The following is a 204,200-nucleotide window of genomic DNA, read 5'->3' on the forward strand; positions in this document are numbered from 1 at the left end:
GAGAAAGAAGAGAAGTAGAGAGGATAGGCTGACCAACCCAGTGTGAGGTATCCCCTCCAAATGACCATGGCAGTGACAGGAAATCTTGGAGGAAATGGGCATTTGCCACACGGTTTTAATGGAGCCAGGAAGCAGCAGTCTGCCCACTTTGCTAAGGATAGGAGGTGGTGGTGGGATCCTCCAAGCCAGGCACTGGGCTAGGAGTCCTATGCCCACTCATTTTTGTTTTCTTTTTGTTTTTAATTCTTTATTGTTGAAAGTAGTATATATGACTCATTTTTGTCACCATTGACCCTGACCCCTGGGCCAAGCTTCCCCACTCTGTTGTCTAGGACACCCATTTGGCAGTGTCTGCTTCTCTGTTGATTTAATTTTGTTTTGATTTTGATAGTTTAATAGATAAGATGGGTAAGAGAGAGTGCCTGTCACTCTTTGAGATTGGCCTCTGAGAGTCCAAATTGGAAAAGTCTGGTTTTAGTGTTCAGAAGAATTATTCCTTTGGGGAGTTACTGGGGGTTTGGGGGGCAGGAAATTCCTCACATCGGGAAGAGGGTATTGGTTTGTAGAATTTTGATACTTTCTGAGAGAAAGAGACATGATCCAGGTGAAGCAATGTCACTGTGGAGGGCAATGTGATAGATGCTGAAAATGGTTCCAGTCTATGATTAATCAAAAGATCAGGCAGGAAAACCTAATGTCCCTGAGTTTTCTGGCACTTCCCTGGTCTTCTCCTACCTCCAATATCAGCACTCCATCTTCCCAGGAGTCCGGTGGTCTTTTCTGCATAGCAATCAATGCCCCCCTTGCATTCTGTAACCCAAGTTGCCGCAATGCAAAAAATAGAAAATGTTACATAATATACCATATGTAAAGGCACCCTACCTAGGTATCTAGCACAAAGTGAGTATTTGATATGCATAAATTGAACTTGAAATGAATTGTCTTTGGAGAGAGATGTGTGTAACTAAGCTGCCTGAGAAGCAAATATCTTCCACCTATGTTCTGGGCCCTGTGCCAGCACAAAGGAGTCAAGCATGGCCGCTGCTCTTTAGGAGGCCATGTTTTTGGAGCAAGTCAGTGTAAGGCTCAGTTTCAATTCACAGCATGGAATTTGAATGTCCTCTCTAGCAGATGAGGTTTGCATTTGATCTGGGCTTAACGTTGGGAATCAAGCCAAATTCCCCAAATAGCACATATCCTACCCAAGGTAGACCAAGCGCTTTCAGATCTGCTCAGCCCTTTGCTGAACATTGTCATTTTGCCAATGTCCCCAAACTTTGATCCCTGATACACTTGATGAAAGGCTCATAGTAAAGAAAAAGGTTCAAATGGTGAGAATTTCTTCCTTTGTCCACAATCCCTCTATTCTCATAAGTTGGATTCATATCCACTCAGATGAATATTTTGTGAAGTGGCATATTCAAACATTAAAATTCTACAGATGAAAAATTTTAGTAATCTAGCTTTACCTTTTTTTTTTCTTTTTTTTCTCTTCCTTCCTCTCCTCTTCCCAATTGTTCTGCTGTTGAGCCAATGTAGTGTGGTGATTGCATTACTAGGAATGTAATGGCCTTATCAAGGAATGTAATTGTCCGGCTGTACTCAGCCCCAGGCAGACACCATCTGGAGGATGAGCATTTGGAGTCTCCACATTTTTAAGGGGATATTGACAAACTCTTGCTGAGAGATGATTATAGGCCTGGAGAGGGGGCCATGCCAGGAACAGACCAAGAAACTGAGGGCACATAATATAGAAAAAAAAGAGAGCTTAGAAATCCTGATAATTGTTTTCAAATAGTGAAAAGATCATTGTGTGGGGAGATGATGGACTTATCAGGCTTGTCCAGATGGCAGGATAGGACTGATAAGTGGCCACTAGAGTTTGAGCTTGAACTAGGAGATGCACATCTCACAATTAAAGCATGTCCCACACAGGAGGAGCTGTCTCCTAAGCTGCAGGGATTTCCTGGCAGGAGATGGACCACCACCAGGGAGCGGAGAGTGGTCCTGCCCTGGTTGGGAGGAGCATTGCAAAGTTCGCATTCCTGTGGGAGTCTGTGGTTCCTCCTTGTCCATCTCTTCCTCTTTTCCCCTTTAATCCAAAATTCATTATTAAGTGCTTGTTGAGCAAGGCCCTGGATTTGTAAATCTCATGCTGGCCTATATTAGAGTCACCTTGAAAATCTTGCAAAATATCATTGAAAAAAGGCAAAATAAACAAGTGAAATTAATTTTAATAATAAATTGCATTTAACCTAACATATCCCAAACATAATTTCAATATGTAAGTAACATAAAAATTATTACATTATAAATTTCAGTGGAAATTTGGGTCTGGCCATTTGTTATCCTTCTCAGTTCTCATTCCAAGCCCCAAGCAATCGCTAGTGTATTTCCTGTCTCCATAGCTTTAAAGGTATTTGTAAAAAATGTGATCTTCTGAGTTTGGCTTCTTGCACTTAACATAATGTTTTTGATATTCATTCATGTTATAATATGTGTCAGTACTTTGTTCCTTTCTATTGCTGAGTAGTATTCATTTTATGGATAAGCCATGTTTCATTTATCCATTCACCAGTTAATGGACCTTTGAGTTGTTTTTAGTTTTTGGCTATTACATATGAATAAAACTATGAACATTCACATATGAATATTTGCATAGATATATGTTTTCCACTTCTTTTTTAAAAAATATTTTTATTGATTTTAGAGAGGAGGGGAGAGGGAGAGATAAAAATATCAATGATGTGAGAGAATCATTAATTGGCTGCCTCCTGCATACCCACTACTGGGGATCAAGTCTGAAACCAGGGCATGTGCCCTTGACTGGAATCAAAACTAGGACTTTTCAGTCTGTAGGCTGACGCTCTATCCACTGAGCCAAACCAACCAAGCTATGTTTTCATTTATTTTGGGTAGGTACCTAAGAAAGGATTTGCTAGGTATATGTTAAATCTATGTTTAACATTTCAAGAAACTTCAAAACTCCTTTTTAAATAATAAGATATTTTATCTTTTTCAAAAACAACATCTTCAAAATATGGTGTGTATTTTACTCTTATAACACATTTCAGTTTGGACTGGACACGTTTCAAAAGCTCAATAGCCACGTGTGGCTTTAGCTATTGTATTGGACAGTACAGATCAAAAGTGTCTTTGCACAGATATTTTATTCAAATACCAAGCCCTGTCAGGAAAATGTGTTTTACAGATCAACACATATACATACAAGCATCTCCACTCACATATATACTCACTACAAACACATGCACAGCAACTCTGCCCTCATTACTCTTCATTCATGATTTATTCATTTGCCTTCACTGAATGTTGCAATAATTAGATTGTGCTAAATAAATATGCTTTAGGATAATTTATCCATAAGTTGCTGAAATTACTTACAGACCAAACGTGATAAATTAATAGAAGTATATCCCCCCCAAATGAAGATATAGAACCTCATTAAGAGTTGATGGTAAATATTAAGAATGTAGAGAGACAATAAAGATTAGAAAATTGAACATATTAAAAATTGTGTCATGATTCAGGAGATCTCTGTTACTCGTCACTGATTCAGGAGATCTCTGTTGCTTGTCACTGATAACAAGTGTCCAGCCTGTGCTCCTCTGCTGCTCACTTGGCAGGAGTTTGGGACTCCTTCTCTTGCTTACTCCATCACTCCTACCCAGGTGTACAGGACCCCAAAATGTTTGTTCTCTCGGCTCTCTGAATTTCTAACGAATAGCCTTGAACATAATTCTGAATCTCCAAAACCACATACAGAGTGCAGGCCCTGAGCCCATTGGATGGATTCCTCTTTAATACCCAGATTCCTGGAAAGGCTGTGGAAGTTCTGTTTGGGTTTGCTATACCACCTCTGGTAGATGAGCGAAAGTCCATTCAACTTTTGAGGAACTCTCTTTGCTTTCAGAACTGGGTAGATCTGTCTAAATCCTTTGAAGTGTATCGGATACTGGATGCATATTGACAAGAAAGCTAGTTTTCCCACCTGTGCATGTGTCTAGTAGTGTTTATGGACAGAAATTTATAAGCTGGCCCTCTTAAATTTTTCAACTTTGACCTATTAAAGCAATTAATAGATTATTTCATATTTCTAAACCTAAATTTATTAATTCAGGATTCACTTATGGGTATCTACTATGTGCCAGGATTGGGATAAATGCTTGGATGAATGAATGAATCGTGAATGAATCATGATTCATACCCTTGGGTAGAATACAGACTAGCTAGAAACAAGCACACAGTCATAATCATGCACTAACTTTGGGAAAATATTATATACAAAGTTATGGATGTGGGGAAGGAAAACAAGGCTAACCTTGCTTGAGAATGTTGGAAAAGGCACACCAGAGGAAGCAACCTATTCACTCTTCAAGTCTGAATAGGACTTGAAGAGTGAATACGAGATTTCTAGGTAGAGAAGGGGAGAAAGGGCAGAGAGGAGGGTCTGCAGCATTGGAGGAAGGGCACCTTGGGTAGCAGTGATCCGCCCTGTGGAGTGGGGGCTAGGTCATGGGGTTAACTAAAGGAACGGAGGTCAGGAAGGTATGAAAAAGGTGTGGGCCAAGGCTAAAGAGTTTGGGCTTTATTCTGTAGGCAAGCCTGAGGGTAAAAAGGACTCTTGGCAGAGGCGGAGTGAAAGCATTTAACCAATGACTAGTCCTGAGAGAAGCAGGAATATGTCTACATCGAGTCAGACATTTCCAATTCTAAGAGTCCTTTCAGGTCTAAGGTTCTCCTTCTCTGTGAGTGATCTGAAGTGTCATGACACGCCATGAGAAGACAAACATAATGAACTTGAGGAAGAAATAAGCCCGTGATTAAGGATGATCATGAAGTATTTATAGATGCCAGAAAGCAGGAAGAGTTGTTCAGATCAGATTTGGTTGGCATCCATTTTTTCCAGCAACCAAGACAATTTTTGAAACACAAGGACTCAATGGGGAATGCAATGCAGACATCACTGGTCTGACAGAAGAGGAGGCAGTATGGACTCCCAGCCCAGAGGACACCTTTGCCAGGGGTACAAAAAGCATTGCATGCGAGCTCAGACTCTCTGAGCAACTTAGAAAAACTGGCACAGGAGACTGGACATAAGCAAGTGGCTAACTTTAACTCACCACCTAAAATCTCAGCATCCATTATTTCACAACTCTGGCACTTGGGACTCATCTGTGCCTTTTGTTTTATTCTTCTTTTCTTTCTACTATACTCTATGTTCCCTGAGGACAAGGAGGGCATATATACTGTTATAGAGACACTCACCCCACTCAATATAATATGTATAGCAGATGCTTAAAACTATTCCATGACCTATGAAATGAAGGAAAATGCTTTTATTTCAGGGCCCTTGGTCAATTTAGTCTCATGCTCAGCTGTTAGTTGAGGGATCAGCGTAAAGGATGATAATCTGCCATTGCTACTTGTTCCCAGTCTATCAAGCTGCTGAAACATTGCTCTATCCACATACCCCAGGATCTGAGATCAGTGAGCTCTGAGCCCTGAGCTCTGATGATCTGATGGGAATAATTTTTAAATTAGTTCCTAAGAGAGTGTCAGCATCCTTGGCTAGATAAGGAATGCCTACATTGCTCATGTCTAATGCCGGTGGTCTTGATCCTGCATTTAAAAAAGTTCAGCAATCTGGAGAAGGGGCTGTGTGTAAATTAATCAAGAGTCCAGAGATGAAACATAATTTTGGAAGGCATTATGGGGACTCAGAGAAGACTTAGTTAGAAGAACTAAGTTCTCCTCATCTCAGGACCCTTTGTTTTGTTTTGTTTGTTTGTTTGTTTGTTTTTGTAAGGACCCCTTGCTTTTAATTAACACAATTTGTCCTAAGGCAAGGTGGAAATACACACATCAAAGGCCAGGGTTTCCTACACAAACCCATTGTCAGATTGGAAGAGTTACCTCTGGCTGTTCAGGTGTTTGGCCAGGAGGAGGCAATAACATGTAGATTAAGATGCCCTGAGCCGTCTGGCAGCAGGCAATCATCCTTTTCAGGTTTGGAGAAATGTTCTTAGCCATTCCCAACAGGTGATAACATATGTGACTCAGCCTTTGTTGATTCCTCAAGTTCCATCAACCTTTTGATAAAACTCTTGCAATTATGACATGCTGGAATTGGCTTCCAGCATCTGATTATTTGGTTCCCCCAAACCAAGCACTTTCAATATGCTTTAATGTTTCCAAATGGGCTATTTGATGATCTGCTCTAGACTACTTACAAGCAGAATTTAGAGAATATGTCTCAATTTCAGGGTTATTCTTGGTCCCTTTATTCTTTTTATTTTTCTATTAAAAATGGTTGAATTTGCTCATTTTCAGCCATCAATCAGGCAGTGAAAATCTGCCTGTTTAGGACCGATACAGTACTTAGAGAACAAAGTATAAGTGATTTTATTATGCATTTGTATGATAAATGTTCCTATCAATGGAACAGACCATGTGTTGTATGAAATATTGTAGAAGGGAGTAAAATGAAAACACTTGTAAAGATATTTCTGATTTAACCCATTAGTATTAAAAAAAGAAAGAAATCAAAATATGGAAATGTAACTTATTACAAGTTGTCTGGAAGAGAGATATTTATAACTTATAACCTAAGCTAAACAGTATAACTTATAAACTCCAATTGGAGGTGAGCTCAGGTCCCTGAGGCCTAGTAACAAGCCTTGAGAAACCTAGGAAATGTCATCAATGTAAACCTGTGCAGGTAGATATTGATCAGAAAACCTAAGCTGAGTGTTACCTCCAGGTTTAAATGAAAACTGGATAGTTCCTATAGGCCCCAAATCACTAGCAACACCTAAACTTCTTGATTAAAGCTTTTGCATTTAAAGAAGAATGAACATATGAAATCATGTAGTTGCCTTTATACTAATAACCTTCCTACCTGGCTCACTCCTATTCAGGCCCCTGTATAGTGACTGTGACCTTAAGAATTTGTCCTTGCTACATTTCTTGTATTTCTCATCATGAAGGTTGTCTTGACAGAAACACAAGTGCTCAGAACAGACTTGTTTGTGATAGGAATGATTGTGTTGACAGTGATAATGAGAGTGAATACCTTGCTGAATACCACAGAGGATGCTAAGTGCTTTTGCATGACTTTCCTCTGTGAATCTTCACCACACTCTCTGAGAGAGTCCTATTATGTGTGCCTCATCATACAGTAAGATCACATAGCAAGTATGCAGAGCCAGGATTTGGTCCAGGTGGTAAGAGCACTAAGCAGTGAGCTATAATCTCTCTAGGCTGCAGCATCTCCCAGGTAAGTTCCCAGGTACCAGTTGGCCACCGCAGGTACCAAGCTCTGATGTCAAGTTCCCCTAGGGACCGATATCGACCATGTCCTCACTCAGTGGGATGCGGCTACTCAGGATTCCAACCCCCCTTTCCTATCTCAGGATTCTCTAGGTGGCTCTTCAGATAGTCTCCTTCTGCACAAACATATCTTTAGTAGGTGGAAAAGCCACCTTTTCTTTAACAACCAAAGTTTTTTTCTAAATCTTTAGAAATATTTCACAGTTATTCTTTTTCTTTTATCCCAAACAACTGACTGTTCTTTGGTCCTTTTTGTCTTCTACTTCTGATTCTTGTAACAAAGCCTTCAGTTTTCCAAAGACATTGAGAAGCTGCTCCTATTCATTTACCTCATTACCTACGGCCATTAGGATCTACAATATAAGTTTCCAACTGCATCTTGCTATGGAGGTCATTTCACCATTTGCTTATTTGGACTATAGGTACAGAATTTCTGAATTGAAGTCAATATAAATCATATTCATTAGATCTAGTAGGGTAGGAAGCAGGCAGCAGTTTCCACTTACAGAAATTGAGAAGTCAAATACTCATAGATTAACTGTTCCCAGTTCAGAAGCATGCCTTTAAATTTAAAAAAAAAATTATTTTAGAGAGTAAGGAAGAGAGAGAGAAAAGAGAGAGAGAGTCAGTAACACAGATGTAAGAGAGAAACATCAATCGGTTGCCTCCCATACACAGCCCAACCAGAGATCTAACCCACAACCTAGGCATGTGCCCTGACCAGAATCCAACCCCCTCCCCCCGACCTTTTGGTGTATGGGATGACACTCCAACCAACTGAACCACACTCTCCGGGCTGGTTGGTGAGATTATGAACCAAATTCAACCATGGTTCTAAACCAAAAATCAAATGCTTATATAGCCTGGCAGACAAAGTAATACTATTAAAAGTGGGCCACAGATAAGAGGATAAATGGCTTCTGACCCTCAGCCTCAGTGGTGGGACACTAGGGAATTGAAAGCACAGGGCCATAGCAGGGAGTAGCAGATACTCAAATCCAGGTATCGTAATATCGCCCTCCCCAAACCAGGCCTGTTGTTGCTAGATCTCCTGTTCCCCCACTAGAGCAGCTGGATATACAGATATTCTTGTGACTGGTGTTTCCTGGCTCTAATGTTTACAGTTGAAATCTCACTTGAAACTGAGGGCTTTTTATCTCCCTAGCTTTAATAACTAAGAAAATCCTAACAAAAGCCTAATTTATAATATAGAAGTCAGTGACTTAACTTAATTTTTCCTGTTTTTTTTTAACTTTATGATTTCTAGGAATATAATTACTATGCCTAAAGGTTCTATCCAAAGGTCCATAAAGCAACTTGTATACCTTTACATAAAGTGATTATTATTATCTAATATTATTGAGAGTGATACTATTAAAGGCCATATAGAACATTTAAGTTCATCAATATAAAAAGGTAAACTTTATATCTAAGGTTTGATAGTATAAAATTGCACAGATTTTTTACATTAAAAGCAAAATTAAATGATAAAAAATGGGAGTACTTTCTTTTAGCAAATATAATAAGACAAAGATTTAATGACCTGGCTTTAAAAAGTTCTCACAAGTCAATGAGGAAAACAATACTTCTCCTATAGGAACTGAACAAAAGAAATGAATAAACAATCCACGAAAGGGGAAAATAACTAATTAAGGAACATATGGAGACAAGATTCAACTTCACTAGTAATTACAGAAATGCAAATTGAAACAACAAATGTTACAATCCCCAGCGTATGCAGGAGTGCAATGAAACAGGTACCCCCATGCATTACTGATTGGTAAGCAGTTAGTTCATGTAAATCGAGATTTCAGTTCAGTTCTGTTAAGCAAATATTGAGCTGCTTCTCTGCGCTATGAATTGGTGTATGCAGATGACAAAGGTCCACCCGTACTCTCAATGAGTGAGTGAGTGTATCCTGTGTCTGAGGGACACAGGTAATTCCATCATTTGGTGGTAAATGGCAGAGGGATCCACAGCATGTGACTGTAAGATCAGATAGGAGGCTGCAGAGGGAGTCCAGCTGGTAGCATGAGCTTCACCCCAGAGGCAACGGAAGTTATAGAAACAGGAAAAGGACACGATCAGATTTGTTGTTTTTTAAAAACTCTGCATAAAAGTCACTGTGGCTCTAATTGAAAATGTAACAGATGAAAACAAACAACCCAATTAAAAATTGGGCAAAGGACTTACATAGACATTTCTCCAAAGAAGATATACAAATGGCTAACCAGCGGGTGAAAAATGTTCAATATCACTAGTCATTAAGAAAATACAAATAGAAACCACAGTAAGATACCACATCATATTCATTAGGATGGCCATTATCTTTATTTATCTTTTAAAACTCACCCAAGTTTATTTTGTTTTTATTGATTTTTTTTTTCTATAGAAAGTGGAGGGGAAAGAGGAGGGAGGGAAAGAGGGAGGAGAGAGAGAAAGAAAGAGAGAGAGACAGAGAGAGAGACACTTTGGATGTGACGGATACACATCAATTAATTGCCTCTGGCACAGGCCCCAACCAAAGGTGGTTGGAGATCGAGCCTGCAGCCAAGGTATGTGCCCTTGACCAGGAATTGAACCTGCTACCCTTTGGTCCTGGGGCCAACACCCTAACCACTGAACAAAACCAGCCACGGCTGGCTATTATCTTTAAATTAGGGGCCCAGGGCACGAATTTGTCCATCTTGAAAGGAACTGTGGGTTGTGAGGCTCAGTGGGCACAGGGGTAGGCCTCAGCCCATTCTCTGCATCCCGTCCCGGCCCCTCTTGCCACACCCTAGATCCCCTGCTTACAGGAAGCCCTGCTCCCACTGACGCTCCTCCCACATGCTGATGGTGATGGTCCTGCTTGCACCTGCTGTTGGAGCAGAGCGATTGAGGCCAGTGCCAGCAGTGGTGTGAGCTGGGCAGGCGCTGTCAGCAGGTGCGAGCAGAGGCTGCTACCCTGATCACCACTCAGGAGCAGAGGGTTGGAGAAGCCCTCAGGGAAATTGGGGTTGGCAGCCACTGCTTGCACCCACTGATGGTGCCAAGTGATCAGGACCAGAGCCAGGAGCCAGCAGTGAATGCAAGCGGGGCTGGTGCCAGCAGCAGGTGCAAGCTCCCAGAGGGACTGCAGAGTGTGGGAGTAAAGAATTTTCAGTAACCACCAGAAGCTTGCCCCAATGACATCATCCTGCGAATTCAAGGGTGAGTCCCAGGTTCAATTCCAGTCAAGGGCATGTACCTTGGTTGTGGGCACATCCCCTAGTAGGAGGTGTGCAGGAGGCGGTTGATCAATGTTTCTCTCTCATCGATGTTTCTGACTCTATCTCTTTCCCTTCCTTTCTATAAAAAATCAATAAAATATATTTTAAAAAATATTTATAATCTTTACCTATCCTTTAAGACAGCATGTCTTATAGTATATTGTATAGATATACCATACCTTCCTTATCTCCTATGTTCAATACTTACCATTTCTAGTATTCATTCACATAAATAATGCAAAAAAAAAAAAAACCTTGCAAAGAAATCTTTATATATAAATAACTCTTAAAAAAAAAAAAAAAAGCAAATTCCTAAAAAGAGAATGTTAGGTCAAAGAACAAGCACAGCACAGTTTAAGATTTTTGATACATGTCGGTCTACCCTCCAGGTAGACTGTCATATTAAAAAGAGTAGGAGAGCAACTTTATAATAAAAATAAAACTGGAAACAATTGTCTAAACCAGCAGTGGAGAACCTTTCTTCTGCCAAGAGCCATTTGGATACTTATAGCATCATTTGAGGGCATACAGAATTACCAACTTAAAAATTAACCTTCTGTATTTGGACAACATTTAATTAACTCACCCCTAGTACCTTGGCAGGGCCAGACCAAATGATTTCTCAGGCCTAGATGTTCCCCACTGCTGGAAAAAGAAATAGTTTAAATGTGATGTTCACTTATTGGAATATTATATAAGTATTTATAAATATTTTTGCAAAGCCTACAAAAGAAAATAGAAAATACTTATGACATTAATAAAAGTTCAGTGCACGAATTAGTGCATGGGTGGGGTCTGGCTGGCCCCACCCAATCAGGGCAAATAGAGGCTGGATCTATTGGGAGGAGGAGGTGGAAAGAGGTTGGCCGGCCATCCCACCTAGGTCAGGGCCCAATAATGGCCGGGCTGGCTGGGAGGAGGGGCCATGGGCAATTGGCCAGTGGGCCCCAATCCCAATTAGGGATGGGGGGGGCACAATTGGGGGCGAGGCCGGCTGTGAGGAGGGCTGTGGGAGGTGGACCAGCAGTGAAGGCCAAATGTGGTGGGGGAGAGGCTGATCAGGAGCCAGCAACCTGGGATAGGGGCCCTCGTGATTGGCCAGTAGGCCCTGCCCCTGATCAGAATGGGGGTCTGATTGGGGTGGAGCTGGCTGGAGAGAGGGGCTGTGGGCCAATCAGGGTAGTGGGGGCCAATTGAGTGAGGGACAGACCAAGGGGTCCCTCATTGGGGTGGAGGGCCAATCTGGGGTGGGGCCAGGCTGGGGGAAGGGCTGCAGGAGGTTGGCCAATCAGCCCCGCCCCCTATTTGGGTAAGGGGGTGGGACCAACCGGAGGAGGGGCTGCAGACTAATTGGGATGGTGGAGGCCCATGGGGGTAAGGCCAGCTGGGGGGAAGAGCCACGAGAGGTTGGCCAGCCAACCCCCTCCCCCAATCCAGCTGGTTCACTGGCTGCAGTGGGCATTATAGCCACCAATCATTTCTGTCATTACAACATTCCAGTTGCTGGCTTTATATATATATAGATTTTAAGTGAAACAGCAAGTAAAATGTATATTTAGTGTAACAATAAAATTTTTAAATCCTATGAAATTGGAGGAATAACAAAAAAGAAAATTTGAATAACATCTGTAAGTTGTTTTCTTTTTATCATTTTTTTAATTGCATTTAATGTGTGTACAATGTTTATAACAAGAGAAAAATAATTTCACTGGGAAAGCATGATCTGTTTTTGTATTTTAAGGCTGTTATTGAAATGTAGTTTCACATTGCAAATAGATCTTTAAATAAGCGCCCATATTTCAATTTTTTGGTTGAGAATTTGTTAGATACAAAGCCACCTTGTTGAGCCTTATCTATATATACAAAAATTGGAGCTTGGTGATTTCTTCTGTTTGGTGTGGAATCAGCAGCATGATCAGGAGACATTATTTCCCAAAGGAAATTAATCTAACAGGACTCTGGGAGATGAAGCTACATGTTATCTACACAGAGCCCTGCTGCTTTTGAGGGCTGTGGTCCAGGGAGAGGCCCTAAGTGTTCTGTCATTGGCATGGGCTTCATAGACTCTGGGCTCCTCAGTCTAAAGCATTTGAGGTGATAGGCAGATTAATGGATATCCCTGAGACTCAGTGTCCTCATCTATAAAAACTGGGTATAAGAATCCTATACCTAACTTACTGAGCTGTTGTAAATTCAAATGCAATAAACATTGTAAAATGTAAACTTGATTCCCAAGACTTGTTAGTTACTCATTAAGGGTTAGCGATCATTATTATTATCATCATCTTCCAGTTCACTCACAGTTTATAAAGGGACAGTGAGGCCTAAGGTGATGTAATTTGTAATTCAGGGGGAAGAGTCAAGGATTTGGAGTTTACTGACTGGGACTGTCCTAGTGATTAAAGGATTTACTCATTCAGTGGCCTAGGGCAAGACTGTCCTGAAGAAATATAATATGATCCAAAAATGTAATTTTGGATTTTCTAGAAATCACATAACAAAAAGTAAAAAGAAATAGGTAAACTTAATTTTAATAATATATTTTATTTAACCCAATATATCTAATATTATCACTTTAACATGTAATCAATATAAAAATTATTCATAAAATACATTTTTACATACTAAATCTTTGAAATCCAGTGTGCATTTTATACTTAGTGTAAATTTCAATTGAGAGGCTAAAATTTTAACTGAAATATTTTATCTTTATTTCATAGAATCTATAGTTGAAAGGTTAGATTCACATGCACAGTTGTTCCAAACAAATTTTTCTCATAACTAAGTCAGGTTTCATTTTTAAAATATAAATTAATTAAGGTTAAATGCAATGAAGAATTCAGCTTCTCAGTTGCATTAGCCACATTTGAAGTATTCAATAGCTGCATGTAACTGGTTGCTGCTATATCAACTACAATTACAATGGGGAAGAACATCTATTTTACCGAGTTGTTATAAGATTGTTTATATGAGAAAGTTTTATAGTTCATAAAATGCTGTCCAAATAGATTACTTCTCCTCCCAAAGTAACCCCGCTAATGAGAAGTGGCTCAGGGACCAGAATTAGGCCAGTGTAATTTCCATAGATGGACATTTAAAATTTGAACAATATTCAATGAGCCTTTCAAGTTTTTAAAGCTATGATCCACAGTGAGAAATATATCTTACATAACAATGCAGTATACATAAGTGTGTGTGTGTGTGTGTGTGTGTGTGCATGTAGATTAGTAGCCATTATTTCCCAAAGGAAAATGACAATATGGACATCTTAAATTTCATTTATTTTTCTTCCTGATCTCCTCCTTCTTCTTCTATTTTTATTTAATGCTGCTCACGACCCACTAAACTGATTTCATGGCCCTTTAATGGGTTACAAACCACAATTTGAAAAACACTGATCTTAAGAGTCTAAACTTACAAGCATTTAAAAAATTGATTAGTTTTGTGTTGCAAATAATACCTCTTCTATAACTTCCAGTCAGATCAAAGGGGAGAAAAATTCTCCCCAATATAAATAAGAAGATGATACTATTTTAGATAAGATACAAGAAAACAAGCAAAGTGCCCACTTTTTGGTTAAGTGTCATTTCTTCATCTTTTCAGCAAATGGTTATTCAGGAAGCACTGTCCCTGTTATTGTGTTAGGCCCTGGACAGCTGGCCCAAGGCAGGTAAGATTCCTGCTCCCGGAGCATCAGCTGTAAAGGAACAAAGTCCTTGCTGCAGTGGCTTAGTCAAGGAAAGAGCATGGGTGTTCAGTTTTATTTTTCACACTAGAGGCCCAGAGCACAGATTCATGCACCAGTGGGGCCTGCAGGGATCAGGCTGAAACCAGCTCTCTGACATCCCCCAAGGGGGTTCTGGATTGTGAGAGTGTGCAGGTAAGCCCAAGGGACCCCCACCGGTGCATGATCTGGGACAGGGAGGGATACAGGAGGGCTCCAGTGAGTGTTTAGTAACTTGTCCAATCCTGAACACCAGACCCCAGAAACAAGCTAACCTACTGGTCAGAGTGTCTGCCTCCTGGTGATCAATGCACATCATAGTGACTGGTTAAACAGTTGAACAAACAGTTGGACACTTAGCATATTAGGCTTTTATATATGTGTATAAGAAGACCAGAGACAGGCAAATGGTGCAGATATCCAACAACACAATCAGTGACTCAATTAATTACCTTTCTAACCCATGTACTCATGCTTGTCACTTCATGGTCCCAAGGCAGCTGCTACATCTCCAGGCATTATGCTCATGTTCTAGGCAAGAAGAAGAAAAAAGCAGAGAGGGGAAATTTTCCCCAAATTTTTCAGATATGAAACACAGGATGCCCAGTTGAATGTGAGATTTAGGAAAATAGTAATTTGAGTATTATTTGTATTGAAAAACTTAGTCATCATTTACCTGAAATTCACATTTAACTGGGTGTCTTGTGTATTTTTATCTGCTAACTCTGACAACCCTGTGTGCACAATTCTGATTACATTTCAGAACCATGTTACATGTTAACTCCTATGAACAAGAAAGGCCTATTGAGTGAAATCATTTTTAATGTCCAGTCTCAGTAAAAGAGAAATGCAGGAAGTTGAGTGAGCTAACCTATAGCATTTGCTATAGGATCAGGTTTCCCCTGGTCCTTGTAGCTCATAGTAAGGAATTTAGATTTTAATCTATGATCAGCGGGAAGCCATTGAAGAGTTTAAAGCAAAGGAGTGATTGACTAAATTATATTTAAGAAGATGGCTCTCGCTACTGTGTGCAGACTATATGGGGGGAGGGTAAGTGAGAAGTGGAAGGAGCAATTAGAGGAAGCCCAGATCGTATATTGTAGAACCTTTGAGAACTCGGTCTGGCCCTCTTGCCATGCCTGGCCTGTCTCAGACACGGACCTTACCTTCCTGCATGGGAATTTCTTGTTCTGCAAAAGGAGGAGTTGGGAGGGATGGTGTACAGGTGCTCCATGCAGCTCTCCCATGGTGATATGTGGGTGAAACAGTGGTCTGCCCATGTTCTTCAGCTGCATGGCTTAGTTGTCAATGTTTGTCCATGTTCTGTTCTCTTTCTTCAACAATAGGGTGTCTGAGGGCTGCATGAAGTACATGGAATGTCAGAACTTTTTATTACAAAGTCTGGGATCCTGTGAGACTCCCACAAGGAATACACTTTTAGCTTCTGTTTCCTTTGCCTTAAATTTAAAAATTGCTTTTTAAATTTTTAATTTAAAATAATCAATAAAATTTACCCAAAAGATAAAATCTGCTACCACATAGCAATATTTTAAAAATAACATGGCAATTTTTTATACCCTGACAACTGAGACTTAAAGCAAAATTGAACAAACTAATTCCAGAGCTAAACACCTATGTGAGAAAGGGAAAACTATTTCCTGCTTCTTTCTCTCCCACTCAGAATTTGTTCTAGAAGGCGCTCTGGATTACCTAACTCCCTTCCCTCCCCCACCTGCAGCAGATACTCTTATCTCCCCCTCCCATTTCTCATTGAATTAAATCAATTGTTTAGTTTTCATTTGGCTTCTCCGTTCTCTCTCTTGTCAGATCAAGTGCTTTTCCGTTTTCCTTGAGGATTACCAAAATGAGCTCTTAGGGAGAGAGAAAAAGGTTTCTCAGCACTTTAGCTTCTGTTTCCTTCCATTTATTTGTTTTGCCTTTTATTATCTTTTTTTGCTGACACCCTAGGACACACATGCAGTATATAGACATTATTGACTTTTCCCCTAAGGAAATCTGACCGGACTTTCCAATGGACAGGGAGTGGAAACCTTGATTCTAATCCCTGACCCACCACTAACACAGAGTATGACTTTAGGCAAGTCCTTAACTTCTGTGCTTCTTGGGTTTCTTCCCAGTACAGGAAGATATTAAGTTGTATAACCACCGTGTTTGTTTCTAGCTCTGACATTTCAAAAGTCAGGTATGGAATGCAGCATTTTTAAGTCACCTCAGGTAGCGAGACCAATGCGGTAACTCAGAGGAGCCTTTCCAAAAGCATTGTTCTGCCATAGGGGGTCTAGTTTCTGATGAGGACAGTTTGGAAGTCAGACAAACAGGGAGGACGTAAGACTTAAGAGATGGTACAAATGTAGATATACATACAGATATGTGATTACCCCTCTAAGATACCCCTTTTTCATGGTATTTTTTCCTTTCTTACTTTCTGCAAATGGTTTTTAGAGCAGAAATAGATTAGAGGAAGGTTTTGAGAGCATATTACATGTTGCATTATATACAATGGCCAAAGAGTTCTGTGCCAAAAGGAGTATTGGAAATTTTCATTTGACATTCTGCTCCAAAGTCACAACTCTTACTGGCATATTAAGGTTCTAAGAAGTCCTGCAGTTTACTTTCGTTTAACCCAGTAATCCTCAAATTTGCTTGATCCTAGAGCTTTCTCATAATACCTGTTAACACCTTATGAGGCTAGTGTTCTGTGTAGCATCCTATGGGGGGAGGGGGTGGCAAGCATCTCATGGTAGAGACTTTGGGCATCACCTTGCACACCCTTTGTCCACATTCCAGCCTATTAAACTTCTGCTGTTCCTTCAGTTCCTCCTAATCTGAATGGCATCATGATTACTTGAATAAGTGATAGCTTATAGTAATGATCTAATAGTTTAATTGCAATAGGGACAATTAGTCAGCCGTGCCAGAATCATGTGTGATTTTTTGAGATGGAAATTGGCCCATTCATGCATTTGTTTATGCATACTCTCACTAAAAAAAATGATTAAGAGGCTTCTGGTTCTGAATGGTGGGTTGGGCACACATTTGTCTCCTCTCCTGCAATCCCTCAGTGGAGGAATAAATTCTGAATAGCGGACAGAACAGGAGGGGAGCCGTGAGTGATGGCTAGGGCACAAAGAGGAGATAGGAGCTATTGATGGAGCAAATATAGTGGCTGAGGAGATCAAAAGGGTTTAGAGCAGAGGAAGGAGCCCATCTGCTGGGAGGCACCATAAGGAGTACTGAGAAGGCTCCTCTGGGAGGAGGTAAAAGACTGAGGAGAAAGAATGAAAGTCCTCTCTGCTGTGGTTAACCCAGATGGTCTTCAATGCCATTTCTCAGACCAAACGATAGCAGGGTGCTTAACCACAGGGGAAAGAAAAAAGGGAGATATTTTATAAAAATCCAGGTGGACTGAGAGAACTAGAGCTGCTTGTGGGAGCAAAGCGGTCATGTCCAGAGTGACCTTTCCATGCTGGTTTGGAGAGCAGACACCTGTGAAATGGCCTGACCCTGACTCTTTCCATCAGGCCAATTCTGACAAAGAGAATAAGCACAATCTATGTACATAGACGTTCTATTAGTGATCCTTGTGTCTCCTGTGTGAATAGAGGGGGGCTGATCCAGGATCATCCAACAAATAGTTATAAAACAAAATTCAACTGAGAAAATTTTAATCTTTCTGGGTTTATTCGATGATTTATGAATCTGGCAGCATCCCATCTAGCAAATAGAAAGAACCTCCAGGGAGCTGTGCAAAATGAAAGGCTTGTGCTCAGAAGGGAGTGGACAGGGAAGTTACACTAGCAAAACGAGGTTGGTTGTGGCAAGGTCACCTTTCTCTAGGAAACAGAAATAGCAGGGTCTATCAGATAGGTGATCTCATTAGTACTGACCAGAAAATTCCTGATTAACTAGTTTAAGATGCATTGCTGGAAGAGGTGAAAATTGTAATTATTAATAATTTAGTAATTAAGTCTCAGTTTGGTGATGTGGGGTTTAGTACAAGTGACTCCATTTAGGGTCTGTTGTCTCTCTTCTTTAACAATATTATTAGCCCAGCAACATGGAAAAGAGATATTAACATAAAAAAATTGACCCCCAAGAAAAGAACAATCAATTAGATAACAGAGGTTAACTTGAATGATAAAGCTCTTCAAAAAGATTCAGGAACGAGAAGAGGAGGGAATGAAAATATCACAGAAATAATAAAACAATTCAGAGATGAAAGAGACATGTGTTTTCTGATTAAAAGAGCCCACCAAATGCCACAGATAAATTTCTATAGAGATCCATACCTAGATACATTATATTGAAATTTCAGCTCCTCTGTATTAAAGAAAGATCCCGAAAGCTTCCAAAAGAGGAAAACAGGTTGACTACAAAGAACTTAACAGTAAAACCAACCTTTGACTTTGAAGCTAGGCTTTCACATGTCTGGAGCACAGCTTCTAATCTAGAAACTGTGGCCAGCAAAGTTATCGACCAAGTGTGAAGACAGAAAAACAAAACAAAAACACATTTCAGATATTCAAAAATTTACAAAAGAGTTTCCCCCGGAGGAAGTTTCCTGAGAACAGTGTGACTAATGGAAGTGTTCCAGTGAAAAGAAATTTGAGAACCATCGCTGTACTAGGGGCAGAAAGCAGGGAATACAAATGAAAACAGGAAGTCAATGTCTTCAAGAAGGATGGAAAGATTTACAAGGAATATATAGAAGTGTTAGTGATATGGTGCAAAATAAACAAAAGAGAAAAGCAATTAGAAATTTCTAGAGAAATAAACTCATAAGAAATTTCTGATTCAAATAAGCAAATTAAAATGTGCCACAATTTTGACAAGTGGTTATGTAAGAGAGAGAGAGTAAAAGTGAAAGAGAGAGAAAATATTCATCTAACCTTGATCTTGATGCTGGAAACATTCTCCATTGAGTGAGGTGTATTATTCAACCTATAGAGATTATAAATACAGCCCTGTTTGCTGCAGCGAAAAAAATATATAGTCATCAGTATAAAAGATCTGCTTATTGATTTTCAAGTTTAGAATCAATCTGTAAACAAAACACAAGCCTGAATCATTCTTGTACAACCTTGACAATGGAAAGTAAAAGCACAGCTGACTTGGGTGAATGTGAAGAGGAAAAGGGCAGGAAGACTAATAGCATAATCTTTTCATGAAGACAGTCAGGTGCCACTGTCTAAGCTGATGGAACAAGTAATAAATTTGCCATGTAAAATTAAACAGGTAAGTAATAAAAAATAGAAAGGGATTTTAAAAATCAAGCATTGGAAGGGGGATAGCATAATTTTTTTACTGTGGCATCAATGCAAAGAACCTAAGGTTATTGCACCAACAAAACCCTATGATTATACTAATTAGAGTCATGAAGGCAAAATAAATTAAAACCCTTTAAAAATGTTTTTGGGACTTGGTGAGAGGAGAATGATTTGGGGATGGTTTTTTTAAAAAAAAATTCTTATGAGCTATTCTGAATAATTTTATATTTCTTGCCATGTGTATATATTACTTTGATTTTAAAAAGTCATTGCATCCAGGCCAGTATGGCTTAGTGGTTGAGCATTGACCTATGAATCAGGAGATCACAATTTGATTCCCAGTCAGAGCACTTGCCTGGGTTTCAGACTCAATCCCCAATGTGGGGCATGTGGGAGGCAGCCAATCAATGATTCTCTCTCATTATTGATGTTTCCGTCTCTCTCTCCCTCTCCCTTCCTCTCTGAAATCGATAATATATATATATTTTTAAAGTCATTGCATACCTGCCATGTGGCAAGCATTGTGCTATATCAGACATGTAGAAGTGGTAATAACTTTATAGCAGAAGCATCTACAGAAACAAATGATGCTAGGACAGGAGCCCTTCCTGAGGATGCATGTGTGTAAATGGGAAGTGAGGAAGTGGAGCAGGGAATCAGTTCACAGAGTATTTGACCAGTTGATTGAAACGCCTGGTTTAAAAACCCCAGAGAGGTGAATTAAGAGAAGAGGTCTTTGGAGCTCGGGGGCTTGGAGACTTGACAGGGTTCCATTAGATTAATAATATTCCGGGCAGGCAGATAGAATTACTGACAGTTTCTATAGGATTCTTAGAGAGACTATCCAGTTCTTTCAGTTTACAAACGAAGGAATCTTTGGTAAGTGGCTCAAATCCAGTCCTTCTGATTCCAAGGCTAGTGATGGAGCTCCAGACTCCTTGAAGCAGGAATCACCATGTATCACAGTCCTACTAAGGACCAGGAGCTGTACTGGCCACTTATGTATATTATTTCATTTCACGTCCACCACAGGCATAGGAAGTAGGCTACACCCATATTGAATTTGAGAAAATAAGGTTTAAAGAATTGAAATAATTTGTCTAAAGTCTAGAACTAGATAGAAGCAGAGCCTAGATAGGAGTCTGTCTGACCCTGAGATTCCTGGCCCTTGGTTTTGGTTCAAAATTTAAGCCCACATCCCTGTATTGGTGACCAAAGGTTAAAAACAACAACTATTTCATATTTAAGTGTTCCAATCCACTAAGAAGGAAACTAGGGTCCACTTCCAGCACTGTATAAACCAAGCCTTTGATCTGCTTCTGCATTGCCTCATGGCCCACATGGGGGAAGAAGGTCTGTGAGCTGCCAGGCCATCCCTCTTAATTAGAGGGGACCCCAGGAGCCTTCATGTAGCCCCAAGCTATCCTGAGCAAAATAAACAGGAAACAGAAAAGAGGAAGAAGAGAGATAAATCCTCACCGACTTTAATAGATTTATGCTGACAATATTCCAAGGAGCTTATGAAATGTTTGTGTTTTTTTGGTGGTTTGTTTTTGTTTTTGTTTTTTTGTTTTTTTGGTAGAGGAAAGCTGCCAATGAAGAGATAGCTCTTAACTACAGAGTTTCATTGAAAGTGAAAATACTTTAAGTTCTGTCTCTTATTGATAGTACAGTTGCACAAAATAAAATTCATATAAACATCATCTCACATACTAGAAGTAGAGGAATGATCCATCTTCCAGTCATCTCTGAAAGAGTCCCATTACTGAGGTACTGAATTACAAGGACAGAATTTACATGTTTTCACACCTATGAAGGAGGAACAGTGGTGCTGAAAGACCCCCAAGTCCCGGCATTTTCAACCTCATTTTCTCCTGCTGGGAACTTGAGTTTCCGTGTGTGTGTGTGTGTGTGTGTGTGTGTGTGTGTGTGTGTGTGTCTGTGTGTACATGCACACATGCATGCAAACTTTTTTCTGAGAAGGGAACACCTCCTTTATTTACCTACTTTCTTTCAGAAACTCCCAAACTGGTTTCAGTTTGACTTTCCACCTATTTGGATACATCAGAGTACAATATCAGACCAGAGCACCTTATGTGTGACATGTGTGGCTTTTTCCTAAGCTCAGACCATGACCCCAAAATGTCAGGAACAAGAGTCTTCCCCAGAGGTGTTTCTAGAACTCCCACCTGTTCTAGACAGATATACTCTAATCTAGTACAGAATTGGAAGCCCCAGTCAACCCCTGAGTCTCCCCAACACAGTACCTTTGTTTAATATGGTAACATGCAAGGCCATCATGTTTAAATTTAGCTATGCCTAGTGAGGACTGGCGGAGAAGGATGCAATTGAGTCAGTATTTACCCCCTGTCTCCTGCCACACCACTCTGATGATGTCACTGTCCTGCTCAAAAACCTTCTCTGGCTCCTTATTCTTCACAAAATAAAGATTCACATCTTCTGCCAGGAATAAATCTCTATGGTCCCACACCCATCACCCTAGCCTTTCTTATTTCCCAGCCTTCTCTTCGTGTACTCTGCTCTGTAGCCAAGGCCATGATACACTTTCTGCATTTATGCCTCTCAGATCCTGCACGGTGGACTCTGCCAATACTTTTGTTTTTCTTATCCTTGAAGACTAGCTCAAAGGTCATCTTCTTTATGAATCTTCCAAATTAAATCTAAGGTATCCTTCATGAAACCTCCCATGGGCACGCTTTACCTGTTTGTGTCTTGTGACGTAGAGCCTCTGCTTTTTATTGCAGTTACTGCTAACACCTCATCACCCTCTCCTGGACCTGATGTTCCTTGAAGGCCGGAACTGTGTCTGGTTCCTGTCAGTGTCCCCAGGGCTGAGCCAGTGCTTGAGTAGGCATCCATTAAATGAACTTTGAGGACAGAGGGAGTGGGTAAGGAAGCCAGTGAACCAACGGATTTGGTTCAGGTCGCATCTGCCTGTCTTTCTCCTTTCCCATCCCTCTGAGTTCCTGAGCTTGGCCACGAGGCACCCTGGTCATTTTTTGGGATAAAGGATACAGTGGTATAATGAAAAAGGAAGAAGAGAAAGAATAGTGGTTAAGAGTTCAGAGACCTGAAATCTGGTCTGGACTTCCTATTTAAGACTTTGAGTAAGTCATTTTTCCATTCTCATCTCCAGTCTGCTTCCATAGAAAAGCAAGGGCACTATATTACATGATCGTTAACTCCTTTTTTCATTCTGAATCTTTGGTTCTAATCCTTTATTTTACTTCTATGCCCATTATAAGAATGTCTCTCCCATTGTAAAACCGAGTAATGATATAGATTATTTACCAAGGGTGGTAGAGCAGTTTCAAAGGCCCATATGCCATGCTTCCTAACATTACAGAGGACTCAGTTTCCAGTATATGCTAATGTCCTCCATCCAGCTCAGAAACAGGCTTGCGTTGACCTCTCCTGATTTTAACCAAAAGTCACATTTTCCTACCTCCAGAATACTGCAAATCTCTAATCCTGACACAATGCTTTCTCGTTGGACACTGCTTTGCATCTCATAGGAATCCCCCCTTTTTATCTGCATCGTTCTCTATTGAGGGGGTGCTAGTTCATTTGCCTATGTGGTAAATACTGTTATCTGGAGAAGGCAACTAATTTGAGGTGCCCAGAAAGGGGTGGGGGGTGAAAAGGCTGATCTGAACACTCCTTAGCTGGTTTCCACTGGAAGTGTTGGAGATCTTGTTGGAATTGGCTTCCGCTGCCAAGGAGCAGCATCTAATGGTCCAAAAACTGCAATGCAGAAGTGTGGCAAGTGAACTAGCGCACCAAAAGAAATGCATGGAACAGTAAAATGATGCTGTGCTTTTATGCTGCCGCACCACTCTGACAGTAACCACCAGGAATATAAGTTTCTTGTCAGTCACTGGCCGCTGCTACTGGAATTAGGGCTGGCATCCCCCGAGGGAAACTCAGCCACAGGCATAGCACCGGTGGAGGTGGGAGTCGTGGTGAGGGAGTGGGGGATTTGTAGGGATTTCTTTCTGGAGACCAGTTGCAAATTCACTTGACTCATAGACTCGAGAGCAGAAATGAGTCTTCAGAGATTTATAAGTTCAGCCAACCCTTCTCACCCTATTTTATAAGCAGAAAACTGAAACCTGAGAAAGGCAGTGCTTTGCCCAAATTCATTCAGCAAGTAAGCAAAGGAGCAGGAGCCAGGATCTTAACTACTTCCTTCTACCTGACCCAAGTACTTCCTTTCCAAGCACACACCTCTCAAGGAAAACCTTGAACTGGTCATAACTATTTGAGAACCGAGAGCTAATGCATACATTACTGGGAAACTGAATTGTCCAACAAATTGAAACTCAAGCTGGCTTGAATGTTATATGGAGAACTTAGCTCTGATTTAAATTGTGAGCTAAAGGCTGGCCTAGATGCCAGCATCCTGGTTTCTGGAGTGTGGAGGTACCTACATTGATAGTCACAAGATGGCCCTCATTTCCTGGCTCCACTTGGCACATTTATGGAGGGAGTAACTCGGTTAGACTGTCTCCCTAGACCAGTATGTAAATCTATAAGAATGTCTTAGCACTTGGGTTGGGTTTCTAAGGATTAGGTAATACACACTATTCTTCTCCCTGTTGCCTATGGGGGGTTTTGTTAATTGTACCTATTGGCTGGCAAAGAATCTGTGAGTGGTCATCTCTACCTTAATTTAGAAGACAGTAAAATCTCATAATTGATTATTTAATAGGTGCTTCCTCCCTGCCTAAAAATGGGTGAAATGCTTTTAAGGATTATCTCACATAATCCTTACAACCACCCTTTGAAATAGAGGTTTCCATTCCCATTTTAGAGGTGATAAGACTCAAGGACGTAGAGCTACTAAGTAGGGATGCTAAGGTGAGAACCTTGGTGTACCTGATTATAAAGCCTCAGTCCTTAGTCGCCATTCTCTTACGTCAGGTTTTAGGTTTTACAAAGGTAAGAGAAGGGGAAGAGGGCTGGTGTGTGCAAAGAGAGTGATGAAAGCCTCCATCATCACAGACTTTGATGCCATTGGCCTCTAATACCTGCTGCAGAGGTGCTGCTGGTCCGCCTGTCTGGACACATCTGCAGAGTCACTTTCCTGGTCTCTTGGCAGGCTCCTTCCTCCTCCTCAACACCTCAGCAAACTCCAAGCATACCATCTTGAGCCCATGGATGAGGAGCAGCAGTGAGCATTGCAGACTGGCCGTCTCCGTTCACAGGCACCTGCAGCCTTCCGGGAGGTACGTCGCCCAGCTGCTGCCCCACAACGAGGCTGGAAGAGAGATCCTCCTGGTACCTACTCCGGGGAAGCATGGGTAAGTCCTTGCTCATTCCAGATCTATTCTATTGAAGACAATTTGGCTTTTGACCGAAAAAGTTCAGATCCTGTGACATCTACTTAAAACTCACAATTGCTCTTTAATGGGTAGGGACCAGATTGAGCCATAACTGTTACTATTCCCTGGATAGTATCTCACATCCTGGTCTGTGGGGCCCTCTGGCTGCCCAGGCTGGTGGCCTTCCAGAGGCCAGAGGAGCAGCTGGCAGAGTTGGCATTTAATGAGTGGATGTTAAAGATATTCATTTTCCAAAATCCAGACAGAGCCAAGGAGAAAACAGCCAAGGGGAGTGATAAACAGCCGAAATGAAAGTAATTTAATGTGCTGGAAAGTAGGTTTTAACAGCAGAACTTTAGCGGAAAGGGAAAGAGAAAACTATTGTATCCACCCTAGGAGGAGCATGGGACCTAGAGCAGAAGTGGTCAGGGAGATCACACGGTGTCAGTCTCAAATCAGTAGAGACTGTCAACCTTTGTTCTAGAACCTCTAAAGCTTACTCACTACTGAGGTGACACCCAATACTCATGTCAGTGAACTCCTCTAGAATATACCTGCCTACTTCCTGATCCAATGTGCCTCTAGAAGTGGTGACATTGAAAAACCAATGTGAACCAGGGCATCTCTGTGGCTGCCTTTTCCCCCTCATTTTATAAGTGTAAATACCACTGCAAGACCCCAGTTGTGAATGGCTCCAGGTCTGATTACTTTATAATTAACTACAGGTCCAGTGCACAAAATTCGTGCACTCAGGACTGGGATCCCTTAGCCCAGTCTGTACCCTCTCACAGTCCAGGAGCCCTCAGGGGATGTCTGACTACCACGAAGGCAGAAGAGGCTCCTGCCACCGCTGCTATGCTCACCACCCATGAGCCTGGGTTCTGGCTGAGCAGTGCTCCCCCTGTGGGAGCTCACTGACCACTAAGGGACAGCTCCTGCATTGAGTGTCTTCCCCCTGGTGGTCAGAGTGTGTCATAGTGACTTGTCATTCCACTGTTTTGTCGATTTGCATATTAGCCTTTATTATATAGGATAAGGGCAAGAGATTCTTCTTTATGGCATGTTTATAGGAGAAAGAGCTCAAATTTCTAGCTAAGCTTAGACTTTGGACTTAGCTTCTCTCTAAGAAAATACCTTGCAGAGGGTTCTCATCTGGACAATGATGTTACTCATCCTCCACCTCCATAGGGTGCTGGACTGGAGGGAGGGTGGGTTCTGCCCACTGCTTTCTCAGTAAAGCTGTATAGACCTCCGAGTAATTTTTTGAAGGGGAGATCCATAGACTTCTCTGCTGTGTGGAGGAATGCTGCTTCCATGGGCTTCTTGGCAAACTGCAGGACACAGGCACCTGTCCAACAATTCAGAGAGCTCTGGGTATTTGTGTAGAGCTGGATCTGGCTTGCTCAATCTTGGCATTATTGACAGCTAGAGCCAGATAATTCTTTTCATCAACATTGTTTTGTGCGTAGTCCCCAGCTTCCCAAGCCTCTACTCACTGGATGCAAGTAGCACCTGCCTTGGTTGTGACCAAAAATATGTCTCTAGACATGGCCAGGTATCTCCTGGGGGGTGAAAACATCCCCATTGAGGACCATTGAAATAACCAGAGCATTTTATAGCTGGGAGGAGCCATGGGATTTACCTGGTTCATCCTCATCAGTTCACAGGTGTTGGAACTGGAACTGAGACCCAAGAGGATGAAGGGGCTTGCTCTATGTCACATGATGAATGTGTGTTGGCAGCAAGGGTCTTGAGCCCTACAACCAAGTGTCTTACCAACTGCTGTACTAAGTCCTGTGTTATAAAGATATGTAACACCCAGTCCCTACCCTTGAATAATAATAACTATACCTATTACTAATACTTATTAAGCACTTCTGAGATGGGCTAGCCAGTTACTGCTATGCACTTTACATGTATTTTTTAAATTTAATACTAAATAACCCAATGAAGCAGAAGCTAGTATTATTTTCCATTTTATAAATGAGGAAATTCAGTGAGATCAAATAACTTGCCCAAGGTCACTGACTAGACAAGATGGAGGGGGTCTGAACCTTTTTGCCCACAGGTCGAAAAGCTCAATTAGTTCACAGTGGTGCAGCAGGAAAAAAAAATTATGCTGTGAATCAAAGCCCTGAATATAAGTCATAGTTCACTATTCAGTCATCAGTCAATGAACAATCATTTATTGGCTATTTTTTCTTTAACTGGATTATAGAGGCATGCAAGATGCAAAGGCCAGCCTTTGGTGGTCCACCAAAGGATGTTCCAAGAAAGAGCTCTATGACTTCAGGAAAATCCCATCCCCTCCCAAACCTCAGTTTCCCCATCCATAAAATGGGGAATGTGATGCCGGTTCTACTCACATGGTGCTCTATGTCAATGCAATAAAGGGCGTAAAGGGTTTTGCACACACTGAGCAGGATGCAAACGTAAGACACCATTAATACCTTAGTTGGCTCTGTTCTGCTAAAAATTTTGAAACACAAGCTTGAGACTTGTCTGTCCTCTGACTATGGGTCAGTGTCAGTCCCAAGAACCCTTTAGTTTTGAGATCGTGGGCAGTTTGCCTCCTTGGAAGCCCACTCCTTTTAATGTCAGAGATGACACCAACAGCACAGTCCTCAGTGTGGCAAGGAGGACACAGTGAAATCCTGATAGTGATAGTGATGATTACAAATGAGGCTGGCTTCTTCTCTGAACAGAACATGGTGGCTTGGGGACTGCTGTTTGGAAAATGACTTTCAGTGTTTATAGTAATAAGGGAAGAGTTGTCATAGCAAAGTCATCTTGGGAGAGTCTGACACAGAGGTGCGGGCTGAGGAATGACAAGTCAGAGAAGCCACCAATTCCCTGGAAGCCAAGAATTGTGAACAGGCAATATCATGGGGAGCAGCAGCCTGCTTGGAGGAGCTGACGCCAAGGAAGGCAGTTGGGGAATCCCAGCATCTGCTGCCTTCCACCTCCTAGAAAACAGCAAGTCTAATGAATCACAGAGTGAGCACATGTCTGCCAAAATGGCCTAGCTTTGGCCAGGATCTCCTAGGGCACAGATGACAAAGAGTGTGCCCAGCATGTTCACCTGCTCACCTGGTCAGCCAGAATGGCCACAAAAGCAAGGAAGTAGAGAAATGGGATGTCCAGTAGCCCAGCCCCACTAGCTGCAGAATCCAGCAGGCATAGGATAGGACATCTTAACTAGAAATTAGAACCCACAAAGTTCCCATTAATTAAATGAATATGATAATACCCTACTTAATACGGTGAGTTGTGAAATGGCACAAAGAAAATGTCTCGCAATTTGCCCAATTATAGTAGACACTTAGTACGTGCTAGCTGCTTTCCAGGGCATACATTTATTTACAAACCATGGATTGAGCACCTCCTGTATTACAGGTGCTGGGAATAGACAAAGACAGCACAGGCATTGCTTCCAGGGAGTACCCAGCCCAGTATGGACACATAGGCAGGAGAGCAGCAGCACGTTCTTGTGCAAATGCTTTCAAGTTGGGACCCGGAAACACTGAAAGGCTAAGCTAAGAGAGTGCCAGCAGAGCCAGCACAGGACGCCCAGCTCCTACTCTGGCTCCTGCATGTCCCTGCCGTTCAGCAGAAAGCTGTTTCAGAAAGAGCAGCCCAGCAGTGAGAAGCTCGTGCCTTCCTGGCCTTGGAAATACAGGCTCAAGGGGCTGGTGGGGTTTCCAGCTGCAGGAGCAACTCTCCAGGGCTCCTCCCAGGACATTCATTGCAAACTCTTGGGCTTTCTCCTGCAGCTTTGATTGTCTGGGGACTTTATTGTGTATAACCTACGCAGGATGTGGAGGGAAGAATTGGGCCCTGAGAGGACTTGCCAATCATTTGAATACTTGAAAAGATGTTTTAAACCAAAGGATTTGGTGATACTCCACCTTGAGCCAAGATAAGCTGTCAGGGCCATCCTAGCACAAACAAGGCTGGATCCAGAGGATGGTGGAGAAATGAGTGTCCTCGGCACACAGATTCACCTTCCTTAGGATCTTAACCCCACACTCAGAGGAGACTTAAGTTCCCTTTTCCCCAATGATTTCCTGATGGGGGGAACCTAGCCTAGAGGCTGGATGTGAAGTGATGAAGGTCAGAGTGCACACTCCAAAGCCCAGCCCTCCTGTGCTCTGTCTCCTGGCTGAACAGTAGTATCTACATAGAAGTCTGGACACTCACTGCCCTTAGACTGAAATCTGCAGCAACCTCTGCAGGTGAAAACAACCCAATGTTAATGTTGGGTACTCACATGGCTGCCATATTTATGTAAACCAGTCACTTCTGACCAAAGACCCCAGCTGTAAAACCAGCAGCAATCTTAATGGGAGACCTGCCAGAGAAATCTACCCCAAAGTGATTCACCCCTAAGGGTGTCAGGAGATGCAGTTTCAGCCTTGGTTCCACCGCTAATTTGCAGCATGGTTATGGAACAACCACAGGCCTTCCTAGCTTCGGCTTCTTACCTTTCAAACAGAGCTCCCAGCTGCTGTCTGCTCCCTTCCTTCATCCTGCAATATCAGCAACACCTCTCAGGGTGCCAGTCAGGACTGGGGTAGCAGGACACGACTTTCCCCGCCCAAACTCCGCTCTTGTCCCTGCCCCCATTTCGGGTAAACCGGACAGTTACCCATCACTGACCCACAGAGCCCTCTGCCACTAGTGAACAGACCCTGAATTTTCTTATAAATAGACCAGCATGTCTCAGTAGGATGATGAGGAAGAGGCTCAGGATAGGGTAATGTGGAAAGAGGCCACTAGGAATTTGCTTCTGAAATTATGTCCGACTGCCTTTGCCAAGCTACGTTAGGTTTAACTCCAGTTGGCCCAGAACAATGTGGCAAGTCTGGCCAGTGTGGGAAATCAGAGGCCTGTGGCCTTCAACAGTGCCCAGCCCAAGTCCTCCTTGCTTCCTTTTTGCATGATAAATGGGTCAGAAATAAAGAAGGTGATCATTTATTGAAATTGATGCCCTCGAGTGGCAGTGTCGCAATGATTTAATTTCAGGCCCAGCATTTTCTCACTTTCAAAGTCATTCACAGTGTCAGCTTCTCTCCTTTTCCCCTTGGTCTGAATAACACGCTGATAAATATACAATAAGGGCTTTAATGTGTGGGTGATTTACACTAAAAAGAGAAAGCCATTCAAAGGCTTTAAAGATAATTTTTTTTAAAGCCTAACACTCACACCCAGGCTTGTCAAGGGCAGACTTCTCAGGCATTGGGATAGTCATGAAGACTTAAGCTTGTCAAGGGCAGTGATAAAGTTAGGAGGTCTCTGAGTGTAATGCAGCCATGAGACTTGGGCCCAAGTGTGCTGGGAGGTTGGGCAAGTCTTTGAATCTCTGTAAGTCTCAATTTTCCTATCTGTAAAATTGTAATAATTGGCCCACCTCATGGGGTGGTTGTGAGGATCAATTCGGGGCTGGCTTCCTCCAGGCCGCTCTGAGTGGTGGGGGGGGGAGGCGACCCAAATGTAGCAATTTCACACCCCTCATTCTTGGAGTAACCACCTGTATTCTCTAAGTTGGACCCCAAAGTTCCAGTCCCACTAACTATGCCAGGATTTACCATAGTTCTCACCCCTGTGAGTAGTAATAATGAAACAACCACTAATATGCTAGTCCTCTCTAGAGCACCTGGACTTTAAGCCATTCATTAGGTACATCTCAGGCTCTAGAGGAACAAATCAGAACCATGCATTTTATAAAACTCATACAGCTGATCTCATCCCAAGTGATTCTGATTTTATTAGTTTTTGGAAGAGGCATATGTATTTTAGAAAGTGCCCACAGGGAATCTGGTATACATTGAAAATTAAGAATCATGACTAACATCTCAGCTTGAATTGTTCCATAACATAAGCTGGTAGTTTTCTTGTTTCCATTTACTAACTAGTAAGGAGAAATGTTAGAAAGAAACCTTGAAGAGGTGAGATGGACATGATGGCAGGGTGCAGAGTCGTTTCTCCCTCACATAGGTGGACAGGCTGTGACAGGCTTTCCAACCCCTGCCTGATCCTGCCTGTGCAGCCCCCAAAGCTGGGGTGACTGGGGGAGATCTAAGGCCGTGTATAAGTCTAGTCTCCACCAGTAGGTCTAGTTAAGACACACTTGTTATCCTCTCTCCAAAAGGACTATGGCTTTCAAGGCCAGAGGGGACTGAGAGGAGTATGGAGTAGACTAGGGAGACCCAGATCTTTTAGACCAGAGGGAGCCTGCATCAACCCACCATCCACCACCCATCTTTGTTCTTTAAAATGGCGACTCTCCTCTAGGCCCCAGGTTAACAGAAGAGCCATTGCCTCTTCTATGTTTTCAGGAGGCAGGTGGTATGTTAAAATTCATGATGAATATCTGCATAGTACATGTTCAGGTTACCAGGTGCACCAATGTCTATCAACTCATTTCATCTTCACTGCTGTCTGTCTCACAAATTATTCTCCCCATTTTATAGAGGAGTAAACTGAATCTCAAGGAGACTCAGTCATTTGCTTATAGTCAATGGGGAACAGAGATCTTTTGGGTCCTTTTTGTCTTTTCTTATGCCATTTCCCCAAGCAGGCCTTGCAGTTGAACCCTGGTATCATGCCTAGCTCTGAGAAAACTGAGGCTTGCTCTTATCAGTCAGGAAAAGCCTTTTCAAGAGACTCATCTGATTTTTGGTCATTTAACTCTGGACCAAAAGTCTTGCAGGTAAAGATGTTAGCTTGTACATCTTATTCCCCACAGCCTGGCACAGAGCCTAGCACTTAGTAGGTGTTTTGTGTTAGGTGACTAAACACCAGATCAATTTATAGTAGTTATACAATGGTAGTTCTTCTCAAACATAAGCTCTGGATCTAAAAATTAAATCCCAGCCCAAGATCACAGAAGAGTCTTCAATCGATGACAAGATGAAAAGTATTTCACCCGCCTTCTGCCCGAGCCCAGGGATAGATGTATAGCCATCCCTGGGGCTCAGGAAGCAGCTGTCAGAGTGTACCTGAACTGTGAAGGTTGCCACTAAGTACAAAGGACAATTCCTTTCCTGGCAGCTACAACTTTTACTCACGATTGCTTTCATTGATGGGCGTCAAGAAAAATAAATGAAAAGACCATTGGCTTCTGCCAGCTTTGACCTTCGAGATTTGACAGCCCAGGGGCTGTACTGGGCTCTTTTAAGCCGGTTACTTTCATCTTCCCACTGTGCTCCAGATATTTGATGGATTGAACACTAGGAAGAGGAGAGAATTGTGAATACCTGTAACCCTGTGGCTTGTCAGAATGACATCTTGGCAAATCCCATAATGATAAATATAGGTTGTGTACAAAGAGAGGTCAAAATGCATAGAGACAACAATCACCTCTCATCTCAGAAGTCTCTGTTGTGCCTTGCCACTTCCCAATGTGGAGGGCGATGTTGAAAGTAGATGGAGGAATTTAGGCAAGAGACCACTGGTGTCAAGGAATTCATTCATGCATTGCAGCATGTGTTTTGTCAATAAATGCTTAAGAGTTTTAGGCACTGGTTGGACTCTGATGACTCATCCTGCTTTAGGGGTTAACAGTGAGGCTTGCATTGGATGACAAGGGACAGTATGATGCTATGGGGAAAAGGCTGTAATGCATGTGTGCACAGGTGCCACAGGGGTGCAGAGGAGTTGCACACCTGAGTGTGCTGGTGGCTGGATTGCACAGAGAAGACATCAGACTGGGCTCTGAACGGAAAGGGAGTGGTCAGATGCATGAGGAGAGGAAGGCATCCCACAAACAGAAGGCATGTTGTATGTAGTGTCTGCACCATCCTTTGGGTTTGTCACTCAGCTCCTCTGCCCCTATCCATTTCTCTGAGTGCTCACACTTTTGTGTGAATGTGCCACCAGCTTGTGTTTCCCTTCCCACCAAGGCAGTGTCCAAACAGGCAAGTCTCATCCCTGGATACCCCCAAATCTTTTTCACACCTCTTCTTGTAGCAAATGTCCTGCTACAAGTGCTCAAAAGATTCCACCCTGGGTTCAGGCACTTTCCTCACTTTCTCCTTCTCTCTGGTAGTATCTTCCTCCCATATAAGGACTCCAAGTTCCTAGAGATGATCCATGTGTGCAATAAATTTCCATTTCAGTACATGTAGATTTCAGAGTACAAGCTATTCCCACTTTTTGGTTACAATTGGTCTGGACTCCAGGACTTTCCTGTCATTCCCTCTTCCTCCCCATTTGCAGGAAGAGTAGTTAAAGTTTGTTATTCCTGATGGCTTGCCCTTTACCACCTTTTACACTGAATACCCTTACTCACTTTTCAGCACCCAGTTCAATGTCTCCTCTGACAAGCCCCTTTAGGGTGTTTTCAAATGGCATTGGGGGCCTATTCATATCACAGCAAGGAAAAGGAGCCATAGTTACTTAGTGCTTACTCTGTGATGCCAAGAATTGTTTAGTGCCTTCAGTGAGTCCTCTCACTTAACCCTATGCTTATCACCACTCAGTGAAGAAGGTGCTCTTATCATCTTCATCTTCCAGGGGAGGCTGAGGCTCCATGAGGTTGAATAGCCGACCTAGGGTCACACAGCTGGTAAGGAACAGGCTGCATTTGAGCACACGCAGTCTAGCTCCACAGTCCAGTCCTCATCACCCACTGAGGGCCTCCCTATCATCGACCAAAGATTAAGATCATATTATAAGACCATATGATTATATATAATTATTAACCTTTTTTTCTTGGTAAATACCCAGCTGCATCTTTTCTATGGTGTATATGTAATCTTTCCCACCCTAGGTAAAGGGCAAAATTCTAAAGCCTTGGCTCACAGAAGAAGCACATTGTGAGCAGGCAGCCCTGAGAGCAGGGACTAGAAAGCGTTATGCCTGGCCCTCCAGAAAGTTATAAAAAGTCCACTGGAGAGGGTGGTCTTGGCTCCCCTGTTTCCTGAAGCTCTGTGCCAATCCAGCCCTCTGGCCTGCAGATGCAGGTCCGTCTGTGGTGGGGAGCCAAATCAGTGAAGGAACCATCAGCTCTTTTATTTACAATGAAAAACTGTAGGCAACCAGGGCTGACAGCACACAGTAAAGGAACACTATGACCTGCTTAATAGCTCAGCTCAGCCCGGCATTCGCTCTAAGCTTCCAAGTACACCTCCCTGTTTTTCATTACCTGACCTGCTCCTGTGCTTTCTGTTCCCCGCTTTGTTTTGTTTATGGTGCCACACTCACACGCTCAGCTAAATTCCTTGCTTTTTATAGCAGAAATGCATTTTCTTATGGTTCAGAGCTTTAGTTAAGAGCTATATCAACCACAGGATTTCACGTTTAAAGGGCTTTACAAAATCTACACCGGATTTGGCTCACTGTTTATTCCTGAGAGGATCTTACATCACTAAGCTCCTAGAAGGAGTGTTCCCACTGCTACTTTCAAATTACTGACAGCTGTCCTCTGCCAGCGGTGGCCAGAAAGGGGAGGGCATGCAGGAAGGCCCCACCTATTAACCAAGAGCAGACCACGCCCAGGCACCAGACCTCAAGGTGCCAGTAGCCTACATATTTCTTTATACCACTCACAGCTGACTTACTTGAGGGCCTGGGGCCTTCCTCCAAGCCTCACTCCAATGAAGGTTGGACAGAGGGTGTCTGCAGTGAGAGCTGCATGCTGTGCTGTTTTATGTGGCCCCACTTCTTGGCTCAGAGTCTCAGTTCACCTGCAGGAGCGTGATGTTCTACTGTGTGTTTAATTCTGTGAAATGATCTTGGAAATCTTTGAGAAGGATAACGTCTGTGACTCTTTCTGAGCATTAGGAAGTCCCAAGACCTTGATGAGACAACTGGCAAGTTAATATTGTAGTCTGTTAATCTGTTTAGAACTCTTTGGTGAACCATGAGAATATGAAGAGCAAGTCTGAGCTCCTTGTTAGCATGGCACATGACCCCAATCTTACCCCACCCTCTTGAGCTTGGCTTACCCACTCCTTGGACCCATACTTCATTTATATCAAACTACTCACAGTTACCCTAATTAAAACAAGTTGTTTCAAGCTCTCTCGCCTTATTCCATCTCCCTCACCACCAAGTACAATTCTTCTCCTCCTTCAAGAAACTATCTCTTAGCTCCTAAACCTTTCCTGAGACCCCAAACCCATGCCAAGCAGAGTTGATCACACTATCCTTTGCAGCAACTTTTTTTGCCTGTTCTACATCTCAGCACTACATCACATGTGTTCCTTTTACATGTCCTTCTTACCCACCAGGTTCCCTAAAAATAGGGATGGGCATTATTGATCACTGTATCTCCAGTGCCTAGCACAGTGCCTAACTCACAGCATGTGTTTAAGAAATGCTTATTAAATGAACAAAACCCCAAGTTAGCTGCACCAGCGGCTTCTTGAGAACTTGAGATGTGGTTTTAAGAAACAAAATGCATCTAGAAAGCTCTTGGCCAAAATTTCATTTCCATCCTCTATAACAACTCACTTCCTACTACCCAACCCCAGATATAGTGACTGTCCTCAGCCTGCCTTGTCTTCATTTGTAGTCCTAACTGTTCATACTGCTAAGCAAATGCTGGCACACATTTGCCTTGAAATAAAGTGGCTCCCACGCTTTCTGGTCACCATCTCCGTGATCCGTTTAGCCCTTCCAATTTTCCAGGTAATTTCCTATATATGTTCCCTGTCTGTTTTCTAATCTTTCACAAGAGACTTCTACTTGGCATTTTCCTCAATATCTCCCTCTCCTTAGTTTACTACTCTTTACACTCCCACTTAAGCACACTGGTTCCTGTTGAGATTTTATCTTTTCAGATAAGCTAGAATGAATTCCAATTGCCTTCCTTCCAACTGTTCCTTAAATATTCTCTCCATTAGTTTGTGTGGTTTTTTTCTCTCCCAGGACTAAAATTCCTTCCTAAGTGCATGAAATTCTAATCATTATTCCACTGGATGTTTACCTGCAGGCCTCACTCAGAGTGACTGCTCTGTCTGGGGTCTCCCATCTGATCACTCTCCATAGGGAGCCTTTTGGTGCCCATTGAAGAGTCATCCTCTCAACAGACCTAGATGATTCCCACTTTTAAAGTCCTCACTTATCTGTCCACTTTCTTGATTAACCTTCTGCCCCCTTGTCTACTAAAACTGGCCTCTGGATTTGGGGAGCTGGTGGCAGCAGGTTCATTGTGTGTGGAACTGAGCCAGGAAATTCGATAGTTGGCAAAGCCAGAGGTCAGGTGAAAACAGAAACTCCTGTATTTCACTATATGTTCGTGATCCTTGAGTCTTTGGCCTTCGTAAGTGGCTGCCTCTCACTTTCACATTCCCACATGACTGTTTATGCTAAGATGGATTAAAGCCATAGTGTAGCTAACAGAACTTGAAAAAAATATGTCAGTCATAATGTCACTGAGCAGAAAAGAACCTTAAAAGTACTTGAATTTAAATCCTTTACCCCCACCTCAAACCAGTGCAAGAGCCCCCTCCAAAGGTCACCTGGCCTCAGCTCACCTGGCTCAACCAATAGGGAGTTTCCCCTCTTGCAAAGGAGACCATCCCACCACCGTGGGGGCAGTTTTAGCAGCCAGGAAGAGCTCTCTCATGCCAACTGGCTTTGTAACCTTGGGGAAGTTGTTGGATGTCTCTGAAAAGTTATTTAATTTCCTCAAGCCTCTTGTGTCTCATCCATAAAATGCAAATGGTAATACCTACCTTGCAGGAGCTTTGTGAGGAGTATCATTTTCAACATTACATATGTATTGAGTGTTTACAATGTTCTTAGCACTAAAGCATAGGATTGCTTTTAATACCACAATTTCCCTATGAAATAATATTATAACAATGTGTATAGGACACCTAGAATAATTTGAACAGAGTAACTAATATATATTAATTCCTTCTCGTATTTCACCATTATCCAGTTGAACCTCTATTTCTCCTCTGAATTCACATAGAACAAGCCTACTTTATCCTAACAAGGCAGCTTTTCTTTCCTTTTGAGGATGGTTTTCATATTTTATTGATTTTTATATAGAAAAGAAAGGGAGAAAGAAAGAGGGAATGAGGGAAGAGAGATATATCAATTTTTTGTTCCACTTATTTATGCATTTATTGCTTAAGTATTGTATGTGCCCTGACCAGAGATTGAATCTGCAACTTTGGTGTATCGGGACAACATTCTCACGAACTGAGCTACCCAGCCAGGCCTCGTGTCTCTTTTTAACTTCTCCCACTCCAGCCTAAACAATTTTAGTTTCTTTTATAGCATATTTTCCAGAGTCACATTCTCTCAATGTGGTCTCACCGGTGAAGGGGTCAGGAGTCTGGTTCTTCAATGATAAGAAACCTTCACCAATGACCACACTGTATGATATGACCTTTTCAAAAGAGATGTGAAGAGATGGCTCTCTCTCTGCTCTGAGGGGAGTCCACCAGTGGCCCTGCCAGGTGACATATCAGGTGGACAGAGGCAAACACCAGTGAGAGGAGACTGTCTCCTGTACATGTTCCATGTGAAACAGCATCTTTACTGCCTACTCAGCAACATACCACTTCCTGCAGGGTAGAGTAATCCAAGCTTATGCTATGGATCAGCCTACACTGGCTGCATCCTGCTATTTGAACCCCAAACACTCTAAAATTCATGCTATCAGGAACCAGGGAGGCTATTGGAGCATTTCATAAAAATCATTTCTTACACTATTTGCATCTTTTCTTCCTGATGGAGAAGTCTCAAGTTTCTTTTGCAAGTAAAGAAAGCCTTTCTTGTTTGCTATTGACATTCCCAAAAATGTCTGATTCAAAAGAAATTCAATTCTATCCCAGTTTTCACCTCATTTTGCTTTGTTTGTCATCCTTATGGTCCACCAGCTTTGCCCCTTTGTCCCCCTAATTGCCAGAGACATTTTTATACTGAGTAAATTGCATCAGGCCCTCTGCAAAATGAATCAATTTGGGAAGAGTATGAGCAGCACTGTTGTCTTAAGTGTGCATTAACATTTAGATATGTTATTTAAAACGGGTCTGGAGATAGTGCCAGGGAGACAGCCACATGACTATTACGACTCAGACTCTGAGGAAGGGAAATGGGGGACCCTGTAACCTAGTCCAGCCCCATTCTATTTTCCATCCCTCTAGGGAGGGCTTCCACTAGGTGAAATCTTAAGAGCTCAGATTTGGGAACTTGATTGACACACTGAGCTTGACAGCCAGGAATAAGAGACAATGGGAAAGAGAGATTCTCTTTCTCTCTCTCATTGTATATCACAAGAAATCTAGGTTTAAGTACAAACCAGACAGCCAGAAGTCTTTGGTAGTAAAATAAAGCACACACAAAGAAACAAAAGAAACCAGGCAACATTCTCTAGTGTAAAAGTTAAACAATGTCCTGGAAACCAGGGAAAAGGAAGTGTTGCAATCCAGATGGTGATGTGGTGATTCAATGAGCTAATTCTTTTGTCATCAAGAGTCAGTTAATTTCTCCATTAGCGGCAGAAGGTTTAAAAATTGGAAAGCATGGCAACACCAGGACAATTGCCTGGTTTATGCGTTTTCAATCACCTGGGCTCATAGCCTAAGTGGTAATGGACTCCATTCATCAAAAAATTATTCCATATGGCATCCTGGTTTCTGAAGAAATCTGGACATCTTCACAGAGGACTGGCTAAATAATGTAATGGGTGTGAAAGCCCTTAGCATAGTGCCTCAGTAAAAGGTGGTTGATCTATTCTGTTTATTTTAACTTTACATCCAGAGATATAATGGTGCATTTGATACATAAGAGAAATAAAACATTAATTGTATAATACTGTAATTCAGATCCCGAAACCCCAAGATACACAACTATGAGGATTGTAAGGATAGCACCTCTGCCCATGGGCATCCCTTCTGTCTTAGCCTCTAAGGCCCTTAGCAAGTAACGACTCCAGTCCCATGGAAACTCAGTAATTCTGTAGACATTTCCAAGTCTGAACTTGCTACAGGTATACACTGTGCTGTCATTTTGGTGTCCCCAAAGTCCAAAACAAGTTCTGGGCATGGAATAGGTATTAAATAAATGTTTGTTACCTGAGCAATTAGAACTTAAAACATATTGTCATGCTGCTATCCAAGTTGAAGCGGATGATGAGTCAGTATATCTTACACCTTTGTGCTGGACAGGAAGGAGAAAAGCAGCAGGTTCCTTGACTAGAGATGGAAAACAATGCCTAAGGACCACTGCTAACCAGCCTGCTGCCTAAAAATAGCAATAATTATGATCTGGCTAGCACTTAAGTGCCATTACCTATGTTTATCCATTTAATCATTATTAGAGTCCTGTGAGGTAACATATCATTTGTACCCCCCTTGTATGGGTGAAGACACTGAACTTGCTGTAGCCCTACAGTTTGTAATGATCAGAGCTTGCATTTGAACCCACAGGATCTGGTTCCAGAGCCCATGACCACACTGTATGATATGACCTTTACAAAAGAAATGTGGAAAAAAAAAAAAAAAAAGAAATGTGAAGAGTTGGCTCCACTCTCCATCCTAAAGGGAGTTCACCAGTGGCCCTGTCAGGTGATATGTCAGGTGGACAGAGGCAAACACCAGTGAGCAGAGACTATCTCCTCTACATGTTCCATGTGAAGTAGCATCTTTGCTACCCACTCAGCAGCATACCACTTTCTGCAGGGTAGAGATCTGGGCCCCTTAATGCAGCTACCATTAGGCCCTGGGAGGAGGCTGCTATACATGGTGCTGATTTGGGTAAAATGAGAGCAGAACCATCATAACCTTTCATCACAAGCTGGAGAGAAGCTTCCTATATAGCCCTGAGTCCTGTGAGAGGAAGGGGAAGGAAACGTGGGAAAAGGAGAGGGAGGGGGAGACCTCTAAGCAGTGCACTTAGTCATTTCCTTCTCTTCATAGGTGAAATTAAATAACAAACCACTAGGAGGGAGGAATGTGTATTTATTATTAGATAAACTGAGGCCAGATGGAAATAATAAGGTCTGCTTGCATTCTGCTGCTGAGTGGGAACCCAATGCCAGAGCCCCCACTCAGATCACTGGCCCTGCTCTCCCCTCAGTCCGGCTCAGTCCGGCTTGCACTGGCCCCTCACAGCCCTGTGAAGAAAGGCTCTAGAGGAAAAATATCCATCTCTAATTGAACTTTCCTCTTTTGCTTTTGCCTTTTGATGCCTGAATTTAATTGCTTTTAAACGGGAAGCTGCTGTGACCAGAGAATTCAGTTACAACTGCATCATTTGTGCTGAACTGATTTTGCCATATGCTTCTAAAGCTGGTTACAGGTTGATTTTGATGAAAGCAATGCAATTCCCACCAGCCTTGTTATAATTAGTTGTCTGCTTACATGATTGGGGAAAGAAAATTATTTATTGATTCCCAATTCGGAAAGAAAATCAACAAATGTGTTTTCCACAACCACACAATTCCATTCTGACCTCCTTGTCTTGGTGAAATTGTGTCCCTTGGCCTACCCCCTTTCCTCTTTCCATGTAGGGTTGTTCTCCTCTTTGTCTTCGTTCATTCATTCATTCAGTCAGTCAGTCAGTCAGTCAGTAAATACGTACTAAGTATTCCTCTATTACGTGCAGGGAACTGTGCTGTATGGCAAGAATAGAGCTGGGAGCAACAGAAACAATTGCTATCCTCATGAAGCTTGCACTCTAGAGGGGAGAATGAGCATACATTACCGGTTACATGAATAAACATAAAATTGCCAGAGTGACACATGGTGGAGGAGTTCAGACTCTTACAAGAGGGAGGCCTGAATCAGGTGGGGATCAGAGAAGCCTTCCCATAGAAGTGGCATTGGAACTGAATTCTGAAGAGGGATGGTCATGTGACCAAGTGGCAAGACTCCTTCTGGGAATGCAAATAGCACCTGAAGGCCCTGAAGGGAAAGAGGTAAGACAATTTTTTTAGGAAATCAAGGAAAACTGGTGAATATGGGCCTGAAAGTAAGGAGAGGCCTGCTGGAGAAAGGAATGGGGTTAAAGGCTGACAGAGGAGAGATCTGGCACATTTAGCATCACAACTTTCATCTTTGGATCCAAGGAGCAGCTGATGTAGAGTTTTAAGGGCAGGATTGAGAGTGTTGGAGCTAGGGCAGCAGTGGGTATGGAGGCCTTTGCAGCAGCTCAGGGGACAGGTAGGTAATCCTGACTGCAGAGTGGGGTCTAGAGAGAAATGAACAGGCTTATACATATCTAAGTACAAGGTACAATAGACAGGTTTAGTGATGGATGGATATAGGTGGGAGAGAGAGGAATATATTTTTGCCTTGATTGATTGAGTGAATGGAGCCATTCACTAAAACAGGCAAAAATGAAGGAGGCACAGATGTGGAGAAGAAAGTACAAAGTTCACTGCAGAGGTGTTTAGTGTTTAGCAGTGGGTGTGCATGTGGACATGGGTTTGGAGCTCAGAGAAAAGATTTGGGGTGGAGAAAGAAAAATTTAGATTTGCTGGCATGCTGGCCTGCCCTTGGAGCCAAAGGAAGTGTATTAAAATGTCTAGGAAATTACCTGGTAATGAATCATAGACCTAAATGTAAAACCTAAACTACAGTGGGTCCTCCAATAACATTATTTCTTTATAACATTGATGGGAGAAAATAATCAATTGCTGGCCAGGGCAACTGTCTGTGTGGAGTTGGCATGTTGGCCCCATGTCTGCATGGGTTTTCTCAGGGTACTTTGGTTTTCTCCACATCCCAAAGATGTTCACATGAGGTGAGGGGATATCTAAGACATCCCAGTCCGAGTGAATACGTGTGAGTGAGTGGCCTGTGATGGAAGGTAACCTGCCAGGGTGAGTTCCAGCCTTGTTCCTAAGTTGCTGGGAGAGGCTCCTGCCCACCTCACCACCCTAAACTAGAATAAGTATGTTGGAAAATAATTATCTTCCTTGTTTTTATTAATTTTTCTCAACTGTATGTATAACTCACATTTATTTCAGTGTTTAATATTAGAAATGTTTTGGGATCTTTATTTAGAAGTTTAGTGAGTTTTTTGTGACCAGAAAATGCCACAAGAACTTAACTCTTATATATATCAATTAACCTATGATAGCATTGGTTTCGTTACAGATCAGTTCCCTTAAGTTGCAGTTTCTAAGAACCTATTGATGATGTTAAGCAAGGTCTTTCTGCATAAGATTTCTAGGAAGAAACCTAAGAGAAAATCTCTGCAAACTGAGATAAGCGAAGATTTCTTAGCACACAAAAACCATCAACAATAAAACAAAATACTGATCTATTAGAAATAGATATGTACTTACTTCTTACTCTCAAAGGATTCCACTTAAAAAATGAAAAGCTGAGTCACAGAATAGGGGGAACTATTGGGAAACCAGGAACAAAGACCATTTGGTGTGTGCTTCCTTCCATTCACATACAATTCTAGAAAATGCAAACTAATCTACAGTGATAAAGAGCAGGGCAGAGGTGGCCTGGGGAAGGGGACAGGGCTGACTACAAAGGGACTAGAAGGGAGATAATGGAAATGTTCTGTATTTTGAATATGGTATGGCTTCATAGAATAACATATATTAAAACTCATCATGTTGAACCCTTTAAATGGATGCCACTTATTGCATATAAATTATGCCTCAATAAAGTTGACTTAAAAAATACTTAGAGAATAGAGTGGGAAGGCAAGAGAGGGGAGAGTAAAAGTAGTGAAGCTGCTCATGTATAGACAGATGGAGGAGCTAAGGTGTGAAGGGTAGTCAGAGGTGTTGCCTGCTGGAGGGGCAGAGATCAAGGTAACATATTCACATAGCATTGTTCCCCAGCCCAATTTGGCATGGCTCAGATGCAGCTGGTCAGGATGGAGCTCGGATTCAGGAATTGCCTTTCTCCTTGAGGGTTCCCAGGAGACTTCAACCCACGCTGTTCTCTTCTTCTCTCTACTCCATAAAACTGTCTAGACTACAAAATAACACTCCAGTGTCTCATCTGATCACATAATGCCTGTAGGTTGCTACTAGTATACTCAATTCTTTGTTTCCTTAGCCTATCAATATCCAGTGTTATCTTTGTTTACAAATTGTTTTCTGTAGGTGTCTTTGGTTTCCCCCAAGACTATTCACTCACTGCTGGTTATTGAATTGTTGCTATAAAAATATTGTACATATTGAGTACTTGTAACATCCTATGAAGTAAGTATTATTAATTTATGTTCACAGGGCAGAAAACAACCAAGGCTCAGGGAAATCAAGCAACATCCCAAAGCAATAGAACTGGAATTTGAGTTTAGGTCTTTGTGAGTTCTGAGTTTTCATTTACTTCAGAGCTCTAAAGCCTGTTCATGATCACTGTAGTCACAGCCTCCTTCCAATTGGGGCATGGTTTATACTTACTTTGCACGCCTTTGCAACTGGTATGGTGCTAAGCACATATTGGTTTATTTATTCATTGACTTCCCAAGCTAATATTTTTATGCTTTAAAGTAGCAACCACCTGCTCCAAGGACTCTTAAGAGGCTTTAAGAATGTCAATTACTAGGTACATTTCATCTTTGCCAGAGCATATTAATGGATAAATTAAAGGGGTCCCAGGCTTTTTGTCACTAGTGGGAGAAGAGCTAGTTAGGTCAGCCTCCTTCTCTCTGCTCATCCCAGTTGTCTTTTCACCTCCTGGAACTTCTTCCTTTTCACTTCAAGGGAAGCCCACAGGACTGTCAGTGGATTGTGGTCACTTTGGGCCAGGCCTATGCAGGAGCTTCCATTTATACTCATGACCCCATAGGGAATCCTAGAGCAAGGAGTGATGACTGGCACACTCCTTGGCCTTTTTCCTTCTGATGAGCTCCAGACCTGGAATACCAATGGATCATAATTGCTAAGCATAAGAACGACCTTTCAGTTGCCTTGCAAATACAGCCCCCTCTCCAGTTCTTTTCCTTCCTCCCCTCTTTCCCTCCATTTCTCCCTTCTTCTTAAAATGTCTCTCTCCAACTCTACCTTCTTTTTGGCTCTCTAAGGTCCAAAAACTGTGCATTATAATTGCTTACCCAGAAGGTTCTTTTGGTTGTAAAACGTATCGTATTAGAAATTCATTGGAACTAGATTTTACTTTTGTGTCCTTGATTTTTGCATAATTTATCAAATTTAGGGTAAGTCACTGTTCTTTGATGACTCAGTTGGGGTGAAGGGGATAAGAACGGATTCATGAATGAAGGTTCCCAAGGATTCATGAGGGCCCAGAATGAGATACTTGCCTAGAAGGTAGAAAGACTCTTTTCTTTCAGATTTTTGAGTTTATATTCAGTGAAAAGCATGAGAGTAGGAGGGACTGAAGGGGATTGTACCAGTGAGTACAGAAAGCTTTTGCTGATCTAATTTACTCTTAAAATAGCCTTCTCCATGGCTGAAGGACTCTAGTCTCCTGAAACCTTTCTATCGTGGCTACACTTTTTTAAAAAATAAGCTTTTAAAAATACATACAGGAAAACCTGGGGTGTTTTGAAGATGCTTCATAGAGAGATGAAGCCAAAATCAGTAATGCTGGTAAAGATCGAAGTCAGAATTATTTAAATGGTGACTACCCAAAATTTACTGTTACATTGCTTATAAACATTCATAAATCGATGCCCTTTTCTTCCAGAAGCTTTCATTCCAAGAAAGCCTCCTGCATGTGACCATTGGTGTTGTGGAATGTGTGTGTCCCAGAAACACATAGCTTGAGTATTTCTCTTCTCTGATTCATGTGGTATTTGCACATGCTACTCGTGTCCTATTAGGAGACTTTTCATTAAAATAATAACCACCTACTGAATCAGAATCACCAAGGGAGGAGCCTGGAAATCTCTAATAATGCACCCTAGATGACTCCCATGACTGTGCAGGCCTGGGAAACCAGAGCTGAATGGTGTGAAGCAGATTCTTAAGGTGTGCTGCATATATGGGTTACCTGGGGATCTAATGGAGATGCCGTTTCAGTAGGTCGGGATGGAGCTGAAACCTGCATTTGTAACAAGCTTGCAGGCAATGTTAATGCTGCTCCAACCACTTCAGTTAGCAAAGGAAATGCATCTGAATGTCCACACACAGGTCTTAGTTGAGACTAGAGATGAGAACACTTAGAGTCGCATTGCACCTTCTGCTCTCCTGGCTCATTTGATGAGTCATAGTAGAAATGATTCTCCATTTTCTAGAAAGTCAGCAAGGCCCTACAGCAATTTTAAGTGTACTCACCAAGTTCTAGATCACACCTTCATTTTTGCAGGTCAGACATACTCAGGACTCATGCTAATTACATTCCCAAAAGACATATGTAAGTCATATAAGCTAATTTTTAAATGTCCCATAAAACATGCAATTCCCTCTTTAGCCAATCAATGTGTTCTCTGCCTACAAGCAGCTCCATATGGGCAACTAAAATATCAGATTATAACCAGCAGGTGGCTTGGTCAGCAGGCCTTCAGGAGTGTCATCTGAATGATTTTAGTGGCCTCTTGATTCTGTCCTAGGGACACACCTTAAGTCATGACTCAGTCAGCTTGGCCTGCCTTTCCTGCTCTTCTTCTGAGAGGTTCTTGCTTTTTAGTTTTTGAGCTCATCCCTAAAACATGAAACCCTTCTAAGAGCCAGATACTGTATTGGATACTGAGGTCACAGAAATGTTAGAGAAAATTGAGTCCTGCACCCCCGATTTGCCTCTAGAAGCTACTCTGTCTCTTACTTATTAAAAAAATGATTTTTTTATCTTTAGAAATGTTAACAATGGTAAAATACACATAAAATTTGCCATCTTAACTATTTTAAGTGTATAGTTCAGTTGTGTTAAGTATATGTACATTATTGTGCAATTGTCACTACTGTCTATCTCTGAACTTTTTTTTATCATTCCAAATTAAAACACTTACATCCCACTCCTCTCTCCCCAGTTTCTGGTAATCACCATTCTACTTTCTGTGTCTGAATTTGACTTTTTCAGGGACCTCATATAAGTGGAATCACATAATATTTGTTTTTTTGTGACTGGCTTATTTCACTTAGCATAATGTCCTCAAGGTTCATCCATGTTGTAGCATGTGTCAAAATTTCCTTCCTTTTAAAAGCTGAATAGCCCTAGCATCTTCAAAATTTTATGTGGCTCAGGGCTCAGAGGATAGAGTATTGGGCTGTGGACTCAAGGATCCTGGGTTTGAGTCCAGTCAAGGGCATGTACCTTGGTTGCAGGCACATACCCCGTGGGGAGTGTGCAGGGGGCAGCTGATCAGTGTTTCTTTCTCATCGATGTTTCTGACTCTTTATCCCTTTCCCTTCCTCTCTGTAAAAAATCAATATAATATATTTTTAAAATAAATAAATAAAAGCTGAATAATAATCCATTTTGTATATCCATTCATCTGTAGATGGACATTTAAGTTGCTTCTACATTTTGGCTATTGGGTGTGCCAATACCTCTCTGAGACCTACTTTCAATTTTGGGGCTATATACCCTCAAATGAAATTACTGAATCATATGCTAATTCTATTTTTAATTTTTTGAGGAATCCCCATTCATACTATTCCATAGTTGTTGCACCATTTTACATTCCCATCAACAATGCACAAGAGTTCCAATATCTCTATATCTGTGCCACTACTTTAAGTGACTTTCTCAGCTATAAAGGGGAGCTGTTGCCACAATGACCTATCTGAAATATTCTCTCAGTCTCCTCTGCCCCTGACAAATCCTGCTCAACATCAAAAGCCAAGTCAAGTTCCACGTTTTCTTAAATGTCTGATGACATCAGCTGCTGATGCACTCACCTTGTCTATGCCTGAGGCCAGTCCTATTTTATTCTTGATCATGAGTATCCTTCTCTGATCATCCCTGTTCGTCCAAATATGTTCTATGCTCCTTGGTTTAACCTAGCAGTAAAAGCTATTGCTATATGTTGTAACTTCTTTGATAGAATAATATAAAGAAAAGAAGTGTGCAAGCTCTGAAAGAGGAATCAAATGCTCAAAGCTTGACTCCTGATCTGAGAACTCTGTACATGGAGAGTAGAAACTGAGTCATGCTGTCCCAGATCATTGTCTCTGGTGGAGACTTACCATGATCCTCTGCACCTGCCTACCCCAGCATCCTTCCCACAGCCATAGTCCCTGTGAAAGCACTGACCTATGATCTCAGGTACAGAGAGATGTTCCTGAGGGAGCACTAGCTCTGGGAGAGATAACCAGAAATTACAGCAAACCAGAGTTCATTCGTTCAGGGAAGTGCTGTTGGAGCCCATGTGGGTTTCATTGCAATGTCTGCAGCTACTACTTTGGCAAGGGCTGAGTTTTCTTCAATATGCATTTACACGTGGTGGATGTCAATAAACAGCCCCAATGGGACTGCTGCTGGCTGCTGAACCAAACAAATGTTACTTTATTTTCCAATTAATCTTCCCCCTTTGAGTTTGAAATCTTTCTGACTTCATACTTGTTCTCTTTAGAGAGGCTAGGGTACCCTTTGGCTGCCTTCTGCGTTAAAGAAGGAGCAGAACTGCACTGGGTCAGCCTCTTAAAAGGATGATTTCTTACTCTGATGTGTGCCATGGCAGTTGGTGTCCCTCACTTGCCCATTTATCAGTACAAAGCAACTCCCTGAAGCCCCCAACCACCACCAACAGAGCTGGGCAGCAGAGGGGCCAAGTTCCATGTCCTTCCAAGTTCTTCCATCCAGAAGGGAATGTCAATCATATCAGTGTGCCAGCCTAACACAGAGCTCCTCCAAAACTCATCAGAACCACCAAGATTTTTAGGACATTTAGTATCACTTCCAGCTGGTTTTTTAAGGCCCAGCCAAGTGATCATCAGTCTATTTGAACTTCTGTGTCAGGAAACTCAGCACCCCCAAGAAAGTTTCATCATCTCTAGACAGTAAATTCATTCTGAGGCTGTTGATGCCCCAGGAGTCTATTGAGAGGGCCAGGCACACATCCAGGGGGGAGGTGGGGAAGCACCTGCTCAGCTCCTGTGTAACATTAGGTCCCTGGACACTCTTCCCCTTCCAAATAGCCCTGGGAAGCCATGCTGAAGACAATATACGGCCTGGGTGCCCCAGATAGTTAAAAATCTGCCATCAGAGTGGCCCACCTATTAGGGAATTCATCAACTTTCCCACCCAGAGAGCCGAAGAACCTCCCACTATTTCACAATTATGCCCCATCGAAGGCCCCAGAGTTCTGGAGTTACTCTAGGCCAGTTGATTCCCCTTACCCTTCTTTACTTACTAACTCCACCCAGATGGAATCACATTTTTCTTCATACTCCTAAGTGCCAGACACCTAAGGTGTCAGCAGGCCATAAATACCTGGGAACTTTGCCACATCTTGACTCCATCCCTGATCCCACTCTCCACCCAATGTCAAAATAACCTTCTAAAAGGCCAGTCTGACCTTCTTCTACTCAGCATCACTCAGAGTCCCTCATCTCCTGTGGAGTGAAGGTCAATCTTGCTGCCAAGCCTCCATGTCCCTAGTTTTTCCATGTTACTCCAGGCTGTCCCTCCACTGCATTTCAGGAAGAGGCCCATCATCCAAGCATTACCCAAGGTTGTAATCTCTCTGATCTCTTTCTCTCCTGCTTGTCCTACCTCCAACCATCAACTCTACCTCAAAAATATATACTTATGCATTTCCATCCCATCTCCTAGCATCCTGGTCCAAGTCACCATCATCCCTCACCCAGATAATAGCAGTAGCCTTCTAACAGGCTTCCTGTTTCCACTTTATTCATTTCTAATTCATTCTACATACATGGGTGGGCAAAAGTAGGTTTACACTTGTGACTGTGAAACTATGTGTTTTATGTTTCTTATATTATTTAGTTATTATTGTATTAGTTATTATTATTAGTAACCTATTTTTACCCACTCTATAGTAGCCAGAGGAAGCTGAAAATATATTAATAGATCAAATTATGTCATGATAAAACCTTTGAATGGCTTTCCATTTTTCTTATAATAAAATCTTGGCCAAAAGCTCTGTATGACCTGCCATGTCTGACCCTCTCTCATAACATTCTCCCCAAAGTCATTGCCCATCTGTTTCTCTCAACCACAGACCGTTGCTACTTACTATTGCCCAAGCATGGCACTCCCTTTCCTTTGCTCCACACGGTCATCTTCAGCTCATCCTTATCTCAGCTAAAACATCATGACCACAGGAAGCTTATTCTGACCATTTTTTCTCTATCACACCACATTGTTTACTTCCCTTCAACACTACTCACAATCTGGTAACTCAGTGCATTGGTTCCTTGTTTCTTGTCTAACTTGCTCACTAGAAAGAAAGCTCCATAAGACCAAGCGCTTTCTCTCTCTCTCTCTCTCTCTCTCTCTCTCGTTATAGCCAGCCCATAAACAGCATCAAATGCAGTTCATAGGACTTGGTAGGTCCATAAATTTGTCAATTTTATGCCAAGTGAATCCAGCCCCTGCTACTTCTTTAGTCTTTCTTCTCTGCCACTCTCATTCCGACACACCCACATTGAGTATTGCCAACAGGAATTCCCTGAAGATGCCTTTATAGCTATCTCGATGCTTTTGCACATACCCCTGGATAGGATTTTTAAGCCACTCTATCCATCTAGAAAATTCTTCTGATCACCTCTTTCACAAAGCCTTATCAGCCTCACCTGCAAGTCAGTCCTCCAGACCTCCATTTGCCTCAGTGTGGTGCCCATGTCTCTCTTCTTTTTAAAAATCTTTATTGTTGAGAATATTATAGATGTCATCTTCCTTCTTTCCCCCCTTGATCCACAAAACCAGTTTTCGCTTCACCCCAGGCCTTCACTACTCTATTGTCTGTGTTTATGAGCAATGCGTATATACATATAAGTTCTTTGCTTACTCTCTTTGGTCTCCCTTCCCCCTTTCTTCTATTCTTGCTCTTGGCAACTTTTTTGTAAAGATTCATTTTCACATCCACATCCTCTGTAAGCTGTGATATCCTGAGGGAAGCGATCATGTCTTCTTCATCCCTCCAACCTTCAGTGAAATTAGGTGTAGAACATTAGTTGCTCAACAAACATGGATTGAAAAGATGAATGAATTAAGTAGAAGAGGAGTCCCTGCAAGTAAACTCAGTAGTCCAGATGACTAATTTCAGTTTCCTGGTGATTTGAGTGACTCATCATACCACTTTGTATCCCAGTTTCTTCACCTGTAAATTGGGAATAAGATTCATTATCTATCTCATAAGATTAGTTTAAGAATAAAGTAAAATGATAATATAGAAATAGTTGGAAAATGTTAAGTTCCTCGACTTTGAAAATATTTATTGAGTCCTCATGCAATGCTAAGGTGCTCAAATGGCAAATATGAAGACATGATCTAATTCTACAAGATGTCAGTATTATTAGTTTTCCACCCACCTTACAGACGTCTTTACCTCTTATTGTCTTGGTTCTTGGTCTATAACATCTCTGCATTTCTGCACTAATCCTTAGCTTTTGAATTCACTGCATACCTGTACAAGCTAGTTTTATTGGAGACCTCTGCATGCTTTCCAGCTGTAATCACGGCTGAATGATTTCCTTACCGATCCTGGTCCCATTTCAGGAAAACTGTCAGCAGTACACACAGCACCAGGCTCATCCATCTGTGTAAGAGATAATGTAATTCTAAGACAATATTTAACAATGTGGGACGAGGCATAAACTCAATATGTTTTCAGGCAGAATATAAAAAAGTATGTCCCCCATCTCATTAATCACAATAAGAATGAGGGATGGGGCAGATACCCAGGCTGGTGCTGTTTCCTCCAAGTTAATCTGTCTTAATACTAGGCCCTTGATAAAAAGAATGCCCATGTCATTGTTCTGCTTGTTCAATGGCAATTTACATTGGGGAGCTCAAGATTTATGGAGTAACAGGAACCTCTCAGTAATAAAAACTTGAGTGATCCATGTGTTTGGAGGCAACTTCTACTGCAAATAGTCTCTAGGGATGAAACTTTAAGAGAAAGATTTCCAAGTATGTATTTATAAAACATCTATTCACAAGTACTTATTGAATACATTCATTCACTCATTCACCAAATGTTTACTGGGCACCAACTCTGAGCAAGAAGTTTTGTTAGGGGTTTGGCTGCCGAAAGGAACCAGTTATGGTCTGTACCTCAAGAGTCTCCCATTAGGGTAGATGCGGGTCATACCCAACAATGAGGGCACCACATGGACTCTAAACTCCACAGAGACAGGTGCAATGACAGGTTTACTGTCAAGTATATACCAGTGTCTGGCACAGAGAAACACGATAAAAATGTGTTAAATGACAAATCTCTATCAAAGTTGAATGGATACACAAAAATGTGGTACATACATGCAATGTGATTTTATTCAGCCTAAAAACTAAGGAAATCTTGACACATGTCATAACTTGGATGACGTTGACACCATTATGCTAAGTGAAATAAGCCACTCACAAAAGGATAAATACTGTATGAGTCCAACTATTAGAGATATCTAGAGAGGTCAAATTCATGGAGACAGAAACTGGGAATGGTTTCCAGGGTCTAAGTATAGGAGGGAATAGGGAGTTAATATTTTATTGGCATAGTTTCAGTTTAGCAAGATGAAAAATGTTCTAGAGATGAGTGATGGGGTGGTTATGATTTTAGATAAAAGTGACTGTACTTAATGACACTGAAGTATACACTAAAGATGCTAAAGATGATAAATTTTATGTTGTGTATATTTTACCACAACAATAACAACAAAAAATTTTAAGGGTTAGTAAGAAGTCCAGAGAGAGCTAAGCAGAAGAGGCAGTGGGGCATTCCACAGAGAAGGGATCATTAAGAGGACACATGCTTTTCCCAGAGAAGAAGGGAACGAGGGCACAGAATTGTGCTGAGGACACACTTTAGAGGTGTTAAAGAAAGGAAGCCAAGGGGAGAGGGGTCTAAACTTGCTGGTACAGCAGGCTAACTAGGAACATGGAAAAAAAAGGGTCAGAGTTCCAGCCAGGGTCTTTTAGAGGATGATACCAGTTGATCAAAACCTTGGGGTTTGACAAGTAGGAGGTAACAGGTGATCCTTGAATATCAGCTTCAGAGAATTGTGAACATGGCAATGAGGTTACACAAGGTTAAATACCAAATGAGCGGAAACTAGACATTGAAATATGATAATGAAGGAGAATGATGGTAGAAACTTTAAAGAATCAATGGAGGAAAGAGAAAGACTTAGCAAGAGACAGGGATTGAAAGAAAAGGAGTAATGTTCAGGAAGTATCTAGAATGTCTGGAAAACATGAGATGGACAAATAAGAGGAGAGGACAAGAAGATGGAGGAGGTGTCAGGAAAAAAGTTAGGTGGACTAAAAGCAGCTAAGGGGCTCCTGGCTGGCATCCCAGTCACCTCAGGGAAGCAAGACCAAGTGCTAATAGTGAAAAGATGAAAATACACTGAAAAAAGTTACCAAGTTTGGGGGTGGTATTATAGGAACTGTGGATGGACACAAATTGGAGAAGAAAGCATTGGATCTAGCTGAGATCAGAGTCCCTATGTGAACAGGGAGACCAGTGAATTCAGAAACATGACAGTGGTAAGCTTCTGGTGACCGGAAGGAAGATTTGTTCAGTTGGGGATGGGTGAGACAGAGCCAGCAGCAGGCCAGGGGGACATGCCTCCTCAGGGTAGAACATGGATAAAACCATTGTCCATGAAGTCCAGCCTGAAAGTAAGGGAACCAGGGTCCAAGGAACTAGAGGGATATGAAGTCAGAGATAGAGTTCATGGTAAGTGTATGGAAATGGTTCTGGAAGAAAGTGAGGGTAGGCCAGGATGAAGGAAAACAAAACTTATCCAGAAAGCAATCTTGGACCTGAAATCATGGTTGACAAGCAGCAAGGTCTAGATGAGTGATGCTGACTAGTGGACACCATCCAAACTTAAGTCCCAGGAATGGTGAAATGTCCCTTGTGATGGTGTCAGAGTAATGAGGTGGGGACAAGTGTTAGATGAGTAAGAAAATCAACCATTAGAGAGAGAAGGGAGTGTGAAGAAGAAGGTTTACTTAGTCAGCAAGGACAAAAAGATGAAGAGCTTGCCGATAGATGGGCAGCTCTGAGGAGACCAGAAGATCAAGTCAGTCAGCCAGGAAGAAAGGAAAGGGCTAGGAGCATGAATTGAAAAGAGAGTTCACTGTGGGAAAAGTAGAGCCCACCCATGAAAAAAGGAAGGTTGGAGGGAGAAAGCTGGAATTTGGAATTATTGCTTGAGCAATAATTATGAATAAGCCAGATGAAGAGATAGACTAGAAAGGTGGGTGAGGATTCCAGATGGGTGGAATCATTTCCCTGGAAATGTGTGGTTAGGAAAGCATCAGAATTCCAGGTGTCTGTAGTCAACCTTCAATCTGAATGTGGAGAGAACCCCTGGGAAGGAGGTCCAGAGGATGTTGGAATCTGAAGGGCCACAAAACTGGGGTGACAAGCATATACCTTGAGAATAGAAGACTCCTGCTTTGAATGTGCAAGCCTGTCAGTTAGTATTCAAGGCTCTCATCCCAATGGCCACCGGCTGACTTAATGAACTTTATAACAAGCCTCTTTATGAGGGTGAATCGAGTTATTTTGAGTTTTAGACTCCTTTTCTGAAAAAATAGGTGTTTGGAATAGGTAGGTGATCATCTAGCTTCAAAATGTAGTGACCTGTGAATCTGCGTCCTTGACCTCTTCATGCTCCATTTCTCCTGAGTTCATTTATGATGATCCAACTCCAATTCTCTTTACTGGCAGGAGGGATAGACCCATTAGGAGAAGTGGTGGCTGAATAAGAAAGTCATTGCACACTTATCTCACAAGGTGGCTGCCAGCACATGCAGCTCCTCCTTGCAAATTAGACAGATGAGCCAAAGGCCAGACAGGCAAGTGGTGCCAGGCTGGATTGGGGCCCCCATCCCCTCAGCAGGGTGTTCCATTGACATTTCCAATCTGCACACCTGCAATCCTATTTTCAATCCTTGTGACATCACATGTGTCATTTACACTGAGACAGCACTCCCATTTTATAGATGAAGATACCAGGACACAGAAAGCTTCTGTGATTTCCCCTGCATTTTGTGGCCCTCGACACACAAACCTCAACCCCGCATGCTTTAGATTTCTGAAAAGGGTTTTATTTCAAAGTATTCTGTTTTTGATTTTGTATATTTTGTATCAGTGTGTATTTCCTTGCCTAAAAAGCTTAACACTGATTGGAGGGTATTTCCTCCTTATCCCCAATCTGGTAACCATGCCTCCCTTCCCACTTTCAAACCATATTTGGACATTAATCACAACACCCACAGTCAAAATGCCATGTCCTCAGGAAGGAATATGGCTGCAGTATAAGGAGAGCATAGAGTAAATGGTGACACCCATAACTCTTTATCATATTCTCAGCTCCTACATGCACTTACTGAAATGCATTTGGCCCAGTGAGAAGGGGGCGGGGGAAGAAAAATGAATCCTATAGAAGTTAATAGTAATGGCATAAGAAATTGCATTTTGACTTAACACTATTATTACTTATTATAAGTGAAGTATTATAAAGATATCAGGAGCTCTTAATTAGGTTTGTGGGGTGTTTTCTTTTTTTGGACTTAAGAGAGGAAAAAAAATGTAAATTTACTTTCTGGACCAGGAGAGCAATAATCATTTTATGGCTATATTCATTTTCTTAGCCTCATATGAAAAAGGTGACCAGGGACTAGTTATAACAGATGATCATGCTTTATTTGTCATGCTCCTACATGACCAAAACAAAATGGTTTGTGGAGTTCCCATGTGAGCCGAGTACTGAACCTAGAGAGCAGAAATAGATACTGCCTTCAAGGGATTTGCCTTCTTGATGGGAATATAGGCCTAGACACATAAAAGTTATAATTAGATTTACAGAGACTTACAAATCACCACCATGTTCTGGTTAGTAGCGTGCAGTGGAGCATGGATCTGTGCAGAGCTCACAGAGGAGGGAAGGGGCCTAGTGAGTGGAGGTCAGTGACAACATTCACAGAGCTGGGGCCCAGGCCTCCTGGGTCATAAGCACAGTGTCTGACACAGACTGAGGCTTCATTTGTATTTGATCAATTTTTGAGTCAGATCATGGGCCAGTGGAGAGGTAGGAACCCAGTGGCATTAGAGCGAATGGTAATCTGAGATGTGTAGAACATTCCCAGTGCTCTGGTGGAAGTTTTGTGTTCCCATAAAACAACAGTCATCCCATGTTCCAGATGCTATAGGTTCATCATCTTGGAAACCTTACGACAACCCTCTCGGGAAGTGACAGCAAATGGGTGTCAGCAGACACGCCTGCCCACTTTGTTGGTAATAGTTGCCTAGGACATGGTGTTGGCTGCATGGAGACTTGGCGAGAAAAGCAGAATGCATGGTGGGTTTCTGGGGTCAGCTGGGGACAGAGAGTATTGTGGTACCAAATATTTGCCATCTCTATTCTTAAGGAATGCCCATTGAGTAGATTACAAAGCCAGGGTTAAATTAAAGAACTTTCATAAATTCATACTATTGTTGCTTTTTGTGAAACTAGAAGAGGGTCATATTAGGACATTCCTCAAGAATGCCTTCCTCAAGACATTTTATTTTTATCTGTTATCACACTGTCATAATATACCAATTTTAACAGTGCAAGCCATTCTACTACCACCTTCTGTTAAATTGTCACTTAAAAAAAATCAAGATCTACAGCATTCTGATGGGATGCCATATATATGGCCTCCTTGTGCAGGGGCAGCCTGCACAGCTATACACAGTGACCGTGAACCAGAATGCAAATCAAAAAGGTCTGAATTAATTCCACTGCCCACACTGCCATAACGAAAAAGAGAGGGAGTTTTAGAGGAAAGGCAGTAGGTTTTAGAGGGCCTTACATTTTGCCTAAGGGCCTGGATCTGATGTGATAGATAATTATCAAAAGGGCTGTTTACATGCATATGTTCTCAAGTCAAATATTTATAGGCAGAATACCAATAATGGTTCACATTTCATGAAGCATGTTACACTTTTTAAAATACTTCAAATAAGTTATTTCATTTGATCCCTACATGTGGAACCACAGGAGACTCCAAAACAAAGAACTGTCATCTGTCGGGGAATGGGGGAGATGGAAGAGGGGATATCAGAGCAGGAGTTATATAAAGCTTCCCTCTCTTTTTAAAAAATGCAGGTTGTGTACTTTTCCTCAGCTAGGTCTGGCTCTTAACTGAAACTTAAATGTGCATTTCATTATTGAATTTATCAGCATCTTGAGTAGATGTGCTACGCCATAGCTCCATTCCTTGCATGTACCAGCATAATTAATTACACTGTGAAACCTGATAGCATTTTCTAGGAACTGAGTAAAAAGACTAAACACAAGAAAACAAGAAAATCTGGGTCAGTTCTCATCATGGGCTTCTTCAGTTTGTTCCTAGCTTCTATAATGAGTGATTTGGGACGAGTCACTTCCTGAGTTTCCTCCTCTGTTGACATGAGGAAGTTGAAATAAATGGTTTGTATCATTCAAGATTTCAGGAGGAAATAAATGATAAATAATTTGAGGTGAGTTTAAGAAAGGAGATTCTATACAAAGATGTGAACAGGACAGAGCTGTAGCCCAGAGCCAGTAACCACAGGCCATGTCGGCTCTAGTCCTGAAGGGACAAGGGTGACAGGGTCCCTAGAATGAGAGGGAGAGTGTGTTGGAGAGAAAGCTGCCATGAGAGGGGCCGTGACTGTGCTGAGTGACAGACAGACTGTGGCAATGCTGCCGCTAGGGAAGCTCCCTTGTGTCACTCTCCTTCCTTCCTCTCTCCCTCCCTCTGTGATGCTACCTGATGGCCAAACCCAACCAGAGCCAGAGAGCAAGAGAGCTGGGAATGCACTCCACACAGCTCAGCCTCCCGCAGCACAAAGCAGGGAGGAGGAGGACAAAGACAGATCTGGGGTAGGCAGGGGATAAGCAGCACAATCCATAAGACTGTCTCAGCAATATGAACTTACTTAACTACCCTGTCTACCCTGTCCTCTTAAACATGCCAGGGGGAAAAAAAGGAATAGAGAATGTGCTAGCAACTTATGGGAAATAAGGCAGAGTGCATAGAGTCAGCCTTAGCCAGTGAGCAAAATATATTTATAGAATTAACAAGTCAATGAAAGAAAGAAAATACCTTCAACTGCTCTAACCAGCAAAGGAACTATGAGACAGAGAGAGAGAGAGAGAGAGAGAGAGAGAGAGAGAGAGAGAGAGAGAGAGAGAGAGAGAGAGAGAGAGAGAGAGAGAGAGCGCACGCGTGCTAAGCTTCTCACACAGCATAGTTTACTAGGCACTAAGTCAATCTTGAGATTCCAGCCTTGAGACAAAATTATTGAGGCACCTGAAGGGTCCAATGTAATGGCTTGTTGAAAATCCAGGCAGCCCAAGCGTCCTAAGGTTTGGAATGACTTGAGGGAGCAGTTGGTCTGACCCAGTGCTTTCTGTTCCAGGTTGGGTTGGGTCGGGTCAGGCCTGTCTGGTCAGCTTGGACCTGTATGGAACAAAGCCTGTGTTGGAGTCTTGCCCAGCCCCTACTTCCCACCTGCCCCCTTTAGGATTCAAAGCTTTATTGCAGTGTCCCAACTCTCTTGAGTATGGGAAAAGTTGCTGGTTCTTTAGATCTCAGAGCCCTCACACTCTCTCGGCCTTCTCCACACCCTCAGCTTAGCAAGCAAGCTCTCTGAAGTATTAACATTCTCCTTTCATCACTTATTTCTCCCACAGCTTCTGTTCAAGTTTTTTTTAGTTGTATTCCTCCCACCATTGACAGGGACCCTAAATAGATTAATATCAGCTCTGAAGAGTTAAAGGCTTGAAACTCTTCTTGATGCTATTATTATTATTACAAATGATTTTTAAAACTGCCATTTATTCAGCACCCCGAGTGCTGGGCTCTGATCTTAGCAATCTCATTTATCCTATCTTAACGAACCAAGTCCATTAGGATGGGATTCTGCTTTGTATTGCTCATTCGAGGACCTTGGGACAATTCTCCCAGACTCTGAGCAGCCTGCTGAAGATTCCATAACAAGTTAGTGCGAGACCAGCGCATCTCTCTGCACTCCCCTTGTGCCTCCCTTTTGCTCTGCCAGGATCACACCTTTAAAGGTGCAGGCCACTTCACTATGTGTGAGCCATTTCATCCAGACAGTGATGGCCTTGCAAAGAGGGACTCTGTGGGCTGCACAGAACCTCTCAGGGAGCCTTGTTCAGTCTGCTGACAAAGGGCACACCCTCAACCTGGGTGCTGGAAGATGGACGGTAACTAACATTTATGCAGAGCTTATTCTAAACTCTGTGCTTTAGATAGGCCACGTTGTGTCATCTGCTCACAGCTGGTGAAATAGGAGTTGGTCCCATTGCACAGATGAGGAAACAGACTACCAAAGGAGTAAAGGATGAAGTCAGTTCTGTTTTGAAAGCAGTGATTTTTTTCATCTTATACTGCTCCTATAGGTAATAAAAGAATCAAAGAGCAAACAGGAAGGCTTTAGAGATCATCTTAGTTAACCTTTCTCTGATGCAGGGACCTAGAAAAATGTCCTGACTGTAGCCCATACTGCCCTTCCAGGACAACTCAATCTGCTATGGGGCAGCTAAGGAAAACACCCACTCTCTGGCATGATACAAGCCTTTGGCTTTGGCTGGGCTGGAGGACAGAATTTTAGAATGAAAGGAGACTAGGATCTGGACCAGAGGAGTCCTTTTAGCAACTGGAGTCACCAGTTTCAGGAGTGAGCTACGGAGGTAGAGCCTTCTAAAACTCTGATGGTCAAGCCTTCTGGTCCTCATCCCAGTGTTGGCTGAAACCTTCAGCAGGACAAGGCAGAGGACAGACACATTAATCCAACTCCATTGCTGTTGATGCTAAGTAACTGTAAATCCACTTAATACTGCTATCAACTAATCCACATCTATCTTATTACTCGAAAGGATAGCAGGAAAGATTTCATCAAAAGCTGAAATGAGATGCATGCTCTCTACTGCATTACTCCCCAACCTGCCATGTGCCAAGACTATCAGAGAGAAAACAAAATTGGTTTGCAAGCCTGATTCTGAGTTTACCCGTGGTGGTTTCTATGTTTCCTACTTTCTTTTCTAAATGCTCCCAAACCATCTGGTTAGAAATCTGTTTTAAACTTTGGCCAAGGATTGATACCAATATTGCCACTACGAAGTTGATTTTTAAAATCAGGACACTTGCCTAGATTTCATCTGCAACAGGCACCTGCATAACCAGAGAGCCCTGGCATACCTCCAGAGTTCAGACCTCCTCAAAACCCATCATTAGGAACTTTTACAAACAGAAGTCAGCTCCCCCTCTCTACTCTTGACTTTATTCTTATTAGACCAAGTGAGTCATCAACACTTCTGATAAGCACTCACTGTGTGCCACGCACTGAGCCAAACTGGAGAGACCCAGAACTGAATAGGGCCAGTTCAGGCCAATGCAGATTCTCACCCTGAGGCCCCAACTTTCATTCAGTTCCTAATACCTAATTATGTTCTAGCAGATCCCATTCTTTTTAAAAATATTTTTAATTGATTTCATAGAGTAAGGGAGATAAAAACATTAATGATGAGAAAGAAACATCGATTAGCTGCTTCCTGCATGCTCCCTACTGGAAGTCATGCCTGAAACCCAGGCATGTGTCCTGATCAGGAATTGAACTAGTGACCTCTTGTTTCATGGGTTGACACTCAACCACTGAATCACACTGGCTGGGTTCCCCACTCTTTTTAAGTAACTCTGATCTCTGATCTGAATCACCAAGGACTTGAATGTTGTCTCTTCTTCTCTCAAGGGCAGAGACTGCATTTTATTTCTTGATACATCCCAATTGGTCAGCCTCATGTCATCTAATATATTCAAAACACCTGTAACCATGATAGCACATGTTGACGATGTGTTGGGCCAAGAAGGCACAGTTTAAAGATAAATGAATTTCTGATTCTGAAGGAAATGGTTATGGAAACACATTAAATATAGTGTGGCAAATGAATATGGTTGACCCTGCAATACTGTAATTTGGAATGGTAACATAGCATATATTTCCAGTCAGGACAAGGATGAAATTTTTCATGATCAGCTCTAATTAATTCTACTAGATGGATATTTTGTTTATAGCCTATACATTTGTTCTTAAGGATTTAATTGCTTGTATAATTTGTAAGTATTAGAATTGCTGTTATGTATGTAAATGAATTTTGAGCATTCGATTCACCTTTAAGCTAATTAAATTAAATGTGGTTAGTTAAGAATATTAGACATCTATACAATGCCCCTGAGAGAAATTTGGTTGCTCAGATGAGAAGGCAGCCTTCTATGTTTCTTTTCCCTCCTTTTGTATTCCTCCCAGAGCTCAGGCCCTCCTTAGTCCCTCCCCCAATAGTCTCCTATATCCTTCACTGCTACCCCTACCTAATTTGTTAGTTAAAGAAGGATGCATGGTATGTGGAAGCAACACCTGTTTCAGAAACAGGCTCCACTGTATCTGAAAGAAACCAGAGGAGTTTGTGTTCCTTGCTGAGATGCTCCTCTCCTCAATTTGTGGAATTGTTTTCCAATTTTGATGAATAATGTTGCTCATGATGTATGTATTCAACATAAATTTTGGAATCAGAGCTCAGCTGTTGGGTCTAGCGGATCAGGAACTGAACGTCCCTTTCCTGTCTCCTGGGATAAATAAGAAACCTCCCATTTAGTAGCAGCACAGTGTGGATGGCAGTAAAAGAAGCATGGACTTTTGAGGTAGGCAGGCTTGGCTTTCAAGCAGTCCAGTTCAATGTATGCTTTCATTCAGCAAATACTTACTGAGCACATACTGTGGACCCGCCCTGCTCTGGGAACTGGGGAGAAACCAGTGGATTGCTCAGGAAAACTTGCTTGCACAGCAGCATTATTACCTGCACTGCTGATCTTACTGGCTGTGTAGACTCTGGATATGTTTCTTTAGTCCTCTGAGCATCAATTTCCTCATCCATAAAATGGGAATATTAAGAATAAGATTGTTAGAAGAATTTTAAAAATTATATTCAATAAACACTTATACCAGAGGTCCTAATTCTGGGGCCATGGATCCTTTAGAAGACTGTGGATAGAATTGAAAGGTCTGTGAATTTGGCTGGAAAATTTACATCTTTAGTTTTACTACTTGTAATGGGCATTTAGCATTTCTTCAGTTGTCAGTGTAGGCAACAAATCTACCGGAGTGGTAGTCTATGAGATTTTGTTATAAATACAAATCTCATTACAGTAGTTGCAGCATCATGAAATACTGTTTACCCTCATCACAACTTCTCATTTACAGATATTAGATCTGACATGAGATGCTGTTATTAAATGTGTTCAGAAGCATATATATTATTATAGCACTAGGGGCCTAGTGCGTGAATTTGTGCACCTTGAAAGGAACTGTGGGCCACAAGACTGAGATAGACACAGGAGCTAGTCTCAGCCCATCCTCTGCCACCCCCCACCAGACCCCTCCCACCACAGGCCCTGGTTCCCTGTCTGCTGGCAGCCCCACTCCAGCTGATGCCACTCCCACACACTGACAGTGCTGGCACCGTTCACATCTGTTGATGGCACAGAGCAATTGGGGCCGGTGTCAGTAGCAGATGCGAGTGGGCCAATGCTGTCAGCAGGTACGAGCAGTAGCAGCTGCCCCTAATGCCCCTCAGGAGCAGGGGGAGGTGGAGAAGCCCTCAGGGGCAGGACTGCGGTGTGCAGGAGCAAAGAATTTTCAGTAACCACTAGAGTCTCACCCCAATGACAGCAACCAGCACCCCACCATAGTCTGGAGCTCCTTCTCACCCTCTCCACCATCCTGTTGTGGCCAATGTCCGCCATGTTCTGCACACGTACCCTTGTGGTCAGTGCATGTTATAGCGACCAGTTATTTTGGTTGTTCCACCGTTAGTCTGATTGCATATTAGCCTTTTATTATATAGGATAATTTTTCATGTGTTAAGAACTATATTTGGGGACAGTTGGTTTCTCATGCATTCCTGTATTTAATTTTATGCATTGAAACATGACTCTAAGGAGGAGTCCACAGGCTTCACCAGACTGCTCAGGAGTCCATGACACACAGGAAGAGGGAAACCACCTGACCTGCTACAGTGGTTCTCAAACTTGGGTGTAACAAACGTGAAGGGCTTATTACACAGATCACTATCTCCCACCTCCATATACATGACACAGTAAGTCTGGGGCAAGGACTGATCATTTTCATTTCTAACAAGTTCTCGGGTGAGGCTGATGCTACTGATGCAGAGACCATGCTCTGAGACCCTAGCATAGTATGATATATAATGTGTTTGAGTTTTGTTTCTTCCCCACATAGACATGGCATGTGACCATATCCAGGGCATTGGGATGCTAGCAAATGAGCCAGAGCAACACATGAACACACCACCTGACTATGGCCAGGCTCTGCTGGGCATTAGCCCCTCCACTGAACATGCCAGGCTCTCCTGACCCTGCTGATGGCAAGCTCAGTCCCTTCCCGCCTCTAGCTCCAATTCTGACTTAGGCAGGGGCAGGCAGCTTAAGAAGCAATGGGTATCATGGGAATTTAGTATCTAGTCATGCGTGTTGCCTGGCCAGCTCTGCCCCCTTGTCCCTTGTCCCTTGTCCCTTGGGATGATACCAGGCCCTGCTTTACTCCAGGATACATGAGGCCCTGACTCACATTTTAGTCTCTGTTAGACAAGTTCCTGCATCCCTTTCACCTTCCCCCATCAGGGTTTAGGTGCTTGGATATAATGCAACTCCTGAGCCCTGCTGCCTACAGAATTCCCACCTTCCTGTGTTTATGAGCATCGCCTGCTTTTGGTCTTTTTATTGACGTGTTTCTCTCTTCTGTGGGCTACACCCTTTCTAGAACACCTGCAGAACCAGCTTCCTATCGCTGTGTCCTTCTGGTAACAGATCTTAGGCACAGGCTAACAAGGACCCTGCACTCTGGCTGAGAAGCTGGGGGCAGGTACTGTCATTGCTGTGGAGGGCAAGCCTTTGTGAGCCCCCCCTTGCCCCTGGCCCGGAGAGTCTGACAGCCCCAGACCTGCCTGTGGGGGGTGCAGACTGCCCCCTTCCTGCCAGACTAGACGTCTGGCTGATCCCTTCACCCAGTTGCCAAACAGACCCACAACCCCCTGGACCTTCCTCCTCCCTCCACCTCTGAAGATCATAACCTCCCTGGTGCTTCCAGATTCCCCTCCCCTTTTCCACCTAGTTGTGGCCACTCATGGAAGCAGGACCAGGAAGGGACCTTCAATTAAAAGAGAAGAAAAGGAAAACACAATTTAAGAAAAAGGAAATGCAGAGAGACTAATATGAGATGTAAAAATGTGCATAAATATCGGTCTCTTTTTATCTCCTTTGCATATTCATTTGCATAGTTCTGCTCTAGTTAATAGTTCATCTCTAATTCTTGTTTAAGTGGACATTAAAAAAAAAATCCCTGAGGATGATCAGCTGTGAGTTTTTCTTTGGCAGATTTTTCTTCTCAGATTTGATAGCCCCGTTCACTACTCCAGTGCCCCCCATGGTCATTGGTGTTGAGCTGGGTAATAAAGTGATATTTTCTTCTTTGCTTCATGAACCCAAAGTTCTGTGCTTGGGCAAGGACAGCAGCCTTCCCAGATGGAGGAGGACCAGGCTGGGATCAAAAGTGCTGACCTATCTTCACTTTCCTGCTAAGCCTACTGGTATTCCCACTTCCAACACCCTTGTCTCCCTTTGAAGATACACCCTGGTTGTGGGAATCCATTTGGTCTGAACAATTTGACATTATTCCCATTATTACTAAGTAAGAGGTAGAGCTCATGAGTAAATTATGAAGGAAAAAAAATGTTAGATGTCTTTTTTCCCTATTCTGTGCTTTTTCAACCAACCTAGGTATAATTTATAAAATATGAGCACGAAAGCTCTCTGGATTCTTACCAATATTATCTGGCCCAAACCAACCCTGCAGCTCTGATGTGATCATTCATGCTGGTGGGAAAACTGCTTGACATGCCCCGGCTAGTGCTGCTCTGCTTCAGTGCTTCTGTGATTAATTAGATGTTTAGGAGAGCTAGTGAGTCACCAGTGTTTGGAGTCTCAGGTTAGAGGGTTAGGGAGTGACCCCAGAATCCTGATGAATACAACAGCACGATGAAACACAACTTAGGTAACAGAAAGTAGGCCTCTGGTAGAGCATGGTGACAGGTTACTAAGGAGTGAATAACAGGAACTTGTCAATTACCCAAAAAGCAGCCTGCAAAACTGAGAGAATGCACAAAGTTGAATCTTTTACACCGCCATACATAAATAGCATCACTTTTGCCGGGAGAACTGTCCTGGGATTACTTAGAACTGCATATGAGATGATCCCTGCTGCTATGAAGTTGAGTCTAAGTAGGGCAGGCAGAATGTGGAAGGCTATTGGTGTGGTGTGTATCTGTGTGTGCCTCTGTGTGTGTGTGTGTGTGTGTGTGTAACTATTATGGAAGAGTCCAGCAGAAACAAAAAATGACAATCAGAAAAAAACAAAGAACAGAGAACACCAAAATATCTCCAACTGCACTGAGTCTTTCTCTTGAATATGGGTTGAGCTCCAGGAACAAGCACAGGATAGCCAGCAGCCTGCGGGGAGGGGACAGGCACACATTGTGATGCTGGATGGGTCTGACCCTGACTATGGGCCTGATTCTAACTCAGTAAAATGGCAATTGGATTAGTAAATGGACAGAAAATTAAATGAAATAATGTTACCTAGTAATGTGACTGGTACAAAGGAAGCACTGAACAAATGTCTCCCCACCTCCTGAATCATCTGCTGTGAACCCCATTTTTCAGATTAGGAAACTGAACCTCAAGGAGATTAAGTGATCTGCCTGAGATCACAGAGGTGTCAAACTGCAGGGACGGGACTCCCAACCTCAAATCTGGTGCTCTGAACACTGAACCACCTTGCCTCCCATTTCATATTTTCACAGATTAACCCTCTGAAGTAAAGTCCTTTCTTTAGATGCAGGTGGAGTCATAAACAGCAGTTTTAATTGGGTGTAACCCCCTTTTCTCAAAGTCAAACTGGGACTTGGAAAAACAGTCCCACCTTATTATCTAACCTGAATCCTGTTCCTAGAGTTGCAGATTCAGTCACAGCCCCAAATAGCTGTCCGGGGTTGGCAGTGCCCCCCAACACTGCCCTCCTACCTCTTGCTCAGTGCTGCCCTGTATGCAGTGGATAGCAGACAGGAAGCTCCCCCACCTGCTAACTTGTTTAGTTCAGTCCCTTTGGGGCCATGATTCCAAACTGGCAACCTTATAAATCCAATTTTTGTCTCATTTTTTGATGACTCCAAAGATCGGGAAGTTAAAGTATTGCTTTTTAATTAATTTTGCTTCCCTGAAGCTCAAAATACATAGTCCTGCTAATAACCGTCCACTCTAACTCTACCCCACAGTGGACATGGGCCTGCTAGTTGGCATTGGTTTCGCCCATTGTTATTCTCTCTGCTTTAGAAACACTTGCATTTTAAAAATTGCTGTAATCTAATGCATAGGCAGTTGATTTAAGCTTCTCTTTTTTCCCCATTTAAGTGAAAATTAAATTAAGCTCATTATTGTATTAGACAGGCATTGATTGTACTCACTTTGGTTTTAATTAAATGCTACTATTCATTATTTCCTCCTGGGTAGTGCTTTTAATTTTCTTTGGTATATAATTTGGGGGGGAACAACAATATCAGTAAATTATTTCTCGTAAATAATATTCAAAGAGAAAGGCATACAACACACACTGTGGAAGCTATTTGAAGGAATTTGCTTATTGTTTTTAATTTACTGGTAGGCTATATGTCAAGGAATAGTTTTCCATATTGCTCGTTTGTGATAAAACAGGACATCCCCTATCTCTCTTAAGCAGCTCTGACTTCTGCAGTTAATGGCTGGCTTCAAGATGTCATTGATCTTGAAAATGTGCTGACTTTATGTGCCGCACGAAAGTTATGGTCCGGGGGGTAGATGTTTAAATTTAAGTCTAAGAACATTATCTCAGAGGTTCAGAACAATGTCCACAGAAGCTTACTTAGTTTTTCTATGACATTTGTGAAGTGCTCATTTCATACCAAACAGTCTCCTGGGCCCTGGAAATGCATGAGATGATTGAGTAGCACAGGCCTCGTCCTTGTGGTGCTTGCATTCTAAAGGGTAGGAGATAACAATATAACTTCACCCTCTGAGAAAACAGGATTCCCCACTAACTGCTGGCAGTGGCTATGCTTGCAATTCCTATTCCGGTTCTCTTTCCAGGTGCAGATTTTTGCCTGTCTCTTCCTAGTTCCCACCCCTCAGTGTAGCCCTACAAATGTCCAGCCATAGCCAAGTGAAAGAGAATTGGGCAGACACAAAGCAGGATTGTGAATCTAATCAGGCTGCCATTTGGCCCTCTTCTGCCATCTCCCTCCCCATTTCCCTTACATGCACAAATGGAAATACTCTTGGGGAGCTTCCTGCCATGGATTTTAATAAAAAATACCATAAAGGAATAAAGAACTTTCTTCCCCACAGACCAGGCCTCTGAGTTTTTGAGCTTTTGCTTTGCTTTCTCTACTATAGCACTTGCCTGCTCTCTCTCATCAGCTGACATATAAGGCCCTGTAGTAATTCCACTGTAGCAACACCACTCATTTGTATGCAAAGGACCATGGTAGTTGTGCCATGGATTTCCTGCTGAACAAAGCCTCGGTACAGGACCTCATTTTGTACCATTAGCTTCAGCGCAGGTTTTTAAACATTAGGTGAACTTTCCCAGGTGTTCCTTTTCATTTTTCTCTTCTAGCTTTGACATCTCTTCTTCTTTACTAAGCCACCCGGATTTTATACTTCCTCCCTCAGATGTAGGCATAGACATCTTTCTCCCTCATTTCCCCTGACCTTGAAACAAGTAGGATTTATGCCTGTACTCCAAATTTACCTTCAGATACAGAATCCTTGTGTACTGTTAAAGAGAATAGAAAATCTTGCACACCAATACCTCCCTTTTATAAAACCAAGGCTCTGAGCAGTGGGCTAACATTCTCCCACCAACCCTCTTCACAGCGTGCTGTCCAGTGGTATATTTCATACTGACCACAGGGCTGCTACCACACTGTCTTTACAAATAGCGGGAGGGTCTTTGTGGTTTCACACTACTGGGGTTTTCATTTCCAATATTGGTCTCAAACCAGGATGACTCAGGAGAAAGAGGCAATGCCCGTCAGGATTTACCCAGAGCTATACCAAAGGTTATACTTTGTCCATCTGAAATCTGTGATCCATCTGAAGGGCTTAACCAGGTTTTCCAACATGCGCACTGCGCTGAGCATATTATTTATTCTCAGGCAGGTAAGATGTGGGACAATTAATTTCTTTCTTTTTTTGTGGGGAGAACTGAGGCCTTAGAGCCTTTGAAAATCAATCCACAAGTCATTCCGTTCCTGGGTTTTAAATAATGCCTGGACATTCTTTCCTGAATATCAAGTAACTACCGTATCAATAGTCCTTCCTTTTACTTATCACTTTTCTGAGCAGGAAAGCTATGAACCATGTAAAGAGAAAATGACAGCTGGAGAGAGGAATCCCAGGAAACCACATTTAAAATATACAAAGAAGGAAACTTTAGACTCAGAAACTATTAAAACTGAAAAGAACTCGGAGACAATGAGTCCAAAACTATTTTTAGGTGAAGAAATAGAAGCCAAAAGAAGACACTATACCAAAGTCAGAGATTCCAAAAGTTATAGAAAAATGATAACTTAGGGTCTGGCAGGACAGAGACATTCGTTAAGGTTGGCCTTTATGTATGTGATGTGTGTGTGGATAAAATAGGATGTGTAAATTGATGTGTGCGGATAAAATAGGATGTGTAAATTGATTTTTGGTAAAATCAAATGATTTGTGAAGTCTATTATGTGAGCTTACAGTTTACAGGAATTCTACAATAAAGACTGAAAGATAATTTTTTCCCTTTCCTGTTGCTCTATTATTTTACATCTGGGTTTGTCTGCAGGGGAGTTGCTTAAAGCCAACAATATTGGCAATTCAGTGAATTCTTACTGTTGAGTTTGTTTTCTTCTAAGGTGGAAATGATGAAATGATAAAATGTTTAAAGCACTGGACTGCAGATAGGAATTCAAGTATAGTCTAGAAACATCACTAACCAGCTGTATGGCCCCGGGAGTCACTGAGCCTCCATGGCAGCCATTTTCTCACCAAGTATTCTAGAAGGATCTCTAGACCTTTCTTCATTGAATCTGGAGCTTATCTTCAGACATAGGAGCCCAGGCTCTTGTTAGAGGAAAACACCCAAGTGCTATGTGGGGTGACTCAAAGGACCACACTGAGTCTCCTTTTCCTTCTTTTGTATCTCACTGTTGCCAACGCGGCCCTTGGACCAGCAGCAGCAACATCACCTGCGACCCCATTAGACATTCAGAATCTCAGGCCTCACCAGACCTGTGGAGTCAGAACCTTCATTTTAAGATGGCCTCCAAGAGATTTGTCCTCACATTCAGGTGTGAGAAACATTGGCTTAGGATTCCTCCTCCGATTTCCCAGATGACAGATAGATGGCTATTCTTTGAGCTTCCTCACTGCCCACTTTTGCATCCACCTGTGTGTATAGAGGGCCTGTAGGCTCTCCCCTGACCCAGCCAGCCCAGTTCTGCTTGCCTCCCTGTGTCTGGCTGGGCTTTCCTCTTGACTGGCCAGTAAAGTAAATGGGTAGGTTGACAGACATCAGAAATGTTAAGGTGTCCCTAGGGCAACGGGACAATGAAAAGCAGAGGCAAGAAACATGAATAGACATCCTAGGACCACTTACTTTAGAGACGATAAACAGTTCATACAACCAGCAAACTTTAAATACTTCCAGTACAAAAAAAGGGTTATGTGTAAAGAGTTGTTACACAAGATTTTCTAGTTCAAGAGTGGAAAGGACAAAAGACAAATAAAAAAAAGAATAAGTATATGAACAGGCAATTCACTGAAGAAAAAGTAAAATGGTCAATGAATCTATGAAAAGAGGCTTAGCCTCAGGAAATTCAAGTTAAAGCAAAGTAAATTATATCATACCTCTCAATATAGTTTTAATCATTTAAAAATAATATTTTACTTTTAATTGTGAAATGTTGCACACATACAAAAAAAAAACAAAACAAAAAAAACAAACAAACATCAAGTATAAGAAACAGCTTTGCACCTAACACTTAGAAATAGTAGATTTAATAGTTTGCCCCATTGACTTTGGTTTTCCCCTTATTAATAAAGTTCAAGCCTTACTCTGCTGCCCCTTTATCTTCTCCCATCACTCCCCTGAGCTCTGGGTGCTATTCCATGTGGGATTTTATACTTTCCCTGTATATGAATGTGTCCATAGTCGGTGCCTAGGCTTGTTTTGATCACACTGTATATATGTTTTGGAACTTGTGTTTCTTCTGTCCATATTATGTTTGGGATTTTTCTATGTAAAGTATATGGAGTTTTATTCATTCTTTTTTAAAAATATATTTTATTGATTTTACATAGAGAGGAATTGAGAGGGATAGAGAGTTAGAAATGTCAATGAGAGAGAAACATCGACCAGCTGCCTCTTGCACACCCCCTACTGGGGATGTGCCCGCAACCAAGGTACGTACATGCCCTTGACCAGAATCGAACCCAGAGCCCTTCAGTCCGCAGGCTGACGCTCTATCCACTGAGCCAAACCGGTTTCAGCTATTCATTCTTTTTAAACTGCTATTTAATATTCAACTGAATGAATAAAACACTTAGGGACAGTCAGGTTGAAGAGAATGAGAAAAGTTGTTTAGAAAAAAAAAATAGTTATGTGTCTAGTGTATTTAGGTAAAAGATTTTCTTTCTGTACCAGATTCCAAGAATCTCTGTTTTAAATCTATGCCTTCCACCCCTAAGACAAATGTTCTCCTCCACATCTTCTTCACTTCTCCCAAGGTCATTGCCAGGACAGAAGCACCCACAGTTGATGGCAGAAGGTTAGAGGACAGGCAACCCCGAGGGCTTACAGCCAGGCTGCCTCCTTCTCTGCCCAGAGTGTGCAATCCAAGCGCTGTGAATGTCAAAGGCTCAGCTCCTGGAATCCAGCAGTACGTGGAGAAAATGCAAACTCTTTATTGCTACAATTTATCCTCAAGGAGATTTACAAAGCCACATGCCTGAGATTTATGGTGTGACACCCAGAAATTTCATGCACTGTATTTCTCATTTATGGGCTTCAATTTAGTTAAGAGAAAAGAGGCTTTCTAGAGCAAAAACACCCTAAAGCTTTGGTAAAATGGGTATTTAATTAATTCCAAAAATCAGCAAGCGAGTCAAGTGTGAGTTTTAGACCTGTGTGTGCAAGCATCCCTGGACCTGCTTATTAGCTCCTCCTGGTTTCTGCGACAAAACTGTGCCAGGAGAAAGCTGGGAGACTTGAGCCCTTACGTCCTACCGTGTTCTCGGGCCGGCCTGGCCTCTAGAAAGCTCAGGGGGGACCTCTCCTCTAAATAACCCGATGGTGTAACTCGATTTGCACAAGCAAATGACTCATGCCTAGTGCGTTTGTAGGAGCCTTAACAGGACAGCATAAACCCTCTATTTCAAAGCTCTCTTACAGGTTGGCTTGCAGGGGTGGGGAACGCTTTTCCTGCCAAGGGCCATTGGGACATTTCTGACGTCATCGCGGGCCATACAAAATAATTAACTTAAAGATTAGCCTGCTTTTATTTGGTCAAAGATTTAAACAACTCACCCCTAATGCCCGACCCAGTTATTTCACGGGCCTGATAGGCACTGCGGGCCGGACGTTCTCCAGCTCTGGTAGAGGCAGAGGGTAGTGAGATGAATGTGCAGTCCCCAGGGCGGCAGGCCCCTCGCACGCTCACTCCGCTTCCACAGGCGCACGGAGATGGCAGCACTGCCCTACGTTCCCTGGGAGACGCTTGTACAAGAGGTGTGCTGAGGCTCTCATGCACTTTACACAAAATAAGGATATTATAGTCACGTGTTCAACAAAAGATGGTTTGCCGACTGACTCTGAAGGAGCCCGGAGTGAGCGGTCTTCCCCCAGAGACGTGTACCATATTCATATGAAATTTCGGGCTTTGTACTTATGACCATATTTTTGTTCCCTATGTGTGTTTGTATTCTATTTGTGATTATATTAATATTCATATTTCTATCCCTGAGTCAAAATCAGGGAACCTGGGGAGTTCTGAGAATCCGAAAATGAGGTCTCCTCATTTCTTATGGATGGAGAAACACACCAAGCGGGACAGCACTTTGCTCAGCTTATCAATATTGAACTTGTATTCTGGGAAAAGAGTCTCTTTTTTGTTTGTTTGTTTGAAAATCAATGTTTTATCCACTAGCAGAGATCTCCCTTTGTCTGTATGCTCCTGCACATTCCTCCAGCTGGAACCTGAGCTCCTGGATTAAATCACATTTGGATTCTGTTTGTCTTTCTGACCCCCAACCTAGTGCTGGCCAGGTAATCAATTTGCCCTAAGCCATCCAGCCACATCTGAAGCACCCCTATTTCTGATTGTCCCTTTCCACACAGAGGCCCTCTTTCCTTCACGTCTCTACACAACCCCTGTGTCTGCCACCCTGTGCCTCTAAACCTGGCAGGTGGTTAGGACCTATCAGCCTCACAACTGCCGGGCCCAGAGCAAAAAGAGCTGCAGCCGTTGAGGTCTCCCTGTTGGTTTGTGACCTTCATGTCCCAGGAACCACTCTGGGCAATTAGGAGTCGTATAGTGCCTCTGAAGAGCATCCTAGGCTGAGTGTGGGGACTCCTGGTTTGCTTAGCTGGGAAGGAAAGAAAATCTACGTCAATTGAATACACATGTGTGCCAGGCACTCTATTGGGCAGTTTCATGGTTTCCATTTTCCTAAATCCTTACAATTAGAGAGGTGGGCCATTTATTCTATGCAATGGGATCTCAGAAATGTTACGAGTGTGCTCCAGACCACGGGGCTGCGAAGTAACAAAGCAGCTGTCTCGGTCTCTGCCCCTGGCTAGTGGGATAAGGTGGTACTAAGTGTACTGATGGTGATTATGCAATTTCCAGACCCCTTGCTTATTCCAGTCTCTGTGACCCACCCTTTCAAAACATCTGTGCCGGGAATCATCTCCCTGCTCCTGTTCACATACCCAAACCCTACCCAACCTGTACTGCTCAGCTCAACTCTCCCTCACAGATCACCCCTTCCTGTGGACATCCACAGTCTCTCTAGACTGGATGCCCTCCTGCAAACTGTGTCCTCCATGGTAAATGGGAACTTTACCTATCTACAACCCAGTCCATCCTTTAAGGAGCTTTAAGTGTGGGCCTGATGTTATCCATCCATTTGGTTGGAATTCCATTATTAGCATTTATTTATTTGGCTTAAGAGTTTATCCTTGCTAATAGGGGAAGTAATACTGCAATAAATCTTCCCAGGCATTTACATCCCCCTTTGATCTCACTTTATGAAAACAGCTTTGATAAGGAGAGGAAGAATTCCATGGGGGTTGCTCAAGGACAACTAATAGGAGAATGGCAGTTGGGAGAAGGAGATAGAGCAGGAAAGGTGTGAGAAAGGTCAAGGTGGCCCCACCTTCTTGCCAAGTTGGTTTATGGGCTGGGTAGATAAGTTGTTGGCCAATTGGTCTAGGATTCCAGAGTGGGAGAAGTAAAAGAGCTCTTAGGTATCATCTAGGCCTTTTCCTAGAAATTACAAACTAAGAGACTAAGGCCCAAAAGAGGCAGCTGTCATCTTTTAAATCACGTATCTGACTGTGCTGCTCCCATACTACAAACTCTTTAGCGCTGTTGGTCACAGTAGCCAGGCTTCGATGGAGGCAAGCCTCGGTCCCCTGCATGACAAGCATCCATCATCATGTGCAGATTTCCACTGTCCTTCCATTTAATACACACTTTTTAGTAACTACTTTGTTCCAGCTCCTTTAAAAACCAACTGAAATGTAATTTCCTTGGTAATTTGTTCATTACTCCTAGTTTAATGAGCCCTCCCCTTGCAGAATCCCTGTGCGATTCTTTCACAGTATTTGTCACCCTTTATAATGAAACTAGAGCCCTGGTGCACAAAAATTCATGCACTGAGGGGGGAGGGACCTCAGCCCACCTACACCCTCTCGCAGTCTGGAAGCCCTCGGGGGATGTCTGATTGATGGCTTAGGCCATCCTAGCACTGCCGAGGGGGCAAGAGAGGCTCTCACTGCTGCCAGCGATTTCCAGCCATCAGCCTCTCTTGCTGAGCAGCGCTCCCCCTGTGGGGGCACACTGACCACCAGGGGGCAGCTCTGGCCATCCTGCCATCAATCCTCTACCTTCCCCCCAATCGCCATTCTCTCCCTCTGCCCGCTGGCACCTGCCTTGGCTGGCCTGGCACCACCTACTCACCAGTTCCTGCCTCCCTCACTTCCCCCCACTGACCATTGTTCTTCGTTCAGTTGATTTGCATATTAAGCTTTTATTCTATAGGATGTTTATTGGTGTATGTATCTGTTTAAAGTCTTTCCCTCCCACCCCAAATAGACAATAAACTCCCTGAGGCAGGGAAGTTTGTTTCCCATAGTGAAATGTGTCCATTGGCAGACACATGGTAAACATTCAATAAATACTTGCTCACTAAATAATGAATGTGCTAGGGCTGCATATCTAGCAGATAGTAAGGCAGGTATGGACTCTGCCCTCACAGAATGTACAGTACATCAGGCAGGAAGAAGAGACAGAGCAGGTCTTTATCAATGGGGCAGGAGTGGGTGCTGGAACACACCTCTGGGGAGGTCCCATCCTGCTCTGCTCTTCCCCTTTCCCATTCACTCTTGAAGCAGATCAGTATGTGGATGAGTGGGAGGGAGGTGCTTAGTGACTGATTTGAACATACTCTAATGTAAATTAACTATGAAAAGGCAAGTCAATCAATACTGAAGAGTCATTAGTAACGACTTATTAGAAACCCATCTCACAGTTGAAGTTTGCAGTGTGACAACAGAGGGAGGACTGCTAATGATGGCATCTGCAGGGCCCTGGGGGTTCTTCTCAATCTGCCTGGCAATTTTAGCCCTTCTCCCATCGCCTCCTCTTGGGCGCCCCTCACACCCAAGGAGTGCCAGCCCACACAACCACGCTTTCCTGCCCCTTCTGCACTCCCTTCCAGGGAAGTACTGCCTGACTTCCTCCTGGAAAGACCTCCCTCTTTCCTGGGCCACTCACTCCCTCTCTCTCCTGTGCTCCCACTCACATTGTCTGTGTTTTTCGTGGCATTGGCCACAGGGCTCATGAACTATGTCCATGGTTATCTCTGGGTAGTGGAATAATGTGTGGGTTTTATTTCCTTCTTGATACTACTTTCAGATACTTCCTGTTTTTCTCACAATTATCTTTCCTACAACTACCTTTATAAATGGAAGAAGAAGAAAAAAACTGCTGACATTTAAAAACAATTATGGTTATTTTGTGTCTGTTACTCCTATTATACTGGGGGATTCTCGAGGGCAGAAACCAGGTCTTTTTCGCTTTATCTTCAAGGCTTAGAACGTTGTGCTCCTTGTGGGTCAGGTGAATGAATGGATGGATGAATAAATGAATGAGTGAGTGAGCCATTGAATTGACAACTAAAGGTATGGCTCTGAACCTCCGTTCATCACCTGGAAAGCAAGCAGCAAAGTCTATTGGCCTCCACATCATAACTTTATAAATTGTTCCTAGGGAGCCTTGTGACCATTCTTGCCCATAGGACAGGCTGGTGGGCATGCAGCTCCCTGACTGGAGCCTGCCCCCTGTCTCTGTACAGAGACTTTTGTGTCATTGCAGTTGTGGGACTTGATGTCACCCGTCACACTTGCTGCCTGTCTGGGATTTTATAGTCACGCTTTCTCTGCTTATTGTGATGTCAGTCTGCACAGTTCCTCTGCAGGCACTCTGAGCCTTTCAAGCATGAAGCTCCTGGAGATGAATGAGCCTTTATCGGGGCGCAGTGCTTTTTGCTCAGTGGGAGCCAGCTGTGCTCCAGGCTGTCTTAAATTTCTAGCCACATTTTCCAAACCTTTGACTGAGAGGCCAGGGCTAAATGGAGGCTGGCCCCGGGGATTCACCCTTATCTTCATAGAGCCAGCAGGGATTCTGCCACTCCATGGGATTGAAAAGGGAGAATGGCAAAGAAGACAGCCACCTCCCTCTGGGGCTGGCTGGGAGGGCCTGGGGGTATCATGCTACTAACCCGCAGCAGCCAAATCTGTCCACTGGTGTGGGGACCCGAGGAACGGGGAGGCTGTGGGATAAGATTCTGCCACCTGCTGAAATCGGTTTGGCTCAGTGGATAGAGCGTTGGCCTGTGGACTGGAAGGTCCCAGGTTCGATTCTGGTCAAGGGCATGTACCTTGGTTGCAGGCACATCCCCAGGAGGGGGTGTGCAGGAGGCAGCTGATCGATGATTCTCTCTCATCGATGTTTCTAACTCTCTATCCCTCTCTCTTCCTCTATGTAAAAAATCAATAAAACATATTATAAAAAAAAAAAAAAAAGATTCTGCCACCTGTGTGACCCTCACAGAGACTTCGCCTCTGAGCCTATTTCCTTATCAATCAATATTACCTGAGATAAGCTTTCCAGAGCCTGAAAGACCCTGTGACTCTCCAATTGAATAGAATGCAGTGGAATTGGCACCATGTGACTTTTGAGGCTGTCAAAAGTACGCAGCAGACATTTCGTACAGGAAAATCTTTCAGTGCTGCCTCTGGGCTTGCTGAGACCAGGTTGCCCCAGGGATGTGGCTCTGGTTCAGCAAAGGAGGGGATTTTTTTTGAACTAGCTGCTGGGCCTTGGGTCTCGCCTGCTGCTTTCCTCACGATTTCACCCCCAACCCTCTGCCTTTAAAAAAAATTTTTTTTGACATACAGTATTATCAGTTTTAAATTTATTTTATTTGGCATACAACATTGTATTACTTTCAGGTATATAGCTAGAAATTTATAAACCTTACGAAGTGATCACCCCAATGAGTCTAGTACCAATCAGGCACCACAATAGTTATTGCGATATTATTGACTATATTTCCTATGCTGTTTTCCATCCCATGACTGTTTTTACAAATGACTCTTCTCCACTCCCTCCCTTCTTGGTTGAGGTGGGGCACTGCTGCTTCAGGGAGTGAGCTGACTGTAGCAAAGCTAGAGTTGATGGTGATGGGTGGGTAGGAGGGGGCTTCGGATTAGACAGAGGAGCCACAGAGGCACTTCTGCAGAAACGCCAAGGCTTCCATAAGCTCTCCCTTCAAAGTGACACCGACGCCTGAGCCCTGACAAGTGGCAAGGGTGTCAGCACTTTGAAGACAATTAGTTCAGGCTTTTGTGCTCTTCTGTCTTTGCTTTTCAACTTGATCTGACAAATCACCCCTCCCCATACCCACTTTTCTCCACCAGCCCCACTTTTGTTCCTCTAGAAAAACCACCTGGACTAAACTTCCCCAAACCCAGTGGAGTACGAAATGAGTTCAGGAGTAATTTTCTATGCTGCATTGCTGTCTGTGAAAGAGCATATTCCTGAATTCACAATTTCCCCCCAGGTGCCAGATAGTCAGATAATGTTGCTGTAGAGTTAGCTCCACAGCAGTAAGTGGAACTCTGTATGTGATTCTTGCATGGAGCCCACACCTTGGGCATTTGGGCAAATACATACATTTGCCTAGGGACAGAAAGTCATCACTCCTGGGTTGTTGTTTTTCTTTTAAAAAATTTTTAAACTCTTTTCAAGATATATATATATATATATACACACACACACATATATATATTGAAAAGAGTTTAAAAATACACACACACACACACACACCAGTAGATGAATTTTTACAAAATTAATTCATATAACTACCATGCAGAAGAAAAATGCCTCCTTGTGCCCACTCTAGTAATCATAGTACCCTTAAAGATCCCTTAATAATAATATTAAATTCCCTTAATAATAATATTATTATTTGGGATCCCTTAATAATAACATTATGAATTTAATTTTCACTGTTGTATAATATTCCATTGTATAAGCATACCACCTTAATGCAGTAAATTTGGTTGTTTTTATATATGTTTTCTGCTGCACCTATGTATGTATTTGTTTTGTATATTTACTTAGGAGGGTCAAAAATCTGTGTGCATCAGCTTTAATTGATATTGCTAAACAGTTTGCCAAAGTGGTTATACCAACTTACACTCCCTCTAGCACTATATGAGACTTCCAGCTGCCCCATATTCTCAACAAATTGGTAGGGTGGTGGTCAGTTTAGGGGAGTAGTTGTGTGTGTGTGTGTGTGTTTGTGTGTGCGTGTGTGTGTGTGTGTGTGCTTGTTTGTCTTTAGCCATTTGGGTAGATGTGAAGTAGTATTTCATTGTGGCTTTAATTTGTACTTCTCTCGTAAATAACAATGTTGACCTTTTTTTATATGCTTATTGGACCTGTATAAGTCTTTTGCTCTTTTGTTGTTGTTGTTATTGTACTATGTATATTTTTCTTATTAACTTTAGAAGTTCTTTATGTATTCTGAACAGAAGTTCTTTATGTATTCTGAATAAAATATTAGATTATGCATTGTGAATATTGGAAAGATTTCCCCAGTCTGTGGCTTGCTTTCCATTTACTTAGTAGTATCTCTAAGGCAAAGTCTTTAATTTTGGAAAGTCCCACTTGCCATTTTTCGTGATTAGTACATGTGTTCTGGTTAAGAAACCTTTACCTATGTCAGCATCATAACACATTCTCCCATGTCATCTTTGAAGAAGCTGTATTGTTTTGCTTTTCATATAAACATGCCCTTTATCCAACACTATTTCTTGAAAAGATTGTATTTTTCCATTTTCACTTTACAATGGCAGTTTTGTTATTAACCAGGTGATTATAAGTGTGGGTTTGTTTCTGGACTCTATTCAGTTGGTTTCTATGTTTCTGTCTTTGCATTAATGCCTGTTTCAATTAATGTAGATTTATAATCTAGCTTGATATCTGGTACTCTCATGCTCCCATTTTGTTCTTCTTTACGATTGTCATTGCCATGCTTAGCCCTTTACATTTCCACGTACATTTGAGAATCACCTCACATTGTTAAAAGCCTGCTGAGATTTTTATTGGAATTGCATTGAACCTATAGATTAATTTGAGGAGAACTGACATTCTTAACAATATTGGGCCTTCCAACCCATTAGCATAATAGAAGCTTCCATTTATTTAAGTCTTCCTTAATTTACTTCAGTAATATTTTGTAGTTTTCTTTGTGTTCTTGCCAATTTTTTTTAAGATATATTCCTTTGCAATTTTAAAGTGCTTTTGGAAAAGTCTCTTTAAAAATTTCTTTTGTGACTAGAACTTAAAAATACAATTTTTGTTATATATTGATTCTGTATCCAAAGACCAAGCTAAATTTACTTCTTGATTCTAAAAGTTTATCGATTATTTTGCATTTTCTATCCTATTATCTGCTGAAGTTGATAGTTCTTTTCTAAGAAGTATGCTATTTATATATTTATCTGCCTATTGTATTGTCTAAGACCAGTAAAGCGTACTTTAGAAGTGGTGTTAATGAGTATCATTGTTTCATTCCTTGACTCAGAGGAAAGCTTTCAATGTCTCATAATTGGATATGATAGCTGTGGATGTCACTTATCAAAGTGAGGAAGTTTCCTTCTCTTTAAGTCCCTATGATCGCATCCCAAAACTTAGTGGCAAAAAATAAGCATTTACTATCCACATTCTGAGGATGAGGAATTTAGACAAGGAACAGTAGGGAAGGCTTTTCTCTGCTTCACAATGTCTGTCTGGGGCCTTGGCTGGAAGCCCTGGGGTTGAGGGGATAGAATCATTTGAAACTTGTTCACTCACCTGGGGGTTGATGCTATCTGTTGGCTGGGGGCCTCCTGCACTCCTCTCTATAGTTGATCCATACAGACTTAGTTGAGTTTTCTCATAGCCTGGTGAGAGAGCTGGGTGGAAGCTGCATTGCCTTTTATAATCCAGCCTCAAAGTCACATAGTGCCATTTCCACTGCATTCTATCCAACAGGAGATTCAGAGTTCGGCAGGCTCTGGAAGAGCCTGTGGGAATGGAAATATTGCTGTGGCCACTTTTGGAAAATACAGTCTGTCACAACTTCTGTTCAGAGTGTGCTGACAGTATTAATCATGAACAATGATAAATGGTATCAGATACTTTTTGCATGTTTATCAAGTTATTCATATAATATTTATTTTTTATTAATGCAGTGAATTACACTGATTGAATTTTGAGAATTCAACCAATCTTAAAACCTGAAATAAACCCAACGTGTTGTGTTGGATTCTCCATTTTATATATAACTTCTAAGATTTGCTCAGATTTTTCTTTATAACTTTTGCATCTATGTTCATGTAATTTTTCCTTTCTTGTAAGCCTTCTTGGCTTTTGTTATCAAAGTTATGCTGACCTTACAAAAACAAAATGAAAAGTATTCCTTATTTTTTATTTTATTTTATTTATTTATTTATTTATTTATTTATTTTGCTAAAAGTTTATGTGAAGTTGATCTTTTACTCCATCTTTAAATATTTGGAAGAAATCACAGGTAAAGCCATCTTGGCTTTGTTTAATCTTTGTGAAAAAAGTATACTATTAACTTGTTAGTTATGTATTCTTTTACTACACTATTTGTTGTTACTGAGGGATTATTAGAATTGATCTTAAATTAGTATACTTATCATTCCTAAGTAAGGCAAGGACCTTGAATTACTTAAATTCTATACACTGGATAATTTGAAATTGCTTTGATGTCTGAGACTTGTTTTATAGTGCAGTATGGGCTGTGCTACATAACATTTTAATGTATTCTGCTGTTTGGGTGGAGAATCCTATATAAAGGACAATTAGGTCACGTTGGGTGATACTGTTAGGCACCTCAAGGATGATGGAGTTATCTTTATCTTTTGTCTGTTTGTTGTCATATATTTTATTGCTACACATATTTTAAATCTCTCAAGGCATATTTCTGTGTTAAACAGTGAAATTCATTTAAATATTTCCCCATAGGCTCCCTCTTCAAAGCTCTCCAGTACTTTGTATTACTATGCTTCTGTCTGAGACCATTTCCTTTCTCCTCAAGAGCTCCTCAATGTTTCTTCCAGGGAAGGTCTGCAAGAAAAACACTTCTCAGCTGTTTTGTCTGAAAATTTCTTTATTTTACCATCATTTTTGAAGACTGTTTCACGGGGTGAATAACTCGTAGCTGAGTCATTTTCTTTCTGCTGAAAATTTAACATATTCGCTCTGTCCTCCATTGCCTCTGTGGAAAGTCACTTTTCAGCTTCACTGATGCTTCTTTGGGAGTAATGTGTTTTTTCTCCCTGGCTGTGGTAAAGATTTTCTTTTTGTCTTTGATTTTCAACAGCTTTATTATGACATGACTGAATCCATTTTTCTTTATACTTATTCTGTTTGGGGTTTATGAATAAACCTGATGTTTTTGTTCATTTAAAAAATTTCTCAATATTCTGATAGTATTACCTCTGTCATTTCCTCTCCTCTTTTTTTTTTTTTTTTTTTTGGAACTTCAAATTACATCTATTTGAGGCTTTTTCATTGTGTTTCATATGTCTCTTGGATTCTTCTGTATTTTTAATCTTTTTTTTTTCTCCCTGTGATTCAACATGGATATTTTCTACTGACCTCTCTTCTACTTTACACATTCTTTTTTCTGTGTATTCACTCTATGTAACATTGTCTGTCTGGAGTCTCAGCTGGAATGTATTGAATTATTTATTTCACTTGTTATATTTTTCACTTCTAGAACTTCCATTTGATTCTTATGTCAGAGATTCACATTCTCTGATGAAATCCTTTCTATTTCATCAATTTTTAAACATATTCTGCAGATAATTATTTTAAAGTATATATTTGATAACGTCATCACCAGACTTCAAAGTCTGTTTCTCTGCGTTATTTTTATCTTGGCTTTGGGTCCTTTGGCTCTGTTTTCTCTCATTACTGGTAATAGTGCTTTCAATCTACAGGCTCTGGATGATAATGTGGATCTTCAGAGAAGTTTCATGTTCCTTTGGCAGGCGTGTCACGTGGTCCAAACAAGGAGTGGATGATTCAGAGCTGTGGAATCACAATGAAATATGGGATAGAAGTGGCAGGAATCCACCGAAACCGGTTTGGCTCAGTGGATAGAGCATAGGCTTGGGGACTGAAAGGTCCCGGGTTTGATTCCGATCAAGGGCATGTGCCTTGGTTGCGGGCACATCCCCAGTAGGGGGTGTGCAAGAGGCAGCTGATCGATGACTCTCTCTCATCGATGTTTCTAACTCTCTATCTCTCTCCCTTCCTCTCTGTACAAAATCAATAGGATGATTAAGATTATTAAGAGAGTAAGAGAGAAGTTAAACGCTCTAAGATGGGAGGCTTAGCCATGAAGGGGGTTGATGCCATTAGCACTGCAGCGAGGACCAAAGTTGGAGAAAAGTATTATAGGAAGGGCTTCAACCGCCATGAAGTTGGAGCATGCATGTGAGAGGATGTTGGATGTTGGGGCTGTACAGAACCAGGAATTTTAGTTTTTGGGGGAAAGAAATGTTAGAATACAAGTAAAAAAATAAAGTGGGAGGGATCTTATCAAAATAGTTATGCTAATAAAAGCTATAATATTCTAAGACCACCTGCTACTTTTTATTTTGATATTCCTGCTAACAACACTGGCTCCACTTAGTCAAATCTAAGGCTCTGGGTATTGAGATGCTAATTTGACACAAGATAATGACTGATGATCATGATTCAGATAATTCCTACATTAGTCCAGCATATCCACAGATGTGAATAGACCATTCATCTTTTCATTATCTTGTTGACAAGAATGCCTGCTCCTTCACTCAAGATGGCAGTAATAGTAGTTTCCATAGGAAAACTTCTTAGCACCCTCTCAGGCATTGTTAGTGGAGGCAGTTACTGCAGTTTTCAGTTTGAACCAGGAAGTTTTCATCTGGACAAAGAGAAGGAAGAAATATATGTTCGTGAGTTTACATTGCACTTAGACCTCCCATAATATAGCATCCTTCTCAACTGTATCTCTGAGTTTCACCACAAATATAGAGTGTCCCAAAGAATATATACACACTTTACAGCTGATAACTCAAGTGATGTTTCTCTCTTTTTAGATATAGCCCATTGGAATTAATAATTATTCAAAGTGAGCTTACATTTTTTAGGGACACCCTGTATATCTATTTACACACCAACTGCTCAGCACTGATCTAGATCGGCAGTTCTCAAACATTCTTGTCTCTGGGTCACTTGACACTCTTAACAATCATTGAGGACCCCAAAGAGCTTTGTTCATCTGGGTTAAAGCTATTGAATTGATCATATTAGATATTAATCTTTTAAATAATTTGCAAATAATGATAAACACGTTTTATTGAAAAAGCAATTATATTTATCAAAAAAAACTTTTAAAATTTTAATTGCAAAGTAGCATTGTATGTTTTTGCAAATCTCTTTAATTTCTGGCTTAATAGAAGTCATGTTGCCTCTAGAAAACTCTGCTATGTACTCATGGGGGAATGAGAACAGAAAAGGCAAATAGTACCTAAATATAATTATATAAAAATGTATTTCATAATAATGGGGGGGGAAATTTTTTTGCTTATTTTATCCCCCTGAGACTCAGTGCTCCCTGATCCCTAAGTCTCACTTTGAGAAGCTCTAGTCTGGCTGGTAGGCTTTTATACCAGGAAGAGTGAACAGATTTAAGTTTTGGTCTTAAACCAGGCTCCTTTTTATTTAAGACCTTCATATTAAAAAAAAATCAGAATTAATAGTGTATTTGAACTCTTTGAAGTGACAGCAACTCAGAAAAACTAAGTAAAAAAGGAAAATTAATTGGCTCATGTAACAGAACTAAACTGTAGGACTGGGTTTCAGATTCCACCCTGTCAAGGGGCTCAAGAATTCCCTAGAATGTAAGCACTTAGAGGCTTCTTCACTGCCTATTCCCAAGGCCAAGAATAGAGCTAAACACATAGTAAGTACTCAATACATATTTGCTAGTTTATTAAACAATAAATTAATTAATGTTACCAGGACTCTGTTTCCATTCTTCAACTCTGCTTGCCTTTTATATTTTCTGTTATCAATAAGACTCCCTGACAAGATAGCCACTGGCAGGTCAGCTCTGGTCCAACATAGTTCTTAGTGCTCATAATCCCAGAGAAAAAGTCATCCCTTCTGTCACATAGCATCCATATTATAGCCCTGAAAGGAAAGTTATTATTTTTTTCTTGGGCCACGTGATCAAGCTGAATCAATTACTTTATGTTAGTGGAATGGGTATTGCCGGCTTAGAACAGGAGGAGGGGTGAAATTATTAACAATCCCACCACAATCAAATTAAGTGAAAATGTGGCAGTTCCCCAAAATAAGGAATACTGAAGCATATGTCACACAAAATTACAGTTGTTCACTACAGATGTTACCTATCAACAAATGGCTTATGTAATCAAGTATAAACTCAAATTATGTATAATACTAGAGACCCGGTGCATGAAATTTGGCTGGCAATCAGAGCCTTACAGCTGCCAGCTGGGGCCTTCCTTCATTCTCCATCACCTTCTGGTGGTCAGCACATGTCATAGCAAGCGATCGAACTCCCGGTTGAAATCTCAAGGGGACAATTTGTATATTAGGCTTTTATATATAGATATAGTCTGGTCACTTCAATAATCCAAACAGAGAACTGTCCGCTGGCCAATTAACAATTGAGTGATTGATTTGTGATTATTTAATTTAATTCTAGTCACTGAGCCTCAGAACAAACCATAGGCTTTTTCTACCTCACTTTCACCAGATGTGAAATGTGTGAGAGTGTTGCTGAAATAGGTCATGCCACTCAGAAACTATCAGTGATTGCTTATTATATATATAAGGAAGAGTCACAAATTCTCAGGGACTTCATTTCATCACAGCGATTCCTTGGTTCCCAGCCTTTTAATGACTCCCATCTAGTAGAAGTTAATCATTAGTCACAACATCAATTGGCTAAAAAAAACACATGATGACAGCAAGTCCTATAAATTTAATAACACTGTGAAAGAAATTTACATCATGAGAATAAACTGTATTTGAAAACTGTACTACATATGTTTGTGAGACATATTTAACACTCAGTCTTCAAATGAAGTTTGGCGTGTGTGTGTGTGTGTGTGTGTGTGTGCATGTGTGTGTGGTTTATTGAACTCTCTAGACCACATGTGTCAAACACAAGGCCCGCGGGCCAAATCCGTCCTGCCAGGCCTTGCAATGTGGCCCGCACCAGGCTGTCATCACTGCACTCCGCTGCGTTTCCATCACAATGACAGTTTATGACTGTTCAGTAAACCATTCGGCCCACGATTTAGGCTGGATTTTAGATTTTGGCCCCTTCTCTGATTGAGTTCGACACCCCTACTCTAGACATAGAATGACAACAGTTATTGAGAACAAGATATCAGCACTATTATAGGGGTTTGGAGCTTCTTTTCTGAGGTCTATAATGTATCTATGGCTATCTAGAGTATAAAGAAGGCAGCTATCCACGTGGTGCCTCCCTTCAAGATACTCAATTTTTCTTATTTCATTTTATCTCCACCTATGATTTATTATGTATACCTGTTTGTTTTTATAACATAATTGGTATTGTAGGGTTTTTAATAGTCATCTTAAAGTTATCACGACCTGCCTTTAATATGAATTCATGTGTGGAATAAGGTTGTTATATATGTATGTCCATTCCCCACCCTCCAGTCTTTGTGCTGTTGCTATACATTTTAATTCTACATATATTAGAAACCCACAATATATTGTTATTGTTTTTGCTTTAAACAGTCAAATCTTTTAAATGAATTTTAAAATGAGACAAAATATTTCTTATATTTACCTGAATGTTTGCCCACTCTGGCATTCTTCATTTCTTTGTGTAGATCCAAATTTTCATCTGATATCAATTTTACTTCTGCTTGAAGAACTTCCTTTCACATGTCTTATATCAAAGTCTCTATCAGCTTTTGTTTGTCTGCAAAATTCTTTATTTTGCCTTTATTTTCAAAAATATGTTTTTTGCTAAATATAGACTTTTAAGTTGGCCATTTTTCTTTCAGCATTTAAAGGTGTTGCTCTACTGTCTTCTGGTCTCAATGACTTCAGACAACAATTTGACTGTCATTCTTATGTTTGCTCCCTTGGATATAGTGCATCCTTAAATCTGGATACTTTAATGATTTTCTTTTTATCGCTGTTTTTAAGCAATTCGACAATGATAGGTCTTGATGTGATTTTGCTTATGCTTCTTCTGTTTGGGGTTCCTTAAACATCTTAGAACTGTGGATCTACAGAGTGGCCAGATTATTATGATCTCTGAACACATAATAATCTGGCCACTCAGTGTATATCCTATATAATGAAAGGCTAATATGAAAATTGTCCCCTCAACCGGGAGTTTGACCAGCAGGCAGGCCAGCCAACCTCCCATGTCCCCTCCCCCTGGCCAGGCTGGCCAGATCCCATCCATGCACGAATTCATGCACTAGGCCTCTAATATATATATATATTGAATGGCCAGATTAGTATGTGTTCAGAGATCATAATAATCTGGCCACTCAGTGTACAGTTTTCAACAAATTTGGGAATATTTCTGCTAGTGTTTCTTCAAATAGCTATACGCCTTTCTGGACTTCAGTTACACATGTTAGATTAGGCTATTTGATAAATGTCCATAGCTCCCTGATGCTCTGTGAATTTTTTAATCTTGTTCTCTCTGAATTTTATTTTGGATAGTTTTATGCTACTTTATATCATTGAGCATATTTATAATAACTGTTATAAAATCATTGTCTACTAATTCTATTATCTGTCACCTCTGGATTTGTTTCCCTTAACTAGTATTTCTCATGATGATTCATCATGTTTTCTTCTTATTTGAATGCCTGGTAATTTTTGGTTAGATGCTGGACATTGTGATTTTACATTGTTGGAAGCTGGATATTTGTTATATCCCCTAAAGAGTGTTGGGTTTTGTTTTTATGTGCAGTTAAGTAACCTGCAGATGAGTCTGATCCTTTCAGGTTTTGCTGTGTCGGGTTCAGAGTAGTCTTTATTCTGGGGCTAATTTAACTCTACCACCACTAAAAAGTAATTCTCCTGAGGACTCTACTAAACTCTGGCTGGTTAGGTCACAGACTATTTATAGCCTTGGCTATAAATTATTCAGTCTATTGGTTTATTTAGGCTGTTGTTTTCTGGTGTTTCTTTCTATGTCCTGTGTAATTTTTTTCTCATGCACACATCAATTAGTACTCAGCCAAAGTTTCCAGAGGAATCCTCTACACATTCCCAAGCTGAGCTTTTCCCCTACCCCCCACCGCTTCTCTGATCTCTTCCTTGAAGACTGTAGCTACTTTGGCCTCCCCAAACTCCTAACTCTGCCTCTTCAATGCAGCAAAGTCACCATACTCTATTTGGGTTTACTCTCTCTGAACTACAGTCTGGAAGCTACTGGGGAAATTGTAAGGCTCATCTCATTTATTTCCATTCTTTCATGGACCACAGCCTTGTGCTGTATATTGTTGTGAAATATTTGATACTCACCACTTTATATAGATTTTTGGTTTTCCAATTGGTTATGACAGGAGGCCAATCCCTGTAGTAGTTAATCCTAATGGGCAGAATGGAAGTTTCCATAAGAAGCTTTAAATAAACCAATGCAACAGTAGATGTTTACATGTGTTGTTGTTGTTTTTATATAAAAAATACCACTCCTTCCATTGTGGATCTCTGAACACCAATCATGATTTTCCATGGAATTTCAAGTGAATGGGGATATTTGGATACTTCTACTTGCTACAAGAATCTGTCTTGCCGAAACCGGTTTGGCTCAGTGGTAAAGCGTCAGCCTGAGGACTGAACGGTCCCAGGTTCGATTCCAGTCAAGAGCATGTACATTGGTTGCAGGCACATCCCCAGTAGGGGGTGTGCAAGAGGCAGCTGTCAATGTTTCTCTCTCCTCGACGTTTCTAGCTCTCTATCCCTCTCTCCTCCTCTCTGTAAAAAATCAATAAAATTAAAAAATTAAAAAATCTGTCTTGCTACAGGAAGTGCATAATTACTAATTTCCTCAGCTATTTCACACTTACAAGAGGAGAAAGCATCTAAATGTCCTATAAAACTTCATCTGCTGAAACCTCAAAGAAGCAAATAATTATATGTTTTGGTATATTATTGTTAACATGTTAATTCCATAAATCTAACATGTAGATTTATGAAATAGATTTTTATGTTTATATGTTATATAACTACTGTGATCAAACAATAAGCCCAAAGGTGCTGTAATATGTTCAGTATATACTTATCCCAATTTTTTAGATTGTGGGTCATCATTTTATTATTTCAAATAATATTACATCTTGATTTGGCTATATTTGTAATTAATTGGTTGTTTTTTATGACATAATTTTTATGGGAAAATAGGAATTGTTTTTGCAATAATTTTTTTATAACACTGTTTTTAGAGACATGTTATAGCAAAAAGTAGTCATTGCTTTACACTTCTTTAGTTTAACTCTCGAGTTGCATGTCTTATCTCCTCAAATAGGTAACAAATGAGCTGAGAAAAATAATCAAGTATTGTAGTTTTATTGTAGTGCCTTATATATAAAAGCAAAAAAGCATGGCATAATGCTATTTTACTTTAAACTATTTTTTTTAATCAGCAGAAGCCTTTTCTTTAAATTATATCTTCTAAGAAAGTCCAATATATAAAATCAATTAACAAGAATTCTTCCAGTTGAAAAGGGATAAGGAGACCATACTCCCCTCCCCCTGCAAAACACACACACACACACACACACACACACACACACACACACACACACACAGGGTTTCTTTTACTCTATTAGAAGATAGTCATTGGAACCCCTTTATTTGTAAATCGAAGCTTCAGAGTCAGTGGTTCAGCAGAAGGTAATCTGAGTTCAGTCCAGGATCCACTATTTATTTGATGAGAGATTTTGAGTAAGTAACTTAACCTCTCTGATGCCATTTTCTATAAAACAAACATCTTAATAATTATAATACTTCTATATTAGTTGGGAATACTTTTAGCTGAATGCAATTAAGTCCAATTTATAATAACCAAAACAAACTTACTTTTCTTCATTTAAAACCAGTTCAGATGTCGTTACTGAGGTTTTACCATTCTGTCCCACTATGCTTAGCATTCCTAAATTTTGTCCTTAGGCTTGCTGCTGCAAGGTCACCAGATGGCTACTTATTTGTATTTCCAGAAAGAAAAGGTGGGGAAAGAAAGTTGTTTTTTGTTTATTTGTATTTTCATTTAAGAAGAGAAATTATTCCCAATATATTCTTTTTATATCTTATAAGTAGAAAATACCCATCTTTAGCCAATTATTTGCCAAAACTAAGGAGTTTGAGCCAATCAAAAATTTTCCTTGGGCATAAATAAGGGAGCTTGTTCTCAGATTTCATGGGACCTCTAACCCAACACCTTAACACATCAGGGTGCGTGGGCAGCAAGGAGCAGAAGAGGAGTGCTCGCTGTGTCTCCCATGTCTGCCCCCATCCCTGCCTACTGCAGTATATTTGGCTAGTATGAGGCTGTGTGTGAAAGTGATTTTTAATCTGGACAAACACCTTAGAAATCAGTTTTTACGTCTTCATGAATGTTTAAGAAATGAATGATGGGGAAATTTTCAAGAGAAAATAAGGATGGCATTGGAAGTCCTAAGTCAGTGCTCATCAAAGTATATTCCCATGATACCTACATGAGGAGGCATTAGAAAGATTGATAATTAAAAATATAAATTAACACCTACTGAAGGTGAACTTTTAGGCAGGTCCTAGGAACTTATATTTGAAAACAATTCCCAAGTGATTTTTATGTCCACTAAAATGGCCCTACATGGCTGAGGACAGTCCAAATGGGTCACTGTGCACCTACGGTGGTATTTGAAACATGACAGAGGGAACACCAAACAGAGCAGACAGCTGAACAGCATTTCTACCTTCCTTTTAGCACAGCCTTGACACAATCTAAGTGCTCAGAAATGTTGGCAACTTTTAATATTATTGACAATATTCCCCAGCATCAGGGGACCTAGATCTTAATGGATGCCTCAGCTATGGTTCAGTTGTCTAGTCACAGTCTGTGAAATGAAGTCACTATCACTCAAATCTGCTAGCAGTAGATACCATTGAAATCTCCTAATGCAGCCCACAGGGAACAATAGGAAGTTTCCAGTGCATTCTATTGGTCAATAAGAAATTTCAAGCCTCAAGATTGTTTTGAAAGTAAGACTGATGCAGTATCTATAAAGGGTATAGTCCTTTTGTTAGACACAGCCTAACACAAATTAAAGCTTTAATGATTAGAGTCATCTCCAGATCCCAGCGTGTTGGGAAGGGCTGATGATAAGTTACTATAAAACCCTCGGCTGAATGCTAAAAAGTTCTGCATAACATAACATAGCATATCTGAAGCTAAGTATCTGTGTGTGATTGAGCAGATGCTTTCCTGGTTGGTTTTTGGAAGACATTAATCACTTAGAGATGATTGTTGTGGCCTACATGTCCCAAGTTACATAAATGGACCTGAAATTATTTGTCAACTGCAAATAGGTATACATGCACATACACATATATTTAAATGGGCACACACACTTATATACACTTATGCACATATATACATATATAAGTTTATCTATATATACACACCCACATTACAAAATACTGTGCTCAACACTGTTGTTGGTTTAAAAAGTAAGTTTCATGTTTCTATTTGTTATTCTTAGAACCTTTTTTTCTGCAAGTGAAACACACCTCTAAGGCCTGCACAAAGACTATTGGTAAGTGTAGCGTCTGAGACCTTTCTAAACTGTTGGTAGAACCTTCAAGATGCTGAAAACTTAGAATTGAGCAGGGAAGGAAGTATATGAAAATAAGGAGGATTTTTTTAAAAAATCTTGAACAAGATATCTACCATCTCTCAACTTTAGTTTCTTCATTCATAAGATGGGAATAATAAAACCAGCATCAAAAGATTGTTATGGGGATGGAATAGAATAATTTATAGAAAGCACAGAGTACAATCTCTAACATATATTGTAGTTGGCCCTTTATAAATGAGCTATTTTTACTTTTATTACTCTCTATACTTAGATATGAAGAAGTGATTTGAGCCCAACTTCCCTTAGTCATAGTGTTCAAAGGCACCATCTGAGAACGAGGGAGATAGTTAAGAGGACTCCATATCAGTGACAGAATTCCAGTCCAACCTGGCGAGATGTACTTTAAGGCTCAGGCCTGGTCTGGGCTCCTGCTGGAATAGTTCTCCCTGAGACCTACCTGCAGGCTGCAACCTGCTATCCAACACAAAGGCCACAGATGCACTGAAAGCTGGATTTGGAAGAAGCCTTAAAGTAGCGCTCTTTGGCACCATTGCCTACAAGTCCAGGGGCCTGCCATTCAGTTTACCTCCTCGTCCTGTTTTGAAGGTCACTTGAGTAGATGTGGGTAGATGTGGTGACTCTCCACCCAGAAACATCTTCAGCCAGTTAAACAACATCCATCCACATCTATCCCCAGCATAGAGGACAAGAGATTCCAACAAGAGACCCCATCCTGCTGCTCTCCTGGGGTAGAACAGAGCTTCCGCATAGTCATCTGGCAGGTGGCACAGCTAAGGCTCAGACAAGGCAATGTCCTGACTGAGGACCCTCAGCTACAGTTATAGAGGCAAGATGGGATGCAAGACTGCCAGCAGCCCTCTGGGCTTCCTAAACACTGCACCTCCTGGCCTCATGCTTCTTCACTTTGTGAAGGAGACCATGGCTAAGGGTTCGCTTCTCTTAAAGTCTAGTCTGTCTCATCGGCTGATGCCCATTCCCGGCAGCAAGCAAGGTGGATCAGTGCAGTGCAGAGTTTAGATTAGATGATGTCTAGGACCCTTCTCAAGAACTTTGGATAAAGAAGAGCTGGGCTGGGCTTCTGGATTCATGACTTTATTGCTGTGCAAATTAAAACCAGTCACTTTACCTCTCTGTTTCCTCCTCTATGAAGCATAAATATTAACTTAATATCACTAGAAGGATTTAAAGAGATGCTAGGCACACAATTAGTAGTTGATGCAGAATTAAAATAATATTCAATGAAAAGATTCTGTTTCTTCTGCTGGAAAGACACCCCAAATTTGAACCCTTTTTATGCCTTTAGATCTGGAACATACTTTTATACATACTGCAGTTGAAAATAAATTCAGTTCTGTAGGTCATTCCAGGATGGGCTATGTTTCACTGAATTAATTTTGCTCCCATTTCCAACAGTCTATAGAGACTCAGTTCCCTGAGCCCTCAAGACACAGGCCTTAAGACTATGCCACTTCTATTCAGCAAAATTATGAACCTGCCCAATAAAAGCTGAAAAATTCTCTTGGGAGGGCATTGTATGTGTTAATCCAACCATTGCATTTAATCCAAGTCATTAACTACTTTAATTAAATCGAATTCAATAAGTGTGTATTGAATACCTAGACTGTGGCATGGGCACTGGGTTGTGAGAACACAGAGATAAATAACACAGCCCCTGCATGAGGGGACAGCCCATGCCTTTTTGTTTTCCTTGGGAACTTGAGCAGGCTTGTTGTGTCCCACATCTTCTTCAACAAATACCTCATGTCTTTCCAAAGCTGCACACTCCCTTTTTCCCACACATCCTCCACCTCTTCTTCCTCCACATCTGGAGGATAATTAGCATGCTATTACACAGTGATTGGGTTACCAAAGAGATAAAAAAAATAAAAAATAAAAAGCATCATGGCCACAAACTACAATGAAAACAACAATCCAAAATCTGGGACACAGTGAAAGCAGTCTTGAGAGGGAAGGTCAGAGCTCTACATGCCTACCTATAAAAACAAGACAAAAAAGGTAATAAATTATCTAATCCTACAACTCAAAGAGTGAGAAAGAGAGAAACAAGAAAAGCCCAGTGTACGCAGAAGGAAGGAAATAATAAAGATCAGAGCAGACATAAACAACATAGAGACAAAAAAAACAAACAAACAAACAAAAAAACACAATACAAAAGTTGAACAAAACCAAGAGCTGGTTCTTTGAAAGGATAAACAAGATTGACAATCTCTAGCCAGGTTCACCAAGAAGCAAAGAGAGAGGACCAAAATAAACAAAATCAGAAATGAAAGAGGTGAAATAACAACCGATCCCACAGAAATACAAACGATTATAAAAAAAAAATACTATGAACAAGTGTATTCCAACAAAATGGACAACTTAGATGAAATGGTAATATAGCTTGATGAAATGGACAGATTCTTAGGGGGGAAAAATGGGATTTTTCTAAGCTCCACAAACTCAATCCAGAAGAATAAAAAAACCTGAATAGGCCAAAAACAACCAAAGAACTTGAAGCAGCCCAGCCCCATTTCCTGTTAAGCTTCTGTCCTTAAATTGAAAGATTCCCCTTCTCATTACTTATAGGTTATAGTCCTGTAAATATTTTTAAAAATGTTTCTCTCCCATTACAACCTTTTCTCCCACCCCTTGAAGTAGTAGATTTTGGAGAACACATTTTGCCCTACTGCCCAAGGGAGAGCATGAGGGTGACAGCATTTCCTCCTGCCCTTTGGGTTTTGCTTGTCATCCTCTTCCAACTTTGGCACTCTCTCTCCCTTCTTGTTTTTATCCTCCCGCATGGCGGCTTTATTGGCCTGACTATATATGGGGATATTTTTCATCTTCCAAAGTAATTTTAAGGCAGCCTCTCCACTTACCTAAGAAGCTTTTGGTGGGCAGGATGGATTAATTTATGGTGGGGCTGACTTGCATGTTGCATGATTCACTATGCTCTGTAGATACCCCCAAACATGTATATCATTGTGTCTGCTATTCCAAGATGACACTGCTATTTCCTACCTGTGCAAATACAGCTGTAAAAAATGATGCATGGCCTGCATCCCTTCCCCAGAGTGTAGACAGAGAGCACACACCCTCTGGCTTAATACACCCAAGGCACACACATCCTCTTCTGAATTTCAGCAGTCATTTCCAAGCCTGGTAAGAAGAGAAGAGAGTTGCAAATGAACTCATATTACCAACAAAGCCAAACCAGGATTCCCCCCCTCTACCTAAATTACTTTGTACATTAAATCGGTGGACCACAGAAGCCCCTGCATCCTCCGTGGCTTCTTAGAAAATCAAAAAGGTTTCCAGCTGTTTCAGCAAACAAGCAGGCTCTGAGACTTCTCTCTTTGTTACAGATTTGATTCAAACTGTGTCCGCTAGCAGTGAATACAGAGAGAAAAAAGTCAGTGTGGTATAACTTTGAAAATTTTAACAAGCACTATGGGAAAGAACAATAAAGCGTCTCTGGCTGTACCTAGCCTTAAATTGATAAAGAAAGCAATATTGTAAGGAAACAAAAATGTTATCCTTCTTTGTCATAAAAAATAGTTTAAACTCTTTATCATTTTTTTGTTCACCCTTTTACTCCACCAATTGTGAAATGGCTTCAAAAGCAACATCAATGTCTCCCCACCTATCTATCAGGCAGTAAACTTGTGCTGAAAATCTACACAAATTTAAGCAGCCAAGAAGTTGGGACAGGTTGAGAGTGGCAAGGCTCTCCACTCCAAAGACAAGGTGTATGGGTGGGTTTCTGGTTAGGAAGCAAAACCAGGAGCTTACCTGGAGGATTTCTGCCATTGACCTTGAGATGCCAAGCGGCCATCTGTGTTCAAGGTGAAATCCCTCTATTTCTCCCCCAGCCACCCTCTTTTACCAAAGGTGCCATTGAACTGTGTCATCTCCCAATAGAAGCAGACTGTGGAGAGGACGACAGGGCCGATTTCATTTTCTTTTCTTCTATGTGTGCTCAGCAAACCAGGACCAGTTCTATTATATTTCATTCATTCGGGGCAATCATCTCAGACTGCATTATAATAAACACATTGGGTTTTTCCCCCTCCTGCAACCAATGCTTGCTGTGCTGCTAAGAATAATTTCCCAATCTGACAAAAGCACCACGTATCAGCAGACCTGCTCTGTGTGCATACTCTATCCCCATCCTGCCTTGAACTGAATGCTCCCTTCCCATGTAGGAGTATCTACCAGAGAGCTTTCTGCAGGAAATCATAATAGGCTGCACTGATGACCTCTGGACAAGGAATAGGGCTTGCCCCAGAGGGTTGGGCTTAAGCAAGGTCTGTGCCCTGCTCGCTCCTTCAGCCCAGTGAGGGAGGCAGGAGGTGGCCAGATGGCGTATCAGAGTTACAGCTGTGTTATCATCATGGGGAATTAACCTAATGTGGGCATCAGAGGACACAGTGTGGGTCTCTGCACCCAGAAAGGGAGCCACCTTACCTCATTTCTCTGCAGTCTGGCTCCTCCAGGGCTGTTAAAAGTATTGATGCCTGTCTAGCTGGTGTGGCTCAGTGGTTAAGCGTTGACCTATAAACTAGATCACAGTTTGATTCCTAGTTAAGAGCACATGCCTGGGTTATGGGCTCCATCCTCAGAGGGGGACATGCAGGAGGCAGCCAATAAATGATTCTTTCTCATCATTGATGTTTCTCTCTCTCTTTCCCTCTCCTTTCCTCTCTTAAATATATTTTTAAATACTGTATATATATTTTAAAAGGATAATAACCACACTAACTCTAGGTTCTCCATATTTTTTTAAAACATCTGGAAGGATCCCTGAAGTTTAAAATATTCTTGTGCCTATATAAACAGCCTTTGGCCACCAGATTCTTCTAAGCCAACACGGGGACACCATTTGCACATTATTTTGCATGAAATATAGTCATTTACATACATTTGCATAGTGCTTTCAAAAAGCCTTAATTCCAAGTAAGTCAAATAAAATAAATGAGTGCAATCTACTGTCATTGTCTGCCAGCACAGCTTGGGGATCTCGGTGGTGATGGGGCTAGCGGCTGGAAGAGCAAAGAGCCAGCTCTTAGGAAGCTGTGACCATTCCTAGCTCAGTGTATCCAGGGCAGATCGACACAAGTCTGAACACAGGAAACTGTGTTGGGCAGAGTAAAGTCTTAAGCATCTGGACAGTGCTCAGCAGTTCACAAAGCCTATTTACAACCCTTATTTCATTTAAGCCTCACAAAAACCTGTGCTTGGTAGTGCTGGGATTCTAATGAACTTTTTATCAATAAGGGGGTTAAACAAGTAGAGTGCCTTGTGACACACAAGTAAATGGTCTTGGTCCTTGCAGTCTTGGTGCTCCAAGAGTTCCCTTGAGAAGAGGTGAAATGTCCCCATTTTCTGCTCATCCAGCATCTCCTTTCATCCACTACATGGCCATGGGAAATCATGAGGGAACCCCCAATGGCTCAGGCACAGCGTTGATAGCCTGTGATGCAGCTGGCCCTAAGTAATTGTCCTTTTATCGTTTCAGACAGTTATTTGAAAGTTATGATAATAGGGTGGAAATATAAGCAGCTTACAGTGTACTAGAACATTAATTCTCTGGGGATGCTTTCTTTTTTCCTCTGAGCATCTTTTTCCATTGCTCTGTGGGACCTTTTCCATTGCATTCCGTAGAACTTATTTTTAGACTCTTCTCCCTGTGATACACTATCACTGATCCACCCTTGCCTGATTACTAATTTCCATATTCACTAAGATATATCTCGATATCTAATATGTGCAGGGGTGGGCAAAGGAGGTTTACAGTTGCATTGTAACATTCTTTTGAATTAGTAAAGCTATTATAATAATCATAACCTGCATGTCTTTTTTCTGTATGAACAATTGTAAACCTATTCTGTCCACCTCTGTGTGTGTGTGTGTGTGTGTGTGTGTGTGTGTGTGTGTGTACAGCTCAGATACATTGACTGTGAGCTTTGGACAAGTGGGACTAACTTGAAATAATTCTTAGCTTCTCTATCTCTGATAATTTGACCTTAACCTCTGTGAGCTTCTGTTTCTTCAGATGTAAGGCAGTGATGTATTACTATCCCCTAGAAGCTTAAGCCCATTTTTTGATCCTGTAAATTTGGGTAAGCCCAGCTTGGATGGGCTTGGGCAGACCTGAGGTGACACCTATTCCAGCCTGCAGGCCTGGGAGGTAGAACATGCTCTCCAAGGTGCAGTGCTAGGGTCCACAGTGGTTTCATGGCCCCATGAAAACATTTTAATTTCTTTTAGAATCAGAAGAAGGAAAAAATAACTATTAGGTGAAATAAGGTTTTAATATAATATTGATACATTTGTCTGTATACCAATGCAATGGTAAGTTAGGATTGTTAACATTTTTGTGTAGAGCAAGGGTCCCATGAAGGCAAAAGTGCCTGTCCCTAGAAAGTTCTAATGCAGCCTGGCTAGATGATCCTGCCTGGCCCCCACTTGTCCCCTGGGCACGCGTTCTTTAAGCCTCACAAATGTCACACTGTGTGTTGAAACTGCTTAATGGGGTACACAGGAAAGTTAATGCTTTTCATAGGGGCCTCTTGCAGGTGTGGGGTCCTCTTGTTGGCAGAGGGTGCCAAGCTCTGACTCTTACTGTGCTTGGGTGGATGATGCTAGAGACTGCCTGGGCAGACCCTAAATACAAAGCTAAGCTGAGATCAAGTGAAATGAGGAGTAGAAGTCCAGCGTGACTATTAAAGCCATTTATGAATTAGGTGTGTTGGGTGACTCAGCCCCTAACATCTCAAGATGCCCAACAAGAACCTACCTTCCTGAGAATGTCAGCTACTTGCTTGCCCGGCATCTTGCTTCCCAGGTGACATTTCACATTCCCCTGTGTCTTCATGTTCTTCCCACAACCCCCTAACTATCTGACACCAGACAAGAGAAAGGACAGAAAAGGGTAACTAGGAGCTCTGACGACTGTTCCATGGCTTCCCTTTGCTCCTGCCCTCTTCATTCAGGAACTGTTTGAGCAGCATAAATAAATATTTTAAGAGCAATCCCATTGTGCTTTACTGTAGCTTATTTGCCATAAACTGTTGAGAAACTTAGAGAACCAAGGTAATTTATGATGTGACTTTCTCCCCTGTGCCTCAGTTTCTCCATCTTCAAATTGGGACTAATAATAGCAGCCTTGTAGGAGCAACTGGAAAAGGAGTGAAATTGTAACTGAGAAGGTACAGAATGCCTCCAGAAGAAACAGTCTAGCTGAGCTAGGAGTTATTTTAGATTGGTTATCAGAGTGCCCCTGACATAAGGACCTCCTGTGTTTGTAGAACTAACTGTCTGTCTCCACTGCCTTCCTAGATGATCATCGATTACTTTCATCGCTACTGAAAGGGCCTGGTTTCCCATTACTCTCAGTCCATATCCATGACCTGGCAGGCTGAGAGAGCAGCGATTGGTTCAGCGTGGAGACTCAACAGTGCCCCTTCCCAACCATTTCTAAAATCCTTGTCAACCTCCTGGCAGTCCTGAAGTCTAAGGAATGGGGAAACAGAGAAGGAAAGGAAGAGGAGAAAAGGGAGATGAAGGTGTCACCTGCCTGAGTGTCACTCAGCACTGTGCCTTCCTTCTCCACTGCATAGCCATCCTTCGTACAGGGCACTCAGGAAGGCTCCCCAAGCCCCTGCCTCCCTAAGTTGTAACTACAATGTGGCACAGTCCTGGCTCCATCCCTTTCATATTCTGAGTTAGAATCAGAGGTCTTTGACGTGGAAAGGACATTGGCAATGATTTGTGCATTTTCTTTTTATAGAAGAAATTGGAAACCCAGAAGCATCAGAGACTTGTCCAAGTTCAAACAGAAGTCAGGACTAAAACTCATGCATACACACACACACACACACACACACACACACACACACAAATACATCTCCACATGCTTGGGAGTCTAGAAGTGCTTTCATTCTTTTTTAAGTGATTTTAAATATATTTTATTAATTTTCCACAGAGAGGAAGGGAGAGGGATAGAGAGCTAGAAACGTCAATGAGAGAGAAACATCGACCAGCTGCCTCTTGTACACCCCCTACTGGGGATGTGCTCACAACCAATGTACATGCTCTGGACCGGAATTGAACCTGGGACCTTTCAGTACCCAGACCGACACTCTATCTACTGAGCCAAACCGGTTTCGGCCATTCTTTTATTTATCCTCACAGCAAGCAGGCCTGGAAAACTAGTAATATATCCCTATCTTTACCGATGAAGAAGCTGGAGCTCTAAAGACTAGAGGAGAATATTCAAGATCACTAGCAAAGCTCCTATAAACCCAGTCTCCTAATGCCAGATAGTGCACTCCCCTCCCCCACACTGCCTGTAAGCCAATGTCCAGAGCTCCTGGCCATGGCTGCTTGGGAGGAGCCAGTACTCCCATACATATGTGTAGGAAAACTTCTGGCTTAATTGCATGCTTAAGTTTCAACATTATTTTAATTTATCAGAGGCAAGAGAGTAACAATGGAGTTGATGGGCAATTTGTGTAATTAACGCCCCAGAGCTCCTGGTACTACAAGGTTTTTTGATTCAGTGCATTCTCACAACAGATGCTCTTTTTGGCGGTCAAGATGCATTATCACAAGGATTATAATGGAGGATGAAGGATTTCTGCTAGAGGAGACAGAGGGGAGGCATGCTTTGGGTTTGTCATTAGTGATCTTAGGTAGTGTGCTTTCTTGTACCTATGAGCCTGCTTCCTGTAAATATGTGAATAATGAATAAAGCAAGTTCCAGACAAGGAGTAGGACATCTGCTTCTCAATTAGTGCTAATTTAGCTTGTTTGGAAATGATTTGTGCTTCCTTAAGACAGCATCGCTGAAAGTGGTTTTATTTCCTATGACCACAACTTTTCACTCCTCTCACAATGGGCCAGATGGATGCATCCGAGGGGTCTTGCTGGGTGACATAGGAGCAATGGATATTCCTGTTCCTGCCAACGATCAAAAAGACATTGCTACTCCTTAGTCTCAGTACAATCATAATACCCAAATCAAGGTCTTGAGACATGTTCCAGCCCCTTCCAAAGCACTTCTAGAAGCACATAATTGGCTCTTTTGTGGTTGTTAAACTTGGGCTGATGTTCAGGTGGTACATAGTGGTTATTAAAACATTTGTATATTTCTAGATCTATTAGGAAAATAGCCACTTGTCCAGGCCCTGCAAGTGCCCATCACTTCCCAGGTGCCCCAGACTCAAGGAACCCAGATGAGCACCAATAAGGAGCTGTTGTGGTACCCTCCAATTTGTCAATCCAGCCCCCCTGTCCTCTGTGTACTGCCCCATTTCCACATGTCTCCCAGCCAAACAGGAAGAGAGCATCCTTTACAGTTTGGTGGTCCCAGCAGGCAAATTTCCATTCTATGGATTCCCTGGAGAGACTGTAAATGACTGGTTGCTAAATTGTTTTAATGTCACACTGTGTGTTGAAACTGCTTAATGAGGTACACAGGAAAGTCAATGTTTTTCATAGGGGCCTCTTGCAGGTGTGGGGCCCTCTTGTTGGCAGAGGGTGCCAAGCTCTGACTCTTACTGTGCTTGGGTGGATGATGTTAGAGACTGCCTGACCAGACCCTGACTGCAAGGCTGAGATCAAGTGAGATGAAGAGTAGAAGTCCAAAGTGACTATTAAAGCCAGAAGCTCTTCATCCAAGAGTTGCCAGCCAAGGCCCAGAGCCAAATAGGATTCAGAGAACCAAGGGAGGCCAGAGGGAATGTGAAATGCACAAAATCTAGTTGTTTCTGCCCCTCAGTCAGAGTCCACAGACACACAAAAATCTGTGAGTTCTCTGTAGCAATTTAGATGATTTATTTCCATTTGGATAATCCAAAAGAAAGACATTTTCTCCTCTACATTTAGGCTTATGTTTTCCATCACTTTGGTATCAAGGCAAGGTATTATAATTGTCATGACACATGAAAAAGGTGAGGAAGGCTTGGTGAGGATTGACAGCCAAAGGACCACAAGGGACCCTAATAAGAGGAGTGTTTGCAGCAGCTGGCATAGCAAAAACTCTTGGAAGAATTGATTCTTCACACAACCCATGTAGGATGGGCATATCAACTTAAAATACCTGCATTCCTTTTCTGGGGCTGCTATAACTAAGTCTCACCATGTGGATGGCTTATTTTCTCACATTATTGGAGGCCAGAAGCCAGAAATCAAGATGTCAGATGGGTCACACTCTCTCAGAGCTTTCTGTGGTGGCTATCGACCCTTGGTGTCCTCAACATACAGCTGCATCACTCCTAATATCTGTCTCTGCCATCCATGGTCTTCTCTCTGTGTGTCTTTCCTTTTTATTCTTATAAGGACACCAGTCATATTGGATTAGGGTCCACCTAATGACCTTGTGTGAATGTAAGCTACCAAAAGTTGGAGGACAGAATTTAACTCATCACATAACCTGAGTAGGAATAGTCTGTGCCCTAGTTGTCCTGTGAACAGTGATATTGTTTCATCCAATAACACCGTTCATCACATTGAATTGATCTGTTCATTTGAATTGCATGGTTTTGTACATTTGTTTGTACTTAGCTTATAAATAATTATTGGGTTGTTTTGTTTGGTTTTAACAGCCATGCAAGAGCCATAAGCATAAAGGTTTATAACTACTTTTATGTTGTACATTTTTAAATAACATTATCATACCAATAGCTTGTCATCTCAGGTAATCCTTGACAGTTTTCCTTTGTTCTTTTGAAGGTAGCTATATATTATTTCAGTACTAGAGCCCCTGGGGTCGAGATGAATTCTAGATGTGAAAAGAGACACAGTGATTTTTCAAAATGTATATATGTGAGTAGATCTGCTAGTATTAAAAGGAGCTTGCCTGGGCACATGATCAGATTTTAAATTTCCTGGAGGCCTGTGTACCACATATGACCAGTGTATGCTCCCTGGATAAATATTGGGCTTTGACATGGCCTGGAGCCAGGTTAGTTCTTTTAGGGTCTCTGGACTTCCCCATGCTTCTCAGTGGCTGGGCCAGAGAGGGAGCAGATTCTAACTTGAGTCCCACAAGGAGGACTGGTCTGGAGAAGGCCAAGCTCCAGAATGCTGGGTGGTCCCTGGAACCCTAGAGAACTGGTGTCTAGGACAAGTTCTCAACTCTCCTCCCCAGAATCAATGGGAGCTCCAAGAAACACAGTACCGTACTTTTATTAACCCTCATTGCCCTGTGGACAAGTTGCCCCTCAGTGCTCCAACAAGAGAACCCAAATGTCAGTTCAAGAAGTTTGCTTCATGCTCTTTGATCCAAAAAGAGATGAAGGGCATTTGGATGGGTATTAGATAGAATTCTAAGTTCCAACTAAATATGCCTAAATACAGACTCCCAGGGGAGAGGGGGTTGAATCTGGGAAAGTATACTTAAGCCACTTGTAGCAAATAATGAATTTTTTTGCTCTCTGTTTATCTTTATTTTTTATTTTTTAGTTTTAATTCCAAAATATTTTAACCTACTCTTTTGAAAAATAGTAAACTGTTTTGCTTCCTCAAAAGATCTTTGATTACAGTTGATATTTGTGAAAGATATTTGAACCTCATCCCCTTCTCACCTGTGTCAATAGAATATAAGTGAATCAGGAGGCTTCACTAGAATTAAGTGGCAGTTTTATGCAAAGCAGAAATACTACGAAGTAACACCCAGAGTGTTTCAAAGAAAAAAGTTGAGAGTAAAAAGTACATTCTTGAGAAGGATCCATCCTACATTCTTAGCCTCTGGGTTGGTCTGAAATGGATAATCTTCTAGCTGTCTGGTGTTTGAGACAATGGATGTCAGGTGGTATAGACACATGAACACTTTTTCCTACATGAACACTTTTTCCTAAGTTCTTCACATGAACATTCTTTCCTAACTTCTTCAACGAGTTATCAAAACTCTCTAGGCATTGATGCACAACTGAAAGTTTCAAAAGTTTAAGTCTTCAGGCTAGTTAATTAAAATATATTCCTCATGTATCAGCACATTCTAATTTAAGTAATGTTGTTAGCTTGGCTATGTGACTCCATTTTGTTTCTGTACTCTTTTCTCACTTGTAATGTCCAGTTAGAGATGCACTAAATAAATAGTTGAGGGACTTCTTCTATGATTGGCCAAGAAGGGGGGGTGGAGGGGGAACCTAAATAATTATACAGAGTGAAATGCTAGGTTTCTCTGATTCCTTCTTGTTCCAGCTTGTGTTGTTCTCAGGGCCTTCAGACTAATAGCTCCTGCATTGTCATGCCTAACACTAATCATTAGTAGAATTTTGCCTGAGGCTTGAGTTTTACCAAAACAACCTCTCTCATTTCTCCTTCCCTCTACATAAAAGAAGCCTGAACTCTGTTCTTACTTAAGATAGATTTGAGGATTAGGTCTCCCATCTTCTTGGTTGACACCTTCTCAATCAATAAACCTTCCCTTACTCTAAACTCTGATGTTTTGAGGTTGGGCTTTCCAAAGTGTCAGGCACATGGACTTTCAACCTGTAACATATGGAGCAAGAAGACTTGGCTCACTCCCAATTCTAATACTTACTAGATCTTGAACTAACATAACCCTTTTAACCATACTGAGCCTTAATTTTCTAAGCTGGAAAATGATTATAACAATATCTGCCTGTTTTCCTCATTGTTATGAAAATTGAAAAAGATAATGGGTGTGAAATCTTTTTAAAATGTAAACTGCTGTTTCAAGGGTTGTTGTTTTTGCCACTTACCAATTTCCTCAAGAAAAGACAACCAGGAACATATCTGTAGTTAAACAAGTTGAATTTATTACTGTTTGCCACGTAGAAGAGCAAACATCATGGGAACCATGGGATCTCTCAGTAAGAGAAAATTAGAAAGGAACTATTGTAGGATTTGGGCTTTGGTTGGACTCGGGAAGCAGGGATTTGCTCTACATTGGATGATGTCAAAAGTGGGGCAATATGATTGGGTATCTCAATAAATCTTCTCTATTGGGAGGGAAAACTAGAATGAGTATAAAGTTGTAATAGTAATTGGTAAGGTGCAACTCATCTTGGGTGTTTGGTATTTTGTATTCAGCACAGTGATGTGTGTGTGTGTGTGTGTGTGTGTGTGTGTGTTTGCGCGCTTAAAAGTAAGCTTGCTTTATCTCATTTTTATTTTATTTTTTGTGATCTCAGAGTAACTTTGTCAGAGCTCAGTATTCTGTATTCATATCTGATAGGAGAATAATATGGCTGAGCTATGAGCACCAGGCCAGCTTCTGAATTTCAGGAGCTGCTTTTTAATTCTTTTTAACATCACACATGTTCAAACCAAACAGATTCTCTATTGAACAATGGGCACACATGGGGCTTCAAAAATAGATGAAGAAGGGAGGAAGAAAAACCAGGAGGAAAGAAAGAGAAACTTAAAGGCTGTAGTGTGTTTGCACATCCACCAAGACCCCAGGATTAGAGGAAGAACTCAAATGGAGTGAGCTGATTCCCCTTCAAAATTGGCCCAAAAGGTCAGCTAGAAAACACCAAAGCCACTCAATTCCTTTAAAGGGGCATCGGTTTAATTAAATCCTGGGATTGGCTAGAGCTTTGGCCCTAACTACCTTTCCCATTCTCTCTGAATTCCATGTCACATAGACCTCGTGGTCTGTGCTTCCTAAATCGTTTAAGGAGGATTCCAGAGCCATTTTCTCCTCTGGATGGCCTATGATCAGAGTGCACAGATGTTTCATAAAACTTAAAATGACTAAGCCATTTACCTCAGGTGGCTAATCAAGCAGATATAAGAATTCCAAGGTATCAAGGAATCACAAGTGCAGAGTAGAAATTGAATTGCGGTCACAAATGTGGTTTGGCCATTAAAAGCTGAACTTGATGGGCTAATAGAGAGTTATCAGCTGATGAGCAAGCATCAATATGATAGCAACAAAATTGGCCTCTGTTGAAAGGAGCTCATCTCAAAGAGCTCCTTATGATACCCAGTAGAAGATGAACTCTTGATACCTGCCATATCTCAGTTAATAGGTTCAGTTGAATCAGAATAATATAAAAAGGCTAATGAAAATGATGTAAGAGAAGAGTTTGGAGGTGATAATTTGATTTGGAGATATCATTTGAAAGATGATGACATTAGGAAACTGGTCCCCTGGGAAATAGGCAGTGAATTCTGGAAAGTGAGAAGGAAGCAAAGGGCCCTTGCCTCCTCTCTATCAGTTCATATGTCTCACTCAGGAAGATGTGGCAAAATGGGTTGACATTTATCATAAAATTTTTAAAAGACTATCAGATTTCTCAGGTGTTCAAGTCTTACTGATTTTTTATAATGTACGATTCTGCATTTTCCTTGCATTACTAGAAAAGTACTTTTCATGCCTTTTTGGCCTCTGGCTATCTTTTTGTGGGGGTTGAAGGAAGGACCAAAATTATACTCAAAGCCAAATCTTTGCATTATTAAGGCTATGTCTTATACAGAAAAATATTTTTTTTAAATATGTAAGACAGATGACAAATTAAATGGTTAATGTGTAGGAGGAAAGAATCTTAAAGGTCAAATGGATCCCACCTTGGTACTTGTTTTATATGCTCAGGCTGCTATAACAAGGAGACCCCAGACTGGGTATCCTTAAACTACAAACATTTTCTCACAGTGTTGGAAACAGAAATCCTGGTATTTTGATGTCTAATGAGGACCCACTTCCTGGTTTACAAATGGCCACTTTCTTGTCCTATCCTCAAATGGTGGAGAGAGGAAGCTCTGGTCTCTTCATTCCCTTGCAAATCCTTTAATCTTTTCATGAAAGCTCCACCCTCATGTCTTAATCACCCCTAGTGGCCCCACCTACCAATGTCTTCCCAATGGGAATTTAGGCTTTAATATATAAATTTGATGGAGGGACACAAATGTTCAGTCTAGAGCATTACTTTAAGGGTTAAAGTTGTCAAGGTCTATCCAATTGACTGCTCTTGACAAAGTTCCCTTAATAAAAAAGGCAAATACAGGGCAAAGCTTAGATTGCCTCTGGAGTCAACTTTACCTATATTCAAATCTTAGCTCCAGCTTTTATTACTGCTGTGACCTTGGATTGACTTCATAAAGCCTTTTCAAACTTTGATTTTCTTTTGTTTGTTTGTTTGTTTGTTTGTTTTTAAATTAGGGGAGGGGACAATACTTCATTCAGTTACTGCCCAAAGTAGGTGAGGTCATGAATATGAAAGCACCTAGCACTGCACTTGGTCATTCAAAAACTTTTTTTTTTTAACCTTAGAATCACTTTATTTTTTTTTAAATAAATCTTTATTGTTCAGATTATTACAAATGTGATCCTCATCCCCCCCTCAATTGCTCCCCTTCACCAGGTTCCCACCCCACCCTCTGTCCTTTCCCCATCCCCCATTGTCCTCATCCATAGGTGCACAGTTTTTGTTCAGTCTCTTCCCGCACCCCCACTCCCCTTTTTCCTGAGAATCATCAGTCCACTCCCCTTCCATACCTCTGATTCTATTATATTCACCAGTTAATATTGTTCATCAGATTTTTAAATTCCCTTGGTTTTTAGATTCACTTGTTGATAGCTACGTATTTGTTGATCATAATTTTTATCTTTATCTTCTTCCTCTTCCTAAATAACCTCCTTCAGCAATTCATATAATTCTGGTTTGGTGGTGATGAACTCTTTTAGCTTTTTTTTTTTATTTGTGAAGCTCTTTATCTGTCCTTTGATTCTGAGTGATAGCTTTGCTGGGTAGATTATTTTTGGCTGTAGGTTCTTGTTATTCATCACCTTGAATATTTCTTGCCATTCCCATCTGGCCTGCATGGTTTCTGTTGAGAAATCAGCTGACAATCTTATGGGTGCTCCTTTATAGGTCACTACCTGCTTTTCTCTTGCTGCTTTTAATATTCTCTCTTTGTCTTTTGCTCTTGGAATTTTAATTATGATATGTCTTGGTGTGGTCCTCTTTGGATTCCTTTTGTTTGGGGTTCTGCGGGCTTCCTGGACTTGTAAGTCTATTTCTTTCCCCAGGTGGGGGAAGTTTTCTGTCACTATTTCTTCTAGTACTCTTTCGGTATCTTGCTGTCTCTCTTCTGGAATCCCCATAATTCTGATGTTGGTTCGCTTGAAATTGTCCCAGAGGTTTCTTACACTATCTTCAACTTTCTGGATTCTTTTATCTTCTCCCTTCTGCAGAGGAGTGTCCTCTGGCTCTTTGTGTTCTAAATCTTTGTCTTGATTCTTGCGATCTTCCAGTCTGTTTTTAGGACTTTGTATAATATTTTTTATTTCAGACAATGTTTTCTTCATTTCTTGTTGATCCCTTATTATTTCTAGTTGCTCCCTTTTCATATCCTCATAGGTCTCATTTATTTTATCGGCCTTTTTTAGGATATTGTTGAATAACCTTGTAACTGTAGTTTTGAACTCAATGTCCAATCTTTTCTTTTCCTCCATCTCCTTCCTTTGTGTCCTTCTTCTTGTCTGCATTTTAGTTGTTTCCCTGATTTGATGGAATAGCTTTTGTGTGCTAGGTGTTCTGGTAGAGCCCAGTAGCACAGCCTTCCCAGTTACCTGCAGTGGACAGTCTTGGTGTAGCCCTTTGTGGGCTGTGTGTGCAGTCTTGTTGTTAAGCCTTGCTTATTGTTGGTATCACTGGGAAGCGTTGATCTCCAAGCCAATTGGCTGTGAGGATCAGCAGTGTCTCAGCTAGGAGCGTTTCCGTACTCTGCATGAATAGGGCGGGGTCTCAGGGTGGCGCAGACAATCTTTGGTTCCCTGTCAGTCTCGCCTTAGAAAAGTCCTGTTAGTGGAGAGTTTTGGAAGATTGGTTGCAGGCGCGTGCGCATCTCTTTGGTAAAGGCGCAGACAAGCTTTGGATTCCTGCAAGTCCCTCCTTAGAGAAAGCCAGCCTCTGGAAGAGCTTCTGTGCTCAGCCACAGGTAGGGCGGAGTCTCGGGTTGGTGCAGACAAACTTTGTTTTCCCTTCGGCTCCTCCCCAAGTCCCGCAGTTATGGCCTCTGGCTTAACACACCTCCAAGAGATCTCTGCCCACTGCCTGACAGTCTGGCCTCTTCCTGTCTGGGGCCATTTATCAGAGCAATAGGGTGATTCTGTTTTCCTCTCGGACAAGAAAGCCAGCCGCGTTAGCTGTTCGCCCTTTCCGCGCCAGGAGTAAGCCAGAAGTGAACTCAGCCTGGCCCTCCCTCTCTGCGTGCAGGGAGTAAGCCAGCAGCAATCTCCGTCCGGCCCTTCCTCTCCGCACCGGGATTAAGCCAGCGCCTTTTCGCGCACACAGTTCTTCATACCTTCACAGTTCCTGAGGTTCAGCGTGCCTTCTCTCTCCTTCCCAGATGGCAGAGCCTCCTCTCAGCCAGCCGTCTGGCGCTTCAGGGCAATGCCTCCCCTGTTTTTCAGTTCTAAATTCAAATTTGTTGTGGTAGGCTGCATTCGGGTGTCTACCCTATGCCACCATCTTGGTTTCTCCCAAAAACTTTTTAAAAGTATATATTTTTATTGATTTCAGAGAGGAAAGGAGAGGAAGAGAGAGAAACATCAGTTATAAGAGAGAATCATTGGTCGACTGACTCTTGCAAGCTCTATACCAGGGATCAAGCCAGCAAATAGGGCATGTATCCTGACCGGGAATCAAACCATGACCTCCTGGTTCTTAGGTTGATGCTCAACCACTGGCCCAGGCTGGCCAGGCCATTCAAAAACTCTTTGATGTTATGCACAGTTATCCTTTGTTTATAGCACTTGGCAGGGCCATCTTTGACAGATACATAAAGTCATTACTCTTGAGTAGATTCAGCAGAGTGGTTTGGTGCTGAACACTCCTGAGTCTTTCTGTTGAGAAATGAGCCTTGAAGGTCTGGGTAAGAGAGTTCAATGACTCCCCGGGATTTAATCATTTGAGCCTGGCACATAGCAGACTAAACACATATTTTGTATAATAAATGAATATCTCAAGTGGTAGAGACTATTTGTTTTCTCTAATTGGTTAGTTCATTTCCACTGTGTGTTGGGCCAAAGCCACACAAATCTATTGGTAGAAATGGTAATGGCTCACTAAATTGGGAGGTTTTAAGGGCAATGCTTGATACAAGGTAGATGCTTTCTTGAACTGTACTGACCTAACAACCAAGAGTTCTGGGTGCTTTCAATAATTATGCGACTGTAGGCAAATTAGTTCAGTTCTCTAGGTCTTAGTTTTCTTATCTATAAAATGATAGCTTTGGGCTGAAAGTTTTCTCTTATTCCTTCCAGTTCTAATGATCTGTGATCCAGAATTGACTATTTCCTTGTAAATGTATTTCCCAATGACCCAATAGGAAAAGATACAACTGCCTCATTGCTCAATCATAAGCCCGGGTATGTCCATTAGAATTGGAAGGCAAGTCTCCAACTTTATGTGGATATTATATATGTTGGGAACTGATCGATGCCTTTCTTTGTGGGTGAAGTATTATTTTGATAAATGCCTATCTTATGAATTTTAAACATGTGGTTTGTCAGCACTCCTCAAACTCTAAAGGCCAAACTATTGTTATTACTTATTGACTGATTTAGAGCCAGGTCAAACAAACAAGTCCCAAATGTTGACCACTGAAATATTTATGATGCAACTAGCATTGCTTCCAAGTAATGCACACTATATTCAGTAAGAAACACATTATGGCTCACCAGACCCTAAATTGATGACCATGTTTCCACTTTAGCCATGCAAATTACTCATCACAAAGCAATCAATAGGAATGTTATATTCCTAGAAGACAAAGCAGGAGTAGGAGGGAGTCTTGGGATAGATTTTGCTTTCTCAACTTTCAGAAAAGGAATAAGTTATCCCAATATTGCATCATAGCCCAATCCCATTTTCCATAGTTCATTATGTTTCTCCATCTTTTTTTAAAGGATAAAGTGCCTACTTGAAGTGTGTCATACAAATATATAGGATTGAGATTTAAGTTTTTGAAAATACTCAGTTAAAAATTTATGCATTCCCTTTTAACCAAGGCTAACATATTAGGGATTCTTGTTCAGGTACAAGTGATGAAGGGATGTGGAAAACATGCCTTATAAAACTGCAGGCAAAAGCATGCATCTCCATGCCCGTTGCTTCTCCACACTTTACAAAACACATTGGCTGGTTCCAAGTATTGAGAGGTTGAGGTCAAAGAAGCTCTGAGTTTTAAAATATCTTGTAAATATTCCATTAAACTTTGTCTAAGAAATCTAGAAATTCTTAATAGCAATTGCCAACAGATAGAGGGTGATGTTGCAGGTGATATTTGGGCTATACTGCCTTGGTAATGAAGAAGGAAAGAGATGCATTTTCTTCTAACCTTTAACAAAAGAATAAGATTCATCAACCAGTGAAAAAGCACTTACTAGTCATCTGCTTTGAACAAGGCCTTTGAATAAGCACTTAGAGAAAACACAAGTTAGTTGAAACTTGACATTCCCTCAGATATAGTATTAAGCTTCCTAATACCAGTCTCATGTCTCTTAATAAAAACTCTCTAGAACCTTGCTACTCAAGGTGTAGTCTACATGAGTATTAACTGGGAGCTTGTTAAAAATACAGACTCTCCAGCCCCACCCTGGACCTACTGAATCAGAATCTGTATTTTAACAAAATCCTTCTGTCACTGTATATGCACATTAAAGTTTAAGAAGCACTGTATAGATCACAGGAATCAGAAGCAATCACTTAGCCAACCAAAGAGTATCCATGAGGGGCATCCTGAGGTTCCCACCATGCATCCAATATTGTCATAACAGCCTTTGACAGAGATTAAGTATTGCCTGGTCACTTGGGAAATAATTAGAGATTCTCCCCCTAGGATCTGCAAGAGAACATTTTTTTTTTTTTGTAGATTATGTAAAATCATGGACAGTGCAGCTAGGAAGAATCTTACTGACTACCTATTACTTTCTGATAGAGACAAGGAACCTCATAGCTGGTTAAGTAGAAGAGTTGGGACTAGAACTTATTATTTTTCTGAACTTATTATCTAGTGCTTATTCATCTCCACTTCACTGAGAAATGACGGCAGAGGCTGAAGGGCATGTCTGAATGAGTCACTTACAAATCAATTGCTGCACAATGGAACAAAGCAGTCAGTAAAAAAATAACTACATCTAATTTACTGTTGGGTGATCCATTGCTTAGAGCCAAATTCTCAAGTGGAGAGTCGCAGGAACACGGCTATTTTGTACCATAGTTAGTACCATGGCACAAGTCAGGGACAGTGTAGACACTGTCCAAGTTGAATCATCAAATAAATGACCTAGTTATAATGGAAGCTAAAGTTATTTGTCTTCCAGGAAATGTGTGTCACAGAGAGGCCAACCTGCAACCAAGGCCCCAGGGACTCAGGGGGTCTCCTTAAAGTTCCTTTTCCACTAGAATGTTCTCCTCCAGGCCCCATCCTTCAAGGGTCAGCTAAAATGCTGCCTCTTCTTCTTTAATGAGTGGGTCAGAACATTATCTCTCTATTGGCCCGAGAGCTCCTACAGACAGAATGCACATCTGATTTATATGTGGGTCCCCAAAGTATCTACTAGGCGCTCATCCTTATTTGCTTGGTGGAACATTTAGAGGACTATTTCCTAATTGATATGTTGACTCAGCTTCCATCACAAGAATGGCTGTAAGAATTTGGAGAACCCTAAATCTTCTGGCTAACATCACCAGGGATATAAATCTCCTGAACACCTCCAAAATTTCTAATGCTGTTCTTGCTTGTGGTTGGTGTGGTATACAGACTTGTCAGTTAGCTACAAGTTAAGGGACAAGCAGACAGTTTGCACAGAATCCTAAGCAAAAAGAAAGGTTTGACCAAAGGTTTGATTTGTCAGTCCTCATGTGCCTAGAATAAATCATTATGAATAAAAAATAGATCACTTCAGTGTTTCTTATTTGGGGATTTCTTTTAGGCTAAAATTCAGAGGCAGCTGGTTATAGGCATCAAGAGGAATGACTCCCACATTCTGCTTAATCCATTAGCCTGAAGGTTCTGCTTTCACACTATTGTGTTGTGTCTTGTAGACATAGCCTTAAATACACATATGACTCTTCAGGGATACAGCCTGAGAGCATGCTATCTTCCCAAATTTATCATTTGGTTTGAGTTTTCAATCTCCTAAGTCCCCTTGTATTAAATATCAAAAATCATTTGATTGAATCACCTAAATCAATTTTCCTTCATTTTTCCCTAGCTTACTGTTGTCCTTTCTGGTTCATAGCTCATAATGATTCTCTTGTGCCTGGCATCTCCAAATCTGTCTTTTGTAGAGTTGATTATGTTTCCAAGAACTCTTCATTTTATCCCCCAGTCATAGAAAAAAAGAAAGGAAAAAAAAAGCCTTCCCTTTGCAGGAGAGCCTCCTTGCCTTCACCTTGCATGTCAGCCCAGCTGCATTCCACTGGAATGCTGACAGTGCACCAGCACTGCCCTGGCTGGGCCACTATCCTCCCAAAGCTCTCCATCGAGGGGCCTCAAAACACAGGGGGTCAGGACAATTGTGTGGAAGGATGCATCCAAGTACATTAAAAATCCTGCACAGTGTGTGGCCTATGTCCTGCCCTATTTGTTTTGTTGTTGTTGTTGTTGTTGTTGTTGTTCATTCCTTAAACAGTATTCATTAACTGCTCTCTTTATGTCAGGCAATGGCACCTATGCCATCTAGGTATGCCCATAGATTCCATTTTATTTTCAGAATTGACATATTAGCTTTAGCTCTTTGTTTCACTTTTCAGAAGTTGCTCTAGTGCTGGAGTTGGCAAACTATGGCCCACAGGACAGCTAGCTGTTTTCATAAATAAAATTGATTGGATCACAGTCATGCTTATCTGTTACGTATTTTCTTTTTTTATATATAAATATATATTTTATTGAATTTTTACAGAGAGGAAGAGAGAGGGATAGAGAGTTAGAAACATCAATGAGAGAGAATCATTGATCAGCTGCCTCTTGAACATCCTCCACTGGGGATGTGCCCGCAACCACGGTAGATGCCCTTGACCAGAATCGAACCTGGGAACTTTCAGTCCGCAGGCCGATGCTCTATCCACTGAGCCAAACCGGTTCCGGCTGTTATGTATTTTCTATAGCTGTTTTCATGCTGCAAATGGCCAAGTTGAGTGGTTATAAGGGTCACTGTGTGACCCTTAACCTTAAAATATTTACTATATGGCCAGAAAAAGTCTTATCATTGGTTTAAAACATCTTTTGCACATTTTTAATTGGCTTATAAATCTTTCTATTATTGAGTTTTAAGAGTTCTTTATATATTCTAATACAAGTCCCTTATCAGATACATGATTTGCAAATATTTTCTCCCAGTCTAAGGATTGTCTTTTTACTTTCCTGATAGTATCCTCTGAAATACAAAAGTTTATAATTTTGATGAATTCCAATTTATCTACTTTTTTTTTCTTTTGTCGCTTGTACTTATTATTATCTATTAATATGTTGCTAAATATGAGGTTATAAAGAATTCAATTCCATAAATTTAATAGATTTGGCCCTTACATTTAAGTCTTTGAACATTTTGAGTTAACCTTTGTGAGAAAAGGATCTGGCATCATTTTTTGCATTGGATATCCAGTTGTTCCCACAACATTTTTTGAAAAGACTATTTTAGAAAAGACTACTTTTGAAAAGACTATTCTTTCCCCTGCTCAGTTGTTTTGGTACCCTCTTCCTCTCAAAAATCAATTGACCATTAATGTTAGGGTTGATTTCAATTATATTTAATTTATGATTTATCCTTATAAAATGACTTCTTTTATATAGTAATATTTTTAACATCTATTTCTCTATTAATATAGCAACTCCAACTTATTTTGTAGGCTATTTGCATGACATATGTTTTTCCAGCATTTTATTTTAAGCATGTTGTATTTTTTGACATTAAAGTATGTCACCTATAGACACATGTATATGGATCTTATTTTTCTTTTACTGTTTGAACATCTCTGCCTTTTAATTGGATTGTTTAATCTTTTCACATTTAGGGTTACAGTTATATGCATGGATTTTCAACTTCCATTTACTTTCTTTCCCTATTTGTCTGATGTCATTTTGTTCTTTTTATCTCATGCTGTTTTCTTTTCAAATTCGGTGAATATTTTCTAGAGTAACAATTAATTTTATCTGATAATTCTTTTCTTATATTCTTTTGAGTTATTTTCTTAATAATTGCTATAACGTTTACCATATACATCTTAATTTATCAGAATTTACTTCAAATTTATAGTAATCTAATTTCATTGAGATATAGAAATTTTACTTATATAGGTTTATTCCCTTTTTTGCTGTTATTGTTATACATAGGATGTTATATATGTTACAGACTTAACAAATATTACATTATATAACTTTATATAATTTTTAAAAGCCAGGAGGAAAAATAAGAGCAAGTATATAGTCATAGTGTTACTTATATTAACCTTCTTATTTACTATTTTCCTTAATTTGTATCTATCTAGTGTCATTTGTTACTCCATTACAACTTCGTTGCACCAACTCTCACATCTTTTGTACTGTTATTATAAAAAAAATATTACATCTCTGTATGTTACAGGCTCAATAATACAATTATATACATATTGTTTTATAAAGCTGCTTTTTAAATCACTTAAGAGAAGGAAGGATAACATTATGCATTTATACTGTCTTTTATAATTACACTGGTAGCCCTGTGCACAAATCCGTGCACCAGTCATTCGCCAGTAGCTTGCCAGTAGGTCGCTGCCTCCCTCCAGCAGCTCTCCACCCACTGCTCCACTCTCCTGTAGCCCACCCCCACCCCTGCCACCCCTTCTCATAGCCTGCTGCCCTGCTCCCTCCTGTAGCTCTCCACCACCCACTTGTAGCTTGCTACCCCACCCTCCTGCTGATCCGTGATTCGGTCGTTACACTTCATGACATATTGACCATTTGCATATTATATCTTTATTATATAAGATATTGACCTTTACCAGGGTTCTTTGGTTTTATGTGCATGGAATTACTGTCTGGTGTTACTTGCTTTAAGCCTGAATACTTTTCTTTAATATTTCTTATAAAGCAGGTCTGCTAACAACCAATTCTCTTCATTTTTATTTATCTGGAAATGTTTTCACTTAACCTTTATTTTTGAAAGATAGTTTTGCTGGGTATGAGGTTCTTGATTAGCTGGTGTGGGTTGTTTTTTGATTTGTTTGTTTTATCAGTACTTTGTCTTCCCACTGCTTCTAGACTTTATTGTTTCTGATAACAATACAGCTGTTGCTCTTACTCTGGTATTTTTTTAAGTAACAAGTCATTTTTCTCTTGCTGCTTTTAAGAATTGTTCTTGTCTTTGCTTTCAGCATTTTTACTATAATAACCCTGTATATGGATGCTATACATTGAATTGTGTCTCCCTCCAAAAGATATGTAGATGTGATCTTACTTGGCTTTAGTAAAGTCTCCCCTGCTGTGTGAAGCATCTGTCACTTTTCAAAGGGTGTAGTTGATCATGCTGGAATTACAACCTACAAGCAGAGTGGCTTTAACAGGACTTTATTTGACTATTCCTTCCTCTGGTCTCTGTTAAGCTATTTCCCTTTGTTGGCATTATATCCAGCTATTGGCTTACACTAATTGCTAGATGATTGCTCTATTATTTCTGGCAAAGCTCTTAGGCATGTATTACTCCAAGTCTGATCCAATTCAATTTGGGTCCCTTTTCAGTCTTTGACATTTCCTTTGAACTCAGATGGAGCTTCTTAAATGTCTCTTTTTGTGGTTCTCTCTGGTAAAATAGCTGGTCTACTGTTTAGTTTCTTGATGTCATGAATCTACCAGTATCCTCTCAATTGTTTACTACCAAAGTCAGCATTAATTTTGGAAGCACCCTGAATCTTTTATTTCTCTACATTGTTTCAAATGAAGTCAGTTCCTTTGCAGATAACTTTTTAGACCTTTGTTTTTCTGATTGCCTTTCCCTAAAAGCATGCCTATTTCTCTTGGAGCTACACCTGCTTTATGGTGAGAGTACTGGGCAGGACTGGTAGCTTCTCTTCTCAACTTGCTTATCCCAGCGTGAACCTCTATCTTACAGTGAGCTGTGGTGAGGCCAGTTGGGACCCTAGTATTATCATTGTGCCATACCAGCTATAGAATAGGGGCTGTGTGGAGTAAGGGGACCCCGACCTCTTGGCCACATTCTTCTGGAATTTAGTCTCTGCCACATATAGCTGGAGAGAATGAGAAAAGCTGGTGGCATACACTTCCTGGGAAGGTACCGAACCCTGGAATGGGACATGGAGAGAAAGGAGCCCTGTCTCTACCTGCCTGGATAGAAGTTTCCATCATGATGAGCAGTGAGGAAGGAGGTTCAGATGTCACAAATTCTTACTGTTTTTACTTAGTTGTAGTATATTTTTAAATTGTGTTGTTGTTGTTTTTTCATTTGCTCTATGCCCTTAAAAGACAATTCCCAGAAATCTTAATAATTATGTTTTTAAAAAGAAGTTTTACCACTTATGCTTGTAGGTCTTCAGAGCTCCTCCTGTCACCATTCCAAAATATTAACCCTCGGTAGTTGTTTCTTTATTAGTCTCTCTCTCTCTCTCGTACTAGATAGTGAGCTCCTTCAGAATACGGGAGGTGTCCAAATAATAATTGCTATATACATTTACTCTGTGCCCCCAAGCTATGCTATTCTGTGAGTATTATCTCTAAACCCTCAACAGAAGTTGGTTATTATCACCACTCCACAGGTGAGGAAACTGAAGCATAAGAGGTTAACTTGCCTAAAATCTCACCATCAGTAAGTGTTAGAGCCAAGAGCCTAACCCCAGTCTCTTCACCACACTACTCTGTATCTCTGGCACCTGGCATAGTGCTTGGTAATGGTACAAGTACTAGGTAAATGAATGGGGAGAAATTATAAATTAACGAATGAAAAACTGAACTCTTAGGTACAAAGAAGCCGAAGTATCTATTGGCACATGATACTCCCAACTCCTTTCACATTTTGCTTTCAGGCTGACTGATATACCATCACAGCAACTTCTCTGACTAGGCTAATTAGTTCCTTTGCCTTAATGGCAATCATAATGTATAAGAACAGCTTTAATCCTGGATTCATTAAATTAGATCAATGGGTATTACACAGCTGCAATGTTCAAGAAGTATCATACTAAGCTTTCTGGATTTTCAAAAGGTCTTCCCTTCAAGTTTATTTCAGTAACAGATCACAGTAGTATTTTTTATAATATTTGATTATTTCCATAATTTGTCAGTTTGGTTATTTTCAAGTTGGTCATCTTTAAAGCTGTATTGTTAAGAAATTCAGGTGAGAATATACCATTCACAGAATTACCGTACTTGAGTCTCTTTCTGACAATTACATTGATCTATTGAATACCCTGAAAGTTGAATCAGTAGCTTCATTCCAAAAGTGAGCTTTATTTTTAAGTTCCACTTTTCTTTCTTTCCTCCTTTTTGTTTCTAGAATTAAATTTTCATTACCCAAGTAACCACAAGAATTTATTCTTCTTGTGAAAATCTCTATGGATGTGTGTGTGTGTGTGTGTGTGTGTGTGTGTGTGTGTGTGTGTTTGAGAAAAAGAGAGAGAAAGAGATGAAAAAAAGGACTGAAAATATATATTCCAAACCTAGAGATGGAAATGGGAAGGGGAAGAGGAAGCCTACTGGTCAAAAAGAACACTAGGCTTACCTGTAATGTTTTAATAATATACAAGGAGAAATTATTCTCCTCTTCTTTGGTTCCCTTTCCTCACTCTTAGATGTCTCTGATTATATGTGAATATATATCCCCACCTGTGTCTGAGGTAAATTCAGCCTGAATTTCCAGTAGGCTCCCAATATCCTAAGGACTCACTCACCCCTTCTTAATTGTTCTCCCTTGAGCAGGAAAAATGAAGGATCATTATTCTTATCTACACCCTTTTCATCTATAATGCACATTTTCTATTAGCTTGGTCTGTTGCCATTTATGGCAGTTTTATTGCTTGGATTATTTGCCAATAAACACCAGCTTGATCTTGAAGAAACAGAATGAATTGAAAAGGTACTTCTAAAAGCATTCCGTTACCAATAACAATCTGCTTTCTTGCTTGAAGATTTGAATTGAGGCAGCCTGGGAAAGACAGATTGGGGTATGATAAAATCCAACCATGTATGTTGGCCTTCTCCTCCATTGACACTAATTGTTCCTATCGAATTAATCACAAAAGGACGCAGATTGTTGGTTAGGTCAACACAATATAGTGGAGAGAGCAAGAACTTAGAGGTTTTGTTCCTGATGTAAATCCTAGCTACATCTCTAGCTGAAGGCTCCATGGGCAAGTCACAGTCTCTTTCAAGTCAGTTTTAGTTTCTCCCTCCTCCCCACTCTCTTCCTGGTCTTCCTTCTTCTTCTTTTCTTCCTCCTTTTCCTCTTCCTCTTTCTAGAATTAAATGAAATTGTCAACATTTGAAATAACCTAGTTCCATTAATGCCGGAGCACATAGAGATATTCTGTGATTGACAGCTAGTTTTCCTTCCCTGTGCTAAGACAGAAAAAGAAGTTATTTCTCCTTCTGGCATTAATGTGCCCTCTATTTCTCCCTCTAAATTGTGGGTACTCCCTTGCCCATCTCCTGTGGCATTGTTAGTCGTACTTATCAGGTAAGATCCCCTAGACTGAATAGAGATTTGATGCAGGGGAAAAAATAAAGTACCGAATGCTTTTACTGATTGAGATTTGGAGTTGTTATAGACCCAGGCACCACTTTTAAAGCAGTTCCTGAGAAAGCTTTAAGATGAAAGATTTCCAGTCTCTAGGCAGAGTGAGACTTGGATTCCTTGTGGAACAATAACCCCAGGCCATGCCAAATACTCCATCCTTCAGTCTGGGGACTCTCATGAAGAAGCAGTAGCTGGCAGGAGATGTCATTGAGCATTTTCCCCCAATTGGCACTTCTTATTTTCCATATGATGTAAAGGGTATCTAACAAGTCTCAAGAAGAAGAAAAAAGACTAAATAAAAACTTCTTGACGCCATGTTGCTTTCATTAGGCATTTCCTCAGAAAGTGATCATGAAGGAAGCTGGAAAAAAAAGAGTGTCACGTTCAACTACCGCCTCAGGGAACAGCCCAACCTGCTGATGCCTAGGCAGTGCTCATTATCTGTAGGAAGAAGCCTGGGACTAGAGAGGCCTTGCATAGGGTCAAGAAGCAGGTTTTCTCTGAGTGAGTAGATCCTTACAATTTGGGGCATGCAGTCAGTCATCGTGAAGGGTATCCCTGTGCCAAGGGGGATGGTGTTTTTTGTGAGTGAGAAAGTCAAGGGGCCCTGGAACCTTCCTGGATCTCGCTTGATTTTGCTGGATATTTTTAGGGTCTTCTGAAAAGGACTTGACTATCATTAAAGTAAGCCTTTTACTTCTATGCCCCTAGCTTAGAGGGCCACCTTCAGTTTCCTAATAGACTAATTCCTTGGCTTCTCTTTGTGGACAGAGCCTGAAGAGCTTCAGTGTAGAGGCCTTAGCAAAACCAAGTGTGGGCTGGGAGAATTCTAGAATGCTGTTCACCTACAAGCTTATCCTGAACTGTCTTAGCGGTTAAGAAAAAGAGAAGTTTGCTATACAATGAACTGCTTTTCTAAAATTTCTAGAAAACAAAGGCTCTTCCTCAAGACTTTATCATGGGGTATTTTATATTTTAGAGTTTATGAATTGCAAAATGGGGCTGTGCAGAGAGGTTCATGGCACTTCTTTACCGTGACCATGACCATGATCTGGACAGAGGTTACTCATGATGCTGACCATAGCCTGGCTTTCAGCTTCTCATGCCTGACTCATATGCACTGGCTTCCTGAGACAAAGGAGGCAGCCAGGCTGAGCATGAAATAGTAAACCAGGAGTGAGGACCCCTCTCTTTCATCCAGTGCCCATCTCCAGTGGGCTCAGAAAGCCCAGTCAGCCACTCAGAGAGAGTGGGAAGGCACCATAGAAATAACATGCACCACCCTTGCTTTTAAAGGAAACAGGCCCAGAGAGACCAAGTGGCCTTCCAAATGCCTCCTCCCCAGTACATCCCTCAGGGGATCCATTCATCTCAATGTTCTCAGCTACTATATGCTTCCTGAGACATGGTAGGTGCTCAGCAAATGTTGAGTGAATGAGAGAGTGAACACTGTGTTGGCGACTCAGTGGTAGAGCTGAAATTAGTACATTGGCTTTCCTACCCTGATCACTCATCAAGCCGACACCCAACACCACTTAACTAGCACAGTCAAGCATGGTCACGTGAAGCCAGAGACTCACAAAAGGTGACCTCCTGGTTGCAGTCAGTCTGGCCAGCTTAGCCTTTTGTGTCCTGTTGACCTCTGGACTGAGGGCTGCATCTTGCAGCATCAGCAGAGGGTGGCCATTGACTTTAGGAATGGATTGGAGCCACTGTCCCCTTTGGACACCAGGAGAAGGGAATCAACAGTGCTGTTCTGCCAGAGCCATCCTGGGCTGGACATGGACTAACCATGCAGCCCCTATGGTCTTTGTTTTCCCAACAAGTCCCATGATGGAGGAGGGCATGCAGTCTCCAGGTCACTTCTGCGGCTTCTGCTACAGCTCTGGGCATGTAGCTGCAGAGGAGATCTGGCCAGCATCGCATTTGCCCAGACTTTTTAATAACAGGCTGCAGGGCTAGCATTTCTCCTCTCTGTGGTTATCTGTTTCTTTTTGCAAAGCAAGACATTTCCGTGAAGGGCACTGAGACTGTAAGGCAGGTCATAAAGGGTGACAAAGCAGAGAGAGTCGCCCGCAGTCTCCTCTGCCGGCATTGTACTCTGTCTGGCTTTTCATCCGCACAGAGGAGTCGCGGGCCTCACTCTTAAATGGCTTCATTCATGATGATTGACTTCGGGAATTTGCCTGTGCCTTTTGCAGAATGTTAAGCAGGGAATGATTTTTCCCTCCTTTGAACCAGCTTTGTGAGGAAGCTCTGCCTTCACAGGCTGGAAGGAGAAATCAGCCCTTGGTGGGAATGCTCCTCTATGAGAATGAACTCTCAATCAGTATGGTAATGAACCTGGGAGCCGGTGCATCTGGGCGAAATTTATGCCTTTCCATACTCAGGTATTTCTCTGACCAATTCTAAGCAGCATCTGAAACCATCAAATACCAGTAAAGGTTGTTTTAGTAACATACAATCAGTTATGTCTACTGACTACCTTAGGTCCCTATATTCCAGAGGTTGGGGAAGATCTGAACTTAAACATTATTTTTAGAGATTCAGTGTCAGGTGTATTAGTGCAATGTCTTGGAGACCTTTCCAGTGTAGGCCCCACCTTCCTAGTCAAACTGTCACCACCTTGTCCAAGTCTTATCAGATTACACAAACCAGTTCTTCTGAGTTGTGTGTATTGGATAAGAAAAGGAAACCAGGAGGCATGAATTTAGAGGAATGCTGTGTCCCAGGAATGTGAAACTTAGAGGTCTCTTCTCTTGATTTCCATAAATAAAATTATAACTCCACTTGTAGAAAACTTAAACATGTCCTGAAGTAAGTCACCCCCATCTACATCAATCTCTTTATCTGGTGAACTAACAAATTAGGATAGATTTCTCAAGGTGTCCTTTTAACCCTATGACTCTCTCTTGGGGATTAAAATCTATGTGTCTAGGAGTCTTTGTTCTTTGTAGCATTTACACTGCAAGTTTGCCTCTTGAGATATCCCAAGAACAGGATCAGGAATTTTGAGCCAAGGAAGGAGAAAGTGTTTTAAAAGCTGATTAACAAAGCAAAGAAACAATGCTAACATTGATGTACCTGCTAAAATGTTTAAATTCAACCCTCATGCACCAAACTTCTATAAGACAAGAGAAATTCTTATCTGATGAGCAAATATTTATTGACTATATTCTACCAGGCAGATATTGAGCCAGGCAGTAGAGGTGCAACACAGATCTTATAGTTTAATTCCTTATTACAGATGGAAAGGCTGGCATTTAAAGAGGCTAAGTAAATGTAGCTATTGGTTGATGAAATCAGAATTTTGAACCCTTGTACCTCTGGTCTCTGCAGTCCATCATCTGGCATCCTAGGAATTAAGACCAGAGGACTAAAAGAGTAGTGTCTGGGCCTGAGCCTGGATCTGACATCGTATATTCTTCCCAATGGAGCCACCAAAGTGAGTTTCTGTGCTTCCTGACACTGTTCCCAAAGTCTGGGAGTCTCTGGAAATCCCTTACTTCCCTTAATAACTTGTGTGTCTTCCCTTAAAAGACCTAAATTCTAATCCCATTTATAAATTATGCTAATCCCTTAAAAAGTTGCTTCTGGAAAACTCAAAAACTAAACCTCTCAAACCTGGCCCTCGATGCCATGTTTGTTGTTTCTAGAAACTAAAAAAGGACTTAGTCCTATTTCAAACTATAAATCAAGTGCTTGAAGAAATAACTAAATGATGGATCTCCTAAAAATTAGAGTTGCATCCCACAATTGCATTCCCAATAGCCACTGGCTTTGTATTAGGTCAACATATAGGCATTCAGGCACGTGGCAGAGGTTGTGAGGTGGGGCTGTAGAGCTGGTTCTGCACCCATCCCATCCTCTTATTTCCGATCTGCAGTCTTCAGGCCTGTCTTCAACACAGGGGTCCTGACTGGGAAGCCTGCTCATTCCAAATCTGTTAGGTAAAGCAGTGCTTTGCCATCCTAAGGTAACTCCTTGTCCACTATCTCCTGAAGGGCTGCAGGATAGAGATCTGAAGGATCAAAGACATCAGAGTAGAGGCTGGGGGCAAGGTAATGACCTGAGTTTAAACTCCATCTTATGCTAAAAGGATAAAAAAAAGTTAAATGGAAAGCTAGTCAGGTTGGGGGACCAGATAGAGCTTCAGCAGAGAAACTAGTCTAGGGATAAAGCACTCGCTATGGGGCATAGTGGAAAGACAGTGGGTTTGAATGCCAGCTCAGCACACTAACGGTGCCTTGGGTTGCTAGGCATTCATGTCTTCATCAACTGAATGGGGATAATAACACTTCCTTGGAAGGTTATGATAGATAATTTGCTAAAATAGAGCTAGAGTCTAGTTCACAATAAAAGGCACATACTATTTTTGCTTTATTTCATTATCCCTCATGAATCAGGCAAGATTTCAGACCTAGCATGTCAGCACCAGGGCATCCGGATAATCATTTATTAGAGAGGGAAGGGGAAGCTCAACTGAGAATAGAAACATATGATTTTGTTTGATGTTCTATATATACATCCTGCATGTACCCATATCCTGTGTGTACATGCATGTGTGTTCATGCCCCTGAGCCTGGAGCCACACCTCCATATAGCATTTTGTGAAGTAAACAGGGGGTTTGATAGCCTCCCTTCCCATGCAACCTCCTTGAATGTGGCTGTGTGAGCATCCCAATTATAGGCTCTTGTCTCAAAATGGCCTGGAAGACATAAAGACAAGCTTCACAAACATTGTCTCATTAGTTCAGTAAAACCTTACTAATTTACCCTAATTGTGGGGAAGGATCGTTTATATGCGGGAAATGTCTGAAGGGGGCCTGCTTTAATAAATAGACAGGACTTATTTGTAATTAGTGGTGCCACTCTCAAAAAACAATCAATGTGCTCAAGTCCTTAAAAACAGTTTATTCTCGTAAGTGGGTTGCACATTCTCATTGTCATCTTGAAGCTGCTAATGCAAGCAGTGACCTGGGAGAAGAGTTCCTTATTTTCCTTCTTCTATCCAAGTAAACAACAATCTGACAGATGGCAGGGGATTGAACTAGGGCAGGGAGAGAGGCAGACAATGGCAAAGCTGAGAGTTTTGGCAAGAGCCATAACTTAAAAGACCTAAATTCTAATCCCATCTTAGTACCCAGACTGTCAAATTACTTAATCTTTCTGGGTCTTGGCTTCTTATTGCTCAAATGAAAATGTTTAGTTAAATGGTCTCTGAGTGCTTTTAAGTCATAGCATTTGAGAACTGCAAGAAATTCTAGAGATCATCTGATTCAACTCCTTGATTTACATGTTAAGATAGTAAGGGGCTCTTTTCATACTATGATCCTCTGAAGGTTCCTGAACTACAACTTATGAAGATTGAGCATACGTTTAAAGATGTGTATGACTGAGATAAAAATCCAGGCAAGAGAATGGGACTGGAAGAACTTGACCCAGTACAAGGTCCAAGCAGAGATCAGATAAGCAGCTAACAGGGCCCTGGAGAGTGAGCAAACAGAAAAGCCAGAAACGGGGTAGAGAAGTGGGCAACAGGGCAAGAATCAAGGAGCAAAATAGGTCTGGGTCATCAATGGAGAAACAGGCAGATTGAAAATGCCCTAGGAACCAAGGGCCCAAATAAGAGTCTTGACAAAGAAAAGCAAAACCCAAAACAAATATTTGGCCATGTTCCAGGGCATCAAAGAAGAGGATGAGGCTTGATTGGCCCAGCTAATGGTGGTAATTACAAGGTTGGAAATCCTTGTAATGAAAGGAAATCAAAGAAGCCCTAGACTTGTGAATTGTTATGTTCCTACTCTCAGGAGAAATGTAGAATAATGGATGGAAGGATTGGCTGATTCATTGAAGTGAGCTCCGTGTGGTGGAGGGCATCCAGGTAGAAATGGCTCAAAGAAACAGGAAATGCATTGCTGATGGTTCAGATGAGTCATCAGGTCAGAGCTGAAGCTGAAGATCTAAAAGTCATTCCCACAAAACAGCATTGAACCTATGAAAATGGACACGCTCTCCCCGGAGAGAGAAAGAGAAAGAGAAAGGTCAAAGATGATCTTAGCAAGCACTCCAATTCTAGCTGGGCAAATAAATTAAATAGTGACCTATTCTTTTACCTTACTAGAGACTAATAGTGAAGTATATATTGAAAACAGATGGGATAAAGAATGGGTGGCATTTTGGAGGACACAAGAATAAATATGGGCTTTCCTCCATGAGTTGCATATTATCAGATTCATCTACCCTGTTTCCCCGAAAAAAAGACAGTGTCTTATATTAATTTTTTCTCCCAAAGTTGCACTAGGTCTTATTTTTGGAGGATGTCTTAATTTTTGAAGAATTTCTTTTTCTTCATCATCTGTGCCTCTCCTTCACTTACATCATTGTTCACTGATGAGATGGCATTTCCATTGTCATCACAATACAAACAACAGCAAAACAAGCCTCAAGTTTTCTTTTCCTTCAGAGAGCATAGATAGAGATATGGACACCAGAGAAATAAATCAGTCTCTTGATATGGATGTTTGTTTTCTTCTTCCTGGGCAATTCCATTCCAAAGAAACATCAGCAAATCCTGTTTTTTCTTGATTCGGTTTTCTCGTGTTCAAAATTGGTGACCTTGAGGCAGTTGGCTAAGACAGCAATCTCAGAAAGGTCTGCCTGCCTTTCTTCTCAGCCTAAAATTCATGGAACTAAGAATTATCTCATCTACCCATCCCCCATTATGTTGTGTGTTTTCTTTTTTTAATGCAGATCCATTCCAGGAGAGATGAAATGTCTTGCTCAAAGTTCATATAATGGATTATATAGTATTTTTCAAGTCAGAGTATTGCATGAGCCCCTTTGAAAATAATTAAGGATGTTTTGTGAATCCCTATAATATATACTTATCCCTCTAGAGAACCTCAGACTACAGGTCAAGAGCCAAAGGCTGGTTCAAGGTGACTGGTGACAGGGACTGGCTGAAGAGCCTGTCTGAGATGGACTCATTGCCCCTGTCCCACTGGCACAAACCTGAGCACCAGTTGGCTATTGCCCTTCATGGGCTATGAACCACTCCCATCCTAAGTTCCATGTAGGTCCTATAAAAAGTTTTTTTCCTAAATACCTTTGCCTCCAGGAATCTTCCAAGAACCCACTCCATAGCCTGCTCACTCTTTCTCCTTTGGCCGTGCTGGCATATCTTTCTCTGTGTCTAGTCATAAGGGTCTCTGTGACTTTAGGAGTTTGCCTTTATTTGGCTCACTTCCTCTATCAGATCTATGCTCAGAGGTAAGGAAGACAAAGATGGAGGGCTTTTATCAGATGACCATCATGATATGGCACATGGGGAGAGAATGGGTCCAGTAGAAAGAGGGTTCAGTCTTGAGTAACTTGACAGGAATGTGGGGTAGGAAAGGTTGCTAGGTCAAAGAGGAGGTGTGAGGACTTGATCCATAGCATGTGGGAGCTGTAGGGACCTAGGAAGTCCTAGACCTACTCCCTTATTTTGCAAATAAAGAAGAAATCAAGTCCAAGAGACTCAAAGGGGCTTGCCTGGCTTCATGTGGATTGGGAGGCAGTACCGATAGTGGTTAAGAGCAGTAGTTTTGAAGTTGGGCAGACCTAGGTCCTCAGAACTCCACATCTCTTCCTAGTTGTGTGATCCTGAGCAATATCACAAATTCTCTGAATTTCTTTTTCTTCATCATGATAGACCTCCCTTCTACAGTTGTGGTGAAGGTTGAATGAAATAATCGATATGAACTACTTAGCACACTGTTTGGCACATAATGGGAATGCAATAGGTGTTAGCTGTGATTAGGAACAAAAGTGGAATTAGAAACCCAGGTCTCCTGAATTACCTGAGATGTTGCACATCTCACCCAAGGAAACAAATTCAATTCACAGGTTTATTATAGTGCTGCCTGGTGGGACATATGTTCTGCTAAGAAGATAAAGAACTGCCTCAGATCAGAAAATTGTGAATTCTAGGCAATTAGATATGTTGGCTGGCAGGTTGAGGGACAGTTCTCAGTTCTGTCTGGCCAGGATTGAGCCTGGAGTGTAGGTGATGCATTAGACGTCACAGACAAAATAAGATGTGCTGTCAATGGGGAAAGCTGACACATGGACAACATCAGTGTGTGCCAGAAGGTTGGGGAGCAGGAAGTCCTGCCTCTCAATCATTTTTCAGGCCAGTTCTCCCTGCCTCCTCTTCAGAATTCTATTTTAACTTCCTAATTCAGAAGATCCATGAATTGGGCAGCCCTCTCAGCTCTGCACAGTCTCTATAAATGAGTACAGGTACAATTAGTGATTTACTTAGGAGGTGTTGGTCATCCCCCAGACTGAGGCATCTTGGCATAAGAGGAACCTCATGTGTAATGAAGGCAAATGAGGATGGGCTGGGAATAATTTAGCTCATAGCCCCTTTAGATTCTTGTTCCACCTCAAATTCTAAGGAGTCTCAGTGCAAAGAAGTTCTGGGCAGGAGAAATGGAGAATGGAGAGGTGTGTGAGGGGGGCTTCAGGGCATCAGAGTTTCCTAGGGAAGACTGGGGAAGACACAGGGTGGTGAATTTGGTGGAGTTATGTGTTGGTTCCTTTGGCCTTTTCTATGGAAGATGCCCCAGCCTTCCCTGAATTGCATCCCAGGGAGCAGTGGGAGTTGACTTGTCCCAAGGTCATGCTCATCAGTGATGAGGATATAGAAATGTCACTCTGGGCCTTATTGGTCCTGTAATTATTTAAATGCTTTGCTTATAATACAATCACAGCTCCTAGCTCTGATTATTGGCATCATCATCTATTAATGGATGTTGAGCTCCTCTGAATACAGGGTATTGTACAAGATGCTAAATGATGCCAGATTCATATTCAGAAAATGAAAGACAGAAAAGTAGGCCAAATAGGGCATCACTCTGAGTAGCAAGGTCTAAATCAGCATGGATCCATTTTTGTGAACTAATCTTTTAAAGGGCCAGAGCCTCCTAAATTCCCAAAAGGCATTTCATTATTTCCAGCTGCCTACTTTTAAGCAGAAGTATTTAAACTTCTATTGGTATTCCTTTTGTTAAATAAACTGTCTCCTTATCACCTATCGGTGTCTCCCAGTGTGGCTTTCAGTCGAGGGGAAGAACTAGCAGAAATCTAACAGAACAAAATAAATTGGCCAGACCTTGCAGTGTTCGCAGGAGTTTCTCCTGGATGGGACCTTGGGAACTCAGCACTGAGTGAAGAGAGACACTTTGCTGGAAATGCCCATCGCCCCTGCATGAAGCACACTCAAGCCACTGCAAAGCTCCAAACATCTGTTCTGCCTCCTTTGGTGCATGTGCCTTGGAGCTGATGGTGGGAGACAGCCTGCCAGAAACATCTGAGTTTTCATGAAAGACATATTGTAGGTTAGAAGGCAGATGGCTGCTGTTGTATTCAGAACCTGTTCATCAGAGCTTCCAAAAAAGAACAGATATGAAAGGTTCAAATGAACCCTTCAGGGTTTCTCCATCTCACCAGGCCTTAAGCTCTGCCCCTCATTAATCTTTAATGAACAACAAAGAAAATGTGTCACTGGCTAATTATTGTGTAGGATGGCAGATTCTGAGCCAGAAAAAAAATCCCCAGAGTCACATTCTTTAAAAGGACACTGTCAAAACGAAAGTCTTACTTTGAAACGAACTCCCTGACCTGTAAAATTATCTATTTCTTGTTAAACTTGCATTACCATTTTCTCTGTCTAAGGGATTTGAACTTTAAAATTCTGGAGCAATCAAGTGATAGAATCCCAAATTTGTGCCCCACCGGAAGTCCTTGTCCCTGCTCACAGGAGCTAGATGAAGGGGACTTGCATGCTGCTTTTCCTCGTGTCTGGAAAATCTTTCCCCTTCCGCTGTTCCTTTTAGATTTCCTGTTTACCTATTCCAGTCCTTCATCATATAATGTAGCCATCAATGATGGATCCCTTAAGATGACAATGAGCTAAATTTTCTGTTTAAAAGGGAAGGATATGTGGTTCGGAAGTATTTCTTTTTCCTCTGATGAAAGTAATATCTGTGGGGCTTAGCAATAGATTTCATCTCACAGCACCTCAATTTTGAGTGCACAGATTCAATCCCAGTCAGTCAGCCGCTGACCTGCTTCAGCACGGAGGAGCCTGTCCCCACAGAGCAGTATATTCAGAGGGCGCTCCAGCCCTCCCAGAGCTCACTGGTCTTCAGAGGACATTGCTGTAAACCCATTGCTGTGGAGGACCTAAGATCCAGTACAAGGATGCAGGAGCGATTTTAACAAGTATTAAGCACCATTGCCACTTCAGTAAAAGATTTCTGTGGTAGTATGAAGCCTGCCTGTCCCTGTACTTGATAAATATTTTCAGTTCATAATGCTATAAAGTGTAGATAAATTTTATTTCTTACATCAATTCAATGCCAGAGAGAGAGAGTGCTTTGTGCCTGATAGGATCAATGGAATAAAAAACAAATTTCCAAAGTCAAAATATTGAGTATTCAGTTCTACACCCTCTTCATATAAACACGATGTGTGTATGTGTGTGTGTGTGTGTGTGTGTGTGTGTGTGAATGCCACAGAATTCCTTAATCTGACCACTGCTTCAGCATGCAATAGCCAAACCCATTCTGATCCTTTATCTCTCCATCTTCATTCCTCATTCCTTCAGATCCTCAGGCTGCCTTTCACTCCCTCCTGAGGGTCACTGTTGTGGTGATCTACAACTCACCCAGCCAGTTTCTCCTTGACATTTCCAGTCAGTCCACCCCACATCCCTGCTCATGGTACAGATGTGGCAGTTTTGATGCTCAGTTTCTGACCCTGTCAGAGGAAGCTGGGAGAGGACTGTGGAACAGTGTTTATAAAGTCTAGGTTTGTAGCCTAGGAGCAGTAGGTTGCCCTGTAGCAGGCTACCTAGGTTTGTGTAAGTGCACTCCATGTTTCCACAATGATGAAATCGCCTAACAATGCATTTCTCAGAAGGTATCCTTCTCTTAGTGTCTATGACTGGAGTTAATTAATTCTGTCCCATGCTAGACAAAATCCCTTAGTTTGCATTTCCTCAGTGCATGTGAATTCTTAAATATAAGTTCCTTCAGGGCAGGGACTATGTCTCATCTTCCATATCCAGTACCTACCAGATGCCTGTACATATTGTACTCAATAAGTGTCTATTGAATTCATTGAAATTGCTGATATGTGCCTTGGGCTTATTTGTTTCTTATTCCATACTGCCACTTTAGTCTTCACAACTAGAAATTGCTTATGGGTATGATTCTTGTCTTATTCTTTCTTTGCTTCTGCTAGAACACTTGCTATAGATTTATATCTAACAGGATCTGCATGTATTGGGTGGCCATATTAATTGTTGATTAAAATCAGTTTTTTAATATATTTTTATTGATCTCAGAGAGGAGAGGAGAGGAGAAGAGAACAGAAGAGAGGAGAAAAGAGGAGAGGAGAGGAGAGGAGAGGAGAGGAGAGGAGAGGAGAGGAGAGGAGAGGAGAGGAGAGGAGAGGGAGAGAGAGAGATAGAAGCATCAATGATGAGAGAGAATCATTGATCAGCTGTCTCCTGTATGCCCTCTACTGGGGATGGAGCCTGCAACCTGAGCATGTGCCCTTGAACTGAGCCAAACCAGCTAGGGCTAAAGTCAGTTTCTTATACCTACCCAGCATGAATTATCAAGTGTCCTGTTGGTATTTCCTCTATATAAGATGAAACTAAGCTAGTCTGAGTAAATTTTCATTTATAGCCAATTTAACTTTTTTATTTAAATTCAAGACAATGCTATATTTTTAACTCTCTCTTTATTTCAATCAAAGAATGCTTGAATTTAAAAATATTAACCCCAGTCATTTCTAAAAATGTTGCTGAGGAAGTGGTTTGGGAATTTTCAGGGGGGAAAAAATAAAACAAAACTGGATTCCAAGAGTGAACATAGGCTTCCTACCTAAAGCCAGTCCTGGGCAACCTCCTCCATATGGTGTGGGGTTGGTAGGTGAGGGAACATGGCAGACACAGAATATCTCAATTTAAGAAACATACTCCCCACTGTTTCCCTTGATATTCTGGGAGGTGGGTCCACAGCAAATTGGACACTTACAAACAACAAGGTACAGTGAGTGAGCTTAGTCCATCCTAAGGTGTCTCTATGGCAACGATAAAGGACTCTGCCTTGAACTTTGACTTGTCCACGTTTTTGTTTTTTTTTAAATATATTTTACTGATTTTTTACAGAGAGGAAGGGAGAGAGATAGAGAGCTAGAAACGTCGATGAGAAAGAAAGATCGACCAGCTGCCTCTTGCACACACCCGCAACCAATGTACATGCCCTTGACCGGAATCGAACCCGGGACCTTTCAGTCCACAGGCCGACTCTCTACCACTGAGCTAAACTGGTTTCGGCAACTCGTCCATGTTTTTAACTCCTGTCTGAAATGATGGCAGAGAGAGAACCTAACATTTGTTCATATCTACGACACTCCAGCCACTGTGCTAAAAGCTGTATGTTCATGATCTCGTTCCACAGGAGGCCTGGTCCGCAGATGGTTCCAAGCGTGGTAGTGGACATAATACCACAGATGACAGGTTCCAAATTCCAGAAACCAAGCCAGTTGAAATTTGCTGCAGAAAATGTCATGGTCCTACATTCAGGTTCAAAATAACCAGCTGCTTTGAGTAACAACCTATAAGGTCTGGAAAATTGTGGTTTGGAAACAGTTTGTGAGAAAAGGATTATGGGTAACCTAGAGAAGGGTAGGGAGAAAGAGGGATTCCAACTGATCACAAGTTGATATAAAGTCATGGTGTGTTGCACCTGCCTGAGAAGATAATATGCAGAACCCAGAGCCCAGGGATGATGGGCTTAGTGTGTCCTGATTGGCCAGACCAGTGCAAGGCACTGCCATCAGCCTAGCATCCAGGGGGTGAAATTAGCTTCTGGAATCATCCAGCTATATTTTTGTCAACAAATTTTCAGGGAATCAACTTAAATAAGTTCAAAGGAGAAAGACCAGATCCAGGTGAGGACCAGGGACCAATAGAAATCTATTACAACATATATTTTCAAAGCACTCTCCTATTCATTCTACCCTTTAATTCTTCCAACAATCCTGGGAGGGAGTAAATAGAGGAACCATGTACAGAGAGTGGAATGACTTGCCTAAAGCTCCCCAGCCAATGAAGATCCAGGTAGTGAGCCAGGCCCTCAGTGCTCTCCATCCGTGACTCCCTGCTGCCTCTCCACTGCACCTCCCAGCCATTCTCCACCCAGTCACTGTTCTCTGCATCATCTGGCCCTGAGCAGCCGCATAGCAGGCAAAGGCCATTTGTGTCTCTGACTTTCAAGAGAACTTGAGCCGGAGTTCACTGCGGAATGGTACTGCCAGATTTTCACTCAACAGCCCTCTGCCAAGCCCGCCTTCCCTTCCTAAATTCATCTCTTGTGAAGTGAGGATATAAAACACAACCCAACGAGAGCCTGCCCTGTAGTTCCAGCCTGCCTGTCCTTCAGAGCTGCCCCTACTCCCAGAAACAATACTCTGATTATCATTCGTTATTTCTACTTCTTAATATTAAAACCCTTTTAATATGGCATCGCATACCTTTGGGAGTTTTAAATTTCATGCCAGACCAGGATTTATGGGCCAGTTTTGAAATTTTACCTCTGGGCTCCATAACTGCAATTTCCTTTTAATCACTCTCACACACCTTGGCTAAAAGATTCCAATTATTTCCACATAGTGGCTCCCTGGGATTTGGCTGATCTGAGTGCCCAACTTGTGTCACCTCCTTTGGAGTCCTGCTCCGGAGGCTTTAGCTACAGGTCTGGTTGGAAGATACCAGGTTTAACAAGCAGTCCCACCAAGGAGCCTAAGGGTTCGTAGGAAAAAAGTCTTCCCTCTCAAGGAGTTGTGAGTTTAAGAATTGTTCCCCATCAGGAAGACCTGGAGTTTATTCTTGTATTATTCTTTACTATTGATTGTATTATGTTCCATACAAACAACTGTAAACTTACATTTGCCCCACCTTGTGTATTACTGAAGAACTGAACTGGCTAAAAACAAGAAGCCTGCCTTTTCCAGAAAATCACAGTTCCCAATATAGAGAGGGTCAGATATAACATCAAAGAATTCTGGGGGTTCAGGGCTTTCTTCTGTAGATAATCAAAGCCCAAGAGGACTCAGGAGAGAGGATGAAGGCCGGTCTCATACGTGGTGATTCTTACCCTCCACCAAATCTCCCTGGCTCCTTCAGGTGTCTCTGCTTCTACTGCAGGCCCAGCATCTCTCAAAAATTCCTGGTTACTATTTTGAGTTTACCCTCTAATGTCATATAAAAATTGGTAGTGGCAGTTCTAGCCTAGAAATTGGCTCCCAGGTGAACGCATCATTGATACAATTTTGGGGCAGTTCTGTCTGCTCTGTGCCCGAAAGCTCCCATGTGGCTGGTACCGTGGAATTCTGAAGTCCAAGTTCATTCATTTCATCAAGCATGGATTAAAGGTACTAGCATTGCCTGCGCAAACCTAATGGGTCCCAGGATTCCTGGGCTTTAGCAAGTACTTTCTAGTCTCATTCTCCAGTAGGGCCTCCCTGAAGGTAGAGGTGATATTATTCATCTGGAAGGCAGAGATGAATGTGCAGCAAAATGTCTTGTGCTCTGTCTGGCCCTAGGGAAAATGAGGTTCCTTTGTGAGAAATGAGTTCTATTCTCAGCCGCCTGTCATGAGCTGGTCATCACACAGAAAGATGATGCTATTCGATAATAAGTAAAAATAATTTAAAGTTTGTTTCTCAACTTAGTGGGGATGGTTTAGAACTAGCCACCTATGTTAGTTTGCTAAGGCTACCGTAGCAAAGTCCCACAAGCCGGGTGGCTTACAGGCAGAACCATATTTGCTCACTGTTCTGGAGGCTGGAAGTCCAAACTCAAAGTGTCCACAAGGTTGATTCCTTTCATGGCATGTGTCCCAGGTCTCTCTCTTTTGCTTCAGGGAGTGTGTTGGCAATCTCTGGAATTTCTTGGCTTGTAAATGCATCATCCCATATCTCTGTCTCCCTCTTCGCGGAGGTGTCCTCCCTGTGTGTATTTATTTCTATGTCCAAATCTCCCCTTTTATAGGCATAGTTATATTGGATTAGGGCTCACTCTAATGATCTCATTTTAACTTGATTACCTTTATAAAGACCCTATCTCCAACTAAGCTTACTGACACACTAATAAGGTCTCTGATTTTTTTGGCTTTTTTCATGGGAGCGGATACAATTCAATATTGTGTAGCTATATGAAGAGGGTATATCTCCAGACCTCAGTTCTTCTCTTCCACATGAGAGGATTAGACATGGTAGTTTCCAAGATTCATGCCAGTCATACATCTTTCACTCTCACAAATATGCCCATTGTCCATGTTTTGCCACAGTACACTATAGGAGCTGCAGCAGGCCAGTGAGTCCCTCTGCTCCAAGGGGCTTTGGGCATGATCCATTGATGCCATTGGCAATCTCCTCCACATCCCTGGCCGGCCACCCCAAGCAGGGTAGGGGCAGCATGTAGCCTGGGGGAGGAGGTCATCTCTGATAGGTACAAATCTGTCGGCTACTCTTACTTGCCACACCAGGCCCTTCAGCCTTTTTCAGCTCAGCTGACCACTGTCCCAGACCCAGAATTTGCTTACAGGAAGGGCCACAGTGTCTGTGCTACCATGTAAAGTTTCCAGGTCTGTGCTACCATGTAAAGTTTCCGCACAGTAGCTTGACTTGGCCAGAGATTTATGACCGAAACACAACCTCTGAGCTGGACCTCAGCATTTTGCTTGGTTCAGAGGCTTGCATATTGAACCGATCAATACGTTAATGCATTACATGACATTTAGGTTGGCTCTTTAGGGAACAGGATGGACAATTGGATATCATTTGAGCATAAGCAGGGAGAACTCCTTTGAGGCTGGGAAATCCCAGGCATTGAGCTCTGAGACAGGGATGGGGGTGCGGAGGTGCAGGTAAAAGCTGAAAATTTAGACCCATATGGGAGTCAGGGCTCATGCTGGAAGCAGACTGGGCTAAAGGGGACGGACCCTACAGAAGCAGCTGCATTTCAGAGCCAGTGTTGTCTTTCTTCTTCTCCCAGGGGAAGGTGTATTTTTTTTTTAAATGAACAAAAGAACTGACTGCATTGAGTTGATTTGAAATAAAAGATTGAGTTTGAAAAGAACAGATGGTGCTAAAAAGTTATTGGGAGGAAGAGAGTTAGGAAACCAAATTCCAGATTCCCTCTGGCTGCTGTTGGGTGTTATGCCCAAACTCACACAGAAAGAGAAGTTCAAACCAGTTACTCGGAACTCTTGAGAAATCTTGTCACCCACCCTGCCAGAGAGATTGACAAATCTGTGGAGTGAGGGACACCTGGGAACTTTTCATGCCCACTTCCATAATTTAAAATGAGTTCTGAAATGCCAGCACCAACTATTTCCGCTGCCCAGAGCTTAGCTGAGTCCCTCCCACAGCCCCATAATGAGTGGTGTTCAGCAGCTGGTAGAGGAGGTGGTAGTGTGGGTGGGACCTAATCCAAGACTCAGAGAAAGTGAAAGAGAAACTTCAGGATTCTCAGGATTGCTGCTGTTGAATCGAAGAAGTTTTCTCTTTGTTGATTTTTGGCCAGGATACTCAGTGTTCTTCCTTTAAAAAGAAGAAAGAACACTAGTGAATCCTCTGTATATTTCTTTATACAAACCAGAACAAGGAAGAAGCCATCTTAGACAATAAGCTTAGGAGCAATAGTTGCTTGGGAATCGACTTACATCTTTAAACATTTTATTTTAACTTGCAACTTCGAAATGGATGCCAATTCATCAATCTCTTGATGTGGGGCCAAGACCTATGCTTGAAGTGTGGCTCTGTTGACGGGAGTTCTGTACTTTTCTTTCAGCATAAATCACATCCATGGCACCACCACATCACAGCCATGGTTTTCACTTTTAGTTTTGCTAAAACAAATAATTTTGGAACACTTATCAACTAATCTAGAGGCTTTCTGGATTATAAGCTTTTTCTTTTTTATCTTTTCTATTGCCTTATTCATGCCTAATTAAGCAATAATTATTTTTAGTGATTTATCCCTTCATGTCTTTACAAAATAATTCAATTTCTTTTTGCTCAAGTTGCAGCAACTTAATGAGTACAGCTGGCATGAAGAGGCTTGGGAACAAGCCTAACTGACTCTCAGTAGGTGTACAACCCAAGTGAGAGGAGTGGAATGCGTAGGAGTACTAGAGAGTATTCTGGAACATTCAGTTGACCTTAAAAATGGGAGGGAGTGAGGGAGGGAGGGAAAGAGGGAGAAGATTAGAAGTTAGCGAGGGGCCAGGGCAATGAACCCAAGACCGTTTATTTTCTCTTAGCTCAAAAGCACAAGAAGAATTAGGGAAAACACACTTTGGGAGCACCTTCTTGGCTCCACCCTGAGAAGGCAGGCCACTTTCCAGATCCCTGTCACCCATACAGTCTCTGATGAAAACCAAAACTGTTTTCCAGCCTCCAGTGCTAAAGGTCTCACCCGAGTCCACCTGTGGCCCAAGCTAGCCCATCCCTGCCTCAAGCCCCCTTTGCTTCCACAGTTCCCCTCCCGTGGACCCATAGCCACCCTCAGCCTCAGGGCAGCTCATTGTCAGGAGCCACTGGAGCCACAGCCTGAATCACCCTGTACCCTCATTCCCATCCAGATCTGATCCTCTCCAGGGCATTTATCCAACTTCTGGGAAATTGTGAAGGGCAAGAGAATAAGAAAGTTAAGGCTCCTTAGATAAAAGACCCTGTGTCACATACCAAGTGATATTATTGCTACAGAAAATTAACTAGCAACAAAGAACTTCACATTAAAATTTACATTGATCTGGCTTTTTCCCCCCCTCCCTGCTCTCTCCCATAAAAATGCTTTAAATGCGGGTTGATTTAATGGAAACAATAAAAAATAGTGCTGAATGGTTTATATTTGCTGCAGAATTACCACCAGGTATATTTTAAGAAAAACTTGAAAGTTATGTGTGGGTTTTTTTTCTTTAAGATAAAACTAGAGAGAGAAATGCAATTGCCTTTTTCCCCTGTATTGATCTAGATGAGCTCCCACAGGCTCAGTTCCTTGTTTCTAACAAATCTTCACACCTTCACATTCACGTCCAGACACTTGTCAAGAGAGCGTCTTAGCAGAGAGACATGTGAGAGAATAGCAGCTGTGTGGCTGCACCTTAACAGTGTTGCACTCAGCAGTAATGATAATCATGTGACTGAGCTCTACGCGGTTGTCTAATCTGGGTGGTTCTCATCATCTTGATTCTAACCCGTGAATTTGGCTGTCCTGGCACTGGGGTTAGTCACCACCAAATCACTTAACTATGGTCACTGCCACAGAACATGAGAATGGGCACGTCTCTTAGTTTCAAGTCTCCAACCATGTTCTCTGAGGCCAGAAGTTGAAACAAAGACATACAGAAGTGATGTTTTAACCTCAAGAAGTTTGCAAAGGCAGTTTAAGATCATGTCCATAAAGACTACTGAGCTACACTAACTTGAGTTTAAAACTCAGCTAGAAGCAGAGCATAAGCCTTCAATAAATGTTAACTGTTGTTGATCATATCATTAGTGCTGTTATTATTGGTCTTGCTGCTATCTATACTAATGAAAGGGTAATATACAAATTGGTCACGATGCCCTCATAGTAACAACCGAACAGCAGGCTGTGTGGGGTAACCAGGCCAGCAGGGCTGTTAGTGAGGGACCACCAAACGACTGAGCAGCAGGCTGAGTGGAGCAACCAGGCCAGCAGTGCAGGACAATGAGGGGCAACCAGGCCAGCAGAGAGGGATGACCAGGCCAGCGAGGGTGTGGGGAGAAGAGGGGGAGTTGGGGGCAATCAGGCAGGCAGGCAGGTGAGCAGTTAGGAGCCAGCAGTCCTAGATTGTGAGAGGGATATCCCTGAAATTGGGCTGAAACTGGAAGCTGGACATCCCCCAAGGGGTCCTGGATCAGAGAGGGTGCATGCTGGGCTGAAGGAACCCCTTCCCTTCATGCATGAATTTCGTGCACTGGGGCCTCTGGTTTTTAATATTTATAATACATTGACTTGATTCACAGCTGACTGCCTTGTAAAGAATAATATTGCATCAGGTGGGACCTTCCCTAGTTAACCTTCCCAGATTGTTTCTATATCTCAGTTATATGATTCCCTGATTCCTTTGTTGGATTCTAGGTAGATGAACAAGAGCTAATTTGATGGTTCCTCCCCAAGACCCTGCTTCTTTTTTTTTTTTTTTTTTTTTAAGGGTTGGGGGGAGGGGAGAGTTGTAGATGAATGGGGAGAACCAACTCCCAAGATTCCCTCAACCCAAATTTTCCATCTTTAGGTTCTTCCTAAGTCATCATTGTCACTTGAATAGATGAGAGCTAATGATAATGAGCTTACATGGACTTTCAGAGTAACTCAGCTTCACTACAATATAAATTTTGGTCAATAATGTCAGAATCTTATCTGATTTAATATAAATCTGATTATGCATTTTCTCTTTCATTCAACATATATTTGCTGAGCATCTGTAATGTATTAGGGACTGGAGAAACAAAGATGAATGATCCACCAATCCTGGCTTTAAGGAGGTTGGTGGTGGGTGGGTAAGACACAGGGCCTCATTCCTATAGAGGCCAATGGAAATCATTGATTCATGCCAGACTGGACTGCCTACTCTCTGAGCACACCGACTGTGGGGCCTCTGCTCATGAGCTCATGCCTTCTATCTTTCTGCATTGCCCTTTCCCCAGTTCCTGCTCCCTCTTCATAACCCATCTTCAAGGTTCACCTCTCCTCATCACCCAGTCTGAAACACCATTTCACTCTCTAGTATGTAGTTCATAAGCCACTTACTAAGCTCTTCTATACTGCCATTCACTATAAATTTTGATAAATGCTTTTACTCTTTCTCACTTGTCTGTAAGTTCCTGGAATGCAAAGCTAAATCCTAAATCTTTAGGTCCTCAGAGCACTTAATACTTTACAAACTGTGTAACAATGCAGTAATAAAGACCTGAAAAATGTATTTCAACACATTCTAACTAAGATCTAGACTCAAGTTATCTTTGCACATGCTACAAAAAGATGCAAAGGTAAATAAGAGGCTTTTACTGTAAGTGAGATGGGACACTGGAGGTTCTGGTCAGAAGGTTAATCTGTTGTTACGTCCCATCCTAATATGCTTTCTTATATGAGTGTTTTAACATAACTTCTTGGGTTTATGCCTAAATGAAGATTCATTTAATTTTAGGTGTGTGGTTTTTTTTAGTTTAAACAATTAAGGTAGCTGTATTCTTAAATTACAAATGTCCTTCTCACTTTCTTTTACCTGCATTCTTTTCCCCCTGAATCTCATAAATGAGCTGAGATGCAGAGAGTTTCATGGACCCATGTCATTCCATGAAAAAGTTGTCTTCTGTAAGAATAGCTCCTAATAAACATGTTCCTTTGCATACATCCATCTCCCAAATCCTCACAATACAGCAGGCTAGTTCTTCTGGCTTCCATCTTTAAAATAAGGAAGCCAAAGATCAGAGAAGGTAAACCATTTGTCTGAGGTCACTTAGCTAGTGAATGGTGGAGCCAGAACTGAATCTAGGCCTTGTGGTATTACAGCAGCTAAGACCATCTCAGAAAGGCATTCCATTGACTAGCATGTAGGGTTTGAGGGCTCACTTTTGTGAGCTAGCCCTACATCAACATTGTGCCTATTGGAATGTCACAGCCACAAAATAATACACTTTCCTCTATCTTGTCAACTGCCATCTCTGGCCCTCACATGCTGTCAAAAGTGCCTCTTCAATCTGGGCTTAAAATAACTTGGTGTCTTTGTCCTTTTCAGACAGCTGCCAGCCCTTCATTCTCATCAGCAGACATGCCAGGCGATTTCCTCTAAGCTCGTAGAGACTAACCTGGTGTGGAATGGTGGGAGCCTTAGAGATTCTTTTTGTTCCCGTGCCAGAGCTTCTTAAGATTTTTTGTTTTGTTTTGTGTATGCATGTTCTGATATTGTATGTCACTGTCTGGCTGACGTATCTATCCTGAAGACCCAGACTGGTGATCTCTCTAGCAATGCTGAGTAGACATATCCTTTCCTATCTCTGTGATTCTAGTGATATGAAAAGCAACTGGATACATAGACTGATCCACAGTTTGCATTGACCCTTGTTCTGCCTCTCTAGGAGCAATAGTATACTTGATTTTAATGAAGTGAATGACCTCGGACAAGTCTCCATTTCTGCAAGGGGGTGGAAGTGAGGCGCTTTCCATAAATAAATCTGTGAGTTTTGGACTAATAACTCTTCTTCCATAAATAATAATCTGTAGAATATTATTTGTCCATTGCAGCTTTCAGGGCTTCCATAAAGCATTTTGTCACCAGGACTCCTGCAATCTGTGAGAGAAGTTATAGGCATCAGAACTTTAAATTCAGTGCTCACATTTTGCAAATAAAGAAACTCAACCCCCCAGGAGGTGCAGGGACTTAACTGCAACCCATGCAAATCCAGGACCAGAATATGCGACTCAACCCCAATTGAGAGGCTTTTGTACATATTACTTCCAGCCCCCAGGTCACAAACCATCTCTCCTGATTTTTTTTTATGGGCTCTAATTTATTCATTATGGTGAAGCCATTCAGCAAAAAAGTGTGGTCAGTTTTTTTCCTCAGCAAATTCACACAAAGTTGAAGACACTTTCTCTGGCTAAGAATACAATTGATCCGAAAACACCCACAATTTCAGACTTTCAGAGTAAAGTGCCTTGTTCAAAGTCATCAGACAAACGAAGGACAGAGCCAGAACTGGAAGCGAAAGCTTCAGAAACACACTAGAAAATAATGGATGGTTACAGGCTATCCATACAGCTTTTCTGGCTTCCTAGAGTCCAGGTGGACTCCCACACTGTCAAATTGATTGATTGAAGCATCATTGTTAAGATGTTCTCAAATCCCCAGCACATGGATATGGCTGCACGCTGGTTTCTAGGTCAGAACAGAGAACTTCCTCCTACGAACACCAGCTAAAGATGAAAATGAGACCCTAATGAGTGAGTTTCATGAGCACTAGAATATAAGTAAAGAAAATGGAGGCAGACAGAAGAGAGAGCTTGGATTTGTTTTCCATGGGATTTTTTGGCTCTCTCTTAAACAAATCTGACCTTAGGTATAAGCTTGCCCTTTACAGGTCCCAACTTCCCTGGTTATAAAATACATGTTTGGCAACTGCTCTGAAAGTTATTAAAGTTGCAGCAGTAAACTATGGGAGACCAGAGAATTCCAGACAAAACTTATTGCATCAGTAACTCAGAAACTAATTCCTAAAACTCTTGACACATTTATCCAGAGGGCTAGTGCCAATATAGAACTGGAAATCATTGTCAAGAACCCCTGTGTACCTGGAATTAAAATCCATCATTCCTCGGAGCAGGGAGAGACAATTCTTGGCAGAATCTGAATAGTCATGCCTTTCACCATCATCTTTCCTCAAAAATAAGTCCCTTTATTTTTCAGAAGAGCAAGAAAATTTCTAATTTTTTTGTTTGTTTTCATAAGAATCCCTCATTTACATTTCCTTTTCAAAGATTTCTTCTGTTGACAGCCCCACATTTAAACCAAGAGGCCTCCTTGTCCTTATTCAATTACACTGGTTTTATTTTGGATAGAAAACCTGCTGGGTATAGTAACAGAGAACAAACTTTACAACAGCAATAATCCCTTCTACAGCCTCTATTGTGGGGAAACAATGCACTTTTATTAAGTGGTTGAGGCATTGGCTCCAGTGGTCTGAATTAACTACAGAAGAGTATAGTACACTAACAAAATTACTCTCTTCACTCAGCAGACTCCCAGTGCCTGCCGAGCTACATGGCAGGGACCAGAGACTCAAAACTGCTCTCTTGGAGGCCCACGGAAGGACCAGTGATTGCCTCAGGCAACACCTTTGTCAGGGAAAGCTAGCAAAGATGAAAATGAGACCTCTGACTCGCTGTTGGAGGGCTGACAACATGCCTCCGTGTTTTAAATGTCGTACCCCTTGACTCAGGCCCTGTGTCCCAAGGCAGTAGCTACAGAAGTACACAGGGCTGGCTTCAGCGTGGTGTACAAAGGAAAAATGAGGAGCAGAGCACAAATCATTAAAAATGCAATCATTGAACTGGTCCTGTAATCTATATTTATTGTCTCATAATAATAAAACATGCTGAGACATGTCATTGAGTGGCAGGGTGCAGCCACAGAGCACGTGCCGTGCGCTCTCATTTACTTAGAATTATAACTGAAAGGCTGTTCACTGAGGTGTTGACAGTGGTTGTCTCTGAATAATGACTTTGAGGTGACTTCTTTATCCACTTTCCTGAGCTGTTGGACTTTTAACATTTTTCATAATAAGCATCACTTTATACTTGTGGTGGAGGGTGCTTTAAAATGTTTTAAAACAGAAAGCTAGTCTTTCCCTGAATTCCTTAGCACTTGCACTGCTCTACCTAAGCCCAATGTAGTGGTCAGGCCACAGGAAACACTATGATGAGTTCATACGTGTACAGAGTCCCCTGTTATCTGCAGGTGTATATTCCACGTGGATGTCCGAAATCACGGATAATACTGAACCTTATATACTGTGGGGTGTGTTTTTTTTCTGTACATCCCCATGATACAGTTTAATTTATAAATTAGGCACAGTAAGAGATCAACAACAATAACATAATAAAAGTAGAATAATTATAACAATATGGTGCAATAACATTTATCTGAATGGCTTTGGGGCTGTTACTAAGGGTGACTTAAGCCAACGCTGTGATACCATGACAGTCGGTCTGACAACCAAGATGGCTGCCAAGTGACAAATGAGAAGGTAGTGTTCACAGCATGGATACGCTTCACAAAAGGATGATGCACATCCTGAGTGGACAGAGCAGGCCAGGGTGAGATTTCATCAAGCTACTCAGAACACCACACAATTTAAAACTTAATGCATTGTTTATATCTGGAATTTTCCATTTCATATCAGTAACTGTTACTACAGAAAGCAAAACCATGGATAAGGGCAGATTGCTGCATACATATAGCAAAACTCATCAATTTACACATTTTAAGTCATCAAATTATACATTTTTAGTACATGTGCTCTATTGTATATCGATTACACCTCAATAAAATTATCTTTTAAAAGGAAAGAAAATATGAACTAGTCCATATAATTTCAATTCTCCACATAAATTGTCAAAATAGCTATATATTTCTTTAAGAACCTGAGTCATTGTTGGGAAGCAAATTTGATGTTCCAATCAATGACAGAGCCTGTTCCCAGAGGTTAATCGCCTGAGTGAGGTGTGAAAATGTTCATTTAGCAGATTCTCTGTTACCCACCGTGGCAGTGTCCTTGGTTATAGATGGATGCAGAGCTTGCCGTTTGACCTGCTTTTGTCTTTTTCTGTTTGCACCTTTTTGCAGAGTCCACGTCAATCTTAGGTACCTCTACCCCAAAATACATGCTTCAGTGCACTTTAATTTTCCTGCAGTAAATAAATAGCTCTTGCAAGCTTCCCTTAAGTAACAATATAGCAAACCTGAGGATCCTGAGACTTTGGGGATCATAGAAAATTCTGAAAACCAAGTATTCTTTCCAGAGACAATTATGAATAGACAGATAAATGTTTTAAAGGCTGTTCCTTCACTCTGCTGCCAGTTTTTCTCAAGTATATATACTCTTTTCCTGTAAGACCAGCTACTGAAATATCTCACAGGTCTGTAACTGCCTAAAGAGAATATGGGGGGGAAGTGGGGAAACAAACAAACAAAAAACGCCAATGGCCACAGTGAGTTTGGAAATTGGGTCTCTGAGTTAACTGGACAAGACAGAACAAATGCCCTTGTGCTGCTCTCAGGGCATCTCTCCTGCAAGCCACGTAGAGCTCCATCTCTTGTTGGCAATGCCCTTGGAGAGTGTGGGCCCTGACACCACTGCAGGGCAGGCGCTCTCTGCAGGTTAGGCTTGCTTCTCATCCCTGTTTTCTGTGCTTCTCCTTCGCTTTCTATGCCACCAGCTGGACAGTGCTGCAGGGAAGAATTGGGCGCCCAGAGAACCCGTTCCGAGTGGCCCTGGAGTACATTTCAAGTGGAAACCGAAGCTTGTCTGCAGTGGACTTCTTTGCCCTGAAGAACTGCAGTGAAGGTAACTGGGTCAGGCTTGCCCCTTCACCCCTCCATAGCTTGTTGTCCTAAGTGTGTCAGTAACCGCCATCATGGTTAGCTGGGAATGCATGCACTTATCTAGAAAAGTCTACAGTGCTTAGGGCTGATTCTGAACATCATCAAGTGCTTCACAGCCCAGATGGTTGGTTTTTAAAGATCTAATGTAACATTATATCTGCCTAACTTAAAACTTCATTGCACAGAATACAGTCTTTATTAGATAACATATTAGCTTCAATTCTCTGGCTGTTGAATGATTTCACTATCTTAGATTTTTATGGTGGAAAATTTCAAATGTACACAAATGAATAGAATAATGCAACAAACCATCAGAAACCCCCCACCCAGTTTCAGTAATTACCCACATTCTGCCAGCTCTTCCAACTCCTCACCCCGCCAACTTGATAATGATTATTATACTTGGTTTTTCCTGAGGCAAAACTTATTACTAAGTATTTTTTAATGATTTGATTTAAGCTATTATTTAGGGACAACATGGGAAATGGTTATTTGTCAAATTTTTCACTTATTTTGTAAAAACCATTGGAGCATGGTCCCCTGTGTCATTGAATTCCTTTGGCTTTAAGTCCCACACTGTGAATTTATTTCGAGATGGCATCTCTCTCCTGAAGCATAATTGATTGGGTTGGGTTTCTTTCTGCTTTTTTTTTTTTTTACCAGGAAACTCTGAACTAAATCACAGTAATTCTATCCATGTACTTTTTTGATAAGTCTATTTCCCCCTCCCTCTACAGAATTTTTGATTTTGCATTTTTATTTTCAAGATTATATTTTATATGTATCTCTTTATTAGCTATTGCCTCGATTCTGATTGGTAAGCAGAATGAAATGGATCTTAAGTAGATACAGAAAGCAAGTTTACAGCTGTTTGCATGGAAAATTATACAGTAATTGATAAATAATAATACACAAATAAACTCTGTGTTTTGCATATCACAATTGTAAACCTTCTTTTGCCCTACCCTGTATATGAGGTTGATCTTCCCTTGATCTTCAGAAGGCCTAGCATCATGATTATAAACGTCCTTTGTTGTTTTGCACATGCAGAGGGCATAGAGACGAGTATAGGAGAATCTTCGGAAGGAAGTTGATTTCATTACTGTTATTTTCCTGCTGGGTCTGCTCTGCTCAGAGGTACCCTGGGAGGGAGCTTTCACATGTGCCAAGGAGTTTGTGGTCTTAGAACCACAAGAAGGATGTGTGGACAGGAAGGAAGCCCGTGGCACTCGCAGTCCTAAAGTCTTCATTTAGACTGTTCATGAACAACCATGAAAGCCCTTAACACACGGCCATCTGTTTCATGTAGAGGCCTGGTGTTAAATCTCATGCCTCTTGGAGCTTGTGTGTGAAAGAGACTCCCTTAGGTGAGGAACTAACCTTCCAGCACCTTGTGCTGCTGTGTCTCTTCACTCATTGCTTGTTTTGCAAGAATTTACAAAGTATGTGCTTTTTTTCTTCTTCTTCTTCTTTAATCAAAACTGGTTTATGTGTGGGGGACGGCAAAATCACCATAATATGATAGATTGACATTCAGTTCAAGTTGAAAGGGTGGGTAACCTGTGATGTGAGGCAATGTACAGGAAACATGCGGTTTGGGAGTAAGCCAGGAGCTTGCACAAATGTTTCCGCACTCACAAACTTGGGGATTTGTGAGTGCCTCTGGACATCATCAATCCTCACAGATGTCAAGGACCCATGTACCGTCCAAAAGAGGCCAAAAGGGAGCTAGTTTACAGGAATGTGACAGGCAGAGGTATCATTTCCCAGAATTGGCCTAACCTTATTTGAGCAACATCAGGAGAAGGGAATAAGAGCCTACAAATCTCCAGGCTCAGCACAATTACACCTGCAAAAAAAAGTATTTGTACCTTTGATCAAGGATCTCACCCAGTCATACACACTTTTTTTTTCTAACTTACTCTACAACTTGCATTCACCTACAAAACGTGTCCTCTGTAGTTTATGTTGCATTTGCAGAGAGTTTGTTGTAGGGTTTAAAAGACCTGTCTCTTATCTGTTTCTCTACTCTTGTGAAACCAAGAGACTTGACCTCTCTTACTTTCTCTAATGATCCAGAAAGTGTTTCCACTGGCTGGACACATTCTTAGCAGAAGGAGAAAAGCAGTCTGCCTCTGATTCTCTAGGGAAGGTGGATTGGTCAAGAGTCATAGGAGTATCCTAATGGTCCAGCTCCCTTCCGTCAGAGGCTCCAGCCCAAGAACAGATGGGCCCCATGGGGAATCAGATGATCTCTGCACTCCTTCTCTGGCTTGGACTCTTGTGGTCACCAAGGGGTGTGAAGGGATCAATGTGAATGTGTAAGACAGAGAGCAGAGAAGAATATAGTAACCCCAGTGTTTCCTGAGCATTTCTAACTCTTTCTCCCAAATCAGAATAAATTCAGGCACACATTCAAGGCCTATTTGATGTAGACAAATGTCTATGCTTTCTGAGGTCATTACTTTGGTTAGGTCATGAAGACCAGGAGAGAAGTTGTATCTTTGAGAAGCGTGAACAGGGCTGGTGAAAGGCTCGCCGGGATTGTAGGTTTAAGATGTCCATTCTACTTTGTCCAAAAGCTGCTCCCCAAATGGCATCCCTGACTTACATTTAATTTACATCAGAGATCTTGAATAGTTGCTCCATTTGTAGAAATTTCTTCCTCCAAACTATTGCTAATGTGCCTTTCTCACAAAGATCATAGCGTGAGCCCTTTCCAACGCTTATTTGCCATAGACTAGCTATCTTCACATCAGAAGGGACATTGAAGGTCTCCCCCAGAATAGCATCATTTAGACTAGGAATAACATTATGCTAATAGTTTCCCAAAATTAACCTCCATCATAAGGGTCATTGAGAAGATGGCTATGGAGGTGCATTATAGCTTATGCCCTGAGTTTCCGGCCCCTTCTCGGCCTCCCCTGGCCTGAAACCTTAAAAAACAGAGCTGTTCCCTCCATGCTGCTCAGTTTCTTGTGGAGAAAATGCTACTCACAAAAATAAATTACTCTTCTGACTCCTCCTACAAAGCCTTATGAAGTTTACACCAAGGGGGCTCTTGGTGTACACCACAGCATTGCCAACCTGAGACTGGCACTGAGATGGCTCTCTGGGCTGGTCACTTCAAGGGACTGGGTCATCTCTGCAGTAATGGGATCTACTGCTTGGAAGTGAAAGCAAAGAGGAATCACAGCCACAGCCTCGTGTCCTCATTTAATTCTCAGTGTGCCCCCCAGGTAGAGAGTGAACCCTGTTTTCAAAACACTCTACGTCTTAACACTCTCTTTCTAAAACTTCCTGCCCGTAGTTTATCTGTGGACTGTACTGTTTGGAAGATAAACATTAAAATGATGATTTCATCCAGCCACTGAGATCTACTCACATTCCCCCAACACCTCCCCACACCATGCCTTTGTCTGGCCACGGCACACGAAGCGTGCTCTCTCCCTTTGCCTTGCCTTCTGTCTTTCCAAGTCCTGCACTTCTTTCATACCTCAGCTCAAATGCCATCTTTTCCAAGCAGTCGCAACTCACAATTACTTTCATGCATTTCTTTCTTACCAGAGTTACGTATGTGCCTCGCTCAATAGATGCTATGTTCCTGGAATCAAAAATGGCATCTTCTTTTTTAATCTCTGCATTCAAACTACTAAAAACTACCAGTGCTTTTCTCCTGGTCTGCACTGAGTAAAGATATTCCTGTTACACGATAGGAGAGAGACTGCAGCTTTGGAATAAAACAGAATGAGGATGGAATCCCAGCTCCATCACCGACCATCCTCTGAAGCTTAGAAGAGTTTTTTAAAGTCTATAAGTTTTGATTTTTTTCATCAGTAGATGGGGCTAATAATACATAGTTATAGGTCTGTTGGGGAATTAAAACTGATGTTGTGTGTAGAACCCCTGGCACAGAGCTAGAACCCCCAGTACAGAGCTCGACACAATAAATTCTTATTGCCCTCTCTGTCCTGTGTCCCTGCCTGAGCTGAATGTCCTCCCTCTGAAACCAGGGCTGACTAATCCTGCACAACTACCTGGGTGTGTTTGCAGGCTCATTCCCACATCTCACCTTCTGTCCGGGCTCTGTCTGAGCCGACGGGCCAGGGATAGGTTACTACTTTCCCATCAGAGACTAACAGCCCTGATCCACGTTCTGAAGCTGCAGAGTTCTCTTCCCTATTCCCTACGATCTATGCTTTTATCTCTAATGAAGTCATTTTTTTGTGGCAGGGTACACAAAACTCATTGTGTAATGAAAAGGAATATGACTGTTTAATCCTGTGGAGATGGTTGGAGGCCAGGGAAGAGCCTAGAAAGTCCTTCAACCTGCTTACCGCACAGCCCTCCTCAGGCTGAACTCGTCTAAAACAGCAGGGCCATAGCTGGTGGAACAAGGAGAGGGTTTTGCCAGTCCCTCCTTTTCCTGCTGATGTTACTGCTGGTGGCAGGGAGTCTCTAACTTTGGGAGAGCTTATTCGTAATTACTAATAAAGCCAATACAAAGTGCTTGGGAACAATAATGATTGCTTGAGCCACTGTTTCAAATATCTAACTGCTGGAAATCACCCAGAAATGGGGTTGGGGGGAGGGGGCAGACACCAAGGTTTTTAAATATAAATAAATAAGGACCTAGTGTGCTGAGGTCATTGTACTCCACAAGAAAATTACTTTCAAATTACATCTACATAAAAGAAATAATTGAAAAGATTAATCACAGTGAAATAATTGGTCTATTTTACAAGTAATTTGGAGCAATATTCAGTCATTGACATCAGTGTCTAGTGGTAAAATAGTAATGAATTTCATTCTCTAATGTATTTATTTTATTAATGGTGCTAAATGGTGTTGTTACTGCTTATAAATATTTCATAACTTTTAATTCATCAAATGTTCAAATAATTTCTAAAAGCATTTATTAGCTTTAAGTAACTCAGTATTCAATACGCGATTGACACACTGCGGGGTAATTTTAAAAATTATTGTTTTGGGTAATGGGAGTCTCTTTGAATGTGGAAGATTAAACCCCAGTTATTAATGAGACCGGAACTCTCCCTGGTGATGAATGAGGGGCTTGGTGAAGCGGTGTTCCCTCTGTAGGCCCCTCTCACAGCCATTCCTTCACATCTGCGGCTATGAGAAGAGCAAGGTGGACCAAGATAAATTCTTTCCAGAGATGATAAGAGAAGTGTCAGTTTAGATGTTGGTTTCAATCCACTACCTCTCTCACACTCTCTTCATGTTTCTGAAGCTGATGGCAGAATTCGTACATCCCAACCTCACCTCCTGTCTGTTTCTTTCATTCTTTGATAGGGGCCTTAATGAGTGAAATGGGCAAAAAGATGCAACAGATGGACAGTGGAAGGAGAATAGGATTTTTGTAAGAAAAGCATGGGTTTGAATCCTACCTCAGTTGCTTTGGTGCTACGTGTCCATTACATCCTATAAAGTTAAATAATTCATGGATGAAATGAAGACAGTGGTACCCATCCTGGGCCATGTGAGTTAAGTATGACAGTGTGACATGATATCTGCAGTCTAATGGGAAATCAGCCAGGGTTAGTTCTGCCCCTTCTTGAGTCACCCTGTGGCCTTGCTACCCTTAACTGACCATGGCTCAAACAACTGATATGAGTCATCAAGAAACAGTGGGTTTAGCAGTAAATTGCTCAACTCAGGGGCTTGGTGAGGCTTAAGGATGCTCCCTGGAGGAAGGATGGTGAGTCTGCTCTCGGTGTTCTGCCGCAAAGGTTTGAGACCAGGCTGCCTCCAACACTTCAGCCACTCAGGAATTGGCCACAGGCATTGGCTGTGGGCAAGTTAAGAGGGGCCAGGATCCAACCAGTGGGTTAGGATCAAGTGGGGCCAGTAATTCTTATACCTCGAGGATACGTAGTGGTGTTCTGGGAATGTGAAAACCCAGAGTCCACAGAGCTTTAGTTTTACCGGAAGATTGAGGTGGAGGGACACTTTTATGTGAAAACCAGCATGGCTATATATTTCACTTTAATGCAAACTACGCACAAATTTTAAGATAAAGCGTGGGCTTTAAAGACATCGTCTGCTCATAGTGATCCCCAGATTTTGGGAAGTGACTTCACCCCTCTCTGCCATTTGGGGTACATCAAAGGAGATGTTGGGGAAATATCACTCCAGGAAGACAGAGGGACATAGTTGAGGGAAGGAGCCAGGCCTGGGATTGCCTGCTGGGAAGCTGAGCCAGAGGACAGGCATCCTCTCTCTGCAAGAGACAGGTGAATGAATGGGAGGCAGAGTTCCAAAGTGACACCAGAGACCAGCATTTGGGCCTAACCCACCAAATCAGGCAGAGAAGGGTTCAGTTCCTAAAACTGAGGTCAAGGTTAGGGCCAGACTTAGCAAAAATTTGATTTTAAAGTCCCCTGTGCATTGGCCTACAGCTTCTTAAATTTTCCCGAGGACAGAATTGATCTGAGTTGGTTTGGTTTGGTTTTCCTATATTTTGTTTTGTTTTGTTTTGTTTTGTTTTGTTTTGCTTGAAGGGAGATATCAGGAGAGATAGTAAAATTTTATCTGAAGAGCTGAAAGACATTTTAGTTCTGCTCTGCCCAGACCCCTGGACAGACCTCCCCACACCTGGAGCTGTGGGAACCAAACACTGATGTCCTCCAGAGTAGAGGACCATGCACAAGGGCTGAGGGAGCTGCTTGCTAGTTGACAGGCATAGGCTGGGAGGACAAGAGTGTGAACTGATGGGCTACGATGTTTTTTCTCCTTTACTAATGGTTATTTGGAGTTTGGGGCATTATCTTCCTTTTAGTTATGCCGCAAACACAGTTTTGTGGAACTTTAATTTGCTTTTCCAGCTGTCACGTGTTGGGGAGGAAACACTGGGAGGCAGTTACGGGGCACCTGCCCAGAAGGCCTTGCAATCACAGCTTGGAAACCACAGGGCAATTGCTCCGTGATCCCTCCTTCCCTCCATCCAACATTCTGGGGTTCTCTGTGTGGCATTTGGGTAGATGTATAGCCTTTTGGATATTGCTGCTTCTGTTCTTTCATTTAGCTCTTAGCCAGCATTTTGTGTCTATAAAATGCTTACCAAACATTGACTAATTATCCCTCATTAATCATTCATGCAACTGGTAGACCAGGGTCTTATCATTTCCTTCAAGAACAGGCATGTAATATCCTGTCTGGATCCCAAATTACATGCAGGGGATGGTGATGGGGCTATCATGGCAGCACTGGGATCCTCCCCAGCTCACAGGGGGCCTGGGCCGGAAGGTGGGCATGGGCTCCGTGAGGCCACCTCCTCACTAGGATGCCTTTTTGCTCTAATGAACAGGAAGGACGAGCCACATCGCAGGCCAATGGCAGCTGAGAGGCAATAAGCTTTAATTAGAGGCTTCTTCCTGGAAATTCACATGGACATAATAAGTCTGTTGTCTTAAAAGGCCCAGAGAGATTGAATGCCTCAACTTTATTTTGCTTTTATAAGCTTACCCTTTCAGTCATCTATGAAATGTGAATATAATGAAAACATTGGCTCTGGTTAGCTCACCAATGCCGCAGGGACAGGCAGTCTGGGTCAGGAGACAGCCTCTCTGGAGGTGTATGGTTCAGAAGCCCACAGCAGGGTGAATGAGTTGTCCAAGTTGTGAACAGCAGTAGAATGACCTCCAGAGAGGGTCACTTTGGTTGGGAAGACTGGGACTCAGTTCCCTACACTCCACTCCCCAAGATCGAGGAGACTGTGAGGCCTAAAGCATCTGCCTGTGGATTTGGGCTCTGAGGGTGTAAAGCTGGGGTGAGACATTCTTAGGATTACATTATTTGGATTAGAACAGAAAGCAGAAAATTATAAGGAGAAATGGTCTCTATTGCCTTTTTATCATACCATCTTTCTTGTTAGTGCACAGACACAAACCTTTACGAGCTGGCTTTCACACGTTCTCTCCCTAATATCTATGCATACTAACATAGTTAGAGGGCTGCCCTGTCCATTCGTTGCCATCTTCCCTCTGGCATGGCTCTTTTGCCCATTTCTCTCTCCACCCTAACCTGTGGTTGTATGTAATACCAAAGCATTTACTCAATTCACAAAGTTATAGCAACTGTTTACTCTGTGTGATAAAGATATACCCATCATTTCCCTCCTCAAATGTTTGTGACCAGCCTCTTCCTACATTGCAGCATGAGAGTGTCTCCTGGTGTTGAGTCTCATTGTCTTCCTGGCAGAGGCCCAGAGGTGGCCTAAATGGTGTGGGCAAACCTGCAGAGGACTTGTGGATAGAGTAGGAGTGATCCGTATGGACTAGATGACCTGCAGACAGGACTCTCAGGTTCAAAGACCAAGAGAGCGTGGTTCTGCAGGGGCCAGAATGGATAGCTCTTATCAGATGGCACTGAAGCCTCCCATGTTTCTCACTCAGCAGAGGAATGGGAAGGAGAATGAAAAAGAAAGAATTCTAAACCATCAGATTCTGGGGTGCTCTCCATCCACAAACTTTTGGCTGCCCCTTCTACTATCCTGATCTATTGAAGAGCCCAGAGCTCACCCAGGGACACATGTCATTTTGCTTGCAAGTCCCCTCAATCTTTCTGGTCTTTCCCTCCTTCCCTCACCCCACCAGGCCAAGCCCCAGGTGGGAAATGCATAGACCTCGCTCCCCTATCAGGGCTCCCCAAAGGCTCGCCTTCTTTAATCAGTTCCTGACCACTGCTTTGAGCCCCAGCTCTCTACCATCATATTCTGAGGAAGAGAGTGGCAGGGATGCCTGAGTAAGGGCTTCAGTTTCTTTGACAGGGAAAACTAGGACATGTGTAAAGATGATGGTTGGCTCTTTCCTCAAGGACAGTGTGTCCCTCAGAAAGAACTGGCAGGATTTCTATCAGCAGTTTCCTCTTAGTGCAAACGTGTTAGAGCTCCCAGCTTTCCCGGGCTTGGACATGAAGCCCATGCCGAGCTGACCTCCTTAGCTGGCCCTTCCTCAGCTCAAGCCCTGCCCTCATCTCAGAGATGCCCTCACACTTCTAGCTGTACTGTTTTCTTTCCCAGGAGGGCATGGGGAGACATTCCTGAAATCAAAGCCTGTCGGCCCTCCTAGGTATTATTGTTACCCATGCTGGGCGTTTTTTTTTTTTTTCCTGGTCTGAATACACAAGTGTCTGTGATGGAGGTTGGGAAGCTATCTGAGACATGTATCTGGAGAGAAAGCCTCCCTTTAATCCATCTGTGATCATGAAAGACTCCAATTCAATGTAGAACACGAACTCAGTAATGTTTAGATTTTTCCCATTTTGATTCTGTTTATAGCCCATAATAATAAGGGATTATGAGATTGAGTGACATATTTAGGGACTTAGACTTATTTCAGCAGGACCATTAGAGTTTCATAATCTCACTCCCAAAATGAGAGGAAGAGAAAGAGGAAGGTCCCATATATAAGAGAGTCCAAAATCTTGCCAGAGATGCCTCAGTTTCCAGCTAAGGTATTATAGTCTCCTGGTGCTCTTCATGAAGAGATTGCAATCTAGTGTCCTCCATAAACTTCTTAAGAACTTTTCTGAAGAGATGACTGAGTCTGAATTGTTGACTCAGATTGTACCAGCTTTCTAAGGATCCTGCTTTCAGAGGTGGAAATGATGAAGAATTATTAATTTTAATTATTTTAAATGTGTTTTTTCCTGAGGTCCCTAGACTTGTGTACAAAGATGAAAAGACACAATTCCCTCAGGGAAAAAAAAATAGACTGAGTAACCTATATGTAGGTGAAGCCAACTATAACCTAGACAAAAAGTAGTCCTGTGCCTTAGATCAAGAGGTGATGGTAGCCCATGAGTTCATAGACATGGAATATACATCCTGGTGGAAGTGACAGCTTTATGAGGGTGTGAGTCAAGGCCATATGACTTCCACCTTCACTTTCAAGTCAAGAGACCAGCCTCTTTGGGGCTGAGTGATGTGAGCTCAAAGAGGCACCGCGTGGTGGAAAAGGCCATGCCTCCAGTTGCCTGGGTATGTTGTTTTCTAAGAAATAGCCCAGCAGCAATGGATGAAGGCCCCCCGAGGAAGAAGAAAGCCAAAGGGTGGTCTGCACTCCCAGAGGAGAGACATTCCTGAGATCCACCGGCTTGTTGTTAGTACACACACCAGGCTCTGCCTGAGAAGAGAGCCTTGCACACACACACGCTCTGAGAAAAACATTCTAGACCGCCAGTATGAAAGAGAAACTTAGGCTAACCCACTTCTGCTAGGGACCTTGGAGTGAAGAAGAGGCAGGTGCAAAAGAAACAGAGGGAAGGGAAAGGAACTGGGAGAAGAGGGTTTTGTTTGCTTGCAGGGGGGGTGTTCATCTGCTGTTTGCTGACACTGTGGTAGGTAGGTCCTGGACAATATAAATATGAAGGCAACTAAACTAAGTCTCCTGGTCTTAAAGAACTCAGTCTAGTGAGTAAGACAGACATGGAAGGATGCGATTGCAGCACAGTGCAGCGAATACAGCTAAAGGTGTTTCACAGCACAGTGGAAATACACAGTGGAAATACAGAAGTATTTCCTGAGTAAAGGAAGATCATTCTGCAAAACTATAGAGAGGGCATGCATAATAGAAGAGCACAGAAATTCTCTCATCTCATGAGACCATCCAGTTCCATGAGGCCTCCTAACACTCCTTCCCTCCCCCAGTAGAATTGGCCCATTCCCTTTGCTGTGCACACACCCCTCCTATTAGTCTTTCCACATCTCATTGCACATCAGACATTCACCTCCTTCTAAAATACTGTCAACTCCTTGCATTGAAGGATCATATTTTATTCAAATTTTACTCATGTTTAGCATCACGACTTAGCCATCTTTAGCATAGAGAATAGTGATGTATAATATTGTGTGTCAGATTATTGGGTGCTAGTAAGTGTTTATTGGAAAGAAGAGAAGGAAGGAAGAAAGGGAAGGAGAAAAGAAAAGAGAGATGGAAGGGGGAAAGGAAGGAAAGAAAGGAGACAGGGAAGAGGATAAGGAAAGGAAGAAGAGGGGACATGAATTTCTTAAACCTCCAGCACTTAACTTTCATAGCCTAATGTCATTCTGCATTTGGCCTCCTTACAATAGCTTCTTCTCCAGGACTCCCCCACCCTCCCAATTCTTTTCTAATTCTCCTCCTCCCCACCCCTCCCTCCCTCTCCCCTTTCATCCTTTCCTTCATCATTTTCTTCTCTAATTTTCCATTACTTTAGTGGGGTCAGAGGTCTGATATGGATCATGAAAAACAATGAAGTGAGGAAAGAATGAGCCAAATATAATTTTTTTCAAAGGCAACCTGTCTTCGTAGCTTTAGATCAATGAGGAGCAAAGAAGAACTGGGCCCAGTGCCTCCACAGCCTTACTTTTGGGGTTGGTGGCTGTGGACAGGGTGCAGTCTTCAAGGATTGTGTGGCCAATCTGTTTTAAGAGTTTCCAGCCCAAAGCAAGAGTCATGGGGACCCCCTGCTCTGCTCATAAGGATACCACATGGTGACATCAAACTGCAGACCCCAGAGGAATCTCCTAGACCAGGCTCCTCACATTAAAGCTTAGGAAACTCAGGCACCAGTGAAATTCAGTGACTTACCTAAGGTCACACCGCAAGTGACAGCTGAGCCCAGTCCAGAACCCTAGTCTCCTGACTAGCCCAGTGTTTTTCTCACTGTGATGCATTGCCTCTCACTCCGGTGATACATTTCCTACATGCCAGGATTGATGCGGCCCACGCGCGCGTGTGCACACACAGGGAGTCATTCTTCCTGCCGAGAAATGCATCCAGTTATGGGGAGGAAGGTGACAGCTGTTTAATAGCAGCTCTGTGGGATGGTTCTGGACTTGGAATGTGGAGTATTATCTCCCGCTAATGCGTTAGAGGAGACACAGGGAAACAGAATGCAATTATCCAAATGACTGTTTTTCCCGGATACTGAAACGAATTCTCCCGCCCTGGTGAATAATGCGGAGGGGTCTTTAACAATCAGTTTACGCCCCGTCTGAAAGCTGTCACCACTCCTAATAGCATGGGGACCCGTTTTGTCAATCAGGGGTATCGATTTAAGACTGCCTGCGAGATCAGCCTGCAGGTTCATCCGTTTCCTGAGGCTCCGGAGAGAGTCTCCCCAACAAGGAACATCCGAGGAGACTGCAGCTCAGCCTGACAGCATGGCCTCCGGGAGCCTCCCTCCTATATGGCCATTCTTCTCCACTTCTCTTTGTCTTTCCGCACCCTGGCAGCCTATTGGTTCCAGGCCCCAATGACAGGGGTGCACAGGGAGTGGATTTAGAAGAACGCTCTATTCTTAGAAAAATACAGAGCAAGTGGGATTCCTACCACCCTTTTAAAGCAAACCTCACGCACAAGCACCTTTACTGCAGAGCACATAAATTAAGTATAATTAATTCATCTCATCCACCTAGAAACGACTTCTCCTCTAAACGTCTGCAGGCTTTTATTTTCACCACCATTATGGTCCTTAGGTTTTACCACAGTTCCTAGTTATTTGTGCTCCTGTCACGCCAGCCCTAAGATTGCTAGTCTTTGGGGATAAGAATCAATGAATCATCTCTGTATTTCCGCAGCACCTGCCGCCTACCACAGAATCACATACAGGGAAGATGCCCAATGAGCACAATCTTCACATGAAGTCACTGACGAAAACATGTTTAGCACAGGGCTTTTGGAAAAGATACCCATTGTGTGCAGGTGGGAGCCTTTTGTAAGAAGCCCTGGGTAATGTGTGCCCTTTGTACTTCCTGCTGTCCAAAGGCCAGTGGCTACACAGGGGCTAGACCCCTGACGGGAGACCACTGGCTAGCCAAGGTCAAGACAGCATGCAAACTCTGCAGCAGCTCCTTTTTCAGAAAGAAAGGAAACAGCCACCTCTGGCTGTCATGACACCTGGAGCCCAGAAGGCTTGCTCTTGGCTACGCATACCCTTTCCCATCAGGAAGGGTCTGTGGACTGCAGAGGGCCAAGGTCATCTGAGCTAAGCCCGGAAATCCACAGCTCGTGGCTTCAAATCTAGCCCGGCTTTCAGACTGTGGGCGCTGAGTGCCCTGGATATAAGAAGGGAGTTGAAATACACATCTTCTTCCTCACACTGATGAGGAAGCATTTGGTCAGAGTCTGCAAAGACATGAGCACTATCCAAGGGCCACACTGAGTGAACTCTGGGTTAAGTAAAGTTCTCTCCAAGATGGAAAAGGAGGTAAGAAGGCAGTGAGACCACCCAACCAGCACTCCGCTCAGTATGTTTTCAGTATGGGGATGAGCTGGGTGTCGCAGGCTGCCTTCTGGGAGGTGAGCTGGCTGGCGCAGCTCACTAATGATCCGCTGAGCGCCTCTATGAATTGAGTCTCTGGAAGTCCAACTAGAGTGTATTGATCCCGAAGTCACCCTCAGGTGGAACAGCCATAAATTACCAGTCAGCTTTTATTACATGAGAGACTTTCACATTCTAAGAGTTTGACTTTCTCCCTTTTATTATCCTAATGAAATACCATGACTTGACCTAACTCACCACAAGAAAGCGTCTGGGGAAAAGGGAGGAGGATTTCTGGGCTAATTGCCTACGTTCCTCACTGAGAAGGAGCTCACCTGCCAGGAACCTTGCTGTTTGGAACAATCTGGAAACTGAATGGCATAGCTCTGGTGAAATTCAAAGGGATGAAGTCTGGAGTTAGGGTGCAGAGAAGCACAGGGCCAGCCCAAAAAGCCCCTTCTTCATGGGATGGAAACTGGCTGCAAAACAAACTCTGATTTGCCGATCCAGGGGACATCAGTCCCAATTAATATGTGTAAGATAACCACAGTGGAAGGCCTCCTTTTAAGTTCTGTGTAGGTCACCCATGCTCCTACATATACCTAGGACAGTGGTCGGCAAACTCATTAGTCAACAGAGCCAAATATCAACAGTACAATGATTGAAATTGCTTTTGAGAGCCAAATTTTTTCAACTTAAACTTCTTCTAACGCCAATTCTTCAAAATAGACTCTCCAAGGCCGTGGTATTTTGGGGAAGAGCCACACTCAAGGGGCCAAAGAGCCTCATTGTGGCTCACGAGCCTCAGTTTGCCTACCACGGACCTAGGATATTCCTCATTGTTTATCCCTTAGTTGAAAAAGACCTATGTCAGAACCATTTATTTATCAATCCTCCCAACATTTATTAATCACCTACTAGTGTGTGCAGGGGGAATTGCTGGTCCTCACGGAGCTTGTCTGGTAGAAAAGGAGGACGTGTGACAACTCATTACAACTGAGCGAAGCGTCACCGAAGGGGCAAGATCGGGGAAGTGAACGAGCAGGTGATCCCAGTGGGAGATGGCGCCGGCGCCGCCTCTCAGCCTCACGCAGTTTATTTTGTGGAGATGAAGCGGAGAAGCTGCACTGGAAGGTGGGTACCCACGGGCAGAGTAAATCCACATTCGAGTGGAACCGGTGAACAATCAGCTTGCCTGACGCTTGAGCAAACTCAAGATTGAAACAGTCCCCCCGGAGCCCTGGGAAGAATTTGCTGTCAGCCCAATTGCTTCCTGGGGGCCGTCTGCCGGAGACTTTTCTTCTTACGTGGAGACAAACAAGACCAAGAGCCCTCAACAGGAGCAGGCCGACTCCCAGACATTCTGCACGAGGCTCAACTACTTATCTGAGTTGGGTGTTTTCTTTATTTTCCACCTTAGACCAGAACATTTATTTAAAATTATAGACCTTGATCAGTCCTAACCATCACCAGAGATTTAAATTTTCAAATAAGATAAAATATCTTATAAGGACGTTATTTCTTATTTCAAAGAGTAGCGCCTATCTGAGAACAGTTATTTTTTGTTTGTTTGTTTGTTTGTTTGTTTGCAACATTGTGTGTTTCCTTGTAGAAACAGTTCATGAGATAATAAAAACTTCAGAGGTGCCCTGGCAAACTCAGTGTCATATTGGTTAGGAACTCTGGCCTTGGAGTCAATGTTCTAGGTTCGTATCTCCATTAGATGGTTTACCAGTTGTCCGAACTTGGCCGTCCTTTGTTTCTCTTAGTCTCAACTTATCTGTAAAAAAAAAAAGTGATAATAATAGCGTCTATCTCATAGAGATGCCATATGGAGTAAATAAGAGGTTGTATATTTTGTGTTTATCATAGTGATTAGTATACAAGGAGATTTGATAACTGGTAACTACTCTTTTTAAGGGCCCGGGAAGGACCAAGCCACTAGGATTTCATTAAGCATTTCAGAAATTGAGGGAAGAATTTCTGAGATATACCCTTGACCATCATATACAGGAAGAAAACTCTTTCCACCCACCCCAACTGGAAGGCCTTGCTAAGGCAACCTGCAGATTCTAAAAGGGATCGCTAGCATGAAAACGTACCAGGTCGAATCCCAGCCAGAGCTTGGCACTTGACATGAGAAACCTTGAACATTCCAAATGCCAGGGAGGCCAGTGGTGTCACAGCACCCACCTGTGACCTGAAGGACAGAACATGAGTGAATCTGGCCATGGTCTGACCCTAAATAGCTCAGGCATTGTCCATGAACGTTTGCCAAGACTGCTGTAACATCAGAAATAATATACCTGGCCTTCCTAAAATCTAAAAGCAATGTTATGTACTGTGTGGAGGGAGAGAGACCACTCTCCCTGGGAGAGTCCCAGAGCCTTGTATGTAGCACAGTGAGGGTGGGGGCCTTGACGGTGAAACTTGACAGAGCGAGAAAGGATGATGTAGAACGGAGACAGTGGGGATGGTGGTGAGGAGGAGATAAGGACACAGAGCTAACTAGCACAGCAGCGCCACCATTGGTCAGTGCTGACCCACATCCAAATCTGGCCAGGAACCAAGTAACAAGTACACTGGATGGAGTATCTCACAGTCCTCAGCATAGCCCATGCAGCAGCGCATTATCCCAGTTTCAGATGAGAGAACCTAAGAAGCAGGGGCTTTCATTAGAACTAAAGTGTAAAAACAAAGTTGAGAGGCCAGGCCTGGCTGCATCTTTTCATTCAATTTGATGGAGAAAAAGCCTGGGGCTCGCTTAGCAAACTGTAAGTGATATGGGGTGGCCAAAGGTCCAGAGGGTGGGGTTGTGACCTTTTGAGAAAAGTTACTGTCCAGGGTGGGTGACAAAAGGTGGGGAAGGCTTCAGGCACTAAGGTTTCAGCTCATACCCAGGTATTCTTCACCCTTCGCTGACCTTCTCCACCCCAGGCAGCCTGGAGCGAACAGCACCAGAAGCCACCTGGGAGCCCATGTTGTGTGCGGACCCAGATGGTGCACTTGATTTTCTTTCTTTATTTAAATGTCATCTTCAGCGTAGTTGAGTGACTCTTCCACCAAGTGGGTCTGCTCAGTCTCCCATCCCAAAATCAGACAGAAGGGGAAGAGTGATTTTGGGGTTTGCGAAGTTTACTTATCATTTCTTGATTCACCCAACTCTGAGCAAGTACCGTATTTTTTGGACCATAAGACGCACTTTTTTCCCCCCAGAAGTGGGGGGGAAAGGTCCCTGCGTCTTATGGTCCAAATATAGCCTACACATATACTTTAAAAAAAAAAGTTTTTTTACTTTCCCGGCTCTGTGTGGTCTCTGTGTGCTTGCCCGGCTCTAAAATGGTTCTAAATGCTGCTGTTTACTTTACAGGGTTGATTACATGTGTTTATGACTGTGATGTTGGGTTTTAATACACATAAAATATTTTAGGACACTATTTGTTTCAGAATCTTTTTTTCTTCATTTCCCTTCTCTAAAAACTGGTGCGTCTTATGGTCCAGAGAGTCTTATGGTCCGAAAAATACGGTATTATAGCTTCTGATAAATTTCAGACAAAGGCAGTCAAGTACAGAGGATAGAAGGGACTATTCACGTCTTATAATTAATACTTTAGTGAAAATGTTAGTTGATTTTCTAACATATTTTACCTGGAAAATTTTCCCCCTAATTAAATCTGAAGTGGAAAAGCAATACACCATAGAAGTAAGAGTTTGGGTTAAGAGTCGGATTGCCCAAATTCCAATCCTGGTGCCACCCTTATTAGCTTGTGATAAGAAAGAGTTACCTGACCCCTCTGAGCCTCATTTCCTCAACTGCAAAAAGGCAGTTAATAATACTACCTCCTCTCAGGGTCATAAGAAGATAAACTGAGTGGCTACTGTGAAGCCTCCGCATAGAACTGGGCACATACATGTTCAGTGCTCAGGAAAGGTTGGCTGCTGTTATTCTGTGGAACAGGCAGAAGCCTGGCTGCCCAGGTTTCATTGTGACTGAGGGGCCTGCCGTTCCACCCCTTCAGCCTCTACCCACACTCCCATGCAGACTCTTGAGGTACCTCTGGGGTTCCTGGGCAGTGGCGATCCAGCAGATGTTTAACAACAGGCTCTCCAGAAAGATAGAGAAGGAGCCCTGATTTCTGCATTTGCTGGACTCTTCCTTGTGAACACTCTTCACAATGACCTGTTTTAAGCTACCACCCTGAGGTCACTGTGTACAGACAAGAAGAGATGCAGGCCCATGACTGGCTTCAGCACATCAGTGGCCCTGGATCCCAGAATCAGGGACCCCCCTGCCCAAAGCTCTGGCTTTGTATGTCTTACCTCAGAGTAGCCTACACTTTGGAGGTAGGCCTTCTGCTCCTGATGGCAGGCAAGCATAGGGAACAGGCAGAGTTCCCAGCAAGAACAGAGTTTGGAGAATTCGGGGTGTTGGTTTTATGCCTAATCCAGAAGGTAATGTGTCTGACAGTTCAATGACTCTTAATTAGATGAGACTGAATGAACAGAACTGCTTCCTGTGGTCATAAGGCTTTCTATCTGAGAGCAGCCGCTGCATTACTACTGGGCCCACTAGGCATCAGCCGCAGCTGAGGAACAGGGATATGGTATAGTGGTTCCTATGGCAGAGACCTTCAAGGACATGTGTGTGTGTGTGTGTGTGTGTGTGTGTGTGTGTGTGTGTGTTTAGGGGGAGCACAGGCCAGGATGGGCTGAGATCCTTGGATTTACAAACTCAGCAGTTACCCTTGTAGAAGGTAATGGAGGACAAGAAGATCATGTAGGAAAGCTTTGGACTGGGAGCGAAGGGGCCTTGGTTTTAGGCCCAGAACTGAAGCTTTGTTTCTTCTTCTGAAAATTGAATCATGATGCCGACCATGCCTTTTTCATAGGAACAGTGTAGGATCAAGTGAAATAATATCTGTGATCGCTCTATCCTGGAAGAGAGAAGTGGCAGAACACCCACAGGTTGGCCAAAGGCCTCTGAAACCAGTCAGCTTCTAGGGCAGGTGTCAGACACCCACTCGTGTCACCACCAAGAAAAGTGGGAGCACGGTGAGGGTCTCCATGGCCTGGGACTGGACCCAGAAAGTTGCAGGTGCCTCCTCTGTCCCTGTGTGAGGGAGCACTTTGAGTGTTAGCTTTCTCTATGTCTAAAATAGGGACAGTGAGCAGAAAGGGTGAAGAACAAGAGGAAAAGTTAGTGTGGTGCCCTGCACAGTCCTGCTCTGGATGGGCTGCTCTGCTCTTCCTGCTCAGATGAACAGCTGCCCCGACCCCAAATCCACAATGGGACCTTTCCTCAGACCCCTTACAGACAGCACTGCCTCAGCTTTGAATTCTGAAGAAAGACACCTGACTGGCCCAGCTGGGCCTTTCGAGCAAGGCCACACACGGGGTTATATCAGCCTTTGATTCAATAGTGAAAGGAGGGGCCCCCAGCCAGGGCACCGGCTGCACAGGTGTCTGCATTGAGGGTTGATGACAGGCCAGTGCAATGGACCCCTGCCTCCTGGATGTGGAGTTGTTTTGTGTCTAAATGAACCTCTCTCTTCAGCTGCCACCCCCTACCCTGATCGGTGCCGTGCCAATTGCCTCAGCATAATGCGCGATGATCTCCCCACTGCGATTCCTAATGGACTATTAAGCCACTGTTGCCCATGAATCTCAGCCTACAGGCAGCAGTCACCAGCAAACAGTTTGAAATGACTTTCCCTGGATGAGGCCACCGACAAAGAGAGGCCAAAACCCAGGCCCAGACCTACTGTCAAGACATCAGTCAGAATGAGGTCAAGAATGGAAGGACAGGCTGTGCCTCAGGCCAGGGAACCCATCGCGTCCTGGTAATTAGGACCCAGCATCCCCCACAGAAGAAAGCTGACTCCACTGTCCCCTCCAAGCCAGTAGAGATGGCAGTCACCGCCCCTGTCATCAGGGACCCTGAGATTCATCAGGCTTCACCCAGTCGGGCCACCCTGAGATCTGTATCACAGGTTCATTGTTCTTCACAAAGTCCTGAGGAAGAAGGTTCTTACTACCCGCACCGCACACGGGGAAACTGAGTCTCTGTGAGGGGAAGCCACTTGCCTACGCTTACAGAGTGAGCATGTGATGGACAGTCCAACTCCGGCAGCCTGGCTTCAGGGCTTATCTCGGACCCCTGAGGAGTTCCTAGTGAATTTGGGCCCCTTTCATGGAGCATCACAGTGAACACTGTTAACAGGAAGAGAGCGTTGAATTGGGGTCTGTCCTGACAGAGGGAGCTGCACATAGAGGAACGCAGGCTGCCTTCAGACTTGCCTCGTCCTTCCTATGGGATCTGGACATGAACCAAACCTCTCAGTGGTTTATCACTACCTCTCAGAATTATGGAAAAGACTAACCTCATGATGGTGTCAAAGTGCTTCAGAAATCAAGACATTAACCATCTGAGCCATTGGTACTTGCTGTCATACCATGTGAATCCACAGTGTATGAAGAACGCTGGTCCTGCTACTGGCTAGCTCATTGAAATGTCTGAACTGGCTTTGTGTCTTGGTACCCCAGAGCTTCAGTTTTTTAACTGTAGAATGTCACCACTAATCTATGGTCACTTTCTCCCCTTACTTCCTGCTGACCTGATTGTCCAAGTTGTTGCAAAGGCCCAGTGAGCTGAGGCCCATGGGTGCTCTGAGGACACACAGCTCACCATATGAATGGACAGCATTTATTATGACAAGGGCTGGCACTTAGATGCCCTCCCCAGAGCTGTCAGCACTTTATACAGACCCAGCTTATACATTCACATAAGCAGACCCAGATGGACCACCCTGGGGGACCATCTGGCTGGAAAGAGATGCCAAGTCAGCCTCAGAGAGATGGGGAGAGTCTGGTTCACTGGGGTGAGGGTGGAATCTTGCAACTAATGCTTTCAGCACCCACCCAGCCTGGCACAGACTATGCTGCCTCTGAGAGAAGAGAATAGACTCCCTTACCCCCAAATCTCCCCTAGTCTGAGGGGCCAGTTCATCAGCTCACATCAAGTTTATGAGAAATTCTTCAAGGTGAAACAGAAAATCCCGACAGCCTTGCAGCCAAATCCAAGGGACAATCCCTGGACCAGCACCACCATATTTGCATAATCAGACATGCAAGTGATCAGGCTCTATCTGAGCTGCTGAGTGGGAAAGTCTGGGGTTTTAAGAAGCATAATTTTGATATATGCTAAAGTTTTAGAACCACTCTTTGGAGTAAATCCCAGTTACATCTGTGACTCAGGAAAGCACTCTGCAGATGTAGAAGGTTAGCTTTATGGCAGCTCATTTCCTAAGTCATTATTCCCAGGGCTGGAGCCTGAAAGGCAGTAGAGGTGAATTTCCCCCCTTGTTTTCTCACCTACATTCCCCCTACTCTCCCAATAGTCCTTGCATCATAGGCATGAATAGGACCATCAATCAGATTTTTTATGTTTTTATAGATTTTTTTTTTTTTTTTTTTTTTTTTAGAGAGAGAGGAAGGGAGAGATAATAGAAAGAAACATCAGTGAGAGACATTGATCAACTGCCTCCTGTACGCCCCCTACTGGGAATCGAGCCCAAAACCTGGGCATGTTACCTGACTGGAAATCAAACTAGAGAACACTTGGTTCATGGGTCAACGCTCAATCACTGAACCACGCCACCTGGACAACCAGTTCCTTTATAATTATAAGAGGTAAGAGGAGACAGGCTTCCCAATTCTCTGCTTTGGGACCCTAAATCTCCTCTCTAACCTCTAAGAAAGGTGCCAAGGACTTAGCTGCAGGCACACCCCAGCAGGTCAGAGCATCATCCCCATCACTTCCTTCCCCTCCTACACACACACGCACACACACACACCATCCCATCAAACCAATTGATTATCTGATAACTTCCATGGTTCTGTTTAGTATTTCTTTCAAGTGCTAAAGGGACTGCTCTGACCTCTCATTGCTACGCAGAGGTCTGCTCTAGACAGGTAGCTGCCTACTTAATAACTGGAATGTGATCGGAAGCAAGCAGACACACTCTCTGTTCAGTCTGGCATCCCCTAGTATACTGTCATATCTGAGTTGGGAACCTCAGGGGAAGAGATTGTGCCATGTCTCATTTATCTCCATTGTCCCATGTGGCATGTGGAGGATGCTCTGTAGTTATTTTGATTGTGGGAAGTCTGCCCTGGGATCACCAGAGTGTTACCAGCAGGGCCTGGGATGAAGGAACATAGAGTTCATTGTGGGGCTGTTACCTTGTGGCTGGCAGTGCCTGCAAGAATGTGGATCTGACTGCAGGAGAGTTTAGCACTGGCCTAGGGCAAGCAGGAGCTGCTAATGAGGGATTGTCGCCATTGGCTGGGGTGATAACCAATTGCCATCCCACAGTCTCCATCATCAGGGTCTCTGTGCCTGCTCATCAGGAGGTATCGGGCAAGAGAAAGACCAGGATTTGGATCCTGAAAGACAACTCTAGAATTTAAGAATTTAGTGGTCTTGGCTAAGATAGTAAGTTTCAAAAGTTGTTTCTCATCTGGAATATGGAAGGGCTGCTATGACGCACAGTGAGCTATCATATGTGATCTCAATAGGGTCACTTTCTTTCCTCTCCAGCTCTTCCTAGGACTCGATACATTGAGGTAAGGATATAGGAATGTTAGAGTCTTTGTTGTTTCAAATAAGTTACATAAGGGCTTGTAGAATTAGTAAAAAGAAGAAAAAAAAGTCTGGCCATACCAATCTGTGGAGTTAGGCTTGTACCCATAAGCTGATAGTGCCGCTGGCTATTTGGGGTGGCTTCTCAGAAATTTGTCATGAGTCCCTCCACATGAAGACAGATGCCTCCCCATTGCAGCTCTCAGCCCACTCTCTAGGGCAGTGGTCAGCAAACTGTGGCTCACGAGCCACATGCGGCTCTTTGGCCCCTTGAGTGTGGCTTTTCCACAAAATACCATGTGTGGGCATGCACGTACAGTGTGATTGAAACTTTGTGGCCCATGCGCAGAAGTCGGTTTTCAGTCTGGTCGAGTCTATTTTGAAGAAATGGTTCTAACATCCAGCCACACTCAAGGGGCCAAAGAGCCACATGTGGCTTGCGAGCCGCAGCTTGCCAACCACTGCTCTAGGGTCTAGGCTCTGAGTTCAACAGGTGGTATTATCAAGAATGGAGAGTCACCAATGAGCAGGTATCATATGATTCCATTTACCTATAATACACACTTCGCTAGAGTGCCAAAGTGCAGCCCAGTAGCTGCCTGGGCTCCAAGATGCAGGGAGAGCATGGATTGAAAGGGCATACAGTTCCTTGGGGGTGATGGAGATGTTCTGCAATTTCTTATGGGGATGATGTCACAGGTGTAGATCACTGTCATGCTGCCTGGTCAGTGTGTCCTCCATCCTGGAGAGCCAGGATTTAGCAGAAGTAAGGTACCAGGCTTCAGAGGAATTCTCAGGTCCTTCTTAAGCAGGGTCAGAGGGTCCCACCCTTAGAATATTCCAGAAGGTGTACTGGACTGGTACCCAGAAGATCACAATTCCAGTCCCTCTCTACCCCTTACCACCTATGTGACCTTGAACCAGCTTCCTTATCTATAAAATCAGATGACGGTAAAATGCCAGAGGGCTATTATCAGGATCAAATGAAAGCATTTATGTTTTTTTAGCTTTAAACTATGGAGAGTGCTGGGCAAATGAAGGTATTTTATTCCGTGTTGCTCTTCAAGAGAGCAAAGTGAAGTCAGGGGAGCAGGTGTAGGCCATATCTGACCGCCAGGGCAAGTAACTGAGAGAGAAATCACCCCACTGATTGTAACCAAGACCCGGGAAGCCTGCTGCAGAGTGAATGGCCAGCTCTCCGGGACTGCCTGGGCAGGTCAGCCGCCTCGGATTCATTCATCTCCTCCCAGGCAGAGATTCTGACAGATGGACGCAGGAATTGCTTCCTAGTTCACTGAGTGAAATGGACGCAGGGAATAGTTTACAGCTATCCCTGAGCCAGTAAATCCAAACTCCTCTGCAGTGTGTTGTGTCTGGAACACATTAAATCTGGCATAAGACGAGACATAAAATATAGCAGAGTTTAGCTGATTTGTTAATTTAGCTGTCAGTGGAAATCAGATGTTGAGATTCACTGCAGCGCAAAGTAGCAATTTGTGCCTCTGTGAAAGTTGCTCTAAACCATGATTTAGCAGCCTTGCCGGGGCACTGTGGGTGTCTCAGGGATGCAGCAACCCTGAGAGGTGTCAACAGCTTGGTAGTTCCGCCTTCAGGGTCCATCTCCACATCCCTACCTCTGCAGGAGGTACTCAGGGAGGTGTGGGTCAGGGTGTCAGCGAGGTGTGGATTTCTAAAAACAAAGCTAAGACTCCATTCAAATGGTACCATCCCATGAATTAGTTTTCTCTCTAAAAAGGGATGGAACCCCTGCCCTGCCTGCTCCCCGTAGTGATGGTGAGATAACAATGAGGTAAAGAAAAGAAAGTGCTTTGAAGAGTCTCATAAATAGAGTTGTGCGATGAATAGGTATCCTTAGAATGTAGGCGCAGACCTAGGAAGAGAAAGCAGATTCTTAGTTACTGCTTCCTTTCTCTGATTTTAAGAGTTACATATGCCCACTACAGAGCACACAAATTCAGAAAGGCAGAAAAAGGAGAACTCAAAGCCTTCATAATCCTCCAGCTCAGAGGTAGCTGTGTTAACAATATGATATATTCCTCCTGGATTTCCTTTGTGTGTATAAATGGGTTTTGTCATGCTGTTCCAACAGATTTAGATATAGGCGGGGGGTATTTTTTTAGTTAATTTATCATGAACATTTTTCTCATGTTGGTAAAAGTTCTTTTAAAAAACCACCTTTGTGTGAAGCAGGCTTCTATTATCACTCCTCTACCACTGGAGTCCTTGCTTTGTTTGCACTTTTATGCTCCTATCGTCTACTGTTACTGTTTGGGGGGTCTAAGTACCTGTATAGCTCTCTGTTTCTTCAAGGACGTTTCCTAGAAGTGGAACTTTCCAAGCTTTTCTAGAAAGTTCTGTCAATTTTCATTCTCAGTGGTGATATATAAGAGTCCCTAACTCACTAGTCTTCTGGTACTGGATGTTATTTTCAGATCTTTGCAAAGTTGATGCAGCTCAGTTTTTAAGATCTAACCCTCCATTGATGTATGTGCTTCAGGGATAGCACTTTTATAGAAAATTAGAGGCCCAGTGCAAAAATTTGTGTAGGGGGGGGATCCCCTCAGCCTGGCCTGTGCCCTCTAGCAGTCCAGGAGCCCTTGCTCCTTACCCCTGCCTTTTCACTGCTCCTTATCTCTCAACTGACTGCTCCTTAGCACTGCTGTGGATGTGGGAGAAGCTCCTGCTACTGCTGCTACACTCACCAGCTGTGAGCAGGCTTCTGGCTGAGCCACACTTCCTCTGTGGTAGTGCACTGACCACCAGGGGAGCTCCTGCATTGAACATATGCCCCCTGGTGGTCAGCCTGGGGCAACCAGTCGGTTCACTGTTCAGTCAATTTGCATATTAGACCTTTATTATATATAATGTCTAATTGACTGCTATTGTGTTGATGACAGATGCAGGTGAAGGTGTTGTCGACTATAACACTTAGGAGGACCCACAAAACAATTTATCTTGAGTCTCAGAGTCAGAAAGAGCATTTATTTTTTCAATTAACACTTTGAATCTTATAATAGATCTATCTTCCTTTTGCTTGGGCTGCTAGGAAGCACAGAAATATACTTTTAGCCAAATTTTAGTTATCACATAGAAATCTTATGGCACACTTGTACTAAAATATTACTCTTCAATCACCCGGATTTATTTATTTACATGCTTTTATTATATATAACTGTAGGTCACGGCAAATCCTTTCTTAAACAATGCAGAAATTGTTTACTTTTTCATCTATTATCTTCGAAGACTTGAGCTTGTTTATTTTCATTGGAGAGAGTAGCTTTGCCATCAGTATAAGGAACTTTATAAGAAGTTCTGCCTAGTGGTCCTCACCTTCATTTCCTTTCTGAAACATAAACTCCGAGTGATACACCTGGAGGTCTCTGGTACCAGCATCTTGGTGATTAACTGGTTCTCCACCCCTCCTTCCTCCCTCCCCTCCTTAACAACCAATGGGCTGGGCATGGCCATTTCAGGAAGCAGGCTGTTTAGCACAAAGATGTTCTGTGCCTGAGCTCTTTCTGAGAGCATCTTCTTTGCTGACCCTACTTTTGACATAAGACATTCCAGGCTGACATATCTGGCCCTGTCAATAACTTGGATGAGTCCCAGTCATCGACACTGGGGTGCTGGTCCTTGGGTTGGAACCTGCACAAGCCAGGAAGCTATGCTGCAAGCAGGTTGGCAATACCCCGGGCAGATCCAGGAATGGCTCTGCTGCAGCTTCACATTTGGGTCACCCCTCAGGTCTGAGCCAGCATCCTCCTTCCCACCTGGCACCTGCTCTCTCCCCGTAGCCATGCCAAGCGCTTCAACAGAGAGCCATGAGGGGAAGGCAGCAGAGAGCAGCCCCATCCAAAGCCAGGGCCTACAATTATCCACCCAAAGGCAGGTGTGGGCTGAGAGATGAAGGGCTCGTGTTGGTAAGAGAGCTCAGCTGACAAGGCAGGCTAGTGGCTGTCACTCTGAGCCCAGAGTGAGCTTCCTGCCCATTCTCCTCTTCAGTAGGATGGAGTTCCAGGTGGAAACTGGAGAGGGAAATGTTATAAACCAGCCTTTCTCTGGCTGCTTTCCTAAACTCTACTTATCTTTATAATTATCCTGCAAAATAAAAAGACATTCTTCTTCAGAAAGAAAAATGAGCCTCAGAGAGGTGGGACCACCCAAGGTCAAGCACATAGTAAGTGGCCAAGCTGAGCTTGAACTCGGTCTGCCAACTCCAAAGCCTTCACTTACTTCCCTGGTTGTGTTGAGGGATGCAGGAGGGATGGCTGTGGCAGGGAAGACTGTGACCCATAAGAGAAACACATGGCCACACATGGATGACCGGCTTCACAGACTGTTGGCATGCATGGCGTGGAGGAAGAAGCAGATCCTTGGAGCAGAGAAGGGGAGGGAAGGAGGTGTTTCTCCATCCTCAAGCCAGTCTTAGCTTCACTAAGAATCCACCACACATGAGCCTTTACAATGACTGCACCTGTGGGGCCAGCTGCTCTCAGAGCCCCAAGGACCACCTTGGGACAGGAGCTGGTGGAGGGCAACAGGGAGAAGTTTGTGATGGGGGAGCTGAGTTAGTTGAAACAGAGCCAGCTTTCTCCCCAGGCCTCACCCTCTGCAGCCATCTGCTGGCCCCTCCCACAGCCTTACCTTCCCAGAATGCCTCTCACTTCAGGGCCATCCTGGACTAACTACCCTGAGCCATAGTCAAATCCTCTTGGCACTCCCTAAGCTCCTGATGTAGTCCTGCCTCCTGGGCCTCCCTGACTCATGCCAGCTGGCCCTTCAAGAGGAAGCAGAGTGGGTGGTCCAACCTGCTGTTCCTTGGGCATTCTGTTCTCTTCTGGGGACTTCCTTGTCCTTTCTCCTTGTCTGATGAGCTCCTGCCAATTCTTTGAGTACAACTCAAGTGTCACCTCTTTTCCAGAGCTTTTCTTTGCTCCATAGTTAGATCCCCTCCTCTGTAGGCCTGTCATTCAAACATTTCAGTTGTCTAATTCTAAAGAACAAATACTCCAGAGTGTAATTGCTTAAACAACTATTGTATTTTGAGGGACAAGAGTCTAGTCAGGGCTCCACTAGGTAATTGCTTTGTATCCTGTGGTTGATGGAGGTCCTTCAGCGTACTCAGCTGACAGGTCAATGCAGTACAGGGTTCCACTTGGCCTCGCTTACTTGTCTCCTGTATTAGCAGAGATACAGGGAGTCTGGGCTTGTCTGGGACTGTCCCAGAGTGCCTGCCCTTGACCTCTGACTCCCTGAGCACTTGCCCTTGACTTCTCCAGCTTGGTAGACTTGGGGTAATCAAGCTCCTTGTGTGGAAGCTTTAGGCTCCAAAGTCAAACGTATCTATGACGAAGGTGGGAGCTGCATAGCTTTATATGATCTAGCTTCAAAAGTCACGTGGTGGCTTCCAACATATGCTATTAGTCCAAGCCGTCCTAAGCCTGCCTGAATTCATGGAGAGAAGACAGACCCCCACCCCTCAATAATTCTCTCATGAAAATCATTAAACAATTTTCAGATGTTTTAAAACTGTCACAGCACACACCTATTTATTATGATTTATTATGATTTATTATTATTATTATTATTATTATTATTAGCTCACATATCTTCCCCAACATACAAGATGGCCTCAATAACGAAGACCATGTTTTCTTCTTCATCTACCATTTTTTGAAGGGCCACTGCTATTTGTACTGGGCACTGAGGCCTACCTGTAGTTTCTCTAAACCTCGAAACAACCCTACAAGATAAATTCTGAAGTTCAAGGCAATCAAGTACTTTGTAAAAGACCAGTTGTTGGAGTCAGGATTCTATTTCAGCCTATCTGTCTCCAAAACCCATCCTCTTTCCTCAGCCTCTGCATATGCCCAGCAATGACAAAGAGCCGTGGAGAATAAGGACAGCTGGCAACTGAAAACTCTCCATCGGATCCACCTAAAACATGTCATCCTTGTACTTCCAGGAGCCCCAAGGCAAGAGCACTGCCTGCTCTGGACCGTGTGCCGCTGCCCTGGGACCTGTGGGCATGAGTGTTCTGTAGGTCTCCTCACAGACCTGCCCATCAAGTCTTGTTGGTTTTCTCACCTGTTTTCTCGAAAAGAACTTGTAAACTCTGCTCAGAGGCACTTCACTCTCAAGTACACAGTGCCTGATAGAAATCCCCTGAGAGTTCAGGAAATACTCATAAAAATGGAAATGGAGCCGTGTGTGCTGGGGGCCTGCTGGGCCGGAAGCAGCCCTCTGCTTACGTGGCCACATTTAACACAGCGTGGGGCCTGAGAGGCTTCTAGCTGAGCAGGAGTCTCCCGGAGGCTTTCCAATTTGTCATCCACATTTATCATGATCACCAGATCTTCCTTCGCTACCCTGGCACCTTCCTCCAACCATGCAGTTTCTCTCCACTCTTCCCTGTCATTGCCTGAGACCTTGACCCACAGCAGAGGGGGGATAAAGGCCACTCAGAGCTCACCTGGTCCCACCCTGTCATTTCACAGATAAACAGACTGTAGGTAAGAGAGAGCTCATGCCCGGTGCAGCGCTACTCGGCTAACAGGCTGCAGTGTGGGAGCAGAGGTGAGGCCTCCTCACTCCAGCCAGTGCATCTGGCTGTGTCCTTTGCCTCACATGCCAGCTCCTTCCACTGGGAGCCAAACAGGAGCAGATTAAAATTATCACAAGCTTCTCCCTGTTGCCCTCTACAAGCCCTAGACAGTTTGTCTCAGTGAAAAGAGCATTGGCCTGCGGATTGAAGAATCCCAGGTTCGATTCCGGTCAAGGGCACCTGCCTGGCTTGCGGCTCAATCCCCAGTGTGGTATGTGCGAGAGGCAGCCGATCAATGATTCTTTCTCGTCATTGACCTCCCTCTCTCTCTCTCTCTCTCTCTCTCTCCTCTCCCTCCCTCCCTCCCTCCCTCTCTGAAACCAATAAAAATATATATTTTTTAAAAGTAAGAGAAGAACCTGAGGGCCTCTGGGACAGACATCTCAGTAGGCCATGCTGTTGTTTTCTTGCCCTGCCGTCTTAATTAGGGCTTATTTACAAGGCCAGTCATCTTTTTGTTTAATTGTGGGAAAATACATATAACATAAAATTCACCACTTTTAAGAGTACAGTTCAGTTGTGTTAAAAATATTTATTTCCAAAACTTTTTCAAATTGCAGAGTTGAAGCTCTGTATTAAATTAATTAAATTAAATAGTTCCCCATGCGCCCCTCCCATTCGTCCCTGGCTGAAACCAACATTTCACTATCTGTCTCTCTGAATTTGACTGCTCCAGGTCTCTCATCTAAGAAGAATCAGGCAGTGTTTGTCTTTTTGTGACTGGTTTATTTCACTGGCATAATGTCCTCAGGGTTCATCCATTTTGTAGCATGTGTCAGAATTCCCTTCCTCTTTAAGGTTGAATAATATACTGTGGTGCACATATACCCGCATTGTGTTTACCCATCCATCTGTTGATGGACACTGGAGTTCCTTTCATCTTTTGGCTGTTGTGAATAATGCTGCTATTAATGTGGATATACAAATATCTCTTCAAAACCCTGCTTTCAATTATATATTTTATATATATATATATATATATATATATATATATATATATATACACACTATATACCTAGAAGTGAATTGCTAATCATATGGTAATTCTATTATTTATGTTTTGAGCAACCACCCTAGTGTTTTTCATAGTGGCTGCACCCTTTTACTGTACATTCCTGCCAACAGTGCATAAGGGTTCCAGTTTATTCTCCATATCCCACCAACACTTGTTTCCATTTCTTGTAGTAGTCATTCCAAATCACTTGTCTTCTTGCATATTTAAGTCATGTTCATTCAAAGAATCCAGTAAAAGATAATACACACAAAAAGAAAATGGCTGGTACATAGTAGGCAGTCATTGAATGTTATTTTTTATTATTTTTCATCCTTCCTCCTGCCTGTCATCCAGCTTTCCTTTTCCTAGGTTTCTCCCAATGTTGTGGTTCTTGAGAAAGTCAGCCCCTGACATGAGAACCTTAGAAAAGAACTGAAAACTAAAAAATATGAAGACATTCTCGACTCCTAGACAAAGCAAGTGACCTTGATCTTGCATAGGAGCCTCAGCCTCCTTTCCACCTCTCCTTGTCTATCAAACTGAATAACACGGGAGCTCTTTACATTTCCTCCAGGGAAACCCTGCTTCCTTCTGACTCTGCTGCAAGTGGCCCACCCACTGAATATCGATAGCGTGGGGCCTGGCCTCAGCCTCCCTTTTGGTTCTGAACCTAAAATGTGCAGTATTTTCTGACAGTTTCACAGCCTCTCACTTCTTACTGGGAGTTGGCCATCACTCTCTCCTCTGTGTGTGGGGAGAGAGAAGGGGAGGGCTCCCAGCAATCCATGCCTGCAGCTTCATTACTCCTCCCCCCCTCCCCCCCACCTGCCCCAGATCGTGTTGAGTTGTGCATATGAGGGTACAGCCATCCTCCCAAATGGAGTTGGCAGCACCGAGCAAGATCTTTAGGAACAGGGAAGGCCACAGTCACTGCAATGAGCCTCTCCCATGACTTGCTTTTTGTATGAACAGATCCCAGCTTTGCATACATGTGGCCATGGGTTTTCTCTGAAACACCAATTCTTAATTGTGAATAAAACATAAATCATGCTTCTGAATCCATTGCCCAAAATAATTTATGAAAGAGATACATTTACCTGGTCTCTCAACTATGTGCCAGGCACTATAGTAGGAACCAGAGGGAGATTTGGCAGTGAAAACACTGCTAGTGGGGGAGAAAGACTAGCAACAAAACTATAATAATAAGGAAAGTGTATAATGCCCAGAATCAGGAGAAACAATACAGAAATAGGAAGCGAAATAGGAAGTGCCTGTGTTTTGGGGTGGAGCAGGGAGAGAGAGGTTTTAGATAAAGTTTCCAGGAAAAGCTGCCCTGAGAAGTGACCTTCAGTAAGGCAAGGAGATGAGGGTGTGAGCCTTTTATAGAATCTGGTGAGATTCTATATGAATGTCAGGTGCTTCGCAATAAAAATAAAATCTTAATCATTTGCTGGTACTCAAAGTACTTTTCCATTACTCTCTCCTTTGACCCAACAACAGAAGAGATGGGCTTTTTGCCTGGCCCAGGAAACAAACTATGAACTCTGATATTCAGCTCCCATTTTGTCCCCCTGTGCCTGGACTCTGTCTTAGCATCTACCTGGTGCAGCATCCCTGAAAACATTTTTATGCCTGTTGCACATTTTCTCTCTGGGGCTCTACTGGCTTGCAATTCACAACCCTCCCTCTCATTTATTCCTGGGGCTCCTAGAATGGATATTCCTCCCGGTGGATCTAGCATATTGATTAAGAGCATGGGCTCTGGGGTCAGGTAGACATCAAATTCTGCCTCGAGGACTTTGGGGATGTCTTTACAAACTCTTGGGTCCTTGTTTCTTCTCAATAAAATGGAGACAGTGACAACTACTTCATACAGTTGCTATAAGGTGTAAATGAAGTTATGCATATCAGTACCTGGAAGATTCTAAGCACTCAATAAATGATAAGGGTGGACATGATTATCACAGATAGATACCTGTGTCAGCACCCAATGGCCAGCTTGTCTCTTCAGCCAAACCTCCTAGCATGGCTACCAAGGATAGGGTGGAGGCAGAATGACCTCCCACCTGTCTTTAAGGGGCTGAAACCCCCAGCTCCCTTCAGTGGAGGTGCCTTAAGAGGCCACTCCCGCGATAGCGCTCCTGCTCTGCTCCTTCGGTCTGCATACCCCGTTCACCTCTGCTCTCTGTTCCCAGCAGCCTTCCCACTGTGTGATCTGCACAGCCCCTCCCACGGTCTCAGGCATAGCTATCATTTGTTTGTGATTAGTATTAAATCTCCAAGGTATGATTGGAATTGTTCATTGTTCACTGAAAAAACAAGAGGAGAAAACAACATATTTTACGGGGAGCTGTGGTGCAGAATGGTTAAATGTCACCACTTTTCAGGGAGACTAATAGCAAAGTGTACACAGAGGTTATTTATAATATTAAAAATAAAATGATTGCTCTGTCTTTTCAGCAAAGCAATGAAGATAAATGTCGAATGGGGAAACCTTGGGAAAAGGACTGTGCCACAAAATAAAGGGGCTGTGGAGGGTACAAGGGAATAAGAAAATTTTTACTTTCTTCAGAGAGCTCAGCAGCAAAAATGAAACACATTCTGCTTTCCTGCTAATGGCCTGAGGGAATCTTAGTGGTTCTTCGTGAATTTCTATGGAGACTGACTTTGTCAAGGAATCGGGATTCTGAAAGGAACGCACGCTGGCTCTACCAGGCCAGTTGGCAGCCCGGGTTTCACCCAGCACCATCCTGGTGTCACCCTCTCTCCTCCTCACCTCCAGGCCATCAGCCCTCCTGTCAGTCAGTCACCCCCTCTGTCAGTCACCCCCCATGTGTAACTCACATCACTCACTCCTTTCCATCTCCTCCACCACCTTTTGTGCAAGCTGCTTCCTCCGTTGCTTGCTTGGTTACAGCCTATAAACTGGCTTTTCCACTTCCTTTGCCCTCTCCACTGCATTCTCCCTAAATTGCTCAGAATGAGCTTTTGAAAAATTAATAGGATTGTTTTCAGTCTCTTGTCTAAACTCCTTAAGCAAAATCTACAACCCTTCCTGCTGCCTGCAAGGTCCTTCCTAATTGGGCCTCTGCCCCCTACCCCATCCCTAACCACCTTACCCAGCCTTCATGACCCTCTGTGACCCTCTTGGGCCACACTAGCCTTTGCTGTGTTTCTAAATCTGGTGTTGCTTCCGCTTCTCCTCAGCCTCTTTGCAGAGCTGACTCTCTTGTTCAGTAATCCGAAGATTCAGTGGAATGGAGGGGAGCAGAAGGTGGGTGAAATTTCTATGGTATAAGCTAGAGGAATTAGCAACTTCCAAAATGCCAAGAAATTCCACCTCACCCCATTCTTCTGCGTGAACTTGGTGATCTATTTTGCACTCCCTCACCATGCGTTCATTAGTGCCTGCCATGCACCAGACACTCTCCAGGAGAGAAACTAAGTAAGATGGACCACCTGCCTCAAAGAATTTAGAATTTTGTGGGAGAAGCTGGCAATGCAGACATATCACGCAATAGGGTGAGGTGAGAGCACAGTTAGAGGCGTGCAGTGATTACCAGAGCACCCCAGGGAGCCATCACCCGCCTTTCTTAGAGGAAGGAGAACAAGCCATTGGGGAGGAATGTGCAGATCTGAGTGAGGAGGAATTGTGCAGATGGAGAAGATGATTCTAGACAAAGTAACTGGGTTACACAAAGGCTGTGGTGATGGCCGCATGGTCAAGAAAAGCAAGTCACAGAGTTTAGCTAAAGATGCAAAGTAGCACAGCAATGCTGGGAAAGCAGGCTGTGCTAGGGCACCAAGCCCCATTTGGATGAAATGCCATGGAAACCAGAAAAGGTTTACTGGAACCTAAGAGGAGCTGGGCTCAGAGAGCTAATTGGCGGACAGGTGACTCCAGAGACAAATAATCTTGAAAACTCATCATTGCAACTATTTTTTTTCATAGCTATTATTGTGGAGCACATTGTTGTTGGGTTTGTTTCTATCATTGTTTTGCTGATTGGGTCTAGCCCTGTTGATGCTCACCTATATTATGGGATGTGAGGGATTTTCAAAGGTGCTGTCTGTCCCCAAGATCTGGCCTGTTTGGACCCCTTATTGTTCCCTTTCACCAATCCTCCATGGTCAATTTCCCCAAACCCCTTGGGATACTCCATGAAATTAGCTCATAAGCACCTCACATATTGTTTGTGTATACAATTTCATTTGATCCTCACCAGAATCCCATAAATGAGATAGCATCCCTGCTTTACAGGAGAGGAGGATCCCGTGAACTGTCAGAGTTCACACCGTGAGCTGGTAGAAGAGGGGACTGGAACCAAGTATTGTTTTCCCTACACCTGAAGAGGCTCATCACTGCAAACTGAACAAAGTGATAGCGTGCACCGCTGGAATAATAACAAAAAAGGAATCTAGGTGTGAAAGGAACTCTGATAACCTTGTTCCCAGGAGGGAACTGTCCCTGTGAGGGGGTACATAGGGCCAGAAGGCTTGGGATTCTTCTAAGGGAAGAAGAAATTGAAGATCCACTTCTCTATACTGGAGGTTCTCAGGCTTTGGTGCACCCTATTGTCAGCCAGAGCGCTGTGGAGCATGCTAGTTCCAGGGTTCTGCCCCCAGCTATTCTGACTCTGTAGGTCTACAGAGGGCCCAGAAAACATGATTAACAAGTTCCTGTGTGACTTAGTTGCAGAGGGTCTTTGGACCCCCCCATCAAAGACTAAGCCCATGGTGAATGTGAACGGCTGACTTTTGAGGGTCCACAAACAAGGAAACTGAGGCCCAGAATAGAAGTGACTAGCTTGTGGCCCAGGGCTTTGTCACAGAACTAGGCCTCCAACCAGCTCTCTTGGTTCCCAGCACAGTGCTTTCCTACCAGCTTATTGTCAGCCCTCCATAGCTAGGCCTTCTCCTCACCGATTTACATTTTGAGTAGGAACTCAAGATGCCAGTTCTTTAATGAGGCTGTCCACACTCCAATTTATGAGTCTCAGGGCCCTCAGCAGGATTGGTCTCTGCCAAGCTTAATTTACACAGTTCGCAGGCCTTCCATTAACGTCAGCACAGTAGTAACAGCTGTTAGCCTGTGCCTGCTATTTGACTGCATCCTCATCACGTCACCATCCATTTTCATGTCTCAGGGTTTGTTTACCCTCAAGTACCTGATTCTCCTCATTCTGGGAAACAGTATGTTTCTACAATGGGAACTTGGCCCAGCCCCACTCCTGACCTCTCCATTCTCAAGTAGGCAGACTCCTTCCACACACCACATCCCCTTGTCTTTCATTTAAGAGTAAGACCCCATCTCACCGAAGCAGCATTCAATTTTCCCCCTCAGCGAGTGTCATTGGTTAGGCATCAGCAAGCAGGTGGGAGAGAGCCCAAAAGCTGATACAAATGTGCCTTTTTTAATGCCACATAAATCACCTTAATTAAAAATTAATTAAGTGACCTAAAATTTGACATTCATTTAAAAAAGAAATTTGAGTAAGGAGAGTTGTGTAGATTTTTTTAACACCAAATCTCCAAGACATGATGGAAGGAGGGGAGTGTGTTGGGTTTCTGCTTTGAATGTACAATGAGGGAAAAGGAATCATTCTCAGCCAGAGAGCCCAGTAAGTCATGCATGGTGTGGAACAGTGATTCATGTGACCTGACCTGGACCACACATGTCTCAGATGCAAATATGAACTAATTTCTCCTGCACTGGAGACTAGATAAATAGGCAAACAAATGTGGCATAGTGTTTCAGGTGACAGGTTCCAGGATGCAAATGACAGATGACTGAGACAGGAAAAGCTAACATGAGGCATCCAAAGGAAGCTTGCTGGGTGAGTGACTTAGTAAAGACGCATGGGAGGGAAGAAGGTTTCAGGGGAGAGTCAGTAAAGGGCTAGTATTAATAAAGATGGCACTAATTATCAAATCAACTTTATAAACATATAGCCACCAACAACCATTGCCCGGATCTCCAGAATCAAGATATTGTAAATGGATGGTGGTCTTAAAAGTTGGACTTGAGGTTTCACCCTCACTGTATCAAGGGCAGTGAAGACCCATGGAGATGAAGGATGCACCCAATATTCCTAGATACCCAAGGGCAGATCTTCCAGCCTCTGAGGAAGAGGCCCTCAACCCGATACCCCTGGGAATCACTCAGGTAGCTTTTAAAGCCACCAATGCCAAGGGCCTGTCCTTCTACTGATTTCATTGGTCCAGGTGGGGCCTGAAGATCAACAGGATTTCTACCTCCCCAGTGATTCCCATGGGCAGTCAGGGTGCTGGTCCCAAAGGTGACCTAATCCAAGTCTGAGAGAAGAACTCCACCTAGGATCATCTGATCAGGCTCTGCTGGGCCTTCCCCTGAGGTTTACTTGCTGCAAGACCACAGGCATTTCATAGTGCCGTATAGTTTAAAAAGCATTTCTCTGTACATTATTTAGTTTCTCGAATCCCCAATCTTCTGATTAATCAAATGGGAATAATTATAACTGTCCTGCCAGTTTTTTATGAGGTTCAAACAAGGAAGGATTACGAGAGCACATCGTAAGCTATTAAAATGCTCTACAGAGGTAAGGAATGATGAGAATTTATGGCCCCGGGTGACTTACATCATCATTCTGGGAAGAATTGCTATTTCAAAGATAAATAAATTCCCACCAAGAAGATCCTTACTAACAAAAGATCCCCAAAGCACCAGCTCACCCAGAGCAGTTTGATCTCAGATCTCCCTAGGTATTCTGTGATTAGGGAACTTGGTGTTCCAGTGGTTACCAGGATTCACTGGCACCCATAGGTGGAAAGCATCAGGAAGTAACAGCAAGAAGATCCGCTGCTTCCAAGGCTGGCTGTGACCACCCAGGGCCTCAGGTACCATCCTCCATAAGCCAGAGGAGTCACTTCACAACCACAGAGAAGTGCCATTTAAGAAACTCAGGCCCTTCATTGCAATCATTCACCAAGGGTACTTCCTTCCTTGGAATTTATGGACCCCATAAAAAAGGAACTTGGGAAGACAGAGCAGTTGTTTTTTGTTGCGCCTCATTAGTTTTGAGTCTGGCTGGCAGGAGAGATCAGAGGACCAGATATACATCTAATTGAGTCCCTCACAAGCATAAAATTCTCTGTGGTATGGCGGATGCGATGCCAGGGAGCCGAGACATCTCCCGCCAGGGGAAGGAGAGGGAGAGGCATTGGTAGAAGCAAGCCTGAAGGGGACCGCCTCTCTGGGCTGTGGCTGTGCTTTAACCAAGAAAAGAGAGATCTGGGGATTAGCTCTGGGGCATCCAGAGAGTGAAAGCAGCATTCCCTTCCCACGACCAGATCTCTCCTTTGTCAAGGTTTGGGGTGAAGGGCTGGGATGCCAACTTCCTGCCCTTGTGTATTCACAATCACTGCTCCTGAGGACATCTATACTTGAGTACGGGAGTGGAGGGGGACCCCACAGACAGACACAGTACAAATGACAGAGAACAAGACGTCAACAACGTGGATTTTCACCAATCCCTCAGCACACTGTGTAGCCACGCTGAGCCTTGGTATTCTCAACCATAAAACAGGTATGAAACTTTCCACATATAATGCACAGGTTCAATTCAGTTCCCAAGTAAGGGGTGGAGAGATCTCTATACAAAGTACTGTTTTAGACTCATGAGGATAAGACTTGGTATCTCCTTCCCAGGCACTTACAGTTTGGTGAGGAAGACAGCATACAAACAACTGCTTATGACATGAGGTGGGATGTCCGCCATGTTAAATGCCAGAAGTGATAAGTGATAGAAGTCCAAGCAAAAAGAAGGTTCCTGGAGGGGAGGAGAGGGAGAATCTACAAAAGTATCGTAGATGAGGTCTGGGTCCCTATTACTGAAAGATGAGATGCGGGTGAAGATGTTCCTAAAATGAGAGGGCAACCCAGAGACTGGCAAGGCTGACCCACAGATAACCAGTCCCACATGGAACAAACTAAGCAGAAAAGAAAAAAAAAGAAGAAATCACCCAGGAGAATGTGGATAGGTGTGAACTAGGTACAACTTAAAACTCCTGTATATCATGCTACGTTATAAACAGAACAAAAGCATACACAACCCTGGCAGAAACTGTCAAGCATATAATAAATAATTTCACATCCTTACTCATAATCTCATACAATTCTATATGAAAGTATGGAGAACCTAATAGATAAATCAGCAGATGGAAGTGGGCAACGTAAAAGTAAAATAAAGCTAACAACATGTGAAAAAAATACTCAGCCTCACTTAGTACCAAAGAAATACCAAATAAAACAGCAGGAGAATGCCTTTAGTTAAAAATAAAAGTCACGATCTATTCAGGGTTGGCCAGGATGTAGTGAGAGGGGCAGGCACGTGTGAACGCAGCTGGGAGAGTGTAAATTGGATTAACTTCTAGAAAATAGTTTGGCAGTCTATATGAAGAGCCTTGAAAATGTTTACACCCTTTGATTCAGTAATTCCACTTGTGGGAATCTATCCTATGAAAATAATCCGAAATGCAAGCAAAGGTTTTTTTTTGTCAAAGAGAGTCTTCAAAGAGTTCTGATAAACAGTCCAACAAGCCAAACATTGAATACTGTTGAAATAAATGATGGTGCATATCCCAAAGTATTGTAGCCATTAAAGGGTATGCTTCTGGAGAATTTTTAAATCTTTGGTAAAGCTTGTGTTCTTTTTAAATTATTTTAAGACATATATACATATGGCACAACTGTACACGCGTTTAACGAATAGACCAAAACACTGCAGAGATGTTAGAAATGATGGCCTCTGGTGGTGCGATTCTGGGCACTGCTTTTGTTTATTTTTACCCCGGCTTCACACTTCAGACAATAGGCATATGCTTTTAGAATGAGGGAATGACAAGTCATTGGTGTGTGAAAACGCATAATGAGAAACAGGCCTAATCCTAAAGTGTGAATGAAACACAAGCTTACACGTGTTCCATAGGTTGAGGAAGGCTTTCACAGGGGTTTTTACTTTGCTTATATTTTCTTCCTTAGGGCTAGGAACAAGGGTAAGAATGTCCTCGCTGTATATAATGATCCAATATAAGACACTGGGAAAAAATACTTTGAAAACTAAAAATCACCATGCAAATGTGAAGAAGTGTTCTTATTATCCTAAATGCCTTTTCCCTGAAACAGGGGCAGGAAGGACAGGCAGTGTCATTGGGCAGGCAGGGCCCACCAGCTGGGGTGGACACACCAGTGCAGCCCTCTCAGCAGCCCCCAGCTGGAGGCCACCTGCCCAACACTGCCCCTGGCCCTCAATTGGCAACTTCCCTCTGTGAAGTGGAAAGAACAGAGTGGCCCTGTCGCTGGAGATGGTGAGTGAGCAGGCAGGTCAAGTGCTGGCGCTGTGCTAGGCAGGTAGAAGAACACTGTATATGATGCCAGGTGTCCTTGCTGTGATCTGTGACAAAGGCCACAGCCCTCCCCTTCCCCCCTCAGCAAAGCCCCACCTCTGCAGGGGGACCCCAGCTCCTAGACACATCTTACCTCCCAGCTTCCAAGGGGACGTGACTGACAGGTTGTGCGTGTCTCTGCTCTTGGAATTTGGAGAAACCATTGACTTGGGCTATCTTAAGGCACAGGGACAGATAGGGGTGACATTTTTCCTTCTGTGTGAGGAAGAAGCGGGCAGAGGTGACCAGTCCAGGGAACCACAGCAAACTAGTCACAGAACAATTAAGGAACCAAGAAGTTGATCTAAGGCTGTGCTGGGCTTCAGAGCTCGTGGTCTCCGAGGACTGTCTTCCATTGCAGCTGGCAGCTGGGTTAGCTGGTGCATTCATTTCCTGTGGCTGCTGTAACAAACTACCACAAGCTTGGTGGCTTCAAACAGCACACATTTATCCCCTCAGAGTTCCTAAGGGCAGAATCTGAAGTCATTCTTTCTGGCTAAGTCGTGAGAGCAGAGCAGGCTCCCGCTGAAGGGTCTACGGAGAACCCGGTCCTTGCCTTTTCCAGCTTCTGAGGCTGCCTGCATCTCCTGGATCATGACTCCAAACCTTGCTGCCCTCATGGCATCTCCTACCTCTTACTTGTCTTTCTTGCTGCTCTTTGTAAGAACCTTGTGATTACACCTCAGTAATCCAGAAGAATCTCCCCTATCTAAAGGTCCTTCTCTTAACCACATTAGTAAAGTCCCCTTTCCACTTAAAGTAATGTATTTTCTGGTTTGGGGGATTAGGATGTGGGTCTCTGGGTGGGTCCATTTTGCAGCCATTCACAGACAGGCAGCCTAATGTGCAGGCTCTCTGTAAGCCCTCTTAGGGGCCAGGCAGTGGCTAACGCTGGGGAGTGAGGAAGGGAAGGACACAGAGGTTCAGACAACCTGCTGAGAAGATGAGAGCCAACACTAGAGCTGGTCCTAGAGCACAGGGTTCATGGGGAGAGACAGACAGGTGAGACAGGAAAGGAATTTGGGCCCAGATCACAAAGGACCTTGAAGAGCAGGTTTAAAAACTGGGATGTACCCTGCCCAATGGTTAAGCATCAATCCATGAACCAGGAGATGCCTGGTTTGCAGGCTCAATCCCCAATAGGAGGTATGCAGTAGGCAGCTGATTGATGACTCTCTCTCATCATTGATGTTTCCATCTCTATCTCCATCTCCCTTCCTCTCTGAAATCAATTAAAAACAACAACAAAACTTGGATATGATTCCCTAAGGGAAGCAGGGCCTGATTTCCCATGCCTAGGAATTACCAAGAATGCCCAGCCAGGCTGGAGCCCCATCTGACAGGGCCGAGTGGCCACCTGCCATCAACTTCAAGTTGAGCCTCAGCCAGACTAGGTTGGGAAAGAGGACCCGAGGCCACCTCCAGTGCTCCTCCCCCATGAGATGGAAAGAACAGCTTTGCTGTCTGACACATGGGGCCTGAATCCCATGGACCAGCTTCACGACCTTAGGCAAGTTACTGCAGCTCTCTGACTCAGTTTCCTACTAAGGAAACTAGCACTGTTAAGATTTGCCTAGCTTCTCTACAAAGCCGACATGCTGAGGCACCCAAAGGCATCCCAGAAGTCAACAGGCTGGACTTGGTGATAGTGCCCATCTTACTGGGAACCGTCTACTGAACCAGAAAATCGTGGAATTTTAGATATTAAAAGTCATCTAACTGGAGAGTCCCACATCACAATCAGCTGGGAGATTTTCTTAAAATCTAATAAAGACCCATCTAATTTTGGGTGGTTGGTGGAGCCACCCAAGATGATGCTCAGAGAAGCTACAGGACCCCCAAGTGGGGATCCTGGGTCATTCTCTCCACCACCCAGCCGAGGTGGATGGGATGGGGGTGGGGAGACTGCTGAGGCACTGGATGCCAGTGGGATGGAGCTAGAAAAGAGTATAGAGCAGCCAGGCATGGGGTGGGCCCTTCCTGCTCATCTCCAGGTGGGCCAGAGGTTCCTGCATCCCACACCCACCACGAGCTGGGCAATAGGAGGTGCCATCAGAATCACCAGCCCTTGCTAGGTGGTCCCAGGCAAAGTGCCCAGTCGTAGGGTATGCTTGGCCAGTCCAACCTTCTCCTCCCTGAAGCCTGGCTCTCTGGGTCACTGGTTAACGAATTTTCATAATACTTTGTTCTTGATACAGAAACAAATAACTGCTAACAATTTTATTATAAACTTCGTCCTCTCCCATCCTCCACTGGATAATAGGGTTTATCTAGAATTTCAGAATTGGAACAGACCTTAGAAATATGGTCCAAACCCCACCTTTTGTAAATGGAGAGACAGGGAGCCAGTCAGAGAAGGGACAAGGTCAGCATCACACAACCGGTCATGGAGAGGCTGGTCCAGGGCTGGTCCTCTCAGTGGTGCTCCTTGTGTTCCACAGCCAAGAGTACTGCACGTTTCTAGAATCACTCCAGTGGTGGCATCCAAGGTCAAGAACATGAGGGACATACACTGGGCCAGATAGTTCCCTTGACACCCCAAATATGACCTTGAGGATAGAGCTGTCTATGTGCAGATGAGCGCCCCCCCCACCACCTGCAGGCCATCCACCTGGCACACTAAAGCTATGGGTTTGAGGACCCCAGACTGTTGAGGAGACATAGACAACCCTCGGCCACTCTACTGCTCCCCATCACTAGGAAATGAGATCCCCAAGGGTTTGTGGGGCTGTTGGACTTTGACTTCCTCTCAGCCTCCTGGTGCTGCCCCTGGTGTGGCCAGAGTGAGACGCCGGTGTCTCAGTCAAGCCACTGGGATCTGAGCTGCTGGGTCACCCACACTGACCGGGCCTGTGTCTCTGTGTGCTCTCCAGGGACATCTCCAGGCTCCAAGATGGCCTTGCAGAGTTCCTTCACTTGCTGGAACGGGACAGTCCTCCAGCTCGGCCAGGCCTGCGACTTCCACCAGGACTGCACCCAGGGAGAAGATGAGGACCAGCTCTGCAGTGAGTAGATGGGCTACCCCACCCACCTCACCCCAGCCACGCTCACTTCCCTCCCCTGCCCATCACCCCATGCATTCCAACTTGGACTGCCGTCCTGTGTCCAGTGCCATTTGTGTCTCATCTCAGGGGCAACTTTCAAAAGCTGCACAGTCTTCAAGAGACTAAGATCTGTGGAGTGATAAAACTGTGGTCCAGAAACAGCATGAAAATTTAAGAACCAAACAAGATCTTATAAGTTATGCCCTCAATATCCTTGTACACAGAGGACATGTTCAGACGAATGCCCAGCTCTGTAACATGACTTTGAAGCCTGGACTTCCCTCACTTTTCAATCCTTATCTTTCATCACCCACTGCCTCTCTCATCCTCCCAGGCTCCCATGCACCCCAGGTCTGGCCATATCAGACTGCTTCTCAGCTCCCTCAAACCTCCCTGGCTTTGTGTGTGTGGTATTCCTTGCCCAGAATGCCCTATCCCTTCTCAAGTCCTACCTGCTCCTTCAAGACCCACCTCAGGAGTTGATTTTTCTGGGAAACCTCCTGTCACCAACCCCACAGGACAGTTGGTTTTTCTTTCTCTGGGCCTCCTGTTCCAACTCAGTGTATCTTCCACCCACCATAGCATCCATTATTTTTTAACAGTTTTTTTTTCTTTTTAGCTATAGTTCATACTATAGCTATAGTATACCATACAACCCACTTACTTAAAGTATGCAAGCCAGGGTTTTTTAGCATAGTCATGGTGTGCAACCATCACTATTAGTTTTAGAACATTTTTAATCACTTCACAAAGAAACTCCTAGAAATTTTTCCTGACTTTCCCCCAACTATGCCCCCTCCCCTAGCCATAAGCAGCCATAATCTACCTTCTGTTTCTATAGATTTGCCTATTCTGGGCACTTCATATAAATAGAATCGTCCAATATGTGGTCTTTTGTGATTAATTTCTTCACTTAGCATAATGTTTCCAAGGGTAGCCCAAGCATCAGTGTTTATCAGTCCTTTGTGTATGGTTATTGCCAAATAATATTCATTGTACAGATAACCACAGTTAGTTTAGCCTTTCATCAGTTGACAGGCACTTGGGTTGTTCCCACTTTGGTGCTATTATGAATAATGTTGCTATGGACATTTATGTACAAGTTATGTAGACAGATGTTTTTATTTCTCTTGGATATATACCTAAGAGTAGAATTGCTGGGTCATATGATAACTCTATATTTAACAGTTTGAGGAACTGCCAAGCTGTTTTCAAAGTGCTGCACCATTTTACATTCCCACCAGTAATGTATATCAGTTCTAGTTTCTCCACATCCTTGCCAACATTTATTATTATCTGCCTTTCTGTTTTAGCCATCTTAGAGGGTGCACATCTATTACATTTCAATAAGGGTGGTTTCCATGTTTCTCTCCCTCTCTGTGGGCAGATGGGGTTTGGTACTCTTCCCTGTACCAATATTTCACATGATTCCTGGTACAACTGACACTTTGTTCATTAAAATGAATAAATGAGTTGGAAAACTTGAGCTCCATAGAGGAAAACAAGTTGCTGAGGCCTCATTGGTAGTTAGTAGCAGCATTAAACTCCCAGCCCAGTGCTCACTCCACTTCAGTACAGCGTCCTCAGAAGCTATTTGGCTAGGAGTAAACACTAGAGGTTTTTACATTTTCCCCAGGGAAACTGAAAACACAGAACACATGTAATGTGAGCTAGAAAAGATGCTGGATCCTGGAGCAGAGATGAAAACACAGCACCTGCCCTCGAGCTGAAACTCCAACATGGGGCAGGAGAGGAAACAACAGAACAGGGTTGGGAAGCAGCAGCAGGTGTGTGCCTGGGTGCTGTGGGGCCCAGATACAGCAGCCAATGCTTGCCTCCCAGACACCAGCCCAGTGACACCGGCCTGCAAAACAGCTTTAAAAAGTTAAGAATGTTTCCCAGGTCATCTGGAGGACAGACTTTCCCTTGAGGGGAAGCGGTTTTATTTATTCTCTTATAAATGAAGCAATAAAGAAATCCATTTTTCAACTTAAAAACTACCTTTTATGCAAAACTTTTGAGGGAAGTTTTCCAATCTTGATGGGATTGCGGTTGTTTAGATCAACCCAGTAAGGAGTTGCAGGTAGGGGGCCTCGTCTGCCCACATGGTCTGGCTCCTGGCCTGTCTCGCAGACTTTCACTCTGCATGTGGCCCAAATGAACTTAGCCACCAAGCTGCCCAGGCTGAGGCCTCTGTGTGTCTCTAGTTATTGGTCTCTGCAGTATTTCCAGCAGTGCCTCTGAGCTGTGTGATTTTGCTTTTGCCTTTTTTTTTTTTTTTTTTAAGTTTTTTTATGCCCACTTCCCAGCAGGGACACAGGTCAGGCAGGGCATGCCCTGATTTACAATTGGGAAAATGAAACCACAGAGAAGGTAATTGATTTGTTGGGGTCACACAGCATGTCAGGAGGAGAGCCATGATTAGAGCATTGAGCCTGCAGGATCTGCCCATTACTGTGAGCTCAGTGCATTTTCCCACCATTCAGGGACTTGCCATTAACAAGTTTCCAGGACCAACTCCAAGCTGGAGGGCAGCCTCGCTGCAGGCCTGAGGGCAGGCACCTGGGGCCCTGTGGCCTTTCCAGCTACACTTGAGCAGCTGCTCTGACCAGCTGTCAAATGACAGCTCCACACTGGAGAGTACCCCCACCAAGGTCTTAGCTACAGAAATCGGTTGCTAGGAAGAAAAGTTCAATCCAGAAGGAGGGTTATTTCAATCTTTTTGCCACTCTGATCTTTACAGTACCATTAGCCACCATCATTCTCCTTGATTTGTGCCCCACTCTCTGTGGGATATTTTCTGTCTTCCCTATCACATTGACTGGTGTTGATTCTGGAAACCAACCCCATGAAGATAGCAACAGCAGTAATAATATCGGCTAACATTTATTGAGCATTACTATGTCCTGGGAGCTGTTCCAACCACTTTGCATATATTAACTTATTTCACCCTTACAACAATCCTATGTGATGCCATTACACCCACCTTAGAGATGAGGAACCTGAAGTCCAATGTCAAACTTTTAGCCAGTGGCTGAGCAGTGATTCAGACTCAGTCTGACTCCAAAGCCCACACTCTGAACCGGCACAAGCCAAACTCTTGTTCTGTGAGTTTCTAGCAGCTGGTTCTGCTGAGCACAACCCTAGCTATATTTCTACCCAGGAAGAAGGGACTAGGAAAAGGTTAGGGAAGTAAGTTGGGGGTAAGATCATGCATCCCCACCTCTGGGCCTCAATTTCCTCATCTGTAATGTGAGTTGGAACATGATGCCCACTGATGTGTTATGTGTCGATGTCCAATGCTCTTGACTTCACCTGATCCTTCCCAGGTAGTCTGGAATCTATTAGAATGTTTTCTCTGAGCAGGCGCTCACCTACTGGGGATGTCCAGATCTTCTAAGGAACCCCCACAAGCGTCGCCAATCTTGGTCCAGGGTAGTCAACCAAGTCTGGCCATGGTTGGAATTCGAAGGGAGAAGTGGGCTCTATCCCACCAATTCAGCCTCAACTCCACGCTCTCCCCAAAAGGAATTCCCACACCTGTTGGGGCTTCACTCGATTCTCAGACTCAACCCCAAGCAATATCTCTGTCTGAGATAAGTGGGGACCTGACATGGAGGAGGCGGCATTGCCCTTGCCCTTCTCCATCCAATCGCCAACCTGTCCATTCACACCTGGTCCTCCACATCCATCCTTCTTCCCTCATTCCACTTAAACATTACTGATTCAAGTGAGACATCCAGGATGCTATCACCCATTGAAGGGTGTCTTTGAGGGCCCCTGGGTGTTGAGCAGTGGCCTCATGGCACATGGCTCCCCAGGAAAGGATGAGGTGTTCTCGCTTCATCCCCTGGATAAGTCATTGACTCACCAGGTATTTGCAAGCAGCTCACTCCCCCTCCGTGTACTTAATAATCTCATCTATTTAGTGGGGATACTTTCCCTGTCAGGCAAAACAGGTTTTTTTATGTTTCTTTATTGTAAAATAAAACATGTTGGTTGTAAAATATTTGAAAAATCTAGAGAAGTACACAGAAGAAAATAACTATCACCCATAATCCTCCTTCTCAGACATTCAGAGATAACCATAATATTTTGATGTATTTCTTCTAACATTTTCCCCCATGACTCTATATTTTCAAGGAAATGTATAACGCATATTTATCAAAAATGTTAACTGAGTTGTCACACAGGAAGGAAAAGAAGTGGTGCCATTTGGCCTGGAGTTTGTACTTGGCATTTTCTACCGCTGTTGCTGAGGTCACATCTCCGTGACTCCACAAATCTGTCTCTCTTAGAGTGGAATCAGGTGTCATAATTGCCAATGTTGTGGGATTGATTGACCCACACACAGCCCTACCTGCCATCCGGCCAATGAAATATTTGGCTGCAGCCCAAGGAGAGGGTGGGGTAGAGCAGTGCTGCACAGACATTAGGAATTTTTATAAAACAGATTCCAATTCTGGAGATGGGGTTGACGTGTGGGACCTGATATTCCACACTTCTCAGTTTCACAGGTAATGCGGATGCAGCTGGTCCCTGGACCACATTTTGAGTGACAGGGGGTAGAGGACTGAATTCACTCCCATTTCATCAGCAACTAAGTATGGTGATCCTACAGTGTGCCAAACACTGCTCAGGTGCCTGAGGTGGATGAGAGGAGAAAGGGATGGTCAGAGTAGGAGTTGACATTAGACCCAACCCTGTGTGCCAACGTTGTGCTCAGCAATTGGCCTTAGTGGCAATTTCCCAAACCCGGTCTAATTCACCAAGGACCTCTGCTCTGATGCCCATGCCCATCAGCTTCCTTAGGAGTGGCTTCTTGCTGAACACACAGCCCCAATGTGTTTGCAGTAGTGGACATCCTCTTATCCCCTCCCCACCCACCCTTTGAGGTTTCAGTTATCACATCAATTGTCCAGTGACCGAGTCTGCCTACCTCCTGAAGAGAACGGGGCTGCCAGTCCCAGATCACCCTGCATCCTGTGCCAAGTTAGAATAAGCTAGGATAGAAGGTGGAGAGTGCCAGTGGCTGTCCTCACTCCTGCACAGGTGGAAGGCACAGGTGTCTCCAGAAAGGCAGCTGAGAGACTGTCTCTGCCTCCGGGTAGTGTGGGCTGTTGTAGCGCACCCCCTGGCGAGCTCCCCTGCCCAGGGGAGAAGGATGATGAATAAGGCCACCACCGCTGGTATTTGCTCAACCCTGTCTGTTTATAAAATGTTCCCACACTCTCTCTTCCATTTTGTCCTCAAAACAGCCCTGTGACATAGACACTACTATTACTCCATTTTGCAGAGGAGGGAGCTGGGGCTGAGGAAGAAAGTGCTTGCCTGAGGTTGCACAGTAGGCAGCAGGGAGGCTAGGCTAAAGCTCAGGGGGCACACTCCAGGGCTGTTGAGGTATCAGCACCCATGAATCAAGATCTCCCCCTCGCCTCCTGAAAGGGTGAGGAGAGGGTGAGATGCCCTGCAGGCCCCAGCTCACCCCTGCCTCCTCCTCCTAACGGAAGCCCATCACCTGCTAGCATCTTCCATTGTCGTACCCGGTTAAACACGCTTGTAAAGGACGCTCCCCGGAAGGTCACCAGTTAGTTTTTGCAGAAGAAGTGGATATGGGATCCCTTGAGGGGGGCATAAAAATAAAACAGAAAGATCTCCTTAGCTGTTGGATTTTTAATCAGAGGAACATGCAGGACTTGGGGAAATGACTTCTTCAGGGGGGTATAAATGGGAAGAGATGTCCAAGTCGTGACAGCCTGTTTTAATTTATAATGCTGCCTCTGTGTGAAATGCACAGAGAATCGGGGGGAAATGAGCAATAATTCACGAAGGTGCTGTCACAGCCAGGAAGCGTCAGAGCCCTCTGTGCTAGCCTGCCACTGCCAAAAAGGCAAGACGGAGGAGGGACAGTGTCGTGGTTCAGTCTCTCTTGCACAGGGCGTAGCCAGGCCAGGGTCTGCTGGGAGCTGTCACCACAGCCTGCGATGCCCACTCAGGGCTGAGCGCCTTCCCTGCAGCCGTTCTCTCAGTCAGCTGTAGAGCATAAGGCCTCTCTAACCTTCTTCCCTGCCCTCCTCCCTCTGTGGGCAGCGGCGAAATATATGGTCTATGAAGCTTACTGTGGCCTCTTCAATGGGACCTGAGGTCAGTCTGATGCAGAGAAAAGGATAATGGGGCTATTTATGCTGAACCAACAGATGCTGTAAAGAGGCTCCAGTAACTGGGATTGCTTGGTCAGGATAGGCGAGGTTCTGCTGCAGTAATAAGCCATCCCTAATTTTAGGGTTGGGTGAGGGGCTCTGCTCCGTAGGGTCTCTCTGAGACGCAGGCTGGCAGGGACTCCACATCATGCAGCAGCATCCCCAGGAACAGGAAGTGTCCTTGGCCCCTCAGCAGGGGAAAGGAGACTGAAGAATTGTGCAGAGCTTTCCGCAGCTCCATCCAGAAGAGGCACACATCCCTTCCGCCCACATTGCATTGGCCAGAACTGCTCATGTGGCTTCACTTTACTGCAAGGGGCTTGGGAAACGGGAGCAAAAAGGAAGTTCTGAGCAAGTGTGTCTCTGCACACAGGTGATTTGAGGGACCCAAACCAATTCCAGGCCAACACTGCCACTGCTGCTGTTATATTCATGCCTTTGGGCTGAGCTTCAGGAGTGTACTCCAGTGAGCACACGTGGGTTTCTCCCTGGGACACGTTCTTGGTGGGTCTGTGTAGAAATTTAGAAATAGAAGAGCTAGGTTCCAGTCCCAGCTGGAGTACCTGCTGGCTAGGTGACCTTGGTGAGGTTGCTCTACATCTCTGAGCCTCTGCTTTGTCATGTCTAAAACTGGGTCAACAATACCCATTGTTATGGAGCTGTTGCTATTACGTTTTTTCTGAAGATTAGAAAATCGTAAACAGCACATGTACAAGTTGGGGATTGGGGCGTCTCTTCATCACAATCAGTATCATCAGCCATCAAGGAAGCTGTTATTAGTGAGGACAGTGTGGTCACCTGGCGAATTATACTTGGCTTGGCATGGTTTGCATCCAGCTTCCAGGAAATGCCTGTCCCTGTGCTTTCTCTGCAGGTAAGCTCCCTGCTGGTTTCTACTGCAGCTTCGAGGATGGCTTCTGTGGCTGGTCCCAAGGAACACTCTCACCCCATGGGCCCCAGTGGCAGGTCAAGACCCTAAAGGAGGCCCGGTTCCAGGACCGCCAAGGTACTGCCACTCCTCTCCTTCCCCCTGGTGCCCACCCCCCTCCCCAGCCAGATGAGAGACTTAGGGCACTGCCCAGGGCAGCTGGACCTTGTCCCACCCTGCAGAGCAAGCCTGGGTGGGTGGGTGGCTGTCCTGAGCTTGCTGTGGGGTGCTCCACATTGTGTCAGCTTAGAATTAGGCCCAGGTAGATGTCACCTTTTGTTCCTTAAAATGAGAGTCTTGCTGAAGAGTTCGCTGAAATATAAAAACAGCAGCAACAGTAATAATCCATTCATTTGACAAGTATGTGTTGAGACCTACTGTGTGGCAGGCCCATTACTCATTGAGAGGTAAGGAAGTGTAGCTCTCTTTATGGCGGGGTACAGAGGCGATGAGGCACTTCAAGCCGCTCCTGGCCTCCGGGCTGAAGCTGGTGGCCCTTAAGAGATCAGAGATGCAGAAGCTCAGTTCTATGATGCTAGGACATCATGGGCCCTTGGGAATGAAGACTTTTGCAAGCCACGTTCTGGGTCAGTAACAAGCAGGCTGTCTTATCCACTGGGGGCAGCAGAGAGCCACTACCTCAAAGATGTTCTGAGGCCAGAGGAGATGTTCCCATGAACCCCTGCGCTTACTAACCCCATACTGTACCCTCGGGCCCTTCAGTGCGTGATGATGGTGCAGCTTTGACTCTTCTCCTCTCTGCCCAGGCCACGCCCTGTTGCTCAACACCACCGAGGTGCCCACACCTGCAAGCGCTGCAGTGACCAGCACCACGTTCCCCGCACCGATGAAGAACTCTCCGTGTGAGGCAAGTCTCCATGTTCCTCTGTTCTTCAACTTCTCCTCCCACACTCTCCCCTCTGCACTTCCAGGCGAACCCAAACAGGGAGCAAAGTGGCCTGAGGTCAGGCTGCTCACAGGACGGAGGGCAGTGGGGCCACTTTCGCCATCTTCCAGGCAGAGAGAGCCCACTGACGTGGTGAGGTCCCACCTGCAGAGAACCTCACCTCAAACGCCATCCTCAGCAGCCCTGAGCCTCTGCAGTGGCTTTTGATTTAAGCAAACCGGGGAAATACTTCTGAGGCATCAGAGGGGAGGGGAACAGTGATTTACAAAAGACTTCCTACAGAGTCCTTTTTAAAAATAGCAATCTCTTGTTATGCATTTCAGGTGTTATAGAGCCTCAGAAATTTGATTTACATAGATTTCAGTAAGACATCAGAGGCATTCAGGGCTGTACCTCGAAAGTCACTCACCCAAGAGGTTCTTCTAGCTGTTACCTCTCAGGGTGAGGATGGAGGGAGTGGCGCCATGTTTTTTAGCATAAGGTCATGTTCTCCAGGGTCCAAGAAATGTGCTTAGAACGAGGTTCCAGTCAGGTTCCACCCCTGATTGGTTGAACTGTTTATTTGGGCAGCTAATAACCTCTCAGGGCCTCATTTTCTTCATCTGGAAGGTGGAGACAGTAAGGGTGCCTACCCCAAGGAGGTGAGAATGAAATAGGTGAATGTGTGCATAGGGCTAGCATCTGGCACAGATTAAGCATGACAAGAGTCAGCCCACCATGCCTCGCACTCTGTATAAACACATGACATAAGGATGGGGCAGAGAAAGAGGACTTGAGCCCAAAATCAGACTCTCCGCTCTGGGCTCTGGGAAGGCGGGGCCCTGACTGCACGTCTTTGCTCCTCCCTCTCCCCCTCCACCCCCACCCCTCAGTCAATCAATACCTTTCACACAGTGAAAAGCCTATGGTTGATCCTCTCTTTCTGGAAACTTACAGGAGAAATTCCTTGCTGGCTTGTTTCAGGAATAGCTAGTATTAAGGTGACCAGACCTCCCACATTTGGCGGGACAGTCCCGATTTTTAACAATTTGTCCCACATCCTGCTTTTAAAAAGTCCTGATTTTTTTTAAAGAATGCATGACAAGCTAGAGAATGGCAGGAGAATATACGGTTTTCAGTGGCCATGTCAATGGTGTCCCACTTTACCAATGTTAAAATCTGGTCACCTTAACTAGTTGCCCTCTGACTAATTTGTTTCCCTTTGTGACACTTTTGTGGCCTTTGTGACACTGAGAGCTTTGCTTCCTCTCTGCTGACTGGTAGAATCCCGGGAGCTGTGGCTCTTACCCGCAGCTTCCCTGCCCAGGGGTGCAGGCAAACGCAAGCCTTCCAGGCTTTGTGTGAACTAAAACTTCACAGGCATAAATTAAATGCGAACGGAAAAGATACAGGAATGAATTTTTTTAATCAGAGGAAAGGTCAAACTAAATCCAAGGCTCCCTCTTCGTGAACACATAGGGCTCCGGGATGTGTTGTTTGCAGCAGCCTCACTCCTGGTCCCAGTTTATAACAACATCCGCCCCGCCTTTCCCACCCTTTCTAGTTTACGGTATCTGACTACATTTTTTATGTATCTCTGCGAGCTACCTTAAATCCTTTAGGGAAGAAGTCAGGGCACAAATAAATAGATCCATTACGCTCAATTGTATCTGAGAAGCCGCGCTTTCTTTTGCAGATGGTGGCCTTACACAGCCATCATCATCGCTGGTATCTCTCAGGTGCCTCTGAGCAGGTGCCTGGAAAGGAAGGCTCCTTAGGAGGAAATCTAAATGCGGAGAGACGGTGGCCCACTGGGAGGCGAGGGGATCCTTAAAAGCATTTGATCTTTAAATTTGCTCTTCGCTGGGTGTAATAGAGCCTGATTTTAGAAAAAGAAATGTCGAGGTGAAAATGATATTTTCCTAACGCTTCACCATCTCTCTAATAACCTTTGGGTTGATCAATAGCTTAAATGGGTGTTTTTGTTTTACTGCCCTGTTTTCTTTTTCCTCCGGCCACACTGGCTCTGGGCTCTTTCTGCTGGTTCCTGCCCTTTTCCAGCAGGTGGCTCAGCAGGAGTAATGGAGGGGAGGCAGTGAGCCGTCCCTCAGCTCACGTTGTTTCAGCCTCTCAGACATTCATCCAGGACTGACGGGTCTTTGAATCCGCAGTGCTGGGGAAGTGTTTTCATCAGAAAGAATAAATAACCAACACAGAAATATGCATTTCCAGGTTTGTAGGCCTGCCCCCTTATTTCACCCAAATCCTAAATGCAGACGCAGGGACTTGATCGTCTTCTCTCGGACCTGCTGAGCGAACATTAGTGACAGGAAACGGATGTTGCATTGCTCAGTGAGCCGGTGTGAGCTTAACCCTACGGGGCCTCTGTTGGCTGCAGGGCCCTGGTGCAGGAGGGCGGATGCCAGAGAGAGCCATGGCCGGTCTCCAATGAGTCAGGCCCAAAGGACTGGCAGCTAGCCTAGATGGGCTCCAGGGCTGATACCCACCACCCCACGTCTGTTCCAAGCCCAGAGCAGGCTGGTCCGTGCGGCCTCCGGGGAGCTGAAGTGCTTGCAGAATATCACAAAGTGCTTTCTCAAGAAACCCCACAGTCCTCAGTGGATTCCATAGGGGAACGGGTGTCACCTTCAGTGCAGTTCCATGGAAATCTACATACGTGTTTCTCCAGTTGCAGTCACTTGTAACCTGTAGTGAATGCAGAGTCTTGGGCCCCACCCTGGGCTCCCAGATGGCATCACTGAGCAGAACCCAGACTCCGCATTTTCAAACCCCACCTCCGTAAAGGTGTAAACTGAAGTGTGTAAACTGAAGCTTGAGAGCAATTGGCCCAAAGTGTCCTTGCCAATGTGACTGGAATTTATTCTGAGCCCACGCTGAGAGTTTTCCTCCAGGGCCTGTGGCTCCAAAGTGTGCCCTGTGATTTGCCTTTCAGAAGGATACGTCAGAGAAGGAATTAGAAATGACAGGGTAGGGGACAGAGCCAGCGAGACAGGGGCGCTGGAAGAGCACCGTCAGAGCCCACAGGGAGCCAAGTCAGGCGCCCACCGATGATGGAGACATAGCCAGGGTGTGCCTTTGTGGTACCAGCCACCTTCCAGGGCATTCCCGAAGCATGCCAGCTCTGGGCTCCTCCGGGTGCCTCCGGCCTCTGCCTCTCCCTGTGCTGGCCTTGGTGCGGGCCCTGCCTTCTCGCTGCTCTGCACACTTGCATTGGGGGCATGAATATTTTAAGTCCTCTGCCTAGCCCAGCTGTAAATGAGAGCTTTGTGGGGTTGTTGTCCCCCCTATTTCCCAATAGCTATTCTCTGTGGGAAACTAGGGAGACACCTACAATATATTCAGATTTTCTTTTCTTTTTATGTTTGTTCTGCTGAACTCCAGTTCAAATAATTAAAGTTGCCACGGGGGAGGGGAGCCTTGCAGCGGCTGTTATGTGTCGCTTGCTGTCAGACCTGCTTGCGTCCCCTTGGCTGGAAGACACAGGGGGATGTGTCTGGCATTGCAGCTGCCAGTGATAAAGAGGCCCCGAGAGTGGCAGGGCCGTCTGGCCCCGCCCCCTGCCTTTCACACATCCGGGAAGGCTGAATGTCTCCACAAACCCTCCTGTGGTTTGAGGTTGTATTTTATTTGAATAGCCTGCCTGTGACTGGAATATTTTAAGCCGTGTTCTCAGGACAGAACAAGGTCTGGGATGGGAGGGGGGAATTGGGCTTCCCTCATTCTTTTTCCCAAAACAAAAAAAAAACCCATGGAGCAGCTTTCCTCCTATGAGCTGCAGGAATGAAAGGACCCAGGAAGTGTGGGACAAGGCCCACTGGACTGCGGGGAGACCCTAGGGCAGGGCAGTCCCCAGTGCTGGTTGTCTGACCCTCCCAGAGTGGCAGCCACCCTGTCCTCTCTTTACACACACGGGTGTACACATAGACCACACACACACACACACACACACACACACACACACACGGGATACGGGATACGGGATCCTGGGACATGGCTGGGCCTCCTTTCTGCCCCTGACATCAGCCCTATGGTGGTAAAAGGACAGCTTTAATTAGCCACTCAGGGCAGCAGGTGGCCAGCGGGCTCCTCCATGGCACCACGGACTACCTGGCCTGCGGGGAAGGAGGCCTCCCCTCACTGTCACTGAAACCAGCAGATGTGGCCCAAAGGGATGTGGGAGGGGAGGCTGGCACCTGGACCGCCCTCTGGCATCCTGAGGAGCCCCTGTGGGAGAATCCTGCCTGCGACTGTGCACAGCTGGCCAGCAGGGCAGCCATGCATCCCTAGGACACAAGAGCATCTCCCCTTTCCCAGGGGATCCCCTTCGAATGGGGCAGCAGCAATAAATGAGGGGGCAAGAGAGAATGGAGAGGAAGACTAAAAAGAAGTCACCAAGGCAGGGAGGGAGCCTGGGAAGTAACCAGAGCAGGTCACGTGCCCCTCGTTTCAGAAGCCCAGATGGGGCACTCCTGCACCAGTACCTCTCTCTGTGTGACCTCACTCCCCCCACCACCACACCACTATTAAGCCCATGCATAGCATGTTTGGCTGCCCCACCCCCACCCCATGAGTCCCTGAACTGATGCTGGTATGAGACTCCAGGGGGCCTTAATTCTGGCAGCCACTCATCCCAGTGATGGGACCGTCATTTCAGAGGGCCTTAGGCTGGGGCCTAAAATTGTGCCTCCACATCAGAGGGCAGGAGCAGGGCCAGAAGCGCTTCCTGAGGCATTTTCTAAATGGCTTTCCTGAAGTCCCGCTGGATGAGTAGGAGACTTGGGACCTCACTTTCAGAAGAGAAGCTAACGACGGCCATGTCATGCACCTGTAATAGCATCACTGCTACAAGGATGCCCTATGCACACACCAAAGACTGCAGGGACTGGCTGTCCTCCATACAGCCACCTGTGAGGTGATTGAAATCCTCCCCGAGGACCAGGTGATGCCCGAGCATGCAGAACCTGGACTCAAACCTGAACCCCACACTTCAAAGGCACCTGCTCAGAGGTTTTCTCTGAGGAGTCAGCCGGCAGAAGCCTCAGACGAAAAGTCTGGGCAGCTGCAGGCATGGACCAGAGGCAGCACGGGAAGTGGCTGGCTTGGATGGGCACACAGATGCCTGGCAGGAGGGTAAGAGAGGGGAGGTTGGGTACAGAGGGTCCTCAGTCAGGTGGTGAGCCAGCAAGTCGTCATTTCAAACCCACATGTGGCCAGCCAGGCTGGAGACAGACCGCAGGAACCTGGGATCTCTTTAGACGCAGCACAAAAGTTAAGAATAATAGGTCCTGGTCTCCAGGTGTCTTAGGAGTCACTCAGCTGCATTACATTAAAAATAAATTTCAAATTCTTAACCGGAGCCTTCCAACACCCTCCCTCTTTGCACCATGAGGAAAAAGAAGCCTTCCCTTAGTCAGGGGGCTGAGGGTAGGGACCCTTCATAACTGTTAAGCTGACATAGGGAGCATTTTTAATCTATTACTCGCTTGTTATGTGGCTGGCACTGTGCTAAGTATTTCATTTGCTTTATCTCATTACCACAACAGTCCTGTGAGAGACTGTTACACTCATTCACTGATGCGGAACCTGCTGCTTACAGCGCTTTCGTGACTTGTCCAAGGTCACCTTGCTAGTGAGAGGCAGGGCCAGGACTGAAGCCAGGTTTGTCCAACTCCAGAGTCAGATCTGCACACACTCTAAGGTCATTGAACTTCACTTAGGTCACCTGAATTTGAATCCCAGCTCTGCCACCTATGAGCCATAAGACCTCACGCACTGCCGCTAACTGGGGATGGTAATACCTGTTTTCCTTACAAGGATCAAACAAAAATGTGCAGACTACAAACTCTACAATATGTTATGAATTTCCAAGATTATTATTATCCCTCTTTTTAATTTGCACAGGCATGAAGGAGTGAGTGCAGACATAAAGTCAGGCATTGTGTGTTCTTATTTCTCCTCTGGGTCAATCAGCACTGGGCAGACAGGTTGGGAGCCCAGCGTTGGTACCAGGAGGATGTGCCTGATGAAGCCATGTAATCAATAATCATTTTAATTAATTAATTAATCAATTGGGCAGCTCCACTGTTGTGAGCATGACCCTGGTTCAGAGTGAGAGCTAACAAGGAGACTCCTCATTGATTCTCCAGGATCCACCAAGTGTGGCCCCACTGGGATTTCTGAGCCCAGCGAGTTCTCACCTCAGTTCCTGGAGCTGGGACGCTGCTGGATCCCAGCATCCCCTCACCTCTTATTGTGATGCGGTTGACGCTGCTGGGACTCAAGCTAATGGGCTAAAGTAATCAACAGCCATTGTAATTGCAGTTGGACATAATTAATTTAAAACCTTTGAGCCATTCAAAATTAATACCTCTGCCATTACATGATGAGACAAATGAAGAATTACTATCAGGGCTCTGGGTGAGAATAAAACCCTTCGGGCACTTGGCAGAGTTTTGGATCCCCTTCAAAACCTGCGTGTTAACATGGACCCTCGTGGCCCCCACTGGGGACTGAGATAACATATTCAGGTGGCCCAGATACAGAGGGACCTTGCGGAAAACACAGACTCTCCCCAGCCATCAAATAATAAACATTCCCCGGGTGCCTGGAGTCCCTTCTCTTTCCAGTGGCTGTCTGGACAATAGTTTCCCAGCCATAGGATTACAAAGCTACTTCACTGCATCGACCCCATTATACACAGAGAAACTGAGGCACAGATGAGGCTGGTAGCCCAAGGTCATACCATTACAGTGTAACTCAAAGGAAAATACCACCTTTTTCTTCCCATAAGACTGGAAAGATAACTTTCTGGTGAACCTGGGAGATAAAACACTGGACTGAAATGTTGAACACAGTATCCTTCATCCTACCTTATTGTTTTGTGTGAGCTGTTTATCTCTAACATGAGATTCCCTGCTATTCTTTCCAATGCAGGAGAAAGGAACCAACATTGAGCAAAAGTATTTGCTACACAGAGCAGTGGGCTCCCATAATCTTGGTAAAGTCTCCCAGTAACTCTACAAGGAGAGTATGATGGGCCTCATTTTACAGATGAAAGCTGAGGCTCATATATGATAACAGGACGGCTTTTTCTGATTTCAAAGCCCCCGCTCTGTCCTCAGCACTTCCACTTCATTCCCCCGAGGCTCCACCTCCCTTGGTCTTCCTGGAAAGCCCTCAGTCCAGGCAGAGGACCCAGCCTCCCTGACGTGGGCGGTAGCACCCTCTCTTTTCCCACTTTCCAACAACATCGCGTTCCTCCCTTGCTGCTTTTTTTAATATAATGTTTATTGTGTGTGGGGGGTTTTTCTGATTACAAAAGTGCTCTGTTTTTATTATAGAACATTAGGAAAATACAGGAAAGAATGAAGAAGAAAATGGAAATTGCCCACAGTCTTACTCCCCAAAGGTAGCTTCTGTTTCCATATTGGTACATTTCCTTCCAGGAAAAAAAAAAAATGTAGATCTGAGCAGAGTGAGAGATAAAGGTTTATACATGCACTATCACACCACATAAGCCTTTTGTGTCTTCTTTCTTTATCATCTTTTTTCTATATCAATATGATTCTTCATAAACATGCTTTTAATAGCAGTGTGCCCTAAATTTATTGTATTGTTTTTGTCCTAGTTGTCAAAAATAATATATGTTCATTATAAAAAATTTTCAAAAAGACCAAAGGGAAAAACTTATCTATAACACCATAACCTCACCAGCCGAGGATCCCACAGTTATTATTTTTATACAAAGCCTTCACATTCTCTTGCTGTGTTTTTATGATGGGGGCATGTGGATGCCCCTGCCTGGGTGTTCTCTGGCTTCACTGTAATGCCTCAGAGACAAGGAGGCCTGGTATGCTGTCTTCAAAAGGATCTCAGTCTTTTAAGTCTCCTACCTGGCCAGGAATCCAGCAGTTCTTAAGCCTCTGTAATTGCAAGTATTTGCCAGCATATTTGATTTGCTCGTTATCAAAACTCCTCATCTGGCCTGCTTCTTGCTGCGTTGGGTTGATTTTTCATTCTGCTATTTATAGCCAGAGAGTTACTTTTTCCAGGTGAATTAGGAGGTGGTAATACAAGAACATCAGGTTTTGCAGCGAGTCGGTGCTCAGTGAAGTTAGGAAGGGGCCATGTTGAAATCAAGGACCTTTTAAAAGTACAAGTTCACACCCAGGCACACAGACCTGTGGCATCTTAGGTGGGGAAGGATTTTGAACCTCCATTCAAAAGCTTGGATGTCCCTGACAACAACCCAGTCCCAGTCATTTGGCAATGATGAGATGTGGGGAATATCTCGAGCAATATCCACCATCCGCCTCAAGCAAGCACATCTTTGGGCATCTCTGTCTGTTAAGAAATGTTCCCTTTTGTGGAAGTGAAATACACACTAGCATCCACCCTTGGTTTTGTCTCAACTGTGGAAATTCATGCAGCCCTCCAGACATTCACAGAAAGGTAGCACCCGCCCCCTTGTAGCATTTCCTGCATTTGGGGTTGCATGCACCGTGGACATTACCTGGTATCTTTGATTCTCTTTTGTCCAACTTCAGCCTAAATTCCATGCTGATATGTTTTCTTGTGGGCTCAAGAGGTTGTTGTGAAGTTGCCACAAGGTATGCATAGCAAACAGGAGGCATGTTCTAGACATAAAATTGCCGTAATTGCCTCTGGGGTGGGAGGGAGGGCCATGAGAGAATAATTACATCAGGCCCAGCCACAATGCAGCTCTGCTTTACATGCAGAACTTTAATTAATGAAACGACAAACACTGGTGGCACATAATTGGAAAGTCTCTCAGGCCCACCGAGGGAGGGAGGGAGCAAAGGCCTGGTGAAAGAGCCGTCTGGAGCCAGAGATAGAATTGCTGGGGGCGTGCTCCTGGCCTTGTCTTTTTCCGCTTGTCTCATTTGCTGCCTGCATATAAAAGAGTTTATTAGTCCAAAGCTGCCATTTATAACTTATATCTATTAGGGCGTGTAGAAGGATCGAAAGTTTTACTGTTACAGGCCCCAAAGAGTGTTATTTCTCACTAGAGGCCCAGTGCACAAAATTTGTGGGGGGTAGGGGTTGGGGGTGGAGACAGTGGTCCTTCAGCCCTACTTGCACCCTCTCACAATCAAGGATGCTTGCCTGCCAGCCTTCCTGATTGCCCCTAACCACTCTGCCTGTCTGATTGCCCCAACTGCTCACCTGCCTGCCTGATCTCCCCTAACTGCCTCTGCCTGCCTGCCTGATTGCCCCTAACCATCTCTGCCTCAGCCCTGCCACCACAGCTTCCTCCAGAAGGACATCTGGAATGATGTCCGGAAAGTCGTTTGGCTATCCTGTCTAATTAGCACTTTTATTATTATAGATAGTTACTTTGCTCCAAGCTGTAAGGACCTGCTTGTCATAGAGATAGAAAAGTTTTAATTTTTACTCTTGTTATGGCAATTAACTAACACAGATGGCCACCAAGAAGGTGAGTTACCAGAGAGAGTATAGCACACAGTTCTGTTAAGTCCTCTTCCACGAAAACAGTGCATGTTGTGCACTGTATCTGCTGGCTACATAAAAGAGTGAAGTTTCTGTCTGTCTTTGCAATCATGTGAGCGAATTGTCTGAGAACCCAGCCCAGCCTGGTTTGATGCTCACAGAATAGAGGTCTTTTTTTTTTTTTTCTTTGCTCCATTGGTGGAGATATCCTAGAAGTTACAGGAGATCTTCCTTTTAATTTTTCCTCGACACTCTGATTTTACTTATGTCTCTCCCCTTTGCTTTCCCTCCATGCCCCACCCACAACAGTAACTTGCTCCAGGCTCACTTTGCTCCAGTATCTAAGAGATCATGCAACTATAATTCCCAGCATTCCTGGTGCTCCCAGTTCTCTGGGCTTCCGTTTCTGGTCAGAGGCTGCCACCAGAACTACCATTCCCAAAATTCCTGGATCCTCACCACACTTTTGCTTTCTGCTTCTGGTCCAGGGGCTGCAGAAACCAAAAGGACTGGGAACTCCAGCCTGCTCTCCCACCCTGCTCTCCAGCCAGGCTTGGTGTTCTAGCGACCGAGGATGCCAAACCTTCCCACGCACTCTCGGGCCGACTCTGTGGTTCTGGCCAGCTCTGTGGTTCCGGCCAGCATGGCCATCTTTGTCACATCAATTTCCATATTCCCTCCTTATTGGCTGTGGGCACCACCATCTTTATCGTGAAGTGGCAGTTAATTTGCATATTACTCTATTATTATATAGGATTTGTATAAGATTTCCCATATTTGTGTGAATACTCTTGTTTTATGTATATTTACACATACACACACATACACATATATGACTATTCATTGTTTGGCAGAAACAATGGTTATAAATGGTTTAAAATCCACTATCTTCCTAGTTCCCCCAATATGAGGACATTTCTGGGAGGAAGTCTTGCTAAAGAATAAATTCTGATTGAACAGGTAGGGCCTGAGAGCCAGAATTTCTAAGAAGCTCCCAGGTCATGCAGCACTGCTGGTCCCCAGACCACACTTTGAGCAACAAGGGTCTAGAAAACATTCACAATACACCCAAAAGATTTAAGTGCCTATCACTACAATATATCAGATGTATACAGCAAAACAGATATGGTAGAAAGAACATAGAACACAGTGTGATATTCAGATCTGCAGCATATGGACTTAGTGACCATGGGTAACTCACTCCACCTGTTGAAGCTTTAGTTTCCATATCTGAAAAAGGGTATGACAATACCTCTCTCTACTTGTTGTGAGTATAAAAAGAGATACAATGCACATATATACAAGTGCCTAACACAGCTCTCTCCTATTCAATAAGCATGTAATTATTTTATCTTATAGGCCACCATGATAGAAATTGGTCTTATTAAGATCAAATTCCAAGGGGGTTTTTGTTCTAGGCACCAAACTGACCCAGGTCTACCTGGCATAGGTTTCTACACATAATGATATCAAAGGGATTCATTAATCTATGAAAATAGAAGTCATTGAGAGGGACTGTAGCCTGTGATCTGCTCTGGGAAGCACAGATAGTTGCTTTCTATTTATTTAGATACAAATAACTCATAAGGGATATTTGGCAAGAATTGACATCAGTCCTCCAGTTCTTCTAATTAAGAAACTGGTGAGAGCCATCCACTGTGGGTCCAAGAGGAGAGTTCAGATCCCGTTTGCATTCTCAGGTCACCGCTGCTCACCCAGCCCAGGGGTCTCTCACTCTCAGGGTTATTCTCATTCTTTATTCAGATGTGATGTGGCAGCCACATGCAGG

The 204,200-nt window shown here is 43.1% G+C and overlaps 1 protein-coding gene across 1 annotated transcript; it reads left to right on the plus strand.

Moving 5' to 3' along the window:
• Nucleotides 1-24,739: 24,739 nt before the first annotated feature.
• LOC123652245 (ALK tyrosine kinase receptor-like) lies at nt 24,740-195,001 on the plus strand. Its single transcript, XM_045581007.1, has 6 exons — nt 24,740-24,937; nt 142,747-142,874; nt 184,735-184,866; nt 191,980-192,111; nt 192,801-192,901; nt 194,981-195,001. Exons 1-6 carry the CDS (start codon nt 24,795-24,797, stop codon nt 194,999-195,001), a joined length of 657 nt encoding a protein of 218 aa, XP_045436963.1. The 5' UTR covers nt 24,740-24,794.
• Nucleotides 195,002-204,200: the final 9,199 nt, after the last annotated feature.

This window comes from Pipistrellus kuhlii, unplaced genomic scaffold (assembly GCF_014108245.1).
Source record: "Pipistrellus kuhlii isolate mPipKuh1 unplaced genomic scaffold, mPipKuh1.p scaffold_m20_p_13, whole genome shotgun sequence".
In the NCBI taxonomy this organism is placed as follows: domain Eukaryota; kingdom Metazoa; phylum Chordata; class Mammalia; order Chiroptera; family Vespertilionidae; genus Pipistrellus; species Pipistrellus kuhlii.

Coding starts and splice junctions, on each gene's coding strand:
- LOC123652245 (XM_045581007.1), top strand. CDS start 24,795: ATGAGGAGCAGCAGTGAGCATTGCAGACTGGCCGTCTCCGTTCACAGG. Junction 184,867..191,979: donor AGATGAGGACCAGCTCTGCA/GTGAGTAGATGG, acceptor CTTTCTCTGCAG/GTAAGCTCCCTGCTGGTTTC. Junction 192,112..192,800: donor CCGGTTCCAGGACCGCCAAG/GTACTGCCACTC, acceptor CTCTCTGCCCAG/GCCACGCCCTGTTGCTCAAC.